Source organism: Schistocerca gregaria, chromosome X (genome assembly GCF_023897955.1).
Source record: "Schistocerca gregaria isolate iqSchGreg1 chromosome X, iqSchGreg1.2, whole genome shotgun sequence".
Taxonomy (NCBI): Eukaryota; Metazoa; Arthropoda; class Insecta; order Orthoptera; family Acrididae; genus Schistocerca; species Schistocerca gregaria.
The window spans coordinates 292306832-292595189 of NC_064931.1; the positions used below are offsets into that span (position 1 = coordinate 292306832).

Here is a 288358-nt window from a genome sequence, read left to right on the forward strand (position 1 = left end):
CGTACGGAGGCATTAAACATGTAAAATATCATTTCTAGGCGATCTCTCTTAAAACTGACAGTCAAAAGAATTGTTAAATTATGTGCACGGTATTATTACTGCTGAGCTATAGTACATGCCCTAACGCGATGTTGTTGCCCTCATTAGCAAATTTACATTACATGCTATTTTTCACATCCTCGGCTTATTATAGGAAAGCTGACATTTGTGATATTTAGGACCTATCACTGATACAAAATGTCAGACCCAATGAACTCGCAGTTTTCCTCGACATCTACCATCGATAGTCCGTCATAAAATTAACTCTAGATAATATGGGACGAACTGAATTTTAAAAATAACTTTGGTTGAAATCTGCAGGAGACAAGACGAAAGGAGATGAACTTCAGAATTTGAGTAGGAAGAGGGTTCCAAATTTTTATCATTGAAAAGAACTCTGAAAAATGAAGTTTTGTCTGAGAAGATCTTTAATATTTTGCTGCTTTATCATGTCATCTATCGTTGCCAGGTTGAACACCGTTAAGGAAATTTTATGGGATATCTGACATAGTAAAATTGCCCTTCAGGTGTGTTGTACCTGGTGAGCTCGCAGCAACCAGCATGTTGCCAATGTATGTACATTAGCCATTCTAGGAGCATTACTAAAAAATAAAAGTACGACTGGTCCGCTTCTGTCCTAACGCACTGACAAGGTATGTTTCGAAGTATTGGTGCCTACAATCAACAAAACTTAAGATGGTGAAATAGGCAAATGTAGTTTTCCCAAGAACTCTTAAACATTTTTATGAATATTTAATGAATCTTAAGATGAATTTATAAACAGTTGAACTGTAAATCACAATACCTTAGACGTTATCCTAAAACCTTTCCAGCCATTACCAGGAAGATGTTTAGTTATCAGATCAGTGCAACATAAAGAAATTCCTATTGACAACCGACGTTCGGTAGTCTTTAATTCATTAGACCATCAGTGTACCAGGCTGTCACTGTAAATTGATCCTATGGCTGAAAACTTGAATTTACTGAAAAAGGTAGGTGTGGGTGCTAAGCCTATACTTAGGACAGCTCACTTCTGGCTCAAATGACACAATCATTGAGTAAATTGGATACGTATTTGTGCCTGTTATACAGTATATGTGGATGTGTGGGCAGGGTCATGTCTGGTTTGCCCAAATGGTACCACATTTTAACATCTGTGGATTTGTGGTAGCTGGGCTGTATCGATCACCTGTAATCATGTTTGTTTCCTCACCAAGTTTATTACCTTGGAAATACACTCCTGGAAATGGAAAAAAGAACACATTGATACCGGTGCGTCAGACCCGCCATACTTGCTCCGGACACTGCGAGAGGGCTGTACAAGCAATGATCACACGCACGGCACAGCGGACACACCAGGAACCGCGGTGTTGGCCGTCGAATGGCGCTAGCTGCGCAGCATTTGTGCACCGCCGCCGTCAGTGTCAGCCAGTGTACCGTGGCATACGGAGCTCCATCGCAGTCTTTAACACTGGTAGCATGCCGCAACAGCGTGGACGTGAACCGTATGTGCAGCTGACGGACTTTGAGCGAGGGCGTATAGTGGGCATGCGGGAGGCCGGGTGGACGTACCGCCGAATTGCTCAACACGTGGGGCGTGAGGTCTCCACAGTACATCGATGTTGTCGCCAGTGGTCGGCGGAAGGTGCACGTGCCCGTCGACCTGGGACCGGACCGCAGCGACGCACGGATGCACGCCAAGACCGTAGGATCCTACGCAGTGCCGTAGGGGACCGCACCGCCACTTCCCAGCAAATTAGGGACACTGTTGCTCCTGGGGTATCGGCGAGGACCATTCGCAACCGTCTCCATGAAGCTGGGATATGGTCCCGCACACCATTAGGCCGTCTTCCGCTCACGCCCCAACATCGTGCAGCCCGCCTCCAGTGGTGTCGCGACAGAAGTGAATGGAGGGACGAATGGAGACGTGTCGTCTTCAGCGATGAGAGTCGTTTCTGCCTTGGTGCCAATGATGGTCGTATGCGTGTTTGGCGCCGTGCAGGTGAGCGCCACAATCAGGACTGCATACGATTGAGGCACACAGGGCCAACACCCGGCATCATGGTGTGGGGAGCGATCTCCTACACTGGCCGTACACCTCTGGTGATCATCGAGGGGACACTGAATAGTGTACGGTACATCCAAACCGTCATCGAATCCATCGTTCTACCATTCCTAGACCGGCAAGGGAACTTGCTGTTCCAACAGGACAATGCACGTCCGCATGTATCCCATGCCACCCAACGTGCTCTAGAAGGTGTAAGTCAACTACCCTGGCCAGCAAGATCTCCGGATCTGTCCCCCATTGAGCATGTTTGGGACTGGATGAAGCGTCGTCTCACGCGGTCTGCACGTCCAGCACGAACGCTGGTCCAACTGAGGCGCCAGGTGGAAATGGCATGGTAAGCCGTTCCACAGGACTACATCCAGCATATCTACGATCGTCTCCATGGGAGAATAGCAGCCTGCATTGCTGCGAAAGGTGGATATACACTGTACTAGTGCCGACATTGTGCATGCTCTGTTGCCTGTGTCTATGTGCCTGTGATTCTGTCAGTGTGATCATGTGATGTATCTGACCCCAGGAATGTGTCAATAAAGTTTTCCCTTCCTGGGACAATGAATTCACGGTGTTATTATTTCAATTTCCAGGAGTGTATTTGCAAAATTTATGGGTACTCACTCACTCCTGCTGATAACTAATGCAGAATTCTCCACTCAATTGTCTGGAAACTATTTTTCTTCTAGCAGAGTAGTAAATTACTGTGCAAGGAAATGAGTTATCTATGCCGAAAGTCATGGGGCGAAGTTAGAGGGTGTCATATTGAGATAGAGTGGATACGACGTACTATTGTAGAGAAATTTCATAAATTTCATTCGTTAAGAATAGACAAAGCGGTCGAAACTGCCGATCGTTAGACACTGAAACAAAAAGATGCACCATGAAGGAATGAGCCGAGTGGGAGGGAAATAGATACATGAATGTTTGCAAAAAGGTCTTTATAATTTCAGAAAAACTCGATTTATTAAAGATCTTACCAAATGGAGCAAGTAAATAACGTGTTAGTCCACCTCTGGTTCTTACAAAAGCAGTTACTCCCGCTTGACATTGATGGATACAGGTGCTGGATGCCCTCCAGAGGGATATCATGCCAAAATCTAACTGGCGCGTTAATCAAAACTCGGAGCTTAATGGGTCCCTACCATCATGCTTTGCGGTCTGGCAAGCATGAAGACAAGCAGTAGAAACTGTCATTGTGTGTAGCAGGGCACTCTCACCCAGGATGGCTTCCCATGGAGGGTAACAAAACGGGGCATAGAATATTGTCAACATACTACTGTGTTGCAAGATTGCTGTGGATGACAGTGGTCTAGATACAGAAATGACAGCAGTCAATCACTTCTGAGTGTCAGGCAGTATGGTGGAAAAGTCAGGTTGGCATCCCACCAGTCTAGGGGCGTCTAAAGACATGTCGTCACTGGTTACTGTGGCCAGAATACCATTGACTGGAGTTGAATGGTTTTCAGCGATGAGTCCGCCTTCGAACTGAGCCCCAATGATCAGCGATCATGTCTGGAGACCTGAGGTGTCTATCTCGTAGGAGCCATTTGGTGGTAATCTGCGGCACCCTTACAGCACGCCAGCACGTCGATATTCTACGCCCTGTTCCTTTTCTCTCTCTCCACTTCCTGGAAAGCCATCCTGGGCCTACATTTCAGTAAGCTAATGCTAGCCTGCACACGGCGAGACGTTCTATTGCATTTTTTCTTGCTCGCCAAACCCTATCTTGGCCAGCAAGGTCGCTGGGCCTCTAATTGAGAAAATGTGGAGCATTGTGTGCAGGGTCCTTAAATATTCTTTGCATTTTGACAATCTAACGCGCCTGTTGGACAGGACTTAGCAAGATATCCCGAGACCACTAAAAATTGTCAATACCAAACTAAATAATTGCTCCATAAGGGCTAGTGGTAGAACAATGTATTGTTTTTCTCACTTCGTGAAGACTTCTTGAATAAATCGTCCAGTTTTTCTGAAATTCTAATTATTTCCTCGTCTGTACATGTACTATCATGCTCATAACAATCAAATGACCTGAATTGCGTTTCGCCCGATTTGTGTGCAATCACACAACGAGCTGTCTCGCAAGTCTTCTGCTCTTCCCAGTCGTCTATCCATACAAAATTCTTAAGAGGCCACAAAATGTAACATCTGTATAGCTATCAACCCAGGCGCAAATTATCACGATAATGCAAATATTAGAAAACGTTATTGCGGATGAAACATTGTGCTTGTAAACTCAAATGTACAACAAATGACACTTCGAAATGTAATTTAAACTAGCTTTATGAACATTATTGTAGCGGGCTAGGACCTCAGACTCCAGTCGAGCAACTATTGTTTCTGTCAACAACGAAAAATATTTAATATCGTTCCAGTCACAAGCAGAAAGTATGCGCTGGTTTAAACTTCAAATAACATGGAATGAAATTTCGTGTTGGATGGAGATTCGAACTTAGCTAAAACCCGATTAGGCGCTAAGTGCAATAAAATGTTAAAAAGCATAATTATTCACCAACAGCAAGGTGAAAAACTGAAATGAGACTAAAATTTGTTACCAGGATTAGTATCTGGTATCTATCTTTGCTAACGTCTAGTAACTTTATCAGTAGAGATGTGCTCATCTATCATGTCTTAAGCTGAAATAACATGTAAACTTCGGCTGAGACAGGGGCCTAACGATGACTAGACGAAGGGACGTTGATTACTGGATTCTTTAACCAGCAAGAAAGTGGCATGTTTGAACATGAAATTTTGGCTGGGTGTCGAAACCAGTACCTATAGTTATTGTTGAAAACGCAGAAAGATGTCACAAATAACAATTTGTCACCTGGAGTTTGGTATGCACATGCTAAAATCTGAAATAACTCGATGGAAACATTTGTACCAGACCAAGATATGAACAGCGGCAGGTTCTGTTCGTGGAGACCTGGAAGAGTTAGGATCATGAAGACAACGCTGGAGCTACATGGTCTCAAAGCGGTCAGTCAGTGAAATGAGAGATCAGAGTTCTGTTAGGCCAGCACCAGTAATTTCAATATGAAGTTCAGGTACAATAAGTCTTCCCCTAGGGGGTCCCCAACTCTTCAGTGGATATGTGTGGTGAGCATGGGACCCAGAGCTAGTGCATTTCTTCACTTTCCGGACTTTGTACCTTTTCCACATCCCCCATCCTCCCCCCTCCCCCTCACCTCCGCCTCTTCCCTTACCCCCTTCTCTTCTCCCTTTGAGAGTATATGTGCCTACATCCGGAGACAGTCGCTTGTAACTATAAGACATACTCTCTTTTTCACTTTCTCTGCTGAAAAGTCTGTCCTCCCATTGTCCTTTTCCTTGCCTTTTCTCTTTACTCTCTTCTCCACTGCGGCGTTTGAGAACGGTTTCCTTTTCTCTGTTCCTCCATTTACTTCTTTCCTCCCTGTGCATGTCTGTAGGCCATCCCACACGTTCCCACACATAGCTGCTGACAGGGTAACGCGCAATCCCCCACCCTGTGCAGATAGGTAGGACACGTATGTCCCCCCCCCCCCCCTCGGTAACGGCCAGGCCCAGGGAGGGACGATTACCCGAGCTGGTACCTTCCAAACGTGCCAATTGGTCCCTCCATAAATTTTTTGGGAGGTGTTACCTGAGGTGTAAACAATACCTAAGGTGGAGTGCCCTCAGAGGGCCCCCCACAAGGAAGGAGCGCGCCATCAGAGACGCCGGTAATCATGGGGATACTTCCGCAATGGTTTCCGGTCTACAATTTCTGCTCAGAAGCGAAAGTTAGTCTCAGCCACAGACAATTCTTGCATCAGTGCCTCAGTTCCTTGTTTCTCGGTCGGACGAAGGTAAAGATTTCTCCAGTCAACCCTTTCATTATTCAAAAAGTGTCGACGCAATTGCAGGTCCTGTAAAGTCTTGTTCCCGATTAAGAAGTGGCACCTTGTTGTTAGAAACAATCTGTGCTCTCCAGGCACAAACATTGCTGCTAACTCCACTGCTACACATCTTCCGTGTCTGGGGGAAGTGCACTGCACTTTAAATTCATGACGTGGGGTGGTTTATCCACGCTCACTCGACGCACTGTCAAACGACGAAATTCAAAACTACCTGTCCGACCAGGGTGTAACAGCTGTACATAGTCATGAAAAGGGTTGACAAGGACTTGGGTACCAATCCGTAATATCTTCTTGACACTTTACATTGTTAAACTTCCATTGAACATTAAAGTGGGCTATGAGAATTTCAGTTCGCCCTTACATCCCCAACCCTACGCGTTGCTATCAGTGTCAGCAGTTTAATCATATCAGCCAGTCCTGTTCCAATCCGGCCAAATGCGTTAAGTGTGGCAACGATGCCCATGAGGGTGCTTGACCACCTCCATCCCCTCATTGCATCAATTGTATGGGCGACAACGCTTCGTCTAGAGATTGCCACATTTTCAAAGATGAACGGCTTATTCAGGAAATCAGAGTGAAGGAAAAGTTGTGTGTTTGCTACTCATGAGTTATTCGCCAGTCGAAAGCCCACTGTGCCTCCAGCAGGTAAACACAGCATTGTCCTTACATCTCTTCAGCCTACTAAGAAGGTAGCTATGCAGACTTGTGACCTCACCCCCCCCCCTCTCTCTCTCTCTCTCTCTCTCTCTCTCTCTCTCTCTCTCTCTCTCTCTCTCTCTCTCTCTCTCTCTCTCTCTCTCTCTCTCTCTCTCTCTCTCTCTCTCTCTCTCTCTCGTTCACATATTCACTGCAGCTGACACTGAGTTAGTGGCTCGTGTTGACCCCTATAAGTGTCGGCTAAAGTGAACTTGTTGAAGATTTTAAAGCAACAGAGTAGTTGTTGACAGTCTGATATTAATGGATAACAGTAGGAACCATAGCAAAGAAGTAATGCAAATGGCTTAAAACAGTAATTAAACAAATCTACATAGCTTTGAACACAGTCATTACACACACTTCTTAATAACTGCGTATTGGTGTTCTATAACGAATAGAGTAACCTTTTGTTTTCCTGTCCTTGATCTGGGATAAATGTTCAGAATTCTCATAAGTCTTATCTCCTGTGGAAAGTGTGGGTTATAGCTGTCTGTTCAGATATGGTTTGATCAACTTGAAGCAAAAATGTGACTTCAATTTTCTGTCAGTGGTAATTATATCCCTAATGTATTTACCACAGAAATATTCTTGATGGTATAGGACAGTGAGAGACTATCTTCTGGAACACCTGCCGGTAGAGAAAATTGTGCACCTTGCATTCAGTGAATCAATTTCTTAGTAGGTATTATCACAGTACTCTCTTATCTCAGGCTTGTTTGTTCCCATGCTCAATGCAACAGCATTAAACCTTGAAGACACTAAACTAACACCCTTCTTAGGTTTTGGGAGGAAAGAGATAAGTAAGTAATATCGTCAAAAACAAATAAGTTTTGCATTTAGGAGTCAAAAACTCTTTGGAATATGTGTACATTTCAGTCGAAGTGTTCGTACGCTTCTCAACAACAGACTTGGTGACCGATGTATTGGTAGAGGCAGACGAATTCAGTGGCCTCCACGCTCTCCTGACCTCAACCCTCTTGACTTTAATTTTTGGGGCATTTGAAAGATCTTGTCTACGCAACCCCGGTACCAAATGTAGAGACTCTTCGTGCTCGTATTGTGGACGGCTGTTATACAATACACCATTCTCCAGGGCTGCATCAGCGCATCAGGGATTCCATGTGATGGAGGATGGATGTATGTATCCTCGCTAACGGAGGACATTTTGAACATTTCCTGTAACAAAGTGTTTGACGTCACGCTGGTACGTTCTGTATCTGTGTGTTTCCATTCCATGATTGTCATTTGAAGAGAAGTAATAAAATGAACTCTAACATGGAAAGAAAGTGTTTCGGAACACATGCCCACATAATGTTTTCTTTCTTTGTGTGTGAGGAATGTTTCCTGAAAGTTTGGCCGTACCTTTTTGTAACACCCTGTATATGAGCATGTAATGTATTCAATATGTTATTTACAATGCATGAGTAAGTCAGGATAGGAAAAAAATATGGGTGCATATGCATTGGAATGGGAGGATTGTGGGGGAGCAAGGGCACTCGGAAAAATTTATCTTTATTGACTTACAATGTCACTGCACTAACAAAGAAAGAGTACAATAAAATATCTCAATTTACAAACATAAAAAAGCAATGAAGAGCAGCAATAATGTTCACTAGGCCCTAGAAGATATGTATTTCAATATTAAACATACAAAAATGACATTTTTTTGATTGTGCCATGAACAGCATTAAAATTACAATACTTTTTTTCATATCTAATAATAAATCACCTGTTTGAACAGTTAAAACACAAATCGCTTACCCTGGATAAATACCTCTTGAGTTTTTTACAATGAGTACTTGGAGGATACACAAATGAGGGGAGGGGAACAAGAAAATTAAAAATGCAGTTGATGGTGTATGATTAAACAAGTGACCATATATGGTCAGAGGAAGATTTAAACAAAAAATTGACTAAAGTTGTGGGAGAAAAGGGGGTTGGGGGGCATGGAGGTGTACTAAACAAAGGCAGGAGGGAAAGGTGTCTTCATTTGATTGTGGAACAACAGGCCAGACAAACACCATTTTACTGTTCCTGGTACTGATGAATGTGAAAGCCAACACTAACAGGTGAATGTAAAGGTCATCCTGTAATGACTGTTTTATTGACAGTCATTAGGTGCCAGGTACAGTAATATCGTCTTTGTGAAACTGGTGTGGCCTCTGGTTTTAGTCAGGTGAAGACTTTGTTTCTTCTCCCCATATTTGGATATTGTTTACTGTTCTGCATAATTGATTTATTTTTTTACCTTGGATTATTACTAAAATGACTGTTTATAGTGTTTGCATTCTTTGCAATATTATATATTTCACCAACATAAATGGGGTTGCTATTAATTCTTATAGTACACTGCTATGAAAATTGCAACTATGCATTAGTATTTGTAGTCCACAGTCTTGTCTTAATGTTGATACAATCTCCTATGGTTTTGTACACCTCATCAGGCCAAGCCCTCACCCTCACTCCCACCCCTTTATTTCCTATTTAGCTTAGTTCTTCACTTGCCAAGCCTGCTCATCTTTCCATTACTCATGCAAAATCTAATCCGCCTCTGCCATTAGGTCAAATCCGTCAAGGAAACCAAGACATCAGACCAGTCTTTTGGCCACCCAAGAAAATTAAAGAAACGTGACCTGTCAAAGATACTCTCACCCTCAGAGTACCAGGGATTTATAATATTTCTTGCAGATGTGGCATTAGTTACATAGGGTGGTCTGTACATTCTGGTGCTAATTACTGTGTTGAACATTGTCACTTTAAGTACAGAAACATTAAAAACAGCAGTTTCTGTGAACTGTTTATTAACAAACGCAAGATTGATTGTATGGACAAGAATTCAGGCCGATGCCTCCAACTGTTGGATGTCTGTGATTAAGGAATCAGTAGAAACTGTATGCTCACAAAATCAGTAGACACACTGGTAATGCACTTAGCAATTTATTTATTTGCTATTTTTTTGTCTTAGCTAGCTACAAGAGCAGAACAAATGTTTCACATAAGTTAGTATATATGAATATAAAATGTAATATCTTAAAACAATTTCAAATGGGTTCTTATAACTAAAGCAATGCATGGAAACATGCACTTGAAAAAGAAAAACTGCGCAGGAAAACTTAACATAGTTTTACATCTACACATATACTCGACAAGCTGCCATATGATGCATGGCACAGGGTATCTTGAATGAGATTTTCACTCTACAGCAGTGTGTGCGGTGATATGAAACTTCCTGGCAGATTAAAACTGTGTGCCCAACCGAGACTCGAACTCAGGACCTTTGCCTTTCGCGGGCAAGTGCTCTACCAACTGAGCCACCAAAGCATGACCCACGCCCGGTACTCACAGCTTCACATATGCCAGTATCGCATCTTCTACCTGCAGAGTGAAAAAATCTCATTCTGGAAACATCTCCCAGGCTGTGGCTAAGCCATGTTTCCGCTATATCCTTTCTTTCAGGAGTGCTAGTTCTGCAAGGTTCGCAGGAGAGCTTCTGTAAAGTTTGGAAGGTAGGAAACGAGATACTGGCAGATGCGAAGCTGTGAGTACCGAGCGTGGGTTGTGCTTTGGTGTCTCAGTTGGTAGAGAACTTGCCCGCAAAAGGCAAAGGTCCCAAGTTCGAGTCTCGGTCGGGCACACAGTTTTAATCTGCCAGGAAGTTTCACAGGGTATCTTGTATGATTGCTAGTCATTTTCTTGCCTTGGGGTTTTTGAATTGATGTGGCTTGAAAACTTCAAGATTTTATTCATTTTGTTTCCTGTTCCACTCACAAACAGAGCAAGAGGAAAATGACTGTCTACATGCTTCCATATGAGCCCTAATTTCTGTCATCTTATATTTGTGGTCCTTACATAAAATGTACATTGGTGGCAGTTAAATCATTCTGCAGTTGGCGTCAAATACTGGTTCTCTAAATTTTCTCAGTAGTCCTCCCTGAAAAGAGCGTCACCTTCCCTCCAAGTATTCCCATTTGAGTTCCCAAAGAATCTCTATAATACTTGCACGTTGTTCAAACCTACTGATAACAAATCTAAAAGGTTGGTACAAATGGCTCTGGACACTATGGGACTTAACATCTATGGTCATCAGTCCCTTAGAACTTAGAACTACCTAAACCTAACTAACCTAAGGACAGCACACAACACCCAGCCATCAAGAGGCAGAGAGAATCACTGATCTCGCCGGGAATCGAATCCGGGAACCAGAATCTAGCAGGCATCCTCCTAATTGTTTAAACAATTTCCTTTAAACCAAGCTGGTGGGGATCCCAAACACACTAGCAGTACTCCAGAATGTGTCATGCTAGTGCCCTATGTGCAGACTCTTTTACAAACGAACCATACTTTTCCAAAACTCTCCCAATAAACCAAAGTTGATCATCAACACCTTATATACTACAACCGTTAAACGCACCTGACCTCCCTCCCCCCCCCCCCCCCCCCACACCCCGCTTTGTGGTACTCCGCTCTTTAGTGGGTTCGTACTTTTCTACCACCTACCACAGGGCCACAGTCTTTGAACCTTTGCAGCATATTTTCCCTTCCGTGCTGTGTAAATCTATCCCCTTTCCCCCCCTTTCCCCCCTTTCCCCCCTTTCCCCCCTTTCCCCCCTTTCCCCCCTTTCCCCCCTTTCCCCCCTTTCCCCCCTTTCCCCCCCTTTCCCCCCCTTTCCCCCCCTTTCCCCCCCTTTCCCCCCTTTCCCCCCCTTTCCCCCCCTTTCCCCCCCCTTTCCCCCCCTTTCCCCCCCTTTCCCCCCCCTTCTCCCCCCTTTCCCCCCCCTTCTCCCCCCTTCTCCCCCCTTCTCCCCCCTTCTCCCCCCTTCTCCCCCCTTCTCCCCCCTTCTCCCCCCTTCTCCCCCCTTTGCCCCCCTTCTCCCCCCTTGGCCCCCCTTCTCCCCCCTTTGCCCCCTTTGCCCCCTTTGCCCCCTTTGCCCCCCTTTGCCCCCCTTTGCCCCCCTTTGCCCCCCTTTGCCCCCCTTTGCCCCCCTTTGCCCCCCTTTGCCCCCCTTTGCCCCCCTTTGCCCCCCTTCTCCCCCCTTTGCCCCCCTTCTCCCCCCTTTGCCCCCCTTCTCCCCCCTTTGCCCCCCTTCTCCCCCCTTTGCCCCCCTTCTCCCCCCTTTGCCCCCCTTCTCCCCCCTTTGCCCCCCTTCTCCCCCCTTCTCCCCCCTTTGCCCCCCTTCTCCCCCCTTCTCCCCCCTTCTCCCCCCTTTGCCCCCCTTTGCCCCCCTTTGCCCCCCTTTGCCCCCCTTTGCCCCCCTTTGCCCCCCTTTGCCCCCCTTTGCCCCCCTTTGCCCCCCTTCTCCCCCCTTTGCCCCCCTTCTCCCCCCTTTGCCCCCCTTCTCCCCCCTTTGCCCCCCTTCTCCCCCCTTTGCCCCCCTTCTCCCCCCTTTGCCCCCCTTCTCCCCCCTTTGCCCCCCTTCTCCCCCCTTTGCCCCCCTTCTCCCCCCTTTGCCCCCCTTCTCCCCCCTTTGCCCCCCTTCTCCCCCCTTTGCCCCCCTTCTCCCCCCTTTGCCCCCCTTCTCCCCCCTTTGCCCCCCTTCTCCCCCCTTTGCCCCCCTTCTCCCCCCTTTGCCCCCCTTCTCCCCCCTTTGCCCCCCTTCTCCCCCCTTTGCCCCCCTTCTCCCCCCTTTGCCCCCCTTCTCCCCCCTTTGCCCCCCTTCTCCCCCCTTTGCCCCCCTTCTCCCCCCTTCTCCCCCCTTCTCCCCCCTTCTCCCCCCTTCTCCCCCCTTCTCCCCCCTTCTCCCCCCTTTGCCCCCCTTTGCCCCCCTTCTCCCCCCTTTGCCCCCCTTCTCCCCCCTTTGCCCCCCTTTGCCCCCCTTTGCCCCCTTCTCCCCCCTTTGCCCCCTTCTCCCCCCTTCTCCCCCCTTCTCCCCCCTTCGCCCCCCTTCTCCCCCCTTCGCCCCCCTTCGCCCCCCTTCGCCCCCCTTCGCCCCCCTTCGCCCCCCTTCGCCCCCCTTCGCCCCCCTTCGCCCCCCTTCGCCCCCCTTCGCCCCCCTTCGCCCCCCTTCGCCCCCCTTCGCCCCCCTTCTCCCCCCTTTCCCTTGTCTGGGCTGTATTCTGCATTTTTAGTGGTCACTATCAGTATACTCTGCACTGCTTTTTTTTTTCTTTTTTCGTTCACCTTCTCTGTCTCTTATCCTTCCTCTGTTATAGCATTTGAGGTTCCTCTTTCTCTTCTTTCTCCCTGTATGCACCTGAAGGCCAACCCTCACGTAACACCCCCTCTCAATCTCAACCCCCCCTCTCTCAACCCCCCCTCTCTCAACCCCCCTCTCTCAACCCCCCTCTCTCAACCCCCCTCTCTCAACCCCCTCTCTCAATCTCACCCCCCCTCTCTCAATCTCACCCCCCCTCTCTCAATCTCACCCCCCCGCTCTCTCTCAATCTCACCCCCCCGCTCTCTCTCAATCTCACCCCCGCTCTCTCTCAATCTCACCACCCCCCCTCTCGCCCCCCTCCCCCTCTCGCCCCCCCTCTCGCCCCCTCCCCCTCTCGCCCCCCTCCCCCTCTCGCCCCCTCCCCCTCTCGACCCCCTCCCCCTCTCGCCCCCTCCCCCTCTCGCCCCCCTCCCCCTCTCGCCCCCCTCCCCCTCTCGCCCCCCTCCCCCTCTCGCCCCCCTCCCCCTCTCGCCCCCTCCCCCTCTCGCCCCCCTCCCCCTCTCGCCCCCAATGGCTACGAAACATAAACGGAATGAGGCTAATAATTCAAAGACCCTCCCAGCTGCACCAGGTTCCCTCATGGTTTCTCCTACCGAAGACAGTCATTTGCTACAGTAAATCCGTTTATTATCCAGAAAAGTGTTGATGCAGTTGCTTCCCCCCCCCCCCCCCTGAAATCCTGCTCTCGTTTACACAATGGCACTTTGCTTTTGAAGACTACCTCTGATTCTCAAGCACAGCAACTGATTGCAGCTTCACTCCTCCACGGCAATCCTGTTCATGTCGAGGCCCATCGAACCCTGAATTCTTCCCGTGGTGTTATTTACACTAGGCTGCTAGGTGGTCAGGTAGAGGCAGAAATCCAAACATACCTATCTGATCAGGGTGTCATTGCCATCCATTGGATGATGTGGTAGACGCCTCCTTAGCGCCCACACATGCTCTCTTTCTCACTTTTGGTACAGTGGTTCTTTTGTCATATATCAAAGCAGGTTATGAAGTTATCACAGTCAGACCATACGTTCCAAACTTGATGCACTGTTGTCAATGTGATATTTTCAACCACACTGGAGAGTCCTGTTGTCACCCAGCCAAATGTGTGACATGTGGTAAGTATGTTCACGAGGGTATTTTCTGCCTCCTCCCCCCCACTGCATCAACTGCAATGGCGACCATGCTGCCTCCTCCCACAATTGTCCCATGTATCTTGATGAGCAGGCTGTAAAGGAGATCTGGGTGAAGGAAAAAGTGCCTTACCCAGTCGCTCGCTAGTTGTTAGCTAGTCGGAAACCCTGCATTCTACCATCTGGCACCTACAGTATTGTTCTTACTACATCTCGCCTCATGAAGAACATGACCGTGCAGACATGCGACCTCACATCTACATCTACATCTACATCCATACTCCGCAAGCCACCTGACGGTGTGTGGCGGAGGAATTTAGCACTGCAGTTGTGAAATCGCTTAGTGTCATGGTAGTGTCCCCATCTCCTCCACCAGGTGTGCGACATGCCACCATACTTTCGCCTCAAGGGGCGAACTCACCAGCTACACAACCAGCAGGCCAGAATATCTTACAAACGTTACACTTACCACTGCAGAACGTTCCATTCCATGCACATCCTCTTTACGATGCCTTGTCCCAGTACCTTGGTGGACTGAGGTGTGTCACATCGTAATTCGCTCATGGAGATATGCTCTCAGAGTTTTTAACCGTCATCCTTCAATGGCAAACTGCATTCCTTATAAACAGATGCATGTTCAGTGTCGTTGCATTCTTTGGGATAGCAAACAAGCTAGCAGGATTTCATTCACTAGTTCTTTTAACAGTTCCCCTCTCTCTTCTGTCATGTGGGCCAATCTTTGACAGCTCTCTGGGACCAAGGTCCTTTCCCCAATTTCCAGCTTGACAGTAGCAGACGATGTCATCGTGGACCCTATTGCTATCTCCAATACCTTGAGCCGCCATTTTGTAGTGATTTGGAGCTGCTTCCACTATCATGCTGACTTCCTCCATCGGAAACAAGCAGAGAAAGCTCAGGTGATACCCTTGATTGTGAGTGCTACAGTGCTGCCTTTACTATGAGGGAGCTAGTTCATGCTCTCACTTCATCCCGATCCTCCACCCCCAGGGCGAGACACTATTCACGTTCAGATGTTGCAGCACATTTCTCTTGCAGGCAAGCACTTTCTGCTTAATACGTACAACCGCATCTGGGCAGAGGGCATAGATTTAGAGCGCGCCTTTCTGTAGTTGATCATCTTATCACTTTGTCTACCCATGTCCTGACTGGTTTTCTGCAGAAACTCCAGACTGTTTTTTGGTTTGGAGTGAGCCTATAACATCTGCTGGAGGACTGGTATTCTACACTTGGGGCATCCATGGCTTTCTTCTCCGGTTCCTTCAAGAATTTTTAAATGACCAAGTTTACAAAGGGCGTGTGGGGTCTGCATTGTTGGACTGCTTCATCCATGAAAATGGTGTGCCTCAGGGTTTCATCCTGAACGTCATCCTCTTTCCTATCACCATTAACCCTATGATGGCATGTCTCCCACCACGCATCTCTGGCTCCCTTTTTGTTGAAGGTTTTGTCATCTATTGCAGTTCTCCACGGACTTGTCTCATTGAATGGCGTCTTCAGCTTTCAGCTTTCTCCTGATCGCCTTTACTCATGGAGCATCAGCAATGGCTTTCATTTTTGCATTTAAAAAACCGTTTGTATGAATTTCTGGCGGCACAGTTGCTTTCTTCCATTGTCTTTACACCTTGGGTCCGTTGCTATTCTGTTCAGTGACACTAGAGGATTCCTGGGGCTCATGCTTGTTAGGAAACTTTGTTGGTCCTTCCACATGTCTTACCTGGCAGCCCACTGTACGTGGTCCCTTAATGTCGTACATATCCTCATTGGTACTTCGTGGGAAGCAGATCGTACCACCCTCCTCCATTTGCACTGGTTCCTTGTCCATTCGAAACTAGACTAAGGGTGTTTCGTTTATGTATCTGTACGCCTGTCCCTCTTATGCTGTCTCAATACTATCTACCATTGAGGCATCCATTTGGCCACTGGCACCTTTTACACTAGCCCGGTTGAGAGTCTGTACGCAGAAGCTGCCGAACTACTGCTGTCCTACCTCCGTGACTTCTCCTCAGCAGATATGCTTGCTGTTTGTCTGCCATGCGTGACCACCCATCCTATGCCTCCTTCTTGGATGACTCTTTTGATTGCCAGTATGGGGCACGTCCCTCTTCTCAGTTACCTCCTGGAGTTCACTTTCAGTTCTTGCTCTGGCAGCTTAACTTCACACTACCTGCAACTTTCCTGGTGGATGTGAACCCTTCACCACCTCGACTTCGTGCAGCGGCTTGCATTCACCTTGGCCTTCATTCACTTGCTAAGGAGACTACTCCAGCCTCGCTCCATCACCTCCAGTTTCATGACTTCTGCATGGAATCTTGCAACAGCACCTTTGTGTACACTGATGGCTCTTGGACTGACTGTGTGGTCGGGTGTGCCTTCACCACTGGCACAATTTTTTGGTGTTGGCTTGTGGAATACTGTTCAGTATTTACAGCAGAGCTCTTCACCCTCTATCAGGCCATGTAGTACATCTGGCGACACAGGCTTCTCAATTGTGTCATTTGCTCAGACACTCTCAGTGCCTTTGAAAACTTCTGAGGGCTGTCACCTGCTGGCTCTTGACGGAGCCACTGTGAGGTTTATGCGGGTTCCTGGTCAGGTCAGTCTCACAGGAAATGAGGCCCCTGACACTGATGACGAGGCTGCAGTCTTTATACCTCAGTCTGCTAGTTTGTATATTCCTTCCGATCTCTGTGTTGCCACCTGTCAACAGTTGCTGTCACTTTGGCATCACCGTGGCCCTCCTTTCATGGGCACTAGCTCCAGGTTATTAAGCCTCTCCCAGTGGCTTTTACGAACTCCTCTCACTTCGAGGAGATCATTTTAACTAGGTCGTGTATTTGGCACTGTCTCTTTATCCATAGCCGTTTGTTCAGTGGTGCTCCCCTACCACTTTGTGCGCATTGCAGCCAACTTTTGACTGTCCACCGTTTCCTGATGGAATGGCCTTTTTTCTAACCATTTGTGTTCCTGTTTGTGTTTGCCATCTGAATTATCATCCATTCTAGTGAACAATGCATGGGCTGTCGACTGTGTTTTACTTTTTATCTGTTGTAGCAATATGGTGAAGGCCATTTAATTTTTAATGCTGGATCTCCATTTCGCCTGGGCATATTTTAGACCTTTCTCCGCATTCCTGTTTTCAGCTATTTCCTCTTACATCAACTGGGATTGACATGTAGTCATTTTTAACTCCTCTCTGTCTTCATGTTCTACAGTTTTGACATGGGCACGTATGACCCTAGTTGTTTTTGTGCTCTAAAACAAATAAAGCCCTTACATGTCTGTTCCACTTCATATTGCTTTTCAACATTATGCCAAGATATTTAAAGAGTGTTCCAGTAATGCTGTGTTTCAAACATCACACAACTGTTTCTCCTACTCATCTACATTCCAAACATTTTTCTATATTAGTCATCACACCAGCTAGAAACATTATCCAAGTCATCTTGTATCCACTCAACAAAGACACCTTCCCATACACCACAGTATTGTCAACAAACAGCTGCAGATGGCTGCTCACCATGTCTTCCTGATCATTTATCCCATGACACTTCCCTGGTTCACTCCTGACAATACCCCTGACTCTTATGAACACTCACCATTGTGGACAATGTACTGGGTTCTATTACTTAAGAAGTCTTCAAACCACTCGCATATATGTGTACCTACTCTGTGTGAAATTCACCATCTGATATGAGTGATGGTGCTGCAAGCTGTGCTGCACAGCAGCAAAAATGTAACCTATGGATGCAGAGAGTCACCGTAGCATCCAACATCTCCATGATATCATCATCTACACCCACACCTAAATCAATGCTGCGCAAACCATTGCACATTGCCTGGCAGAGAGTACTCTGTATCACTACTTGTCATTTCCTTTCCTGTTCCACTTACAAGTAGAGTGAAGGAAAAATGATAGTCCATTTGCCTCCATATGAGCCCTAATTTCTTTATCTTATCTTCATGGCCCTTACTCGCAACATATGTTGTCAGCAGTAGAATCGTTCAACAGTCAGCTTCAAATGCTGGTTCTATAAATTTTCTCGATGGTGTAATTTAACCAGTCAGGTGCCATCCACTGGGCATGAAAATATCTCACCAGTTTCATGACTGTCAGACATAGCCCTTGTTGATAGTGATGAAGGCTGTTATCAAAAGCTTGGGATTCTATACAAATTTGACATGGCAAGTTAACGGAACTTTTTCTCAATGTGAATAAAGTTATTGTGTAAAACTGATAGCTGAGCATTTTACAGAAATCTCTTTAGGGTCCTTGGGAATCTTACACTTACATGTCAGTATGTTTACTCCCTAATAGTATTTGTTGTTAATAATAGGTGTAATTTTACTATGTTCACTGTAATTAACTTGAAAAAATACTGAAAGTAAGAATAATGTCATGATACACTTGGTGAATGGTCATATGGGAAAATCCCCACTTCATTGCTACCTCAGAGATGCTGTGTCCCATCATTCATGGGCCGACTATAACACCACTTCCAAACTCGCCTAAATCTTGATAACCTCATAAATTGTTTTAATTTGTTTTTAAATGCTAGTTTGCTATCTGTCAGACGTTTACTGTAATTTGATAATGACAAAAGATTTTTGTGGCTGTGCCAAAGTCAGATGTAACCGTGGATTGTGAAGATCATCCTTTCTTCTAGTGTTTTAGCTATGCACTTTGCTGTTATTTTTAAGTTGGCATGGGTCATTAATAGCAAATTTCATAAAGTGAATATACATATTTAATAGGCACTGTAAATATCCTGAGTTCCTTAAATAAATGTCTGCAACTGATCTTGGTTGGGCTCCAGCTACTATCCTGATTACATGCTTTTGTGCAATGAATACTTTTTCTTGTAATGATGAATTACATGCTATATACCAGGATTAATCTCGAATCTGCTATAGGTGAACATTCTTGGGTGTTTCATTGAAAGAATTTTATTTCAATTTGAATATGGTGTATTATATTTCAGGCTAAAATGCATAAAAAGAAATTAAGTTGTTGCAATCAACACAGCTAAAATTCTTCTTCTTGTAGAAATATTTGAAATTACGAAATATCTGGCAAACTTAAAATTCATATTATTATAAATTTATTTCTGGATTCATTTACACTCCTGGAAATTGAAATAAGAACACCGTGAATTCATTGTCCCAGGAAGGGGAAACTTTATTGACACATTTCTGGGGGTCAGATACATAACATGATCACACTGAGAACCACAGGCACATAGACACAGGCAACAGAGCATGCACAATGTCGGCACCAGTACAGTGTATATCCACCTTTCGCAGCAATGCAGGCTGCTATTCTCCCATGGAGACGATCGTAGAGATGCTGGATGTAGTCCCGTGGAACGGCTTGCCATGCCATTTCCACCTGGCGCCTCAGTTGGACCAGCGTTCGTGCTGGACGTGCAGACCGCGTGAGACGACGCTTCATCCAGTCCCAAACATGCTCAATGAGGGACAGATCCGGAGATCTTGCTGGCCAGGGTAGTTGACTTACACCTTCTAGAGCACGTTGGGTGGCACAGGATACATGCGGACGTGCATTGTCCTGTTGGAACAGCAAGTTTCCTTGCCGGTCTAGGAATGGTAGAACGATGGGTTCGATGACGGTTTGGATGTACCGTGCACTATTCAGTGTCCCCTCGACGATCACCAGAGGTGTACGGCCAGTGTAGGAGATCGCTCCCCACACCATGATGCCGGGTGTTGGTCCTGTGTGCCTCGGTCGTATGCAGTCCTGATTGTGGCGCTAACCTGCATGGCGCCAAACACCCATACGACCATCATTGGCACCAAGGCAGAAGCGACTCTCATCGCTGAAGACGACACGTCTCCATTCGTCCCTCCATTCACGCCTGTCGCGACACCACTGGAGGCGGGCTGCACAGTGTTGGGGCGTGTGCGGAAGACGGCCTAACGGTGTGCGGGACCATAGCCCAGCTTCATGGAGACGGTTGCGAATGGTCCTAGCCGATACCCCAGGATCAACAGTGTCCCTAATTTGCTGGGAAGTGGCGGTGCGGTCCCCTACGGCACTGCGTAGGATCCTACGGTCTTGGCGTGCATCCGTGCGTCGCTGCGGTCCGGTCCCAGGTCGACGGGCACGTGCACCTTCCGCCGACCACTGGCGACAACATCGATGTACTGTGGAGACCTCACGCCCCACGTGTTGAGCAATTCGGCGGTACATCCATCCGGCCTGCTGCATGCCCACTATACGCCCTCGCTCAAAGTCAGTCAACTGCACATACGGTTGACGTCCACGCTGTCGCGGCATGCTACCAGTGTTAAAGACTGGGATGGAGCTCCGTATGCCACGGTACACTGGCTGACACTGACGGCGGCGGTGCACAAATGCTGCGCAGCTAGCGCCATTCGACGGCCAACACCGCGGTTCCTGGTGTGTCCGCTGTGCCGTGTGTGTGATCATTGCTTGTACAGCCCTCTCGCAGTGTCCGGAGCAAGTATGGTGGGTCTGACACACCGGTGTCAATGTGTTCTTTTTTCCATTTCCAGGAGTGTATAAAACAATGTTATAACTTGGTGATCATTCTTCTTCTGTCAAGAAAGTATGTAAACTCTTTCATTTTGTAAATGCTTTGGAATAATGTGAGTAACACAGAATGTAGATGGTAGTGGACATGCCTCTGATGGAAGTGCACGAATTTTTTTTTATTTTTTTTACAACAATGCCACTGATGGTTGTATGAAAATGGAGATTGTGAAGTCAGTGTGATATAGAAGAATGGGATAAAATAAAAGGAAATCATAGCAACAGATAGTACTTCATCAGTTATTTAGTCATCTAGAACCCAGTAAGCCAAAATTTCAGCTGCATGAATGTATCCCTAGACGCAAGAACTGGGGCAAACAACAAGAACAGAAAATGAAGATTAGTAAAAAGTTTTTCTTTTGTATATCTTACGTCTCCTAAAGCTTTCGAAAATAATGAAGAGACTAAAAGAAATTTAATAGTGATGTGTGGGAGAGTGAGATTACACATGAATGAAAATAGGCATAGTAGGCTAATTTACAGATATGTTCACCACCAAAATTTACAATAACCTTAATTGCATAAGTACCTGAACCTAACCGTTTCAGCAGATCAATGTTTTTCTTCCAGCTTAATTTCTAATCAACACACACATCCAGAAATTTTGAATATTCAACCTCAGCAACGGACTTCTGTTCAAAGTCTATATTTATCAATGGTGTTACACCATTTACTGTACAGAATTTTATACATCGTGTTTTCTCAAAATTTAGTGAGTCCATTTGCAGGGAACCACTTAATAATTTTCTGAAAGACGCTTCCTCAGATAATACTTGTTTGTTAGATGTGATTACTATACTTGTATCATGAGCAAAAAGGACTAGCTTTCCATCTTCATGAATATAGAGCAGAAAGTCATTAATATACACTGGTGACCAAAATTAAAGCAACTAATGAAAATTTTGCAAGGTTGTGTTTATTTTGCCACAAAATAGAATAAACAGGTGATAGTAAAGTAGAAATAGTGTAAAGAATATATAACATAAACAACTGCAAAATGCATAACAGTAGAAACACATGCTCTCCCAGGCATGCTCTATACGTTTCAGATTGGGAGAGCGAGAAGGGCATGCCATGTGCGCAATATCTTCTTTTTACAAGAAAACTTCAACCACCCGCACTGTATGTGGTTGAGCATTATCGTTCATCGACACAAAATCTAGGTTCAAAACAACTCACAACAACAAACATGAGGTCCCAAGATATCATTATGATACCTGACAGCAGTTACACCTTGCCTATTCACCTGTAAAATTTCATGGAGAGGTGTTTGAATTGTCAATATAATCCCTGCCCAAACCATTAGAGATCCCCTCAATATCAGTCCATTTCAACAATATTTGGGTACTGAAATCATGTTCTATGTTTTCTCAAGATGTGAATCTGTCAAGAATCACTCTCTGGGCCAAATCAGAACTCATTCATGAAAAGAACATTGGCCCACTGTTTGACCGTCCATGTGACATGTTGACAATTCCACTCTAGATGTTTCCTTCTGTGAAGACACATCAGTGATACACACACAGCAAATCTCTGACAATAAAAGCCACTCTACTGAAGATTTCTGTATACTGTTTGCCTTGATAAAAGACGTCCAATGGATGTTGAGATATCAGATGCCATTTGCCATGCAGTACTAAGGCTGTACCATCATTCCCTTACAGCCAAATAACGATCCTCTTTTTTTCTGATGTCACACTTAGTGGCCCTGCCCTGGTCTTAGGGATATAGTTTGTCACTATGAACAGTTACCACATCCAAGAAGCAACAGAACGATTCACATTAAGCCATCGGGCCACATCAGTTTGCAACTCTCCAGCTTAAATTCTTCCTATGGCCCTCTATCTCAAAGAGTCTGGTATGGATCGTCTCTGTGCCATACTGCACCATCTGTGACTGCATACACAATGATTGTGGGTGTCAACTGGCAAACACTGCCCTGTTGGCAGATGCCATCATTTGTTTGGTTGTACACTTGACAGCAAAAAAAGTGGGTCACTGCCAAATACAACCAACATAACGTAGCTGTGTTGCAGGTCCTCTAAACACAAAAACCCCTTGGTGTACAGTCGTTTGACTCCACACAATGGGTACCGCGAGAGACTACTAAGAGACCAAAGGTCTTTATGGCAGTCAGTCTAAGTGTCAACTAATATCGTCAAACAAAACATATTAGAAAACACGTTCTTAGCGATGAGACACCCCATAACACTCATAATCTAACCTTAATTACAACAAGTGACATTCCAAAAGTTCCGAGAAAACGGATTATTTTACATATATCGTACAGTAATCCTTAGTCAAAATTAAATACTTGAGACAATATATGGAGTTACAAAGCTGTACGGCAATTGAAAAAAAGTTTTTCGCTCTCTAAAAGGTTTTCCATCCACGTGCTGAAGGTCGCTCAACAGCGAGTGGCTCTGTAAACTGGATATTGGACGAACCAGTAGAAAAACGCAATTAACGGCAACAAGCACTCTAAGGAAATGTCAACGTTAACAGCGAATCACCAGTAATATCATTGTTATCGTAACACATCAACAGCTACGTGTACACAAATTTGAACTTCAAATGACATGACCAACGTTGTCGTTCTGGACCCGGATTCAAACCCAGCACCTATAGCCATTGCTAACTAAGCTAAGCTTTGTGTGTGCCTTATTGAGACCTGAACACTAGGCATAAAGAGACGTGAAATATAGACGTTTGCACCAGTATCAGTTATCAATTAGGATCCTGAAAATCAACGACGAAAATGTTTGTACTAAACTCGGAATCCTGTCATAACAGTTACCATCCTGGGAACTACCCCCAACGACGTTTAATATGGTGTCATTCACAAGGAACAAGGTATGCTCATGTTTAAAATTGAAATGCCGTCATATAAAGCTTGTGACAGGGATGCGAACCCAGCACCTAATCGGATTGTTAACGAAGAACAGTCATGCTCAAAAGTATCCGAACGACCTGGATTGCATTTCGCCTCATTCCCATGCAACACACACAACGCAGCTGTCTACCAGGTCCTTTAATCGCTTCTTGGATACAGTCGTTTGACTATTGAAAATGATTCCACCACTAGAAAATACCATGATACTACAAAAATCAGGAACACCTCCTCACAGATACGACTGTCCTTAAGGATTGTAAACGCGCATTTATTGCAATAACTGACATACCTGAAATGTAAGCACTCTCATGATCACGTCAGATAGGTAATGCACGTAGTAAGTTCGTCGTATTCATGATTTCCTATTCAAAGTAACATACCATACTTGTTATTAAACACAAAATGTAATTAAAAATTTACGTTATTCATGAGCAGCTAGTTGAGAATATGTATGAACTTCAAATAACACGACGAACCGACTCGTTCTGCATATGGATTCAAACCCAGGTCATGCAAACTAAGATTTCGTGACTGACGGAAATTAAGTCATTCCTGACTAGGCATAAAGAGAGTGATATACCTAGATTTTATACAGTAACAGTTAACAAATATCAACTTTAAATTACATGGCGTAAACATTTTTAACGGTCGCGTATTCCTACCCAACATCTATTGTCCCTGTTAACGAACTACGAGCGATGTTAAATACCGCTTCTTCACATGTAACTTACTTGAAATGCAGTGAGGTAAAGCTTTGTGTTGGACAGGGATTCGAACCCAGAACCTAATCGGATTGTTATCGAAGCACAATCAACTTTGACATATCGGATTTTCTCGGCAGTAGCTAGAGGTATTAACTGAAATGACGAGACGAAACATTAATTTTTTTTCCTTCCCAGGACTCCAACCCGGCACATATCGCTGTCCTTTTCTAGAGAAAAGGATCGTTAAGTATGGGTTTGTTACACCAGCAGCGACATGTGAGCATGTTTTAACTAGAAATAATATGACAGAGAGTTAAGTGGTGACTAGGAATCGAACCACACACATATCGTTGTTGATTACACACAATGAGACGTCAGCTACCGAATTTTTCTCCACCAGCAGCTCGGAATAACATCCTTGAACTTACAGTGATCTCGCAAATAGTTCTGCGTCTCACTGGGAGTCAGAAACGTCAGATATCGTTAGTGTTGACAACGAATGAAAATGCATTAGAAATAAAAATTATTATCCACCAGCAGATAGGTGTTCTCATGCTAGAGCTTGATAATACATAGTGAAAAGTTTAGTGCTGGGCCAGGATTCCAACCCATTCATGTGCAATATGTGGAGATGTTGAGGAATCTGCAGTTCTGAACAAACAACAATTTGTTGTCGAGCTGCATTGTCGCGAAGGGATGAAATTCCACGTTAAAGGCGATCTGAGTTGCATTACCAGTTCAGAACCAATTTAATCGACATACAGAAGCTCAAATAAAAGATGGAATAAGTGTACTGTGACCATACACAGGGTTTGTTTCGTCACTAGCAATAAATAACTAGTATAAGAAAGGTTACTGGTGATAGAGTTTCTACATGCCGCCACTCATTACTTTATTGTGGTTCCACCTAACGTCTACTTGGTAGAGAAGGAATATCATGTTTAATGTGATTTTCAGACCACAATGCCATTATACCTTCTTCACTTGGCGTAGCCAGAAGAGAATAGAATCTGCCTCTACCTCTGCACGATGTTCAGTACATTCATTTGCTTGGTTGACCAAATCGCCATGAACTAGCTGCCTTGGCTACCCAGTGCATACATTCGACTCTATTTTGTAATCACCGAAATAAAATACCGTAACTGCCACCTACACAGAACTGACAACAGTGTAGGATGCAGAAATTTAAATAGGAAGTGTTCCTTTCCATTTGAGCTACTCTATTGCGCTATCTGATTGTTGAAACCATCGTGCAGTGCAAAAGAAATGTTGTAACTGTCTGTCTCTCAGAAGTCTACATCCAGCCATATGCATTATCTCACACCACTGTGGAATGCCGAATTTCTGGAGGAACTGTTGTTCACTTCCAGAGGTGCTGCAGCTACGTCACACCTTATACCGTAACGGTAAGCGTCGCGCGCTGTTGACAAGACGTCGCGTGTTCTATTACATTCGCTACCAACTTTTTTTTTTACGCAATTCTACTGTCTGCTTAAGTTATCAATTTAATGGAACTTTGAACATAATTCTCTTCACTTCTCAACCCAAAATAATCGCATGTGGAAAAAAGGCTAACTTCTGCGTCATTTTGTTCTTTTCAGATTTAATAGACGGCCAGGCAGCGTCTCGAAGCTTTTGTATTATGTATGGGGAGAGCTCATCGTGCCAAAATAATCAGAAAAGTATTTTCTGCATTATCTGTCGTCTGGTTGTGGCATTTTATTCTTCTTCAAACAGCTTTAACTCAGAACAAGTTTTCTACATGCATGTAATCAATAAACTGCATGTGCTTTGTCAGACTGTTGTAGATAACATCAGAGAATTCACATGTATCGTTGATGATTAATTTCTCTCTCATGTTTAGTTTTGTTTTAACAACACTAAAAAAATCTTACGAAAACTGTGCACTGTATTATAAGAAACGAAAAAAAATTACCGACAGTAACCTTACGACTAAAGTCTGTTTTAACAAAACTGGGTATCTGTACACAAGCGTGCCTCTATCTGCACGAATTATTAAAATACCTCTCACTTATATTTCGATTGGGTCTGTGTTTCAATGTTATGCTGTGTCATACTCAACAGGTATGCAAACGTGGCATTTCATAAATAAAGTTATGTATTCCTAGAAACCCAAAATTTGCTTGTCGGCAGCGGAAAGAGGCGTTACCTGTTATGGAGTTTTTCACCATTACACTATGAGCTGAAAGTATTTTCTTACTATTTGTTTATCGATGTTTGATCTGACTGCTTGCAGATCTTACACACAAGTGATAAAAAAGTTACTCTCTGCGAGACTGGAACCGCGAACCATAACAGTCGCGATTCCACAGGTCAGCACAACACACATCTAGCGGATATACATAGTTTGCGCTTTCGTCTTACGAGGCCAATAGTGGCTAGAACTCGTAAACCGCTATTTACAGGACGAGATTAGTTGCGATTGCCAACTTCAATGACTTTGCTGGGCTGAAAACCGTAAATTTACAATCTTCTGTTACACCTCAAGCGATAACAACTCAGGTTATTCAATGGAAATGACACGAGAAATCAAATGAGCTTTGAGGCTTAATTCCGTGCTCACCAGGAAGTAACTCGTCGATCACAGAGTTGCCAAACATACCTTGCGTTGTTGCCAAATCTCACATTACTAGGAGGAAGAAGACGAACCGACGTGATCCTACAGCGGGCTGGGAAGTGACCATAGCTGGCGCCTCAAAGACGCGGCTCCTACGGCCTGGAATACGTAATGCGTCTGATTCGCATTTCTGTAACTAGGTTTAGGGACTGGAGCTTAGTTACTAGTAATACTCAGAGCTGACTGCTACTAAGCATCATAAATCAGTTGTTTTTATATTTCTTTCGTAACTGTACTCAAAACTAAGAAACTCATTCACGGACGTTTTCGTGCCTCGCCGATAGTCGAGCACAACAAACAAATAAAAAGAGAATGTGTGTGTGTGTGTGTGTGTGTGTGTGTGTGTGTGTGGAGAGAGAGAGAGAGAGAGAGAGAGAGAGAGAGAGAGGGGGGGGGGGAGGGGGATAGTTGTAACGAAATTGAATACTGGTATGTAAAGAAATCTTTCATTAAAATGACTCGTTCCACATCATTACGAAATGTAGTATTCATGATCTATGGAACAAGTATTAATCTAATCTAATCATTTCACTTTGCTGATTATCCATGAAGGGTCACGAAGTACCGAAATTTTCGCCTATATCAGTAACCAAATCTAAACTTGAAAATAAAAGACGACAGTTTTTGTAATAAACCGGGACTCCTATCAAGACCTTTTCATCCCTGTCAACTAACCATGAAAGATGTCTGATATACCTCAATTCAGAAGTAACGAAGTGTGTATGCATTTAAAGATGAAGCGCATGATGTGAAGTTCTGCGACGGAGATACGAACCCAAGACGTAATCGGATTGTTAACTAAGTAAAATCAAATGTTAGGTATCGGTTTTTCTTGCCAGCTGCTAGCTATTTGAATCTAAAATAAGAACACCAATTTTTGTACCTGAGCAACAATCGAACCACATTCCTATCGTTCTTCTTTATTGTTCACGAATATTGCTTAAGTATCAATTGCTTACTCACCAACAGTAAGATGTGTGTGTGTTTGTCCAGAAATTGTTGGCAACATGAACAGACATTAAAAATGCACGTTAATTTTCACTAGCAGGCCGGTGTGCACGTGATAGAGCTTGAAATGAAATTATGAATATTTTTGTACTGGATCAGGATTCGGACCCACATATTTACCTGTGGAGGAGACCTAGAGAAAACTGCAGTCTTGGGAAAAGGAATGAAAAGGATTGAACTATACTGTTCCGAGAGATTCAGATCCTCGAAAGAGGAGATACGAATTCGAATTACAGTCCAGCAACAAATTTTTCAACGTCTAGTTCAATCAGGTACAAGTAAAATAAGAGCCCTGTTCCTTTAGATGGCTATCAGTTCATCAAATAAAATAAAATTTTCTAATGTAAGTAAGTTTACTGGTGACAGTATTTCTGTTTACCCTGACCTCCATCTATGTCATTTTCCAACGTATACCGGCTCTGCCCAGTTTGGAATGAAGGAACGTGATGTTTAATGCGGATTATGGATTATAACAGCTTTACCTTGAGGTTACCAGAGGTGAGGTAAATCTGTGTGTGCCTCTTAAAAGTAAATGCCTGAACCCACGCATTGCACCAGACCATTGTGGCCACATTTTCCAGCCCCAGGAGTGTACTATAATGGATGATGTGCTTAGCTTACTAAACTAGTCACGGTGGAAAAAAAAAGCGAGTCTATTAAAATGGTTAAGTAGAAGCAAGCTTCTGACGTGGAGATTATGCTATTCTCATGTCAGCAGGATGTAAAGACACTTCTAGGCATCATAGCCTCGATTTGAAGCCATTTTGAAATTTTCACTAATTCAGGAAATTTCTTAGTTCGAGAAAATCCACTGTGAAGTGTGAAGTTACCGGATAATTCGATTATCACCGTCATTTTTACTATCATTTTCTTCATACCGCTGCTGGAACACATGAGCTTGAGGATCATTTAAGTCCTTTTGGTCATTATAGAAGTAGTTGTCCAAGAAGAGGTTCTTTCCCTATCTACGGAAATCTTTTCATGTTAATATCAAACATCAGCAATTGCTCGTAGATTACATTAAAACTGAAGTAATTGATGAAGATGTCACTTGATAACAAAAACGCACTGTCTTTCTTCATTTACCTGCGCCTAGAAATGGCTGTCGAATACTGCCAAACCAAAAGCCAAGGGATCTTACTGCCTTCAGATATACGTCGCTGTCAGTTCTTCCATATGATTTGGTCGACGTGAACTGTTTCAAGTTGTGCATGGCATAGAATGTTTTAGAAAATCAATTGTTTTCCTTTGCTATAGACAGAAAGATCTTCATTCTAAGCTAACCAAGTTCAAAATTTTCGCAGTATTAGTTCACATTTAATATTCGCTTCTGTAATGTGGAAATGTATTTCACAGTTGCAAAACCCGCATCCGACCAATTGACATTACGCTGACCATAAATTCTAGCTCAGAGTGACACCAGTTTAAGTAACCTAATGTAGCGAATACTGTTTGTCAGTTCTCTTTCTCGCCGGAAAATATGCTACTAACCCATTGGGCTCCATAAGTACACTGTAACAGTAATTTCTGTGTGTGTGCAATGCATACGGATTGTTGAATATCGTGGTGCTCTCTCTTTCACTTCTGTATACATTATGCCTGATTTAAACGGGTCATTTATCATTACAGGCCCTGGGCAGTGCAACATCATACTGACAACAGTAATGTGCTTTTACTGACAACCTCACTGTTCGTTTTACCTGGTTTTGTAATCATTTAAATAAAATAACACGATCTTGCAATGGGTGACATTTCGTCCCCCTTTTCCTTCTGTGAAATTTGTCAGTAAGCATTTTGCCTTCAAACCAGGGAAATGCGGCAGAGTACGGCTGGTAAACGATTTACAAACCACGATTTAGTGCCGTTAACACAATTTCTTTAAACACTGGCGTAGCTGAAGGAATTTAGTTTCTTCTTAAATCGTCTTATGCAGCAACGTTCACAGATATCTCAAATAGGAAAAGCTCTTTATCCAGGTACGAAGGTTGTAAAACAAACTTCCCACAGTTTGTGTCAGGTTGATCTTTTCGTCTGATAGCACTGCGTAAGTATTTTGTGTAAGAGGTATTAAAGTAGTGTTCCTGTAGCTGTGGGAATCATTGGTAGAAAAGGAGTTTCACACCAATGGGTACAGTACTGATAAATATTCAAAATGATTATCAAACTAAGTCTGCGTTCATCCACAAACTGAGGCGTATTTGTAATATTGAAGCTAGACTAGGTATCCTTGAGTGGGCATTGGAAGGCGTTTACACACACGTATACGAGGGTAATCCCAAAGGTAAGGTCTCCTAAGGCACACGCAAGCGCCAACGCAGGCACAAACGAGAGGTCCTTAATTTTAATGGCAAGCAGAAACCACAGTGTTGGCTACATGGTGGCAAGGTGATAAAGAGCAAGACTATGGATACGAAGGTCTCAGGTTCGACCCCTCACCAGTCCCACGATTTTTATGTGCCGTTTTAGACATATTTCCCCTGGGGCAGTGTTTGTTGATGTGAAAAATTCCGAGTTGCACTGTGGTTCGCAAGCCACGTAAAGCTGTAGGTTCCCCTATTAACTGGCTAGGTAAGTCAACTCAAAAGTCGGTTGAAAGCAACAGCATACCACCTCCAGCAAGACCGGGCCTATTAAAGCACTATGGTGTTCAAACCACTCTTGCGACTGATGACTGCTTTACTTTCTATGGGTTCCAAAACTAATGATCTTCGGGTTATTAACAATTTTGTGTTTTCATGCTGTAGCTTTGATACCAGTAAACGTAAGTAACCGGCTGAGCACTGTCTCCGTTCGAGTTGTCAAGGTGGTAGACGATGATGCTGTCGACCCAAGTTACAAATTTGGTCATGGCTATGTTTCAGTCGAATACCTCTATGGGCCGTTTTGCGTATTTCAAGATATACTTTTATACACTTGGTCAGCTTCCAAATTGATATCTGATAGAGCTGTATTTAGCAACATGAATCAGATATGTTTTCCGTGCAATATATCCACAACACGTCAGTGCAGCGAGATTTCGTTTATGTGTTTCGCATGTTACGAGAAATATTTGTTTTGCTTGCTTCTGTGATAGTTTTCACCCCCCTGAATGCGAGCAAGCTCACGAATAGACTGTCAATAACTGGAATTAAGCAATAACACACTTAAAAGTTGTATTTTTGCATTATGTATCCCTATGAACCTCCCCCCATGAACCATGGACATTGCCGTTGGTGGGGAGGCTTGCGTGCCTCAGCGATACAGATAGCCGTACCGTAGGTGCAACCACAACGGAGGGGTATCTGTTGAGAGGCCGGACAAACGTGTGGTTCCTGAAGTGGGGCAGCAGCCTTTTCAGTAGTTGCAGGGGCAACAGTCTGGATGATTGACTGATCTGGCCTTGTAACAATAACCAAAACGGCCTTGCTGTGCTGGTACTGCGAACGGCTGAAAGCAAGGGGAAACTACGGCCGTAATCTTTCCCGAGGGCATGCAGCTTTACTGTATGATTAAATGATGATAGCATCCTCTTGGGTAAAATATTCCGGACGTAAAATAGTCCCCCATTCGGATCTCCGGGCGGGGACTACTCAAGAGGATGTCGTTATCAAGAGAAAGAAAACTGACGTTCTACGGATCGGAGCGTGGAATGTCAGATCCCTTAATCGGGCAGGTAGGTTAGAAAATTTAAAAAGGGAAATGGATAGGTTAAAGTTAGATATAGTGGAAATTAGTGAAGTGCGGTGGCAGGAGGAACAAGACTTTTGGTCAGGTGACTACAGGTTTATAAACACAAAATCAAATAGGGGTAATGCAGGAGTAGGTTTAATAATTAATAGGAAAATAGGAATGCGGGTAAGCTACTACAAACAGCATAGTGAACGCATTATTGTGGCCAAGATAGATACGAAGCCCACACCTACTACAGTACTACAAGTTTATATGCCAACTAGCTCTGCAGATGACGATGAAATTGAAGAAATTGAAGAAATGTATGATCAAATAAAAGAAATTATTCAGATAGTGAAGGGTGACGAAAATTTAATAGTCATGGGTGACTGGAATTAGGTAGTAGGAAAAGGGAGAGCAGGAAACGTAGTAGGTGAATATGGACTGGGGCAAAGAAATGAAAGAGGAAGCCTCCTGGTAGAATTTTGCAAAGAGCACAACTTAATCATAGCTAACACTTGGTTCAAGAACCATAAAAGAAAGCTGTGTACATGGAAGAAGCCTGGAGATACTGACAGGTTTCAAATAGATTATATAATGGTAAGACAGAGATTTAGGAACCAGGTTTTAAATTGTAAGACATTTCCAGGGGCAGATGTGGACTCTGACCACAATCTATTGGTTATGACCTGTAGATTAAAACTAAAGAAACTGCAAAAAGGTGGGAATTTAAGGAGATGGGACCTGGATAAACTAAAAGAACCAGAGGTTGTACAGAGTTTCAGGGAGAGCATAAGGGAGCAATTGAGAGGAATGGGGGAAAGAAATATGGTAGAAGAAGAATGATAGCTTTGAGGGATGAAGTAGTGAAGGCAGCAGAGCATCAAGTAGGTAAAAAGATGAAGGCTAGTAGAAATCCTTGGGTAACAGAAGAAATATTGAATTTAATTGATGAAAGGAGAAAATATCAAAATGCAGTAAATGAAGCAGGCAAAAAGGAATACAGACGTCTCAAAAATGAGATTGACAAGAAGTGCAAATGGCTAGGCAGGGATGGCTAGAGAACAAATGTAAGGATGTAGAGGCTTATCTCTCTAGGGGTAAGATAGATACTGCCTACAGGAAAATTAAAGAGACCTTTGGAGATAAGAGAACCACTTGTATGAACATCAAGTGCTCAGATGGAAACCCAGTTCTAAGCAAAGAAGGGAAAGCAGAAAGGTGGAAGGAGTCTATACAAGGGCGGTGTACTTGGGGACAATATTATGGAAATGAAAGAGGATGTAGATGAAGATGAAATGGGAGATACAATATTGCGTGAAGAGTTTAACAGAGCACTGAAAGACCTGAGTCGAAACAAGGCCACCGTAGTAGACAACATTCCATTGGAACTACTGACGGCCTTGGGAGAGCCAGTCCTGACAAAACTCTACCATCTGGTGGGCAAGATGTATCAGACAGACGAAATACCCTCAGACTTCAAGAAGAATATAATAATTCCAATCCCAAAGAAAGCAGGTGTTGACAGATGTGAAAATTACCGAACTATCAGTTTAATAAGTCACAGCTGCAAAATACTAACGCGAATTCTTTACAGACGAATGGAAAAACTGGTAGAAGCCGATCTCGGGGAAGATCAGTTTCGATTCCATAGAAATGTTGGAACACGTGAGGCAATACTGACCCTACGACTTATCTTAGAAGCTAGATTAAGGAAGGGCAAACCTACGTTTCTAGCATTTGTAGACTTAGAGAAAGCTTTTGACAATGTTGATTGGAATACTCTCTTTCAAATTCTGGAGGTAGCAGGGGTAAAATACAGGGAGCGAAAGGCTATTTACAATTTGTACGGAAACCAGATGGCAGTTATAAGAGTCGAGGGACATGAAAGGGAAGCAGTGGTTGGGAAGGGAGTGAGGCAGGGTTGCAGTCTCTCCCCATTGTTATTCAATCTGTATATTGAGCAAGCAGTGAAGGAAACTAAAGAAAAATTCGCAGTAGGTATTAAAATCCATGGAGAAGAAATAAAAATGTTGAGGTTCGCCGATGACATCGTAATTCTGTCAGAGACAGCAAAGGACTTGGAAGAGCAGTTGAACGGAATGGATAGTGTCTTGAAAGGAGGATATAAGATGAACATCAACAAAAGCAAAACGAGGATAATGGAATGCAGTCGAATAAAGTTGGGTGATGCTGAGGGAATTAGATTAGAAAATGAGACAATTAAAGGAGTAAAGGAGTTTTGCTATTTGGGGAGCAAAATAACTGATGATGGTCGAAGTAGAGAGGATATAAAATGTAGACTGGCAATGGCAAGGAAAGCGTTTCTGAAGAAGAGAAATTTGTTAACATCGAGTATAGATTTAAGTGTCAGGAAGTCATTTCTGAAAGTATTTGTATGGAGTGTAGCCATGTATGGAAGTGAAACATGGACGATAACTAGTTTGGACGAGAAGAGAATAGAAGCTTTCGAAATGCGGTGCTACAGAAGAATGCTGAAGATTAGATGGGTGGATCACATAACTAATGAGGAAGTATTGAATAGGATTGGAGAGAAGAGAAGTTTGTGGCACAACTTGACCAGAAGAAGGGATCGGTTGGTAGGACATGTTCTGAGGCATCAAGGGATCACCAATTTAGTATTAGAGGGCAGCGTGGAGGGTAAAAATCGTAGAGGGAGACCAAGAGATGACTACACTAAGCAGATTCAGAAGGATGTAGGTTGCAGTAGGTACTGGGAGAAGAAGACGCTTGCACAAGATAGAGTAGCATGGAGAGCTGCATCAAACCAGTCTCAGGACTGAAGACCACAACAACAACATCCCGATGAAAATAACTGTAAACAGTGCCTACTCGCTTATTGTCGCGCTTCTCGATGCTTTCCTCAAAAAAATAAAATTAAAATAAAGAGAGAGAGAGAAAACAGAAATGTATTTCAAATATCAGCTCAGTGACGCCATGTTCGTCTCGTGATGTAAAGCAAGGATAATTGATAGGTAATATCTCGTTGTAGTAGCGATATGTATGGCTTCGGGGTTCTTTGTTTTCTCTCTGCAAACAACTAGAACAGAATTCAGTAACAAAGTGGTAAGAGCACCTACTCAGTGCGCCAATTAAACAGTCAGCCATTCTTGGTTATTTTGTTAATCGTCTGTAATGCAGTAAACATCATTTTTATTGATTTGTAATTACTACCATTGTTATTGTTATTCGTCACCCCACAACAGCTTTCCTATCACTCATTACCGCCGATGCACGTAACGAATGGATCAGGATGAATGGAATGTGGGATTTTTCGTCACGGAGAATATACACATTTATCTCGGCGTCTTGTGTCAGAGTAATATGAAAATCTCAATAAGAAAAAACGACAATAACACCCAACTATTTCTGTCCACTTAACACCATGACGACAGACAAATTGGCGTCTCACTGTATTTTGATTATAATTCGTTAGCCTTTTTGCGACCTCATTTTAATACCTCGTGGGAGCAGGCATAATATTTTGCTTTTTGAACACCGAACAATAACACACAAAGATAGTAGATGGAAGGGTACAAAGAAAAAATCAGACTCATGGGAGTGGATCCAGTTCATCATAAGAAGACTAAACAAGAGGGAAACATTACAAAAGCAATGAATACGCTGGTTAGTATACATTATTTGTATAGATCTGAAGATGAAAAAGCGCAGATCTGCACAGTACCCGCATCTGCACTTTAGTTTCTGTCTTAATGGGCATAATTTTTAGTTTCTTCTCTTCTGAATTATCAAATGAATTGATTATTACGTGGTACAGAATAATTAGGTAACTGTGTTTCTTACAGCTTCCATTTACACCAATATTTTTCTACATTCTCGTGCAATTCATGAATTCTTCTTGTATGATCACAAGACTGCACATAGATACAATCGATTTCGAGGTGCAAAGTGTTTGTTATCTTACTTTTCGTGATAGGTTGGCAAAGTTGATTTCCAAAGACTTTTTATTGTACTGAAATAATCTTTTGTAGCAAAGTAACAAGGTAAGTGTTTTATTCGTATATATTTTGCGGGAAACTGTAATCGTAATGGAAGATTACACACCTGAATGTTTGACACAGCTGGTAGGAGAAAACGCTGCATATTAACCAAACCCCGCGCCTTCTCTCCCTATCCTCCTATGACACGAGCACAGGTTTCTCCTCCTATAACGTTACAGAGCTGTTCCTGGCACAGCTGAGAATTGACAACATCGTCACAAACAGTTGGCAACACTGTGACAGTGCAATCACTTCCGCGTATGGTACTGAACTGACTCGCTAAATTCACTTGATATTCCCTTTCCATTTGAATGACTTGTGGTATATAATCCTCATGTAAACTAAGACTATGAGACAGAAATTTCAATTTTTTGGCTAAAGAAATGCTATTCTTCACATAAGTGACAACTTTTAATATCTTTCACGATGTGTTATGAGGTACCGCTCGTGTCTCGTGTTCCAATGGTTAAAAGAATCGTCAGTTCTAACCGTGGTACAGGCAGCACGTGGGAGCTTTTTTGTGTATTATTTCATTGAGCTGCGAATTCCCAGAAAAAATTCTGTAACAAAATCAGAAGAAAACCTTTACACATCAAATCCTCTTGGCAGCTCGACTCAGTAATTTGTGTTGATGGTCGTAGATCTCGGCTTTCATACTGCCAAGCCTAACAGGAAGAAGGGCGGAATCTGGGAATGGATAGAAGTGCAGAAGTGCAAAATATAAGCGTGAAATATCTGCAAAGTATTGCTTACTTAGATGTGTGCCACAGTTCGTTTTATCTTAGAACCGAGAAATAAGGAAGGACTGTTCTCAGAACGAAGAATGGGTTATAGGGAAGGGGAGATCAAAGAATACGTTTCATAGGTGGTGAGAGTAATGATAGAGAGTGAAGACAGCAGCAATTAAAAGAGAAAATGTAGCGTCATTGGAAACCGCTAGATTTCTTTACAAAGTTTTGGGGGAGTATAATAGAAGGGCACTTGCGGCGATAGTGCCAGAGAGAGAGAGAGAGTGTGTGTGTGAGAGAGAATAGAAGAGATATTAACAACGAGTAAACATAAATGTCGATATGTGTGTGAAATCTTATGGGACTTAACTGCTAAGGTCATCAGTCCCTAATCTTACACACTACTTAACCTAAATTATCCTAAGGACAAACATACACACCCATGCCCGAGGGAGGTCTCGAACCTCCGCCGGGACCAGCCTCTCAGTCCATTACTGCAGCGCCTAAGACCCCTCGGCTAGTACCGCGCGGCTAGTAAACATAATATGAAATCGTTGGCGTATTGCGTGGAGGACGGAGGGTGTATTCATGGATGGAGGGGAAGAGAGAGACGTATTTGAAATAACAAAAACTACTGTGGCAGAGTCCATCTACGCTGATTAGTTTGTAAGTATGTAGACAGGGTATAAATGAAATCAAAATAGAATACTTAACAAACTGTATATTCAAAAGAAACCCACTTGAATTAAAAGGACAACTCAGAGGAAAGCTAACCCATATTGTATCTTTTCTGTTGCCACGCGATCTTCCACTAGCTCCCAATGAGGAAAAATGACGAAAAAGAAGACATAACAAAACATTTTAAGAACTCTAATATTTTATCCAGAATCCTTCATTATTTTGTACTTCTATCACGCGTCTTGGCATAGAATGTATAAGCCGTCGGACTTAACAGCCTGAAGAAGCAACTTCCTCCCAGGCTTCCAGGACGCAGTCCCAAAGAGCGTCCGCAGTAGTTGGTTGGTTGGCCAGTTCTCTGTTAATGTTCTGGTGACCTCAGCCCACATGTTTTCCATGGAGTTCATATCAACCGCCAGTGGCGGGCAGTCCATGACGTTGACGCCAATCGTGGAGAGCCGCTGCTGAACAAATGCAGACTTGTGAATGGGAGAATGGTGCTCTTCCAATGTGACGTCCTCTTCTGCGTACAGCATTCGCACTGACGGAAGCATCACATTTTCCATTATGTGGGCATACTGCGCGCTGTCCGGAGTTCCTTCTATCCTGTGAAGAATTCCCGCCCCTCTCGCAAAATCCCAACCCCAGCAGGTAACAGATAGCCGGCCACTTCTTCTCGCCGTGGTTACATATTCGCGTCGATGGCGAGTCCCTTGCGGCCTGTAAACGATTCTTGGACCGTCGTTATTGGTGGAAAACACCTTCTCATCAGTGACAATGACGTTGTCCCACGACGCCCTCAGATGGAGCTCCGCAAATGATAGCCAGTATAAAACGTTGTCTTCGCCGAGCTCTTGTTTCACGGCGGATCGTCGTGCATGCAGTCCAGCGTCCCTCAGCCTTCGGCGAATCGTGTCACTGGAGCCGGGGAAGTTGGTCACCTGCCGCAACTGCTTCGCGTTCAGAAAGGAATTTTCTCTGCTCCTAGACAGTAGGTCCCTGTCCTCCTGCTGTGAGATCACTCTCTTCCTGCCTGAGCCAGGAGCCCTGTTGGTGGTGCCTCTTTCAAGGCAGATCCTCCACCATCTCGTTGCAGTGGTATGTGGTACGCCATACCGTGTGCTAGCTTCTCTGATGGAACATCCTCCTCCCTCTACCTCGGCCGGCCGGAGTGGCCGAGCGGTTCTAGGCGCTTCAGTCTGGAACCACGTGACCGCTACGGCCGCAGGTTCTAATCCTGCCTTGGGCATGGACGTGTGTGATGTCCTTAGGTTAGTTAGGTTTAAGTAGTTCTTAGTTCTAGGGGACTGATGACCTCAGATGTTAAGGCCCATAGTGTTCAGAACTATTTGAACCATTTTTTGACTCTACCTCGAATAGACCTCTCCCAGTGAGCCATTACGGCAGACAGCTTGATGTGTATTTCTGCTTGCCGCTCTTATACTGATTCCAGGAGAGGAGGTAAACATATTTACGTCAAACGTAGCGGAGAGGCAGAGGCATGCGGTGCAGTCGTGCTGGCTCGTCCCGGGCTGTTGGCCGACCAACGCCACCGCCAGCTCGCTCACTTGCGTCTCGCCTGGGCCAGCCTTTCTGGCTCGTAGCTAGCGAGCCGCCGCTAGTACAGACCCGGGCAGCAAGGCCACGATCACCCCTTGAAGGATCAAAAGTTACACCTAACCTACCCAAGTCTAGTACAAACTAACGCAGCTACAATTATTATGCTATAAAATGTGCAGGAACACCTACAGTTGACGATTTATTCAAATATTTGACGAACAATACTTCCAAAAATACATTCATTTTTCCAGTTAAATATGAATTAAACCATTTTTGCACTGTCCCACTCATACCACAATACTTAAGCTTATCTAGAAGAAATTCATATTCCCATAGTCAAAAGCCTTTGAGAGATCACAAAATATCCCGACGAGTGCTGTTCATTTATTCAGACCATTTAATATTTGATCAGTGAAAGCATGTGCAGCATTTTCTGTTGAAAAACCTTTCTGAAAACTAAATTGACATTTTGTTAGTACTTCATTTTTACAAATATGTGAAGCTGATCTTGAATACATTACTTTTTCAAGAATTTTGGATAAAGCTATCAGAAGCAAGATTAGGCAGTAGTTGTTAGCATCAGACCTATCCCCCTTTTTTATGCAATGGTTTAACAATAGCATATTCTAGTCTATCTGGAAAAATGCCCTGTTTCAGTGAGATATTACATATGTGGCGAAAAATCCTACTTATCTGTTGGGAATAAGCTGTTGGTATTCTGTTGGGAATGCCATCAACTCCTTGTGAGCTTTTACTTTTGATTGAATTTATTACTTTCCAAATTCAGTACGAGAGATGGGTTGAATTTCAATTTCATCAAATTGCATAGGTATTGCCTCTTCCATATACAACCTTGCATTTTATAAAGAATATCTGGGTCCTATTTTCTCTACAACACTTAAAAATGATTATTAAAAACAAGTTCTGCTTCTGACTTCACTTTTCATTGAGTTGGACAGAAAAACATTCTTCCTGTGCTCTCAGTTGCCCTGTTTCCCTTTTAACAATATTCCAGATTGTTTTAATTTTATTAGCAGACATGCCAATCTCAAACATAATGCACATACTTCTGGATTTTTAATAACTTTTCTTGATATAGCGCAGTAGTTTTGACAGTTTATGGATCATTACATTTCCTAGCTGTAAGATACATTTCCCTTTTTTCTTACAAGATATTTTTATCGCTTTAGTAAGCCATGGCTTTTTAGATGTTTTATTACAATTATGTTTCACTGTTTTCACATATACTAACAAAGGTATCATGAGCAAGGCTAAATTGTGCATTACTTTATGGGGATATGTCATATACTGTAATTAGCTGTGCATCATGATCAGACAGACCACTCTTAACAGGAAAAGTTTTTATTTGATTAAATCTATCTTGGTACATAAAAGCATTATTTATCAGTTTGCTACTTTCCTGTAACACCAAAGCAGGGAATTGAACAACTGACCAAACTGAAAGAACCAAGCAATACTTTAATGTCAAGCTTTCTATCAGACTCTTTCAGAAAATACACATTGAAATACCCACAAACAATAATTTCTTCCCTCTGGCTGTCACATAAGACAACAAAGAATCCAATCATTCAAAAATAGCTGAAAATTTGCCAATGGGGACCCATACAAAGCTACAACTATAAAAGTACCATTATTTCAATTAATCTCACATGTATGTTGCTCTACACAAATTTTTTTAGTTTCTAAATTTTTCACACTATGAGAAATTTTAACATATATGGCAACTCCTCCTCCCTTCATAGTGTCTCCACTTATGTGTGCTGAAAGCTTATATCCACCTACATTTACGTTTTGCATACCTGTGATTATATGATGTTTGGACACAAATGTTTATTTCCCCAACCTAATATACATTCCACCCCAGAGAAATTAGCTCCATTTCACAGTCAGATGATTGTGGTTACACCCAGGAAATTAAAAACATTGTGATACAAGTGGCTTATTTTGTAGATTATTTTGGTTCATGTGGTTTAAATGTGGATCAAATGTGTAGTGTTGTGCAGCGTTTGTGGAAGATTTTTATCCGCTCATAGCTTACGGAAACATGCGCATTTGCCATGGCAACAGCAAAGCAGAGAAAAAACAATGTCAGATTTGTGACAGATCTCAAAATACATGAAAACACACATGTGTACAAAAGGACAGATAAGAAAAGTATTCAATATAACATGATATACTGTAGTGTTGTGCATGTGTCTACAACAGCAATGTATTAATTTCTTTCAGAATATGCTTACCATGTGGCCTGTTCTTTTGTTAATGCTGTTTTGGTTCCTTTGCGTTATGAAGATGCTTACCACATATCCACATTGGACTATCACATAAATCCATCTTTTACTTAGATCACATTCAGACTCAGGAACAGATTGCCACATATCAGCCTAACTTAGATTACGGGGTAGGTACACTACAGATAACTTGTCACCTCAGTCAGTGTTCTGTGGGATATTTTTGGGCACTATGATCACACACTAGCCATATTTTGTAGAATAAAAGAAAGGTAAGAACATTATTTGTAAATAACAGTAATTAACTGTTTGTTCCTTGCTGTGGCTTATTTCATTGCTTACAATCTTTGGTGTTGTAAATTTTTTCCCCTTCTGTGAGTCAGTGTGCTATTGGCAGTGCACCTGCCCCCTCCCTCCCCCCTCAAGAAAGAAGGGGGGGGGGGGGGGAACCCACACACTTGATTCAGGAATGGTTGTTAAATTGAAGAATGAAACTCATGTTCTCATTATGGTGTAAAGTTTTTGCCTAGTTAGGAGATTCAATTACATTGATTTTAGCTCAGTATTAGATGTGTTTTTTTAAGAAAGGCAATTTTACAGAATTGTTAAGTGACCATCATAATTGATATTCATATATTTAGAGTTTCAAGCAGGACTCTGTACATTACAAAAGGCAGTAAAAGTCTCTTGCCATCACCATGGATGGCAATGCATGCTCAGCGATGTGCCCCAATGCTGCCCACAAGTTTGGCACATAGTCTTCCAGTAGGGCTTTCCATTTACCAGCACAGCTGACAATTACAGGACGGTTGTTGGTGCATGTGGATGTGCTGGCAGTATATCTCCCCAATACACCCTCCCATGCTAGATGGGAATTAAAGCAGGGGAATAGACAGGCCAGCCCATTTTCCAAATATCTTCGCTTTCCCAGATGCCTTGCACCTGCACTGTGCAATGCAGCCATGAATTGTTACCTATAAAAATGGAGTCCGGGCCAAATGCAGTCTTGAAAAGACAAACATCTGGGAGGAGTAGTTTCCCAATGATACTGACCTGTAAATGTACTGTTCAAAGATTTGGAGGCAGCACACACATGCAACATAATGGCTCTCCACATCATAACATCTAGACAACCAAAATGATCTTGTTCGACAATGTTCCTGGGTGCATTATGTGTGGCCTCATGGTGGGATCACCAATGCACCCATACAACATTGCCTGATATTATCATTTTGCTGATCTAGTTGTCAGGATTTAGGGAGGCACAATTTTGCAAGGGCATACTGCCTTCAAATCTTTGAACACAGTACACTCATCAGTCAACATCAATGTGACACTATTCTCCTTCCCAATGTTTGGCATTCGACCATGACTTCATTTTTATGGATGATGATGCATGACCGCATTGAACATTGCAGGTAGAGGAGCTCTTGGAAGGCAAGGATATTTGGGGAATGGACTTAAGTCCCAATGAGTATGTTGGAACACACATTGCAGCATGGCTACATGCACTAATGGCCCTCCAGCTGCTGTCAGCCACACTGGTGGAGGAATCGGACACCCTACCACAAGAACTCCTTACCAACTTCATGACCAACATGGGAGCATGTTGCCATCCTTAGTGATCCTACACTCTATTAATAAACATATCCTGCAATTTGTAATATCCATGGGATCATCATAAATCATGATTTCTTAAAGGTAATTATTGTCTTTAAATGAAAGCATCATTTCTGTTTGTCATAATGTATTTCTTTCAGTTACCTTCTGTACTATATTCAAGTATTAATTTCTGTGTATAGTTTCACTGAACTATGTTACTTGGCAGTAACACATCATGCAAAAGTTACTTTTGTCCTTATATTTTTGAAGCCATTGTAATATGGATATACAGGCCTGTGAATGCTTCTGGGACCCTGTTGTTGTTTACTGTGGTATGAAACTAACACGTGTTGTACAATCTGTTGCATGTACAACATGATCACCATCGTGAGATACTGAAGAATGTAGAGAGCCATGCTTCTATTGCCATCTCCATGCTGTCAGCAATGTATTGCTCTCTGACTCACTGGTGTTATCAACCTGTTGTAGTTGTCAATCTGAAGATATCCTCGAGACACTGTATTGCATTATAAATCAAGTGCAAGGGAGGCACCATATGTCTTCTTGTTACCACTTTTTTAAAGATGACATTTTCCCAATAACCTGTGGACAGATGCCTGTGTGAAGCAGTGACAAAGTTTGTCTCTCTGTCTAACAGAGGCCAACTCAAAAGAAATTACTGGCATTCTCCAAGAAAAACAGCTTGTATCAAAATTTGTATTAATTTGAAATATGTAGTATATCTATTATGTACTGTATAGCCCAGTGCTGTGATGATACTATTTGAAACACAGTTACCAAGTCACTCCATTTTGAAAACTTAATTACTGCTATGAAAAAAGAACTGTAAATTATTTTTTTGTTGTAATTGCCCCCTGCACCCCATTATGGTTGATTAGGCTTGTTAGAAATATCGTTAATATTAAAAAGATCATGTTTTACATTATAATAATGCAATTGGTAGAAGTAAGGCAGTGTCTCATGTAGATATAATGTACTAATTGTAGTTATAAAAAATTTAAATGAAAAAAATATGTGTTGATCCTTTTGGACAGTCTACATTCCATCAGTGTTCTTGTCAAAATGGTGTATTGTAATATAATTGTTTATACAATTATTGGTAAAATAAATGTGATATCTTGTAAAGAAGGTGGAAATCAATTTTTGTTGTTTGATAAAGAAGTTTTCAAGCTGCTGGTAAACTGTTCTATTCATACTAAATAAACATTCCACACTCCTTACTTCATTCTGACATAGAGAAATAATTATCCTACAGATAACATTGGGAATAATGTTCCAATGATAACATGTATTCAATGAAAACATTTTGCAACAAAGAATGGCTCATTTGTAATAGAATAGCGAATGGTGCTTATCAATCATTTCAGTATGTTGAAATATAAATCTAATAAAGCAATCAAGTCATAATAAAGCATTAATGATACCTTATAATTGTTGCTAAAAGTATTAGGTTTCACTATAGAATGAATTTGTGAAAGATGCATACACACACGTGAAAAGCCCAACTACTGTTCTTAATGGTATTGAGTACATAATATGCTTTACATTTTCCCATAGTAAAAAGTTATAGGTGAGTTCAGGAAAAATGCATGTGAGGAGGTTGGGGTCTACTTCTGTTTACTCACCACCTGAAAGCAATACAATATTTGAAAAAGGACTGTAACTTATTGGTGCAACCAACCTGGTAACCATCCTCACTGGTGACCCTCAGTTGTAACGTCTTCCGTTTTCACCGTTTTACTGGTTCTGCAATGTCCGTGTCAGTTATTTTTGCATGTATTACATCAACACAGCATTCGAGCAATGACTTCGGCCCAGCACCTAACGGCGGATTTTGTGATCGACATGCATCATGTTGCAGGCAATGTACACCCTCCAGGCTGCAACACAATGCCTCTCACTCTATGATTCTGCCAATTTCGCTAGACGTTTTAAAGCCTGCCACAATAAGTGACGTTAGGAGTGTGCATGACTCTGGCTATCAAACGCCTTTGTTCCCACCACATGTGTCCTCCCTCATCGACTGTGCAGTTACCTCTTACGGATCTCCGTGCAGTGCGAGACCAATGCCGATTTCTGCAAATGCGTCGTTCAACAACCTACTACCACCAGGACAACGATTTGCCACGCCGCAATCCATGCAGCACCACGCGGATACCTGCCACGTGGCTGGAACTGCTTCATGCACAGGTCTACCTCCTCAGCATCCGACCATGCCCACGCCTGCCTCGGTTCAGCATAAGCACATGCCTTCCTACTTCGATACCTCGGCCTGCAACAGGAACAATAACTTGTTATCTGTGCCTGACCTCCACCTCCGTCCCACTGCTATGCCTCAGTGTTTTGTGCCACAACATTCACCTTATCCGCACACCGTTTTGAGTGGAGTGACTGAATATGAACAGTGAACATTCACACATTCCGTCCCACGTTTTGACATCATTTCCCACACAGTGCTTGTGGAGAGCCCGCACTTCCACAGCCTCCCTGCAACACAGGTGGCCCCAGCTCTGATCATACTTCGAGCTTTCTGTGGACTAACACGTGTTCTCAAACTTTGAACTTTTTCTCACCTGTCGCCCCCCCCCCCCCCCCGCCCCCACTGGCTCCAGTTGAGCTTCTGCTACCATGCTCGGCACATCTTGGTGCCTCATCTGCGTCGGTCTTCCACGACACGCCAATCTGAACACACCCACAACGTGTTGAGCTTCCACAACCACAATCAACACATTACGGTGTCTCACCCGAGTTGGCCTTCCGCGTCGTGACGGATCGTGCTCAACCACAACGTGTCACCTTCACGCTGCCACCCGAACAGCCGTCGTTGCCACATCCCCTGGAGGCACACTCTCCTGGAATACTACAGCAACAACAGCTCGATTCAGGCAGTGCCCCAACGAACTCAACTCAACCTGTTCTTCCGAACATTCTACAATGCTTACCGATGTTGCCGCCGTTTAATCCCGACATAGCAACAACCTGGTTCAAAATTGTGGACGAAGTGTTCGACCATTACAAACTCGACGAGTCAACCAGGTTTCTGTGCCTCATCATCCACCTGTCGACCAGGAGGACTTGATTGCTGACCTGGTCGACACCCCAGACACATCTACCCGGTACACTCTAGCCAAACAGACAGTATTACGCTGACTTGCATTCTCAACTGAGGCAGCAATACGGCAAGTGCTCCACGTCGAGCAACTAGGCAATGACAAACCTTCCCAGCTCTGGAGATGGCTACGTGCCCTGGTCAGCACCGATCTACTCTCTGACGCAGCTCTCCTCGCCATCTGGTCAGATAAACTATCTCCTCACATCCGCTTTGATCTGGCTCAAATGTTTCCTGAACCTGTCAAGCAAGGAATGACAATTGCTGCCAAGCTACATGATGCATCACTGCTCTATTTCGCCAGCCACAGCCTACCTGACAAGCCTCGGATTCAGGCTCATCGCCCTGCATCTGGACGCAGCCGGGGCCGTACTCTGCTGACTGTTCCGCTCGCTCCAAGAAGCAGTAAACAAGCAACTGGGATGTCACCGGCTCCGCCCACGGGCACGCCCCCTACTGCAGCTGAACCTGCTGCGGCAACCGCCACTGGCAACGAATCTTCGGCAGGAAATGCAACTGCACTACCCATACTGTTACTTCCACACACGGTTTGGTGAGGCCGCACGGAACTGCAGACCACCCTGCTACTTCCCAAACGCCAATCGCAGGTAGGTCCACATGCTGCCTCCTGCGCACAACATGAAAGGCACCCCCCACTGCTCCATTCTGTCCGGGAATGACCAGATAATTGCAGACAACTTTATGTTAAAGACATTTCTTTGGGATACCTTTTCCTAGTGGACACAGGCACCGATGTTTCGCTGCTGCCTACATCCTTAGCATCGTCGAACATCCGCCCTCATCATACTTCACTGCAAGCTGTGAATTCAACTAAACTACAATGCTCAGGTTCAACTTCCCACATCATCTCACTCTCCGCAAACTGAAAACTCGAGTGGACTTTATAGTGTGCGAAATTGATGAACTATACTAGGCATTGACTTCTTGCAACACCACAAACTTTCACTGGACCTAATGTGAAACACCGTCTTTCATCATCTGTCCAAGACTCACTTCCCCTGTGCTACATAGAGCAATCCCCCCCCCCCCCCCCCACCGTGACACATCGGTCCGGGCTCATCTCATCCGTACATGCTCGTCTCTATCGACGACGTTACAAGAAACCACGCACAAGTGCCTTGTCGAGCTTGAACACGTCACTCGCCTATACAAGGAAAACTTCGAGCTCTCCCTCCGACTCCACGAAACATAGCTCCAGCTCTCTGATGCAGCAAAGGAATTACAGACGCTACAGAAAGGACAAAGCAAGGTCAGTAAGTGCGCCGAATCTCCTTGTAATCCCAGCAATCGAGCCCCCATGTATTTAACTTCCACTACCCCTCGCAACTGTGCTATCAAGACTGCCATAACGTGTACTGACAGTTCTTCAGATCCAAACCTTCCCGATCTGATGGCTCCTACCTCGCCTCTCGCACCTCGCAGACAGCACCTCAAACTATGCAACTTAGGCTCCTGTGCGCCGCCGTGCGACGGCCACTGACAACACAAACAGCACACTCGCGTCAAGCATTTCGCCCGCAACCGTGCTGCCACAGGCCGCGCCCTCAGACAATGGACCCACTAACGGCTCACGGGCTCTACCGAGCTCACCCGACCATGGTGTCACTGCTTCGGGCCGGCGGTCATCTTGTCGCGTTGCCTCCTGGCACACTTTGCAGCCTCAGCTCCCGTCGGATCCGCTGAGTGGCTCCGAACACCACGACCACATCTCGCCTGCTCCGTCCGCCACACATTGTAAACAAACCGCCTCCCGTGCCGCCAGCAACATTTCCGGCGTCTTCAACGGCATGGTTCACAAGCTTCGCCTCATGCCAGGTCCCCCGATCTCCAGTAAACCATGTTGACTTTCTCTCGAGCGCCTCTTCGACCTTAAAAATCAGATTTATGAACTACTAAGCTCCAGCGTCATTGAACCCTCTGCCAGTAGCTGGTCTACACCCATACATATGACACCCAAGGAAGACGGATCCTAGTGCATGTGCAAAGACTACCGTCGACTAAACGCACGAACAATTATGGACACCTACCCTATACCCAAGATTGCCAACTTCACCAGTTCCCTCGCAGGTGCGACCATATTCTCTGTCATTGATTGCAAACGGGCTTACCACCAGATTCCCATGGCACCCATAGACATCGAGATGACAGCAATCACTATCCCGATTGGGTTATTTCAGTTTCGATTCATGCCCTTTGGTTTGAAAAACGCAACCCAGACCTGGCAACGCTTCATCAACGAAGTGCTATTCGACCTAAAATTCTGCTTTGCATATCTTGATGACATCCTTGTGTTCAGTTTCTCCGTCAATGACAACATTTGACATGTGCAAACTGTTATGAACACTCTCACGGCAGCAGGCATCAAGACCAGCCAGGACAAATTGCAGTTACATCAACCCGCTGTCCGTTTTCTTGCTTTTCGGGTCTCTGACGACGGCATTTCACCGCCCCCTGAGAAAGTACAAACAATACTAAACCTACCCAGACCTTCGTCATTCAAAGAGCTCCAGCGCTCTCTGGCGACGGTTAATTATTATCGCCGACATCTACCTCGGGCTGTGGAGATTCAGGCTCCACTGACGGACGTCTTGGCAGGCACCAACACTTCTGGATCTCGGCCCGTTCCGTGGTCCCCTGATATGCCTCACTCTTTCACTGCCCTCAAAAATCTTCTTGCGGAGGCCTGCACCATCGCGCATCCTCATCCAAATGCGCAGCTTTTCAGCACCACAGACACAAGCGATACTGCCATTGGCGCTGTCCTTAGCCAGACAATCGACAGCCAAACTTCGCCTCTGCAGTTCTTCTCGCGCAAGCTCACCAATGCACAACGAAAATATTCTGCATTTGACAGGAAGTTGCTCGCGGTCTAAGAAGCGATTAAGCATTTTAAGACTGACGTTGAGGGACGCACTTTCTGTGTTTTAATGGACCACAAACCCTTGGCTGCGGCCATTACAAAACCACCAGCTGACCCGACTCCTCGCTACTTCAGATACATGGACTTCGTATCTCAGTTCACCACCGATGTCAGACACATAAAATGTGCTGACAATATAGTTGCTGATTTTCTTTCACGAGTCGACGCCGCCCATTCGCTGTTAGACCTCTCTGAACTGCCTAACCTCCAAACCGCACCACCTTCCCTGGCATTTCTGGTGAGATCTGGTGCGACGACAGTACGGGCACGTTATGCCCCCTCATCCCAACCATGCTCTGTCGAGCTGTCTTCAACGCATTGCATAATTTAGCACACCCCGGTGTCCGTGCGTCTGCCCGCCTCGTAGTGAAGTGCTTTGTGTGGAGAAATGTCAACAAGGACTGCCAGCAATGGGCACGCTCCTGCCTCGCATGCCAATGCTGCAAAGTACACAAGCACACTACACCTCCCCCCCCCCCTTCCCTTGGCTCCTTTTCGATCCCTCCTGGGCGTTTCCAGCATATTCACATTGACATTGTTGGCCCTCTCTCCCCCTCTAATGGCTTTCATTATGTTCTCTCGTCTATCAACCGAACAACTCGCTGGGTTGAGGCTGTCCCCCTCCCCAATATTACGGTAGAAACTGTTGCTTGAGCTTTCATGGAGTCATGGTTATCGCGTTTCGGATGTCCAGCTATCATCACGACTGACCAGGGCAGACAATTTGAGTCAACCCTGTTCAACGGGATTTGTAACATTTGCGGCATCTGGTGCATCCATACCACAGCATATCACCTCCAAAGTAACAGGCTAGTCGAGCACTGGCACTGCACTTTCAAGGCGACTCTTTGATGGCACGACGCTCTATGGAGGAGGCCCTTCCCCTTGTGCTACTCGGCATTCATGTGATCTATAAGGAAGACCTCGAAGGCACAATAGACGAGATTGTATACGGTCAGAAAATTTTTCTCCCTGGCGAACTTGTGAGCCCTTCCGCTTCTCTCCCTCAGTCTGACTTACCTTCCTTTGTGGACCGCATCAGACGCCACTTCAACAACTTCCATATCCCTCCACCCACCAGCCATACCTGCCCTAAGGTTCACGTCCCTTAATCTCTGGACAATTGCAAGTACGTCATGCTCTGAGATGACACTGTCCGTGCTCCCCTCCAACCTCCATATACCGGCCCCTACCTAGTTCACCAGCACTCAGCCAACACCTATGACATCCAGATGAAAGATTCAGCATTTAAAATCTCTCTCAACAGACTTAAGCCTGCTCATGTCGAGCCTTCTTCTACCCCCCTTCAGGCCATGACCACGCCACTCACTGTCGTGGCTCACAACGCTCTGACCACTCCCTCCACGTTGGACTTACACACTCGATCGAGTTACTTCCCGCTCCAATCGTCGAGCTCTTCTCCGACCTCACCCTCTACTCTGGCCTCACACAATCCATCGAGTGACTACATGCTCCCCACATTGAACTTACCTACGATCACACCCTCGCCACTGGGCCCTTCGCCGGTCCCTTTGACCTCTCCACCATCACCTGCCTTGCCCTGTCGAGGTTTCTCACGCCGCCCCCCCCCCCCCCCCCCGTCTTGAACGAGCCCTCGCTCAAGTTGTTTGTGTCTGTCCCCCTGGACGTAATCCATGACATCCCAATAATAGTGCACCATTATACACTGTTCGTCATGTGTTTCCCTTCATCCAGTGCTCATGACACAAACTCTGCCATTCCCTGCCACCTGGTGAAATGCGTTCCCCTCCCACCCGATGTCGATCTGGACATGCTTCGTGTGTTCGCCACACCCACCAGAGACATCGTCGTCCTCACTCCGTTCCACACACAAACTGCCAACCACCGGCTTACCTGTTGCCGTACGACCTGTACGCCCAGTACGATGCCCGGTTCACTTCAAAGACTTCCAGGTTCGGTGGCCGAACCTTCCTTCACGACATCTACCCACACAGCTCCCCGACGATGCTGGTGAGCTGACCATGGTCCGGCTCCCACTGGCCACCCCTGCCGATGCCATAGTCACCCTCCCCCGGCCTCTCAAGAGTACTTCGTACTGCAGTTGTGGGGGGGGGGGGGGGGGCTATGTGGAGCCAATGAAATCGACACCAACATTGATATGCATTCATCTTTGGACTCTAAGCATTATCTTTGGCTGTTCCACCATGTTCAAGTCAGTTCTTTGTGATCCTTGTATGTCTTAAGGTTAATAAATGAACTATTGCTAAATGGGTGTGATTATTGGTGCAAACAACCTGGTAACCCTCCTCAAGATGAATACAACTCTGTACAATCTTGTAGAAGAAACTGGATATGGAAGAAATTTTCCAATGCTTTATTCTCCTGGAAAAATAATTCACCTTGCTAACACTCTCACTCTGTGTGTGTGTGGTTTATTTTTTAAATTATTTTATTATTATTATTTTATTCTTGCTGTGCATATGGAGGCACCAAGTAATATATCAATATTCCACTGTTCAGTCCTGCATATATAGAAAATCACTTTTCTGACTTTTGTGATTACGATAAATGTGTAAATAATTCCTTTAGTGGGCTACATGAGTTGTATCTCTTTTTTCATCTAATGCATTTCTATAGCTTCCACATGGCAGGTTCACTCCTGAGAACAAAATACTTACATTTGCATAATTTGAATCTCTGGAGTCACTCTTCACATTATCATGTGAAGGCCTTCTTGCACATATTTTCATGGATTGATCTTTGACATGAAGTGAGGACATCTATGCAATTACTGTGGGTCATTCACATACTTTGCAATTTCAGATTTATTTTGTGAGTAATAGCATATAATGTTTGTCTTATTCTAGAATAGACTGACAAGCTTTTTTTGCGCTAAGATAATTTCGTGAAACTGGACATTATTCTGACACATCTGTCCATTCCGACTATTCACTTCTGGAATTTTTCATGTGCATTGCCTGCATTAATCATCAGTTTGTTATTTGCACCTTATAGGATTTCACTTAGCCTAATACTGCTACAAAATTTGAAAAAATACTTATTTGTAATTGTTTCCCAGTATAAGGGAAAAACTTACAATGCCTTCTTAGACATTTGTGACATGGAGGGTACAGTAATTTCTCTCCAAAAATTTATACCCTGTGTGCTTTTTTGATTGCAGATAATCTCTGAGAATTTGGCAATCATGTGTAGGGCAAATCATGACATCAAGTTTACATGAGAAAACATTACAATATTTCTTTTGCAATTAGACCCACATAATGAGGACAGCTTCTGTCTGCATAAGTTGCCACCAGCTAATATTCCCACAACACATAAATAATACAAAACTGCACACTGCAATCTATAAAAACTTCCATTTAAGTGGCAGCATACTTTCAAAAGAACAATATGACCATACTAAACATCAACTATGGCAGGAGTTCAGTCTTTATTTTCTAAAGCAATACGCATGACATTTTGTAGCACATAGGTTCTAGATGAGATTTACACATACACACCTCGATTGAAACATAAAGCTATCTGTTTTGTGTGCCAAGAGCAGGGATGGGATCAGAGGCTGCAAGAAGGCAGCATAAAAGTTGCCAGGATCCTCAGCCACAAAAACCTGTGTCATCAATTTCTGACTTTTGTATACTATGTCACCTGTGATTAGCAAGCTTTCCATTTCAACTGACAAAATGACTGAACATTACATGATCTTTTTAGTGGAGCCACATGGGATCAACCAAAAGTAATGGCAAAGGACTGATAGCCTATGATTCCCTGAAATATTGCAGATGCATACATCTTCTGAGACACATAAATCTTCATCAGATTAGATTCCATGGGGATTTTTGTTCTGCATATGAATCTACTATCAAGTGGTGCTTCACTTTCAACAGAAAATACTTTGACCTCAAGTATTTGAAACCAGTCATCATCCCTGTGTCTCCTCTACTGGCACTTCCAGCTAAGACATCCTTATTCCTCCAACCAAATATGATGGTTGTTAGTTCTGAGCCTGTTATCTGAATGTTCACCAGTTACTAACTACAAGAATCTGACAACAAAAACTGAAGACAGGCAGTTACTCATCTGTGGGTAACTGATTTGTAGTACACAGGTAAACAGAAAAAAGATCTGATGTCTTAAGTTTTTGAGCTATAGATATTTTGTAGTATGTAGGTTCTAGATGAGATTGACAGATGCACATCTACATTGAAACATGAAGCTATCAGTCTTGTGTGCCAAGAACAAGAACAGGATCACGGGCTGCAAGAAGGCACCACAGAAACATTGACCGAAGTTGTCTGTGCCACAAGTACTGTACAGTTAATTTTTCTTTTCCTGTGCTTACATCAAACCTCAAAGTAGATGATTCATTAAAGACAGTAATCCACACACTTCAGAATATTCAGGCTGTTCTAAACAAGATAACATGTCATAGCACAGATAAAGTTATCTGAAGCAGAAAGGCACAGGCTGTGGAACAGTGGTTACAGACCCACTGACCATGTACTTTGTGACCTTAATTAATACAGTCACTGCTTAGTGACTGCCACCTTTGCTTAGTTACAACTTGCAGTGGGGCAGGGTTATGGTCTCTGTGCAGGCTGCACATTAAAATTCACCTACCTCAGAATGGTGTCTGCTCAATGTCCCTTCACTCGGCAACGTAGATACTTACAAGATGATGTAAAAGCACCCCTGATAAAAAACACCATCTAATATCTACAATTACTGAGGCCATGCAACTCTACTAATGAAAGGAAGATCTGTAGAAAAACTGTCATTCAATTTTATTGCACAGTAAGAAAATGGATTAGCTTCTGGAAAATAATGTCCAAAGTTTCCACACAAAAATGTTTTTTTTTTTTCGTCCTTATAGCCAAAGAGGTGGTACTATTCACTCCACATTTAAACTATTGGCTATTTTCTTCCAGTTCACAATTCATACACACATTTCGTACACACAGTAGCCAGAAATCTGTCCACACCCGACTTGAATTAAACAACGTTTTCACAGTCATTAATTTCACTACTAATTTGAGTTATTACATTCGGTCCTTCTTGGGGATTTCTAAAAAAGAAATTGCTCGCCAAAAATGCTCCATGGTTGAATACTGAAACATGCCACATGAATACTATGAAGGCCAAATTTTCACACGTGAATATCTTTCCAACAAAACAATTACAAAACTTCCAAACTTCACAAGACTGTCCATAAATGCAACTGCTATTATGGCCACACAATCTGGATGTGAGAAGCCAAATATTTCTTCATTTTACACATTATTTTGACTAGTAACATGACTGTCCATGTTCAAAGCTAGTGAGCAACTCCCCTTCTTGCAGCCTCACCCCCACTATAACTATCAGATAAAGAGTGGGAACCATCTCAATTCTGATTGGTTGATTATACTCGCTGCCAATCAGAATGCTCACTCATGATCATACTCGTGCCAAAACTGGCCTGCACCAATCCCTATACACAGATGCATTTGTGTCAATCTGACATGAAAATATTAAAGTAATGTTTAATAAACAAAAACAAACAGACAATAATTCTGGAAATATTCTCGATACAGATTTTACTCCAGCTGACTTTCTGGCTGCTCTGTTACAATAGCAATCACACCTAGACATACACCATCAGCAAAGTGGGTAAATTCCCTAGGATCAATTTCCCATGACAGGCTTGTGTAACTCTTGCAGGTTACTTAAGACAGTATAACATGCAACATTTAAATCTGATGAATGTCCTGTGTACACACTCTCATTTACTTTCATTTATTCCCACAACAATATTAGACACAAATATTAATTTTGTCTGATTTTTATATTACGAAAACCAAAAATAATTAAAGTTATAATATGAAAATCACAATTAATTAATTCTGCACACTGAGAGTTCTGTTTATGTTTTCAATTATACAAAAAGATGAACTATTATATTTCCTAACTGAATTTAGTTCCCTAAGTGTCGGTTTTTTACTTTTTAGCAATTTTTTTTATCTCTGAAACTATGATGGTTATGATGTTGAAATTTTTATACAATATTCTCCTGAATAACAAAAGGTAGTGTACCAATTTTAAAAATGATTGAATAATATTTAATATCATTTATTTAGGTTCTTATAGGTGGTGAATGTATGCATACCAGTAAGAGACCATGAATATCTATCCCACGGCAGGCAGTGACAGATGCTTGTGTGTCTCTCGAATAGATGCCAGCCCCTGAAGCTACATGCAGCAAGCTATCCTAAAACAAAAGTTCGCTCAGAACAACTTGTGATGCTACAAACTGCAGGACAGGTTTAGGCCTACAGCCGCAAAACTCACTAATCTAAACTCTTACTGTACTCAACTGTTAGCCCTTAAGACACTTCTTCCATTGCACACTATAGCCAAGGTTCGAGGTTCTGTTATTGATTAGATTTATAAAAGAGCCAGAGAAATGCACAAGACTGAAGTGCAACAACTGGACATACCAATGATAGCTACTGCTACTGAGAAGTCCCACAAGTTTAGCAAGGAAACATGAGTAACCCCATTATTGCCCACAGTGCTACATCAGATCTTTCCTATGTTATGTGGAAGAATCCATCACATCTTTGTTTCATAAAAATATTGAAATTTATGATGAAAAGTGTTTTGATCAGTTTTCAGATTTAAAAAAGAAATCATGGCTACATATGATGGAAAATCTGGACCAAGCCAAAAGAAATGGTGCAAATATGTTGAGATGTCTAGTAAGGAAGAACAGTTTAGTGAATTAATTAAAATTGTGCATTTTCTTTTCTTTGGTGTGCCAGCCCATAACACTTGCTGCTGCTGTTAATACAACCACAGTGGACAAAGGAGGGAAATAGGCTGACAATTCAATGTATAAAATTTTATTTGTGTCAACAAAAAGACTTTAAACAAGATTCAGTCCAGTGAAAAATTCACAAGGGATATGGGATCTAAAGTAAAACAGGTATGCATAATGTGTAGGCTGTAACATTTTTATTTTGTTTACTTCATCTAAAAAAACGTACCTGTGCTATGCTACAGATAAGAGGTATGGTAGTTCTACTTTTTAAAAAACAATCTTTTTAGAATGGCTATTCATGATATAACATCAGCAATCTTTGCCTTATTCTACCCTTTTGTTCAGGTCCAGAATAGAACTGTCCTAAAAGCATGGTGATCAATCCTGTTACAGGTGCCCTTGTTTTGGAGTTTCAGGCTATGGTAACCCTATCAGAGTTAAATAAAAGTACTCAAGTGTTGCAGATACCATGCCTCCAATGAAGACTGCAGATTTCTACTGGAGCAATGTTAGCTGCTTATTTATTTGTTTCAGAGACTTGTATATCTACTTTCAGTAATGAATAGGCAGCACACATGTTCAAATATTAATTTAATATTTATGCTTTCACTTATTTTCTCTTTTTTTAGTTATACTTTTCTCTTTTATTTTTTAAAAATTTTTATTTATTTTTTCTTGTAATCACTTCATGCAAGGAAAGAACAAAAAAGATCATATGCGTTCATGAACAATGGTTAATTGAAGTACACTTGGATTTTTATGTACCACCTGGCTTTGATTTAGTCACAGCCTACTGTAGAAAAACACAACAGCATGGTGAAGCTTCGTTATATATAAGTAATTATGTAGATCTGCAATATAGTGACCTTAACATTGCTGTTTACTGTATAGAAAAAGTGCTTGAAGCAGCTGCAATGCTACTTGCAACACTAAAACTCATAATAGTATACCATACTCTGACAGTGAATTTTTTACACAGATCTTAGCAAAAGTGGTCTTTCACTTTGAAGAATTAAGTTAATACTGAATATTACTTTTTGGAGATACAAGGCTAAAGAAAGCAAAACAGTTTTATCTACAAAATATGTTACATTCATATGATCTATATTGCATTACTAACAATCCAACACGGCAGTATATCCTGCCTTGATGTCATCATCAATTTGAAAAATATCTGTATGAGTTAGGATTGTTCAATACTTCCTTCCTTTTGGACAATGAAGTTATATGGTTACAATTAAAAATTAATAAGCCTGTATCTGACTGCCTCAAAGCAGTACATATTAGGCTACTGTATGGTCAAAATATTGATGACTACAGGATACAGTTACAGATGATCTATTGAAAGTCCAGAAGCATGTGTATCATGTCTGAGATCAGTAACTCTGATAATAAAATTAAAGCAATTTGGAATATTATTGAAAGGGAAATGGGGCAACCAAGAGCACAGGAAGACTTTAGTGCCATAAAACTGAATGACAAGTGTACTAACAAACAATCTGAAATTGGGAATATTTTCAATAATCATTTTTTAAATGTTGTGGAGAAAGTAGGATCTAGATCTTCACGAGAAGAGGCAAGGCTTCTAATAGAAGAGGCCATACCTGTGCAGTTTGAAACAACTGTATTTCCATGAACCTCTCCCTCTGAAATTAGTAAAATAATAAACTCACTGAAAAGTAAAAGCTCTTACGGAATTGATGGCATTTCCAGCAAGATACTTAAAGCTTGTTCCCCACAGATAAGTAGGATTCTCAGCCACGTATGTAATACCTCTTTGGAGCAGGGTGTTTTCCCTGATAGACTGAAATATGCCATTGTAAAACCATTGCATAAAAAGGGGGATACGTCGGATGTCAACAACTATCGCCCAATCTCTCTTCTGACAGCTCTATCAAAAAATTTTGAGAAAGTAATGTATTCAAGAGTAGCCTCCCATATATGTAAAAATAAAGTAGTAACAAAATGTCAGTTTGGTTTTCAGAAAGGCTTTTCAACAGAAAATGCTATATACGCTTTCACTGATCAAATATTAAATGCTCTGAATAACCGGACATCACCCATTGGTATTTTTTGTGATCACTCAAAGGTCTTTGACTGTGTAAATCATGGAATTCTTTTAGATAAGCTAAATCATTATGGTTTGAGGGGGGCAGTGCACAAATGGTTTAATTCATACTTAACTGGAAGAATGCAGAAAGTTGAAATAAGTGGTTCATGTAATGTTAATACAAGAGCTGATTCCTCAAACTGGGGGGCTATCAAGCACGGGGTCCCACAGGGTTCGGTCTTAGGTCCTTTACTGTTCTTGATATACATTAATGACTTACCATTCCATATTGATGAGGACGCAAAGTTAGTTCTTTTTGCTGATGATACAAGTATAGTAATAACATCCAAAAACCAAGAACTAAGTGATGTAATTGTAAATGATGTTTTTCACAAAATTATTAAGTGGTTCTCAGCAAACGGACTCTCTTTAAATTTTGATAAAACACAGTATATAAGGTTCCGTACAGTAAATGGCACAACTCCAGTAATAAATATAGACTTTGAACAGAAATCTGTAGCTAAGGTAGAATTTTCAAAATATTTAGGTGTGTCCATTGATGAGAGGTTAAACTGGAAGCAACACATTGATGGTCTGCTGAAATGTCTGAGTTTGGCTACGTATGCTATTAGGGTTATTGCAAACTTTGGTGATAAGAATCTCAGTAAATTAGCTTACTATGCCTACTTTCATTCACTGCTTTCGTATAGTATCATATTCTGGGGTAATTCATCGTTGAGTAGAAAAGTATTCATTGCACAAAAACGTGTAATCAGAATAACTGCTGGAGCTCACCCACGGTCATCTTGCAGACATCTATTTAAGGCTCTAGGGATCCTCACAGTATATATATCCACTTATGAAATTTGTTGTTAATAATCCAGCCCAGTTCAAAAGTAATAGCAGTGTGCATTGCTATAACACCAGGAGAAAGGATGATCTTCACTATGCAGGGTTAAATCTGACTTTGGCACAGAAGGGGGTAAATTATGCTGCCACAAAAGTCTTTGGTCACCTACCAAACAGCATCAAAAGCCTGACAGATAGTCAACCAACATTTAAAAATAAATTAAAAGAATTTCTAGATGACAACTCCTTCTTCTCATTGGCTGAATTTTTAGATATAAATTAAGGGAGGGAAAAAAACTAACTTAAGCATTAGTGTCATGCAATATTTTGTGTAATGTAATATCTTGTACAGACATCTTTCATTAACCTGACACACTCCACATCATTATGAAGTGTCGTATTCATGATCTATGGAACAAGTATTAATCTAATCTAATCTAATCTAATCTAATCTGATGGCATGACATGCTATTGAAAAAGAGAAATTTTTAGGATGCAGTTGCAGTTTTTATCAATGCACTCAAAGACATTTTTTACACCTGTTGCCCAAAGGTTCTGAAAAGAAATACTGCAACAGCCCAAAAACATGACTATGTCCGAGTCGTTCACACCCACTCTACAGGGGCTTAGAACATTAGGTATGGCTTACTATGTCCACCTCGATAGCTGAGTGGTCAGCACAGGTGAATGCTGTGCAAAGGGGCCTGGGTTTGATTCCTGGCTGGGTGGAAGATTTTATCTGCTCAGGGACTGGGTGTTGTGTCATCATCATCATCATAATCATCATCATCATCATCATCATTCCCATCAGCATGCAAGTCACCAAAGTGGCGCCAAATCAAAAGACTTGTACCAGGTGACAGGTCTACCCGACGGGAGGACCTAGTCCCACGACATTGAGTTAAAGAGTAAATACAGATCAGAATGCAAGTTAGCAAAGTGGAAAGCAAACAATTACATTAGTATGTCCCACAAGTGGAAATCTGCTTGGAATGTTACCGACCAGTTTTTTACAACCCATTCTATTGGATCTAGCAGAGCACTGCATGCAACTCCAAATCCATAAGCATCTATCTGCCAATGACATTCTTAGTGAACCTAAATATGGATTCAGGACCTGGCTTAACTGTGAAAGCAGAGGAAAATATAAATTCTTTCACTTTGTCTGCATTCAGATCCAAACTTTGTCAGTGCCACACTGTAGACCTGAGTAGAGCTTTTCACTGTCAGCCACACATTTCTATTAAGGGGGGTGTAACTGAAAATAAACATTTATTTAAAAATCATTGCAGATACATTTATTAATGTACAAATCTAAAATTTTACATGAAAAGCAAAAGAGCTGTGTATTTAACAGAGAAATATAATAAAATATGCAGGATTAATATTTTGCCAGAAATTTGAATTTTTAATTTTATTGTCTTTTCTATAAAAAGCCATAACTCAAATTCTAATCACACAATCTGAAAATTTTATTGTAGTGTCCTGAGAAGATAAGACCACTGAACTACAGTTATTAATTTATGGTACACATTGTATCGTTAACAGAGTTTTTAATTTTGCACATCCAAAATAACTTTTTTTTTCCCTACATACAATCATCTACAAATCAGAATGTAATTGCAGAATCTCGTATATTTTGTTCCAGGGAGACAGCAACATATTGCGAACAGTTCCTGAAAATTTCATAGCATTAGCACGTATACCTTTTAAGAAAAGACTTCTAATAACGTAAAAAATTTAAAACACAGATTTTCTTCTCATATTTCTAAATGTAATAAGCTTACCTCAATTTTAATCTATAGTGATACTCCTCATTCTCCAGGTCTCTCCTCTCCTCTTCAAATCTGCCTGGCCTGTATTTGCAGTTAAGACACTGATCTGTTAGCATTCTTGACCATTGCTTCTGTTGTAAACAAACCAGGACCTATATCAACTCCCTTCAGCACTTCAATTCTACCATTATTTCCGTTATTGTAACAAAACTGCACCATAGGCAGCTATTTTGAGTCCACAGAAGTTCCTTTCTTGACCATCTAATCCTAATTAATTACTGAGGCTTTCATTTGCATTTTGTGTCTTTCCATAAAGACACACACATATAACAATGCTATGTAGCAGTCACAGAGGGCGGAGGATGTGTTGTCCTTTATTAAATTTCTCCAGTTATTTGGACTGCTTGCTGAGGTTGTGAAGTGAAATATTTACCATGAGAACATAAGGTTGACCAGAGTTCTGTCATCTCGAACCAGGGATGGGTACATGTGACGGTGTCAGCATGATAACGTCTAGTGCTCCAGTAGACATGGTAACTGGTTTGAGAAATCGATGTTGACCATGAGAGAGATTGTTTTGCTGACATACCATTTCTGTTATAGGGCCACAATTAGTTTTCGTGTGCGTGAGACTGGAGTGAGTGAGAGAATGGTGTTAGATTGGTTTCCTTTTTGTAGGGAAGTGTGTTTTGAATACGTCAAGTATAGCAGGAAGTTGGTTAGATCAGGGGTGGCGGTTGAGATAAATGAGTTGCAGTTTGGAAGGAGGAAGTATGGCAGGGATGGTGTTGGGTTGGTTTATGAATATGGGGAGCTGTTATGTCAGGGGGTTGACTGTGTTTTCAGGGTTTTGGAGGGCTGAACTAAGAGGGAATTGGTGGTGTTGATTGAAGAATATATTGAGGAGGGAAGTACTGTCATTTCAGATGCTTTTGATCTTATATGGGTTTGAGGAAGAGGCATTTTGACCATTTAGTTCTGCATATTAGTATAGAGTTTAAAAATTCTGAAACTGGTTCATGTATTAAAATGATAAGAGGGTTTGTAAGGGGGCTGGGGAGGGAAGGTTAAATCAGTTCGAGTCTTTCCCGTTTTGTGTGTGTGTGTGTGTGTGTGTGAGGGGTGGGGGGGGGGGGGGGTTGGCTTGGCCAATCTAGTTTGCAGTTCTGGAATTTGTTGGTGGTAAGAAATATTTTTTGGGTCTATTCTTTTCGAATTTTCATGTTTTGTTTGTTTATAGTACATTGATGGTGTTTAATTTATGTACGGAGGTTTGATTTTTGGGCGTTTGGGGTGTTGTGGTTTTGGTTTTATCTTTTGTAGTTGTATGTGTTGGTTATTGGTATGGATAGTTGCAGTTACGCTATGTAGGTGAGGGGAAAGGTAAGATTCTATTTTTCATAGTCAGTGGTGTTCGTGTGTTGGTATCAACACCTATGGTTGACTTATACAGGTCAAGGGAAATTACCAATTCCAAATTTTGTAGCTGAAGGTGTAGTTAGTGTTTTGATATCATTAGCTGTGGTTGATCTATGTAGGTCAAGGGAAGTGTTTGATTCCAATTTTTGTGCCATAGGATGGTGGGGTTTCGGGTTCCGCTGGATAGGTCAGGAGTCCACTACACACAGCAGGCAGCTACATGGGTAGCAGGGGTTGTGTGGCGTGAACTGGACGGTTTTTTTTAGGTTAGATGGCCTTGGGCAAGGAAAGAAAGGGCAACAGCCTCAAAGGGTGCGTGGCGAAGTCAGGACATGTGGGGACCAAGCAGCAATCGGTATTGTAATTGTAAACTATCGAAGCTGCATTGGTAAAGTAGTGGAACTTCAAGTGCTGATAGAAAGCACAAAAGCTGCAATCGTTATAGGTACAGAAAGCTGGCTGAAGCCAGAGATAAATTCTGGCGAAATTTTTACAGAGGCACAGATGGTGTTTAGAAAGGATAGACGGCATGCAACCGGTGGTGACGTGTTTGTCGCTGTTAGTAGTAGATTATCCTGTAGTGAAGTAGAAGTGGATAGTTCCTGTGGATTATTGTGGGTGGAGGTTACACTCAAAAACCGAGCTATGTTAATCATTGGCTCCTTTTACCGGTCTCCCGACTCAGCAGCATTAGTGGCAGAACAACTGCGAGAAAATCTGGAATTCATTTCACATAAATTTTCTCAGCATGTTATAGTCTTAGGTGGAGATTTCAATTTACCAGATATAGACTGGGACACTCAGATGCTTAGGACGGGTGGTAGGGACAGAGAATCGAGTGACATTATACTGAGTGTACTATCCGAAAATTAGCTCGAGCAATTAAACAGAAAACCGACTCGTGGATATAACATCTTGGACCTACTGATAACAAACAGACCGAACTTTTCGACTCTGTAAGCGCACAACAGGGAATCAGTGATCATAAGGCCAGGGAATCAGTGATCATAAGGCCGTTGGAGCATCCTTGAATGTGGAAGTAAATAGGAATATAAAAAAAAGGGATGAAGGTTTATCTGTTTAGCAAGAGTAATAGAAGGCAGATTTCAGACTACCTAACAGATCAAAACGAAAAACTGACAATGTTGAGTGTTTATGGAAAAAGTTGAAGGCAATCGTAAAATGCCTTTTGGACAGGTACGTGCCCAGTAAAACTGTGAGGGACGGGAAAAACCCACCGTGGTTCAACAACAAAGTTAGGAAACAACTGCGAAAGCAAAGAGAGCTTCACTGCAAGTTTAAACGCACCCAAAACCTCTCAGACAAACAGAAGCTAAACGATGTCAAAGTTAGCGTAAGGAGGGCTATGCGTGAAGAGTTCAGTGAATTCGAAAGTAAAATTCTATGTACCGACTTGACAGAAAATCCTAGGAAATTCTGGTCTTACGTTAAATCAGTAAGTGGCTCGAAACAGCACATCCAGATACTCTGGGATGATGATGGCATTGAAACAGAGGATGACACGCGTAAAGCTGAAATACTAAACAACTTTTTCCAAAGCTGTTTCACAGAGGAAGACCGCACTGCATTTCCTTCTCTAAATCCTCGCACAAACGAAAAAAAATGGCTGACATCGAAATAAGTGTCCAAGGAGTAGAAAAGCAACTGGAATCACTCAACAGAGGAAAGTCCACTGGACCTGACGGTATATCAGTTCGATTCTACACAGAGTACGCGAAAGAAAACTGGAATCACTCAACAGAGGAAAGTCCACTGGACCTGACGGTATATCATTTCGATTCTACACAGAGTACGCGAAAGAACTTGCCCCCCTTCTAACAGCCGTGTACCGCAAGTCTCTAGAGGAACGGAAGGTTCCAAATGATTGGAAAAGAGCACAGGTAGTCTCAGTCTTCAGGAAGGGTCGTCGAGCAGATGCGCAAAACTATAGACTTATATCTCTGACGTCGATCTGTTGTAGAATTTTAGAAGATGTCTTTTGCTCACGTATAATGTCGTTTCCGGAAACCCAGATCTAATCTGTAGGAATCAACATGGATTCCGGAAACAGCGATCGTGTTAGACCCAACTCGCTTTATTTGTTCATGAGACCCGAAAATAATAGATACAGGCTCCCAGGTATATGCTATTTTCCTTGACTTCCGGAAGGCGTTCGATACAGTTCCACACTATCGCCTGATAAACAATGTAAGAGCCTACGGAATATCAGACCAGCTGTGTGGCTGGATTGAAGAATTTTTAGCAAACAGAACACAGCATCTTGTTCTCAATGGAGAGTCGTCTACAGACGTTTAAATAACTTCTGGCGTGCCACAGGGGAGTGTTATGGGACCATTGCTTTTCATAATGTATATAAATGACCTAGTAGATAGTGTCGGAAGTTCCATGCGGCTTTTCGCAGATGATGCTGTAGTATACAAAGAAGTTGCAGAATCAGAAAACCGTATGGAAATGCAGGAAGATCTGCAGCGGATAGGCACTTGATGCAGGGAGTGGCAACTGACCCTTAACACACACAAATGTAACGTATTGGGAATACATAGAAAGTAGGAGCCTCTATTCTATGATTATATCATAGCGGAACAAACAGTGGTAGCAGTTACTTCTGTAAAATATCTGGGAGTATGCATGCGGAACGATTTGAGGTGGAATTGTCATATAAAATTAATTGTTGGTAAGGTGGATACCAGGTTGAGATTAATTGGGAGAGTCCTTAGAAAATGCAGTCCATCAACAAAGGAGGTGGCTTACAAAACACTCGTTCAATCTATACTTGAGTATTGCTCATCAGTGTGGGATCCGTACCTGGTCTGGTTGACGGAGGAGATAGAGAAGACCCAAAGAAGAGCGGCGAGTTTCGTCACAGGGTTATTTGGTAAGCGTGTTAGCGTTATGGAGATTTTTAGCAAACTCCAGTTGCAGACTCTGCAAGAGAGGCGCTCTGCATCGCGGTGTAACTTGCTGTCCAGGTTTCGAGAGGGTGCGTTTCTGGATGAGGTATCAAATATATTGCTTCCACCTACTTATATCTCCCTAGGAGATCACGAATGTAAAATTAGAGGGATTCAAGCACACACTGAGGCTTTCCGGCAGTCGTTCTTCCCGTAAACCATACGCGACTTGAACCGGAAAGGGAGGTAATTACAGTGGCACGTAAAGTGCCCTCCACCACACACCGTTGGGTGGCTTCCGGAGTATAAATGTAGATGTAGATGTTTTTGTGTTGTTTTCTGGTATCGACAGTTGCGGTTGAGCCATAGGTCTAGGGAAGTGCCCGATTCCTATGGATTTTGTTGGTCTAGCGACATGTTCTAACTTTTTTTTCGTCATTTTGTATGTTTTGGGATCATATTGTGTTTTTTTTATTGTTGTATTTAACCTGTCCACGCCCTAAACCCCCAATGTCCTGTGGTTGTTCTCTTAGTTTCATTTTATTTTTGGTGTGAGATGTTATTGTCTTATTTATATGTATTTGCCATGTGTATGTAATGACGTCATAGGAGCCATTTTTGAGGTGCTGAGAGTAGCTATTTCCACCGTATTGATGACATCATGGGTCAAAGCAGTCGGGTGGAATCGGACACTTCTGTAATGCCAAGGTTTCAGTACAAGTTCAGCAAAAACCACACGCTACAGTGCAATCAACCACTCCGTGTCCAAGGCTTTAACGACTTCCACAACTCAAATTCAAATTATGCCTGCATACACAAAATATAAAATTCTATGGCCAATCTTGGTTTTGTGGGGGTATCAATACTTATTTCGTATTTCACTGGTGCACAATGTTTACCCTGCCACAGACTTCCTATTCACAGATTCAGTGAATCCCATTTTACAATATTAACGAACTTGAAATACTAAATGTCAAGGCGAATCATGGCATGTAGGGATAAAAGGACGTAACATAAGGTTTCACAGTTTGCTAAACTGGTACGAATTGTGGCTCTTGCAACTCCCAACCGTTTCGCGGCGCTGCGATTATTTCTTCCATTTCTCCAATCATTTACTGCTACTCAAACAAATGTTTTGTAAATGTCAGAAGTTAATTTCCCGTCGATTCGCGCCGAACGGTTTCATTGGTTAATGGTAACATGGTTCTCGTTGGTTGACTGGAAATAAGCGCTCATTATTCAGACAGGCATACTACATCTGTACCACCCTCAGTTTCTAAATATTATAAGCACACTAGAAACTCATCTACTTTCGTTTTTTAATCCTTTGATAATTTGATCCAATACACTAAAAATAAAACATATTGATGGAAACTATCCTAGAACTTCGTGATTAATTTCTAATGTTTTGTTCCATATTTACCTGTACCTGATACACAGTGAAAATGCATAACAGATTTACAGTTTCGAGATCTGAGTACTGCCTAGATCTATTACTAATTCATTATTCAGCTCTGTTTATCAGACTGCCACATACAAACGAACTGGATTTTCAGAAACTACCTATAGGAAGATGTGATTGGCATACAGTTATTTGTTTACAGAACGACGACGTTCCAAATTTAAGCGTATTGGCAAGAGCACGTATTTGGGCTAGAGTACTACTTTGGAACCCCCCCCCCCCCCCCCCTTCCCCAGAAACCTTGATTGGAGTAACAAGCTTATCTGTAGCGTAGTCTCGGATCTACATTAGGCTGACATGTGATAGTTTAGATGAACTCAGCGAATGTGAAATAAATGTTCTGGTAACAGACAGACTTTTGGCATAGCCTAATATTTACGTTTGCACCATATTTAAATGCACTTTGCACATTAATTCATGCCCGAAAAGATATATCAGACAATGAACAAGCATCTGACTTGTGTTTTGATCGATATTATGTACATATATCGTACACAAACTAAAAATGGAAGGGGCGTTTCACTACGTAATATTTACCCATATTTGGTCTATTTTTCCTCCTTTGCTACTGCTGCTATGGATGCAAAGAGAAATTCGTAGTTAAGAAATTTAAACGTCTGTCTGGTAGTTATATTAGTAAGGAGTGTTTTATATGCTGAAAATCATAGAGACACATTGTGTTGAATGCGTAATGTTATGTGCTATGCTATAAATTACTTTCTCATTCAACTAGTAAGTCGTCACCAGGCGGCGCTGTCAGGCTTTCAACCTTTCTAAATACGTCTTGAAGCAATTCCTTAGGGGTCGAGGAGACGCACGACAGCATGGCCCCCGCAACTGTCAAAACACAATTTGTTGACTGTCACATAACTAGCCAATTCCACTGCAAGCATTCCAACAGGACGCATTTGCTTGGCTGAGTCTGTTGTTTAAGTTTTTCGTAACCATTCTGGAATGTAGCGTCTCAGACTGAAGAGCCATTCTATAACCAAGCGTTTTAATGACAATTAGAGGCATATGACATCATACAAGACACTAGTCTCTCCTTCTTTCTCTGGAAATGATTGTTATCACACACTAACTATTCGTGAGAAACCTCTTCACCAAGCAAATTCTTTTATCGCTGAGCACACCCTGGGCCCCTACTACTTGCCACCGGTTGGAGTTTTGCAGTTGCAGTACCAACTGGCTCGTACAATTAGAGCTGCCTAACTGGTGCCACCTGTAGTCAGCAGAAATACACCCAGCTCACTGCTACATATGACAGTCATGCAATGGCATCATGACTAACATTTCCTTTGCCGCTTTGACACAGGTCAACCAAGATATTTTTGTATTTTCAAGAGAGCATAGAGGAAATTTTTGCAAGCCACCATAACTCTGATATGATACAAATACATTTGAAATTTATGTAATATAAACCATAGAATTATGTCCCTACTGGTTTTCATGAAATAACACTACCCTCTCTTACTCTCTAAGGCCCCATTCATAGCACCCACCTTTCAAATTATATATACTTTGTAAAAGTACATATACTTTATGAAAGTTAATTCACCACTCCTGCAGAATAGGGAACATTGTGCTGGAGTGCCACCCATTTGAAGGAAATTAGGGACCTAGTTTTTCAAAATCCTTATTGCCTGGCATGGCTGAATAGGAAGTTCGCTGCTGTGAGAAACTTCCAGCAGCCAATTCACCAGACCAGCATGTGATGCTCAGCTCAGCATACTTCCCACAGTAAAGATAGCTTGCCAAGGGGCGCCTTGCTGGAGCACTGGTCGTAAATCACAACCAATGAGGGCGCTGGACAGGGTCACATGGACGGTCGGATGTAATTGAGAGTCATGGCAAAAATGCAGCTCTCGCTCGACCCCTGGTTACTAATCTGCCAACAGGTCCTGTACTCCCAAGATTTGCTCGGAACTTTTTCTGTGAAAGCTTCCCACAGGTGTATGACATTCACAGTGCTCCATATGTATTCCCCTTTACTGAAATAAACCAGTTATCATTTCAATTTAGATGCAATTGTTTCAATTACAATACAACTATTATGGAGGCCCACACCTATGCTTGTTGAGTCAGTCCATTGACATTAGAAACGTTGCACATAGAAGAAATATTACTTCCTTGTTCGAGAATTTTCGTCACATATTGCCCGATTTTCTCATTCTGTTTTATTTATCTTTGCCCATTGTTTGCCTTCATCTGATGGTTGATTTCAGACATTTGTCAGCTGGGCTCCTGATATAACATACAGAGGAGTTTTCTGATGAAATCCTACAAAGACCAATTTGATGCCAGAGGCACCGTGTGGTATGTCCATCAGGAATACTTTAATGACAATAATGTGCCAACATACGCTGGTGCCGAAGTAATTAACGTCTTGAATGGATTGTATGTGACGAATAAACCATATGTGGCAATATGGATCCCCAGCTCCGACTTGTTTGCCTCTTAAAGGCAATTCACACTGGCAATCACGTTGGAACATCCCAAAGTGCATTTCAGGAGAGATTCAGACAGGCTGTCAAGGTAACGACACTTCACGTCAGAACAATATTTATTAGGAAGAAAGTTTTGACAGCGTCATCGCTCCCTAAAATTGGAACTTAATGGTAATGAGATGGGGAGCTATTAATATCAATGGGAGCTACTCTGGGAAGAAGGTAGAGCTGGCAGAGGCTGCAAGTAAGATGGGGCTGTATGTTTTAGCTGTTAGTGACATTCGGGTAAGGGGTGAGAAAGAAGAGGAAGTGAGAGAATACAAGGTCTACCTGTGAGGAGTCAAAGCAGGAATAGCACAATGGGGTGTAGGGGAAAGAAATGGAACCCAGTGTAGTTGCAGTAAGATATGTAAACGAACGACTGATGTGGATAGATTTGACAGTGTCTAGCAAGAAAATTAGGTTTGTGTCAGTATATACGCATTGTGAAGGGACAGATCAAGATAAAATGGATAGTTTTTATGAGGCACTCAGTGATGTAGTTGTTAGAGTAAAGGACAAGGACAGTGTTCTGCTCATGGGTTGGAAATCGAACAGAAGAGTATGAAAAGGTTATGGGTAGATTTGGAGAGGATGTGGAGGCCAACAGGAATGGGAAACAACTCTTTATTTCTGTGCCAGTATGGGCTTAGTAATCACAAACTCCTTTTTTTAAACATAAGAACATTCACTGGTATACGTGGGAAAGCAGGGGAACCAGATCTGTCACTGACTATATAATAACAGATCAGGAATTCAGGAACCCATGTATTCAGGGGATTCTTTGATGACACTGATCATTATTTAATCTGCAGTGAAATTGGGATTGTGAGGCCGAAAGCGCAGGAGGTCAGGTCCATACATAAGAGGATAAGAGTGGAGAAACGTAAGGATAAGGAAATCAGGCACAAGTACACAACAGCGATCTCAGAAAGGTTCCAGTTAGTTGAATGTAGTCAATTACAGTCATTGGAAAAGGAATGGACAAGGTACAGGGACACAGTACTAGAAGTGGCTAAAGAATATCTTCGAACAGTAGTGTGTAAAAGTAGGATGAAGCAAACAGCTTGTTGGAATGACACAGTCAAGGCAGCCTGTAAAAGGAAAAAGAAGGTGTATCAAAAATGGCTACTTACTAGAACTCAGGTAGACAGAGAAAGTTATTTTGAAGAAAGAAACAAAGCCAAAAAGATAATTGCAGCATCCAAGAAGAAATCTCGAGAAGACTTTGGAAACAGGTTGGAGAATATGGGTCAAGCTGCTGGAAAACCATTCTGGAGTGTAATTAGCAGTCTTCGAAAGGGAAGTAAGAAGGAAATAACAAGTATTTTGGACAGGTCAGGAAAACTGCTGGTGAATCCTGTGGATGCCTTTGGCAGATGGAGGGAATATTTTGAAGAGTTGCTCAATGTAGGTGAAAATACGATCAGTAATGTTTCAGATTTCGAGGTAGAATGGGATAGGAATGATGACAGAAATAGGATCACATTTGAGGAAGTGGAGAAAATGGTCAATAGATTGCAGTGCAATAAAGCAGCTGGGGTGGATGAAATTAAGTCGGAACTCATCAAATACAATGGAATGTCAGGTCTTAAATAGCTACACAGCATAATTGAAATGGCCTGTGAGTTGGGACAGGTTCCATCAGACTGGACAAAAGCAGCAATCACACCAATCTTTAAACATGGAAACAGAAAAGATTGTAACAACTACAGAGGTATCTCTTTAATCAGTGTTGTGGGTATAATATTCTCAGGTATTGTTGAAAGGATAGTGCGAGTATTAGTTGAGGACCAATTGGATGAAAATCAGTGTGGGTTTAGGTCTCTTAGAACTTGTCAGGATCAGATCTTTAGCTTACGACAAATAATGGAGAAGTGTTATGCTTTATAGATCTAGAAAAGGCATATGACCGGTTCCTAGGAGGAAGTTATTGTCTGTTCTACGAGATTATGGAATAGGAGGCAAACTTTTGCAAGCAATTAAAGGTCTTTAAATGCATAGTCAGGCAGCAGTTAGAGTTGACGGTAAATTGAGTTCATGGTTCAGAGTAGTTTCAGGGGTAAGACAAGGCTGCAGCCTGTCTCCACTGTTGTTCATATTATTTATGGATCATATGTTGAAAACAATAGACTGGCTGGGTGAGATGTATGTGCACACAAAATAAGCAGTCCCGCATATGCGGATGACTTAGTTGTGATGGCAGATTCGATTCAAAGTTTGTAGAGTAATATTTCAGAGCTAGATCAGAAATGTAAGGACTATGGTATGAAGATTAGCATCTCCAAAACGAAAGTAATGTCAGTGGGGAAGAAATATAAACGGATTGAGTGACAAATAGGAGGAACAAGTTAGAACAGGTGGACGGTTTCAAGTACTTAGGATGCATATCCTCACAGGATGTCAACATAGTGAAAGAACTGGAAGCGAGGTGTAGTAAAGCTAATGCAGTGAGCGCTCAGCTACGATCTCTTCTTCAAGAAGGAAGTCAGTACCAAGACTAAGTTATCTGTGCACTGTTCAATCTTTCGACCAACTTTGTTGTATGGGAGCGAAAGCTGGGTGGATTCAGATTGATGTTACGCATATGAAAGTAGCTAGGATGATTGCAGGTACTAGTAGATGGGAACAATGGCGGGAGGGTGTCCACAATGAGGAAATCAAAGAAAAACTGGGAATGAACTCTATAGATGTAGCAGTCAGGGCTTAGATGGTGGGGTCATGTTACATGCATGGGAGAATCAAGGTTACCCAAGAGACTTATGGGCTCAGCAGTAGAGGGTAGTAGGACTCGGGGCAGACGAAGGAGAAGGTACCTGGATTCGGTTAAGAATGATTTTGAAGTAATAGGATTAACATCAGAAGAGGCACCAATGTTAGCACTGAACAGGGGAACATGGAGGAATTTTATAAGGGGGCTATCCTCCAGACTGAACGCTGAAAGGCATAATCAGTCTTAAATGATGCTGATGATGATGATGATGATGTATTTTAAACATCTTCACGCAGTTTTAGTAGTGGATTTTGTGCGTATGTTTCTTCTTTATCTCTTATTGTGTTTTATTTTAGTTGCAAATTGAGAATGTTCCATGACGACTTGGATATTTTTTCCTTTGAAGATTTTTCCTCAAAGGAGGCCAGATATTTGAAAGTGAAAAGTTATTTAGGTTTTACAGTCACAGACTAGTGCTGCTTCCCTCATTGTATACAAATAACAAGATAAGTCGTTGAACCAGATTTTAAGTGAAATAATCTGCTCTGATGAAGAAGAAAAATACATTTGTTTATGCCGTTATCAGTTACATAAGAATAGTCCTCATAATGTATAAGGTTAAGAGGAGGACCTATTTATTCCTCTATAAATATTGTTTCACATGTTTGCATGTAAATTTTTTCTCTAACAAATAAATGTCATTTGTGTTAATGGCGTTTCACTTTTCAGCGCATTCTTACACAAAACTGACCAAGAACACACATTGTGAACTTTGCTTTAGCCATGAATTAACTGTATTGTTTGTTCTTCCGTTCCGGTACTATACTCCAACTTTTTTGTATCCCAGATGATAGCTCATGTCCTCACTTTCACTGTTCGATATTGGGCGAAGCAAACTGACGTGATGTAACAATGTGAATGTACCTTTACTTGACATTGCCGTGATCTGACATGACGATTCAGCCTGTCTAGATGCCTTCTCTAAGCGTAGTTGTGTGCTTTTTCTTTGTTACAATAAACCTATGTGAAGTAAGTACTTCAAATTAGAATTTATAGTTATTAAAGGAGCACAAACCACTGTGAAAGTGGAATACGAGTGAGAGTAGCCACATATGTTAAGAAGAAATACAAATATAAAAGTATTGACACCCAGATGTTTTACAGTGGCTACCATTTTGAAACTTGTGCTGAAGAAGTATACATTCATGGTTTTCATAGTAATAGTAATGATATACTTATCTCCAGTTAGTAATTTTGAGTTATTTAGGCAACAAGTAGATGTATTGTTAAAGCTGTTAAACTTTAAACAGTGTGGGGTAATATTCAATGACTAGTTTAAATTATATGTTTAGGGCAAACTTGTTCAATAGCTATACTTAAGTTCATTTCAATTACATACAATTTACAACAAGAGTTATGGAAATCTAGAATTCTGTTATTGATAACATTTTTACAAACACATCGACGTTTCTAAACCATTGTGTATATACTAGCAGTTAAACTGAAAGACTAACTGCTGAAAAAGGAATGGAGGACTTAGGAACTTATTTACGCAATTCAGAGTGAAAAGATGGACACAAAACACTTACGTTATTCGTTCGCTGGTGCAATGCAACAGCAACATGATCACAACGCGAAATTTGGGCTACAGTTGGATGAGAGTTGCATTGCATGTCCTTTGTCCACTGATGCAACACTTTTCCGACGTGTGACCATCTTAAAAGTGCTGATTTTTATCAGTCCTCTCCACAATTGCATGCTATGTAGTTCGTAATGTTCTTGTTGTGGATTGGTACTTGAGGAAGCTTCAAAGAAAGTTAAAATTTTCGATTCATCCATTCAGTCACGATATTCAGACATCTTAACCTTTTGTATTAGTATGAGAACTTGAATAGGACGAAGTAAAAGGAATTTACAGGATGTCGAATACGCTGTTTGAGGAGCTGTCTGAAAATCTTTATGCATTCAGTTAAAAAAAGTACGCAAACTGGAGGACAACTTTCTCAGCTGAAAAAATGACTGCCACTTACTTTGAGGTAAGATGCATTTTATTAATCATTATGATGTATAAAAGAAATTTGTAGTGAAGCAAATCCATATATGTATAACTCTAAATTCACTAAATGAGATGTTGTTCTACTGTACTTAAAAAATAACATAAAGAAATGAAAAATAACAATGTGAGTTGTTAGAATTAAACAGTTTGGCTGCCAGTATAAAATTTCCAGCAATTGACTGATGGTTGCTCGGACTCCTGAGACGTAGATGGTTCATAGAATGAGTCACCCAGAATTGAGGTTACATGTTTGTGAGTTTTATGCTAAAAATGTGTTTCATATGGTCATCTATGGGCATGGAGAAGATGATTGTGATGAGCTGGAGTCTAGAATGTCATCTATTAATGGTAATACTTCGCTTCTGAACCGAAGAACTTGTTCATCAGTCATCTTTTTCTACATTTGTCAGTGGACTCAGTAAAATGAGTTTTCTCTGTCATTCTCTTGTGACATTACTCTACTGATTACATTAGATTAGATTAGATTTACTTTCATTTAATTGGTCCGTAGTGAGGAGGTCCTCCAGGATGTGGAACATGTTAGAAAAAGAATAATACATAACAAATATTTTCAACTGAAAAAAATAAGTAATGTACCTTCCACAGGTCCCAAGTGGAATGATCGTGATTTTTTTTAATGAACACTATATGAAAGAATCATTTTACAAACACTACTGCACTGAATTTAAAATAAAAAGTTTTTTTATTTATAAGGTAATAAACATCTAATAACTAGTATAATACTTACTTACAGTGAACGCATTACTGCACTGAAATGGTGCAGAAGTTAATTTGATATACATATATATATATATATATATATATATATATATATATATAAAAATCAATTGGTTATACTGAGAAATTTATCAATGGAGTAGAAGGAGTTGGCCACCAATAATTCTTTTAGGCTTCTCTTAAACTGAATTTCATTGGCCGTTAGGCTTTTTATGGTTGCTAGCAAGTTATTTTAAATGTGTGTTCCTGAATAGTGCACACCTTTTTGTACAAGAGTAAGTGACTTTCAATCCTTGTGAAGATTATTCTTATTTCTAGTATTGATTCTATGAATTGAGCTGTTGGTTTGAAAAAGTGATATATTTTAATGACTAATTTCATTAAGGAATAAATATATTGGGAAACAGTAGTTACTATCCCTAGTTCTGTAAAGAGGCTTCTGTAGTATGTTCTTGCATTCACACCACATATACCTCTGACTGCACGGTTTTGTGCCTTGAAAACTTTAGCTTGGCTTGATGAATTACCCCAAAAAATAATCCCATTTGACATTATGGAATGAAAGTAAGCATAGTATGCCAGCTTTTCCATTTTTATATCCCCAAAGTCTGACACAATTCCCATTGCAAATAGAGATTTCTTAAAACGCTTCAGCAGTTCTGTGGTGTGCTCCTCCCAGCTGAATTTATTATAAAGCTGTAATCGCAAGAATTTAACACTGACCACTTCTTCTCTCTGCTTGTCATTGTATATTAGTCATATACTCGTGGGACAATCCTTATGAGTTCTGAACTGCGTGTAGTGTGTTTTTTGAAAGTTTAGTGACAAAGAATTGGCTAGGAACCAGTGATTAATGTCCACAAATATTTTTTTAACTAATCTTTCCAAGACTACACTTGATTTACTATTTATTGCAATGGTTGTATCATCGGAAACAAAACGAACTTGGCATCTGGTAATGTTACTGATGAAAGATCAGTGATATACACAAGAAAAAGTAAGGGCCCTAAAATGGAACCTTGTGGAACCCCACATGTAATTTAGTTCCCAGCTGGATGATGCCTGAAACCTTAATACATCTCTCTTTCCTAATAGCACCCTTTGTTTCCGACATGAGATACAAGATCTGAGTCATTTTGCGCCATTTCCTGTTACGCAATAATATTCTAATTTACTTTAAAGATATTGTAATTTACATAGTCAAATGTCTCTGACAGATTACAAAATATACCAGTTGCCTGCAATTTTTTGTCTAATGAATTAAGTACATTTTCGCTGTAGGTGTAGATAGCCTACTCAATATCAGAATCCTTTAGAAATCTGAACTGTGACTTTGGCAGTATGTTGTTTGAGATAAGATGGTTATAAAGCCGATTGTACATTACTTTTTCTAAAAATTTTGAGAATGCTGGCATAAGTGAAATTGAACAGAAATTTGATGCTATTTCTTAATCTCCCTTCTTAAACAGTTGCTTAACTTCAGCATATTTCAAACATTCTGGAAATATTCCATTGATAAACGACTGGTTACACATATAGCTTAATATGTTACTTAACTCAGAATCACACTTTTTAATTAACTTTGTTGATATTTCATCATACCCACTAAATGTTTTCGATGTTAAAGGTTTTATGATGGACATTACTTCTGCTGGGGTAGTGGGATCGAGTTCATATTATGGAAGTTGCTTGCAATGTCTGTTCTGAGGTATTCCATAGCAGCATCTACAGAAGCTGACAACCCCATATTTTCAGTAACAGTTATAACATGTTTGTTAAAAGTTCTGCAACACTATACACATCTGTCACCAACATATCATTTACTCTTAATGCTATTTGTCACTCTTCATGTCTGGTTCTACCGATCTCCTCTTTCACTACATACCATATTGTCTTTATTCTGTTATCTGATATGACTATCTTTTCCTTGTAATATATTTACTTTGATGTCCGTATTACAGTCTTTAATATTTTGCAGTATTTCTTGTAATGTGCTTTAGCACCAATACCAGAACTGTTTCGGATTGACAGATACAGTTTTCTTATTGTTTTATAAGATATCCCTATTCCTTGAGTAATCCATGGATCTTTGTAGACTTTGTTTTAACCTTGGTTAGTTTTGGGGGGAAACAGTGTTCAAATAAGGTAAGCACTTTATTATCAAACGTGTTATATTTTTCATTCATGACATGAGCGCTGTATATATCACTCCAGTGAATGTCTCTGTGGAGTGTCCTATAATAATCAATTTTTTGCTTATTGATAACCCTCTTCAGTTCAGGTTTAACAGATTTTATATCCTGTTCAGTAATAACATTTAACAGAAGGAACTGCATGTCATGGTCTGAGAGGCCATTGACTATTGGTTTTGTAATATAATTTTTTTCATTGGACTTTTCTATAAAGATATTACCAATGGCTGTTTGTGAGCAATTGGCTGCCCTAGTGGGGAACTTTACAGTGGGAATTAAGTTGAATGATAGTGTTACTAACTCAAATAAGTTCTTATTGGGAGAGTCTTCAAGGAAATCTACATTGAAGTCACCAGCAAACACTATTTATTTGCTTTTGGTTGTTAAATGGGCCAGTACAACGTCAAGGTGGTTTATGAACAGATTAAAGTTACCTGCAGTGCTCGATATACACTTAATATTATGAAGGATTTTTTGTGAAATTCTACTTCTGTTGCACATGCTTCCATATGCTGTTCTAGGCAAAATTTTTGAATGTCTATGTTCTTAAATTTATGTCAGTTCCTGATGAGTGTGGTAACTCCTCCTTTCTCCATTTCTGCTCTACAAAAAATGAGACGCGAACTTAAGCCCTGTAACGCTTAAAAGTTCTATAGCAGTGCTCACATGATGTTCAGAGAGGCAGATGATATCAGCTGGGTTTGTGGACTGCAATTCATCTATGCAGATAATTAACTCCTTAATTTTATTTCTCAGTCCTCGAATATTTTGATGCAATTAAGATAGCTGACATTTCACACTGACATTCACATTGGGCCTATTAAAACTTAGTCATCTACAGATATTAATGACTCGCCTGTTACTTTCTTCACAGTGTGTTTGGTCTTCGTTTCAAGAAATCTATATGTGGGCTTGGACTTAATGCTGAGTTGTGATGGCTGGGATCGAGTTGTAGTATCTGGCAAAACATGTTCATCTGATAACTCGTCATCAGTTTCTTCTTCATAATCACTGGCACATGCTCTTGTGAGAGCATTGCTTTCCTGCTCAGGTATTGGAGGCAAATTTCCTGCAATATTTGCTAGTGAAGGTTTCAAGATTGGAACTGTAATCTGAAGCTCCTCTTGCAAGTAATAGGGATTCTTTCATTTGCTTCCACTAAGATTTGATATCAGACTCCTTGAAAATACTATTCTCATATTTTTCCATCTTTCCTTACAGGAGGCAACTACAATACAAAGAAAATTACATTACCAAAAAAATTCCTTCCTCCGTTTTGTTAGTACCTACATTGACCAAAGCTGTGTTAAATTTCAGATTTCTATCACCAATGGTATTCGAGAAAAATGTACATAATTTTTTTCAATAAATTTCATTTAGTATAATATGTTTATTTTAAATAATAAGTCAGAACACTGTAAATTGTATTCCTTTAAGTGTAGTCTGTTTGGTGGCAAAATTTAAGTTGTTTATATTTCATAATAGGCGAAGAAAAAATTATAAATTTTAGTAGTGTAATTTTGCCTACACCTCCCTTTATAACAGATACTTGTGAAGTGGGAAGCAGTCGCTAATCATTGTATTTCCCTCATGGGAATTGTACCATCAGAAGAAAAGTGAAAGAATACTGCAAAGCTATTTGGAAAATGCTGCGGAAGAAATACATGGCAACCCCAGGAAAAAAACATGGGAAATAAATATCATAGCGTTTTCAATCTCTTTGGAACCTATTCAAATGCAAAGGCACGATATATGGAAAACATACACTGCTGGAACAAAAAAAAAATAATAATAGACCTGGAAAGACGACGTCGATTTTCATAGTACTGATAAAGGTTTCAACTTCATCTGTCAAAAAATAGCATAGTGACATGCTCACAGCCAAAGGGATCATTGTGATGCAAACATGTTAAGCAGTCATGGATCCATGCCACTGAGACGCACTCGTGCTTTCTGCGATCAGATGAGCAAGTTCGAAAGGAGTCAAATTGTGGCCTTCCGAGTGGCAGGATGGTCCTTTCAGAGAACTGCTACACAAGTTTGGTGTACTGTGTCAGTTGTGTAACAATGCTGGTGTCAACGGTCATGTGATTGCTCTCACAACCATACACAAGGTTCTGGGTATGCACGCTGCACAGATGCCCAACAGGATTGTTGTATTGTACTGGCAGCAATGGCAGATCATGCAACTACCACAGAGCAGATAAGATGACTTTTGAGGCCCAGATTTATCAACACTAACTGTTGTGAACCAATTATTAGAAGTGGGACTAAGGACATGCACACTTCTACATCCCTTCCACTCACGCCACAGCATCCATGTGCACGGCTCGACTGGTGCCATCAGAGGAACACTTGGAAGATGGAATGGTGTGCGTGGTCTTGAGTGATGAAAGCAGGTTCTGCTTGGATTCAAGTGATGGTTCTTTGCTAGATCTGGTGGGTGCTGTCTCGTGGAGTGCATTTGTCCAAGACACACCTGGTCCACTCTAGGCTTTATGGTCTGGAATGCAATTAGCTACAACTCTCATTCACCTTTGGTGTTTCTGGAGGGGACACTAATCAGTGCTCAGTACATGCAGAAAGTTGCAAGACCCGTTCTTTTGCCAGTCTTTCAACAGGGGGGGGGGTGATATGGTGTTCCAACAGGATAATACTACCCGACACAATGGCCGTGAAACTCAATGTGCTCTGCAAACACTCAGCAAATTCCCTGGCTAGCACAATCTCCAGACTTGTCTCCAATCGAGTACTTGTGGGATATAATGGGATGAGAAGTGACTTGCGTGACTCGTCAACCAACAATTCTTACAGAACTTACATATTATACAGGCATGACACAATATATACCAGGACAGTATTCGCCACCTGTAGGATCTACTGATTACCAGAGTCAGTGCCTGAATTCCTGCCGATAGAGGCTACACCACTACTGACATGATTGTTTCAGCATGGATCGATAACACGTATCTCAGAACCACTTGTGGTATTGATCGGTAAATGTAATCATTTCATGTACTCCATATACACTGTTGCAACAATAAAACTTGATGAACTGAAAACCTCTAAAAGGTTGTTGAAATTTTTCCCAGAAATGTATATGCATTACTAATGGCTACAATGATTCTAGTGGAGCTTTCATTGTGACTTAAACAGATATCATGATTTTACAGCATCAAGGTTTCTATTTTATTTTGTTGATCATGAAGCATTTCCTCTCAAGAAAAATCATATGCAACCTTGTCCCAAAAAAAACTGAATGACACAACATGGATTTTCAACCACAAATTGAGCTGGGGTCGGGAATCTCTAGAGTATGTGTTCAGCATTATTAACCAAAAGCTCTAAATTTTACAAATGCTATAACTTCCAAAATAGTAATAGGATAACAAGAGCTGTGTGCTTGCTGGACAACTTCATCAGAAACGGAGAAGGGAAAATGTATTCAATAAGTGAATGTGGCCTTCACCATGATTAAATTGGAGAACTGACACAAGTAGCTGTCATCCCTTCCATTGATCACACTTCAACCACCCATGAATTACGAAATCATTTAAAACAATATTTTCTGACATCGAAAGTTGCATTACCTTGGCAGTGGAAGAATTGTGTGAACAATAAGTAAATCAAAATAAAGATAAATATAATTTGTGCAAGCAGATAATAGGTTATTTGTTGCTCTAATAAAAATAGTTCACAGTAAATTTAAAAAAAATCAGATGATACTAAACAATACTGCACCTAGGGGTAATGAACACTACTGCACATTTTCCAAAATTTCTTATGTATAGTGATACTATTGAAACAAAAAAAAATTTACTTATGACTTGCATCAATTTCTCTTCCCACAGCTTCCCATTCCATTTCCACAGACATTTTCTTCGAATACTCTGAGAAACCATGATTATGTAGATGTGGATGCCTCTCCACTGCTTCTGCCAGCTTGGCCCAAACCGCTTTGTCCCAGTCTGACATGACTAATGACTATGAAAGAACACCCACTTTTGGGATAGTCGCATCAGAGTTATGACGCTGCCAGAGCAGTTGCAGCGGAAGGAGTTGCGGGGGAGACACATGCAGGTTCCGTTGCACATGACTCGCAGTTGCAAGAGTGGACGAGGTACAATACAGTACAACAGGTCAGACTCACAAACGGCTGCTGTCCGACACCTGACATTTTGTAGCAGTTGCATTGGACCAGTGGACGAATGGTCTTAGTGTCAATGAAAATATGTAATTTATTCTGCAACAGAGCCTACAGTTCACAAGAAAGGCGACTCAGAAAATTTATCAAATTTCAGTTCCCATTTTTAAATAAAAGTTTTACAAGTTTTAGTTGATCTACAGAGATCAATTGACATTGCCCTAAAACACAGCAGTTCAATTTCCATAGCAGATTTTCATGACTCAGTGATACTTGAAATACTGGTTGCAGTTGCATAGTAAATCGCTCTTGTATGGTGAGTTCCAAGCAAGTAATCAACTACAGGCAAAAGCGCCAGTGACGCATTGCTCGAGTGTGGGGCCATTTTGTGACCATCCAGATTGCTATTTTAAAGAGTCTCAGTTGACGTTTTATTTGATAAAAGGAACAAGAAGAAGAAGAAAAAGAAGAAGAAGAAGAAGAAGAAGAAGAAGAAAATGATGATGATGATGAGGATGAAGAAGAAGAAGAAGTGAGATGATGTCATCATGTGTGTTGAGCACTTTTTCCCATTTCTTCTGCTTCCGAAAATATTGAAAGTTTTGTTTTTAATTTCTTATAATAATTTTAAACTAGTTGTGAAAATGAGTTGTTAAGAACATTTCAATAGTTATATTCCATGGATACAACAAGTATTGCTCTCTGGGCTGTGGGAATAATCCGTAAATGTGCATTTAATTTAAGTGAAATACAGTGAAATGACATTACCTTACTGTACTATAATGCTCCAAATTAGATAGTTTCTGTGAAGAAATTTTTCAGTGGGGTAGAAGGAGTTTCCCAATAAAACATTCTTTAATTCAGTCTCAAATTCCATTACATTATCTGTATGCATTTGGTATCCTCTGGCATATTGTTGTATACATGTACAACCATTTATCTGACTCCTTTCTGTGCTAATGTTAATCTCTTGAGGTCTTTGTAGAGGTTGTCTTTAATCCTAGTGCAAAATTCATTATTTTCGTACTGTATTGTCAAAAGAAACATATTGATAATACACGTGGACATTGATGAAAATATATATTGTGAAATAGTTGTCAAAATACCAGTTTTTTAAAGAGACCTCTGCAGGGTGTTTTTTCATTTGTCATCAGATACGTGTCTTATAACAGGACTAATGAATTAAAGGTTTGATCTAATTGTAATACCCCAAATTTAACAGTTTCTATTCGTTGTATTTCATTTTTTGTGAAACTTCTTTTTAATACTCATTGAGTTATGTGAGAAGTGCTAAACTATATATACTGATACTTTCAAAATTGAATGCTACTTTTTTACCTTGAAGCATCTACTGACGTATAAAAATACTTCACTAGCCATCTTTTCAACAAAAGTAGTATTAATATTTTTTCATTCATGTTCTTGAATCATATGCAAGAAGAACAATATTTACATCTTCTGAAACGGCAAGTGGAAGTTCATTTATATATACTAGTAACAATGGAGGACCTAAAATCTAACCCTGCAGTACACATTTCTGTTTCCTTCAAGTTCTCAATGCATATAGATATGTGACTGACATGGTCCTGATGCAAGTTTCTTTCTATCATTTGGGTAAAATAAAAACCATGAATCTTTTGTACCTACTTCTCCATAACATTGTAGAATTTGGATTGATATATATATATATATATATATATATATATATATATATATATATATATATATTCAGTCTTAAATTCCATTACATTATCTGTATGCATTTATATCCTCTGGCATGTTGTTGATGGTTCACACAATCAAAACCTCTAATCAAGTCACAGAATAGTCCCGATGGTAGTAATTCGTGGTTGATTGAGCCTATTAAATAATCTTTCAAGATAAATACAGCCTGTTCATTACACTGTCCTTTTTTGAAATCGAAACTGTTTCATGTACTAAGTGTATAGAAAAGTTCTTGTACATTATCTTCTTCAATTGTTTTTTGAAAATATTGGTAGTAACAAAATGGACCAGTAATTGTTTACTAACAATTTGTCTCCTTTTTTGTGAAGTGGCTTGACAACAGCACATTTAGGTGTCTCTGGAAAAATACTACTATGAAAGGTTCATTGCACAAGTAACTCAGTATGTTACTAAGTTCAGCTGAGCAACACTTCATTATTTTACTACTGATTTCATCATAACTGCTTGAAAATTTGTTTTTATTACAACTGATGACACTGAAAAATCCTGTTGGAGATGTTGGATATCATTGCATTTTGTCAAACATCTTCTGGAAAGCTTTTCTTTGGAACTTTAGAGCATCTGGTAAAGAAGTGTTCAAACATAAATTATTAGTACTGACAGAAAAAAGTTATTAAAAATTTTTATAATTTTAAGACTATTTTTAATCAGTTCATCATCCAGCTTTAAAGAAATTTCATGTTCTTGGTTTTATTTTTCCCTGTCTAATATTTTACTGTGTTCCAAATAGTTACCTTGTTTCTGCAGGAGCTCATTTTTTTGAAAGTACATATATGTTCGTGCTGTAATGACTTGACCTAGAATTTTGCAATGGAGCCTCTAATGTGGTTTAACCCTTTCATCATCTGTGTCCCGTGATGCCAAGTAGAATCTATTGTAGTTATACACAGTATTGCGAAACCTATATTTGCAATTGTGGGTGTAGGTGCGTTTGATGCAGCGGTTAATTTCTTGGGAAATCATTTTTCAAAGTAACTTCTGACTATGTTAGAGAATACATTATATTTTCATTTTCACAAGAGGTTTTGTGCACATCTTTCCAAGTGGTATTTCGCAAAATTTCTTGCATACCTCAGTTTCTTTTTCATTTGATACCGTTCTAATTTTCCAATAATTTTTACGTATGTCATGCACACTGAAGCTGAACATTAACATTTGACAGTGAGTGCAGCAGAACGTCCATCTAGCTGAAGTTACAGGAGCGCTTACACGGTAGTGGGAGACTGTGAATGAGGCCGACAAGTTAAACGGCCTTTCTGATTGTCATGCTAGTTTTCATGACAGAGATCGAGGAGGGTGTTTTCAATAGAGCAATTGATTGGTTGGTGTCACTAGTAGGCTATGCCAGTTCGTCGGTGGGCGGTTACATATGCAAGTTTTCGTTGCCTGGAAAAAAGCGGCTTGGTGTCCATTGACATGTCTATCGTGGATTTGAAGATCTTTGACAACTTGCGCGGTTTTCAAATATTAGTCTGCGAAATGATTGCGGGTTTGAAGGGTTGAACGTTGCCGTAATCGAAGAAATAGTCTACAACTTTGTGAAAAATGGCTTGGCAATTCGTTTGTGAAGCAGCGGTAAGAGTGCTTAAAATTTTTAATGTACAGATTTTAGTGAGCAGTTACTGAGTTCTGTTTCTTGTATTAACAGCTATTATTGAGCATTGTTGTCCAGTCAAAGTTTTTATTTTTTTGTAATATTATGTATAAAATGACAGTGCGTAACGGTTTGGAGAACTCTTACCCATTACCTCCAGTAGGTTTGTTTGTGACTAGATATTGTAATATTTTATTGAATTTGCCTCTTACCGCCGTCTGTAATGCATAACGTGCTAGCTACTTTAGGATTTGCGGTGGCAGCAAGTGTTGTGAATTAAGACAGTTAATAATCCTGGCCATTGTTTAACTGTAGTCTAGGCGTCAATATTGTGTGTTAAAAGAATGTGTGTGTGTGTGTGTGTGTGTGTGTGTGTGTGTGTGTGTGTGTGTGTGTCTTGGCAGCGCTTCTTTAAGCAGCCCACGTATAGGACACTGTCGTTCAAACTCGGTTTGCAGGCAGCGACGGACAACACTATAAATGCTGAAAAAATCTGAACCCTGGTCACAGGGACACTGACAAGGAATAGTATTTGTAGTGATTCACAAACATTAGTGCTTGCTGTGGGAAATCTTACATGTGGGCACTTATAACGGCCCATCTTAGTTTGTACAAAAATGAGACATTTGATGATTCTTGCGACGTTTCCGTGATACATAGTTTTGCCAAAGCAGTGTTCATCTGTATGTTAAATTTTAGTAAGACACGATTGGGGGTATCCGCCACATTTCATAAGTTATTGAATGCATGGTTCATGCCATATCATGGTCTTAGTTGATCATAGCAATTTGAGAGTTGGCACATCTAAGCTTGGTGTTGGTTGCCACAGCCAGTGTTCTGCAGTTTTTGATTTTTGTTCTGTTTGGTATTCCTCAATGGTTTTTCACATCTGTAATTGAAACTTATTCAAATAATTTTGTTTGAATTTTAATTTAGGTACATTTCTAAATAGTATATTCATTTTGTTTTGAACTTCAGAAGCTGCAGCTTGGGGCACTACAAAAAGTTAGGACTATAATTGGCAACGAATCTTGCGATCTGGATTCAGCATCTTCTGCCCTTGCATATAGCTACCTCCAAAATTGTATGGCAAACAGAAATCCTAATATTGGCACAGTAATACCAGTTCTAAATATTCCCCAGGAAGACTTTACCCTGAAGACCGAAGTTTGTTATTACCTTAAAAAGTGTGGTGTTCCACTCGGTGACCTGTTTTTCAGGTAAGTTTGAAAATATATTTTCATAATTATTTTATGCTATATACAACACAAAGATCTTGAACATTGTTACAAATCCTATAAATTGTGGACCAACTACGAAGTGGGAGGTTACAGAGAGCTGCAGGTTTCAGATTGATTCAGTGATCATAGTTGGCCTTACATTTGGGAAATTGTTAGAAAAAGTAAAAGTACTGAACATTGATACCACCAGTCTGCTGTGACCCATAAATTCATTGAAGTTCCAAACATCAGCTACTAATTGAAATCCAGTGTGCATGAAATACTCGCAAATTGTAGTTATTCCAGTGACATCACAGCCAAACTCCCACTTTTCAAACTAATGTAGACCTTGGGTTATTTTACATTTCAGTGTCACCACAACCTACATTTCTAAAAATATAGAAGCAAAAGAAACACTTCAACGGTTTTAACACTGTGCATGTATAATGTAACAGGTCAAATCTGATATCCTTATTGGGAGGTTCAGCCCACTCAGTGGGAAAGACTGGCTCTGTTACCTGAATGAGTGTTAGGCTTTATCCCTCTAAAACCTCTAGGTGCACGGTAGGAAACTGGTTTGAGGAAAAATATTGACATGATACGTCAGGAGCATCACATACATGCACTGTTGGGCAGAACCCTGTGTTCAACAGATAATGAGAACATGCAGAAATGACTGAAGACTTTGGTGTCACATTCAGTGAAACTTAGACAAGTCGGGAAGAAAAAGTTGAGCATAAATGAAATGATTACCCAGCAAAGCAAACTGAAGAGATGGCTATGATGGTAACACGGTCTTACTCTTTTAGAAAAAGAGGTGGGAGATAGTAACAGCATAAACTATGGTATTCTTAAGAGTGGAGAGCTATCAAGCGGTTTTTTTTACTCTGAAAGCTAGCAAGCTTTATTTTTTTTTTGTGTGTCCCCCATTAGCGACTAAACACTTCTGCTTTTCACCTGAGTGGTTTCCTTTACTACTAAAGAATGTACGTAGGACTAATATGTCACTGCAAGACATTGGCTGTACATTCTGATAGACCCTTAGAGCATAGCATGCTACTGACATTATTTTTTGCCAGTATCTTTGCAAATTTATTCCGTGTTGGTTGAAGATCAAGTCGTCCCTAAATTATTTTTTTTCCGCAATCTACAGAGTATTTTACAATTCCTGTTACAGGCTTGTTGGAGTTGTAGGGATGATTTTGTTATGGAACCCATCTCTAAGTATGTACCATTTGGCTGTAAGATAAATTGAAAATTGGATCACTTTCTAACTGCCCACATCAGGGTATGCAGATAGTGGAGACAATGAGGTTTGACCTGTGTGTTCTACAAGAGTCCATGGCATGGGTGATGTTCAGAGTACTTGATGTCGGGTTCTCTTCTGTGTGATAAAGGACTCCCCGTTCAATATTTTGAGTTCAGGACATCTGTGGAGCAACAGTCAACCCTAACAGTTGCGAACATAAGATTTTCAGAGCTGTTGTAGTTAGACAAAACTGGCACACAATGTCTGGTGCTGCCTTCTCAATTTGGGTGCATACCTTGAAGTGAGAGATTTAAAAGTGACCTGATATAGAAATTTATTTTATCTCAAAATATTTTCAGACATTTATTCCTTGTCGAAACTTAATCTACTTAGTACCTACAAAACCTGTGAAGTCTAATAGGAATTGTGAAACACCCTGCATATGTTTATCATCTATGCTTATTCTAACAGTTGTTTTCTCTCATGTTGGAGCATGTGCTGTTTTTCTTCATGTTCAACACCAGTTTGCTCAGCTGAAAACATCCTTGAGGGCTACATTTGGCATCTTAACTAGGAGTTACAGTGTTATATTAATGACTGACGTTACTGTCATCACTAAAGGGATTTTTTTTTTCTGCAGTTTGTACTGTCTGCAAAAACGTTGACATAAATTGAGGAGAATTGGATCCAATGTACTGCTTGGAGGAATTTTATATATGTCAATTTTACAGACAGTACAAAATGAAGAAAAGAAAATCCCTTTAGCGATGACAGTAACGTCAGCCATTGGTATAACACCGTAAGTCTTAGTGAAGGTGCCAAATGTAGCCCTCAAGGATGTTTGCAGCTGACCAGTATGTAATAAACTGGTGTTGCACATGGAAAAAAAAAGCACATGCTACAACATGAGAGAAAACAACTGTCAGAATAAGCATAGATGATAAATCTATAAGACTTCGCAGGTTTTGTAGGTACTCAGTAGATTAAGTTTTGACAAGGAATAAATGTCCGAAAATATTTTGAGATAAAATAAATTTCTAGATCAGACCACTTTTTAATCTCTCACTGCAAGGTATGCACCCAAATTGAGAAGACAGCACCAGAAATTGTGTGCCAGTTTTGTCCAACTACGATAGCTCTGAAAATCTGTTATGTTCACTACTGTCAGGGTCGACTGTTGCTCCACAGATGAGCTGCACTCCAGTTATTTTTCTATTAAAACTGGAACAATTTGTGTACTATTCCTCTCACACCTAGTGCTAGTTTCTTTATTAGTCTAGTATTTTATGGTCAGTGGTGTCAAAAGCCTTGCAAAGATCTGTTCCACAGTCATCCTTGTCAAGAGCTTAAAGTACCACTTTTGTTAACTTTGTAATGGCCAATATTGTGCTTGTGCTTCATTATGAAGGTTGTATTTACCAAGGTAACTCATAAGTCTTTCATGGTGTATATAATTTATTTTGCGAAAACTGTGTCTACAGCTTGAGTGCAGCGTGGGGAGGAGTGGGCAGAACGCTCAATGACATCCAAATGCGATTCAGTGCTGTAGTGTCTTCAGTAGCAGTTCTTTTTTCAGTGTTGTGTAGTAGCATTCTGCAGAGGTCAGACAAACAATAGTTGGACAAATTGCTATCTGACTTGATGCTGGTAGGAAGCTCATTTGTGCAGTTTGATTTATTCAGTGTAAGGAAAGGCCCAAATATTCTGGTGAAACAGAGATAATTGTTTGGATAATTTAATACATTGCACAAGAATTTATGATCAGATGCTGATAAATTCACTGAATGCATGAAAATATCTCTCTCTGTGTTTGATTGCTAATTTCCATGCAACTTATCTCTAGAGGAAAAAGTTACCTTCAGATAAATGAAATCAAGAATGTTTTATTTTAGGTGGATAATAGTATTACATTATTTAAGTAAGTTTGACTTACCAATACTGTACAAAACGTTTATATTTTACATTCAGAGAAGAGGCTTTTGTTGTCCTGCAATTTTGTGGGTTGGGCCAAACCTGTTGTTAGCTTTATTTCCTGGCAATAGTGAATAGAGGGATAATGATTGTTTCTTTACAGTTTTCCCTGCCAGTGCAGTATGTGGTTTAAGACTAATGCTGATCTTTGTAATGTCATATTAACAATGTCAATGCAGTAAAAAATCTTTAGAGGTATCTGAAACCAGTTTTCAAAAGTGCACTTGGCATGAGGTCTGCAATACAGATAGTGCTGGTTGTGAATTGGTTGAGAATGCAGTTTGTAATTCTGCAACAGTAACATAATGTTTTGTTACCAGATCCATTAGATGTCCTAATCAGAATGAAGGAATTAAAGATAACTATTGTTTCTTCCATAAATGTTGTTATCCAATTATAAGTATCAGAATACAAGCAAATGCATATTAATTAAAACTGGCTTACACTCTCAGACAAGAAGTGAAGTACCCAGAAGGCACAGTAGGATCTCAGTGTGATTCTCTACACCAGACAATAGACAAGTATACAAGTGCAGTTATCTGTGACAGGCTGAATGGCTACCACAGAGTGCATTAGTGTTCATTGAACTTGACAAGGAATATAAGGTGAAAGAACATCATTAGATGTGAAGAATAGGGTTGTACCACATACGTGTGTGGCAGCATTGTCAGGTGAAAGAGCAGCATTTGATCATATTGATCACTGTAAAGAACAGGATTGTGCCATGTGGTCATGTGTGGCAGCATTGTAAGCACCAGACAGTACTGGGAAGGAGCATCATTGTGGGTCTCCATTTGGGCAGTTTGTCATATTTTGTAATATCCAAATGCCTCAGAATGACAGCAGTCATCATAAAGGTTCTGGTTGACCACACCTGACCACCACAATGGAGGATTGCCATATTGTGCACCAAGCACACTGTAACCACTTCACATCTGTGCCTCCCATTCGAGAAGAAATAATGGGATCCCTGCAACATCCTGTGTAATACTGCATAGCCCAACTCTGTTTGTAGTAGTGCCATGATCAGGGAGCATGGACAGCTGATGAGTGGTGTTGTATTGTGTTCAACATTGTGCACTACCCCAGATATATCGAGCGAGGTGGCGCAGTCGCTAGCACACTGCACTCGCATTCGGGAGGACGACTGTTCAATCCCATGTCCGACCATCCTGATTTAGGTTTTCCGTGATTTCCCAGACCGATGACCTCGCTGTCTAGTCTCCTGCCCCAAAACAACCCAACTACCCCAGATAATAATAATCAGTGAGCATATTGGCGACCTAGAGAGAGGTCCCATTCTTCCAGTGTTTTGGGTAGGCACAGTGGTGTCACTGCTGGCATTGTGGTGCGGGGAGCCATCTGGTATGACTTAAGGTCTCAGCAGGATGTGATTGAGGGGACACTTATGGCACAGTGCTGTCAGACTTCTGTGTTTCCGTATATAATCTCTCACATGACAGTATCGTAGTGCCGTTTTTCAAGAGGGCAGTGCTTGTCTATGCATGGCCTGTGTCATTGCTCATTCATAAGAGGCACATGTCACTATGAACTGTCTGTGTGATGTTGAGGTACTCTCATGACCAGAAATGCCCTTAGATCTGTCCCTAATAGAGCGTGTGCGGGACCAGCTCAGATGTTAACTCCGTCTCAGGGTGAGTATACTAGTTCCAACAATATTGTGGGTCAGCTTGCCTCAGGAGAGGATACAGTGGTTTCGACCCCCTTCCCAGTCAAATCTGTGCATTCATCCTGGCCAAAGGGGGTGAGACGTAACACAAAGTGTGTTCGTTGTGCCAAATTCTTCCTAAATTTGACTGTTTTGTAATCAATGAAATAACATCATATACCCTCTCAACCCCTGAAGTTTAGTTTCCTCCTCCTCTCTTGGGTGCTTAACTTTCTTTGTCAGGCAGTGTTTTTAAAATTTAACGAGCAACACTACTTAAATGCAGTGGTTTGAGAGGTTATAACTGTGAATTTAGAAATGTTTTCTAAAGGTAATCTATGCATAGGCTATGAGGAAAATTTTCATACATGCTGTTTAATCAAACTATCAGTTGGCTGTTAACTTCTTACTGCCATAAGATTTAAAGCATATGTGCTTCAGAAATATTTTCTGTTTGAATGAAGGTAGAAACTTCCAGTAAATTTTAACTTGTGCATGGAAACTAAAAGTTTACCTCTGTGCCACTTTAAAGCTGGCAGTTCGTATGATTGCTTGTAGGGATGTCTCTGCTACAACTAGTTCGTTTGTTCATTACCCTATGTACATTATATAAGATAACAATAACACAGCAACAAAATTCCATCTGCATTCTTGATTTTGATAGGTGACATTCAGTAACAAGTGTGTGGTGTGATTTGTGTCAAGAATATGGCATTGCACCTCCTATAGCTCAAGGCATTTGTCCATGACACAAGCAGATTCAGATGCTGGTTATTAACGCAAGAGAACTATTGGTTTCCCATGTATGCTTATTTTCAATAAAATGCACACTCACTCACACTCTGTACAATGTTATAAGTTTTCTGTAATGCAGATGCCACTGCATGTGGACAGATTAGATTAATACTTGTTCCATAGATCGTGAATACGACACTTTGTGATGATGTAGAATGTGTCAGTTTAACAATAGGTTTCTGTATGTGCCATAATTCAAGGTTTTCTTCATTGCTATTTTTATTTATTTTTTTAGTTGTAAGATTACTAATTTATATCTAACAATCCGTCTGCTGAGTAGGAAGAGTTATCATTGAGGAGGTATTTTAATTTGTTTTTAAATAGTGGTTGGTGATCTATCAGACTTTTGATGCTATCTGGTAGGCTAAGTGACCAAACATTTTTGTGGCTATAATTCACCCCTTTCTGTGCTGAAGTTAGATTTAACCCAAAGTAGAGAAGATCATCCTTTCTCCTAGTGTGGAAGCTATGCACATTGCTATTGCTTTTGAATTAGGTTTGGTTGTTAATAACAAATATCATAAATATGAGAGAGAGAAGAGTGTGTGTGTGTGTGGGGGGGGGGGGGGGGAGCTACTGTGAGTATTCTTAATTCTTCAAATAAATGTCTACAAGACGATCTTGGCGGGGTTTCAACAATTATTCTGATTACATGCTTTTGTGTAATGAATACTTCTTTCCTTAACCCATAGTATGATGCCATACAAAAGCAGTGAATGGAAACAAGCATTGTAAGCTAATTTACTTAAATGTTAATTGGTAAATTTGCTTTGATGCTAGTAGCATAAGTAACTGAACGCAAATGTTGTTACAGATCATAAATGTGTTTCTTCCAGTTCAATCTGTCATCAATCCACACACCCGAAAATTTGTAATATTCTACCTTAGAGCTACAGACTTCTGTTCAAACTCTATATTTATTAATGGTATTGTGCCATTTACTGAACAGAGCTGTATATACTTTTCAAATTTTATTAGACTCCATTTGCAGAGAACCACGTAAAAAATTTCTGAAAGCTATTATTTAAAATTTTGTCAGCTAGTTCTTGTTTGTTGGGTGTGATTACTATACCTGTATCACTAGCAAAAAGTATTAGCTTTGCATCTTCTTGAATAGAGTGGTAAGTCATTAATATATATTAGGAACAATAAGGGGCCCAAGACTGAACATTATGGAACCCCTTTCTTGACATCTCTCCAGTTTGAGAAATCTGCTGATTTTTTGCACATCATGTGGACAGTTTTTCAACCTTCTGTACTCCTCCAGTTATATGTGAATTGCATCCTGGATTTTCCATTGTTAAATATCAGTTAAATCATTTGTGCATTGCCCCACTCGTACCACAATACTTAAGCTTATCTAGAAAAATTCTATGATTTACACAATCAAGACTTTGAGAGATCACAGAAAATCCAAATTGGTGATGTTCAGTTATTCAGAGCATTTAATATTTGATCAGTGAAAGCATATATAGTGTTTTTTGTTGGAAAGCCTTTCTGAAAACCAAATTGGCATTTTGTTAGTACTTTATTTTTACAGATATGTGAAGGTACTCTTGAATACATTACTTTCCAAGAATTTTTGACAAAGCTGTCAGAAGTGAGATTGGGCGGTAGTTGTTGGCATAAGACCTATGTTTCACTCTATCAGGAAAAATGCTCAGTTTCGGTGGACTATTGCATATGTGGCTGAAGATCCTTCTTTCCTGTTGGGAACAAGCTTTTAGTACTTTGTTGGAGATGCCATCAGTTCTACATGACCTTTCAATTTTGAGTGAGTTCATTATTTTCCTGACTTCAGAAGGAGAGCTGGTAGAATTTCAATTTTATCAAATTGCATAGGTAGTGCCTATTCCAATATAGCTTTGCCTTTTCTAATGGACATCTGTATCCTGTTTTCTCCACAACATTTAAAAAATGAATATTAAAAATATTTTCAGCCTCTGACCTTTTGTTAATAAATTTTTCATTTGCTTTGATGATAACGTAGTCTTCCTGTTCTGCTGATTGCTCTGTTTTCCTTTCAACAATATTCCTAATTGTTTTAATTTTATTATCAGAGTTGATAATCTGAGACATAATACACATGCTTCTGGACTTTTTAATAAATTTCCTTAATATAGTACTGTAGTTTTTGTAATATTTGACTGTTTCTGGGTCATTACTCTTTCTTGCTATTAGATACATTTCCCTTTCCCAGTTAAGATATTGTTCTCTCTCTAGTGAGCCATGGGTTTTACATGGTTTCTTACAATTGTATTTCACTGTTTTCTTAGGGAAAACACTTAAAAATGTATCATGAAATAAGTTATACTTTTAATTAGCATCAGGTTCCTAGTACACCTCATTCTAGTCTTAACTGCTGCAAGCTTTCCCTTGTGGCGACTATTGACCAAGTCACGTGTAATATCTTGGTTTTGGCGAGCTCTTTGTGACAGTCTGTGGCCCCGTGCGAATGAGAACACAGATGGACAGAGAATCAAGAATGTATATAACTATATATGTGTGCTTCTGAGTAGTAAAATAGTGCTTACTAAATGTAGTATAGTGTGCATCATTGGATTTGGCAATCCTACAATGCTAAACCCATACTGGTGACCCCGAATTTTGTTCGCGAGTGCTACAACGAACTCTCGATCATTCTGCTGATGACTGCGCTATTAACTCTCCACATATGCCTAGGGGGTAGATGTCCATCCCCCTGGGGTATTGGGACTCCCTGCAGTGGCCATCCTGCCAGGTGGCCTTTTCTGCGGCTGGGTGGCGCCTGTGGGGAGGGCCCCTGGTCGGAGTGAGTGGCATCAGGGTGGATGACACGTGATGAAGTGTAGTACATCATCTCTTGCTGAAAAACCAGCAGTCTCTAAGTGATCACGAGCTCAATTCAATGCATAGAAATATGACCCAAAATCATTCCCCTCCAGGCCTCACTATGGGAGGAACGTCAGTCTAAGGATGGCAGTGGATCTTATTCGCCCCGGTACCATGTGTGTTTGAGAGCTGATTGGTCAACTTTCATGACGATGAAGCCTCAGTTTTTTTGTTGAGCATTTAGAGGACAAGTTTGGGGAGGTGGAGGGATTGTCCAAAATGAGGTCTGGGTCAGTCTTGATCAAATCAGCATCCTCTGCCCAGTCACAGACGTTACTCGCTTGTGACAAGCTGGGGATGTTTCTGTAACCATCACGCCCCATAAGAGCTTAAAAATGGCCCTGTGTATCATATTTCACAGGGACCTTCTTTTGCAGTCTGCCTATGAGCTGCACACCAATATAGAGCGGCGAGGCGTACATTTCTTCTCGCGTTTCCACAGGGGTCCAAAGGATAATCAGGTTGCCATCGGTGCCTTCATCTTGGCATTTGAGGGTGATACAATGCCCGAGAAGGTCAAGGTGATGGTCTACCACTGTAATGTAAAGCCCTATATCCCTCCCCCGATGCGGTGCTTTAAGTGTTGCAAGTTCGGCCATATGTCTTACCACTTTACTTCCAGCATCATGTGCCGAGATTGTGGGCACCCATCATATCCCAATACTCCATGTGCCCTGCCTCCCATCAGTGTCAACTGCAGAGAGCACCTTTCTCCTTGCTCGCCTGACTGCAGGATTATCCAGAAAGAAATGAAAATCATGGAGTACAAGAGCCTGCACAGACTGACCTACACCGAGGCTAATAGAAAATTTGTGAACGCCTGCATCCTGTGCATATGACATCGTCTTACGTCACCACTACAACAGTTCCGGCACCATCAGCTCCGCCAACCCAAGTCACCTCTCAGAGCAAGAAGACTACACCTGCCCCCTTGATTGTGGGGGGGGGGGGGGCATATTTCTCTCACTGTTGCCCCGCTGACAAACAGAAATTACACGAAACGAAAGCAGCTATCAGAAGGATAAAGAGAGGTTCTTTTAACGAAATTGAAAGCAATATTTTATCTGCAAATTCTAAAAATAAGATCGTACATAAAATGTACGAATGAATGCTATAAATAATTCAATACCTTCTCTTGCTGACAGTACAGTTAATTTAACTGATGATAAACGGAAGGCCGAAATACTAAACCAAGCCTTCAAAACCTCGTTTATGGTAGAGGACTGCAGCACCATTCCCCCTTCCAATTGTGGAACAAACGAAAGGATGGCTGACATAGTGTTTAATGTATCTGGGATTGTAAAACAGTTAAGATCCTTAGATGCCAGGAAGGCATCTGGCTCAGACGGTATCCCTGTAAGATTTTATGTTAACTATGCTACAAATATAGCACCATTCTTTCCATCATCTATCAGGGATCATTGTAATAGCGGAAAGTTCCACAGGACTGGAAGAAGGCCCAGGTCATAGCGATCTATAAAAAGGGTAGACAATTGGATGCACATACTTAGCGGCCAATTTTACTGACATCGATTTGTTGTCGAATCCTGGAACATATTTTGTGTTCAGACATAATGACCTTCCTAGACTCTGAGAATCTCATCTGCAGAAACCAGCACGGTTTTAGGAAACAGTGGTCATGCAAGACACAGCTGGCCCTCTTTGTGCATTATATACAACAGGCTATAGATACCAGCTCCCAGGTTGATGACATATTTCTCGTCTTTCAAAAGCCGTTCGACTCAGTTCTGCACTGTCTCTTGCTATAAAAAGTGCGCACTTATGGTCTATCTGATTACATATGTGGTTGGATAGAAGGTTTTCTAACAAACAGGAAGCAGTATGTCGTCCTGAATGGGGTGACTTCAACAGAAACAAGAGTAACTTCAGGTGTGCCCCAGGGCAGGATAATAGGTCCTCTGCTTTTTACTATTTACATAAACAATCTGGTTGATGGTATTGACAGCTGCCTTAGACTTTTTGCCTATAACGCTGTAGTCTACAGGAAAGTGGTATCACGAAAGTTGTGAATAAATCAATGAGGATTTGCAGAAAATAAATGTGCGGTGTAATGACTGGCAGTTCTCTCTCAATATTAGTAAGTGTAACATACTGCGTATAACAAGGTGAAAATCCCCATTAATGTGAGTACAAAATAAATGCCCAGTCTTTGGGAGCAGTAATGTCTGTCAAGTATCTGGGTGTGACTATTTGAAATGATATCGAATGGAATGATCAGATTGCACAAGTAACAGGTAAGGTGAACTCTAGATTGCGGTTTATTGGTAGAAACCTGGAGCGATGCAGTCCTTCAACAAAGGAAATAGCTTACAATACATTAGCTCATCCAGTCGAGTATTGTTTGTCTGTATGGTACCCTTACCAATTGGGTCTGATTCAAGAGATTGAGAAGGTCCAAAGAAAAGCAGTAAGATTCATGACTGGTACATTTAGCTATTGCGAATTCGTTACAAATCTCATAGAAAGTTTGAAGTGGGACACACTTGCAGATAGACGGTGCGGCTAAACAGAAGGGGCTGCTCACTAAATTCCTAAATCCGGTCTTCACAGAGGATGTGGAGCGTATATTATTACCACCAACTTTCAAATCACTCAATAATCACCATTCAAAGATAAGGGAAAGAAGAGCTTGTAGTGAGGAGTTCAGACAGTCATTTTTCCCTCGCGCGATCCCTGAGTGGAACAGAGGAGGGGAAATATGACTTCGGTGGGAACTATGCCCTCCGCCACACACTGCTTGGTGGCTATCGGAGTATAGATGTAGATATAAATCTACTTTGGGAGCAATGCGCCCCCCCACCCCCCAACCATCAGCGTCATCTTTCCCCACTTTTAAGCTGGAAAAGCATAAGTCTTGTTCGGTTTTTCTCCCTAGGAAGGGGTCTCTTGAGTCACACCCTTCCCAGGTTTCCTCTAGTGGGAAAGGCGACACCCATCAGTGGCTGAAGAGCCCAAAAGGATCTGGTTGTAGGGCTTCAAGCTCATCCTCTGTCTCGGAGACTGAACCAGTGAAGTCCTTCTAGCCAGAGACCCAAGGAGCAGCGAAAGAAATCCAAAAACAAAACCCCTAAGACTAAAGAAATTACGGTGGCACCCACACCACTGCTACCTACAAGCTCTGCGGCTGAGGATGGGGTGGAGATTTTGGCATCCGCTGAGGACCTAGATCTCACCAGACCCTCAGACACAATGGATATAAACTGCTCAGGCAATAAATTGGTGGCAGCAGGTGACTCTGAGGCGTAAACTGCCTCATTGAATGTTCCATGCCTTCCCAGTCTCATGTTGTCGTCTTACAGTGGAATTGCGGCAGTTTTTCCCACCACCTGGCTGAGCTACGGCAACTTTTAAGATTTACACCTGCTATCCGCATTGCCCTCCAGGAAACCTGGTTCCCAGCAGTGCGGACCCCTGCACTCCACAGCTATAAGGGATGTTACAGGAACCGTAACAACTATAATAGTGTGTCTGGTGGAGTTTGCGTTTATGTCCTAAACTCGGTTTGTAGTGAACATGTGCCCCTTCAAACCCCTCTTAAAACTGTGGTTGCCAGAAAAAGGATGACACAGGAAATAACTGTCTTCAATGTATATATTTCTCCAGATGGTGCAGTACCCCTGAATGTATTAGCTACACTGATTGATCAACTCCCCAAACCTTTCTTACTTCTGGGAGATTTTAATGCCCATAACCCCTTGTGGGGGCGAGGCAGAGGGGCTGAAACTTTACTGTCGGAATTCGACCTCTGCCTCTTAAATACTGTGGCCGCCACATATTTCAGTGTGGCTCATGGTAGGTACTCGGCCATTGATTTATCAATTTGCAGCCCAGGACTTCTCCCATCTATCCACTGGAGAGCACAAGACGACCTGTGTGGTAGTGACCTCTTCCCCATCTTCCTGTCACTGACCCGGCGTCAGGCACATGGATGCATGCACAATGGGCTTTGAACAAGGCGGACTGGGGAACTTTCACCCCTGCTGTCACTGCTGAATCTCCCCCATATGGTAACATATATGTGATGGTTGAGCAGGTGACTAGTACAATAGTTTCTGTGGCAGAAAACGAGATCCCCCTCTCTTTTGGGTGCCCGAGGCGTAAGGCAGTACCATGGTGGTCACCGGAAGTCGCTGAAGGAATTAAGGAGTGTCGGCGAGCTCTACAGTGGCATAAGCGGCACCCTTCCCTGGAGCACCTCATAGCCTTTAAACAGTTCCGTGCCCATGTTCGATACCTTATCAAAGAATGGAAGGAGGAGTGTTGGGAGGGATACTTCTCCACCATTGGGTGCCACACACCACCTTCCCAAGTCTGGGCAAAGATCAAATGTCTTTTCAGGTACCGGGTCCCAATAGCTGTCCCCGGTGTTACCATAAATGGATAGTTATGTACCGATGCAACGTGATTGCCGAGCACTCTGTTCGAGCCTCTGCGACAGAGAATTACATGCCAGCTTTTCTCACATGGCGTCTGGAATGGAACATCTTATCATTCTCTATACATTCTGCAGTGAATCCTATAACACCCCATTTACAGAGTGGGAGCTCCTCAGTACCATTGCACATTGCCCCGACACAGCTCCTGGGCTTGATCGCATCCACAGCCAGATAGATCAAACATCTCTCATCTGACTACAAGCGACATCTTCTCGTCATCTCCAACCTGATCTGGTGCGATGGTGTCTTTCCATTGCAATGGCGGGAGGGCACCATCATTCCGGTGCTCATACCCGGTAAAAGCCCGCTTGATGTGGATAGTTATCGGCCCATCAGCCTCACCAACATTCTTTGTAAGCTCCTGGAACGTATGGTATGACGGCGGTTGGGTTTGGTCCTGGAGTAACATGACTTGCTGTCTCCATGTCAGGGCAGCTTCTGCCAGGGTTGCTCTACCATTGATACTCTTGTGTCCATCGAGTCTACCATCCGAACAGCCTTTTCCAGACAGCAACATCTGATCAATTCCTGTGTCTAGTTTTCGTTGCTAGATTGATTTGGCTCCCTCATCTTTGTCAGCTTAAGCAGAAGTGGTGGCAGCACCTCAATGCCCTCCATTGCCAGAGCAACACCAATTGGGGTGCAGATCACTGAACGCTGCTGCAGCTCTACCGAGCACTTGTCCAATCTTGAATTGACAATGGGAGTGTGGTTATGGTTCGGCAGTGCCTTCAGCATTGCATATACTTGACCGTGTGCACCACTGTGGGGTTCGATTAGCGACAGGGGTTTTTAGGACGAGTCCGGTGACCAGCGTACTGGAGGATGCTGGTGTCCCTCCACTACAGATTGGACGTGCACAACTGCTCAGCAGTTACACAGCACACATTCATATTTCCCCTGAGCATCCGAATTACTGTCTCCTTTTGCTGCCCGTGGCAGTCCATCTCCCACATCGGTGGCCCAGATTGGGGCTAATGATTGCAGTTTGCGTGGGGTCCCTTCTTTCCTAAGTGGAGTCCTTCCCTTTACCACCTCTTCTTCCTGTCCGTTGACATATGCCTCCATGGTGTAGGCCTCAGTCGCAGATTCATCTGTACCTTTTGCATAGCCTTAAAGATTCCATTAACACTGCCGCTCTCCGCCGTCACTTACTCTCGGTTCTTTGCGTGTTCCGGGGCTCTGAAGTGGTTTACATCAACAGCTCGATGGCTGATGGTCCCGTAGGCTTTGCATATGTTCAAGGAGGACATATTGAGCAGCACTCCTTGCTAATTGGCAGCAGATTTTTCATTGCAGAGCTAGTGGCTATATCTCGTGCTCTGGAGTACATCCGCTCATGCCCTGGCGAGTCATTTCTTCTGTGTACTGACTCATTGAGCAGTGCTGCTTTCATCACCCTCTGGTAGCATCCATTCAGGAGTCCGTCTATGCTCTGGAACAGTTCCGCCATTCCATGGTGTTTGTGTGTGTGGACCCCTGGACACATCAGAATCCCCAGCAACGAACGTGCCGACAGGCTGACCAAACAGGCGACGCGGAAACTGCTTCTGGAGATAAGCATCTCCGAAGCTGAACTGCATTCTGTCCTACACCGCAGGATCTTCCGGCTTCTGGAGATGGAATGGCGTAACAGTACGCGCAGCAAACTTCATGTCATTAAGGAGACGATGAATGTGTGGATGTCTTCCATGAAGGCCTCTCGCAGGGGATCAGTTGTCATCTGCTGGCTCCGCATTGGCCATACGTGGCTAAGGCCGGTATTACACTATCAAATTTCTTTGTCAAAGATTTGATCAAAGATGTGATCAAATATTCCGTCAAGTATATTTGACAAAGATCTTTGATGTAGCGCTAGAAGGGGTGTTACACTGTCATCAAATTTTTCGTTAAAGTTCAAGATGGCTGACAACAACTTGTTATTAACTGCAGCAGTTGCACGTACCGCAATTGCATTGTGTGCACATGCGGAAAAGAAGTGGTGGGAAAAAGGAACCATACATACAAGGTTGACAGTCTTAAAATCCTGGGATTACAGCTTGATAATAAATTCAGTTGGGAGGAGCACACCACAGAACTGCAGAAACGCCTTAACAAATCTGTATTTGCAATTCGAGTTTTAGCAGACAGAGGTAAATGGGGTAAATCTTAAGGTCAAACAAAAGTTGTCAGAGCCCAAAAGCGTGTAATATGTATTATTTGTGGAGTAAATTCACGGACGTCCTGCAGAAACATCTTCAAAGAACTGGGTATACTAACTACTGCCTCTCAGTATATTTACTCCTTAATGAAATTTGTCCTAAATAATATCTCTTTTTCCAACAAACAACTCAGTTCATACATACAATACCAGGAACAAAAATGATCTTCACAGGGACTTAAAAGCACTTACTTTAGTTCAAAAAGGGGTCCACTACTCAGGAACACTAATTTTCAATAATTTGCCAGGAAACATAAAAAATTTAGTTACAAATAAAGATCAGTTTAAAAGGAGCCTGAAAGACTTACTAGTGGCCAACTCCATTGACGAAATTTTTAATAGAAAAAATGATGTATTTATTCATACTATTAGTATTGTTGTTTCAGCTTAAAAAAAATTGACATGTTCCACATCCACAAGGATCTCCTCAGCACGCATCTATGGAACGAAAAACTAATCTAATCTGGGTGAAGCCGTGGGTTTTATGATGACACGATAAAAGCATTCAACAAAACTTTTGTGAGCTCACAGTGTAAGATGTTAAGTCTTACATCAATTACTTAAGAATGGATGAGCATACATTTCTGTATGTGCTCAGTGAAGTGTATCCTCATATCACAAAGCACAATATTCATTGGTCAGGCCAGGTCTCCAATCTTCTTAATCTATTTTTGTATTCAGGGTGTCTCATGCTGTAAAGCGCCTCATCAGCTTCATACATCTCTATTAATTTTGTAGTTGTCGGCACACACAAATTGTATTTACCGGCAATGTTTATAAAAACACTACAGACGAGAGAACGTTGCAGCGATGCTAGCGCTCCATGTGGTAACATGTCACATTGCAGTGAACAGAAGACAAGCGATTTCTTTGATCAAATCTACAGCGAGGCTCTAGATTTGATCAAATATTGGACGACATTTGACAAAGTTCTTATTACACCATCAAATATCTTTGACAAAGATTTTTGACAAAGGAATTTGATAGTGTATACCGGCCTAATGCATGGTTACCTTCTCCGTCGTGAGTACCCACCTCAGTGTCGCTGTGGCTCTCAAATGACAGTTGTCCACCTCTTGCTGCACTGCCCACTTTTAGCTGCTCGGCGGCAAACTTTTAACTTTCTCACCACCCTGCCTTCGGTGTTGGGCGACAATGCCTCCACAGCAGCTTTAGTTTTACGCTTTATCTGTGAGAGTGGGTTTTACACTTCATTGTAAATTTTAGTGCATGTCCTTTGTCCGTTTGTGTCCTCCACCGTAGTGCTTCTAGGGTGGAGCTTTTAATGTGTTGCAGAGTGGCTGGCTTTCCCTTTTCATTTTCGTGGTCGGCCAGCCACTGTAATCTGCTTTCATGTTTTACTCTCTTCTGTTTCTAGTGTCTCTGTTGTTTTCTTGTCCTCTTTTGTTCCTTTTAGTGTTCGTTGCCTTCCCTTCGTTCTTGTGGCTTTTCCTTTCTCTCCATTTTGTGTTATATGTTTCGTCCGTTTTATTCTCACACTTGTGGGATTGTTTTATTAGGAACAAGGGACTGATGACATCGTAGTTTGGTCCGTTTTCCTGCCTTTAAACCAACCAACCAACAGAATATCTGAAGACAGTTACAGTGAAAGCGTGCAGAAAAATGTGGTTGCTGAATGTAGAGTTCAGCATTTTGTCACTTTGTGTGAACAGATATGCAGGAATATTTTGATAGAGACCATGGGGTATTTTTTTTTACTCTTTGCGAGGCAAAATTATTCAGTGGTAACAATTTTTTGAGGCAAAATTATTCAGTGGTAACAATTTCTTGTTAGTAATAGTGAAGTACCATAGTTTAAGGAACATGTGGTCACAGTTATTGAATGAGGTGCTGTTGCATGGTACTTTCAGTTTATAAGAGATATTATGAGGGCACCATTTGGAAACAATGTGGCTGGATGGAATGTAGATTAATGCTGATAATTGTTTCAGAAAAGACTGGATAGACTATAGTTTTTGTAGAATTACTGCTGTTTACATGGTAAATGGTGCAAAAATTCTCTCCTGCACCTAGGAACTTTATAAAGTTTCAAATTGAACTGTCTCCTCATTTATTAGCCAGGGAAAACAAATAATTATCATGAAGAAGTGAATCATGAGCTTTAATTGGTTCATGTGACAATGTAAATATAACAGGCCCTTTGTAATTGGCATTGGTAGTGTCCTATATCACACTGTTGTTGGAGATGGAATTCAAACTATGGCAATGAAAAAAGGCAACAGTGTTGTCTAGTCAGGTCATCTCGGTGTGGATGTTCAGGGTTTGTACAGCTTCCACCATAGAAAAAAGATAAGTTAAAAGAAATTGTTGACCTTGTGGTATTCTGCAATAAAAGTATAGATCTTCATTTCAGCTCGTCTGATTTATGATTAATATTTCAGAAAATAGCTATTCTGAGCGCAGCAAGTCAGGCAGTGGAATGGAAAGGCATTGGACTCATACTTACAGGATGGTTCCCTAAATCACTACAGATGAATGAGCGTGGGAGCTATACGTGATTTTTCCTTACACAAACAGTGTTTTAATTTGCTGATGCCATTGATGTCTTGTTGTAGAAGGTGCACTGCTGTACTCACAACATAAACCATGCCACACAGTTGCAACTGAATTGCACCTGTTGAAGTAGAGAACACTAAAAGCACTTTCTTGCAGTGTTGTCACTATCTCGACTTGATGCACGTTGTGTAATAAATGAACAAATCGTTGAGGTTTTTGTACCAAGGATATGACTACAAGCCACCATGTGAATTGCAAACTTGCGATTGACACTGAGGTAAGCTTTTAGTTTCTGTGCACAAGTTAAAATTTCCCCAAAATTTCTATCTGCATGCATGTAGAAAATAGTATTGTGAAAACAAATCTTTCTGAAACACCTGTGCTTTAAACCATATGCCAAAGCAAGATGTCTACTACCAGCTGCTATTTTAAGTTGCTTATGCGAAAATTTTCATTGGAGAATATGCTTCAGTCACCCATCAAAACATTTCTAGATTTACATTTATATTCTGTACCATTACTGCATTTAAGTGGTACAGGTCGAGCAGTATGTATGGCAACAGATATAAATGATAAACTAAATTTCAGACTTCATTTTAATTAATTTGTGTTGGTGTGTATTCAGCTGCTTGTTTGTTGGTAATGACACTTTCATGGAAAATGTGCAGCAGTAGATTTGGGCATCTTTGGAAGGATTCAGTGACAGTAATATTAGAGTATCCTAAATTGAACTTTCAGTTCATAATTAGCAATACAACCTGTAAATGTTAAGATATTTTTGATTTTTCAGAAAATTTTCTTGATGTGTAAAGACTTGTTTAATACAATGATTGGCAAAAGATCATTTAACGGAACTCTTGCCTTCACTTAATACTATTAGCAAGACTTCAATGTATGCAGGAGGTCTGATTAGCTGGCGTGTTAACTACTCAGATATGGTAAGGAATTGGTATTATTCTGAGCTTGTAGTCATGTAAGCCTTTTCTGCAGGTATTTATCATTTGAAAAGGAATTTATTACTATAGGAACTTAAAACCTATGGGCATGCGGCATTCTCTTTTACAGCATTTGTATTTAACGTATGTAATTATGAGTAACATGCAAATAACTGCTGTAACTTTTGAATCTTCTAATCCTCTCAACTGTTCTTTTACAGAGACACAATTAACTTCGATTTACTAATGTCGTCTAGTGAAGTGGAGATTGTGCTGGTTGACCACCATGCCCTCTCTGATAAGGACACTTCTCTTAAGCAGTACGTGATTGAGGTTATTGATCATAGACCCCTTGATCCGGATTGGCAGTGGGAGAATGTAGAAAAGACCATGGAGACGGTTGGTTCATGTTCAACGCTGGTAGCTGAATTGGTGATCACCCAAACTGAATTCCCAGTGCCACAAGAAGTTCTCATGTTACTTTATGGTAACTAAATCTGTAACTTTTTAAATATTAATTTTACTGTAACCGTAAGGCGTATCCCCCACCTCTTCTCACAGTCAGTTGTCACTTTCCCTGAATTATTTGGTTGTACTATAGCTGTGCATGTTTTAATATCTTAAATTAGAAATTGGGTGTAGTAATAAGATGCTTCTGGTACTTCACTCTACATGTGATTCAACAGTATGTTTTCAATGTTAAAATTGTAGTGCAAAATGCGGCTAAATGTATGAGGACATGATGAAAAGTAATGCCTCCGAATCCTTTATGTGAAAACTTTTAAAGCTTTCTGAATAAAACAAACATTAATATTCTACATCACTATTCAAGTAAAGTTTTGGAAACAGATGAAAATCAGGTGGACCAAATTGAGACTCCGGGGCATCGGGACTCCCGGCAATGTCCATCCTACCAGGTGGCCTTTGGCGGTTGCGTGGCGCCCGTGGGGAAGGCCCCTGGTCGGAGTGGGTGGCATCAGTGTGGATGACACGCGATGAAGTGTAGTCCATCATCTCTTGCTGGTGGTGAAACACCAGCAGCCTCTAAGCGTCCAGAAGCTCAATTCAACACACAGAAGTATGACCCCAAATCATTCCCCTCCATGGCCACACCATGGGAGGAACGTCGGGCTAAGGATGGCAGCTGATCTTATTCATCCCACCCGGTACCTTGTATGTTTGAGAGCTGTTGGAGAATCTTTTATGATGATGAAGCCTCATTTATTGTTGAGCTTTTAGAGGACAAGCTTGGGGAGGTGGATGGATTGTCCAAAATGAGATCTGGGTCAGTCTTGATCAAAACAGCATCCTCTGCTCAGTCATGGGCGTTACTTGCTTGTAACATGTTGGGGACGTTTCTGTTACCATCACGCCACATAAGAGTTTAAATAAGGTCCTTCTTTTGCAGTCTATGAGCTGCACCCCAATTTAGGGCGGTGAGGTATAAATTTCATCTGGTGTGTCCCACAGTTTCCGAAGGATAATCAGGTTGCCATCGGTGCCTTCATCTTGGCCTTTGAGAGTGATACATTGCCCGAGAAGGTCAAGGTGATGGTCTACCAGTGTGATGTAAAGCCCTATATCCCTCCCCCGATGCGGTGCTTCACATGTTGAGATTACGGACAACCATCACATCCATATACTCCATGTGCTCCGCCTCCTATCTGTGTCAACTGCGGAGAGCACCATTCACCTTGCTTGCCAGACAGCAGGATTCTCCAGAAAGAAAGGAAAATCGTGGAGTACAAGACCCTGCACTGACTGACCTACACTGAGGCTAAGAGAAAATTTGAATGCCTTCATCCTGTACATATGTCGTCGTCTTACACCGCCGCTACAACAGTTCTGGCATCATCAGCTCCGCCAACTCCAGTCGCCTCTCAGAGCTGGAAGACTGCACCTGCTCTTTTGATGGTGGGGGTCATTTCCCTCAGTGTTGCTCCCACACCATCTACTTCGGGAGCAACATCCACCCAACCATCTGGGACGCCCGTCCTCACTTCTAAGCAGGAGAAGTGTAAGTCTTCTTCGGATTTTCTCGCTAGGAATGGGTCACTCCCTTCCCAGGTTTCTGCTAGTGGGGAGTATGACACCAACCAGTGGCTGAAGAGCTCAAAAGCAGCTGGTTGTAGGGCTTCATGCTCATCCTCAGTCCTGTAGACTAAGCCAGTGAAGCAGCGGGAGACATTCAAAAAGAAGACCCCTAAGACAATGGAAATAGCAGTGGCACCCACACCAACACTACCTATAAGTTCTACGTCTCAGGACGGGGTGGAGATTCTGGCATCTGCTGAGGACCTAGATCTCGCCAGACCCTCAGACACAATGTATATAGACTTCTCAAGCAATAAGTAAGTGGCAGCAGGTGACTTTGAGGCATAAACTGCCACAGTGAATGTTCTATGCCTTCCCAGTCTCACAATGGTGTCATCCTCCAGTGGAATTGCGGCAGTTATTTCGGCAGTTATTTCCACCACCTGGCTGAGCTACGGCAACTTTACACTAGATTTCTGCATTGCCCTTAAGGAAACTTGGTGGCCGGCAATGCGGACCCCTGCCCTCCATGACTATAAGGGATATTACAGGAACCATAGTAACTATAATACTGTGTCAGGTGGAGTTTGCATCTATGTCCTGAACTCAGTATACAGTGAACCTCTGCCTCTTCAAACCTCACTTGAAGCTATGGCTGTCAGGATAAGGACAACATAGGAAATGACTGTCTGCAATGTATATTTTCCACCAGAAGGTGCTGTATCCCTGAAAGCACTGGTTTCATTCATTGATCAACTCCCTAAATCTTTCATCATTTTGGGAGATCTTAACGCTCATAACCCCTCGTTGAGTGGTACAGCTATAACTGGCTGAGGCCGAGATGTCAAAAATTTAGTGCCACAACTCAGCCTCTGTGACCCTTACATACTGAGGCTGCCACACATTTCATTGTGGCACATGACACATATTCGGCCATTGATCTCTTGGTTTGCAGTCCTGGCCTTCCCCCATCTATCCACTGGAGAGCACATGTGGACCTGTGTGGTAGTGACCACTACTCCATCTTTGTGTCACTGCCCGGCGTCTGACCCACGGATGCATGCCCAGATGGGGTTTAAACAAGGCGGACTTGGAAACTTTCACCTCTGCTGTCACCCTTTAATCTCCCCCACATGGTATCATCGATGTGGTGGTTGAGCAGGTAACAACAACAATCGTTTCTGTGGCGGAAAATGCGATCCGTTCTTCGTTAGGGTGCCCTTGGCGGAAAACAGTCCCTTGGTGGTCGCTGGAAGTTGCTGAGACAATTAGGGAGTATCGGCAAGTTCTACAGCATCATAAGTGGCACCATTCCCTGAAGCACCTAATAGCCTTTAAACAGCTCTGTGCCCGCATCCACCACCTCATCAAACAACGGAAGGAGGAGTGTTGGGAGAGGTACATGTTGACCAGTGGATGCCATATGTCACCTTTGCTAGACTGGGCAAAGGCCAAACGAGTTTTTAGGTACCAGACCCCAACAGGTGTTCCTGGTGTTGACATAAATGGCGTGTTATCTGTCGACGCAAACGCGATTGCCAAGCACTTTGCTGATCACTATGCTCGTGCCTCTGTTTCGGAGAATTACCCTCCTCAGCCTTTCGCACTCTCAAATGGCAGATGGAAGGGAAAGTGATTTTGTTGACTACACGCCACAGAGAACCCTATAACGCCCCATTTACACAGTGGGAGCTTCTCAGCACCTTTGCATGTTGCCCCGACACAGCTCCTGTGCCGGACTGGATCCACAGTCAGATGATTAAACATCTCTCACCTGACTACAAGCTGCATCTCCTCATCATTTTCAACCGGATGTGGTGCGATGGTCTCTTTCCATCACAATGGCGTGAGAACACCATCATTCCGGCGCTCAAACCTGGTAAGAACGCACTTGACGTGGATAGCTATTGGCCCATTAGCCTCACCAATGTTGTTTGTAAGCCGCTGGTGTGTCGGCGGTTGAGATGGGTCTTGGAATCGTGTAGCCTCCTGGCCCCATGTCAGGATGACTTCTAGCAGGGTCGCTCTACCACTGATAATCTGGTATCCCTCGTGTTCGAGCAGCATTTTCCAGATGCTAGCACCGGGTTGCTGTCTTTTTTGACTTAGGTGAAGCATATGACATGACCTGGAGACATTGTATCCTTGCCACATGGTAAGAGTGGGGTCTCTGGGGCCCACTTCCGATTTTTATCTGAAACTTCTTGTCGCTTCATACTTTCTGTGTACGAGTTGCTGCCTCCCATGGTTCCCCACATATACATAAGAATGGCGTCCCACAGGGCTCTGTATTGAGTGTCTATCTGTTTTTAGTTGCCATTAACAGTCTAGCAGCAGCAGTCGGGCCTTCAGTCACACCATGCCTGTATGCAGACAATTTATGCATTTCATACTGCTCCAACAGTACTGGTGTTGGTGAACAGCACCTAAAGGGAGCCATCCAGAAGGTGCAGTCATGGGCTCTAGCCCACGCGTTCCAGTTTTCAGCTGCAAAGTCGTGTGTCATGCAGTACTGTCGGTGTCTTACTGTTCATCCGGACCCAGAACTTTACCTTCATGATGGTCCACTCACTGTAGTGGAGACATATCGATTCTTAGGACTAATTTTCGACGCTCGATTGACTTGGCTTCCTCACATTCGTCAGCTTAAGCGGAAGTGGTAGCAGCACCTCAATGCCCTCCTAGCAACACCAATTGGGGTGCAGATCGCTCTACTTTGCTGCAGCTCTACAGAGCCCTTGTCCAATCCCGAATTGACTATGGGGGTGTGGTGTATGGTTCGGCTTTTAGGATGCGTCCAGTGACCAGTGTACTGGTGGAGGCAGGACTCCCTCCGTTGCAGATCAGATGTGCACAAGTGCTCACCAGTTGCGTTGCACGCATTCGTAGTTCTTCTGAGCATCCAAATTACCGTCTCCTTTTCTCGCTCACAGCAGTCCATCTCCTGCATCGGCGGCACAGGTCCGGGCCAACGATAACGGTTCGCATGCGGTCACTTCTCTCCGAACTGGAGTCCTTCCCTTTACCTCTCTTCTTGCAGTCCATTCACGTCCGCCTCCATGGTGTAAGCCTCGGCCGCAGCTCTGTCTGGACCTTTTGCATGGCCCTGTGGCCTCCATTAACCTCACCACTCTTTGGTATCAGTTCCTCTCGATTCTTGATGTGTTATCGGGCTCTGACGTGGTTTACACGGACGGCTCGATGGCTGATGGTCATGTAGGCTTTGCATATGTTCATGGAGGGCATATTGAACAGTCCTTGCCAGATGGCTGCAGTGTTTGCACTGCAGAGCTGTGGCCAAATATCATGCTCTTGGGCACATCCGTTCATGCCCTGGTGCGTCATTTCTCCTGTATACTGACTCATTGAGCAGCTTACAAGCTATTGACCAGTGCTACCCTCGCCATACTCTGGTAGTGTCCATCCAGGAGTCCACCTATGCTCTGAAATGGTCTCGTCGTTCAGTGGTGTTTGTGTGGACCCCAGAACAGGTTGGAATTCCAAGCAACAAACTTGCCAATTGGCTGGCCAAACAGGCAACGCAGAAACCGCTTCTGGAGATATTCATCTCCATTGCTGACCTGCGTTCTGTCTTACTCCGCAGGATTTTCTGGCTTTGGGAGGCGGAATGGCATAACAGTATGCACAACAAACTGTGTGTCATCAAGAAGACTAGGAATATGTGGAAGCTTCCATGCGGTCCTCTTACAGGGAATCAGTTGTCCTCTGCTGGCTCCGCATTGGCCATACATGACTAATGCATGGTTACCTACTCCGTCACCAGGACCCACCTCTGTGTCACTGTGGCTCCCAAATGAGTCGTCCACCTCTTGCTGGACTGCTCACTTTTGGCCGCCCTTTGGTGAACTTTCAACTTTCCCAGCTCCCAACCTTCGGTGTTTGGGCGACAATGCCTCAGCAGCAGCTTTTGTTTTACGTTTTATCTGTGAGAGTGGGTCTTACACTTCTGTGTAGGTTTTAGCGCATGTCCTTTGTCCCTCTGTGTCCTCCACCCCAGTGCTTTTAGGGTGGAGTTTTTAATTTGTTGCAGAGTGGCTGGGTTTTCCTTTTTATTCTTGTGGTTGCCCAGCCACTGTAATCTGCTTTCTTGTTTTACTCTTCTGTTTCTACTGTCTCTCCTTTGTTTTCTTGTCCTCTTTTGTTCCTTTTAGTGTTCGTTGCCTTTCCTTCATTCTTGTGGTTTTTCCTTTCTTTCCGTTTTGTGTGATATCTCATCTGTTGTATTGTCATACTTATGGCATTGTTTTATTAGGAACAAGGGACCTCGTAGTTAGTTCGTTCCCTTCCTCTGTCTTTTAAACCAACCAAGTAATAATGACCTGTCAGACAATGAGGCACTGATGATGATGATGAAAGGAAGCAAGGTATGACAAATTTATTTCTCTAAACATTATCACATCCTTTAATTGTTCCTTCTCATTTAAAACAGTGCACGGACCTGAGAATTACTAATAAGCAACCGATTTGGATATCTAATCATGTAAGAATGTCATGTAGGGTGAAACAGGAGCTGTATCATAATAGGGACAGTCAGTCTGGTAACAGAATTCTACTACAAATATTTTTACAAAGTGTTGGGAAATGTCAACAGACATACTAAAACAGTACGTTAGACTAATAGAATAAAGAGCTCTCGGAACAAAATTAAAACTGTATATCAAATTGTCAAAGAGGTGTCAGTGCAGAATGTGGATGCTCAATATATTACACCTCTCTCCCACGAGAATGAAACTGTTTGTTATCCACCAGAGTTGTGCAATATGTTCAGTAACAACTTTTTGTCAGTAGTCTGCAAGTTAAAATACAAATTTTAGTGTTGTAGATAAATTGTAGAACTCTTGAAAGCTGATGTTCCAAGACACGTAAATCAAACACAGCTAAAGGAAACAAACAAAATGCTTAACAGTTGCGAAACACAGTGCATACAATTTGTGACATGGAACTCTGGAACTCTAGTAAACTCCTGTCTGAAGGTGGTCAGACGGTGAAGTTAACCATCTTAAATTCTTGGGACTGAGGATAGCTGGAAGGCTTTTTTGGGAGTATCATGTTCAAGATCTTGGGCAGATACTGAATGCTTCTATCTTCACTATAAAAATTATCTCAACTGTCTCTGACCCTGAAATTAAGACTTCTTTACTGTACGTGCTTTCACGTTATTGCCTTATGTGGTGTTATGTTTCGAGGCAGTTCTGTGCACTCCCCAGGAATATTCTTATCTCATAAACTGGTAGTGAGACCTGCTGTGTCAGTTTGTGAACTTGATGTAGGCTGTTGCTCAGGTGGTAAAGAATTAAGTCTGCTGTCCAGGGCCGATTCAAGAACACTTCTTCACAACTGATTTATGATTCCCCACCTTCCCCCTTTTCCCTTGTCCCTACTACACTTTCATCCATTCAGTTTTCACTGGTAATTATGATATACACTATATTCAACTGTGATACATGCTGTATAGAAATCTAATAGTTGGGGTGCCCTCGGCACCTCTCTGTGTGTTGCTTGGGACTTAAACCGGCACTGCTGTTGTCCCTGTACACACATTCCATTGAGGGATTTGTTGTTGACAGTATTGATTCATTCAGAGGCAGTTGCAAGTCATACAGTGGACACTAGATAGGACATTATATACTACAATAACATTTCCTTAACCATTGTACAAAGTGAATGTTGACTACTTAGCATGTTACATTTTCAATAGGCTTCCAACAGAATTGGAAAAATAAAGTGATATACCCAAAGTACTCAAATCCAAGTTGAAAGGTTTCCTTGCGGCACTCTTTCTAGCCTGTGCAGTTCTTCTCAGTAGTTGAGAACTTTTCTATGTAATGTGTTGTTCTGTTCTCATGTTTTATTAATTCAATTCTTTATTTGTAAGTCTTTTAACCAGGATTCTGTAAATTATGTACTGACTTGTTCCATGATAAAGTGGCTTTGACTTACATGGTCTCACAGACCCAGATAAATAAAATAAAATTTCCAGGTTATGACATGTTGAAAAATGGAGGCATGTAATTAATTTGTTGTGTGCTGTTGCTTGATAGTGTCCAAAGGACCTAAATTGACTAATCACCAACAAAACAGTGTATTAAGGAAAACACCATGGCCTCAAGGAGGAAAAGATTGCTGTCAAGAAATTATCATATATTTACTGAGGTACAGAAGTAGAATGTACATTAAATTTAGATGGGTAAAAAAAATAATTTCTTTTGTTGGCAAACTGTGCAGTGATTCTGTATGAAAGATTATAATATAGTAGTAGGCTTCAGGCTACGTGGCACAGAGAATGGTAAGTACGCTGGCTTAAGATAAGTAAAGAGGTATGAATGAGGTGTAATTGACTCTGATGTAGGCTGCAAAAATCCATGCAGTATTTAAGAACTGCAGTTATAAGTAATGACAGTAGGTGCAAATAGAATAAATATGTAAGAGAGAATGAGAAACAGCATAGAAATGGACAGTAAGAAATAGTGGGGGACTAGTGTTAAACTAGCCTGCAGACAACACTAACAAGCTATTGCTGTCATGTGCCTGTTCATCTTGTGCAAGCTCATACATCTGTGCATTCTGCTCTTGCATCTAATTGTGTGTGTTGTCATGATTTCTTAGATTTCTTATTTCTGTGCTGTTTAGAGTAAGTTGTAATGAAATGGTTATAACAGTTTTGATCACCCTGTATGTGTTGTGGTAGAAAGAGATCACATTTCGAGCCCAGTGAGTAATGTGGCAAGTGTATTAGGCAAGCAGTTCAATGGCCGTGATCATAACATAGTTAAAACATCCTTTTCAGACGTTCAACAGGTGTGTTGCCTGCTCTACACGTAGCATTGTTTTGAGTATGAAAAATAATTGTCATTGTAAGTGACAAAGCCAGTTCCTGTGTTTGACAGGACTTAATATGAAATGCCAAAAATGTACAAGATACACTATGCAAAATATAATATTAACTTGGGTCACTCTTGCCATGTCTGTTACAATACTTAATCTGTATGTATCTTGTTGGCAGGATGAAGGACCTATAGCAGGTTTAGCAATCTTGAGTGGTTCAAATTTAGCAAAACATTGGGCTCCTGATCTCTGGAAGCTGATGGAAAAACCCCTGACCACCATTGCTATAACCTTCATCTGCCAACTGCAAAGGCTCCAAGGAGTTGAACAAAGATAGTCTTCTCATTACCCAACTTGGAGATCATCTTCAACTGTGACGCCGCGTGTTAACCTCATGTGGCTGACCTCCATTTCACCAGGAGACCCCGCTTACCATTTTTCTTCCCTGGGATCCCCAGGCCGACCCAGAGAGAGTGCCGATGCCTCTGTAGATCTCATGAAACAGGATCCTCCAGCCTCTGTGCCCTGTAGCAGAGAGTCTTCGAAGACAGGCACTCGGCAGCCACTGAGGTGACAACCCTTAATTTCTTCCCTCTTCCACTTTCCCTATCTTATCTCTCCTCCAATGGAACATTTGCGCCATTAGATCCAATAAGGAGGTATTATGGCTGCTCTTGGAATCACAGAATATGCTTGTTTTCTGCCTCCAAAAAAACAAAATTGCATCCTTTCGAATGCTTTGAACTCTTGCATTTCCTTCCAGTCCGCATAGTTTTTATCCCCCCCCCCCCCCCCCCACACACACACACACTCCTGTTCCCCAAGGGAGGGGAAAAAGAATAGTGGAAGAATAGGCATGCAGCATGGAAAGGAAAGAGGTGCCTGGCACGAACTCACCAAAGAGTGGTGGGCCCCCCTAGGGGATCACAACCGGTGAATCTTTTGGGACTTGGGCTGCTCATACGGGATGACATTCATAGTCAAACCATCTCGGTGAACACACAACTGCAAACTGTTCCAGTCTTCGTTTTCCTTCCTCGCTTCACCTTTTCTCTTTGTAACGTCTACATCCCTCCATCATTTGGTGTCACCAAGGTAGACTTCCTCTAGCTTATTGGTCAACTCCCTCACCCTTTTTGTGACTCAGTGACTTCAGTGCACACTATCCTATTTGGGTCTTTCAGAAAGGTGCCCTCTTGACTGATCTTCACAATCAACTCGGCCTCATTTGCCTTAACACTGGAGCACTGTGGTCCATTCTCTCAGACACTTGATAGTGTGACCATTCCCCATATGCTATCTGTTTTCTGACTCCACCTCATGTATGTGTGAACTCAATTGGTAGCTTTCTAAGGCCAACTGGGTGCTTTACACCTGCCTTGCAATCTTCGATGAAAAACGTTTCCCCAGTTGTGATGACTAGATAGAATATTTTACAAACATTATCCTTATTTCTGCAGAACATTCCATACCTCACACTTCATCTTTATCGGGCCGTATCCCATGCCCTTGGTGGCCTGAGGCGTGCCGTGACACTATTTGTGTGTGGAGATGTGCTCTCTGTGTTTTTCACAGCCACCTAACAATGGTGTACTGTATTTGTTACAGTTGTGTGTACAGTGTCGTCGCATTCTTTGGTTCGGCAAGAATGCTAGCTGGATTTCATTTACTAGTTCTTTTAACAGTTTCACTCCCTCTTCTGCCATGAAGGGCAACCCCCGACAGCTTTCTTGAACCAAGTTCCATTCCCCAATTTCTGGTCTGACCCTAGCAGATGATGCACTCGGGGCCCTCTTGCTATCTCCAACACCTTGGGCCACTATTTTGTGGAGATTTGACGGATCCAAGAAAGCCTCCACTTGCTTCCTCGTGATGGAGTTGGTGTGGGTTCCTGGTCATGTCGGTCTGACAGGAAATGAGGCTGCTGATGCTGCTGCCGAGGCTGCAGTCCTCGTACCTCATCACGCTAGATCTTTCATTCCTTCTGATGGTCACCGTGTTGCTGTCTGTCGATGGGTGGTTTAACTTTGGCATCACCATTGGTCTTCTGTTCATGGGAACAAGTTTTTGGGAAATGAAATCTCTCCCAGTGATGTGATTGACATCATGTTGGCCCTCTTGCCACAAGCAGATCAATTTAACTAGGTTGCAAATTGGGCAATGTTGTTTTAGCCATTGTCATTTGTTAGGTGGTGATCTCCCACTGCTATCTGCTCATTGTCGTCAACCTCTGACAGTTCACCATTTCCTGACTGAATGCCCTTTTTTTAACAATGTTATAGTGTCCGTTTGCCATCTGAGTTATTGGCCGTTTTAGCGAGCGACTCACGGGGTGCCATTTAATCTTGAGTTCAGGACATCTGTTGTCTCTACGGCATATTTTGTGGACCGTTCTTCAAGAAGTCCTTGGACTTCGCTCACTTTACTGCCCTCAGTTGGGCTTAACATGTAGTTGCTTTTAACTTCTTTTTCTTATTTGTGTTCTAAGGTTCTAACATGGCTGCGTACGGCCTCAGTTGCTTTTGCGCCCTAAAACAAAACAAAAGAATCAATCAGTTGTGATTTTCTTCTTTGAAATACTAGTATTTGTCTTGCAGTTTCAAATTGGGTTTTGCATGCATTGTTTAGTGTTACAAAGTGAAAAAAGGTCTAACATCAGGTAGTGATAGTGGGTGGAGCAGGGAACAGTCTTGATAGGGACGGGGAATATGCTGTAGGTGATGACGTGGTTAAGATAGCTACTCAAACTGGTGGCACTAATGTGCATTTTGTGCAGCTGTTTCAGCATCATGATCGGCCTCACCTTAATGCGGCTGTTAGGTGTGTTAATGTGGGGCTGGGGAGGGCACTGATGGCAGAAGGCATGGGTCACATCTCAGTGGTGCCAGTTGGGTCTATCAGTAGATTGGATTTTACTAGGCATGGCCTGCACCTCAATAGGTATGGGAAGGGGAGGCTGGCTAAGCTTACAGGTGACAGTGTAGTGGGTGGTGGTGGTGGTCACTCATGGAAAAATTCCTGTAGTAGTTGGTGTTAGAGCTGCACCTTTTTTAGATTGAAGTCAGCTGATAGGTATACCTGCTTAAAGGAAGTCCCTCTAACTAAGGGCTCACCTGCCGAGGATGTCATGTTGCCACACAGAGAAGGAATTAGCATATTTCATCAAAATATAAGAGGTATTAGAGATAAAGTTAGTGAACTGCTAATAGATGTTGACTCTGAAGTTATAGGTATATCAGAGCACCACTTCAATAATTGGACAATTCAGAGGCTTCCTTTACCAGGCTACAGATTAGCTGGCTGTTTCTCATGTAGTTACTTGCATGGTGGGGGAATAGCTCTGTACGTAAAAAACAGTATTCCATTTGAGTCCATAGATGCATCATGACACTGCACTTAACAGATATTTGAATGTTGTGCAGCATTAGTTGAATTTAGTGAAACTAAACTTCTAATTGTTGTTGTTTATAGGTCCCCTAACTCCGATTTCAGAGCATTTTTGCTCAAGCTGGAGAGGATTCTTGATTTACTTTGTAGGAAGTACCAGAAACTAGTTATATGTGGTGAATTCAATATTAATTTTGAATGGGTAGCTCTGAGGGATGAAGTAGTGAAGGCAGCAGAGGATAAAGTAGGTAAAAAGACGAGGGCTGCTAGAAATCCTTGGGTAACAGAAGAAATATTGAATTTAATTGATGAAAGGAGAAAATATAAAAATGCAGTAAATGAAGCAGGCAAAAAGGAATACAAACGTCTCAAAAATGAGATCGACAGGAAGTGCAAAATGGCTAAACAGGGATGGCTAGAGGACAAATGTAAGGATGTAGAGGCTTATCTCACTAGGGGTAAGATAGATACTGCCTACAGGAAAATTAAAGAGACCTTTGGAGAGAAGAGAACCACGTGTATGAATATCAAGAGCTCAGATGGCAACCCAGTTCTAAGCAAAGAAGGGAAGGCAGAAAGGTGGAAGGAGTATATAGAAGGTTTATACAAGGGTGATGGACTTGAGGACAATATTATGGAAATGGAAGAGGATGTAGATGAAGACGAAATGGGTGATACGATACTGCGTGAAGAGTTTGACAGAGCACTGAAAGACCTGAGTCGAAACAAGGCCCCCGGAGTAGACAACATTCCATTAGAACTACTGACGGCCTTGGGAGAGCCAGTCATGACAAAACTCTACGAGCTGGTGAGCAAGATGTATGAGACAGGCGAAATACCCTCAGACTTCAAGAAGAATATAATAATTCCAATCCCAAAGAAAGCAGGTGCTGACAGATGTGAAAATTACCGAACAATAAGTTTAATAAGTCACAGCTGCAAAATACTAACGCGAATTCTTTACAGACGAATGGAAAAACTGGTAGATGCGGACCTCGGGGAGGATCAGTTTGGATTCCGTCGAAATGTTGGAACACGTGAGGCAATACTGACCTTACGACTTATCTTAGAAGAAAGATTAAGAAAAGGCAAACCTACGTTTCTAGCATTTGTAGACTTAGAGAAAGCTTTTGACAATGTTGACTGGAATACTCTTTTTCAAATTCTAAAGGTGGCAGGGGTAAAATACAGGGAGCGAAAGGCTATTTATAATTTGTACAGAAACCAGATGGCAGTAATAAGAGTCGAGGGGCATGAAAGGGAAGCAGTGGTTGGGAAAGGAGTGAGACAGGGTTGTAGCCTCTCCCCGATGTTATTCAATCTGTATATTGAGCAAGCAGTAAAGGAAACAAAAGAAAAATTTGGAGTAGGTATTAAAATTCATGGAGACGAAGTAAAAACTTTGAGGTTCGCCGATGACATTGTAATTCTGTCAGAGACGGCAAAGGACTTGGAAGAGCAGTTGAACGGAATGGACAGTGTCTTGAAAGGAGGATATAAGATGAACATCAACAAAAGCAAAACGAGGATAATGGAATGTAGTCCAATTAAATCGGGTGATGCTGAGGGAATTAGATTAGGAAATGAGACACTTAAAGTAGTAAAGGAGTTTTGCTATTTAGGAAGTAAAATAACTGATGATGGTCGAAGTAGAGAGGATATAAAATGTAGACTGGCAATGGCAAGGAAAGCGTTTCTGAAGAAGAGAAATTTGTTAACATCGAATATAGATTTAAGTGTCAGGAAGTCATTTCTGAAAATATTTGTTTGGAGTGTAGCCATGTATGGAAGTGAAACATGGACGATAACTAGTTTGGACAAGAAGAGAATAGAAGCTTTCGAAATGTGGTGCTACAGAAGAATACTGAAGATAAGGTGGATAGATCACGTAACTAATGAGGAGGTATTGAATAGGATTGGGGAGAAGAGAAGTTTGTGGCACAACTTGACTAGAAGAAGGAATCGGTTGGTAGGACATGTTTTGAGGCATCAAGGGATCACAAATTTAGCATTGGAGCTCAGTGTGGAGGGTAAAAATCGTAGAGGGAGACCGAGAGATGAGTACACTAAGCAGATTCAGAAGGATGTAGGTTGCAGTAGGTACTGGGAGATGAAGAAGCTTGCACAGGATAGAGTAGCGTGGAGAGCTGCATCAAACCAGTCTCAGGACTGAAGACCACAACAACATGATTGTGCACGAAAGAGATTTTGGTAGATCTCCTAAATTCATATGATCTGATGCAAAATTTGTTTTTTCCAACTAGGGTACAGGGGAACAGTAGCACAGCAATACACAATATTTTTATTCATTCTTCCTCACTAGATGGGCATTCTGTTAGTAAAAGTGTGAATGGCCTTTCAGACCATGATGCACAAATTTTAACATTCAAAGGCTTTTGTACTCAAACCAATGTTATATTTAATTACAAACTACGTAGGAAAGTTAAGTCAGGAGCAATAGAGGGTTTTTTAAAACTTGTCGGGGAACAAGAGTGGCAGGATGTTTACAGTGTCGATAACATAGACTATAAATATGATGCTTTCCTTAATACATTTCTCATGCTCTTTGAGAGTTGCTTTCCATTAGAACATTCTAAACAGGGTACTAGCAGTAATGGGCAGCCCGGGTGGTTGACTAGTGGGATAAGGATATCATGTAGAACAAAGCAGGAATTATATCAAAATGTTAGAAGTAGTCACAATCAAGTTACAGTAGCCCATTACAAACAGGATTGTAAGGTGCTTAAAAAATGTTATAAGGAAAGCAAAAAGTACGTGGTATTCAGCTAGAATAGCTAATTCACAGGATAAAATTAAAACCATATGGTCAGTTGTGAAGGAAGTGTGTGGTCAGCAGCACAAGGTCGACAATATAAAGTCAGTTCACAGTAAAAATATTTCTGTTACTGATAAATCAGATATATGTACAGTATTTAACAGCCATTTTCTGAGCAGTGCTGGTGAATTAAATACAAGTTTAGTTTCTACAACTTTCCTGGCAAATGACTTTCCAAGATTGATTTCTAAAATACTCCTCTGTGATACAGACAAGGGGAAGATTGAGTCAATAATTAAATCAGTGAAGACTAAGGACTCCCATGGCTATGATGGAGTGTCTACCAGAATATTAAAGTTCTATGCTGCACATGTTAGCCCGGTATTTAGCCATATTTGTAATTTTTCCCATTAGGAATGGTCAGTTTCCTGAGCGATTAAAGTACTCAGTAGTAAAGCCGCTTTATAAAAAGGGAGAAAGGGATAATGTAGATTAGTTTACTTATTTCTATGCCATCAGTGTTTGCGAAAGTTATTGAAAAGGCTATGTATGTACGGATAATTGATCATTTGATATCACATGATTTGCTATCGAATGTGCAGTTTGGCTTTAGAAGTCGTTTAACAACTGAAAATGCTATATTCTTTTTTCTCTGTTAGGTACTCAATGGGCTAAACAAAAAGTTTCGAATGCTTGGTGTGTTTTTGACTTAACTAAGGCATTTGATTGTGTTGATCACAAATTATTGCTCCAGAAGTTGGACCATTACAGAATACGGGGAGTAGCTGACAATTGGTTCACCTCTTACTTTAGCAACAGGCAGCAAAAGGTCATTATTCACAATGTTGATAACGTCTGGGATGTGAGGTACTGTCAAGTAGGGGGTGCCCCAGGGATCAGTGTTGGGACGACTCCTGTTCCTTATTTATATAAATAATATGCCCTCTAGTATTATAGGTAACCCTAAAATATTTCTGTTTGCAGATGACACTAGCTTTGTAGTAAAAGATGTTGTGTGCAACATTGGCTCAATTTCAAATAGTGCAGAACATGACTTCAGTTCATGGCTTGTAGAAAATAAACTAATGTTAAATCACAGTAAGACTCAGTTTTTACAGTTTCTAACACACAATTCGACAAAACCTGACATTTTAATTTCACAGAATGGGCATATGATTAGTGAAGCTGAACAGTTCAAATTTCTGGTATTCAGATTGATAGCAAGCTGTCGTGGAAATCCCATGTTCAGGATCTTGTTCAGAGACTCAATACTGTCATTGTTTCTTTGCTTATTTTCATTCACTTATGTCGCATGGTACTATGTTTTGGGGTAACTCTTCCCATTCTAGAAGGATATTTTTGGTTCAGAAACTGGCGGTTCGGGCAATAAGTGGTGTGAGTTCACGAACCTCTTGTCGACCTCTGTTCACGAGTCTGGGTATTTTGACATTGGCCTCTCAATATGTATATTCCTTATTGTTGTTTCTTGTTACCAATATTAGTTTATTCCCAAGAATAGGCAGCTTTCACGTGGTTAACCCTCGGCAGAAATCAAACCTGCATTTGGATTGGACTTCCTTAACTCTTGTGCAAAAAGGTGTGCAGTACACTACCGCAGCCATTTTCAATAAGCTACTGCTCGAATTCAAAAATCTTAGCAGTAATCCACGTGCTTTCAAATTGAAAATGAACAGTTTCCTCATGGGTCACTCCTTCTATTCTGTCGAGGAATTCCTTTAAAAATTAAGCTGATTCTTATTGTATTGCTGATAACATTTACTTGACTTAAGGACTGACTTTTTTTCAGGTTTATGAACATTTATTTTTATCTGTAATTACTTTTGTGTTGTAATTTCATGTACTGGCACGTTCCATGACCTTGGAGATTTGCTCTGCAATTTGGTCCTACGGAACTTGACATATAAATAAAAATCGTAATAATAAAAATAAAAAAAAAACAAGCAACACTGTGTGGAATAACCACAGAAATCAATGTGGGACATACGGCGTATGTATCCATTAGGACAGTATCCCAGAATTTTGTGTTAAGGGGCTATGGCAGCAGATGACCAGTGCAAGTGCCTTTGCTAACAGCACTACTTCGCTGCAGCACCTTTCCTGGGCTTGTGTTCATATTGGCAAGGCTACGAACGACTGGGAAATTGTGGCCTAATCAGATGAGGCCTGGTTTACATTGGAAAGAGCTGATGATAGGGTTGATGTGCGTTGCAGACCATACGAAGCTGTTGTGACTTAACGAGCATTGTGCACCCATTTAAACATATGGCAGAAAGAGTCAGCCTACAGGAATCGTGAGATGAACCCTGTCGTCAAGGTCCATGTGCCACAAAGGGAGCAGATTCGCCATGAGATGGGGAAACTCTCACATGTCTATTGTCTGTTGAGGCCTAAGCGCTGTAGTGTGCCAGTGAGACAAACAAGAACCTACATCATAGGGTAACCCAGTAGAAGGCATTTGTGGCCAAGGAGACGTAGCAGTGTTAAATACACTACTGGCCATTAAAATTGCTACACCAAGAAGAAATGCAGATGATAAGCGGGTATTCATTGGACAAATATATTATACTAGAACTGACATGCAGTTACATTTTCACGCAATTTGGGTGCATAGATCCTGAGAAATCAGTACCCAGAACAACCACCTCTGGCCGTAATAACGGCTTTGATACACCTGTGCATTGAGTCAAACAGAGCTTGGATGGCGTGTACAGGTACAGCTGCCATGCAGCTTTAACACGATACCACAGTTCATCAAAGCTATTGACTGGCGTATTGTGACGAGCCAGTTGCTCGGCCACCATTGACCAGACGTTTTCAATTGGTGACAGATCTGGAGAATGTGTTGGCGAGGGTAGCAATCGAACATTTTCTATATCCAGAAAGGCCCGTACAAGACCTGCAACATGTGGTCGTGCATTATCCTGCTGAAATGTAGGGTTTCGCAGGGATCGAATGAAGGGTAGAGCCACGGGTCATAAAACAGTTGAAATGTAACGTCCACCGTTCAAAGTGCTGTCAGTGCGAACAAGAGGTGACGGAGACGTGTAACAGATAGCACCACATGCCATCACACTGTGTGATAATGCCAGTATGTCAATGACTAGTACACGCTTCCAATGTGCGTTCATTGTGATGTCACCAAATGCGGATGCGACCATCATGATGCTGTAAACAGAACCTGGATTCATCAGAAAAAATTACATTGTGCCATTTGCGCACCCAGGTTCATCGTTGAGTACACAATTGCAGGCTCTCCTGTCTTTGATGTAGCGTCAAAGGTAACTGCAGCCATAATCTCTGAACTGATAGTCCATGCTGTTGCAAACGTTGTCGAACTGTTCGTGCAGATGGTTGTTGTCTTGCAAACGTACCCATCTGTTGACTCAGGGATCGAGACGTGGCTGCACGAGCCGTTACAGCCATGCCGATAGGATGCATGTCATCTCAACTGCTAGTGATACGAGGCCATTGGTATCCAGCACGGCATTCCGTATTACCCTCCTGAACCTACCGATTCCACATTCTGCTAACACTAATTGGATCTCAACCAACGCGAGCAGCAATGTCGCGATACGATAAACGACAATCGTGATAGGCTACAATCCGACTTTTATCAAAGTCAGAAACGTGATGGTATGCATTTCTCCTCCTTACATGAGGCATCACAACAACGTTTCGTGAGTCAACGCTGGTCAGCTGCTGTTTGCGTATGAGAAATCGGTTGGAAACTTTCCTCATGTCAGCACGTTGTAGGTGTCGCCACTGGTGCCAACCTTGTGTGAATGCTCTGAAAAGCTAATCATTTGCATATTGCAGCATCTTCTTCCTGTCGGTTAAATTTCACATCTGTAGCACGTCATCTTCGCGATGTAGCAATTTTAATGGCCAGTATTGTATGTTGCACTTGTATGGCCATAAAGGGAAACATTTATGAAAACTATTTAATTCTGTAGTAATTCAGGAAATAAAGCCACAGTAATTTTAATCTACCATCCTTCATAAATTTTAATGATAATCCCAATAAAACTTGACTATTATTCATATCTATAATAGTTCAGGATTTACTGTTAAAGTGAAATTAACAGGGTTTGTAACAAAAACCGGAATGCTAATATCTGAACACTTTGGTCGATTATAACGATTGACATTTCATATAGAAGCACACCATTAAAATGACAAATATTGTAAATATCAACTCTGTAACTTTATCTTTCAAAAAGATATAGTAAATTTAGATTGTCAGTATTTTCAGTTAAGCATCAGATCATCATTTCCTCCACACAAAACACATTGAACGATGACAGCATAACACCTTACTGAATCATTAGGTAATAGAATATTTGCTATAAAGTTTAGTGCATAATAGTTACTTTTGTTATTTATTTATTTATTTATTTATTTATTTATCAGAAAGTACATTGGTTCTAGGCTACTGGCCATGACATTTAAAGTTAAGAAGGAAACTGAAATAGTTTTGTGTGAAATAATTTTAACGTTTATTATGTAATGGATATTATTGGTAGTTTAGTTAGACTGTGAAGGTGGTCTGGCTTTGATAATTTAAATATTTTAAATTGCAAAATAATGTAGAATAAGCTGTAGCCAATCAGATGGACGGCTTCAGGAAAGGGAACTGTTGAGCGAGGATATTCGGCGTGGGGAACGCGGCCGGGGACAGGCAGAGGAACAGTTTGGCTGGAGACACCAAAGCGGACAGTGCAGATTGAGATGCGAAAGCAGTTAGTCGGTCTTTAGGTAGCTAGGAAGGGATACAACTTAGAACATTTCGTGTTGTGTGGTATCGTGGAACTTAGTCTATGAGTGGTGAGCAGCCGTGTGCCTGGTGTAAACTGTAACTTTTCGGGTAGTTAACAAGGTGGTGTTGGACGTTTAATTCAGAATGAGATCGTGAATGATCGAACGTTGTCAGTGGGTATGCACTTGAGTGTAATAGTAATTTTAAATACAACTCCTTTCACTATTAGTTTGCTTTCTGAATAAACATTATCCTAATCAAATCACAACTGTGTGGCCGACATCACTTATGGGTTGTTAATTTAGTTCCTGATATTATTGTCGCTGTTATTATATGTTATGTTAACTTTGTATTTCACAAACTTGCCATCAGCCAGACAATTTGACCAAAGGGTCACAAGTGTCTAATTTAGGGCATGTAATGCGACACCTGCAGTTCAACCCCTAGACGAGTTTGAGCCAAGACATTTTGACGAAGAGTAACCGCATGTGAGCCCGAACAGCCTTGGGGATGTTAGCTCACTCCGTGGACCCAAGTTGTCAACATGGGACTGTGCAAGCTGATGGTGGCTCCATAATGGTGTGGGCTGTGTCTACATGGAATGGACTGGGTCCTGTGACCAACTGGACTGATCATTGACTGGAAATGCTTATTTCCAGCTACTTGGAGACCATTTCCAGTCATTCACGGACTTCATGATCCCAAACAATGATGGAACTTTAATGGATGACAGTGTGCCTTGTCACAAGGCCACAATTGTTCTGGACACTTTGAATGAATGATTTGGCCAGCCAGATTGTCTGACATGAATCCCATCAAACATTTATGGGACAGAATTGAGAGGCCAGGTCATGTACAAAATCCTGGACCAGCAACAATTTCTCAATTATGGGTGGCTGTAGAGTCTGCATGGCTCAGTATTTCTTCAGGAGCCTTCCAACAACTTGTGAGTCTATGTCATGTCGAGTTCCTGTACTATGCTGGGCAAAAGGTGGTCAGACATGATCTTACAAGGGAACCTCCCCATCGCACCCCCCTCAGATTTAGTTATAAGTTGGCACAGTGGATAGGCCTTGAAAAACTGCACACAGATCAATTGTGAACACAGGAAGTAGTTGTGTGGAACAATGAAAAAATAAGCAAAATATACAAACTGAGTAGTCCATGCGCAAGACAGTCAACATCAAGGATAGTATGAGCTCAAGAGCGCCATTGTCCAGTGCGGAACGAGAGGTCCTTGGTTCAAGTCTTCCCTCGAGTGAAAAGTTTAATTTTTTATTTTTCAGACAATTATCAAAGTTCAGGCACTCACACATAATCAACTTTGCTCTCCAAAATTCCAGGACATGTTCAGATTTGCTTGGACATATGCAGGATTTGATGTCTACACACGGAAAAATTTGAAAACGTTAAAAACATGTGTTTTGACAGAGCACAGGGAAAACTGTGCAACTGTGAAACTGTTGCATTCATTTGTTGCAGTTTATGTGACAAAACTCTACCATCTGGTGAGCAAGATGTATCAGACAGGCGAAATACCCTCAGACTTCAAGAAGAATATAATAATTCCAATCCCAAAGAAAGCAGGTGTTGTCAGATGTGAAAATTACCGAACTATCAGTTTAATAAGTCACAGCTGCAAAATACTAACATGAATTCTTTACAGACGAATGGAAAAACTGGTAGAAGCCGATCTCGGGGAAGATCAGTTTCGATTCCGTAGAAATGTTGGAACACGTGAGGCAATACTGACCCTACGACTTATCTTAGAAGCTAGATTAAGGAAGGGCAAACCTATGTTTCTAGCATTTGTAGACTTAGAGAAAGCTTTTGACAATGTTGACTGGAATACTCTTTCAGATTCTGAAGGTGGCAGGGGTAAAATATAGGGAGCGAAAGGCTATTTACAATTTGTACAGAAACCAGATGGCAGTTAGAAGAGTCGAGGGACATGAAAGGGAGGCAGTGGTTGGGGAGGGAGTGAGGCAGGGTTGTAGTCTCTCCCCGATGTTATTCAATCTGTATATTGAGCAAGCAGTAAAGGAAACAAAAGGAAAAATTCAGAGTAGGTATTAAAATCCATGGAGAACAAATAAAAACTTTGAGGTTCGCCGATGACATCGTAATTCTGTCAGAGACAGCAAAGGACTTGGAAGAGCAGTTGAATGGAATGGATAGTGTCTTGAAAGGAGGATATAAGATTAACATCAACAAAAGCAAAACGAGGATAATGGAATGTAGTCTAATTAAGTCGGGTGATGCTGAGGGAATTAGATTAGGAAATGAGACACTGAAAGTAGTAAAGGAGTTTTGCTATTTGGGGAGCAAAATAACTGATGATGGCCAAAGTAGAGAGGATATAAAATGTAGATTGGCAATGGCAAGGAAAGCGTTTCTGAAGAAAAAAATTTGTTAACATTGAGTCTAGATTTAAGTGTCAGGAAGTCATTTCTGAAAGTATTTGTATGGAGTGTAGCCATGTATGGAAGTGAAACATGGATGATTACTAGTTTGGACAAGAAGAGAATAGAAGCTTTCGAAATGTGGTGCTACAGAAGAATGCTGAAGATTAAATGGGTAGATCACATAACTAATGAGGAAGTATTGAATAGGATTGGGGAAAAGAGAAGTTTGTGGCACAACTTGACCAGAAGAAGGGATCGGTTGGTAGGACATGTTCTGAGGCATCAAGGGATCACCAATTTAGTATTGGAGGGCAGCGTAGAGGGTAAAAATCGTAGAGGGAGACCAAGAGATGACTACACTAAGTAGATTCAGAAGGATGTGGGTTGCAGTGGGTTCTGGGAGATGAAGAAGCTGGCCCAGGATAGAGTATCATGGAGAGCTGCATCAAACCAGTCTCAGGACTGAAGACCACAACAACAACAACAACAACAACAAGGTGACAAACTCTTATGTTTTCACCACTTTCTTGGGAGTGATTATCTCATCCACAAGAAAACCTAAATCTGGCAAGGTAGAAGAATCTTTTTACCCATTCGCCAAGTGTACAAGTTAGGTGGGTCGACAACATATTCCTGTCATGTGACGCACATGCCGTCACCAGTGTCGTATAGAATATATCAGACGTGTTTTCCTGTGGAGGAATCGGTTGACCTATGACTTTGTGATCAAATGTTTTCGGTTCCCATTGGAAAGGCACGTCCTTTCGTCTACTAATTGCACGGTTTTGGGGTGCGGCCGCGAAACACAGACACTAAAATTCATTACAGTGAACAGAGACGTCAATGAATGAACGGACAGATCATAACTTTGTGAAAATAAAGAAAGTAAACTTTTCACTCGAGGGAAGACTTGAACTAAGGACCTCTCGTTCCGCAGCTGCTCACGCTAACCACGGGACCACGGCGCTCCTGGGCTCACACTATCGTTGATGTTGCCTATCTTGTGCATGGACTACTCAGTTTGTATATTTTGCTTATTTTTTTCATAGCTCCACACAACTTCTTCCTGTTTTCTAGATTGATCTGTGTTCAGTTTTTCTAGGCCTATCCACTGTGCCAACTTATAACTAAATCTAAGGGGGGTGCTTTGGGGAGGTTCCCTTATTAGAACATATTCCATGACTTTTGTCACCTCAGTGTATATGGCCCTAAAAAGAAAGGTGAAGGTGCATTGAAAGGGGGCTCATATTCTACTGGTACTCAAATTATAAACCTACCATTTTTATTTTGTTCTAAAACTGTCTAGTACTCTCTGTGGAAGATGTTATTGGTACTGAGGACTAGGAAATGAGCATGAGTCAGAAAAATTTAAAGTAAGTAATCTTATTGATTTAGACAATTCTACATCATTCACCTCTACAAAATTCTTTTCATAAAAAAATGAATTAAATAAGACATCCAATAAAAAGAATGGTCTGTTTTTTTGTGTCTCTAATAATTTGAGGTAGGCACATGTGAAAAGTGTAATTCTTTGTTTTCTGCCTTATCAAAATTTGTTTCCAAACATACCCATCTGTGACATCTGGTCAGCAGTATAGTTCTTGTCATGACAGTCTACAGAAAATTAACGAACTTAAAAAATTCTAGTACCTTGAAGTAAACATAAGTTTAGTATCGTAAAAGAGAGCTATTATGGCTTTGGCCTCTGACAGTTATAAAAATCTATCAGCAGCTTAGGATCCTGTGTTAAGAAACCCTAATAGCTTTGGGAACCTGTGGGGAAAGAAACTCACCCGTGGCTCTGTTGCACAGCTATCGGTTATGGCCTTTGTGGTGATGAGAATGCTGGTTTTCTCAATTTAAAAATAACTAGCAGTACTTAAGCCACCATGGACCATACTAAAACATTTATACAATTTTTGTGCTTATACTAATGTTCCATGTTAGCCAATATGATGCTAAGACGAGGTATGCTATACTTTAAAACACAGTTAAATTAGCATATCAATAGCATTACACAATAAAAAGATGTACTAATAAGTACCTATAACCTGAATGCATTCTAAAAGAGTCAGGAAGGCTGCTGTGAACCTAACCAAGATTTACACAATGTGAAACCTGCAGGCTGTTTATACGATGTATGCTGCAATTGTTACGCAAAAATTTTACTATCATGATATACATGGCCTCGGTGGTGCTCTGATAAACTGTAAAGTTTAAAACCAGTTTGATTATATAATTATAGCAGAAAAACAGATTGAAATACATCACAGCAAGTGGTGACAAAAGGCACCTTTTTTTCTCTCGTTGTTTGGAATTAATTTTTTTTATTTTTTTATTTTTTTTTTTTTTTTTTTATTTTTATTTATTTATTTATTTATTTTTTTTTTTTTTTGTGACTGTCAACAGCATTGGTATACTTGGAGAAATGCATGATACACACTGTGTTGTCTTAAAATACTTTTATTCACAATCAATTTTGATGATTGATCATCTTCACAATGGTAAAATAGTGTGACAACTTATTCCAATTAACCAGAAAAAATGCCATAGCTGACTTGCGAATATCAGAAGAAGCTGCTCCACACTATAATACTGGCTTAAGCGGAAAACATGAAACCATGTAAGAGCCGTGAGTGCATTGCAGCATTGCTCATTGCCTGAGCACTGGTGCTGTGCAGTTACTGTTGTTGCGTAGTTTCACAATTTCAATGTTTACTGCTTGCGTAAGCCGGTATTTTGGCATGAAGTATCTTTTTCTGACATTTACAAGTCAGCTATAGCGTCTTTCCTTGTTAAATAGCATGTATGACGTGTGAAGCTGTCACAATATTTTTCCACTGTGTAGATGATTAATGATCAAAACTGGTTGTGCATAAATATCTTGTAAGACAGCTCAGTGTGTACCATGCATTTCTCCAGGCATTGAGATTTTGTCACTTCCTAGTCATAAAGACTTTTCATATTGCCTTCCTTGGAGAGTAATAAACAGTTGTATAACATAATAAAATAAACATAATAGATTGGAGTACCAATGGAATATGTGCCCATTTTCAATGCATTTCCATCTTGTCGTCACCTTTTGGCGTCTTACATGCTCATATTTCAGAACCAAATATAGTTTTTACATGGTTTTGAAAATGATCTTTATAAATGAAATGTTTTATGAGAGTTTGTATAAAACTTTTCATGTAAAAGTTGGTCAAAAATAGCCATTATTGAATTTCTTAGAAGACTCTTCAACTTTGTCCTCAATTTGAAAACTGTTGGAAAGCAGCAGGAGAGTGAAATTTTATATTCTGAGATCTTGTATTGGTAACTTATTACGTGCAAGGGTTCAGGAGTATCCCACAATTATGTCCAGATATATAAAAAGCTAAACTTAACATTTTTTATAGTGTTTAGTTTTTTAGCAAACTTTTCTTCAAAATAGCCATGAGCAAATTGCTCATGAAATCCTTTATTATTATTTTGCTTAAGGTAGTGAAAAAAGTTGTAAAAGATGACTCAGTTTTGTTTCTGTCAAGAAAATTTTACCAGAGATGTCTCAACGTTGCCGAGAACTCACTGTTGATAGTTAAGCTACAATCACTAAATCTCTGCAAGTATTAAACTGGTGAAAGTAAAACTTTACCAGTGTTCATCGGGAACATGTGCGATTGATCATATGAAATTACAGCAAAATCCATGATGTTCACAGGAACCTCTAGACCACTTGGCATGGAATGACCCAAACTTGGTAATAAAACACCTGGGCATATATATTTGGTATTTCAGCCCTGAGTGGATGTGTCTGTGAGATGCAGGCTGTGCTCACTTCTGAGCTCGCTAAAGGAATACATCAGTTTGGAAACATCCTCTCCTGCGGATAGGATAATTGAAACATGACAACACTAAATACACTCCTGGAAATGGAAAAAAGAACACATTGACACCGGTGTGTCAGACCCACCATACTTGCTCCGGACACTGCGAGAGGGCTGTACAAGCAATGATCACACGCACGGCACAGCGGACACACCAGGAACCGTGGTGTTGGCCGTCGAATGGCGCTAGCTGCGCAGCATTTGTGCATCCCCGCCATCAATGTCAGCCAGTTTGCCGTGGCATACGGACTTCCATCGCAGTCTTTAACACTGGTAGCATGCCGCGACAGCGTGGATGTGAACCGTATAAGCAGTTGACGGACTTTGAGCGAGGGCGTACAGTGGGCATGCGGGAGGCCGGGTGGACGTACCGCCGAATTGCTCAACACGCGGGGCGTGAGGTCTCCACAGTACATCGATGTTGTCGCCAGCGGTCGGCGGAAGGTGCACGTGCCCGTCGACCTGGGACCGGACCGCAGCGACGCACGGATGCACGCCAAGACCGTAGGATCCTACGCAGTGCCGTAGGGGACCGCACCGCCACTTCCCAGCAAATTAGGGACACTGTTGCTGCTGGGGTATCGGCGAGGACCATTCGCAACCGTCTCCATGAAGCTGGGCTACGGTCCCGCACACCGTTAGGCCGTCTTCCGCTCACGCCCCAACATTGTGCAGCCTGCCTCCAGTGGTGTCGCGACAGGCGTGAATGGAGGGACGAATGGAGACGTGTCGTCTTCAGCGATGAGAGTCGCTTCTGCCTTGGTGCCAATGATGGTCGTATGGGTGTTTGGCGCCATGCAGGTTAGCGCCACAATCAGGACTGCATACGACCGAGGCACACAGGACCAACACCCGGCATCATGGTGTGGGGAGCGATCTCCTACACTGGCCGTACACCTCTGGTGATCGTCGAGGGGACACTGAATAGTGCACGGTACATCCAAACCGTCATCGAACCCATCGTTCTACCATTCCTAGACCGGCAAGGGAACTTGCTGTTCCAACTGGACAGTGCACGTCCGCATGTATCCCGTGCCACCCAACGTGCTCTAGAAGGTGTAAGTCAACTACCTTGGCCAGCAAGATCTCCGGATCTGTCCCCCATTGAGCATGTTTGGGACTGGATGAAGCGTCGTCACACGCGGTCTGCACGTCCAGCACGAACGCTGGTCCAACTGAGGCGCCAGGTGGAAATGGCATGGCAAGCCGTTCCACAGGACTACATCCAGCATCTCTACGATCGTCTCCATGGGAGAATAGCAGCCTGCATTGCTGCGAAAGGTGGATATACACTGTACTAGTGCCGACATTGTGCATGCTCTGTTGCCTGTGTCTATGTGCCTGTGGTTCTGTCAGTGTGATCATGTGATGTATCTGACCCCAGGAATGTGTCAATAAAGTTTCCCCTTCCTGGGACAATGAATTCACGGTGTTCTTATTTCAATTTCCAGGAGTGTATGTTTGGAAACTGTCTGATCATCGAGCTATTCCTTTGGCACAGGATTATCCTGCTAAATCCACTTGATATTTGCTTGCCATTTCCATTAAATAATGGAAATGATTTGCGCTTACAATGTAGCATCGGGTAATCAATTTATGGTCATACAGCAACTGCAACTAGCCTCATATTTTATGTTGCAGTTTAGCTGACCTAGCTGCCATTTAGGGCAAGAAGGGAGAGAAGAATGCATCAGTTCTTTGATAGCTATGATGTAACATGGTAGTGAAGGCTATGTTAGCTTTCGGCTCAAATCTAGCTGGAGACAAGCTTTGTAAGCAAATATTAAGGGAAAAATCTCCATCATAAGCCTTCTCGCTACTTCCAGTACCATGTAGTGTTAGGTTAAAATACTTAACGATATTACATACTTGATACTACCTTTTTGTCCTTTTGCTGACATAAATTTAGATTTTTTAGGAATACTCAGTTTTGTTTATGAAATTGTGGTGCTGGCTTTATTAACTGGGCTTCGTTATGGACAAGACAGCTTGTAACTGCAGGTCTTTTCTAATCCAAAGTGCATAATATGTTAGTAATTCGTGCATGCTCGTTTTACAGATACTTTGTTTTACTAAAATAGACTTTTGTTGGAAGGTTATTACAGTAATTTGCAATTCATTTGTATTATTACAGTGCATATTTAAACACAATTTTTCCTTTAGGTTATTGAATGCGTCAGCAAGTGTGAGAGAGAAATTAATCATCAAAAACATATTAACTAACATTGATTAAACAGTCTGTCACTGCTGAGTGCCTGTAGAAACCTACTTATTTAGAGTCAAAGATATTGTCACCCCACATTTTGAAGTGCATTTTCACCTGGAAAGGAATTTTCTTTATGGTTGTTCGATAAGAAACAAAAAAGGTAAATGACTGAACACAGAAGAATCAGTGTGTGAGGTATGAGTTCTCAAACTAAATCCTGGATAGTTTTGGGTGTGAAATTGTTTTTTGGTCACTTTTCTTACACTGCGATCAAAAAGTGTCTCAGCTATTGGCAACAAATACCACCTGTGATTGACGCACCCCCGGGAAGGAGTTCACAGTGCACAACACACTTTTTTGTGCCACCAGATGCAAAATATTTGTCTGTCCACATGGCCCGTTTCTCAAGACGATGTCTCTTTTCAGGACTAAGCCCTTAATTTCCTCATAAGAAGTTTATATAAAGGCATCATAACTCACCACCTGTAATGAGATTCCACATGAATTCTCAGTGAGCAAACTGATGGTATTGAAACAACAATGCAGTAGTAGTCATTCCTTTGAGTTTAGTTTCTTTGCATTAGAGCATGCTGTACTCATACACCCGACTTCTGAATTGTGGCTACGGAATGCAAATGTCACACACATGTTAAATGGTTACAGTTCATCACATTTATAATTATTGAGACTTCCTAAATGTGGAAAATTATTTGTGCTACAATGATCTTACTTGAAATGAAGGAATACGTTTCCAATAGCACTCATCTCACACACAACACACGTTTAAAGCTGCCTCTACTGCCTTCACTCCTCTATTCAACATGAAACCAACAATATTGTGACAAAGCAAGCTGGGATACTTTTACTTCCCCACTGGTTTTGCCATCTGCCTCCTTTAAATTCGTTTTTTCACTTTTAGCTAATTACAATTAACATACAAGAATAGAATCTGCATTTTCATAAAAGAGAAAGGTTGGCCCTCAGTTTTAAAGAATGTAACACCAGATCTAATTTTGTGCTTAGTGTTATGTATGTAATTGATTTTCTAATTTATTTTGACTATTCCTAGTTAGTATCTTTCATTATTACGCGAATTCAGTGTTTCATAACTTAAGTTCTGTTGTTGACTTACTAACAAAAATAAATTCTGTAGTAATTATAAATGTTTGGAAGACGCAATACTAGTAATCTTAAAGTATCTATTTGGCTCTATTCGAAAACATGTTAGCAAAGCCAGCCCTTAATTAATTTCCAGGTAATTAACAGTTTTTTCAAAAGTATTGTTTGCGTAACGATATCTGTTAATTTTGTCATTTAAACAAATAATTTGGCTTAACTCTGTCAGTGGAAGAAACTGTTAAAAAAAAACGATTTTTCGATGTATTCAGTTAATTTAATGAGTTAAGTTTTAATTGTAATTTCTGTAAATTTAACCTCAAACAATGTGTAGTTTCATTACCTATTATTGTGATGATATGTGAGGGCCCGATTTTTGGTCACGAGACAGTCAGTCCATGGCCAAGTTTCAGATGAGGAATTTGCGTTGCTTAGAATGACAACAATGCATCAACTTAACTGTGAAATAAGTGATACACCAATAGGCTATGTGTAAAAACAATGACAGTGTCTGCTCCACATGTACCTTTCTACTCTTCAAGAACTGTGAACTTTGTGGTTAGGTTTTTACTGTTCGTAGATATTCAATAGTAAACTATTGTAGCAGCATGTGGAGGTTTGCCTGCAAACTATTAATGAGGCTTACTGAAAGTTAAATAGTAGTGTACTGGCCAAATAGCTGTGTATTATTTGGGGGTTGTGAACAGTGAAATTAAAGTAATGTGAAATGCAACTGTGCACCTATCAGCTTCATTATTTACAGTAGTGAGTGTCGGAATTACAAACTCCATTTTTAGCCAGTGTAGCAATGCAGGATGTTGACACTTAAGACAGTCAACTAAGAAATAAAGTGGGTGAACCACTACAATATGTCACAAATGTTTGATCTTTCTTCACTTGTGACTCTCTTTTAGAATGCTTAAACAATGTTCGTAAGATGCAAAACCCAGTTCATATCTGCAAGACAGGTGCTAGAACTTAAAGTAAGAACATGACAGTTGATAAATATACTCATAGTAACCTACACATATTGTGTAACTGCATGGCATTCACAGAAATTCAAACTGCAAAGGAAACAAATTTATGCTTGCCAGTTAGATAATAGAACCCCCCCCCCCCCCCCCCTGCCCAGGGGCACCACACTGCATTGAGGGACATCACGTGGCTACTGGTGATTGGTTGCTATGGGACAAGGAAACTCCTGAGCATAAAATGTTCTTGGAACAGCCATGAGCTCTTTCGTGGAAGGTTATGCTGTTACTGGTAGAAAGTGAAGCAAATTATATTTGAGCTTCCATCACACTGATACGTTTAACAGACAGCTAAAATGCAGTGAAGAAGAAGAAGAAGAAGAAGAAGAAATGAGTGGACTTGAAGCGGTGACTTTGCATCTACATTGCAGGACATTTACCATTAGACCACAAGCAGGTACTGCATTATAGCAGCTCAAGTGGAAGGCAGCACTGCCTCCAGACACTTCCTCATCGTACGGCACCATCAGATTGTGCTCATGGCTGGATGTAGAATTCTGAGGGGCAGCCAGTTTTACTGGCCTCTTATGTGAATGACTCAGACTTAGTCTCTGCATCAGATGGCCAATGGTCCACGTTTTATGTCAGTGTGTACATCTGGAGCATAGCATTGTATGAAAGTGAATCATGGAGTGTGGGGAAACCAGAACATAAAAGAATTGAACCATTTGAGAGTTCCCTCCAATAAATAAATAAATGAATAAATAAATAAATAAAAGTTTAAAGCAAGACTTTTACGATGGTGCCAGTTTTAGCTTCCTAGTGTGAATACTTTTGAAGTTGTGAACTATTTGTTTTCTTCCACTTTTCTTTGTTGAAATTTGAAAGCAGAGAGAGAATGAAATTTTATAAGTTGTTATTTTACTCGAGGAGTACATACAATAAACAAAAACTAATAAATAATTAATGGTGAGTTGCAGATCTTTGGTTGATTTGATTTGGGCTGACGCTATGGGAAGCCAACTGTGGAAAGTAGGTTTAAATTCTTATAAATAAGACTCATCATGCTCATCACTGCATACTTGGGTTGACTGCCCTTAAAAATATGCTGTTTGAAATAGGAATGGCCCATTCTCTTTTGATGATAAAACATCTATAGTCTATGAACAGTTAAATTACACTGAGGCAAAAAGAACTTCAATGGCTGTGCAGCCCTCAGTGCTCTCAAGCAACCCATCTCCAAGTCAAATGCCCTCAATACAAGTACAACCACACTCATGTGTCTCTACTATCCGTGTTAGGATGTTACAGTCATAACACACTAGTTACTAATCCAGCGACAGATACAGATGTGAAGCTCAAGATTTTATCTAGCTAGTTAAAATAGCATAAATTGCTTCTCCTGTAAAACAAAGAATGTTATTCATTTGTTAGTGCTGTAAAATTTCAGGACACATCCAAATGAAGAGAAGTGTGGAGCCTGTGGTGGACAATGGCTAAATCTATGTTTTGTCAAGAGGAGCATGTGGTGGCATCCACACATCTGCCAACCATTGCACATCAGTAACAGATGTAGAAATAAGTTGGAAGAATGTTAAGGAGAAATTCTTGTTCATTAATTTCTTTGTCAAATGACTGTATCATGCAACTTACATCTTGCAGAATGTGCAATCCACGACAGACCAGTTTTTCTGTTTAGATCACTCACTCCTTATATATTAGATTTCCTTCTCATTGGGAAATTACGTACAGGTGAGAACTGGTCTTCTTTACCAACTCTGAAGTGTATAGCAGACCCTTCACCAAATGACGCTACAAACTACACCCCCTTCTGCCTGTTGCACTATCCCATGACCCAGTAGGAATGGATGTTGTATTTGTTATGAATAATATCAAGAAATTGATTTAATAGTAGTTGGACTGAATGAAAGACTTGAGCAGATAGCCAGCTGTTGTCTTACAGACACAAAAAACTATAGTGTTCATTAACTATTTTTACTTATTATTACAAGGCACTATTTCACATGTGACAATTTCACCAAACTGCAAAAAGTAATAAAGATGTCTTTAATAAGCAGGTAGCATACAGCTTCATTATGTATATTCATTCATGTATGTTGTGGTCCTTCCTCATTAAAATGAGTTAGTAACAAATTTGCAAACTCATTTATTTAATGTCGTCGTAACAACATACCAAGAGTTATTCCTTCTGTCATTCCCCCTCCCCCCCGATGCCCTCTTCAAGGTCCAGTTGGTAGCAGAATGAATGGAAATCATTGTGAAAATTAAAAATGTTTTATTTGGAACATTGAACTAAAACTACCAACTAACTCTTTCTAAGTAATTTCTGATCCAACTTAGACATTTGTCATAGCAAATACCAACTTTCCAATTCCTTCATCACAGAAGACAGCCACCCATGCTTCCGACCATTTCTCTTCTCTAGTCTGCAGTTCATCTGTGCCGAAATGGTGACCTCCTATCCAGAGTTTCATATCAAGAAAGAGATGGAAAATCAAAGGGAGCCAAGTAAAAGTTGTATAGTGTGTGGTCAAACACTTGCCATTGAAAACGCTGCAGGAGCGTCTTTGTCGCAGCATGTGGCCGAGCATTGTGATGAACAAGCGTAATGCCAGATGACAACATTCCTCTTCATTTGGTCTGAATTGCTCTTCTTAGACACTGAGAAGCTGCACTGATTTTCATCACATGTTCCATGAATTCCACCAACAAAACTTGTTTTCGATCCCTAAATGCAGTAGCCATGAACTTCCTGATAGAAAAGGTTTGCATGTACTTCTTTGGTTTACTTGAAGAATGAGAATGCATTCACTGTTTGGATTGCTTCATTTTTGAAATAGAGTCCTGCCTTCAGAATGAAACTTTCACTCTGCAGTGGAGTGTGCACTGATCAGGAACTTCACGCCTGGGTTCCCGGGTTCGATTCCCAGCATGGTCAGGGATTTTTCTTTGCCTTGTGATGACTGGGTGTTGTGTGATGTCCTTGGGTTAGTTAGGTTTAAGTAGTTCTAAGTTCTAGGGGACTGATGACCATAGATGTTAAGTCCCATAGTGCTCAGAGCCATTTGAAACATTTTGATCTGGAACTTCCTTGAAGATTAAAACTGTGTGCCGGACTGAAACTCGAACTCGGGACCTTTGCCTTTCACAGGTAAGTGCTCTCTACCAGCTGAGTTGTCCGAGCACAACTCACGAACCGTCCTCACAGCTTTAATTCCCCCAGGTAGGAGACGAGGTACTGAAGAAATTAAAACTGTGAGAATGGGTTGTGAGTTGTGCTTGGGTAGCGCAGATGGTAGAGCACTTGCCCGGAAAAGGCAAAGGTCATGAGTTCGAGTCTCAGTCCAGCACACAGTTTTGATATGCCAAGAAGTTTCAGACCCATGTCTTGTCTCCCATGACAATTTTGTTCAAAAAACCTCCTCCATCCTGGTAGGGCTGGAGAAACAGAAATGTTAAGGTCATGTGTTTTGTGGTTATCAGACAGCATCTTGGGAACCCCTCTAGCACAGAAGTCTGTGCTACTGAAGTCAGTCTCTCTCTCTCTCTCTCTCTCTCTCTCTCTCTCTCTCTCTCTCTCTCTCTCTCTCTCTCTCTCTCTCTCTCTCTCTCTGGTTGGTGTAGAGAGCTCATTTCAGGAAATGAGTCACTCAACACAGAAATTGTGAACTGATGATTTTCTCAAATTGCCTGATCCACCCACTGAGCAAGATCATTAGTTTAATGCTGCTCTCTTGCCTGGCTGCCTGCATCATGAACACCTGTACATCTTGCTCCAAAGTTCCTGCACCATTACTACACTTGACTGTCACTCATGAAAGTTTCACTGTATGCATTACCCATTCCTCAATGAATTTCAGCTGCATTGAGTTCCTTAACATGAAGAAATCAAATCACAGCAAACACTTCACATTTGATAGAAGACACCATTGTTCTAGGCTCGTTTACATGCCCAGTGCACTCTCAGAACTGACAAGTGTTGTGTGCTGTGATCGACAGTCATACATAACATGTTTCTGCAAACCATAATTGGATTTTCAGTACGGTTTTAATTTCACAACCAATTGGACTTTAAAAAAGCTCTTGTAACATATTGTACTCAATCAGGAGTCCAGTTTCTTGACAATTATTTATGAATTATTTCTTTCTTCTCTTTGTGCTCAAATCTCTCAACCATTATTAAAAAGTCACAGTTGACAGTAAGAAGGCTGGAGGGCCAGATAGGCAAACTGGGAGTTGAGTGATTCATTGAGATTTGTCTTAAGGATGTCAGCATTTGTAATATTTTAAATAATTTGTATAATTTTCATGGTGCATACCACCCCTCTATCATTTAATGTTGCTGTATTCTTATAGTTATCAAGCTCAAATACAATGATGACGTGTACATGTCACAGGATTGTGTTCGACATGTGCTGAAGCACGGTTACCTGCAGTACACCACTTGATAATGGCCTTAAGGCTGAAATTGCAGTTGGGAAAATAAAAACATTCTACAGTTGATGTGAATATGTTGTCTTCATGGTCTATCGGCTTTACAGTATGAGAGACCGTAAACCCAGCCTTGAGAAGTTAAATCTCGCAGTTCTGTTTGGAATTTACTTTAGATGACCTACAGAGAGGAATCAGGTTAGACAAAAGTGTGCAAAGTGTAAAAACCTATTATCACAACCAGTAACCTGTTTATCACTAGAGTAAAGTATCCAATGGAATGCAGTACGTGTGGTCTACAGTTCATTCTCCACCTATTCTTTGAGGTATGCAATCTTGTCTGAAATTGTTGAACAATTCAGTTGTGTTGGAAAATAGAATACAGATAAACACCTACAAACTGCCAAGTTAAAGGTACACTTAAAAAAAAAAAAGGCCACAGTAGTAACAGAAAAGCTGCTCCACAGTGTGAAGTTAGAGGAAATGGATCATTGATTCAGGAAATGCAAGATATGACACTCACTCTGTATTCACCTGTGCTCTGTATGCTAAGAATTGCTTACTTGACTGGCTAGCAGAGAGGCTATCAAACTTCTACAAAAATGCTCTTATGAGGATAATGATGCCGCTTGTACAGTGAAGCATAGGTGGCGAAACGATGAAGCCTTGAGAGAGAGAGAGAGAGAGAGAGAGAGAGAGAGAGAGAGAGAGAGAGAGAGAGAGAGAGAGAGAGAGAGAATATTGCTAGATTTGTACTGTACATCCTCTGTGCCCCTTCTGTCCTTCTGCCATTCCAGTCCTCATAAATTATAATCCTGGATGCAATATTATGTTCTCTTATCTAAATATACTTCTCCGCTTCAGCAAAACTTCATTCATGAAGAGGTATTGCAAAACAGCTATCACTGTTAGATAAACAAAATTGTCAGGTTCCAGCCTGTGAAGTGCTCCACATGTCACAAACAAAAACAGCCAAAAAGTCTGCAGGTTCCCCTAGGACACATTCACTTTTTTTCCAGATGTAATTGCACACAACCACTTGTTTAAAGGTGTTGCACAAATAGAGCAAAACCAGGAAAAGAAATGGACATGCAGACTAATTATCTCACAGATGAAATCACTGACAAATGTAATGATGTAAGAAATTGTAAAATGGTAAAGCAGCAAACTTAGATGCTATGGAAGAGAGAGAAATTAAAAATACTTGTGTACTAAGAAGAAAGCACTGTTTCCATAATTTTTCTCATGTTACTTTGCACCTACATTGTGGACTTACTCCTAAGACTGCATTCACAGTGGTACTGACAATAGTCATCAGATGATGGTCACCAGAGAATGCTCGATAACATTGACTGACAGCTGGTTCATAGTGCGTCCGATCTTGTCAGAATCTGTTCTAATCTATATCTGTCTCGAATAGAATTTGGTGAGTACTGTACACTCTTTACTCTGTTACTGGAATAACCAGACAAGTTTTATAAATATATGAGGTGAAGAGAGAAACTTTCTATTGCATTCTCAAGATGATTTGTCGTGAAATTGAAAAGTATGGTTACAAACACTCTGCACAACTCCAGATAAATTCAGCAAAACAGACATACATCAGTTAACTTCCATTTATTGTCAGTTGGCACATACAGGGTGCTACAAAAAGGTACGGCCAAACTTGCAGGAAACATTCCTCACATACAAATGAAGAAAAGATGTTATGTGGACATGTGTCCGGAAATGCTTAATTTCCATGTTAGAGCTCATTTTAGTTACGTCAGCATGTACTGTACTTCCTCGATTCACCACCAGTTGGCCCAATTGAAGGAAGGTTATGTTGACTTTGGTGCTTGTGTTGACATGCGACTCATTGCTCTACAGTACTAGCATCAAGCACGTCAGTACGTAGCATCAACAGGTTAGTGTTCATCACGAACATGGTTTTGCAGTCAGTGCAATGTTTACAAATGCGGAGTTGGCAGATCCCCATTTTATGTATGGATTAGCACGGGGCAATAACCGTGGCGTGGTACTTTTGTATCGAGACGGATTTCCAGAACGAAGGTGTCCCGACAGGAAGACGTTCGAAGCAATTGATTGGCGTCTTAGGGAGCATGGAACATTCCAGGCTATGACTCGCAGCTGGGGAAGACCTAGAACGACGAGGACACCTGCAATGGATAAGGCAATTCTTCGTGCAGTTGACGATAACCCTAATGTCAGTGTCATTGAAGTTGCTGCTGTACAAGGTAACGTAGACCACGTCACTGTATGGAGAATGCTACGGGAGAACCAGTTGTTTCCGTACCATGTACAGCGTGTGCAGGCACTATCAGCAGCTGATTGGCCTCCACGGGTACACTTCTGCGAATGGTTCATCCGACAATGTGTCAATTCTCATTTCAGTGCAAATGTTCTCTTTAAGGATGAGGCTTCGTTCCAACGTGATGAAATTGTAAATTTTCACAATCAACATGTGTGGGCTGACGAGAATCCGCACGCAATTGTGCAATCACGTCATCAACACAGATTTTCTGTGAACGTTTGGGCAGGCATTGTTGGCGATGTCTTGATTGGGCCCCATGTTCTTCCACCTACGCAACATGGAGCACATAGTCATGATTTCATATGGGACACTCTACCTGTCCTGCTAGAGCATGTGCCTCTACATGTAAGACACGACACGTGGTTCATGCAGGATGGAGCTCCTGCACATTTCAGTCGAAGTGTTTGTATGCTTCTCAACAACAGATTCGGTGACCGATGTATTGGTAAAGGCGGACCAATTCCATGGCCTCCACGCTCTCCTGACCTCAACCCTCTTTACTTTCATTTATGCGGGCATTTGAAAGCTCTTGTCTACGCAACCCCGGTACCAAATGTAGAGACTCTTTGTGCTCGTATTGTGGACGGCTGTGATACAATATGCCATTCTCCAGGGCTGCATCAGCGCATCAGGGATTCCATGCGTCGGAGGTTGGATGCATGTATCCTCGCTAACGGAGGACATTTTGAACATTTCCTGTAATAAAGTGTTTGAAGTCACGCTGGTACATTCTGTTGCTGTGTGTTTCCATTCCATGATTAATGTGATTTGAAGAGAAGTAATATAATGAACTCTAACATGGAAAGTAAGCGTTTACGGACACATGTCCACATAACATATTTTCTTTATTTGTGTGTGAGGAATGTTTCCTGAAAGTTGGGCCGTACCTTGAAGTTTGGCTGTACCTTTTTGTAACACCCTGTATATGAGAGACAGACACACAAATTTTAGAATAAGATACTCTGAACACCTAAAGCACTGAAAAGTGGAAAAACACACACCACATTTGCAACTTGCCTCATATAATAGTCACCATCTTACTGCCACAAAAGTACCAGTACTCAATAATAATTTTTAAACAGTAGATGTCCATGTACCACAACCCAAAAAAAGACCTACTACAGTGATTTTAAGCATAAAAATTGAGACTCTTCACCCTCCTCACTTAAGTGCATCATTTTTGGAGGTTATAATTGAAGCTAAAAATTTGAGATACAGATTTTGTGTATGTTGCGGATGACATGTTACATAAAGAAGACATGAAGCTGAAATGGGTAGAAAGCACAAAATGTACATAATGTAATGTAAGATAACGATAATTGCCATTAAATTTTTAATTTGTTTGAAACTCGTGGTCTCCAATTTAAGACCTAGACACCAACACACACAGTTCTCATCCTCAGGATGCCACAGACACCTTACCACCACCAAACTTAAAATATTTCTCACAATCCAGGTATTGTGCATGACAACTTTACCCTATTTGACTAAAGAAAACAAACTGATTTGAATTCCACCAATTGCCATCTGAAGTCTGAACCTTCAGGTGATAAGATGGGCTGCACAGAGACCGCAAACATACTTGTGTACTGATTTGAACAGATCGGCTGTCGTTGACTCGTGTTGGTAATCACTGGAATCCTTTGTAGTTTGTGCCACTGTGACTGCAGGCCAATATGTGCTACTGACAACCTCCTGAAAACTGTCTTTATCAGTGGATATCACAGTCACAAGCAAAGCATCAGTGCAGCTCATGTGCAATATGGTATGTTACACCATTGCATGATTCATAGATGGGTAACAACACGCAGATGGGCGACAGTACTTACGGGTAGTAGGTGTTGCAGTTTGTGGAGACTATCCAGATGTTGATGATTTGTGATGTCAAACTACCACAGTTTTTTACAGTGATGCAGGTTGATAGATGTTAGCTGCAGTTTCACTTGAAATAATTAATCACTGTAAATTATACTCATCATTTACTTACTGATAAGAGCTTTTCTGTTGCTTATTTTTGCTGTATTTTGAATGGAGGAGTTGAAAGGGTGGATGCTTTGGATGTTCTTCACACCCAGTATCTGCATTTAGTTTAGTTGTTCATGTAACTGTCAGAGCAAAAGCAAAACACCCAGGTAGAGTAGCTGATGCAGGAAGCTAGTCATGTAGATATGAATTTATAACCATTTCAGATGGTTTATGACTGTGATGACAAATCAATTCACACTGATGCATTTGACCTAACTATTGAATGAGTAATGCATGCTACAGCTTCCAGGAAGCCATGAATATTTAGTCTTTTATAGTGTAGTATGGTTTGGTTTGGTTTACTGTTTCATATGGCTCCACTTAATTAACTGAAAATGGCCGATAACATTTTCATAACACTAGGATAGGGGCATTTAAAGTAGACTGGTTTGGCAGTGAGAATTTGGATCAAGGAAGGAGGTATGCCCAGGTAATCTGTGCAGTTGCGTGAAATGGTGTACCATTGTGGCTTACTGGCTAAAGCACCTGCTTAGTAAGCAGGAGACCCAGATTCGATTCCCAGCCTTGCTACAGGTTTTCACTCACCACTTTAGTCTGTATACACAAATTATGATGTTTTGTATGATGTATGATTAGATGTAAATACAGGGCACATTTTTGCTTTCGGTCAAAATCACATAGTTACAGAATGACAATTTAACTTGAGACACATGATGATGAAAACATTTCATGAGGCCCCCTGGCAACCTCGATTCAGTACTTATTTTTGTATATGTACAGATGCTTGTATATTTTTGCCAGACCAGTATCAAGCTACGTGCCCATCATTAGCAGTCATGTAATTTATTTTTGTGCCCTCATAGATTTTTTGTAGACATTTTTTCACAGGTGTTACATCAATTTGTAGGTGGTTTCCTGCATGTCCTTGTAGTGCTGGAAACCAACTAAAAATTAAAATACAGTTGTATAAACATTTACAGAAAATTCTGTGACATCACAAAAAATTACTCAGCTGCTGACTTTAGACAGGTAGCTCGATACTGGTTTGGGAGTAGTCATAGTTGGAGGCTGTGGAAATACTGATCTAATCCGTAAAACTTAATATACAGTTCCACAGCAATGAATTGGTAGAGGAGTAATTTGTTCTGATCAGCTCGTGATTCATAGATGAAATATGAGTTCATGGTAATGATGGCAATAACTGTGGGAACTTCAGAGTATTTAATGAGCAAGGGACTAATATCAGTATGCAAACTCGATGTCTCCGTCGGTATACGGCCATTAGTGATGGGATCCCGCTTTAGTCAGGTGTTCAGGAGGTGATGTGGTTTCCTCTGACATGATGAGAACTTTTCTGATGGTTATGGTGAGAGAGTTATTTAAGATTTGATCAGAATGTAGGATGTTGTGGAATAGTGCTTTTAGTGGTGTAGAAGGCTACAGTAGTGCAAAGGCCTGCAGATGCAGGAAGATTGCAAATAAACCTTAGGTACAGCTCCAATTAAGAATGTGACAGTCATATTCTTAGCTCATAACGTCAAAACTATAGTGTCCATAATAATATATCCGATATGCCATTGCAGTAAATTATACCTCATAATATGCCTTTTCAAGAGAATGTTGACATTAGCATACATAGAAACTCTCAGAATGAAACACAAGAATACAGGACAGCAAAATGTGTGAAATGTACAAGACAAGCACCTTGCTCTCTCTATCCTACAAATCCCCCCTGCGCGCCCGGGCGTTAGAGACCGAGGTATTCCTGCCTGTCGTACAAGACAACTGAAAGAAGTTTCACACGTTTCGGCCTTTATGTGATGGTCTCCTGTAGGGTTTGACCTCCATTCTTCAAAATTTTCCCGAAGAGTGAGCCAATTGGGGAGGGTGCTTTACAAGGTGGATCGTATCCATCATGCATTCAGATCTGTAGCCCACTTTCTCATCGTCGCATTGCAGTCCTACCCATTTTCCATCTCTAGGGCCTTCCCTAGGGGGAGGACACATTCCTGCATGCGTTTTGCACCATGCACTGTCTATTTCTGCATTGACGATGACCATGGACTTCTTTGCACCTGATATCCAGCATGGTAGGCAGTCTGTTGTGGTGGAGCTGCCATGTACCCTATTGGTTGTAGCCCCCTGACCACACAGGGATTACTCTGCTGATGATGCCTGCACTGTTAACTCCACATGTATGCCAATGGGTAGATGTCCATCCCCCTGGGGTATCGGGACTTCCGGCAGTCGCCGTCCTGCCAGGTGGCCTTTGCTGCGGCTGGGTGGCACCTGTGGGGAGGGCCCCTGGTCAGAGTGGGTGGCATCAGGGCGGATGACGCGCGATGAAGCATAGTCCATCATCTCTTACTGGTGGTGAAACAACAGCAGTCTCTAAGCAATCACGAGCTCAGTTCAATGCACAGAAGTATGACCCCAAATTCTTCCCCTCCCTGGCCACACTGTGGGAGGAACGTCAGGCTAAGGGTGGCAGCGGATCTTATTCGCCCCGGTACCCTGTATGTTCGAGAGCTGATAGGGACTCTTTCATGATGAAGCCTCAGTTTTTTCTGGAGCATTTAGAGGACAAGTTTGGGGAGGTGGACGGCTTATCCAAAATGATATGGGTCAGTCTTGATCGAAACAGCATCCTCCACACAGTCATGGGAGTTACTCGCTTGTGACAAGCTGGAGGATGTTTCTGTAACCATCTTGCCCATAAGAGCTTAAATATGGTCCAGGATATCATATTTCACAGAGACCTTCTTTTGCAGTACAGTGATGAGCTGTGCGCCAATTTAGGGTGGCGAGGTGTACATTTCGTCCGGCATGTCTACTGGGGTCCGAAGGATAATCAGGTTGCCACCGGTGACTTCACCTTTGCTTTTGAGGGTCAGACATTGCCCAAGAAGGTCAAGGTGATGTTCTACCAGTGTGATTTAAAGGGCTATATCCCTCCCCCAATGCGGTACTATGTGTTATAAGTTCGGCCACTGTACTTCCAGCGTCACATGCTGAGATTGTGGACGCCCATCACATCCCAGTACTCCATGTGCCTCGCCTCCCATCTGTGTCAACTGTGGAGAGCACCATTTGCCTTGCTCGCCTGACTGCAGGATTCTCCAGAAAGAAAGGACAATCGTGGAGTACAAGACCCTGGACTGACTGACCTACACTGAGGCTAAGAGAAAATTTGAACGCCTGCATCCTGTGTGTGTGACATCGTCTTACGCTGTTACAACAGTTCTGGCACCATCAGCTCTGCCTATCCAGGTCCCCTCTCACAGCTGGAAGACTACACCTACCCCCTTGATGGTGGGGGGCATTTCCCTCCCTGTTGCTCCTGCACCACCTACTTTAGGAGCAACACCTACCCCCTCTCCCCCTGAACCCCCCCCCCCCCCAACCATTGGGGACGTCTGACCCCATTTCTAAGCCGGAAAAGCATAAGTCTTCTTTGGCTTCTCTCACTACGAAGGGGTCCCTTGGGCAACTCCCTTCCCAGATTTCTTCTAGTGGTAAAGAAGGCACCTGCCAGTGGCTGAAGAGCTCAAAAGCAGCTGGTTGTAGGGCTTCACACTCATCCTCAGTCCCGTAGACTAAGCCAGTGAAGTCCTCGCAGCCAGGGAAACCCAAGGAGCAGCGAGAGAAATACAAAAAGAAAGTCCCTAAGACCAAGGAAATTGTGGTGGCACCTACACCACCGCTACCTACAAGCTCTGCGGCTGAGGATGGGGTGGAGATTTTGGCATCTGCTCAGGACCTGGATCTCACAGGCCCTCACACACAATGGATATAGACTGCTCAGGCAATAAATTCGTGGCAGCAGGTGACTCGGAGGCGTAAACTGCCTCATTGAATGTTTCGTGCCTTCCCGGTCTCGCGATGTCATCTTCCAGTGGAATTGCGGCCGTTTTTTTCCACCACCTGGCTGAGCTGCGGCAGCTGTTAAGCTTTAGACTTGCTATCTGCATTGCCCTCCAGGAAACCTGGTTCCCAGCAATTTGGACCCCTGCCCTCCAAGGTTATAAGAGATATTGCAGGAACCGTAGTGACTATAATCGAGTGACAGGTGGAGTTTGCGTTTATGTCCTAAACTCGCTTTGTAGTGAACATATGCCCCTTCAATCCCCTCTTGAAGCTGTGGCTGTCAGAATAAGTATGACGCAGAAAATAACTGTCTGCAATGTATATATTCCTCCAGATGGTGCAGTATCCCTGAATGTATTAGTTGCAGTGATCGATCAACTCCCTAAACCTTTCCTACATCTGGAAGTTTTTAATGCCCATAACCCCTTGTGGGGTGGTACCATGCTTACTGGGCGAGGCAGAGAGGTTGAAACTTTACTGTCGGAATTCGACCTCTGCCTCTTAAATACTGGGGCCGCCACACATTTCAGTGTTGCTCATGATAGTTACTCGGCCATTGATTTATCAATTTGCAACCCAGGACTTCTCCCAGCTATCCACTGGAGAGCACATGACGACCTTTGTGGTAGTGACCACTTCCCCATGTTCCTGTCACTGACCCGGCATCAGGCACATGGATGCATGCCCAGATGGACTTTGAACGAGGCGGACTCGGGAACTTTCATCCCTGCTGTCACCGCTGAATCTCCCCCACATGGTAACGTGGATGTGATGGTTATTGTTTCTGCGGCAGAAAACACGATGCCTCGCTGTTATGGGTGCCCGAGGCGTAAGGCAGTCCCTTGTTGGTCGCTGGAAGTCGCTGAAGCAAATAAGGAGCGACGGCGAACTCTACAGCGGTATAAGCGGCACCTTTCCCTGGAGCATCTCATAGCTTTTAAATGGCTCCATGCCCGTGTTTGCTACCTTATCAAACAACGGAATGAGGAGTGTTGGGAGAGATACGCCTCCACCATTGGGTGCCACATGTCACCTTCCCAAGTCTGGCCGAAGATTTAACGTCTTTTTAGGTACCAGGTCACAACAGCTGTCCCCGGTGTTGCCATAAATGGTGAGTTGTGTACCGACGCAAACGCGATTGTTGAGCACTTTACTCGAGCCTCTGCAGTGGAGGATTAACCCCCAGCCTTTCGCACACTCAAATGGCGACTGGATTTGAATGTCCTCTCATTCACTACATGCTGCAATGAATCCCATAACACCCCATTTACAGAGTGGGAGCTCTTCAGTGCCATTGCACATTGCCCCAGCACAGCTCCTGGGCCTGATAGCATCCACAGCCAGGTGATTAAACATCTCTCATCTGACTACAAGCAACATTTTCTCATCTCCAACTGGATCTGGTGCAATGGCGTCTTTCCATCTCAGTGGCGGGAGAGCACCCTCATTCGGGTGCTCAAACTCTGTAAAAACCTACTTGATGTGTATAGCTATAAGCCCATCAGCCTCACCAATGTTCTATGTAAGCTGCTGGAACATATGGTATGTCGGCAGTTGCGTTGGGTCCTGGAGTCACATGGCTTGCTGGCTCCTTGTCAGGGCCACTTCTGCCAGGGTCGCACTACCACTGATAATGTTGTGTCCATCGATTGTGCCATCCGAACAGCCTTTTCCAGATGGCAACACCTGATTGCCATCTTTTTTGACTTACGCAATGCATACGACACGGCTTGGCAACATAATGTCCTTGCCACATTGTATGAGTGGGGTCTCCAGGGACCACTCCCGATTTTTATCCAAAACTTCCTGTCACTCTGTACTTCCATGTCCAAGTTGGTGACTCCCATAGTTCCATCCTTATCCAGGAGAATGGAGTCCCACAGGGCTCTGTATTGAGTGTGTCTCTATTTTTAGTGGCCATTAACGGTCTAGCAGAAGCTGTCAGGCTCTCCGTCTCACCTCTGTATGCAGATGACTTATGCGTTTTGTACTTCTGCTCCAGTACTGTTGTTGCTGAGTGGCACCTCGAGGGAGCCATCTACATAGCACAGTTGTGGGCTTTAGCCCATGGCTTCCTGTTTTCAACTGCAAAGTCATGTGTCATGCACTTCTGTCGGCATTGTAATACTTATCCGGAACTCGCACATTACCTTAATGACGATCGACTCACTGTAGTGGAGACACATCAATTCCTAGGTCTGGTTTTCGATGCTAGATTGACTTGGCTCCCTCATCTTCATCAGCTTAAGCAGAAGTTCTAGCAGGGCCTCAATGCCCTCCGTTGCCTGAGCAACACCAATTGGGGTGTAGATTGCTCTACGCTGCTGCAGATCTACAGAGCCCTTGTCCAATTCTGAATTGACTATGGGAGTGTGGTTTATGGTTTGGCAGCACCTTTAGCATTACATTTACTCGACCTTGTGCGGTGACCATTGTCCTGGTGGAGGCTGGTGTCCCTCCACTGCAGGTCAGACATGTGCAACTGCTCGTCAGTGATGCAACATACATTCAAAGTACCCTTGAGCATCAGAATTATCGTTTCCTATTCCCGCCTGCGGCAGTCCATCTCCTGTGTCGATGGCCCGGATTGGGGCTAACGATTGTGATTCACATGCAGTCCCTTCTCTCCGAACTGGAGTCCTTCCCTTTACCACCTCTACTTGCGGTTTGTTCACGTCTGCCTCCATGGTGTACGCCTCGGCTGCAGCTTCGTCTGGACCTTTTGCATAGCCCTAAGGACTCCGATAACCCCGTTGCTCTCTGCTGTCACCTGCTCTTGATTCTTGACGTGTTCTGGGCCTCTGAAGTGGTTTATACCAACGGCTCAATGGCTGATGGTCACATAGGCTTCGCATACATTCATGGAGGACGTATTGAGCAGCACTCCTTGCCAGTTGGTTGCAGTGTTTTCACTGCAGAGCTGGCGGCCATATCTTACGCTCTTGAGTACATCCCCTCAAGCCCTGGGGAGTCATTTCTCCTGTGTGCTGGCTCATTGAGCAGCCTACAAGCTATAGACCAGTGCTACCCTCACTACCCTCTGGTAGTGTCCATTCAGGAGTCCATCTATGCTCTGGAACAGTCCCGCAGTTCTGTTGTGTTTGTTTGGACCCCAGGACACGTTGGGATCCCCGGCAACGAACTTGCTGACAGGCTGGCCAAACAGGCGATGCGGAAACAGCTTCTGGAGATAGGCATCTCCAAAGCTGACTTGCGTTCTGTCTTACACTGCAGGGTCCTCCGGCATCGGGAGATGGAATGGCATAACAGCACGCACAACAAACTTCGTGTCGTTAAGGAGACTATGAATGTGTGTAAGTCTTACATGCAGGCCTCCTGTAGGGAATCAGTTGTCCTCTGCTGGCTCTGCATTGGCTATACGTGGCTAACACATGGTTACCTAATCCGTTGCGAGGACCCATCTCAGTGTTGCTGTGGCTCCCAAATGACAGTTGTCCACCTCTTGCTGGACTGCCCACTTTTATCCGCTGTGCGGCAGACTTTTGACTTTCCCACCACACTGCATTCGGTGTTGGGCGACAATGCCTCCACAGCAGCTTTAGTTTTACGTTTTATCCGTGAGAGTGGGTTTTATACTTCTATCTAGGTTTTAGTGCATGTCCTTTGTCCCTGTGTGTCTTCCACCCTATTGCTGTTAGGGTGGAATGTGTTGCAGAGTGGCTGGCTTTCCCTTTTTATCCTCGTGGTTGGCTAGCCACTGTAATCTGCTTTAATGTTTTACTCTCTTCTGTTTCTTACGTCTCTGTTGTTTTCTTGTCCTCTTTTGTTCCTTTTAGTGTTCGTTGCCTTCCCTTCGCTCTTGTGGTTTTTCCTTTCTTACCGTTTTGTGTTATATGTTTCGTCCGTTTTATTCTCACACTTGTGGCGTTGTTTTATTAGGAACAAGGGACCGATGACCTTGTAGTTTGGTCCCTTCTCCCGCCTTTAGACCAACCAACCATCTCCCACAAATTACTTCTGCTGGCTGGATCTGGCCCGTGGGCAGTCGGTTGCCCACTCGTGGGTATCCACAATCTGAGGGCGAGTGTTGTGATTTAGCACGGAGACGCTTTGCTTTACAGTTACATCTCTTTTTATTGATAAGTTTTGTTTTTCAGAGCAGAGGGTATGGAAACTTAGACTTGTTTTTGATATAAAGCAATCTCGTAGAGCAAATAATGAGTGGTGATAATTAGTGGTCATTATGAGGCTTGTTATAGTGTACATAAACCGTATAATGTTGTTAAACCTGTATTTTGTCTTGCTGAAATTTCTGGTGACACTGCAGGTTGCTAGTTGGAGATTAAGTGGAGGGAATTTTCACTACACTAAGTGCAATCAAATTGCATCGCGATGCTAGATACACATCTCTCAAGATGAGGTTGGTGGTACACATCTACACTATTTGGTTATAATGGCATAATTGCAACATGTAGTGAGACTGTATATCACATCACAACTGTGTCGAAATTTCCAACAGTAGTCCTGAGTTACAAACGGAGTTTTGCAAAGATACGAAGACGACATCAATTACATGTATTAGGGGTAAATTCATCATGTAGGAACAAATCAACGTGGGGATACTTCTGGAAGCTATGTATTTTGTTTTGGTCCTGAAATATTTAATTTGTTCCTCTACCATATCATCCAAACAAGTTGCTTTATTATTTTTCAATTTCCTAATGAATTTTTCATGTTTGTTTACGGTGATGTCACCTCAAGTTCACTAGTCTTCACGTCTGTTTGTCATTCTGGTTCTTGCACTATTTGCTGGCTGCTGTGGACGAGCAGTTCTAGGCGCTTCAGTCCGGAACCGTGCTGCTGCTACGGTCGCAGGTTTGAATCCTGCCTCGGGTATAGATGTGTCTGATGTCCTTAGGTTAGTTAGGTTTAAATAGTTCCAAGTTCTAGGGGACTGATGACCTTAGATGTTAAGTCCTATAGTGGTTAGATCCATTTCTTGCAGTATTTGTGTACCCCAGTTATTGAGTTAAAAAAGAGCTGTTGAGCAGTAATATCTTGAAGGAGTTACTGAGCCTATACAGTATTATGTAGTCCTTGCAATTAATATGGGACTTGCTGAGCACTTCGCAAGTTGAAGTCAAACAATGAGTGCTTCATTCTTTAAAATTCTGTTGTTCTCTCATTTGCATTTCTGTGTTGGAGGTAGTGGTGGTGACAACATTCTTAAGAAAAAATTGTTTTAAATCTGTGTTGCTCAAAAGGTGTATTATCCTCATATAATGTTTATGCCATAACCACTGCAGATGCTCCAAAAAAGTGAACCATGACCACTGAATGAGCTTTACAGTATGCTCAAGCATGACAGCTGTTGGTGTATGGGGCTCAGTTTGCAGTCCGTGCATCTGAGTATTATTACTAATCTTTAGCCCCCTAAGCTTGGTTACAAAAATATGAGTAAAGTCAGTGGCATGTACTTGGGCAGTTTTGGCCCTGGGCCAGTCCGGTGGCTGCGTGTGAGATGCATACTGTGCTTCTCACATCCAAGACCACTCCAGAAACACGCATTCTTTCTGCCCCTGGTAGTATTGTCACTCGAAGAGAAGTGAACTGGAGGCTGTGAAATGAGAACTGTTGGAGGGATCATAATGGGATTGCATGTGGGAAAAGGTATGGCCCCTACAAGGCTGCTAAAGCCCGAAATTCTCTGCTAGAGGGACATGGGTGCATACACACATAATGACAGAGCAAGCACATGTCTGCATCATCAGTGAACTGCTCTGTCATATTACAAATGGAGGAATGGAGGCTCTAAAAGAAAGGCAAAAGTGTGTAGTGCGCTTCCTGACAGTGAAAGGTGTACGAGAAATGTAAATTGATCAAAGAATGGTGCAAGTGTATGGAGAGCACTAAATGGCCATTGGAAGGGTCGAGGGGTGGCACAAGCAGTTCATGGAAGGGTGGAGTTTGTGGGCTGATGAAGCACAGTCTGGAACATCACACCACATGATCAGTAAAATTGTCCAGCTGGTGAATGCCTTCATTATTGAAAATAAAGTTGTGCTACAGCCATTGTCCCAAGATTGGATTGCACATCCGAATTGCAACAGATATTTTGTGCTCTCCACACACTTCCATCATTCTTTGACGAATTTTCATTCCCAGCACTCCTACTGCTGTAAGGAAACACGCTGTAGGCCGTTTTGCTCTTCTGAAACCTGCAGTTGTCTATTTTCAGCACAACTGAGTGCAGTGGACTGTTGATGCAAGTATGCTCTTAATCTGTCATCATGTGGGTTTGTGCCCGTGTCCCTCCAACAGTGAGTTAGGGGCTTCAGCACTCTTTTTTAGGGACCACGTCTTCTGTTGGCAATTGCATTATGATTCCTAGAGCATTTCTCACTTCGTTTATTTGTGAATGACGTTAATATAATTGGCAACATTGCAAAATACATTTTGGCAACTCTGTGACTGTTAAGTTACTTCTGGGAACAGTACAGTATGAACCTGCTAAATCCACTTGATAATCTCTTCTCAGTTCCAGTCAATAATCTGAGTGATTTTCACTTAAGGTGTGACACTGGGTTATCAGATTTATGATTTCAGGTCCTTATTCCACACGCAAAAATGACTGATATTTTGCTATATATCTTACTTAGTCATCAATATGGAAACAACAGAGCAGAGAGCACAGTAGTAGCTCGCAAGCTCAGTGGTCATGCAGCCACCAGCTGCATTATCTACTAGTTTCAATCAGCTTGGAAGACTTCCCTTTCCTGTAAATGAACTCCAAAAAGTGATATTGAAAATCGACAAGAAAATATTAAGATAACCTGTCCATTATGTCTTCTCACAGCCTGTAGATCTGAAGGTGAAAAACATTCGAAATTCCTGAATTACACACTTGTTAATACACCGCCATTTTTATGCTTCAATGATCAAAATCTTTATTTTTGTGAACGCATTAATTGATTAATTGCTGAGTGGCACTGAACAATTTGTCAAATAGGTAGGCAACTTAATTTCGTCTGTAGCAGACTGAGACTCATCTTGGAGATGATAAACTATAGTTTCATTCATTCGCCCTGATTTGAACATCAGCGGCATGACGAGAGAGGCACACCAGATCAATATACTATGTCTGATAAAAGTTATGAACTTCTTTGACAACACCTCAGTTACAGTCATCCATCCAGTATCAGCACCATGCGCATATTACACTATGTGATCAAAAGTATCTGGACACCTGGCTGAAAATGACTTAAAAGTTCGTGGTGCCCTCCATCGATAATGCTGTAATTCAATATGGTGTTGGCCCACCCTTAGCCTTGATGACAACTCCACTCTCACAGGCATACATTCAGTCAGGTGTTGGAAGATTTCTTGGGGAATGGCAGCCCATTCTTCACACGAGTGCTGCACTGAGGAGAGGTTATCGATGTCCGTCAGTGAGGCTTGGCATGAAGCTGGCATTACAAAACATCCCAGACATGATCACTAATGGAGAATGAACCATGACAACTAACAGCTTACATCTAGTTTCTGGAATTGTCAGTTTCTGTGAACAGTGAACAGCTTCCCATCAGGGTTCTTTTATGATCTGAAAATGGCTCCTTAGCTCTTCCATTTCTGACACATACACCATTCTTTTAGAGCCTTAAGTGCCTACTTCTGGTGCTGGTATGGGATGTAGTGATGTCCTTCTGACAGCTTTTAAATGTTTACCTTAGTTGAGGTGGCTACCACTAAGTTGAGAGTAGCTAGGTAGATGATGTTGAGGCTAGGTATCAGAGACTGGTTTTCACTAGCTGTTCTTTAAGCTCTTGAGTACCCCTGTCTACGTCAGTGGTAGCGACATGCTACAGGAAACCTGTCAAGCTTGATTAATTAAGAATTAATGTTGTTGTTTATTGCAAGCACCGTGTTTTACATCTGAAATTTTAATTGTGACTGTGTAAAGTACCCAACAGTGAACTAAACAGCAAAACTTCTAATTGCTAATTTTTACCGCCCACAAGTGTGTGGCATGACCAGAGCAGTTTGGTAAGTAGAGCAGTGCTGATAAAAGAAACCAACGCTGTTCAGTGTGTGTGATTATAGTGACACTGAGCAGAGCAGCATGGAGCGGAGTGGCACAGAGCAGTGCCGAGCATTAGTGGAAGGTGTTGACAGCAGTTGTTTTCACTTTATGGGGCCTACGAAACAACTATCATCACAAATGATTCATTTTGGACAATTTATGTGATGAGGTGGCAGCAGAATTACAGACTATAAGTACAGAAAACATTTCGTTAATCTCTTTATTTATTTCACTATCTTAAAACGAGAGTGATAATAAAGTTGAAGTAGCATAGCTCCGAAACATATGAAAACAGTGTATCATTATGTGAGAAAAGGTTTTCAAAACTGTCTCATTTGGACACCTTCATTTGGGGGCCTATAGAAGTTTCTTTCTCTATGATAAATGCCTTGCATAGAAAGCTTGATGATGCTGTATGTTGCTCACTGACATGCAGGGATCAATTTAGATCAATGACAATATTGTGGGAACATGTACAGTTCACAGTATTGTCAGCAAATTGTGAAGCTTCTGCTGGCTTCCAAAATATATTCAACTAAGCACTTACTCCAAAAGCACATTAATTAATCATTGTGGTCTGGAAAAGCATTTGTTGAAATATTCATTCCAGGGATTTAAAAATGATTGACTGTAAGATTTCATGAAATGACGCAACTGTGGATATTCCTCTTCTCCATTGAATACAAAAAGCAGCACAACTGATGTCTGTGGTAGTGAAGAGTCTGGCAGTATATTAAGCTGCCCTTCCTGCATCAAGCAAAATACTCTAGAAGAATGAAATCTACCACCATTGCCTCCCTTCCAATATCCCACAACATCGATCTTAATGAATTTTCCCTAAGGATGTGCAGCTGCTTGTAGTACGATTGAATGAAAATTTTTATAACTATAAAACATTGTACCAGAATGTTCTGGGCATTTTAGACGAATGAGTTTTCTGTCAACATCACTGACTGCATTTGGGAAGTTGTGTATGTTATATAGCAGTATTTATAACAGTACAGTATTTAGAAAAGGCATTCACATGTGGAGTGGCTGGAGGCAATAGCACAAAAGCTTGGCTAATTGACTCCACAATTCTTACAACTTTTCTGCATCCTATTGTGAATGTCAGAGCCATGTAGCCTGATAACACACAGCTGCTCTGTACGCGTTTTATTTAAGCAAAGTAATATAGATTGACAAGCTGTAGTCCATTGCTTGAAATTTTTCACTTAAAATTCATATTGTTCTCTTGTTCTAGCAAGAAATTTTTTTGTGGTAATGAGTTTAAACAAAGCCCGAAGGAGTGCTTTCCTTCATCATATCCTTAACTTTATCTGTCTCTTTGTCACTACTGTTTATATAGGTCACTCTTATTTCTTGTTGCTCACATGTTTCTCGTGCTACTGTATATTTCTATGTGGTCATAATCCTGAAGTTGATAAATGTCTGTGACATTCCAATTATAGTTTCCTCTCTCTCTCTCTCTCTCTCTCTCTCTCTCTCTCTCTCTCTCTCTGTAATTTATTACATGTAATGGATCATTCTGAGCCACGTCTTTAGCACACACTGAGCTTTGTTTCTCCTCCCTGAAACATCACAGAAACATCACACGTGTCATATTCAATTTTTACTTTTAAATGTATCTCTGGTTTTTTTAAAGTCTTTCTCTCAAGAATGTAACCCTAATGTTACTTTTTCATAGTAAATGTTTTTGTTTGTTATTTGGTTATAAAATTTGTTTTGGTTTGTTGCAGGTACAATCATCTTAGACACAGCTTGCTTGTCGGATAATCCGAAGAAGTTTACTGCCAAAGATGTGTCAGTTCTGGAAGAGCTGGAGAAACGACTCGTGAATAAACCAGGCCGTAGTACTCTTTACAGTGAGCTACTGTCTGTTCAATGTGATATAACCGAATTATCAATTTCACAGTTATTGAGGAAAGACTTGAAAGTAGTGTCTAATATCCCAGTTTCCTCACTCCCCTTGTTGATACAGGTTTGTTCCCATCATGGCAGTGTTCTCATTTGCATGTTCTTTTCAAATAATTTTTTTAACCAGTTTCTGTAAGCAAAGACATTATTTTTGATTGCTGTTTTTATTCTGATGGAAATAATACTCATGGAGTCAAAAGTAAACAATATTCATGTCTTGATATTAGCACACGACTCTGTTTGTGCTATGTCCCCCCCCCCCCCCCCCCCCCACCTCTGGGCACCCACAGATCTTTTGTGGGTATGTGTGTGACATGCACAGGTCCCTGAGCTATTGCACCATCTCTTCCCTCCTGAGCTGCAGTCCTTTCTCCATATCCACCCCTTCCCATCCTGACCCCTCTCTCTCTCTGCCCCCCCCCCCTTTCTCCCTTGGTGTTTTCCTTTGATGACGACCCAGCTATTCCTCTACGCACTTGTCTCATGTTTCCACTCTCCCTTTTTTCTGGCTTTTTCTGGTCTTCTTCGCATTTGACCTCCATTTATAAAATTTTCGCATACTGTGAGCTATTTGGGGAAGAACTCCATCACTAGTGCGTCAGGCATGAGTTCCTTTGTCCCTCTCCCTTCTTTTCCATAGCCCCTCCCCACCTCCTGCTAGGCCACCAACATGTTAGCTGATTTGCATGGTGAGGCTGTTATGAACTCATCTGGCTGAGCCCCCTGACAACACAGGGATCTTACTTCTGGTACCTGAGCTGTCACTGCGTCTTTTATGCGTACTTAGGAGTGGTTGCTCCCCCCCCCCCCCCCCCCCCCCCCTTGTTGGAACTCCTGCTAACGACTGCTGTGCGAGGCGGCTCTTGCTGCAGCTGGGTGGTGCACACAGGATGAGTCTGTGATCGCAGTGGGTCACTCCAGAGGGGACACTGCACGTGAAGTGTGCTAAGCTCCATACTTCTGGCCCCTTTTTCGAGGCCCTCTTCTCAGATGGTAATGGTTCTCTTTCTGCTCCTACTTTTGCTTCCTTGGTTTTGACTGCCTGGCCACCCCTGGGAGAAGGGCCAGTCCCACCAGCTTGGTGTGAAGCCCTTCCTCCATTATTTGGTTTGTTTGAGGACAGAAGGGAGACTTTTGCAGCTACCAAACTGCTTTTTTGTAGAACACATTGAAGATAAGTTTGATGAAGGTGACTCACTTAGTAAGATGTGATCTTCTGATTAAAACCTCTTCTGCCAGTCAATGGGCCCCCTTTTTTGCCTGTGGGCACTTAGGAGACATGTTGGTGAACATTACTGCTCACCAGTCCTTAAATATGATATAGAGCATTAGTTTCGACAGTGACCTCCTCTTTCAGTCTGATGAGGAATAGGAACTAATCTGGCATGGCACAGTGGGTCCAAAGAGATCCTAAGGACAATCGGATTAATACATTAATACCAACCCATTTATCCTTTTGAGGGGATATGCTTCCAGAAAAAGCCAGAGTTATGGTTTACCATTGCAACATGAAGCCCTATATCCCACCTTCATGTGCTGTTTCCAGTTTTCTGTTTTGGTCATTCGTCTTTGTAATGTGAGGCAACTCCTAGTTGTGATGACTGCGGCTGACCTCTATGTGTGCAGTCCTTCGCACCCCACAACCCAAGAGCGTGAACTGTTCTGGCCCCCATTCTCCTCGCTTGCCAGATTGATCGATCTATAAATCTATAAAAAGGAAAGGAAGATTCAAGAATTCAAAACTTCTGACCTTCTATCCTACTCTGTGCCCCAATAGAAATTGGACTATCTCCACACGATGTCTTTAATGCCTGTCTTTGCATCTGTTGTCTGCTTTCTTCCCCTCCTTGCTCCCCTCCTCCCCTCCTCCCATCCTCCCCTCCTTACCTCAACACTGTCCGCCTTACCTTTCCTGCTCTCTAGTGGTTTTCTTTGCCTCCCCCTCAGATTACTGCTCCTTCTCCTCGGCCAGAGGAGAAACTCTCTTCCCTGGCACCTGTCAGAGATGGGGCTCCGTCTAGTAGCGTCCCTCTCCAGGGACTTCAGGACAAGAAGCTTGTTACATAAAGTCAGACATGGGACTAAGATGCGCAAGTCATACGATGAGCCACCTGACATCTCGGGGGTTGTCACCTCCTCCCTGTCAATCTGATCTTACATTCAGGATGACACTCCATCCTTACTAGTGTTGGACACTGACTCGGCACAATGATCGATTCTGGCCCATTTGACATCCATCCGGACTTTTGTACTACTATTCTCCAATGGGACTGTAATGGTTTCTATCGTCGCTTTGTGGAATTATAGTCTCTTCTTTCTCTCAATTCTGCAGCTTGTGTTGTCTTGCAGGGATCTAGTTTCATAGATAGTCATTTGCCGACTCTTCATGGTTTCTAAGCCTTCTGCCAGAATCGGGTCAGCCCTTCGTGAGCCTCCAGGGATGTCTGTTTGTTGGTCCATATAGGTAGTATTAGTTCATGTGTTCCTCTTCAAACTGCACTGTAAGTGGTGGCATTTCTGTCATTGTAATCCAGTCCATTCCCATCCAGGCCTGTACCTAGATGGCTAGTTCTCCAATGTGATGGACTCTCAATGTTTTTTGGGACTGGTCTTTAATGCCCATTTGACATGGCTTCCCCATCTTTGTCAACTAAAGCAGACATCTTGGTCACATCTCAATGCTCTTCAATGCCGCAGCAATATCTGCTTGGGTGCAGACAACTCGACTCTTCTATGGCTCTGAGCATTGTTCCAGTTCTGTCTGCATTATGGGAATCTTACATACAGCTCAACATCACCTTTGATGTTACAGATGCTGGACGCAATACAGCATTTTGGGGTATACAGCATTTTGGGGTACGACTGGCAACTGGCGCCTTTTGGACTAGCCCCGTGATCAGCCTCCTAGAGGAAGGCAGGGGTTCCACCATTGTGAGTATTGTGCCAAAAACAGTAGTATCGTTTATGTGTGACGCATTCACTGCTCTCCAGAGCACCCAAACTATCGTCTCCTCTTTCCACATACAGAGATCCACCTCCCGCAACGGCGGCCCAAGTGTTGGGTAATGATTGCCATCCACATCTAGTATCTTTAGAATCTTTTTTATCAGAACACCAGTTTTGTCCTTTACCTCATCATCTCTGCCCCTGCTCTTTTACACTTCCACGGCACATCCTCCATCCACAGCTCTGTTTTGACGTATCACAAGAGCTGAAAGACTCAACTCTGCCTAAGGTTGGCCACTGCCAATTTTTCTCCATTCTCGGCACATTTGGGGTTTTAGTAGTAGCCCATACTGATGGCCCGATAGTTTGCCAGTCACACTGGATTTGCTTACATTCAAGGTGGATGTCATGAACTCTACTCCTTGCCTGATGGCTGCAGTGTTTTCACTGTGGAGTTGGTAACTATCTCTCGTGCTCTTGAGCATATCCATTCCTGCACCAGTGAGTCTTTCCTCATCTGTAGTGACTCGTTGAGCGATTTACAAGCTCTTGACCAGTGTTACCCTCACCATCCTTTGGTACTGACTATCCAGGATTCTCTTTTTGCTCTCAAACAATGTGGATGTTGAGTGATCTTTGTATGGACCCTGGGTCATTTTGGTACACCGGGGAATGAACTTGCTGACAGGCTGGCCAAATGAGCTAATGTCAAGCCACCTCTTCAAATCGGTGTTCTGTAACTGGACTATGGTTGGATTATGCCATCAAGATCTAAGGATTTAGAATACGAAATGGCATACTCTGACTCTGCCAAAGAAACTATGGACGATAAAGGAGACCATAAATTTGTAGAGGTCCTCTACGCGGGCCCCTCGCAAGGACTCCATTGTCCTTTGCGGCACTGCATTGGACAGACTTGGCTGATCATGGTCAAATCTTCCATCATGAGGATCCACCCCACTGTTGTGGTGTCTTTTTGACGGTGGTCCACATTTTGCTGGACTGTCTTAACCTAGCTGCCCTGCAGGGGACTTTCAGTCCTTCTGACTCACTAATCTTGGTGTTAGCCGACAGTGCCTCAGTGGCTGACCTGGTGTTACGGTTTATTCGTGAATGGATCTTTATCACTCTCTCTCTAAGAGAGGGTGCCTCAGCCTTTTCGACCCATTGAGGGGTTGGCAGGGTGCCCTGTTGCCTCCTCTGCCTCAACTGTGCAATGGTTGTCTGAGCTTTGTAGTCTGCCGCAGTCCTCGCTCTACCCATTCTTTTGCACTTGTTCACCCTTCTTGTTGTTATGTTCAACTTGGTGTTCTTCCTGTTTCCCTGTACTTCTCTTGCCCTGTCCATTTAGGTAGTCTTTTCTGGGTAGTGTTGGGTGGGGTGACTCTGGTAAGCGGTAGGAGATATGTCCCGCATCGTACCCCCTGCCTTTGAGAGCCTCCAGCTGCTCCTGGTATGAGGCATGTTACCCATCTTTCTCCTGTACCCCCTTTTCTTCTTTGTTCCATTCTCTAGGCTTTGTTGACATTCGGTTCACATTGGGGTGTTCATTCCGTGGATTTTGTGCTCTGGGCCCTTCTTTGATGTGTAGTTTTGTAGATTTCCCTGTTGTAGGTAGGAGGGACATATGACCTTGTAGTTTGTTGCTCTTTATCTGAAGTTGCAGTTGAGATGGTGAGGTATGTGAGCTACACATAGAGTTTTTGAGGCTGGTCTTGTTCTTTAAATTCGAAGGCCATATACACTATCTGATCAAAAGTATCCAGAAACTGCCAAAAACATATTTTTTTATATTAGGTGCATTGTGCTGCCACTTACTGCCAGGTACTCCGTATCAGAAATCTCAGTAGTCATTAGACATCCTGAGAGAGCAGATGGACTTCGAACATGGTAGGGTGATTGGGTGTCACTTGTGTCTTACGTCTGTACACAAGATTTCCACACTCCTAAACATCCCTAGGTACACTGTTTCCGATGTGATAGTGAAGTGGAAACGTGAAGGGACATGTACAACACAAAAGCGGACAAGCTGACCTTGTCTGTTGACTAACAGAGATCGCCAACAGTTGAAGAGGTTTGTATTGTATACTAGGCAGACATCTATCCAGACCATCACACAGGAATTCCAAACTGCATCAGTATCAACTGCAAGTACTATGACAGTTAGGCAGGAGGTGCGAAAACTTAGATTTCATGGTCAAGCAGCTGCTCATAAGTCACACATCACAGTGGTAAATGCCAAACGACGCCTCGCTTGGTGTAAGGAGTGTAAACATTGGACGATTGAGCCGTGGACAAACGTGTGGAGTGATGAATCACAACGTGGCGATCTGATGGCAGGGAGTTGTTATGACGAATGCCCGGTGAACGTCATCTCCCAGCGTGTTTAGTGCCAACAGTGAAATTCAGAAGTGGTGGTGTTATGGTGAGGTCGTGTTTTTCATTTAAGGGGCTTGCACTCCTTGTTGTTTTGTGTGGCACTATCACAGCATAGGCCTACATTGATGTTTTAAGCACCTTCTTGCTTCCCACTGTTGAAAAGCAATCCAGGGATGGTGATTGCATCTTTCAACACGATCGAGCTCCTGTTCATAATGCATGGCCTGTGGCGGAATGGTTACATGACAATAACATCCCTGTAATGGACTGGTCTGCAGAGTCCTGACCTGAATCCTATAGAACACCTTTGGGATGTTTCGGAATGCCGACATCCTACCAGGCATCACCGACCGACATCGATACCTCTCTCAGTGCAGGACTCCATGAAGAATGGGCTGCCATTCCCCAAGAAACCTTCCAACACCTGATTGAATGTGTGCTTGCAAGAGTGGAAGCTGTCATCAAGGCTAAGGGTGGGCCAACACCATATTGAATTCCAGCATTACCGATGGAGGGCGCCACAAACTTGTAAGTCATTTTCAGCCTGGCGTCTGGACACTTTTGATCACATAGCGTAAGAACGAACATTAAACTTGGCTCTTGCTGCCATGTTAAAATGCTAGTATTATGGTTAATATTGGAATAATTATTAAAAAATTGTGATGCGTGCGCCCCCCCCCCCCCCCCACACACACACACAGTGGGGGGGGGGGGGGAACATGGTTTTTAAGTAGCTTGCCACATTTAGCAATCCACAGCTAGTATATGAGTGACTAAGAACCATAAGGGCATAAACCATACCATCATCAAGCCTTCATTTAAGTGAATATCAGAGAAACCAGTGAGACAGCCTTTTTTTAATGTTCATATATTTGATGTGGGCCTACAGCACAGATAAACCTGACTCACCATAATATCAACAGATGTCAGAAGCTTAAATAAATGCTACTGTCTGACAGTTGACGGTGTGCTTTAAGCTGTTATGGTTCTCAGTGTTTCATATGTTTAGTTTTTGTTTACTGTGTTAAAGAACCCCATTGCATTTTTCCCTTGTCTGTCTTTCTCCCAGATGGTTTTTATTGGTTCAAGATTTGGATCCTTACCACAGTAAATTTTTTAATCACCTGTTTCACATATGATCCCAAAATTTTGTTGTATGTTACTTCTAACTCCATCAGTTGAACCTATGTGAAAAATTGGGCCATAATTCTGATATTATGCAGTTATGATGCTCTGAAAGTACAATTTTTAAACATGCCCACACACCTATTGTCTGTTTTTCTTGCCCATGGTAATCACCTAATACTTAAGAGTGAAGAACTGCCACAAGCTCCGTTCAAAAACTTCTGGAACTTTCATGCCAATGGTGTGTTGGAGCGAAATTCGGTTGGCATCCCTGCACATACCTGTGTTTAATGTGTAACTGCCGGAAGTTTCATTGTTGTATGTCTGTTAGTTATTGTTTAGTGCTGTATTGAGTAGAATGTTGTGTCGCACAGTTTGCAAATTTCGAGATGGCAGAGTCAGAGGAGGAATGCGTCCGCATTAAACTTTGATTGAAACTCAAGAAAGCCTTTACAGACACACACCAAATGATGCAGGGAGCCTAGAGTGATTAGTGATGAAGCTGTACTCAGTGTTACAAATGGTTCACACGGTTCAAAAATGGCCGGACAAAGTTAAAGATGACCCTTGTTCAGAATGCCGTTCGACAGCTACTCACGGCGCTCACATCAGGAATGTCATTGAAGCTGTGCATGTCAGTTGAAGACTGACTGACTGAGAGAGTGCAGAAGAATGTAACATTTCACTTGGACCATGTCATGTAATTCTGACACAGCATCTTGGAATGCATTGTGTTGCTGCCAAATTCGTCTCATGGCTTATAAGTCCAGAAAGAACTTGGCCTCACAATGTTTGAAGAGCTTTTGGATTGTGCAAATGAGAACAAGTATTCCTTAAGAGAATCATAACTGGTGATGAGACATGGGTCTACGGTTATGATGTTGAAACCAATCTTCACATTGAGTCGAGGAAAGGTTCTCCAAGACTGAAAGAAGCTAGTCAGGCCAGGCCAGGCCAGGCCAAATGTCAAAGCCTTGCTGATAGTTTACTTTGACTTTTAAGGACAAGTTCATCATGAATTCGTGCCACAGGGACAAACTGTTGATCGATGGTCCTGTTGGGATGTGTTGTGATGCCAGCAAGAAAATATGAGAAGGAAAGAGCCTGAAATGTGATGAAACAATTCATGGCTCTTGTATCACGCTAATGCACCCAAACATTGATTCCTGTTGGTGTGCAACTATTGCACAAAAATCAAAATAACTGTGTTGCCTCATCCTCCGTACTATCTAGTTCTGGTCCCATTAGACTTTTTTTTTTATTTTCAAAGTTGAAAGAATGAAGATTTGTTATGATAGACTACATAAAAGAAAATTTGCAGATAACGCTTCAAACGATTTAGCAAGAGGCATATCAAGACTGCTTCCAGAAGTGAAAATGGCATTGGGAGTGGCGTATCAATTGTGGAGGAGAGTATCTTGAAGGGGTCCATGCCCTAGTAAGTAAAAGGCAAGTGTAGAAAAAATTTGTGTACAAAGTTCTGTAATTTTTTGAACAGACCTCTTACATAGAAGTGAGTAAGAGGTTGCCTTCATAATGTTATGCCAACAAGTGACAGTGTGTCACCTCGAGGAGTGATATGAAATGATGGGTCTAGTTGCAACATTTAAACATCAAAGAATGAGAGCTCCTGAAAGTCATGACTGGTGACATTGTGTGCGGCTATTCAACAAATTTTTATACAAGGTAAACAAAAGTGTATGGGGCTTTCTTTGTGCTATTATTTAGCCCTTTTTTGTAGAAATCGTAGACAACTTCATGAATGAAAATGTGCTAGACGTAGAGTGAAATAGTGGCCTGGTGTTTGTTGCTTGTTTATGAGAGACTGACAATGACAAAAATGAGGCTGCCCACTCACCATAGTAACATTTCATGAACAACATCATTGGTGCAATGGGACATGGGTGTAACAAGTGAGAGATGATGAATCCTGCTTTGAAAATGTAGCATCATAGGGTACCACATTGCCCCTCTATGTAACAGAGTAGTACATGAAGTGAGCTGTTGTCTTTTGGAAAAGTGAAAAGAAGAGAAATCTGTATTTAAGGACTGTCAAGATTAACCTTAGATTATGAAAACAAAAAAGGGAAATGTACATTAGGAGTAAATAAATTGAAAACTAGGGTATGCATCAACAAAAGCTTCCCAAGGTCAATTCAATCTGACAAGATAAATTTAATAACTCATTCAGAAAAAAAAGATGATTATCCACACTGTTAATATACAGCAGTGGGGCATTCAAGCCACAATGAAGGTGGGACGAAAAAGGTTTAAGGCATCTGCTAGTTGAATGTATGCTTTCAAGAAGAAACATGGTATTGTCACGAAAAGTAATGCACGTTACTAAAATTAAGAAAACTGGTGATGAGACAGCAATACTTAATGCATGTGAAGAATTTGTTGCTGACACCGGAGCTCAGGCAGAATGTTTGCACTATAGATCAGAAGGAGTTTAATTTGAAATTATGGCTGGTCGATCTCTTGCCAAAAAATGGACGAAAGATGTTTACATGATTGTACAGTTTATCAGTAACACAGTGCACAGCTGCACAATATTGCCAGTGGTGTATGCAGATACACACTAGCTGTCACCTCTGCTTGTCCCTTTAAAAGAGACAACAGGGACATTTGGGCCAGGTATCAAATACAGTGTATTTCATGCAGACAGTGTTGTAGCAGTCACCTCATATTCTAAACAAGTCGACAAGAAATATTTAAAGACGTGGTAACAGAAGATTTTTTAAAAAATTGTACAAGATTATAGCAGAACAATTCTAACTGTTGGCTTATTTTCCATCCACAAAAGCTTGTCAGTGCATGAAGAGCATGGAGCAGAAGACACAGCATTATCACCAGGTGGCGAATGGTACTGTCCACCACTGGATGTATTTGGCTTCCATATATTCAATAGTTTTGTCCTCAGGTTTACCAACTCAGCATGACTTCTTGGTGTCGATTTGAAGTTTGGCCAGTGTAACAACATCCTTCAGATGCAGTTTCATCTTAACAGGCAGTTACGAGCACCAGTCTTCCAGTATCCCTTGTATCAAAATGGCTACACCTGTGTTTGGCCAGATCACTTTTAACATCCAGTGAAATGCTATTTTGACATTGGTACAGTGACATCGTGTCAGTGTGTGCTGTTTCTGACTTGTAGCTGGTGCCATAAATCTCTTTGCTCTGAACATTTTTTCGTTGCAGTCCACAAATGCACTGTAAATCATTGAAAGTAATGTGTCATTAAAGTAGTAGTGTAGTGCTGTTTCATTATTATTATCACTGTTGTGTATTATTTTCTTTGGATTGCAAAGCTGACACTGTTAAGGTGAAGTACATTTGTAGGAGTTGCACTCTTCTCCAACGAGGCTGGGATGATCAAATTGTAAAATAAAGATTATAAACCTTGTTTCATAGTAAATGTTTAGTTCCAGAATGAGATTATCACCCTTCAGTGGAGAGGGCGATGATATGGAACTTCCTGGCAGATTAAAACTGTGTACCGGACCAAGACGCAAACTGGGGACCTTTGACTTGCACAGTCCTGAGTTCAAGTCTCGGTCTGGCACACAGTTTTAATCTGCCAGGAAGTTTTAATTGTATAGTTGCTTAGGTTTGTTGATATTGATGTTGAATGACATACTCATATTACTTACTTCCTATCCATTTGGGACACATGATCCTCCTCTTCTCTTGCCGTCAACATCCCGTGAGTAGGTGGGTTCTGGTTGTCACTCTGCTGTAAAGTACTAGGAGCTTGGGCATTAGGCAGCTGAAGGGGTAGAGTGAGTGACACACAAGCAATGCAAGCACATATTTAAAAACTGTACTTTGAGGTGGTCACAACTACTTACTACCAGAATTATGATCCAAATTTTCACTTGGGGTCGATAGCTGGGGCTGATATATTGCAAATGTGCCTTTTTCTACTTAAAATACAGGGTCGAGTTGGTGATGTTTCCTTGTAAGAATTAATTGTGAAAGAAAATGATTTTCTCAGCTACTGTTCTTTTATATGCATGCTGCATGAACCATGCCTTTCATGGATGGTATATCATTTTTTCCAGTCCTATACATTCTTTTAACTGGTGTCAATACTCATTTCTGTTCTTTGACAAATAGCCGGTCCTAACCTTGGTTTTCTAGAAAGAACAAAAAATGCAAAGCAGCATGTTTCACATCCTCGAATGAAACAAAAATAGGAGGAACATAACAAACACACAAAGGATGTCATTATTATATTTATGCAAAAAATTTTGTATTAGGGACGTGAAATTCAGTGGAATTACATAATGTAAAAGAGGCATTTAGACTGAAAAATACATTGAGGACTAGTATAATGAAAGCTTAGAAACATGCATTGAATGTAGTTGTCAAGAAGTATCACAGTATCAAAAAATTATGACAGTTCATAGTTACAGGGTCAGTAGGTAATGGAGAATATTGATACATCTTGTTACAAAAAAAGACTAAAAGAAAGCCACTACCAGTGCTGTGTATTACTTCACAAGATTGATACCTTTGTGAGTTGGATAGGGAGCCTGGCGTGGCACAGGCAGAGGAAGTTGGGTATGGCACACAATGAAGTGGAGGAGTGGACTGAAAGAAGCAAAGGGTCAAGACAAATCCCATCTGTGTAAGTCAAAGAAACTGGTATTAGTGGTAGAGGGAGGATCCAGATGTTATGGATTGTAATGCATCCTCTATCTTTGGGTGAAGAAACAATTGCAAGACAGGTACGAGTATTTTAAAAATTACGACGAGATAATTTTCGAGGTGGAACATTTTTTTTTAACAGTGAAAATGCAGACTTTTACAACAAGAATATTTGTCATATTATCCATCATTGGGAATGATGTGTTGCAGATGCTGCACTTGTATTTGGGAGAACAGTGGTTTAAATCCCCATCCAGTAATCGAAATGTAAGTTCTCTATAAGTTTCTTAAATTGCTCAAGGCAGATGCCAAGAGGGGTACTTTGAAGAGAGACAGCCCATTTCCTTTCTCATCTGAACTCATACTACACCAGTAATGGCCTTGTCACTGACTGGAAGTTAAACACCATTCTTGTTTCCTTTTTGTTTTTCGTGGTTTCTTAACTCATTTAAGACAAATGCTGTGATATTTTGAAAGGAATATACTTGATGTACTTCCCCTTCCTTGTCAGATCTGAGCTAGGTTCTCAATTTCTAATGACCTGTCAAGTACGCAGTGGGTGTGATACGCAATTTTCCTTGCTCAGAATTCATCTTCTCTTTGCAGTTCATACCTCCCTTGGAAATTAATTCCACCGTTGCCTACATTGGGTTCAACAAGCCATATCGTCCTATAAGCCTCTCTCAGAAGAGACAGCAATGCATTCATGGGTGTGGACGTGAATGTGGATGTAATTTCCAGTGTGGTATGTCACTGCTCAGAAATGATTACACGGAATGTGCTTAACAACATGATGTGTGGTTGCAGTGGTCTGTAGTGACAACAGTCAATTACATCCAGTGCTCCAAACATGCTGTTTTTGCATCCCAATAAAGATGTGCATGAAATAGCAGCATTTACTGCAGAGAGTGCACTATTTTGAAACTATCTGGTAGATTAAAACTGTGTGCTGAACTGGAACTTGCATTCAGAACTTAGCATTTTGTAGGCAGTTCTCTTGTTGGCTGAGCTAATCAGGCTTAATGTATGTCCTATCCTTAAAGCGTCAGAGTGATTTCTGGAAGTAGGAGAGAGGTACTGGCAGAAGTGAAGCTTAGGACTTGGATACTTCAATTTGTGAAAACATTCCATGCAGAAGATGAGGTTCTGAGCTAGTATGTTGGTCTGGCAACCAGTTTTAAACTGACAGGTAGTTGTTTTGTCTTCATTCAGAATTCTCAAAGATGTGGAGAGAAAATCTCAAATTGAGAGTTGAACAAACAGTTTTGACGACTATTAAGTAGTTAATTTTATGCTCACTTTGAATCGAACTTGTTCTGAAATTGCACACAACGATATCGAATACATTATTTGTGCATGTATCACAATTATCATCAAAGTTTTATTTCTGACTTGTATGTCCCATAATCTTCAAGTTCAGCACTAATGACGTAGATGTTGGGGAGACCAAACCCTAAGAATGTCTCCGAAATAAGTACCATCCATCATAAAATCCTTAAAATCTTAAGTATTCCATTGGGTATGATTACATTTGTAAGACATTTCCAGGGGTAGATGTGCACTCTGACCACAATCTATTGGTTATGACCTGTAGATTAAAACTGAAGAAACTGCAAAAAGGTGGGAAATTACGGAGATGGGACCTGGATAAACTGAAAGAACCAGAGGTTGTAAAAAGTTTCAGGGAGAGCATAAGGGAACAATTGACAGGAATGGGAGAAAGAAATACAGTAGAAGAAGAATGGGTAGCTTTGAGGGATGAAGTAGTGAAGGCAGCAGAGGATCAAGTAGGTAAAAAGACAAGGGCTAGTAGAAATCCTTGGGTAACAGAAGAAATATTGAATTTAATTGATGAAAGGAGAAAATATAAAAATGCAGTAAATGAAGCAGGCAAAAAGGAATACAGACGTCTGAAAAAATGAGATCGACAGGAAGTGCAAAGAGGCTTATCTCACTAGGGGTAAGATAGATACTGCCTTCAGGAAAATTAAAGAGACCTTTGGAGATAAGAGAACCACTTGTATGAACATCAAGAGCTCAGATGGAAACCCAGTTCTAAGCAAAGAAGGGAAAGCAGAAAGGTCGAAGGAGTATATAGAGGGTCTATACAAGGGCGATGTACTTGACGACAATATTATGGAAATTGAAGAGGATGTAGATGAAGATGAAATGGGAGATATGATATTGCGTGAAGAATTTGACAGAGCACTGAAAGACCTGAGTCAAAACAAGGCCCCCGAAGTAGACAACATTCCATTGGAACTACTTACGGCCTTGGGAGAGCCAGTCCTGACAAAACTCTTCCATCTGGTGAGCAAGATGTATGAAACAGGTGAAATACCCTCAGACTTCAAGAAGAATATAATAATTCCAATCCCAAAGAAAGCAGGTGTTGACAGATGTTAAAATTACCAAACTATCAGTTTAATAAGCCACAGCTGCAAAATACTAACACGAATTCTTTACAGACGAATGGAAAGACTAGTAGAAGCTGACCTCGCGGAAGATCAGTTTGGATTCCGTAGAAACACTGGAGCACGTGAGGCAATACTGACCTTATGACTTATCTTAGAAGAAAGATTAAGGAAAGGCAAACCTACATTTCTAGCATTTGTAGACTTAGAGAAAGCTTTTGACAATGTTGGCTGGAATACTCTAAAGGTGGCAGGGGTAAAATTTAGGGAGCGAAAGGCTATTTACAATTTGTACAGGAACCAGATGGCAGTTATAAGAGTCAAGGGACATGAAAGGGAAGCAGTGGGTGGGAAAGGAGTGAGACAAGGTTGTAGCCTCTCCCAGGTGTTATTCAATCTGAATATTGAGCAAGCAGTAAAGGAAACAAAAGAAAAATTCGGAGTAGGTATTAAAATCCATTGAGAAGAAATAAAAACTTTGACATTCACCTGATGACATCGTAATTCTGTCAGAGACAGCAAAGGACTTGGAAGAGCAGTTGAATGGAATGGACAGTATCTTGAAAGGAGGATATAAGATGAACATCAACAAAAGCAAAACGAGGATAATGGAATGTAGTCTAATTAAGTCTGGTGATGCTGAGGGAATTAGATTAGGAAATGAGACACTGAAAGTAGTAAAGGAGTTTTGCTATTTGGGAAGCAAAATAACTGATGATGGTAGAAGTAGAGAAGATATAAAATGTTGACTGGCAATGGCAAGGAAAGTATTTCTGAAGAAGAGAAATTTGTTAACATCGAGTCTAGATTTAAGTGTCAGGAAGTCATTTCTGAAAGTATTTGTATGGAGTGTAGCCATGTATGGAAGTGAAACATGGACGATAAATAGTTTGGACAAGGAGAGAATAGAAGCTTTCGAAATGTGGTGCTACAGAAGAATGCTGAAGATTAGATGGGTATATCACATAACTAATGAGGAGGTATTGAATAGGATTGGGGAGAAAAGTAGTTTGTGGCATAACTTGACCAGAAGAAGGGATCGGTTGGTAGGACATGTTCTGAGGCATCAAGGGATCACCAATTTAGCATTGGAGGGCAGTGTGGAGGGTAAAAATCGTAGAGGGAGACCAAGAGATGAATACACTAAACAGGTTCAGAACGATGTAGGTTGCAGAAGGTACTGAGAGATGAAGGAGCTTGCACAGGATAGAGTAGCATGGAGAGCTGCATCAAACCAGTCTCAGGACTGAAGACCACAACAACAACATGATTACATATCAACAAAGTTAATCAACGAGTGCTCACGCGAGTTGAGTTCTATCTTAAGTTATTTGTATAATCAATCTCTTATCAACGGAACATTTCTAGACTCCCTATAATATGCTAATGTTAAGCTTCTTTACGAGAAGGTGGATAAAGAGATACCATCAAATTATCGATCAGTTTCACTTTTTCTGGCTTTCTCAAAATTATTTGACAAGGTTGTGTTTAAGCATCTTCTCAAGCATCAGACTGCAAATAATATATTGTCCAAGTCACAGTTTGGATTTCTTAAGGGTTCTGATATAGAGGAAACTATTTACACTTAACAGTAAGAATGTACTTAATTGATTAGATAGTAAATTAGAGGCTACTGGCATTTTCTGTGACCTGTGAAAAGCCTTTCACTGTGTGAACGACAGCACTCTCTTAAGTAAATTAGAATATTATGGTGTAACCGCCAATGCTGTGAAATGATTTAAGTCTCATCTATCTAACAGGAAACAAAGGGTGTCTTTGTGAAATACCTGTGCAGTAAGCAGTCAGTCTTCATCTGACGGGGAATTAAGTACATGTGGTGTTCCTCAAGGTTCCATCTTGGGTCCATTGCTTTTTCTTGTGCATGTTAATGACCTCTTATCTGTTCCATTGCCAGATGCTAAGTTTATTTTGTTTGATACAGACATTGCAATAAGTAGCAAGTCAAGTACACGTTTAGAAATAGCTGCTAATCAAATTTTCATTGACATGAATAAGTGGTTTAAAGCTAATTCACTGTCATTAAACTTTGAGAATACCCACTATTTGCAGTTCAGAACCAAAGGTTGACAGTGTTAAATTTCTGAGATTGCAACTCAGTAATAAATTCAGTTGGGAAGGGCATACCACAGAATTGCTTAAACACTTAGTAAATATATCGGTTAGATTTCAGTTTTGGCAACACTTGGTCACAACAGTCAAGATTAGATATTTTGTGTATGATAAATTTATTAATAGTGCATAACAGTGTTTCATTCTGACAGCGTGTTAGTTCTGTAAATATTAGCTGTTACGGTGTACTGCATTGTATTAACCAGTTTCGACTATCTCCTGACAAATGATCAGGGTAGTACGTATTACATTCAAATGTCTTATCTTTTTATTTTATACTTTCTGATATGTTCCACACCCACAAGAATCATCTCATTTTTTGGGTCTATGGAACGTAAACTGAATCTAATCTAATCTAAAAGTAACAAACAAGTTCAAGTAAACTTAATAAGTTTTTGCTTGTCTGTGATTAGTTGATACACTCACAGTCACTGAATGAGTAAAACACCTGAAGATGTTTATTTTTGTACTTTTGCAAGTAGAGATATGATAGCAATTTTAAGCATCACCATAATGTTTCTTGACTTTTTTTACAACAAATTCTACCAGAAATAATACATTTGACATTTTTAATATGTCTATGCACAAAACATAGTACTTTCATAACATGCAATTTCAAATTAAAAAGCCAGCAATATGACTCTTCAAGTGTAGAAAGAATTTAATTCAGTTCTGTACCAACACTTGTTAGTGAAAGTACGATCATATTACGTATGAAATGAAATTCGTATTTGATCGGGGATTTCTTAGTAAGGAGGATGCCACACATTATGTGAGATTGAGAGTGATTGACAGTTGTTGAAGTAACTTCGAACATTTCCCAGGGAAGTGCTGCTCATGCTGTGTGTTAATGACCTCACAGACAATATTAATAGTAACCTAAAACTGTTTGCAAATGATGTCGTCATCTGTAATGAATTACTTTAATCAATGTTGCACAAATATTTAGCCAGATCGTAAGATTTCAAAGTGATGCTAAGATTGACAACTTGCTTTAAATGTTTGGAAATATAAAACTGTCCACTACACAAAATGCAAAAACATAGGATTCTATGACTACAGTAACAGTGACAAACAATTGGAATTAATCAGTTCCTACCTTGAGGTAACTATTTGTGCAGATATGAAATCAAATAATTACATTCGTCCAATTATGAGTAAAGCAGATGGCAGACTTTGATTCATTGATATGACATGGGGAAGTGAAATCAGCTTGCAAATGAAATTGCTTGAAAAACACTCGAGAGATCTATCTTAAAAAATTGTTCTAACATGTGGGGTTGATAACAAAGAGGTACAAAACTAGGATTTCCAGGAAGTCTAATGAGTGGTACAATGGGTGATACTGTCAGCCATGCACTTTGTGGTGGTTTTCAGAGTATGAATGTTGACATTTATGTAAGAAAGCTGTGTATTACAACATGGTGTCATGCCTGTGATGCAAAAAGTGATGTAGCATCACAGTAGTTCATGTTTTGCAACATGTTGCTCATATATGAGCAGAGTTGTATGGTGTTCCAGCAGAGTATCGTTCCCAAACATGAAATGCATGTCCACTTCCACATCCGATGTTAGAATTTCCTTAATGCTACTGGGCAATTACTGCTATTTACAATAGAGATTAATTATGTAACAATACGGAAAGTCATGTGGTTTTTTATTGGTACAAGCAAGAGTAATTTCCCCTGGAGTGTAGTGGCTCTAGTATGAGCATGAATTGGATGAAATGCAAGAGAGCAAAAGTTGCACACCAGATGAAATGTAAATATCTTATGCAAGCAAGTCATACATTAAACTTCATGCCCAACAATGACCTGTAAATTTTCAAATCTCTCTTCATAGTGGAAGAAGACTGTGTGGCAGGCAAAGAAGGTGGAGAGACGAACTTAAAACTCCCCCAGGGGACTCACGGCCCTTTCATGAGTGTGTGCATGGCGAGCACGGGGCCCCGAGTTATTGCAGCCTTCCTTCTTTCGCAGGTTGCATATCCTTTCCCTTCCCCTCCTTTCCTGTCCTTCCTCCTTTGCTTCCGCCCTCTCCTCTCCCACTCTTGGCATCCTTGTTTATGTTGGCCCCGCTATCCTCCTGGTTATGTTAGCTTTGCGATTAGGTTTTGTTGAGTAATTGCCTCATTCTTTTGGCATTCTCTGGTCCCCCTCTTGGGTTTGAACTCCATTACTAAATTTCTATTCCATAGTGTGAGCCATTTGGGGAAGAGCATGTTACCAGTTGTCTCCGGAGTGTGACCTCCTAGTTCCTACCATCTTTTCCTTCACGTCGTTGTCTGATGCTAGGATATATAGCCAGCATGGTAGCCAGCCGATGTGCTGGGGTCGCTATGTACCCTATTGGTTGAATCCCCTGAAAACATAGAGATCGCACTTCTGATACCTGAGCTGTGACCTCATGTAAGCCTAGGAGTGGTTGCTTGTCATCCTGGAGCATCGGAACTCCTGCCAAATGGCCTTTGCTGCGGCTGGGTGGCGCCTGTGGGGAGAGCCCCTGATCAGAGGGGGTGGTATCAGGGTGGATGCTATGCAAATGAAATGCCTACAGGTCGTCCAGAACCTTCTCTTTGAATGGAAATGATTCTTTTAGTGCTGCTTCTTCTGCCCTTCGGCCTTCGCTTCCATGGCTACCCCCTGGGAGGAGGGTCAGGCTTGTCGGCTTGGGGTGAAACCTTTCCCCCCGCTTTGTGGTTTGCACCAGGACTGATAGGGATACTTTTACCAATACCAAACCTTTATTTTTTGTGAAACACATCAAAGACAAGTTTGGAGAAGTGGACACTCTGAGCAAGATGCGGTCGGGTTCGTAGTTGGTCAAAACTGCTTCAGCTGCTCAGTGTGTGGCCCTTCGTGCCTGTGACCATCTTGGCACAATTCCTGTGTCCATTACCCCCCACCAGTCTCTTAATATGGTTCAAGGTGCGATTTTTTCATAGGGACCTCATCCTTCAAACTGATGAAGAACTTGGGGAGAATGTAGGACGGCAGGGTGTTCATTTTGTTCGCCGTGTTCAGAAGGGCCCAAAGGACAATTGCATTGATACTGGTGCCTTTATCCTGGCCTTTGAAGGGGATACCCTCCCTGAGAAGGTCAAGATTATGGTTTAGCAATGTGACATGAAGTCGTACATCCCACCACCTTCAGATGTCTTAAGAGCTTTCCTTTTGGACACATGTCTTCCCACTGTTCACAGAACCCTCTCTGTGGTGACTGTGGACGTCCACTCCATGAGGGGTGTTCCTGTGTTACCCCTCCTGTGTGTGTTAATTGTCATGGCATTCATTCTCCATGTTCACCGGATTGCCCGACTTATAAGAAGGAAAAGAAGATATAGGAGTATAAGTCCCTTGATTGTCTAACCTACACTGAGTCTTGTAAGAAGTATGCACATATACATCCTGTGTCAATGACGTCTAGCTACGCTTTAGTTACATCTTCACCCCTTCCTCCCCCTTCCTTACCCTAGTCCCGAACCCCTCTCCTACCCTCCCCCCCTCTCCCCTATGGTTGCCACACCCTCCCCTCCGAGCGCCACTCCCCCTCCCGAGCCGGAGAAGTGTCACACTTCTTCGGCATCTGCTGGTCAAGAGCACCCGTTCTGGGACCCCCCCTTCCCAGCACCTTCCAGGCCAAAGGTCTGCTACCACACGACCACCACGAGAACCATGGTCTGTGGGCCCCCAGATGGCCCGCTCTCTTTCTTGCTGCAGCTGGCTCCTTTTTGCAGGACAGCCCTCCTCGATCTCAAATAGAAAAGAAGAAAAAACACAAGTCCCCAGACAAGGAGCCTCTGGTGTCGCCAGTGGTCCCATCCCCACCTTCCCAACCTGGCTCTGACCTGCTGTTCATGGATGTCGCCCCCTCCTTGTCGGTGACGGACGGGTGGTGACCCGGAGTTATGACCGGCCTGTTCATTCCCCATTTGAATCATCATTCTGTGGTTATCCAATGGAAATGTAATGGATATTACCGTCACCTTCCATAGTTGATATCCCTTAGTTTGTTTTACTCTGCAGCTTGTGTGTTTCTACAGGAATCTCATTTTACTGATGAGTACTCTCCGACCCTTTGTGGGTTCCATGCTTTCTATCGAAATCGGGTCGGCCCCCTGCGGACCTCTGGTGGCGTTTGTACATTGGTCCGTACAGATGTTGCTAGCATGTGGATTCCTCTTCAAACTAGATTGGAAGCGGTTGCTGTTAGGGTCAACCTGGACTCTGGGGTTACAGTTTGCAATCTTTATCTCCCTCCTGACAGGACTCTTACGCCTGCTGCCTTAACTGCCCTTCTTCAGCAACTTCCTCCTCCCTTCCTCCTCCTCTGGGATTTTAATGCTCACCATTCCTTGCTAGGCAGTGCATTTCCATCTAGTCAGGGTCTTCTCATAAACCAATTTCTTGCTTTCTTAATGATGGCTCCCCTACCCATTTCAGTGCTGGCCATGGTACCTTTTCTGCCTTTGATCTTCCTCTTTCTTCTCCTTCCCTCCTCTCTTCCTTACACTTGTCATCACACGACGACCTTTGCAATAGTGACCACTTCTTGTTGATTCTCTCGCTCCCTGATGGACAGGTTACCGTGTTGGTCTTTCCAACATGCCGATTGGCTTCTATATACTGTGCAGGTAGTTTTTTCTCCCCCTCTGTCAGGTTTTATTGATGACGTACTACGCGATGTGTCTGATGAGATTGTACGCACTGCTAGCCTTGCTACTCCACACTCTTCTGGACCGTTCCACCTCTGGCAGGTCTCGTGGTGGAGTACGGTCATTGCCATTGCCATCCGTGATCGCCGTTGAGCTTTGCAACACCTTAAGAGGCACCCTTCCGCTGCCAGTCTTATTACCTTTAAACACCTTTGCGCCAAAGCCTGTTACTTAATCAAATGGAGCAAACAGGTATGTTGGGAACACTTTGTTTCTTCCCTCGGTTCTACTGTTCCTATGTCACGGGTATAGGCTACACTTTGCTCTCTCCAAGGTTTCCATTGGTAGTCTACCCTCTCGAGCCTTGCCCTCCCGGATGGCCTTTGCATGGACCCATTGATTCTTGCTGAACATCTTGCGACCCATTGTGCAACAGCATCAGCATCAACCTCCTATCCGGCTGCTTTCCTTCACCAGAAACAGTGGGCCGAAGCTTCTGCCTTGTGTTTTACCCCTTGTGAGTTAGAATCTTACAATGAACTTTGTACTGAATGGGAACTTCTTGCCGCACTTTCTTCTTCTCATGATACGGCTCTTGGCCCAGACTCCACTCATAATCAGTTGCTTCAACATCTCAGTGCTCCACGACGACAACATCTTCTCCCGGTGCTTAACCGTATTTCGCTCCAGGGTGACTTCCCTTCTCAATGGAGGAATAGCATTGTGGTTCCCGTCCTAAAGCCTAGTAAGAAATCTATCAGCCAATCAGTCTGACAAACGTTGTTTGCAAGTTACTTGAATGGATGGTAGCCCGTCGGCTCAATTGGGTTCTCGAATCTCAGGATCTATTATCCCCTTACCAGTGTGGCTTCCGAGAGGGAGTCTCTGATCAATCATTTACTTTGCTTGGAATCCGCAGTTTGGCAGGTTTTTTCCCAGCGCCGCCATTTGGTTGCAGTATTCTTCAACCTTCGCAATGCCTGTGACATGGCTTGGCGCATCGTCATATCTTTCTTACACTTCAAAGGTGGGTTCTTCAGGGCCCATTCCCATTTTTATCCGCCAGTTCCTGTTCCATCAGTCGATCAGCATTCGGGTTGGTACTGTTTTCAGTTCTCCACGGACCCAGGAGAATGTCATCCCACATGGTTGCTTATTGAGTGTACTTCTTTTCCTCATTGCTGTAGGTGGACTTGGGGCCTCCATCGGTCCTTTGGTCACCCCTGCTCTGTATGTGGGTGATTTCTACATTTGGGTTAGTTCCTCTTTGATGGCCTCTGCAGAGCAGCAGCTCCAGGGTGCTGCTATGTGACGTGCCTCTGCATGGACCTTCTCACATGGGTTTCAGTTCTCTCCTTTAAAATTGGGGCAGATGTTACTTTCTGCATAGTCCATGTACAGTGCAGAGCAGCTTGCCCAAGCATTCATGTGCTACTTTCTATACGTCTTGCACTTGTTGCCTATAATATGATTCCCTGTAATTGTTTATTTAACAGCAGAGGTCAAGAAATTCACACCCAGTGCAGTTTCATAAATGAATTGTGATTAGAGGATCACAATAACGTCTCTTTCTGAAGCTGCTTAAGTAAGCACCACTCCCATCTTACAAACAAAGCTTGCAGTCTTCACTCCAGTTGGCTTATCTCTGCAAAAATTGAGTATATCCTGTAGAACCATGCCACTCACCCCCCCCCCCCCCCCACACCCACCCAGTAGTGAACATGAGGGCAATAATGCTTGAAATTGAGGTTCCAGCTGACCCTGACTGATCACTAGAAGGGAGGTTCAGAGGTTCACCATATTGTGCTCCAAACATATTGTACCCACTTCATATTTGCATTTGCCATCTGAGAAGTGGTAATTTACTCCCTGCAACACATTGTGTCTTCCTGCACCGTTATTCAGAGGTTAATTGCAACTGGACTAGGAGGCCATTAACAAGATATCATAGACAGCTGCATTTGTAGGTGGTGCTGCGCCAGGAAACATGGACTGCTGATGAACGATGTTGCATTCTCTTCAGAAATGTGTCACAGTTCCGCAATGCCACAGGTGACCATTGTGAGAAAGTATGGAGGCAACCTGGGGAGAGATCCCATTTTTTCAGTGTTTTCGAAAGGCACAGCTGTTCCTACTCCTGGTGTCATGGTGTGGGAAATCATGTGGTATGACTTCAGGTCCTATTTGACAGTGATTTGTGAGGGTACTCTCCCCAGTGGTACATCATGGACATCCTGCGTCCTTTTTTGATAACCTCATAGTGCCATTTTTGAATAGGACAAGCTTGTCCACACGTGGTGTATATCTCTCTGAGCTGTCTGCATGAGGTTGAGATACCCTTGTGGTCAGAATGATCTCCAGATCTGTCCCTGATAGAAAGTGTGGGACCAGCTCAGGCATCAGCTTCATCCCAGTGCCAGTACCCAGGATACTGTGGACCAGTTACAACCGTTGTGGGCCAGCTTGGCTCGGCAATGGATATGACGACTTTATGACACCCTTCCCAACTGAATCGGTGCATGCACCAAGGCCAGAGGAGGTTGCAGTGTTGTACCAATAGCCCAGTTATTTATAAATTTGTCTTGACTTTGTAATCACTGAGTAATGTCGTATACCTCTCAATCTGTGAATTTTCATTTCATTTCTTCCTCCCCTTCTTGGTGCTTCCTTTCTTTTAGGTAGTTTATTTTGATTGATTGTAGGTGTCAGAGAGAGGTTTATAGGGTAGCTATGAAGAGTACGGTTCTGAGAGTTATTTCCCCTTGACTTCACAGGTGATGCTGTGCATATGGCCAAGTAATAATCAGTTTATGCTTTGTGTGTACTCCATTAGATGGGTAATGCACCCCTCATATTAGCTTTATACTATGATTCCTAGGCTGATAAAACCAGGTAGCCAAGTTTGAATTCAGGAATGAAACTAGTCCAAGACATGAATGCATTTTCCATCATTTCTGTCAAATATGTGTTGTTATTTTACATTTTTTAAAATCATGTTAGTCTTTTTATTGTAATATTGCCAATTACAGTTATTTTATAATAATGTTTTGACTAAGCCCATGTAAATGCATTGTTTGGTTGATGTTGACTTATTTTCAGGACTTCTTGGGCATGTCAGATGCAGAAGAAGAAGTAGAGAGATTTGCTGAGACTTACCAGTATAAAGCTGTTGTGATTTTAGGAGTATCCAAATTGGGCAGTGAACTAAGGAGGGAAGTTGGAATTTTTTCACAAGAAAGAAGTTTGCTTAAAGTGGTATGCATTTAAAGATATATCTATGTACTGTCAGATCCACTAGTGTGGATTTTGTTTCAGAATGCTGGAGCTGTTTCTTGTTATGTTTCATATTCAGTGTTTGATAATGCTTTCATTTGAGGTATAAAACTTAACTATTGAACAAGTATGAGGTCTGAGAGAAAGTGAGTTTATTTCTTCACTTCATGTTTCAACAGTACTGTAAGTTGCAAGCATTCTCATCAAGTGAGGTGGTGTAGTTGTAAGATACTGAGATCATATTCTAGAGGATGACTTTTCAAAGCCCTGTCAGTGTATCCAGATTTAAGTTTTCAGTGATTTCCTTAAGGTGACTTCTGGATTAGTTCCTCTGAAAGGCCATGGGAGATGATTTACTTCCCCAATCCAAGCTCGTGGTCCATTTGTATCTCATTGTCACTGTGTTAAAACCTAATTATCTTCCTTTCATTCAAAAGCATTCCTTCCTATCAGAAGCAGCCTACATAGTAACATAATACAGTGTGTTATGTTGTGGGAACAAATGTAATGATTTTAAAAAAATGCTTCAAATGATCCACAAAACTACTGTTGACATTCATTTGTTGTAGAATCTTAAAACATATTCTCTTCCATCCAAACAAACATTAATTCTGAAAACATTGGACTTTTCACATATGGCCTGAAAGCCATGAATGATGACACGTATATGCCATATTTTTTGGCTTTGAAAAAGTATTTGACTTGATACCACACCAATCCTTATTAACAAAGGAACAGTCATATTTGCTATGAAATAAAGTCAGTGAGCGGACTTAGGACTTATCAATAGGAAGCACATAGCATGGCTGTAGCTGATGTAGAATTAACTATAGTGTGTCTTGGGGAATTGTGTTCAGACTGTTACTGCTCAGTTGTTATAGATCATACATCATATTAATGTCGATGTGGAACTGTGGCTGATCAATAACTCATAGAAAAAGTATACCAATCTTCGTTAAAAAAGAAAGTAGCAGCCAATGTTGATGCTTCATTAGTGTCATGTTGAGGCCTATACATGAAAAATGAATCGAGACATCCAAACATTGGTGCAGATAGAATAGGCACCATATTAAACTAGATATGGTGTGTGTCTATTTATTTGACATGTGCAGTCCAGTTGTTGTTGTGTGTCTGGAGTATACATGTAAGTGAATGGAAGCCCATGGTTTCCAGTTCAGTTTAGCATACCTCTTCTATGTGCGCCAGTGTTTAAATGTCTCCACTTGTTTTTCATAAAACGGCCTGAAGATGATGACAATGAAGCGTTGAAACTGATTGCTTAAATACAGTGGAGTCTTGATAGTTCGAAGTGAATGGGACCGGAACCACCTCGAACTATCGAAAACTCGGACTATCGAAATTTAAATGGGGAAAAAGAAATATTATGGTATTGTAAGTAATACAGGTCAAAATATGAACTTTTATTTTAATAAAGTATTTACACATGTGTTTGCATTGGCAGAATAACAATAATTATTTCTTTAGACAAGTAATAGTGAAGTGTCTTTTGTTTAGTGAAGCTGCAACGTTTCCTCGTGGCAATGTCATGCCACCGTCTCAGAAGCAGTAGGTCAATTGGTGTTGCTTCAGGCTGTTGTTCCAAGTAGCATATGGCGGCCTCGAGAGCAGCATAGCAATTGGTGTGACTCCTCATCGGTGCAGCCTCTGCCTCGTCATCCTCGTCACTCTCACACTGCAATAGAATGTTAACCATGTCAATTATAAAAGAGTTTGTCACTTCCAATTGTTCGTCCGAATTTAACACTCGCCTACTTCCACCTCTTCTGCCTCGTCGCACCCTGGCAATCTTCTGATTATATTACACAATGGTTGATCGTCCCCATCAGCTAAATCTTCAGTTTCTGTTACTGGCATGCTTTCCTGTAGAATTTTCCTCCATGACTTAGAAATTGTGTTTGACTTTATTTCGCTCCAAGATTCACTAATCCAGTTCACGGCCTCCTTCAAAGTAACTTTCTTCAAAGCTCCTACACAATGCTTTCGTAGTCTTCGGAATGCAGGATTCACTGTAGCAATCGCCGTCGATAATAATTTTTTTTTTTTTTTTTTTTTAAATGACATTCCAGAATGCCCTGATCCATGGGCTGAATGAGTCATGTAACGTTTGGTGGGAAAAACAAGTCACGGATACCGTCGCACTGCAGTCCTCCTGCACTTGGATGTGAGGACGCATTATCCATGAACAAAATTGCTTTGCATGGCAGTCCCCTTTCTTTTAAAAAATTCTTGCAGTCAGGTACAAATTAGTTAAAAATCAGTTCTTGATTATTTCCTGATTCATCCAGACATTATTCTGATGTGTATAGACAACCAGAAGAGCTGAGATGGATACATTCTTGAATGCTCTTGGCTTGGCAGACTTCCCAATCACAACTGGTTTTAGTTTGTGGTTTCCAGTTGTGTTTGAAGCTGCCATAACTGTGAGCCGCTCTTTGCTTTTTTTGTGCCCAGGAGCACTTTTTTCATCACAAGAAGCAGGTGTCTTCGCTGGTAACATTTCAAAATTTAGCCCAGTTTCGTCACAGTTACATATTTGTTCATTGGACAAATTTTAGTCAGTTATAATTTTTTTAAACTCGACGATAATTTTTGAAACGGCCTGAGCATCACCAGAGAGTTTTTCTCCACATATGTCTGGTTGACGCACTCCATACCTCTTCTTCCACTTGTCGAGTGAGCCCACACTAGCAGCGAAATTGTCATCTCCTTCCTGCAGCTGGTTTCTGAAAAACAAAGCTATTTCTTGCAAGATTGGGCCAGAAATCGGAGCACCCTTTTGCCTCTGTTGGGTAAACCACATGAACAATGCCTTACTTGTTTTTTCGAAGTCTGACTTCTCTATACTTCACTGAGAGATTCGTGTGAGCATTTCTGTGAAAAAAACTGTTCCAATTTAAGTCTGTTTCTTCGCCAGTCACCAGCAGTAACTTCACTGACACCATATTTGAGAGCAAGTTTTTTGATTGTTTCTCCTTTGACAAGTTGTCTTAGTGCTTCTAATTATAGATGCAAAGGCACAAATTTCCTCTTTTTTGTTAAAGCACTCATCCTTGTAAGGGGTACAACAGAACACCCAGTCAACAAACAAAACGATACAACACTGTACAGTACAGGTACTGGGAACTACAGCAACGTATGAACTTCCCAGATTTGATCGGTAGCAGCCGGCGGCAGTCGGGGTATTTCGTGCCAGACTGACGACAGATGTTCATGCAACAGGGCAGTGAGCTAATTGGTGGTGTTGATTGCATTGTTGTTTGCTTTGTCACTGAGCTGTACTCTCCCTATCTATCTTTTGCAATGATGTTTTCATTATTTATCATGTCAGTAAAAAAAATATTAGATTGTTGCAACATCTTTTGAAGATGCTCAGTTTATTGGAGACTCAAACTATCGAGACTCAAAAAAAAAAAAAAAAATTTGGTAGGTATTACAACTGTTGGTATCCTCCTCCTATGAGACTTACTGTTCATGTTATATGTTAATGACTTGATTGGCAATCTTAAATAATAAACTCTGACTTTTTACGGATGATAGCTCTCAAATGAAGTAATATCTAAATAACTTGGAGTCACAGTTGGAATCAGTCAATTTATACAAATGTCTGGATCCAAGACTGCGTGGAGATATGAAATGGAATGTTCACATGAGTTCAATATTAGTTAAAGCAGATGACAAACATCAATCCATTGCTAAGAGACTGGAAAAAAGACTTAGTCAACAAAAGTGATTGCATACAAAGCATTTTTGCGATCTATACTAGAATATTGTTCAGGTGTGTAGAGTCATACCAGATAGGACTAACTGAATATAGACAAAAAATTGCAGCAAGAAGAGTCACAGGTTTGTTTGAGTCATGACAGAGTGCCGTGGAAATGCTAGAAAACCTGAACTGGCATATGCTTGAAGATAGACATAAGTGTACTGCAAAAACCTATTTAGCAAAATTTCAAGAATCCATTTTAGATGAGGAATCTAGAAATATAATACACTGGTGTGCAAAACTTAAGGATGAAAGTAACTCCCATGATGTGTCAGTGCAAAGTAACATAATTCAATGAAATTTTTAACAGAAATGACACTTTCATTCAAAGACAATAATTGCACTGAAGTTATTGTGATCCACAATGATCCCCTGGATGTTACAAAAGGCTAGATGTGGTTCTTAGTAGGGTGTGTGATCACAAGAGACAACAATGGGTACTTTGCATTTTTTAAACCTAATGTAGGTCCGTGTCAGGTGATAGAGGATTTAGGCTTCCTCTGTAATGACGTTACCAAGAAAGATACTGTGGTTATTGTGGGTGGACCAGCAACAGTATTGGCATAGATGCTGGGTACAGTATAAAGTGAATATAAAGTGTGACCTAATAAAGATTGCATCAGCATCAAGACATCATTTGAATACTTCTGTCAGGAGAGTTAACTTGGAGTTGGAACAGCTGCTTGGGTCAGGTGGAAGGTCACTTGTTGGTGTTGCTTCTCTTGGTAGGTGAGATTATACAGGGTGGAGTAGTTAAAAGTAGCCATTGTCCTCTTTGAATGCGAATGCAATATTCCGGCTTCTGAAAGAAGGTAAACAGCTAAAATGCTGGACAGTTTTATGCAATAATGATCGTTAACATTCTTCTGTCAGCATTCAGTTTATTTCATTAGTGAAGGTAGATATTTCTCTTTGCAGTCTGCCAGATGATTTTCCCGACTAAAGAAAGAATTGAAATTGTGGAAGCATATGTGAAAACAGGTTCGATTAACGAAACTTCGGAAATTTTTGGGTCAAATATCTAGATAGAGAACTACCAGCAAAGATAGCAATGCAGAGTCTGTAAAAAGTCAGCATGTCTATGGATCTGTGCAAAATGTAAAACGACAAAGAATTGCCTCAGTTTGCACACCAGAAGTTATTCGCCGAAGAATTATTCAGAGCCTAAAGTAGTCTACACATAAATTGGCCCAACAGGCGTATGTAAGTAGAAGGAGTTGCCAGCAGATATTGAAAAGTGTTAATTTGAAGCCATATCATGTGATGATTGTGCAGCAATTACAGAAGAATAGCAGTCAGAAACATGTAGATTACTTTCTAGTCATGTTAATTCACAGAATTCGAGGTACTGGACAATGGAGAACCCTAACACTGTATGTCAGCAACCACTCCATGGGGGGGGGGGGGGGGGGCATTTGGTGTGGTGTAACAGGAACGCATGTCATCGGCCTGATATTTTTTTGACACTAACCTCACCATAGTTACATATATGGAAAGTTTTGAGACTTTTGTGTTCAACTCACTAAATTTGAAAGCTAATACTGCGTCTTCCATCAAGATGGGTGACATGCCACATGTCTAAGGTATCCGTGGAATGAGTCCACAATGTCTTCACTGAGGAACAAACTGTTGGCAAACAATTATAGTCACCACGTTCATCGTGTCTAACAATGTATGATTTTTTTTTTTCCCTGTGGAGTTACTTGATGAGGAAGGTGTATGAAACATCCACACAGAATACAGGAACTGAAAGACAACATCCACCATGAAGTTGCTGCCATCAGTATCCGAACTTTATGCTGGATGTATCTGAATATGCTTGGACATGCACGGCTGTATATTGATGTTGCAGGATGTCACTTTCAATATCTTCTGTAAATGTATTTTTCTCTACATTTTTCATTTTAAATAAATCGCAGGTCCATTTCAGCTGTTTGTGTAAGTTCACTGCATTTCCTTTACACTTATGTGGGCTACTTACATCTGTGCCATCCTGTATTGGCATGACCTACATCTCAACAGGAAAGGGAAGAGTTAACTGGCTGGGCCAATAGCATAAAGTTCAAGGGGGAAGCACTGCTATGAGTGGGAAAATATCAGTGATCACAAGTATAGAGCAGAATTTTTTTAATGATAATTAGGACAGAAAGAAGTCAAGTTCTAAGGCAGGACAGGACTGTGAAATAAACCTTTAGTTTGAGAAAGTGACCCAACAGCATAATTTTGGCACATTGGGTCATCAAACACAGCAGTTGGTTAAAATTTTATTTCCACCCAGTTTTATTTCAGTCAATGTGAAATACCAACTACCTTTACTGTATCAAAATATTTGAGGGCCAGGAAGTAAAATTATTAACTGCTTATCTGCATTGATGAATTAGTGTCAACCAACTCAGTTAACATAATAAGCCTCTCTGAATATCATGTGACCACTGGTGTAGATGTGTTAAGTGTTGCAGGATTTAGATTAGCTTCTCTTTTTTGTAGGGCAGAAATAAAGATGGAGGAGTTGCCACATTCCTCATGAATTGTCTAGTCATAAAATTTGCGTAGAGCAACATATGAAAGTATGTGTAACAGAACTAGAATTTCGTAAAAAATCATTCCTAATAGTATGTATATACTGAGTACCAGCAGGTAATTTTAATCTGTTCATAAATCACTTTGAGGGTATATTGGCCCATTTAACAATAAAAAAGAAATAATTAGTGGCTGCTGATGATTTTAATGCAGATTTTCTTGAAAACTCTTCCTGAAAGAATTTAGTGCATTTTGGCATTATCGTTCAACTTAATTCATACTGTTAGCTTTCCAATTAGAATAGCTAAGGACTCAAAGATGGCCATTGATAATATCTTTATAGAAATGTGTAATGAACAAAGTTATATTATAAAACCAATAATAAGCAGCCTCTTAGACCATGACAAGCAGGTCCTTTTGCTAAAAATAAATAGTGATCAGGATATAAAATCTTCAAGAGAGTAGTCAGTAAGCCAAAAATTGATTGTTTTAGGAAACTCCTCAAAGACATGAATTGGAATGGTGTGTACAATGCTCATAGCATGAATGAGGAAGACAACACTTTTCTTAATAATGTCCTTAACATCTTTGAAAACTGCAGATTTGATCAGTCTTTAATAACATATATATAAAAAAAATGAATTACTCAAGGAATAAAGGTATCCTATATGACAAAAAGGAAACTACATATGTCAAAAATAGCTCTGATGTAAGTGCTATATTTTATCATTACAGAACATACAGTAAAATATTGAAGATGGTAATACGGACATCAAAGCAAATGCATTATCAGAAAAGGATAGTCATAGCAGACAACAAAATATGGACAAAATGGGATATAGTGAAGAAAGAGACTGATAGAACCAGAAATGAAAAAGAGCACATAACATTAAGAGTAAATGACACATGGGTAACACACGTGTGCAGTGTTGCTGAACTTTTCAATAGGCGCTTCATAACTGTTACTGAAAAGATGAGGTTGTTAGATTCAGTAGATTATGCCATGGAATATCTCAGAACAGTCACTACACACAAACAGAGTAATATGAGTTTGGCCCTCGCAACACTGCTGGAAGTAATGTCCACCATAAAAGCCTTGAAATAAAAAAAAATTCTAGTGGCTATGATAAAATATCAATGAAGTTTATTAAACAGTGTGCCTCTTTGTGAGATTTTAAGTTGTTTGTGTAACCAGTCTTTTATCAGTAGACCATTTTTCCATAGAACATTTCCTAAATGGTTGAAGGAAGTATGCTGAAGTTAAGCCTTTTATAAGAAAGGAGGTAAAGAAATACCATCAAACCTTCACCCAGTTTCACTTTTACCTGCATTCTCAAAATGTGTAGGAAAGATAACATACAGTCATCATCTTAGCCATTTGATCACAAATAAAATATTATCCAAGTCACAGTTTAAATTTCTAAAGGGTTCTGATATTGAGAAGGCTATCTACATGTACAGTGGTAATGTACTTAATTCATTAGACAATCAATTACAGGCTACTGGTATATTTTATGGTCTGTCGAAGGCATTTGACTGTGTAAATCACAATATCCTTTTAAGGCCGGATTCTCATTCAAACGAGCAAAAAAACAGGCAAAGTTTGGAAATTTTTTGAGACTATGAAAAGACATACAAAGGATCTATTTGGGGATTATGATTGATCATACTTTGAACTTTCATTTTAGATTTTCAATTTAAAAGCAAGTGGTGTGCCTGTAGCTATGATTTGATCAAGGGCCTGCAAGTTTGAAGTACACAGACTGAGTGCAGTGCACCCCCTCAGAAGTTATCTGAAATAAAAATAAAAAAAAAATGAATAACATCAGTTGATACTGTATTAAATTTATGGGAGCTTATACCTGAACACAATGAAATAACCTTAAATTTAATGATATTGTGCTAACTTGAACTTTGAGTTTGATTTTTGTGTGTTTTTCACTATTTTTGGTTTTCAAAATAAAGTTAATATTTAAAAAAATTCATACATTGTAGGTATCTGCTCCCAAGAAAATTGTTTATTTTTGGGGGTTAAAGGTAGAAGTCAATAGGTTGAACCATTTTTATTTTATACTGCATGCAATATTGAAAAACCATTTCTCAAGCAAAACCTGTTTAAGGTTTGCATAAAAACATGTTGTTATATATTTTTGATGTCACCGAACATTAATATGAACTTAGATTTTCAAGATTCAAAACAGCTAATCCAATATGGCAGACCAAGCATGATGTTTTGACCAATTTTGACAAAAATAAGTGTTTTCATTACTTATGTTTAGTCTGCATTTCCAGAACCATAGATCAACCCTTCCTCTAACTCTTAACTGTTCCTGGAGAGCAAGTCCGTAGTTCTTCTTGGCAAGAAAGGCAGATCTGGCTGAGCTGGATATGCTGTGGGTGGCAACCTGCTCACATTATATGTCAGCTTTTTTGTTGACTATGTTTGCATGCATACTGCAGTGTAAATCATTCTGTGAATGTGCGTTATGGCACAACAAGTTTTCTACCTGATCCATGTGTCTCCTGCTGAGAGCATCCTACAGCGACTGTGACACTACTTCAAACAAAGGGCTGTAGAAATTTTTGTAATGCACGTGTTCAAAAACTCCTTCCTCCTAATATTCTAGACACACACTATATGGTCAAAGGTATCCAGACACCTGGCTGAAAATGACTTACAAGTTCGTGGTGCCCTCTATCGGAAATTCTGGAATTAAATATAGTGTTAGCCCTCCCTTAGCCTTGATGACCGCTTCCACTCTCACAGGCATGCATTCAATCAGGTGTTGGAAGGTTTCTGGGGGAATAGCAGCCCATTCTTCATGGAGTCCTGCACTGAGAGAGGTATTGATGTCGGTTGGTGAGGCTTGGCATGAAGTCAGAATTCCGAAACATCCCAAAGGTGTTCTAGGATTCAGGTCAGGACTCGGCAGGCCAATCCATTACAGGGATGTTATTGTCGTGTAACCACTCTGCCACAGCCCGTGCATTATAAACAGGTGCTCGATTGCATTGAAAGATGCAGTCGCTATCCCCGAATTACTCTTCAACAGTGGGAAGCAAGAAGGTGCTTAAAACATCAATGTAGGCCTGTGCTGTGATAGTGCCACACAAAGCAACAAGGGGTGCAAGCCCCCTTCACAAAAAACATGACCACACCATAACACCACGAGCTCCATATTTTACTGTTGGCACTACAAATGCTGGGAGATGACGTTCACTGGGCATTCGCCAAACCCACACCCTGCCATCGGATCACCACATTGTGTACCGTGAATCGTCAGTCCACACAATGTTTTTTCACTGTTCAACCATCCAATGTTTACGCTTCTTACACCAAGTGATGCATCGTTGGTCATTTATCGGCGTGATGTGTGGCTTATGTGCAGCCACTCAACCACGAAATCCATGTTTTCTTACTTCCCGCCTAACTGTCATAGTACTTGCAGTGGATCCTGATGCAGTTTGCAATTCCTGTGTGATGGTCTGGATAGATGTCTGCCTATTACACATTACGACCCTCTTCAACTGTTGGCGTTCTCTTGTCAGTCAACAGATGAGGTCGGCCTGTATGCTTTTGTGCTATATGTGTCCCTTAACGTTTCCACTTCACTGTCACATCAGAAACAGTGGACCTAAGGATGTTCAGGAGTGTGGAAATCTCACGTACAGACATATGACACAAGTGACACCAAATCACTTGACCACGTTCGAAGTCCACGAGTTCTGCAGAGCACCCCATTCTGCTCTTTCATGATGTCTAATGACTACTGAGGTTGCTGATATGGAGTACCTGGCAGTAGGTGGCAGTACTATGCACCTAATATGAAAAACATATGTTTTAGTGGTGTCCAGACACTTTTCATCTCATAGTGTATATACCTTTAAAAAATGCAATAAAAATCGAATTTCAACCATTTTGAAGAGAATCTGGCCTTAAGCAAAATTAGAACATTACAGTGTAACAGGAAATAGTGCGGAACGGTTGAAATCGTTTATCTTCAACAGAATTAAAGGGTGTCAGAGGAAAGAGACATGTATTAAGCTATCAGATACCATCTAGCTGGGAGCCAATAACATGTGGTGTGCCCCAAGGTTCCATCTATTAGGGCCCTTACATTTTCGTGTGTATACCAATGACCTTTCGTTAGTAACATTACCAGATGCTAAGTTGGTTTTGTTTGAAGATGATAAAAACATTGCCATAAATACTAAATGAAGAATAGCCATAGAAGGATTCATTTGAGCAGTTGCGAGCAGGCTCATGCGCATGCGCAGTTGAGTCGCATGCGAGTAATATCTTTAAACAATAGCAGCAAGCAGGCAGATGCTACCGGAAAAATTTTACTGGCACACCCAAGCTGCCAGATTCACGCACTCGCAGCAGGCCTGAATGTAGGGGTGAGGTGGCAAACCAGGGTGTCTGCCCCAGGTGGCAATTTTGGGGCGGGGGCAGGGAGGGGGGGGGGCAAATTCATATTCTTGAAGAAAAAATACCTTGTTTCAAAAAGCACACAGCATCCAGCGCACATTGGTCTATTGATTATTCATATGATTTTGAATCTCACCCCTGTTGCTTTTTTAACATTTTTGATCACATTCTAAGTTGATTTCTAAATGAATCATAAGTTGGTTTTTGAATGCGTGCATAGTGTTTGTGAAGTCTCTGTCAGAGGAATCCTGGTTGCATCTAGAAATAAACTTTCCTAGAGACTAAAGGGGACAGGGCTATATGAGCTGAACGGAATAAAGCGGAACGGGTGAATGCCAATTGCTGTTTGTTAAGTGGTTGACTGGGTTTGCGAATAATCAGCCTTTTTATGATTACTAGTGAAATTCATAGATTCAGACTACCAGAGTGGAAATAAGCGACTAACAGGAATAACAGATAGGAAAGATTACGTATTGTCTTCTTGGTTATCCAAGAAAATGAAATTTTGACAGAAAAGTTCTGTTCAGATCGCTACACAAGTAAGAGCCAGATGAAGAGGCCCCAGCTAGCAACCAGTCAAGTTCAATTCTGTGAGTAGTGCAGAAAATGTGTTGTACTAACACGTAGTAATGCCTAACAGGAGAATAAACACGGGATAACTAAACTGGTGATTGTGGCAGGGTTAGTGAAGTTAACCAGAGAATGCATCTTGACACTGGCAGGAATAGTTACAGAATTAGTGATGACAAGATTGTTTGTTAGAACAAGGAAGGAGAGGAAACGGGATATATTATGGAAGCATATGACGATTCCAAATTTATACAAAAATTTCCCACTACTACTTTTCAGTCTCATGCTTGAGAAGCTTGGAGCATATGAATGAAATGCGAAACTATTTCCTTACATAAAGCTTTTTGCTTTTAGTAGGTGTAATAGGCATTTGATATTGGTAATAAGTGAATTCTATTCCGTCATGCTATACAAATTACCATTTGAGCCAAAACAGTCGTATTTATTTTGTGTGTGTTCCAATTGCTGCAATATTAGACAGGCCTATTTCATGTCATCTAGCAAACAGTGACAAAATAGACGTAATCAGATCGAGAAATCTCACTAGTCTTGGGTACTATTCGTATTAACAGCTTTTTCAGTATTAGACGACGACATTCCAATTTTTCATGTAGCAAAACATTTGACGTACTTTGATGAAGTAATAGATCCTTTTGCAGAAAGGAAAGCACACCATATAAAGCTGTAGCAAGATAGGAGAGAAAAAAATGCTAAGACCTAAGAATTGAAGAAATGTGTACTGTCTTGCTTGTCTCTTGTCATTATGTTTCCTATATTTAATTTTATGTCGCACAAAACAGCATATTATTAGTTAATAGGCAATAAAGAGTGCAAATTTTCTGGATAGTTCTTACCCTCCTGGTTACAAATAATCCCACCCAGTATTAATGAGAGAGGGGGAGGGGGGGTGGCAGGATGTGAAATTGGCTGACTGCCAACTGTGAGCAGGACATTTTAATTTCCATTGTCGTGAATATAGTTGCTAGAAAATAGCAGGTCAGCAACTGGAAGCAGTTAATTCCATAAATATCTGGGAGTACGCATTAGGAGTGATTTAAAATGGAATGATCATATAAAGTTGATCGTTGGTAAAGCAGATGCCAGACTGAGATTCATTGGAAGAATCCTAAGGAAATGCAATCCGAAAACATAGGAGGTAGGTTACAGTACACTTGTTCGTCCACTGCTTGAATACTGCTCAGCAGTATGGGATCCGTACCAGGTAGGGTTAATAGAAGAGATAGAGAAGATCCAACAGAGAGCAGCGCGCTTCGTTACAGGATCATTTAGTAATCGCGAAAGCGTTACGGAGATGATAGATAAACTCCAGTGGAAGACTCTGCAGGAGAGACGCTCAGTAGTTCGGTATTGGCTTTTGTTAAAGTTTCGAGAACATACCTTCACCGAAGAGTCAAGCAGTATATTGCTCCTTCCTACGTATATCTTGTGAAGAGACCATGAGGATAAAATCAGAGAGATTAGAGCCCACACAGAAGCATACCGACAATCCTTTTTTCCACGTACAATACGAGACTGGAATAGAAGGGAGAACCGGTAGAGGTACTCAGGGTACCCTCTGCCACACACCGTTGGGTGGCTTGCGGAGTATGGATGTAGATGAAGATGTAGATTGCATCCATTACAATATATACAGATTTGAATTCCACACAGTGAAATACAGTGACGTGCGATAGAAGAATGTTTTATGAAGAGGCGTGGCACTGTACTTTGGCAGACTTAAGTCCAAATAACATGTCTTACATTTCCTCGAACATATAAGTTTTATGTATCGGACGTCTTCAGGAAGATTTTTTTAAAAGTCGATTTTTTAAGTTTCTGTCGTCCTATCTTAAACACTTGGGGGAGGGAGGGGTGTGGGGGTCGGAAATATCATAGATCTGGGCCAGATATGCAGGGCAGTCTGAGCTGTAGTTGGGAGGTGCGTAGTCCCCATGTGACCCGTGTTTACATTTAGTGATTTTGCTGTTTCCTCTTCATTTACTGTTGTCACGTCAAATTAAAACAAAACGAATGTCTGTGGCCTGGAGCTATCAAGTGAATTAAAATACATCCACATAATTACAGATGGCTAAAATGTTATTAGTTTCAGATCTTATTTTATTTCACCTTTCTGACAGTCAAGCATTAATCACCTTGTAGAACATTGAAGTTGTTTTTGTTGGCTTGCAAAAGAAGTTTGGCTTTTATTGATCTTCGCTGCTGAGGCAGTCAGTTTATTTGAAATGAAGTGTCTAATTCTTCGCTATTGGCTAGTTTCTACTGTTCATTGCATTTCAAGTGCACATTTTCATCTTTTACAACATATAGAATTATGCCATAATATAGAACCAAACATGAGATAATACCGTACTGGTACTCCAAGAAAATTTACATCCTGATAACCACACTGAAAAGCTTAATTTCAGATCGAGGCTTACTTCATTGAGAATCTGTACACGCGAATGTGCTCTAGAAGCCGAATTATGCATTTTAGTATGGTTCACGAAATTCTGATGATGCTCTTGGTGTACCCTCTGATGTCTTGTTTCTATTATGACATAATGTAGGATCTTTTAATGTTTTACACATATGAACATACAGGCTTTCTTACGTCATCGTAGCTGCGCAAGTGTGGTGACACCTGTTATCTGACACTCTGGCAACTACTGAAATGAACCTATTTTTAACAAGTCATGGGAAAATATTGCGAATGGTGGTTTGAAAAGCATTAAGCTTAGTTTACACAACGACTTTGGGTTGCGCCACTCATTGTATGGAATGAGTTGCACGCAAATGGTTTCGTATGTGACTGTAGACACAGCAAAGCCAGCATACACTTCAGTTTCGTCATTTTGTGGGTTCCTGAGTCATGTCTGAAATAAAAGTTTCGGCCGCTACACCTCGCATGAGTTGTGATGGAGTTAAAGCTTGTTGCGTGGAATCGCTGCATAAGAAAAAAATAAAAAACGTATTTTGATTCATGACTGAATGAAGAAAAGATGGCAGCTCGGTTGCTCAGCAACTTTGCTAAAATTATTTATAATGGAAGACCCAAGAAGTTCCTTTAATAATTTTAGAATGTCACCAGAACTGTTCATGTTTCTTCTAAATAGAGTTAATTATGCGATAAGGAAAATATACTGTGATGCATGAAGCTCTGTTGCCAGAACTGAAATTACATATCACATTGTGTGCATTACAATTGGGAACATTTGGCACACTAAGAAGATGCAGTTTTAGTTGGTGATGACGCTTTTTCATTAACACCAATAATTATTAACACCAATACTTACTAACATTAACACTAATAATTATTAATATTAACAGCAATAATTATTCGAAGCAGGCTGCATTAAGAAGAGAATGGTTTGCAAACTACTGTCATGAAGATAATCTGTACAGTGGCAATACTTCAAAATTCCAACATACGTGAATGGGGAATACTGCTACAATGTTTTAAATGCATGAATATTAAATAAAGAATGCAACTTCTTGATTTGTGTACCCTTCTCTCCCATCAGCAATATTCCTTAAAAAAGTGTCGGCCAGCTCAAATGATGGGATTTTAGTCTTGTAGACTAGAGCATTCCCACAGCCAGAATTGTACTTCCTTGCATTTTTCTTAATTTAGTTGTATATCTGCTCCTAATTCAGTAAATTTTTCCCTGCAGCTCGGATATTGTCAAACCATCTATGTTCTGACTGCACATGACAGTCTCGGGAGCAGCAGTATGTTGCTTATTTTTGTAATCTACATCACTGAAATCCCACAAACACCTATGCAAAACAAAAATATTCAAAAAGAAAATTTTATTCTCCATTCCACACTTCATATTTCAGTTTGTCCACACACTATGAACACACACAACCTCAAAACACTTGCAACTATTGTCACTAAAGTTGGAACAATCCGAAAGTGTTTAGTTTCACCAATGAGTTGGGCAAACACGCATGCACAGTGGCTGGTAGCACAGTTGCCTGCAACCTTGTGTTGTTGTGTAAACTAGGCTTTACTTTCAAAGTAATTTTCCTTTTATGCAAGATGAACTATGTACGATGAATTTCATAAATCACAGTGTGTTTGACTCATTTAAAAACCAACTCATTGAGGGTGAGCCATTTAGAAGAATTTTGAGCCCAGAAGACCAGACATTTATGTCGTTATTAAACATTTTGCTGGCACGTTTGTGTGATGTATCTTAAAGTGTAACACACGCAAAAAGATCAACCTTATATGTGAAAGCTTAGCTTCTCTTGCAGCTTATTAATCTGTAGGTAGTGGAGAGCGAGCATGGTAATTACAACGATAAATAATCACTTGCATTCCCATCACTTATTATGAATACTTTAATTCTCGCAGCATATACGCAATGCATGAAACATGGCCCGCGTACTACAGAGAACTGATGAGGCAAATACACAGTTGTTCTTGCCGTGGTATGGTAGTGATACTATTGGGGGGGGGGGGGGGGTGAGCCAGTGGTTCTACGTCCTCACATATCTTGGAGATCAACATTACATGTGAACGAGTTGCTTTCCTTGTAGCAACAATATGTTTATTAATTTAAACCGTTAACTTTTCCTATTTGTGTGTTTGTGCTACGTGACAGTGATGTTGCTATTGGCTGACTACACATGTCCTATACTGTGAATATCCGCTGTCATCGGCTGGCAAGATAATGTGACATGAGCTGTGATTGGCTTACAAAAGTGCATCACATTCTCAATTTCAATGCCTCGGAAAGTAACTCGCAGTGTTTGGTGGCATTCACATTTATACTTTCGTAATACGAAAATATGCAGCATACATGTTGCTGCAGATCAAAGATCTTTCCAAAATGTTTTTTTTTTCCTCCCTACTTTTGTTTTCTAAAGTGCTGAGAAGTTCTAAACCGATGTATAAAAACTGTAGCCATGCAAAGGACTGATAACTTTTACAGTTCTGAGGGAAAGTAAACTGTCAGTTAACACAGAAAAAGTGGATTTCCACCCAAGAGAAAATCTATTTTTAACTGGGAAATCTGGGAAAAGTTAGGAAATTTTTTTTCCTCGTCCGTGTACACATCCTGTTATAACAACATTAATTGGTTAGTGTACCATGTTCAGAGATTTGGACGTCAATATGCCCCTGCAATATTGTGCCTTCCCACACCACAACACCTCAACCACCAAAACAGCCATGTTCAGCAATGTTGTAGTTACCCTCATATGGCAAGAGATGGGAATGTGTAATGCACCCAGGAACATTGCATATTTATTTAAGTTACTATGTGTAGTATGCTCTAGTAGTTGTTTCTGTGAATGGTCCAAGTTTCAGTGAGCTATGTTACTTAGCAGTTACACATCATGTGAAAGTTACTTTCATTCTTAAGTTTTGCACACCAGTGTATGAGCCTCCACTTGTACCCTCTGTGGGCACTTGACAGTGATATGCAAAGTATGGATGTAATTTCCGGTGCTAAGGTACTTTAGAGATGTTGTTTATTTACTTATTCAGGTACTGAGTTGAACAAAATATAAATATTCAATGTTGTTGTTGAAAAATGTTTGGTTTTTCAGTGATGACAGAGTAGTTACGTGTGGGCATGAAGGGAAGTGTGTAGGGTACTTTTACTTCTGTTAATAGTGTCTTAATTCTCCAAATTTACGTATACAGTTGTTTCACAATATTATAACATGCTGTTGAAACATTTTAGTTTCCAGCTGTGAAAATGAGGCTTTGTGTGTAGAAGGTCTTGTAATATCCGTGTCTTGTAAATTTTTTGACAGTTTCATCTGACAGTAAATGATAGCAACTAAAATTGGTTAAAAAAAAGGACAGTGCATTGTATGAAATTGCATTTCTTGGAAGGAAACAGCAAATCATTATAGTGAAAACTACAGAGGACAAAATTTACAGGAAAGTGGAAATAGAATTCTTTAACTATTCAGTTGTTTTTGTTATATGCAAAAAGCAACTGTTGAGGAGATAGCATAATTGTGGCATTCCAAAAAAAGTAGCTATTGACATTAAAATAATGCTGAAATAGTGGTATTATTTGTCACCAGCTGGCTATATGCAAGTCTGAATGAAACCCCTAGTTTTTTTACACAAGATACACAGAATATGCTTCATAATGGAAATGGTAAAGAAATTTTCTGCAAATAAATATATTTTTGGAGACGAACCCTGGTATACTCTCAGTATGTTAAATAGTGTCAGAATTTCATGACTTTAAATTGAATTTTAGCTATCTCTTTCTTATTCTAAACAATTATTTAGAAATATAGGAGATGACTCACCTAAAGGCAAAAGGGGCTGCATCATCAACAGATACATACACAAAAGGTACAGAGCTTTACTTTGCTAGCTTTCGCAATGGGATTCCTTTATCAAGCTGTTGGAGAAAACACACACACACACACACACACACACACACACACACACACACACACACACACCTATTGCCCTCCATTGTGCTTATTCGACTGCCGCATGGTCAATGGTGAATGTACTGCGTTGAGGTTGGGGTGCAGTGTAGGGTGGGGTGAGAGATGGAGAGAGGCGGGAGGCATGGAGGGGTTGGGAAGAAGTGCCTAGTTACTTGTGGGAGAGTGGAGAGCAGTCTGTGAGCTAACTGGGGGGGGGGGGGGGGGGGGGGGTTGCAGGTGGAGGGGGCACCTGGCAGACGGCTGAGCACTTAATTTCACAGACTAGGACATGAGATGGCAGCACACAACTAGCTGACGTGTATTGAGTGGGGTGATGGGAAAGGGGCATTGTGTGTGTGTGTGTGTGTGTGTGTGTGTGTGTGTGTGTGTGTGTGTGTGTGTGTGTGTGCACTCCCCCCCCCCCCCCCCCCCCCCACACACACACACCATTTGGTGGGGGACAGAGAGCTTAGGTTTAGGCCAGGGACGTTACAGGAGTGAAGGAGGTGCTGTAAGGATAGGTCCCGTCTGTGCAGCTCAGAAAATCTGCTGGTGGTGGGGAGGATACAGATGGCATGGGTTGTGAAGCAGCCAAAGAAATCTCACATGTCGTGCTGTGCTGCATGTTGTGGACTGGGTGGTCCACCTTGTTTTTGGCAACTGTTTGACATTGGACGTTCATTCCAGTTCACAGCTGGTTGGTTGTCATACCAATGTAAAACACTGTGCAGTGGTTGCAGTGGCGCTGGTATATAACATAGCTGCTTTTTCAGGTGTGCTGGGGTAGGTCCTCACATCCGTCCCAAGAACAAACCACAAAGAAGTGCCCCCCCCCCCCCTTGTCATCCAATACTATCCAGGACTGGAAAGACTGAACCACGTCCTTCGTCAGGGCTTTGATTGACTATCATGCTCTGAAATGAGGAACATCCTACCCAACTTACTTCCATCCCATCCCAAAGAGGTGTTACATCTCTCACCCAATCTCCTCAACATCCTAGTCCATCACGGTGCCACTCCCAGTCACAATCCCCTTCCACAGGGATCATACCCTTGTGGAAGATCCAGATGCAACAAGACCTGCCCGATCCACCTACTCCAGTCCAGTCACAGATTTATCCTACCCCATCAGAGGTTGGACCACCTCTGAAAGCAGCCATGTTATATACTAGCTCTGCTGCAACGACTGAACAGTGTTTTACATTGGTCTGACAACCAGCTGAATGAACGGCCAATGTCAAACTGTTGCCTAAAACAAGGTGTACCACCCAGTTGCATAACAGCAGAGCACAAGAAGTGATATTTCAATGGCTGCTTCACAACCTGTGCCATCTGGACCCTCCCCAGCACCACCAGCTTTTCTGAGCTGCGTAGATGGGAGCTATCCTTACAGCACATCCTTCGCTCCCGAAACCTCCCTGGCCTAAACCTAAGGTAACTAGCTGTCTCCCCACCTCCCACCCCCACCAAATTGTGTGTGTGTGTGTGTGTGTGTGTGTGTGTGTGTGTGTGTGTCACAACACCCCTTTCCCATTACCCCCTGCCCTAGTCTGTGAAATTGGGTGCTCAGTCGTCTGCCACATGCTGCCTCTACCTGCACTCCTAGCTAACTCGTGGATGACTCTCCCATGAGCAACTAGACGCTTCCCCCCAATCCCTCCCTGCCTCTCGCATTTCTCCATTCTTCACCCCACCCCCACCCCACACTGCAACCCCACCTAACTCACTTTCTGTACATTATTATTGTAAACAATACTTTTATTGACTATTGATTTGGGTTGTGCTATTATTAGACAAGTGGTTTTATTAATACTTTGGTGCAGTGGTTTATTTTTACACAGTCTGTTTTGCCTGTAGTTGTGTCTAAAAGGTACCTGTTGTAAAATGAGCTTCCACAAGACTTTACTGGAGTTGCAATAGAGAAAGAGAGGTGACAATGACCTGCAGAAGTAGATGACTGATATATCTTAGCAGACTGTCAGTAACTGGTCTTTAGACACTAAACTGATGCTTCAGAACTTCAGAAGGAAACATTAGTGCCATTGGAGAAAACATTAAGTGTGTGAAGATAATCAGTAGGTCATCTTACAGAATTAAGACATTATTGGTAAAGTTGCTTGGTAATAATTGGAGTTAAGATTATTGCTTTTCGATCCATGTTCTTAAATCTTATTGTTTATTGTATGTGCATGTAATGCTTCCTCAAGATATATACATAAATTAAGGGAAAAAGCAACCACTCACCTATAGCGGATTGATGCATGCAGCACAGAGGTACATAACAGAAACCAGCATTAACACTACCTTTCAAACACTAGTGCTCGCTCTCTCTCTCTCTCTCTCTCTCTCTCTCTCTCTCTCTCTCTCTCACTCACACTCTCCTGTAGCCATGGCAAGTCCAAATAGTCTTGTTGTGGGTGTGTACATTTGGGTGTCTTGGTAATATGTAATGTGTGTACTTTAGTTAGAAAAAGAGCTAGTGCTTGAAAGTTGGTAAACTGAATAGTCTTACCATGGCCACAGGAGTGTGTGTTTGTGCCCCATGTATGGATTTGCTTTATTTGAGTGGTTGCATTCCCCTTGTTTTACATATTGCTTCATTCAGGAATTTCCATTGTTTTCATACATTGCTCTGGAAACAGATTTCTATGTTCTTTTCAACTCATAAATCAAAATGTCATAATGCTTTGGCTCTGTCACTGGTTGTGGTAGTCTAGAGGAAATAGCGTAGACACTGGGCCTGGAGGTCCTGGGTTCAATCCGAGATAGTAGCAGGGATTTTTCCTCATTCAAGTCCATCCAGGATGGCTCTAGGTCCACTCAGGCAACGTTCAAATGAGTACCAGGGATGTTTCCCGGAATTTAAAGGTGGTTGATGTGATGATCCCACCAACTTCTTGCTCCTAGTGCTGTTGCATTTAGGCCAATAATCTGGTCACAGACATTCAGCACAGACTTTCACCTTGGTTCACTCTGTATCTTTCAGTTAAGAAAGATGTGGCATTTGTACTGGCACTTAGTCTTATGTCACAGGTGGTGGAGAAAAAGCAAAATTTTGTGAAACACATTGTTCATGCATTGAAGTGTATGAATATCAAATTAGGATCCGTCTGTTTCATTTGAATGATGGTAGTAGTTTTGGGTTATGTAGGACGCTTGTGTGATTTTCTTTGGCCCATTCTTGCAGTGCTGTGCCAATCTTATGATTTTGTGTTCTTGTGTGACATCATCAGTTACTATTTTGTGTGATATCATCAGTTACTATTTTGTGTGATATTTTAGCAGGTAGCTTGATGATGGAATCAGCACCTTGTGGATTGTGTGCGCATTTGTTTAATGGCCTTTGATTTCCATAATTAGAACTTCAAACTCTTCCTAAGTGACAACTTGTGATAGGATCTGTATACTATGTTGAACAACATTGATAATTTTGTATTTGTGGTGGTGTCTGATAACAATTTGCATTTTGATTATTCTTATTCTGCTTGTGTAGATCTTGTAGCAGATGCTCATTTGATGGTGACAGGAGTTCTATATTCCCTGAAATAATAGCCAACTTTGCTCCTACAAAGCACACAGACAGTGATTTCAGTGTGAAATGTTTAGGAGGCATTCTAGCTGTTTGCCCAGAAAATGAGCAATTCTTGCATTGACCAAGATTCTCTAGTGAGTTATGAACTTGCAGGAGGAATGTTTCTTGTTCCCCTTGAATAAGCGAAGCTATTCCACAGGGCAAGTGGCTTTCATTTTCATTTGGTGTGGTAGAGGACTTTGTTTCCAAAATTAATGTTTATTTACATAATGCTAATTGTAGTTAAGAGAGTATTGTGATGCTCCAACCATCACATATGGTATAGTATTTTCATGTTTATGATGATGCCTGTCAACTTTTGTGTTTAGTATATTAATGGTGGTAGGTCAAATAATGTTTTATAAGCTAATTTGTTTTGTTTCCTAAATTTTTTACCAGCTGACAGATAGCCTGACAAAATCCAAGACTCCCAATCTTCAGCTTCAACCTATAAAAAAAATTTCTGACAGTGGAAAGGTGGTACTTTTCCGGCAACTGAATAAAGATGCTTCAAGGAAACAGATAGTACCTTTGGTGAAAGAGGCAGTCATAAATTATGAAAGAACACATGGACCGAGTTGTAGTTCTACCAGAAGCTGAGAGGTGAGTCCTAAGTCAAATAGTGTGTGCTGTCTGCTGTAGTAGGTAAAGACTTCCAGGTCTACACTTGACTAGATGATTCCTAAAAAGGTATCATTTTTAAATACATGAGACACCAAGACATCTGAATATTTTCACGTAGTGTAATCATTGTGCGGTAACATGCAGTTACATTGTGCGGCCAATCTACAAGGAGGTTCATGATAGTTCTAACAAATTTTGAGGGACAATTGGCCACAAACTGAGGATCATTTTTGGTGAAGGAACATACTGTTTTTACTCCATCATTAATCAGTGTGATGCATTTGTCATGGTACACAATACACAGTATGCAGCTGGCAGTTATTTGTCTGCTGTTTAGCCCTCTGTGTGCTTTATCATTTGTTGTTTACATGTGAGGGTACAGATTACACATGGATTGTGAATTGTTTAAGCCCAGTGGCATGATTAAGTATTACAGTGAAGCGAGAGGTAATAGAAGTCACACTTACTGTGCCTATGAACATGAATTTTTTAACTGGAGGCATTCACTTTATATGTCTTTGCTGCACTTTATCAATCTCTCCAAGAAAGTCTTCATTCTCATGTTGTCAATAGAAGGGATGCTGTGAGAACACCAAGTTTAGAAGATGCTATGACAGTTTTAGTAATGCGTCTTCAACCAGCACACTTGCTGTGGCATGTTCAGTGGATATTGCTGGAGTACAGCGTATGTGTGTGTACCTTCAGAAGCTTCAGGCATTAGGACCACTCAATTTCAATAATCAAATGGAGTTCATGCAGTGGTTCCTTCATCAAAATGCTAAGGATGCTTTCTTACACACACACACACACACACACACACACACACACACACACACACACACACACACAAGTGTTATTTACAGATGGTGGACCTACTTCCCACTAGGTCATTGTTTTAGCAGTAAGAACAGACTGGAAGAGCCCACATGTGATCGTTATTGGATCTGCTTCTATGAACATTTTGTATGGAATTGTTGGTAATCATATCCTAAAAACTGTACTTCTTTCTGCACAATTTAGTGGAGCGCCTGACCATCAGTTTTTGCATGTCAGGTGTATGGTGTACATTATTCCAATTGCCACCATAGCTGAACAGATTTCAAGAATCATCAACATGTTCCACAGTGTGAAAGAGAATTCTTGCCTGGGTTATTCCAACGTTGTGTTGGCTATCAGACGCTAGGTAGATGTTGCAAGAGTGTTGGCCTGCACTTAAACTGTCATTAGTTTGAGTTGCCATCTGGTTAAGTGAATACAACTCTTGGCTGCCTGTCTCATCATCTACGAAGTTGAGCGACTTTCCCAGGTCGTTCTTTGGAGCACTGTCTGAGGACCACTCCTCTCTTGAATTGGTCAGATTGTGATGATTTTCTTTTGAGTTATTACTATTGGGGCCTTCAGCTTACAAATAACTTGAATTTCTGGCTAATAAGGCCTTCAGCCATGAGTGCAACTTGCTTAAGAAATTTTTATTTGACATTGTGTTTTTAACAGTCAAATTTGATCATTGTTCCTTATTGTCAACCTTATTTGCAATTGTTTTCAAATAAAGTGTACACAATTTGAAAAAAAGACACTGAGCAACCCATGGTAATTGAGCACGGCCCCATCCACACTGAATGCTGCCTTTCCCTAAGTACCATGTTTCAAACTTTGTGCAAATTGCACTTTATCCTTTCGAGCAAATAAAAGACAGAGTTGCTTGTGCAGCAGATGGATGCTATGACACATTTGTATACAACAGTGCCATTGATTGACTAGTTTACTATTTCTGCAGATTTTTACATCTAAAACATCGTATTACTATTTGTAGAAAATAATTCATTGCTCTTGTTGGAACCTTGGCCTGTACATAATGACACCTGTGTCATTAGGATGATGATGAAAAGGCTGTCATTGTAATTCAGATTCCACCTAGAACTAATAGTGTGATTCAGCCTCTCAATAAAAAAAATATTTCAACAATGTAAAACATTTTTTCAGAAAACTGACACACTCTGTAACTTCCAATAACTTCTTTTCATTTCAGGCTTATCCGCAGAACAGTATTGTTAAACTACAGTCGTTTCTGCATTGTCAGTTTGCATTGCCACATTTTATGAAATTGATCAAGTATGCCTGGTTGCCCGGTACACAGCATAATATGCTGAACTGTGGCCATGACCATTTATTACTCCATTCCGGTTCTGTATAAATAAAACTAGTAGTTTCTGTGAAGTGCTTGAAATCCTTCAATAGTTTGTCCAGTGTGCCTGGTGTAAGGAAAGTGTTTGTTTTGTCATCTAATAGCCACTTTGCATTTTTGTGATGATTACAGGGAATAAACAAGAAAATGTTTCACCATTAGCAAAATATATATTATTTAAAAATTATCATAAGAACTTGTGATGAAGCAAACTGGGATAATTTTTCTTCCCCTCTCGTTTTGCCATCTGCCTCCTTAAATTTGTTTTGTTACTTTTAACTATTTACCATTAGCATACACGAGTATAATCTGCAGTTTCATAAAAGAGAAAGGCTGGCAGTCAGTTTTAAGGAATATAACACCATATCTAATTTTGTGCTTAGTTTTATGTATGTAATTGATTTTCTAATTTATTTTGACTATTCCTAGTTAGTATCTTTTGTTATTCGGTAAAATCAGTAATTGTTTTGTATCGCGAATTCTATTGTTGACATATAAACCAGTATAAATTCTGTACTAATTATAAACGTTTGGAGGAACGGCTAATGGTATTCTTAAAGGATCTATTTGGCTATATTCACAAACATGTTAGCAAAACCAGCCCTTAATTAATTCCAAAGTAATTAACAGTTTTGTCAAAAGTAGTATTTACATAACTATATGTTAATTTCATCAATTAAACAAATAAGTCTGGTTAACCCATGTAGTAAAAGAAACTGTTACAAAGACAGAATTTTTTGTTGTATTCAGTTAATTTAATGAGTTAAGTTTTAATTCTAATTTCTGGTAATTTAACTTTAAACAATGTGTAGTTTCAGGGCCTATTATTGTGATGATATACAAGGGCCCGATTTTTTATCACGAGACAGTCAGGCCATGGTCAAGTTTCAGACGGGGAATCTGCGTTGCTTAGAATGACAACAATGCATCAACTTAACAGTGAAATAAGTGTTACACCAATAGGCTGTGTGTGAAAACAATGACAGTGTCTGCTCCATACATACCTCATTATTCTTCGAGAACTGTGAACGTTGTGGTGACGTTTTACTGCTCGTAGATGTTCAACAGGAAACTATTGTAGCAGTATGTGGATGTTTGCATGTGAACTATTAATGAGGCTTATCGAAAGTTAAACAGTAGTGTACTGGCCATATAAATGTGTATATGGATGGGGGAGGGGGGTTGTGAAAAGTGAAAGTAAAAGTAAAAGACAGTGAAATGCAACTGTGCATCTGTCAGCTACATTATTTACAGTAGTCACTGTCTAAATTACAAACCCCATTTTTCAGCCTGTGTAGCAACACAGTACATCGACACCGAGGACAACAAATGAAATAAGTAAAGCCGGTGGAACCGCTGCAAATTGTGCTACAGGAATTGTTGTAAAATACTTAGTCAATAAATTAAAGTCCCAATTAATGGAAATCATCTGTAATGTAACATCATACACTGGCTTGATTTTTCTTTCTTTTGACAATCACTTGTATGACAAATACAATTATGCACTAAAAGTTATTCAGAAAATTACTGATTGGAGATGTGTTTGGCATTATTTACGTGCTTAAAATCTGCATATGTGCACTTTGGACTGCACATTACTTTCTCATGTCATGGTTGCTTCTGCTTGTTCTTAGATTGTGCGGTGGGCAGGAAGGCCTCAACAAACCACCGTTGCAAGTCATTATTTGTGCAGCAGGAATGAGTTGCTTTAAAACTTTTTTTATATACTTGCAGTGGACCATAGCAGTTAAAATGTTGATGCTGCATTTCTTTATGTGTATGCATCCTGTGTGAAAAATTTCAGGGTAGGTTTCGGCACATCAGATTGGCCATTCCGTTGTAATTTTACATGTAATTTTAATAAAATATTCTGAACAAGCCTCGTGTAATAAGCGACAGTGAGTTAGAACATTTAATTTTTCCAGCTGCAACTTATTTTATAACTAAACTAGAATTTCTTTCATCTTTTGCTTTGTGAGGAGTTTACCTCTTTCTGTCTGAGCCACCATTACAGCAATGAAAGAATGACTGCATTATCAATAACTCCATAACTGTATGCTACTGCAGCTGTAACCATAGATTGAAATTTCACTGCGGAAGTGTATTTAAAGTGAGATGTTTTTATTCCTGTACTGTATGTGGAAATCACCAGAATAAAATTAAGTAAAGGTATCGTTAGAATCCCTCGTTCATACTTTATTTCTGTATTAATCAAAGCAGAAGCTTTTAATAATCATCATATAACTGAAGGAGTTTGCCAAACTTCACTAATTATTACTACATCATTATTTATTAGTTCACAGGTGCTTTTCTGCCACTTATTTTCACTACTTTTGAATGGAGGAGCTGGAAGAATTGAAATGTCAGACATTCACCACACAGATTACTCATATTTACATTAAGAATTCATATTCAGAGCATCAGCAAAATTTTCTGTCACAAGAGCTGACAAGAAGCCTGTAATGTAGGTATAAGTCTGCATCCAGTATTATAAGTTATGAGATATCCTCAGTGGGGGGAGGGATTGAGGAGAGTGACTGACTATAAAATTGGTGTGATAGAATGTAAGACTTGTTAATTGCCTCTGTAATGAGATGATAGTATGCAGTAAAGGGAATTAGGTTGCTGGCAGGAAGATACAAGTTAGGCCACTTTGCTGCGATTAACTGGCATGTAATGTATGTGTGTTTTGTGTAGGGTGCAGGAAGGTTGATGTTATTCACACACTGTTGCGTATTTCTTACACAGGTAGAAATTAACCGTGGGGTGTAATACAACTAACAATGACCACGGATAAAATGAAATAGTGGTAGTTTGATGTCATGAATAAGCAGTGTATGAATAGTCTCAACAAATCCTTGGATCAACTGCCCACCTGTGCCATTGCATTACACCTCAATAATTCTCATATTGTGGTAGCCTGGAGATTCATCCATATGAAACCATCAGGGACTAAATTAATAAAATTCTGCGCCAACTATGAGGCTCAGCATACAAAATCAGCACCACTCACGGCTTGAACCTATTGTTAATTGGGGTTTCCTCTGTCTTAATTGTACTGCAAGCTGAAAAGCTCTTCAGCACAGGCTCTTTTTGCTTTTATTGACAAAACTTCAGCAGTGATTGTATCGTAAACATTAAGAGTAGATGATACTTTTTGTCCTTTTAGTATTTGTGGACAGAGTGGCAGTTTTTCTTGAGGATGACTTGTTTTATAAATTGCTGTCAGTGTTTGTGTTCCTTGTTACACCTTCTGATGACAACTGATTCCACCCTAATGTCAGCAGAAGCTGGAATTGAACTTACACGACACACATTTGCTGAATCCGTTAAGTTGGTCTTCGCATGTAGTATACTTGCACAATAAAGTTCCTCGATTTGGAACTTTGTTATTCGTAGCTTACGAAGTCACTCTGTTGATGTTCATGTTTTCCTGTCTGTGATATATTGTCTTGTCATTTGTGTTTCTCTGTTTTGGGTTAGCCTGATGACACTGTTCTTAAGAAAACTGTCTTCTAAGTCTATAATGATCAAAAGATGAATGCTGGAGCTGTTCACTAGCTGTGAGGTAACATGGTCATGCTGTAAAGTGAAAGCTGCCTTAGCTGTTGGTTCCAGTCTCAATGGAGGTCAGACTTTCACCTACTCCATGACAGAGCTACAAGCAGCCAGATTGAAAATCAATAAGGGTATCTTGAGAAAACTTATTTGTGGGAGTCTTCTCACTACTTCCAGTACACCATAGTGTAAAGGTTAAAAACGTAAAATACTACACACTTGATAAAATCTTTTCCTTCTTCCGCTGCCACAATTTTTGGTTTTTGTGAATACAGGGTTTTTCATTATCTATCCACTCCAACTGTCTCATTTCCATACTCTTGAGTAAGATACAGGACTTCATGAAAATACAGACTATTTCAAAGTCCAGAGTGCATAATGTCTTGGTAATTAGTGCTGATTGAGGCATGATTGTGTTACAGATACTTAATGTTTTATTAAAATAAGCATTTGTTGTAAGGTTACTGTGATAACCTGTAATTAATTCACATTAGTGTGCTGCAGATTTTAATACAGGGTGTATACGGCCCGGGACAACCGCAAGATCCGGGAAAAACCTGGGAATTTTTTCATCTGGGAGAAAACTGGGAAAATCTGGGAATTTTTTTAGAATTCTGGGAATTTTTTCATCTGGGAGAAAACTGGGAAAATCTGGGAAGTTTTTAGAATTCGAGGAATTTTTTATTGTTTTAGTTTTCAGTTAAATTTTTGTAACTTTGACTGGTAAGAACCAATACACTAACAAAGGATATTACTGTATCTCACTACTGGCATTATGCCAGAATAAAGAACATGAGATCATACAGCACTGGTACTCCAAGAAAATTTATATCTGGATCTGGACATACGAATGTGTACTTTAAGCTGAATTATGCATTTCAGTATGGTTCACAAAATTCTGATGCTCATGGAGTATCCTGTAGTATCTTGTTTCTTTTATGGCATAATGTAAGATCTTTTAATTTTTTACTCATGTGGGCTTCCCATGCCATCGTAGCTGCGCAAGTGTTGCAATGCCTGTTATGTGGTGCTCTCTGGCAGCTGCCGAAACGAAACATTTGTAACAAGTCGCAGGAAAATATTGTGAATGGTTGTTTGAAAAGTGTTACTTTCAAAGTAAATTTCTTTTTATGAAGATGAACTAAGTGCGAGAATGTATGATCAATTTCTTAAACCACAGAGCATTTGACTCTTGTCTAAAAATCAACTCTTCGAGGACTACCATTTAGAAGAACTTCGAACCCAGAAGATGAGACATTTATGTCATTGTTAAAAAGTTTACTGGCACATTTGTGTGATGTATCTTAAAGTGTAATACGCGCAAAAAGGATCAACATTATATGTGAAAGCTTTTCTTTTCTTGTAGCAACACTATTTATATTAATTTAAACCATTAACTTCTCCTGTTTTTGTATTCGCACTACTTAACAATAATGTTGCTATTTACTGACTACAACACTTGTTCTATGCTCTGAATACTCACTGTCATCGGCTGGCAAGATCACGTGACATGAACTATTAGTGGCATACAAATTCGCATCGCGATCTCGATTTCAATGCTTCGGAAAGTATCATGCGGTGTTTGTTGGGGTTAGAATTTATAAGTTTTGTAATGCGAGAATATGCAGTGTACCTATTGCTGCACATCAAACATCTTTCCAAAACGTTTTTTTTTTTCCCCCCGAGTTCTGTTTTCTAAAGTGTCATGAAATTCTATGCCGGTGTATAAAACAGTAACATAACCATTCAAAGGACTGATAAGTTTAGAGCTATGAGGTAAAGTATACTGTCACTTAAAACAGAAAAAGTGTATTTTCACCTGGGAGAAAGTGTATTTTTAACAGAGTAATTTGGGAAAATCCAGGATTTTTTTTCCTTGTCCACATACACACTCCGTAATAGCATTTTTCCATTAGTTTATTATACATAACAGTAAATGTGAGATAGAAATTAATCATCAGCAATGTATTCTCTCACATTACCTAATAGAGTCTGAAAGTGGTTTGATAGTTCATCGCTTCCACTCTTGTAGAAGCATACTGATTCAGAGTTAGAGGTTACCAAGCCAGATCTGAACTGCAGTTTTACCCAGAAAGGAATTTTCTTGATGGTTGTTCAATAGGGAATGGGAAAAGTAAACATTTAGAGTATTGAAGATCAGAAGAATAAGTGCATGTTTAACAACTTCCCAAATAAACTTCTTGATAGTTCTTTCAGGGATGCCAGCAGAGTACCTTATCGTGTAGTAGCAACACTTGATGTAAGTAACAGATGCTACCTGTAATGGAAACACCCCTCGGGAGGAGTTCATACTGCATAACATACTTTTATTACCACTGGATGCCTAATATTATCTGTTCACACCACGCTTAGCTCAAGGAGATGTACTTTCTTAGGGGTTAGCCATTAATTTCTTCTTCACAAGTTGACATAAAGGTATCATAACTTCTGAACCTTGCCCTCTAAATGCAAATGTTGCAAGAATGTTAAATTTTGCTGTTCATCAAATATGACAATTAATAAGAATTCCTGAATGTTGAAAATAATACATGCTAGAATAATCTTTCTTGAAACAAGAAAATCCTTTTCTAATGCAATTTCTCTGATAGGACTAGCCTCCACACGATTCAAATATTTTGAATTGCCTCCACTGCCTTCAACCCTCTACTGACACCAAAATTAACAGTACATCACAAACATTGGACTTTTTCCAGTTGCTATTCTATTTTGAGAAGTGGAAGCATCCTTGCCTGTGGCTATCGAGTGTGCATGGTGCAGTCGTCTGCAAGTTGTGACTCGCGTTGGCACCAGTGATACGTGTCACATGGGTTCTGAGACCATCCTCAGTTCATACAGGCAGTTGGCGGAGGTGCTAGCATTGCGTGTGGGGTGCAAGCAGGGCTCACAATTTGCAGCATTGTTCCCAGAGTTAATCGGGGTCTTCTGATTTGAAGCCGAGTGGGGGTTGTGAACCGAAGGCTTTGTCGACTCTTTGACAGTTCTGGCAGCAGATTTTTAGACCTCCTTTATTGTGTGGGGATTTGTAGGACTCCCTTTGATATGTCAGGGGTGCACTACACAAAGGAGGCAGCAACTTTGGTAGCAGAATACTTTTGGAGTGCACATGAGGGTTTCTTAGGCTAGACGGTAGTTTGAGGTGCTGTGAGGAACACTCACCAGTCAATTCACAGCAAGGGAAGTCAGACGGCATTCAAAATAAGGACACTTCAACTGTCAAAATTGTATCAGTAAACTGCCAAAGTATTTGTTATAAAGCTCCCGAATTTACTGCCCTCTAAGAAAGTTCTTGTGCTCAAATTGTTCTTGGGACCGAGAGCTGGCTGAAACCTGAGGTGGAAAGCTCTGAGATATGTAGCGAGTCTTTGAACTTATATCGGAAAGGCAGATTAGAGGCCATAGGAGGTGGGAGTGTTCATTGAAGTTGACAAAAATATTGTCTATTGAGGTCGAGTGGAGTGTGTCAGTGAAGTTACCTGGCCATTTAAAACAGGTGTAGGTGAAACCAAGTTAATTGCTGGACGATTTTATTGGCCACCTGATTCCTCTGTGAAAGTTCTAGAGTCATTCAAAGAATGTCTACAGTCAATAGTGCGTAAATACCCACATCATTCAATACTAGTTGGAGGCGACTTTAACCTACCGAGTATAGAGTGGGATGTCCATGGATTCATTGCAGGTGGTACGGAGAGAAAGTCATGCAAAACAGTTTCTAACACATTTTCTGAAAACTGTTTTGAGCAGCTAGCTTGGCAGTCCACACACAATGGAAATGCCTTAGATCTTGTAGTTACAAATAGGCCTGACCATTTTGACAGTGTCAGTATAGAAATGGAGATTAGCGAACATGTCATTATAGAAACTGTGATTACAAAAGCTAATAAACCAGTCAAGAAAGCTAGGAGAGTGTTTCTGCTAGATAGAGCAGATAAGCAGTTGTTAGCAATGTCTCACTTAAACAGTGAATTGACATCACTTAGCTCCAGTAAGATGGATGTAGAGGAATTATGGGCAAAGATTAAGCATATTGTAGGTTGTGGTCTGAAAAGTTATTTCGGTAGTAAGTGGATAAATGATGAAAAAGTCCACCATGGTTTAATAACAAAATTAAGAAGATGCTGAGGAAGTGGTTCAAAAGAGAATGCACAAATGACAACAAGTGAAGGTTAGTAGAGATTCTTGTATCTGTGAAAAGATCTACGCACGAAGCATACAACAGTTACCACCGTCGCACCTTAGCAAAAAAATCTGGCAGAGAACCCGAGAAAATTCTGGTCCTATGTAAAACTACTTAGTGGGTCTAAGGCTTCCTTCCAGTCCCTTGTTGACCAGTCTGGTGTGGCAGTCGAGGATAGCAAAATGAGAGCCAAAGTTTTAAATTTCAGATTCAATAAATTGTTCACACAGGAGGCTCATGCAAACATATTTCCATTTGACCATTGGACAGACTTCCATATGGATGACGTAGAAATCAGCATCCCTGTTGTAGAGAAACAACTGAAAGATTTGAAAGCAAGTAAATCACCAGGTCCATCTACCATCTACATCTACATCCATACTCCGCAAGTCACTTGGAATCCCAGTTTGGTTTTACAAAGATTGCTGTACGGTACTGTCCCCTTACCTAGTCTGCATTCATCGTGAATGTGTTGCCCAGCACAAGGTCCCGAGTGACTGGAAAAAAGCTCAAGTGACTCCAGTGTATAAGAAGGATAAAAGAACGGACCTGCAAAATTACAGATCAATATTCTTAACTTGGGTTTGCTGCGGAATCCTTGAACATATTCTTGGTTCAAATATATTAAACTTTCTTGAGACTGAGAAACTTATGTCTTCGAATCAGCATGATTTTAAAAAGCGTCACTTGTGCAAAACTCAGTTTGCCTTTTTTCACATGATATACTGTGAACTATGGATGACGGGCAACAGGCAGAGTCCATACTTCTAAATTTTCAGAAAGCATTTGACACGGTGCCCCAATGCGGGCTGTTAATGAAGGTAAAAGCATATGGAATAAGTTCACATATATATGAGTGACTCAAAAACTTCTTAAGTAATAGAACCTAGTATTCTGTCCTCGAAGGTGAGTGTTCATCAGAGACAAATCTATCTTCAGGAGTGCCCCAGGGAAATGTGATAGGACCGGGGAAGTGTGATAGGACCGCTGTTGTTCTCTGTATACATAAATGATTTGGCAGACAGGGTGGGCAGCAATCCGTGATTGTGCACTGATGATACTGCGGTGTATGGTAAGGTGTCGAAGTTAAGTGACTAGAAAGATACAAGACACTTGAGACAAAATTTCTAGCTGGGTGTGATGAATGGCAGCTAGCCTTAAATGTGGATGAATGTAAATTAATGTGGATGAGTAGGAAGAACAAACCTGTAATGTTCAGATAAAGTGTTACTAGTGTCATGCTTGACACAGGTAACTCATTTAAATATATGGACATAATGTTTCTAAGCGATATTAGATGGAATGAGCATGCGAGAACTGTGGTAAGGAAGGCAAGGTTGACTTCGGTTTATTGCGAGAATTTTAGGAAAGAGTGATTCACCTGTAAAGAAGACCACATATAGGACACTGGTATGACCTATTCTGGAGTACTGCTCAAGTATTTGTGATGTGTACCAGGTCAGATGGAAGGAAGGCATCAAACCAATTCAGAGGCAGGCTGCTAGATTTGCTATCAGTAGGTTCAAACAATATGTAAATGTTACAGAGATGTTTCAGGAACTGAAATGGGAATCCCTGGAGGGAAGGAGACATCCTTTTCAAGAAACACATGTGAGAAACTTTAGAGAACTGACATTTGAAGCTGACTACTGAACGATTCTACTGCCGCTAGTATACATCGTGCATAAGGACCACAAAGATAAGATATGAGAAATTAGGGCCCATATGGAGGCATATAGACAGTCGTTTTTCCCTCGCTCTATTTCAGTGAAATGGGAAAGGTAATGATTAGCAGTGGTACAGAGTACCCTGTACGGTGGCTTGTGGAGTACAGATGTAGATGTATGTAAAAATGATCCTACAGAGACATCCATGCTGTTGAAGGATTGAAATGAGGTTGATGGTACAGGTAACATGACCCACAGGACTCGTCTCCTTGCAAAAATACAGCCCTATGATAAACAAAGCCATCAACCGGCTCTACACAGTCACCTTTGCAGAATGAATCACTGCCAGTTCATGTGCATGCAGATTTTAGTCCATATTCCCGCAAGTCAGTGTATTGACATGTCCTTGAAGAGGGAAATGGCTTCGTCTGTCCACCAAATGTTCCATGGCTATTCACTGACCACTTCTGTGTGAGCAAGAAATTCTAGAGTGAACGTTTGTTTTGTTGACATGTCAGCAGGTAGCAAGTCCTGAACATGAGTGACTTTGTATGGATAGGAAAGCTCGATATTTCGTAAGATTTTATGCTCCGTGCTCACAGGCATGGCCAAACATCCGCACAATTCCCCATGCACTGCACGTTTGCACTGCACTGCTGGACCCCTTCGGCAGTTCTGTGGCCACGTCTTTGACAGATGTCAGATCAACTGCTTTCCTCCCTATGCCACATTGCACTTCAGGAAAACCTGTCTTTTCAAATTTTGTAATCATTTCCTCCAGACCCATAACAGACACTGGACCAGTGCCTTTTTATTTCATACACTTTAGCTTCTGGAACTTTTCTCAGGCTAATGGCGTGCACTCACCATTCTTGTAAAAGAGCTATATCAGCATCGCACAATCACGTCATTCTAAGGAGTGGTTTACTTTCTTCAGCATTTTGAAATTGGAGTTTAATTATGGACACCCAGTGCAATAAAAATAAACAAAAAAATGCATACCAATGCCAGAGCAGGAATGTGCCACGGTCACCTGGTTGGATGGCAGCTGATCTCAGGAAGCCAGTGGTCGGTGGCCACTGTGGGGTGAGGAAGCTCTTGAGCATAAACTGTTCTGATCTTGACATAGCCACAAGCTCTTTTGCGGAAATATTTTAAGAAGGTTTTGCAAATGCTGCTGGGTTAGAAAATGTAGCAAATTAACTTTGATGTGTTTTCAGACTGATACCTAAAGCAGACAACCGAAATGTGATTTAAAAAATAAAGGAAGGATTGGACTCAAACTTAATGTCTACATTTTGCTATGTTTACCAGTAGGTCACTAGCAAATACAGCACTGCAACAGCTCGAGTGGAAGACAACACTTCCTCCAGAAACTTCCATTCCTACAGTTTTGCCAGATTGTGAAATTGAAGGATTTAGAATTCTGAGGTGGCGCTAGTTTTATTGGCAGATTAAGTAAATGACTCGGGCATAATGTCTACAGCATCTGGTGGTGGCCAGGTTGTATATCTGTGACTGTACATTGCCAGTGCACATAAAGCTACTATCAGAGCATAGATACAAAATTTAACTGTTTCATTCTGTAGTGCCACATAAAAATACTTTCATTTATCACTTGCAGCCAAAATTATTACATCCTGCCCAGCATTAAATCGCCACACAGCATAATACTCTGAGCTACTAGTCGAAAGTTACATTGTTTACTGTGTGCACCACTTTTGATCTTTTTTCGAGATTTCAGGATTTCATTAGAGAGATGATAGTAGAGGAATGATTATTTCCTTTTGTATTAAAATATGAGAAAAAATTCAACATACTCTGTTATGCAGTAAATATCAACTAGAAACATACACAATTTATAGGAAATTGTTGTATTTTATTCCTCATTGAATTTATTATTTTTATCACTTTTAAGTATACTCATTAGAATTGCTACCTGAGTGTTCTCCACTGTCATTACTCAATATGCTCTCCAGACCTTGCAGACATTGCTCAATAGGAACCAATAGATAATTTGCACTTAAGTTGCCATTTCTCAGTATGAAACTATCTGGTAGGTAACACATTGGGTGAAAGAAACCCATCAGAATGAATTCTTAACAATTCTAACCAGACACTGTACAGCCAGCTAGATGTATTCAAATACCGCAGCACAGTATATAAGAATAGGGGGAGTGGAGCTGGGAAATCTTTTTAGCAATGTTATTTTCCGAGCCATTGATCACCTATGCATCAATTCCACTATCCTTATGCCACTCATGGTATTAACCTGTTATCTGCCATGATGAAGAATGCAGTTTCAGTTTCCAGGACAGCAAGATGGTCTGGGAACTTTTAAATGCTGAACAGTTGCTGAGAGAATTCCACCGATTCCCTCCCCACAAAAGCTCACTACATAGTTCAATGAGATTGGAATTTACATTCAGACTGCCTAAAAAACTAAAGCAAATTATGTAATTAGATTTAAATTAGTCTCATCCAGAGGTATTTCATTTGTAAAAGGTTGCTACATTAAAGAAACTCCATGATGTTATTATATGTCGTTTTTTTAAATTATTTATATCCAGCAAATGCTGTAATAAAGATTGTTTCTAGTTGTGTATTTCATGGCATTTCTATGAAGCAGTTGATTCACTTGTAAGAAAATTTTGTGTGTGGATATTTATATATCTTTCAGCATACTTCTAATGATAGAAAGTATTTTATTTAGAAAACATAGTATAGCTATTGGCAATTGTGACTTGTAGTACTTAAGCAGACTAACTACTTTAACTGGATATATATCAAGACATAACCATATCACACAACATAGGTGATTTCTACAAGTTGCATGTTGTGCCGTGAAAATATGCAGTAAAGATAACATTAAGATGTACAAAAATGCTGAGTTAAAGGTGCCACAGAAAACCTGGGAATTGCATTACCAAATATGGCACCCAGGAGAGTGTAATGCACATGCATTGTGCCATATTTCTATGTAGTCTTTTAAATGACTCTAATTTAACTTGACCAATGCTCTGTAAGGCATCTTTCAGTTCACTTTGGCATCCTCTTCTTGCTGAGTGTCTAATATGTGTTGTACCACTGTCAGGACACCATATTTTAGGTGTCTTATTTTTGACAGTTTGTAAGTATCAGATTGTATGAAAACCGGACATAAATTTTCATTGTAGATCTTCTTGAAAGATATTAAAAAAGTTTTGACACTAAACGCTAGCAATTTTTCTTAACAAAAATATTGTCACGTTTCTTGTTCCCAATTGCTTGTATCCTCTTGACACTGTTCTGTGATTTCAGGTACATACAGTCTGCAAATATGGTATAGGAGTGTCATGTTTGGTGCTAAAACTCTGTTTAAACACTCGGGACTTGGGAAAACGAAATTGGATGGCTGCAGTGAAGTATTTCTCTGTTGTTCAATGGTGAATGGATTGTCCTCCATTCCAGTGTCTCTGTTTTTTTTAAAAAAGTGAAGAACTCGGATTTCAGTGGTGGAGAACAAAGTGAAATGCAATAAGTGTTCCTGTAATGCAGCTTCTTTGCATTATTTTTAACTGAAACTATCCATGTTTTCTCTCTCTCTCTCTCTCTCCCTCTCTCTCTCTCCCTCCATCCCCCTCCATCACTCCCTCCCTCCATCCCCCTCCATCACTCCCTCACTCCATCCCCCTCCATCACTCCCTCCCTCCATCCCCCTCCATCACTCCCTCCCTCCATCCCCCTCCCTCACTCCCCCTCCCTCCCTCCCTCCCTCCCTCCCTCCCCCTCCTTCACTCCCTCCCCCTCCTTCACTCCCTCCCTCCCCCTCCCTCTTTCCCCTCCCTCCCTCTTTCCCCTCCCTCCCTCTTTCCCCTCCCTCCCTCTTTCCCCTCCCTCCCTCTTTCCCCTCCCTCCCTCTTTCCCCTCCCTCCCTCTTTCCCCTCCCTCCCTCTTTCCCCTCCCTCCCTCTTTTCCCTCCCTCCCTCTTTTCCCTCCCTCCCTCTTTCCCCTCCCTCCCTCTTTCCCCTCCCTCCCTCTTCCTCCTCTATTTTTATACTCTTGCTTGTGCAAGTTACTGAAATTGTCAATGTTGTGCATCCTAATATTAAGTGGGAATGTGTGCAGCTTAATGGAGGGACAAAAAAGTCAAATTAGACTCTCAGTTATTAAAAAGATTATATAAGCCATCTGTTATCTTAAATGTATCACTGTACCCATGTGAACTGAATTTTACATTACCTGATTAGATAAATATATGGAAATGTTTATTATATTTGTTTCATTGACTCTTTTATTTACTCCTTCATCCAGGGATAATCTCATACTGATGAATTTATCATCACCGTACAATAAAAATAAATAGGTCAAAGATACATGCACATAAGATATGTACGTATGTTTTCACAAGGATAGGGCAGATGGTTGGGTGTCGCATTGCTTAAGGGACCATCAAGCATTTGCTTGAAATTATTTTGAAAAATCATGGAAAACGTAAGTCAGGCTGGCTGGACAGAGCAAACTCCATCCTCCTGAATATGGCATCAGTATCCTAACAACTGCATTGTTCCTTTAGGGTGGTTACTGTTGTGCAATGTTCTTTTGATTATGCACAATTTGCGCAAGATAACATGTAGCACTGGTACACAGCATTCTCAATTACTTGTTGGGTGTACTGATATCTGTTTTTCCCTGAAGTTACATGTTTTGTCAGAGTTCAGGGTTAATATAAGACATTTGTCTCTTATTTGTGTTGCTTGAAATTTACTCCCTCTCCATCTCATATCACACATACCTCAAATAACATAATATTCGTGCATTGTAAAATGTTGCCGCGTCAAGATCTTGAGTTCTGCCTGATCATTGGGATGAAATCTCAGGAATAGCCAAAAGATTTAAGAAATTGTGTGATACTTGACGGAAATTTGAATTGTTCATTGACTCATAAAGATGTGTTGAAGCATTTTGGTCTAAATCATTTTGAAATTCTGCTTCGGATAAATTTCACATACGCAGTGATCATAACAGAATAACATGTTTTGAAACATTTGACACCCTTACTATAAAATTCTATTAAAATACATTACATTTGAAGCAGTTAGAAGCGAGAGGATTTACACACACACACACACACACACACACACACACACTTATTGGGGTACCATGCTGACTCATCATATCTTGGAATGGTGATAGGCAACAGTAATAATGAGCTTTCCAAGAAACGCAAGAGGGCAGGAGAGGCAGAACTACCTGTTTCTTTTCTGTCAGTGTTCTGACTGATTTGATGTGGCCTGTCAGAGATTCCTCTTCTGTGCATCCCTCTTCACCAAATGTCCTCAATTATTTGGTGGATAAATTCTAGTCTTTGCTGTCCTTTGTAATTTTTGTCATCTACAGGTCCCTCAAATACCATAGGAGTTATATCTTCATGTATTAATACTTGTCGTGTCTGGCTATCCAGTTTCAGGTTTCCGTGATTTCCCTAAATTGCTCCAGCTGAATGCTGGCATGGTTCCTTTGAAAGAACATGGCTAATTTCCTTCCCCATCCTTAAAACATTCTGAGCTTGTGCTCCATCTCTAATGAGCTTGATATCAACAGAATGTTAAACCCTAATCTTCCTTCCTTCTTCATTAACAAGTATCTCATCATCCTGTCCCTTCTTGTCTGTTTTCTTCATACTCCTCTTCTGACCAATTGTACAGAGAACCAACTCATTTCTGATCTTATCAGTCCACCCGATTTGCAGCATTATTGTATAGCAACCCATCTCCAGTACTTTGAGTATTTTCTTTCCCAATTTTCCCACAGTCCATGATGCATTTCTGTACAATGCCGTGCTCCAGATGCACATTCCAGAAATATCTTCCTGAAATTAAGGCCAATGTTTGATATTAGTATACTTCTTTTAGTCAGGAATGCCCTCTTCACCTGTACTAATCTGCTTCCTTTGTTGTCCTTCCTTCAGCCATTATGTGTTATTTTGCTTTCAAGGTATCAGTGTTCCTTCTTCCCCCTGCAGGTCCGGGGATAAGAATAGGCCTGAGATATCCCTGCCTGTCGTAAGAGGTGACTAAAAGGAGTCTCACACTTTTGAGCCCTATAAGTTCAGGTCCCATTTTATAGTTTGACTTGCCACTTTCCAAATTTTACAGAATGGGAAGGACCCTTACACGGTGCACGAGTTATCCATCGTGCCCTTAGATTCGATCTCCTGAACCTCTTGTCATAGCTTTGCATCTCCACCTGCAATTCAACTATTTGGGTGAGGACACTTTCCGGTGTATGTCATCTTCTTCCATTGTCTCCTGTCCTCGTTCGCTCCCATGACTATTGGATTTCTCTGCACCATACATCCAGCACGGTAGCCAGTCCATTGTGGTGGGACACTTTCCGGTGTATGTCATCTTCTTCCATTGTCTCCTGTCCTCGTTCGCTCCCATGACTATTGGATTTCTCTGCACCATATATACAGCACGGTAGCCAGTCCATTGTGGTGGGACCATCATGTACCCATTTGGTGGTAGCCCCCTGACAACACAGGGATCACACTGCAAATGCCTGAGCTGCTGTAAACTCTCCACCTATGCCAAGGAGTAGATGCCTGTCTTCAGGACATCTGGCAATAGCCATCGTGCCAGGTGGCCTTTGGTGTGGCAGGGTGACACCTGTAGGAAGAGCTCCTGATTGGACTGGGTGGCATCAGGGTGGATGATCCGCAATGAAGCGGACTAAGTCATCTCTTGCTGGTGACCTTACGCCACCAGCAGTGTCTACAAAGGGCAATATCGAGTACAATGCTGAAAGATATGACCCTAAATCGTTTCCCTCCCTCGCTACACCATGGGAGGAACAAAGAGCTACAGAAAGAAGAGAGCCATATTTGCCTTGGCAGTTATTAGCATTCCACTTAGTAAATGAATCGACTTCATTTACTTCCGGTATGATGGACGTGGAAGAATTATGGGCAAATTTTAAACACATTGTAAATCACGCATTGGAGAAGTATGTGCCGAAAAAGCGGGTTACGGGCGGAAAAGACCCACCGTGGTTTAACACCGCAATTCGGAGAATGCTCAGGAAGCAAAACCAGTTGCACTTGTGCTACAGGTAAGATCGGGAGAATGAGGACAGGCAAAAGTTAGTAGAGATTCGTGCTGCTGTAAAAAGAGCGATGCGCGAAGCATTCAACCACTACCACCGTCATACCTTAGCAAAAGATCTTGCTGAAAACCCAAGGAAATTCTGGTCTTACATAAAATCGAGCTTTTAAATTTAGCATTTGAGAAATCTTTCACGCAGGAGGATCGTACAAACATACCTCTGTTTGAGTCTCGTTCATATTCCCGTATGGAGGACATAGTGATAGACATCCGTGGGGTTGTGAAGCAGCTGGAAGGGTAGAAAATAAATAAATTACCAGGTCCTGTTGGGATTCCAATTCGCAGGGTGTATACGATCCGGGAATTTTTTCATCCGGGAAAAACCCGGGAATTTTTCATTGTTTTAGCTTTCAGTTAATTTTTTGTAAATTTGACTGCAGAATTGATTCTCTGGCAAAGAACGTTATTGTATCCTGCTACTGGAGAGTGATACTGCAGCAATAAAATATAAACGAGAGGAAAAAAAAAACCTTCAGTGGCAAAGGAAATGTGCAATTTACAACAAAAAAACCTTGCACGCACAAGCTTCTGCAAATAGCAAAAATATGTTGAAGGCCGTAGGGCGTAGACTGTAATTCTTCATAGCAATAAACTGCTTGCTATGAGCATGACGTCACAACTGTTCACATTAGGTTCATTTGACCAATTGCCAGCGGTCTGTTGCGCATGCGCGTTTGACTCTCGTGTAAGCAATACCTTGAAGTTTGGCTGTTAGCTGTATCGGTAATAGCAGCAAGCACCCAGATGCAAACGAGAAAAATTTTTCTCGCGCGCCCTAGCTGACAGATTCACGTCTGATTTGTAGTGGGGAGGAGGTTAACCTCCACGGATCCATGTTTGCGTTAACTGATTTCGCTGCCTCTCTTCGTGTAGAGCTGCCACGTCAAATGAAAACAAAACGGATTTCTGTGGCCAGAAGCTATCAAGTAAATTAAAATACATTCACATAATTACGGAGGGCAAAAATATATTATTAATTTCAGTTTTCTGATTTTATTTTATTTCCAAGTTAGTAGCAGTCAAGCATTAATCGCCTTGCAGAACAGTGAAGTTATTTTTGCAAGTTTGCTAAAGAAATTTGGCTTTGTTAATCTTTCCGCCGAGACAATAATTTTATTTGAAACGAAGTTTTTCATTCTACAGTATTGGCTAGTTCCAACTGTTCGCTGAATTTCAAGTGCATGTTATCATCTTCTGCCATATATGACATTATGCCATAATAAAGAACCAAAAATGAGATTGTAGAGTACTGGTACTCCAAGAAAATTGACATCCCAAACGCTACACTGAAAAGCTTAATATCAGATGGGACCTACTTCATTGTGAATCTGGAAAAAGCCAATTTGCACTCCAAGCCGAATTATGCATCTTAGTATGGTTTACGAAATTCCGATGCTCTTTGGAGTATCCTCTGATGCCCTGTTTCTTTTATGGTGTAATGTAAGCTCTCTTGTTGCTTTATACACACGAACATACGGGCTTCATACACCACTGCAGTTGCACATGCACAATAATGCCTGTTTTCTGGCGCTCTCTGGCAACTGGTAAATCGAACCTATTTCTAACAGTCTCCGGAATAGTATTGCGAACGGTGGTTAGAAAAGCGTTACTTTCAAAGTAAATTTATTTTTACGCAAGAGGAATTATGTTACGTGTGAGAAAGTGAGTTGGATATATAAATCACAGGGCGTTCGAAACTGAACAGTTTGAGGACCAGCCACTGACAAGAATTTCGAGCCGAGACATTTATGTCATAATTTTAAATTTACTGGCACATTTGTGTGATGTGTCTTAAAGTATAACACACACAATAAAAGATCAATATTACATGTGAAAGCTTAGCTTCTGCTGTAGCGTGTTAATCTTAGAGACTAATATTATATGTGAAAGCTTAACTTTTCTTGTAGATATACGGTACTGTGTACATTAATGTAAACCGTTAACTTTTCCTCTTGCGTGTTCGCGCTATGTAACCAGTGATCTTGCTATTGGCTGACTGTAACACGTGTCCTATGCTCTGAATAGCTGCTGTCATCGGCTGACGAGATCTCGTGGCTTGAGATATGACTCGCTTACAAAAGGACATCGCAACCTCGGTTTCAACGCTCTGGAAACTAACGTGCTATGTTTGGTGCAATTCGAATTTATACGTTCGTAATATGAAAATATGCAGCGTATATGTTGCTGCAAATCAAAGGTCTCTCCAAAACTTCTTTGTCCCGTCTATTTTTTTTTTCTGGGAAGTTCTACGGGGTTGTATAAAACGTTAACAATTCAAAGGATTGATAAGCTTTACAGTTCCGAGGGAAAATCTTCGCAAAACCTATTGTCTTTTAGCACAGAAAAAGTGTATTTTCGCACGGGAAAAAGCATATTTTTTTTAACGGGATATCCGGGAGAAATCCGGGAATAAACCGGGATTTTTTTTTCCTTGTCCCCGTATACACCCTGAATTCGATTTTACAGAGAGTACTCTACTGCATTGGCTCCTTACTTAGCTTGCATGTATCGCGAATTTCTTGCCCAACGTAAAGTCCCGAGGCGACTGGAAAAAAGCGCAGATGACGCCTGTACATAAGAAAGGTAGAAGGACGGATCCTTAAACATTACAGTCCAATATCCTTAAAATCGGTTTGTTGCAGGATTATCGAACATATTCTCAGTTCGAATATAATGAATTTCCTTGAGACAGAGATGTTGCTGTCCATCCATCAGCACGGCTTTAGAAAGTATCGCTCCTGCGAAACGCAACTCGGCCTTTTTTCACATATCTTGCGAACCATGGATGAAGGGTATCAGACGGATGCCATATTCCTTGACTTTCGGAAAGCGATTGACTCGGTGCCCCACTGCAGACTCCTAACTAAGGTACAAGCATATGGGATTGGTTTCCAAATATGTGAGTGGCTCGAAGACTTCTTAAGTAATAGAACCCAGTACGTTGTCCTCGATGGTGAGTGTTCATCGGAGGTGAGGGTGTCATCTGGAGTGACCCAGGGAAGTGGGGTAGGTCCGCTGTTGTTTTCTATCTACATAAATAATCTTTTGGATAGGGTGGTTTGCAATGTGCGGCTGTTTGCTGATGATGCTGTTGTGTACGGGAAGGTGTCGTCGTTGAGTGATTGTAGGAGAATACAAGATGACTTGGACAGGATTTGTGATTGGTGTAAAGAATGGCAGCTAACTCTAAATATAGATACATTTAAATTATTGCAGATGAATAGGGAAAAGAATCCCATAATGTTTGAATACTCCATTAGTAGCGTAGCACTTGACACAGTCACGTCGATTAAATATTTGGGTGTAGCTTTGCAGAGTGATATGAAGTGGGACAAGCATGTAATGGCAGTTGTGGGGAAGGCGGATAGTCGTCTTCGGTTCATTGGTAGAATTTGGGGAAGATGTGGTTCATCTGTAAAGGAGACCACTTAGAAAACACTAATACGACCTATTCTTGAGTACTGATCGAGCTTCTGGGATCCCTATCAGGTCGGATTGAGGGAGGACATAGAAGCAATTCCGAGGCAGGCTGCTTGGTTTGTTACTGGTAGGTTTGATCATCACGCATTGTATGGTGGATTGCGGAGTATATATGTAGATGTAGATGTAGTCTGTATTGGAATGGACGGGGACAACTTTCCTCTGATGAAGCCTCAGTTTCTTGTTGAACATCTTGAGGATAAGTTTGGGGAAGTGACAGTGCTGTCCAAATTGAGAAGCGGTGCAGTCTTGATTCAGACAGCATCCCCAGCCCAATCCTAGGCGTTACTCACTTGTGGCCAGCTGGGTGATATTTCTGTTTCCATCACTCCTCATAAAAGCCTCAACATGGTCCAGGGGATTATTTTCCATTGCAACCTCCTCTTGCAGTCTGATGATGAGCTCCACGCCAATCTAGAATGGCGGGGTACTCATTTCATCCAGAGCATTTACAGGGTACCCAAAGACAAAGGGTTGCTACCGGTGCCATCATCTTGTCGTTTGAGGGTGATTCATTGCCTGAAAAGGTCAAGGTGATAGTTTACCACTGTGACGTTAAACCATATGTCCCTCCCCCTATGTGGTGCTTTAAGTGCTGGAAATTCGGGCACATGTCTTCCCACTGCACTTCCAACGCCACATGTCAAGTCTGGGAACACCCACTGCATCCAGATACTCCCTGTGCTCCTCCTCCCACTTGTATAAACTGTGGCGAGCAGCACTCCCCTGGCTCGCCCTACTGCACAGTACTCCAAAAGGAGCGGAAAATCATGGAGTACAAGACCCTGGACCAGTTGACTTACCAAGAGGCTAAACGTAAATTGAGCAATTATACCCCGTTTACTTGATGTCCTCGTATGCTGCAGCTACATTACCATCGCCATCACAAGTACCAGTTGTACCCCCACACAGTGCCATGATTAGGGGGCCCTCTGGGCCTCCAGAATACATCCACCCCCTTGGTAGGGGGAAAATCTCCTTCTGTTGTTCCCAAAGTACCTTCCTCGGAGCAATTCCCCCCCAGACGCAGGGGACATCGGTACCCTCCCCCCAGCCAGAGAAGCAAAGGCCTCCTCTGGCTCCTCTCATGCGGAAAGGGTCCCTTGGGGCACTCTCTCCCGAGGTCTCCACTAATGCCACAGTGGACACTCGCCAGTGGCTAAAGGAGCCAAAAGCTGCTGGATGAAGAGTTCACGGTCTTACTCCGTGCCTAAAGCTACTTCGGATAAGTCCTCCCAGCATGCCCCTAAAGAGAAGCGAGGGGGCAAGCAAACAAAGAAGTATGCTAGGAAAAAGGACCCTCCGGTAGCCCCAACACCACAACTCCCAACCAATTCTGCACCTGTGGATGAGGTGGAGATCTCAGCATCCCCTGAGGAACTGGATCTCACTGATGCCTCATCCACAATAGGAATGGATACAAATACTCAATCGGTGGCAGCAGGTGACCCTCAGCTGTAACCTGCCTCGTTGCTGCATGCTTCATGCCTTGCCAGCCTCACGATAACGTCATTCCCCAGTGGAATTGCTGTGCTTTTTTCAACCACCTGGCTGAGCTATGGCAATGTTAAGTATTACACCTGCTTTGTGCATTGCCCTCCAGGAAACCTTTGCCTTTCACAGCTATAGGGGATATTACATGAACCGGACCGACTATAATAGAGTATCAGGTGGAGTTTGTGTCCATGTCCTGAACTCAGTATGCAGTGAACCTGTGCCGCTTCAAACCCCTCTTGAAGCTGTGGCTGTCAGGATAAGGACGACGCAAGAAATAACTGTCTGCAGTGTATATCTGCCTCCAGATGGTACAGTACCCCTGAACGTATTGACTGCACTGATTCATCAATTGCCTAAACCTTTCTACTTCTGGGAGGTTTTAATGCCCATAACCCTTTGTGAGGTGGCACTGTGCTTAGTGGCCGAGGTAGAGATGTCGAAACTTTACTGTCTCAACTCGACCTCTGCCTCTTAAATACTGGGGCGACACACATTTCAGTGTGGCCCACTTACTCAGCCGTTGATTTATCCCTCTGCAGCCCAGGACTTCTCCCATCTGCCCTCTGGAGAGCTCACAATGACTTGTGTGGTAGTGACCACTTTCCCATTTTCCTGTCACACCCCCAATCCCATTCCCCTGGACATCTACCGAGATGGTTTTTAAACAAGGCAGACTGGGAAGATTTCACCTATGCTCTTATCGTTGAATCTTCCCCACATGGTACCATTGATGTGGTAGTTGAACAGGTCACTAAAATGATCATTCTGCAGCAGAAAACACGATCCCTTGTTTTTTAGGGTGCCACCACTGAAAGTCAGTACGTTGGTGGTCACCATAAATTCCTGAGGACATTAAAGAGCATCAGCGAGCTCTACAGTGACATAAGACGCACTCTTCTCTAGAGCAACTAATAGCTTTTAAATGGCTCCGTACCCGCATTTCCCAACTTATAAAAAGACGGAAACAGGGATGTTGGGAGAGGTAAGTGTCGACTATTGGGTGCCATACGTCACCTTCCCAAGTCTGGACGAAGATCAGACGTGTTTGTGGGTACCAGACCCTAACAGGTGTTATTGGCATTAACATCAATGATGTGTTATCTATTGATGCAAACAAAATTGCCGAGCACTTTGCTCGAGCCTCTGCATCAGAGAATTATCCCGCAGCATTTTGCACCCTCAAACAACGGATGGAAAGGAAAGCCCTCCCATTCACTGAACGTGACAGTGAACCCTACAATGCTCCATTTACAGAGTGGGAGCTCCTCAGCGTCCTTGTACATTGCCCCGACACAGCTCCTGGGCCAGATCGGATCCATAGTCAGATGATCAAACCTCTCTTGTCCGACTACAAGCAACATCTTCTCGTCATCTTCAACTGGATCTGGTGTAATGGCATCTTTCCATTGCAATGGCAGGAGAGCACCATCATTCCAGTGCTCAAATCTAGTAAAAACCCACTTGATGTGGATAGCTATCGGCCCACCAGCCTTACCAACATTCTTTGTAAGTTGTTACACTGTACGATAAGTCAGCGGTTTTGTTGGGTCCTGGAGTCACGTGGCTTACTGGCTCCATTTGAGGGCGGTTTCAGCCAGGATCGCTCTACCATTGATAATGTAGTCTCTCGAGTCTGCCATCCAAACAGCCTTTTCCAGACGCCAAAACCTCGTTGCCGTCGTTTTTGATTTACAAAAAGCTTACGACGTGACCTGGCAACATACCTCTGCCACATTATATGACTAGGGCCTCTGGGCCCAGCTCCTGATTTTTATCCAAAATTTCCTAATGCTCTGTACTTTCCATGTCCAAGTTGGTGCCTCCCGTAGTTCCCCCATATCGAGGAGAATGGGGTCCCGCAGGGTTCTGTGTTGAGTGTATCTCTGTTTTCAGTGGCTATTAATGGTCTAGGAGCAGCTGTCAGGCCATCAGTCTCCCCTTCTCTGTATGCAGATGACTTCTGCATTTCGTACTGCTCCTCCAGTACAGGTGTTGCCAAGCGGCGCCCACAGGGAGCCATCCACAAGGCGCAGTCATGGGCTCTAGCCCACAGCTTCCAGTTTTCAGCTGCGAAGTGATGTGTCGTACACTTCTGTTGGTGTCGTACTGTTAATCTGAACCCAGAACTTTATGTTAATGACAATCCACTCACTGTAGTGGATACATATCGATTCTTAGAACTGATTTTCAACACCTGATTGACGTGGCTTCTTCATCTTTGTCAGCTGAAGCAGAAGTGCTGGCAGCACCTCAACACACTCTGCTGCTTGAGCAAGACCAACTGGGGTGCAGATCACTCTATGCTGCTGCAGCTCTACAGAGCCCTTGTTCAATGTTGCCTTGACTATGGGAGTCTCGTTTATGGTTCGGCAGTGCCCTCAGCATTGCGTTTACTCGACCCAGTCACCACTGTGATGTTCGACTGGCAACAGGAGTCCAGAGGCCGGAGTTCCTCCACTGAAGTTTAGGCGTGCACAACTGATTACCAGTTACGCTGCACCCATTTGTAGTTCTCCTGATCATTTGAATTACTGTCTCCTTTTCCCATCCACCGCCATCGACTTCGGAGGCCCAGGTAAGGGCTTACGATTGCAGTTCGCGTCCGATCTCTTCTGTCTGAAGAGGTCTAATCACGTACATCTCCATGGTGTACACCTAGACCGAAGCTTCGCCTGGACCTTTCACATGGTCCTAAGGACTCAGTTAACCCCACAGCTCTATGCTGTCACTTCCTCTACATTCTTGACATGTCCCAGGACCATCAAGTGGTTTACACTGATAGCTCGATGGCTGATGGTCACGTATGTTCATGGAGGACATATTGAACAGCACTCCTTGCCAGATGGGTGCAGTGTTTTCACTGCCGAGCTGGCGGCCATTTCTCGTGCTCTTGAGTGCATCTGCTCATGCCCTGGTGAGTCTTTTCTCCTCTGTACTGAGTCCTTGAGCAGCCTACAAGCTATTGACCAGTGCTACCCCCACCATCCTTTGATAGTGGCTATCCAGGAGTCCATCTGTGCCCTGGAACGGCCCAGTCATTCCGTGGTGTTTTATTCCGCGGTGTTTGTGTGGACCCCAGGCCACGTTGGAATCCCAGGAAATGAACTCCCAGACGGGCTGGCCAAACAGGCTATACGGAAACCTCTGCTGGAGATCGGCATCCCTGTAACCGACCTGTGATCATTATTACTCCACAAGATTTTTCAGCTTTGGGAGACGGAATGACATAATCTCAGTATGCACAATAAACTGCATGCCCTTAAGGAGACTACAAATGTGTGGAAGACCTCCCTGCAGGCCTCTCGCAGGGACTCTGTGGTTCTCTGCCGGCTCTGGTGGTGGTGGTGGTGGTGGTGGTTAGTGTTTAACGTCTCGTCGACAATGAGGTCATTAGAGACAGAGTGCAAGCTCGGGGTAGGGAAGGATTGGGAAGGAAATCGGCCGTGCTCTTTCAAAGGAACCATCCCGGCATTTGCCTGAAACGATTTAGGGAAATCACGGAAAACCTAAATCAGGATGGCTGGAGACGGGATTGAACCGTCGTCCTCCCGAATGTGAGTCCAGTGTGCTAACCACTGCGCCACCTCGCTCGGTGCCAGCTCTGCATTGGCCATACGTGACTAACGCATGGCTATCTCCTCCGTCACGAGGACCCACCTTGGTGGCTCTGTGGCTCACATATTACCGTCGTCCACATCTTGCTGGACTGCCTACTTTTAGCCGCTCTGTGTCCAACTTTTAACCTTCTCAGCACCCTTCCTTCGGTGTTGGGCGAAAATGCCGTAACAGCAGATTTAGGTTTACCTTTTATTCATGAGGGAGGTTTTAATTGTACCATGTAAGGGTGGGCATTTAGCCTTCTCTCTGAGGTCCCCACCATCCTTCCATTTTAACTCTGTCGTACTTTCTTTGCATTTGTTTGTCTTGGTGGTCATCTTTTCCCCACATGTGTTTATCTCACCTTGTTTTTTTTTGGGATGGACATAATAATGTCTTGCAGAATGGCTGGCTCATCCTGTTTTATTATTGTGATCAGCCAGTCCAGACCATCTTCTCTATGGTTTTAATACCTTTTTCTACTTTTCCTTGTGGTATATGTTTTTCTCATTTTTTTGTTCATTCGATTCATTTTCTTTTTAGGTGTGCTGTTGGGTGTTTTTGTACCTTGATCCTTGCTTCTGTCAGGAAAAAGGGACTGATGACCATGAAGTTTGGTCCCTTTTGTACCCCGAACAAACCAACCAATCCACCAACCAATTCTTTCTCATTGTCTACTTCATGGTCCCCAATTTTGATGTCAAGTTTATTGCTAATCTTATTTATGTGATTCCTCATTACTTTAGTCTTTGTTCAGTTTACTCTTAATCCATAGTATGTGCTCATTAGACTGTTCTCTGTATTCAACAGGTCCACCAATCCTTGCTCTTCTTCACTGAGTGTAGCAATGTCTTCAGTGAATCTTGTCATTGGTGTCATTTCACTCTGAATTTTAGTTGTTCCCTGAGCCTTTCTTTTATTTCAGTGATTGCTTGTTTGATGTATGGCTTGAACAGTAGATATTGGAGATTCATTGCTGGCCCTCCATTCTTATTGTTCTCTCTTGGTTCTCATATGTATTGTATATTGTCCATTTTAAACTGTAGTGGGCATGTATTTTCCTGAGAATTTCAAACATGTTGCCAGATTTTACACAGTCGAATTTTCTGGGTCGCCAAATCCTATGGACATGTCTTGATTTTTCTTAAGTCCAGCTTCCATTAGCAAGTGCAGTGTCAGAACTAGCTCTGATGCCTTTACTTTTCCTAAAGCAAAACCGATCTTCAGCTAACAGATTGCCAGCTGACAGTTCTCGCACTTATCTGCCTGGTGCTATCTGTATGATTGTGTGGATCATATTTTTCCAAAAGCTTGATGGTGCATCTTCAGACTCATAGATTTTACAAATCAATTTGAATAGTCATTTGGTCACCACTTCCCCCAATGAATTTAGAAATTCTGAAGGAGTATTAGCTATGCCTACCACCTTGTCCGATTTCTTCGCACTGTAATGAGCTGCCACCTGCCACAAACCAGCAGGGCAGCAAGTTACACATTCACATTTTTATGAGTTTCATTTTTAAACTGCTTTCATGTTTTTGTATTTCAGAAGTTGGAATATCATGTTTCTGTAACTGTAAAGTGTAGATTCACACAACCTGTAGCACAGTTGTCATTTCTTCTGAACAGCCAGGTACACAGCTTAGTAAGGCGTCAGGCTCTGGTGATTACACATCAGAAGGTAATAACTTACATATTTAACTTCTTCTGTTTGCTTTTCTAGTTAATTCTTACATTACTAGTAGTAGGATGGCTAGGATGTGTACATGCTATGTGCAGACGCAGGAGAAGCTGGCAGCAGTTTGTGAACATCTGAAGATACTTTTGGCCGAGGTTAGCTGTCTTCAGATTGCTGCCTTGGGGTGTATCACTGGCAGAAAATATAGCACATTGCATGGGAAAGCTCGGGCATTGCTTGTTTTGCCTAAGGCCTCCACTGCTGCCTCAGCACCTTGTTGTTTAGACAACGCAGAAGGTTCGCTCTCACTGCCGGGTGAGTAACAAGTGGTAATTCATTTGCATTGCTCGAGGTGGAGACTCATTGTGAAGGCTTGCCAGTTGGCCTTGCCGGTTAACCCAGTGAGTATGCAGTGGGTCACTTTTGCAGCAGAGTCCAAGCAGGCACACCAAGAGGGTTTTTCTAGTTATCAGGAACTCGAACGTAGGGTGCATTGTAGAGATCCTTAGGGAAATAGTGTCCAGAAAAGTAGTAGTGCTCAAATTATTCTTATAACCAAGAGCTCGCTGAATCCCAAAGTAGAAAGCTCTGAAGTATTTAGTGAGGCATGGAGCGTATATCGAAAAGACAGATTAGGTGCCATAGGACAGGGAGTGTTCACTGCAGCTAACAAAATATTATGTCTATCAAGGTTGAAATTGTTGTCCGATTGTGAATTTGTGTGGACACATGTAACACAAGTAAATTATCAGGTATTTTTACCGGCTGCCCAATTCTGAGGTGACCATTTTAGAATGATTCAATGAGATTCTACACCAAGTAGTTCAGAAATACCCAGGTCACACTATACACGGCATGTTTAGAAATAAAGTGTACTAGATTTTTGTATTGTTTGGAAAAATTGTATTTGAAAAAAAAATTACAGGATACTATTGTTGACTATTATTCAACTAATTGCCATAAGACTTAGGTGAGCTGTTACACAGGCTTCTTTATGGCCTTCTCAAAGAACTTTCCCACCAGCTGCTTCCCCACTTCAGAACCTCTTTCTGCACCTGCTCGTCAGTTGAAAATTTAATTTCACTTGTGTGTCTTCAGAGAGGTGAAAAGACGATAGTCTGAAGGTGCTAAATCAGGAATATGAGGTGTGCTTCAAAACATACCAACCAAAGGAGTCCAAGAGAGCCTTGGTGCCTATGGCTGTGTGAGGGCAGGCATTGTCATGCAACAAGCACACTCCTCTTGTCGTCACTCATCTCCATTTGTTTTTGAATTCTCCTTCTGAGGTTTTTTTTCCTAGTTTTTAGGATCTCACAATACCACTTGCATTGACAGTCCTCCCATGAGGCAGAAATTCAATCAGAATTATGCCTTTTTAGTTTCAAAACAATGAGGCCATGAGTTTTTCCCCAAAATTGTGGCTTCGATTTTTTTGGCAATTGGAGGATTGGTGTGACACCACTTTAACTGTCCTTTTCTCTCAGATGTGTAATGAGCCACCAAAGTTTCATCTCCAGTCACAATAGAGCTCAGAAAATCCTCACCTTCCAGTTCAGATCTGTCAAGAAAATTGCCGGTGCTATTGACCTGATTTTTCTTGTGCTGCTCTGTCAGCCGTTTTGGGACCCACCCGGTATCTCAGCATTTCTGTGAGTATCTTGTGTAAGAGAGTTCTGGAGTGGAAACATCGCAGAAATTTCATTCACTGTCAATCAGCGATCTTCATGAACAGTTTCCTCAATCTTTTTCCCTGTTCATCAGTCAAAATGGAAGGTCTCTCACTCCCCTGTTTGTCATGAACATTTCTTTTGTCTCTTACATCACTTAAACACATTCATTCTGTTCGTAACACCTTTGCCGTAAACCAGTTTGAATCATGAAAGAAATTTGGTAGGTGTTATTCCTTCCACGAGCAGGGAGCTGATCATGGCACATAACTCATACTTGGTGGATGTCTTACCGACATCTTTCATGCTGCAGCACAGTACAACATGAGTTTGCATAATACCGTGTTCCTGCAGTGCTCACTCTGGTCAGGGGATCTTCATCTACCACTTGTTGCTAACCCTCAAAAAACAAAACACTACAGCCTACTATGGTCACAGTGCATTTACTTTGAGTGTAGACTGGTATGTTTATGAATCCACTGCAAGTGGTATTGACAAGCGGTCTTGTGAAGTACTTTTGAACACTTTTTCAAAAAACTGTCTTGAACAGCTAGTTTTGCAATCCACATGCAATGGAAATATTTTAGACCTCATAGCTACACATAGGCACAACCTTATCAATGGTGTCAATATACACACAGTGATAAGTAATCATTATGTTATTATATTAATGATGGTTACTAAAGCTAATAAGCTCATCAAGAATGCTAGAAAAGTATTTTTGCTAGAAAGTGCAGATGAGCAGCTGTTAGCATCTCACTGAGACACTGAATGGCCTTCGTTTAGTTTCAATACGATGCACGCTGAAGAATTATAGGCAAAATTTAAATGGACTGTAAATCAGATGTTCTAAATTTAACATTTAAGAAAATCATTCATGCAGGCGGATTGTACAAACATACTGTCTTTTGCTCATTGCACAGCATTCCATGTAGAGGGGGGAGGAGGGGGGTGCAGCAGTAATATAGGCATCCCAATATAGCAGCAGTTGAAAGCAAACAATTTGCCAAGTCTGGACAGAGTCCCATTTCCATTTTACAAAGAGTACTCTATGGCATTGGCCCCTTACTTAGCTTGCATTTCTCTTGAATCTCTCACATAGTGCTAAGTCCCATGTGACTGGAGAAACGTGCAGGTGACTCCTGTATATAAGAAAGGTAAAAGAATGTGCCCCAAGAATTACAGTCGAATATCTGTAACATTGGTTTGTTCTAGAATTCTCGAATGTATTGTAAGTTTGAGCATCATAAATTTCCTTGACATGGAAAACCTGTCTACAGATCAACATGGATTTAGAAAGCATCCCTCTTGCGAAACTCGAATTATCCTTCCCTCACATGATATCTTGCAAACCATGGATGAAGGGCAATAGGCAGATTCCACATTCCTAGATTTCCAGAAAGCATTTGACATGGTGCCCTCACTGCAGAGTGTTAATGAAGGTACGAGCATATAGTTTGCCAGATAAGTGACTGGCTGGATGACTTCACAAGTAATAGAGCCCAGTATGTTGTCTTTGATGGCGAGTGTTCATCAGAAACAAGGGTATCGCCATTAGTGCCCAAGGGAAGTGTGATAAGACACTCTTATCCTCTAAGAGTATAAATGATCTGACTGACAAGGTGAGTAGAATTCTGTGGCTGTTTGTTGGTGGTGCTGTGGTGTAAGGGAAGGTGTTGACATTGAGTAACTGTAGAATGATACATGATGACATAGACAAAAGTTCTAGTTGGTGTGATGAGTGGCACCTTGCTCTAAATGTAGTAAAATGTAAGTTGTTCATATGAGTAGGAAAGAAAATCCTGTACTGTTTGAATACAGTATTAGCAGTGTGCTGCTTGACATGGTCACATTGATTAAATATCTAGGCATAATGTTCAAATGCAAAATAAAATTGAACGACAATGATAGTAGGGAAGATGAATGGTTGACTTTGATTTATTGGGAGAATTAACAAAAATTAAACTTTGTATGGAAGTATACAGACAGTTGGTGTTCCCAAACTCTATTTACAATTGGAAGATAAAAGGAAATGATTCACAGTGCTACAATGTACCCTCCGCCATGCACCATATGGTGCTTGTGAAGTATGTATGTAAATATAGATCTCCTATGTGTTCCATAACAATTCCCATTTCTTCTTCTCTCTCCCCCTCCCCCCCCTCCCCCCCCCCCTTCCTCCCCTCTATCTCACCCACTCACTCTCACACATGTAACAGTGGAAAGTGGAATTCCTCTTGCGTTCTTAATGCTGACACCTTTGCTTGAAATATCACTAACGGTTGTTTTGATTTTTATATATGCTTTGTATTTTTACTTCCGCCATCTTGCCTTGACTTCCCTGCTCATCCCATTTAGTTCAGCTCTAAATGAGTGACATATTGCTGTACCCCATTTCTTTTTCTGGACTTTTTGTACTTCTTTCTTTTGTTGATCAACTGAGTAATGCCTTCTGTTATCCAATGTTCATTTGCAGTTACCTCCCTTGTACCTATAATTCTCTGTCTAACTTCTCTGTTATACAAATTTCTGTCATCACTGGTTATGCCATATTTACTTCTAGATTTTCAAGTAATTGTGACAGAGTGCCGGGAATAAAATTCTCTTTCCTTGGTATGTATTCAATTAAGTTGTATTGTTGAAGTGCAAGTGCTCACCTTGTCAAGCAGTTGTATGTTGGTTACGTTTCATTAAAAACATAACGCTTTGTGGTCTGTGCACATCATGATATGTTTTCCAAGCAGTAAGAGGTTGTTATGGGAGGGTGTGTGTTGGCAGTTCCCTGCTGTAGGTGGGTGGAGGTCTCGATGATGTAGGCAACTAATCTGTTGCCAAAACTCTCTATTTACACTCATACATGCAAGGTAGATCAGTGCATCTTCAGTGAATGACTGTAGGTGATGGGCAGTGACGAGGCAGATAGCAGGCGAGTCTAGAGAGACTAAATGTTGCTGTAACGCTGGGAAATATCTGAAGCGGAGGCTGATGACCTGGGTCTGGTCGTTGTTAATGCAGCAGTCAATCAAATTACTGAAGCTTCTAGAAGACTGTTCCACTCCCAGGTCATTGCGCACAGTATCAGCATGGGCAGTGTCTGGAAGACAAACCATCGCTCTAACCTGGTTTCTGTCCTGGCCTGCTTTCCGTGCTGCCAGAGTTCTAAGCTGCAATATTTCCTCCCTCCTTAGACTAATACAGTACACTGACCTACTGCTAAAGAGTCTGGTCACAACAGAGAGACAGATTTCTCCATCATCATTTTGTACTTTACATTCTACTGTATGAAACACTTTCATAACTTTTCTCCTTTGTTTGTCCTCCTTCCCTTTTTATGTTGCATTATGTTCACAGGGTAGTGTTGTAATGCTCAGACACCATGTTCCTAGGTCAACCTTTATTTTTCCCCTATTTGATAACTTGACTTCACTCACTCTGTGATTGAGTACTTATTCACTGGTGCCAACACAACTACCCAAAACTTGCCAGGTATTATGATTTGTCCATAATTATCATGATTTCTAGACTAAAATTATGGTCTCATGGGATCCCCTACTAAAATTACATAACTCACTGTTTGATTTATTTTAGTAGTTTGATAACACAATGTTTTTGTTGCATAATTTTGTGAACAATTATTGTTTCAGAAGTAATGCAATACCCCTTTATCATCTGTTTAGCACAGACTATATACTATACACAAAGATCCCTCACTGTGGGCGTGTCAACTTGTAGTTATGTTGTGATTTGGCACACTGACGTTGACACTGTGACGTCACTGTTGAGTACAATGCAATTGAGTAGTATTTAAATTAACTCTCACACCCTTTTTTAGTCTCTTTTGGGCATAGATAAATACATGTAAAGTTTAGCGTAACTGTTTCTGTTAAAGTCACAAATACCCTGCCGGTGTGTGTGTGTGTGTGTGTGTGTGTGTGTGTGTGTGTGTGTGTGTGTGTGTGTGTGTATTATTATTATTTATTTTTTAATTATTATTTATTTTTTATTAATTACCTACCTTTCTCGTGTCTTAACAAGTCTTTTGAGCACATGATTAACAGCTGCAAACCTCAGTCCTCAAACGACCAGCAAATGTACTCATTGCTGTACTCTGTGTTTGCAGAGCATTACACTTTTTGTCCTCTACAAAGTGTATTCAGTTGTTTGTGTGTAAATAATGATAGTTTCAAGTCATTATTTTTTTCTTTAGTAACATTTTTGATTGTGTTATGTGGCTAGTCCTACTGCTGTATGAGGAAATTTGTTTTACTGAAACACAGGTAAAATATATGGTGCGTATTTATTATACAATAATAAAAAAAAGAAGAGATTTTTATTTAGTTAAGTTGGAGTATACAAAGGAATTCCCATGCATCATACTATCCCAAAAGTGTATTCATCATTATTTTGCAGTGCTTGCTCAAGCAATATTGTTATTTCAGACAGGGGTAGAGATGACTATTGGCGTTGTGGCGCTGTATAAGTAGACAGCTTCACATGTTGTTTTAGAGGTCTTCAGTCCAGAGACTGGTTTGATGCAGCTTTCCATGCTACCCTATCCTGTGCAAGTTTCTTCATCTCCCAGTACCTACTGCAACCTACATCCTTCTGAATCTGCTTAGTGTATTCATCTCTTGGTCTCCCTCTATGATTTTTACCCTCCACACTGCCCTCCAATGCTAAATTTGTGATCCCTTGATGCCTCAGAACATGTCCTACCAACCAGTCCCTTCTCCTCTTCAAGTTGTGCCACAAACTGCTCTTCTCCCCAATTCTATTCAATACCTCCTCATTAGTTATGTGACCTACCCATCTAATGTTCAGCATTCTTCTGTAGCACCACATTTCGAAAGCTTCTATTCTCTTCCTGTCCAAACTATTTATTGTCCATGTTTCACTTCTATACATCGCTACACTCCATACAAATACTTTCAAATACAACTTCCTGACACTTAAATCTATACTCAATGTTAACAAATTTCTCTTCTTCAGAAATACTTTCCTTGCCATTGCCAGTCTACATTTTATATCTCCTCTACTTCAACCATCGTCAGTTATTTTGCTCACCAAATAGCAAAACTCCACTACTACTTTAAGTGTCTCGTTTCCTAATCTAATTCCCTCAGCCGAACCGTAGGTGCAACCACAACGAAGGGGTATCTGTTCAGAGGCCAGACAAACGTGTGGTTCCTGAAGAGGGGCAGCAGCCTTTTCAGTAGTTGCAGGGGCAACAGTCTGGATGATTGACTGATCTGACCTTGTAACAATAACCAAAACGACCTTGCTGTGCTGGTACTGTGAACAGCTGAAAGCAAGGGGAAAGTACAGCTGTAATTTTTCCCGAGGGGATGCACTTTACGGTATGGTAAATGATGGTGGCATCCTCTTGGGTAAAATATTCTGGAGGTAAAATAGTCCCCCATTCGGATCTCTGGGCGGGGACTACTCAAGGGGACGTTGTTATCAGGAGAAAGAAAACTGGCGTTCTACGGATCGGAGCGTGGAATGTCAGATCTCTTAATCGAGCAGGTAGGTTAGAAAATTAAAAAAGGGAATGGATAGGTTAAAGCTAGATATAGTGGGAATTAGTGAAGTTCGGTGGCAGGAGGAACAAGACTTTTGGTCAGGTGAATACAGGGTTATAAATACAAAATCAAATAGGGGTAATGCAGGAGTAGGTTTAATAATGAGTAAAAAAATAGGAGTACGGGTAAGCTACTACAAACAGCAGTACAAGTTTATATGCCAACTAGCTCTGCAGATGATGAAGAAATTGATGAAATGTATGATGAGATAAAAGAAATTATTCAGGTAGTGAAGGGAGACGAAAATTTAATAGTCATGGGTGACTGGAATTCGACAGTAGGAAAAGGGAGAGAAGGAAACATAGTAGGTGCATATAGATTGGGGCTAAGAAATGAAAGAGGAAGCCGCCTGGTAGAGTTTTGCACAGAGCATAACTTAATCATAGCTAACACTTTGTTCAAGAATCGTAAAAGAAGGTTGTATACATGGAAGAATCCCAGAGATACTAAAAGGTACCAGATAGATTACATAATGGTAAGACAGAGAAGTAGGAACCAGGTTTTAAATTGTAAGACATTTTGATTAAAATTGAAGAAACTGCAAAAAGGTGGGAATTTAAGGAGATGGGACCTGGATAACCTAACTAAACCAGAGGTTGTACAGAGTTTCAGGGAGAGCATAAGGGAACAATTGACAGCAGTGAGGGAAAGAAGTACAGTAGAAGAAGAATAGGTAGCTCTGAGGGATGAAGTAGTGAAGGCATCGGAGGATCAATCAGATAAAAAGATGAGGGCTAGTAGAAATCCTTGGAGAACAGAAGAAATATTGAATTTAATTGATGAAAGGAGGAAACATAAAAATGCAGGAAATGAAGCAGGCAAAAAGGAATACAAACGTCTGAAAAATGAGATCGACAGGAAGTGCAAAATGGCTAAGCAGCGATGACTAGAGGGCAAATGTAAGGATGTAGAGGCTTATCTCTCTAGGGGTAAGATATATACTGCCTACAGGAAAATTAAAGAGACCTTTGGAGAAAAGAGAACCACTTGTATGAATATCAAGAGCTCAGATGGAAACCCAGTCGTAACCAAAGAAGGGAAAGCAGAAAGGTGGAAGGAGTATATAGAGGGTCTATACAAGGGCGATGTACTTGAGGACAATATTATAGAAGTGGAAGAGAATGTAGATGAAGATGAAGATGAAATGGGAGATACGATACTGCGTGAAGAGTTTGACAGAGCACTGAAAGACCTGAGCTGAAACAAGGCCCCGGGAGTAGACATCATTCCATTAGAACTACTGACGGCCTTGGGAGAGCCAGTCCTGACAAAACTCTACCATCTCATGAGCAAGACGTATGAGACAGGCGAAGTACCCTCAGACTTCAAAAAGAATGTAATTCCAATCCCAAAGAAAGCAGGTGTTGACATATGTGAAAATTACCGAACTATCAGTTTAATAAGTTACAGCTGCAAAATACTAACTCAAATTCGTTACAGACGAATGGAAAAACTGGTAGAAGCTGACCTTGGGGATGATAAGTTTGGATTCCGTAGAAATATTGTTACACGTGAGGCAATACTGTCTTTACGACTTATCTTAGAAGCTAGATTAAGAAAAGGCAAAACTACATTTCTAGCATTTGTAGACTTAGAGAAAGCTTTTGACAATGTTGACTGGAATACTCTCTTTCAAATTCTAAAGGTGGCAGGGGTAAAATACAGGGAGCGAAAGGCTATTTACAATTTGTACAGAAAGCAGATGGCAGTTATAAGAGTCGAGGGACATGAAAGGGAAGCAGTGGTTGGGAAGGGAGTGAGACAGGGTTGTTGCCTCTCCCCAATGTTATTCAATCTGTATATTGAGCAAGCAGTAAAGGAAACAAAAGAAAAATTTGGGGTAGGTATTAAAATCCATGGAGAAGAAATAAAAACTTTGAGGTTTGCCGATGACATTGTAATTCTGTCAGAGACAACAAAGGACTTGGAAGAGCAGTTGAACAGAATGGACAGTGTCTTGAAAGGAGGATATAAGATGAACATCAACAAAAGCAAAACGAGGATAATGGAATGTAGTCTAATTAAGTCGGGTGATGCTGAGGGAATTAGATTAGGAAATGAGACACTTAAAGTAGTAGTGGAGTTTTGCTATTTGGGGAGCAAAATAATTGATGATGGTCTAAGTAGAGAGGATATAAAATGTAGACTGGCAATGGCAATGAAAGCATTTCTGAAGAAGAGAAATTTGTTAACATTGAGTATAGATTTAAGTGTCAGGAAGTTGTATTTGAAAGTATTTGTATGGAGTGTAGCCATGTATGGAAGTGAAACATGGACAATAAATAGTTTGGACAGGAAGAGAATAGAAGCTTTCGAAATGTGGTGCTACAGAAGAATGCTGAACATTAGATGGGTAGATCACATAACTAATGAGGAGGTATTGAATAGAATTGGGGAGAAGAGGAGTTTGTGGCACAATGTGACGAGGAGAAGGGACTGGTTGGTAGGACATGTTCTGAGGCATCAAGGGATCACAAATTTAGCATTGGAGGGCAGCGTGGAGGGTAAAAATCATAGAGGGAGACCAAGAGATGAATACACTAAGCAGATTCAGAAGGATGTAGGTTGCAGTAGGTACTGGGAGATGAAGAAACTTGCACAGGATAGGGTAGCATAGAGAGCTGCATTAAACCAGTCTCAGGACTGAAGACCACAACAACAAATATGAATTGCATCGTGAACAAATAGATATTCATAACTTTCCATAAAATTGAATGATATTTTTAAAGACTTAGTTGTGAGATTCATAAAACCTACTGCAGTTCTCATTTCTTGCTCTTCACTAACATGCTTAAAATTTGAAAAATAAAAAAATAAAAATGATGACAAAGCTCTAGTTATGGGAGCCAGAACTAGAACATATCTAAAGGAAGCATGTATTGAAGATCATGTCATATCAAAGTTTTACTTGGGTGCCAGAGAATGCTATATAAATAGCTGCAAATATGTAAAAGAAAGAATTCCCACTGCTGATTATTAATTTTTAAAACATGTGGATTTAGTGCTATGAAATCTCAAACTTTTTCTGCTCTTCAGTATATGTGAATCCAATTTCCAAATGCCTTAAGTCCAAAAGAATCTGGGTGTATCAAATTAGAATTTTCAAAATACTAGTTTGACAATTTAGAATGATGTGAATATGATAGAAGTGACGAATTTGACACAACATTTCAGAAAATTGAGATTTGTCAGAAGTTCAAAAAATATTCTTCCCTTTCAAACCTTGTGCTGACAGTTTTATTAAATCAATAAAGCTGTGCTCTAGCAGAAAGAGTGTTTAGTATCATCAAGGAAAATTAAACACACCTTAGGCCAAACAAGAACATGGTTACTTTCAGTGCATTAATGGTATAAAAAGTAAAACAGCAGTGTGCGAGGAAACTTTGTGATGAGAGAAAACTTTAAGAATCTCAGCTGAAAGCAGCAAAGAAGTCTCATTGGACACACTAAATGTCAATAGTCTAAAAGGTCACTGGAAGAGAAACAGCCCTTGAAGAGTATGCAGGAGGAGGAGCAACAGGAGCAGGAGGGGTTGTCTGTAAGTCCGTTACAGAAGTTTTTTTGTTTAATGGATGGAGAGAAAATTACTGTAGCAAAAAAGGTATTTAATCTACGTTTTATTGATTTCACTGTGTACTTTCATTTGATTTGCCTGTTACACTTCTTTTTTAAAGAAACTTAACCTGGAAATTCTTCATATCATTAGCAGTTCTGAAGATACATTTTATTAACGCAAGAGACACAATTGAAGTTAAATTTTTAATTCTTTCAAAACTCCTTTCACTGTGATTACTGATTAAAGAACATTTTTATTTATCTTATCCTTTGAAAATCGATCTTATTTCACACTCAACTACATTTTGTTTTTTAAAAAAAACATTTGCATTCTATATTTTGAAAAATGTAATTTAGAGATCTAATTTTTAAATTTGCATCCTTCATTGTCTCCATCACTAGGTGTTAATGATCTAAATTTTTAGGTTTCAAATGCTACAATTTGAGACTTCAAATCAAGATTTTTGTCGATTTTGAAAAAAATTCCAGGGGAAGGTCCTCAGACCCCCCTCTCCAATGCTCTTGCTCCATTACTGATAGTTTCATTCCAAACTTGGCATATCTACTACCATGGACCTGCAGGCTGAAGGAAGGTGAAGGTGGGATTTGGGCAATTCTGCATCTTAGGTAGCAGTACACAATACTTACTGTTACCAGAATTACGCAGGCAGCTAATGTGCTAGTTTCTGCAGTGATGAGCTGGTGACAGTATTCGGCCTGATATTTCTTTGCATGATCAAGCAGTTGCTTCATCATCATGTGTTCATTTTGTGCTGTTGTCACTGGTCCAAGGAAACAAAAAGATCGTGGTCTAGTGCGTTATTTAAGAAGGACCACGCGGGGTAGGTCTGGCAAGTATAATGGTGATGTGATGTAAGTGGGTGTAAGCAAGGCAGATCAATGTGTGACAAGGGACCTTACCTTGTTCGATGAGGTTAACTGGTGGTGGGCGACATACTGATTCTTTGACCACAGCTGAAAAGCTAGCTTTGACTGGTGCAGAGCATGGGATTCGGTGGGAATTACTTAGGAAACTGGATGGAAATAGCTGAGCACAGCAGTGGATGCAATTTATGGAAGTACCCCATCACTCTTTCCTATTTACAAACTCCCATCTATAACTAACTGATACTTCGTTCTCTTAATCTGCAAAGGGTGCTACGTTGGCAAAGGGTAGTGAAAATTACTAAGTCAGGATCCTACGGACGAGTGTCATGGAGATGGTGTCATCCATTCACTGCCAGCACTGCTCTCGTCTACAGTTGAGTAACAGGCCCCTATTCATACTGCACCTTTTGCCCATGGCCCCTTCTGGAAGGTTTGAAGATGATGCACTGGGAGTGGCTGGTCATGCACTTAGTGCATGATGCCCACCACATTTGGTTCTTTTTGAATATTCCCTCGTTGCTACCCTGTAAGCTATGGGGAGCTGTTCATGTGGGTTATGTTGCTAGTCATGAGGGCGACTGCCCTAGTGTCTGTTATTGGGTTCAAATGTTGGTTCGCTGCTTCCAGTGCTGAAGCAACGGGCCTACTGCCTCTGGCTCAGAATTAGTCTCTAAGCTGTATTGTAGAACTGGTCAGAATATTTCAACATTTGCGACACCTCCCTTTCCCCCAGGTAAAACTTTATAAGCTTGGACCTCCAAGTTATAAAATTTTTGTTGCCTAGCCCTGCATGCCAGTGGACCTTTCCTTAACTTTATTTCCAAACAGACATATTTACATTTATCAAAAGAGGTTCATCATGCCACCTGAAATGAGGTTTCATCATAATATCTCCTTGTACAATATCAGCTCGCAGAAATGGGATCATTAATGCAAGTATAGCAAGATAGCAAACTCATTATTCTGGATATATGTTACATTTTCACACAATACAAAACTTGTTCAATAGAATCATTGCTATAACTACAGATTTAAGATTTTCTTGATCGTACTCTGTATAATACGTGAGCGTACTCTAACTTGGGCATATGTTACAATTCTGCATAATGCAAAACTCACATCAATGCATTACAGTTCTTCTCTCTGCATGTCACATAATATGTTAGTATACATTATTTTGGATATAGGTCACCTTTTTACATAACAAAAAACTTGCTTTGATGGAATTGTCAACATACTATAGAATTACAATTTGCATGATTACATGACAGATGAGTACACATTGTTTTGGATAGAGGTTACCTTTCCACATAACACAACACTGACATTGATTAAATCATTATTATATTATAAGATTTTAAATTTTCATGTTTGTGTGTCATATAGGTCTTGTACCTCTTTTCGGGAGTATGGTCTACGTACCTCTTTTCCTTCTATCTTTTGTCAGCACACAATGTTGGCAACTCTAACATGGATGTGTCAACTCCTGACTTTCTGGTAGATCACGGCGTCTGACTTCTTTCTCTCCACAACAGTTTGTCGGGAAGGGGAGTAGATCAGACTGCTCTAGCATCATACTCGAATAACTCCTCCTCCACACCATACTGGTCAGATTGGGGGGTGTTTGTATAACTGTCTACATCTTTAGGAATGTTATTAGTCACTACTGAATTAGTTACGTACTCCAGTACAACATCTGTCTCCTACTACAAAAATCCATTTGTGAAATATCTCCTGTAGCATTTACAGTAATACGTAAACAGGTCACAGTTCTAAAACAAAATATTACTGGACCAGTGTTTGTATTTATTCTATTTTATGTCCTGTGGCCTTGAGGTCATATAAATGTCTTAACTACCTGCTCTATGCTTCTATTAGGCAACAATCTGTGTCTATATTTAGCTTATGAACTATGTCTATTTCACTTTGTGTTGGTGTGTACCATATAGTCGGAGTGCAATGTAATCTGTGCACTACATCCCTTACATTTACTTAAAAATTTCATCCTTCTTGTGCCTTGCACAATGAAGTCAGTGGAAGGTAGGTCATTACACAGTGTAGTCAACACTTTGTCCTTACGGATGATCTACAACCATTCGCTGTTTTGTATCTGCATCCAGATACTTTCGCTCAACGCAATGTATTCAAGATTGCAATTTTTGGGACTTTCTCATATGGGTTTGCAGCATGCAAGCTTTGGGTCATTTGTGATCATACGTGGACATCAGTATGAAATTCTGTTTGCACATTTGATGTCTCCAGGTGACTGTTTTACGTAGGAATTGGTCAGTGGACAGTGGCATGTACTATCAATTTGCTTCATCTGTGATCAAGAATTTCTTTTTTATTGCTATATAAGTGAATAATCGCTTTGACTTACCAAATTCAGCTGGCAGGGGCCAAACCTTATACAGGGTATACGTATTACTATTGACTAAGATACATTTAACACACAGCTTAATGTAGTACCTGCTAAAAATACATCTAAATCTGTCATACAAAGTAACTCATACCCTCGACGAGTGCAATAGGAAATTTATCTTTCAAATCCTCCTCAATGAGCTCAAGATACCTGTATGGGATTGATCAAGAGTGGTTCCAATAGACCACTCTGCGCAGTCAATATGGCAGAAATCAACAAGTCATATTCACATTTTAATTCATCAAATTGGCTGACAGTTGCACTAGTTGATCTGTTATGGTTGTTAGAATCGTACCATGTTGCAACTCCTTACTCGTACTGTTTTCGTATTCCTCCACATGAGCGTTCAGTTTTCTAATCCCTTCAGCAATAATCTGCTCATTCTTGGTCACTTCATTTATTGTTTGATTGGTCCCTTGTTGGTGGTGCTCTTACTATGGTGACTTGCACTTTAGACAGTCACAACAGTTCCCTCCGTTGCTCTTCTAACACGTCTACTTTTGCCTTGAAGAAGGAAGTGTACAAAACAATATTTTGCTAGTCTTGGCAGTAAAATTCAGTATTTTTGGTTTTGCCCTTGTCTGCTCATGCCTAGCCATCTGCCCAATCAATTCTTTTGCTTCTGTAATTTTCCCTACATGCCATTTTATAGCCTGCTGAGCGTTTCCGCACTCGCCTGTACTTACCTTGACCTGACGCAACATGGTAATGCAGCGTGTTACTGCTCTGTTGGTCATATGTTGCGTTTGCTCAAACCTTAATTTGAAACTGCTAAAAATTCTCCAAGCTCTAGAGTATGGACTGACTATACTAAGGTTATTCTAATATATCGCTGGTGTACACTGGAACTGTTGCATTTATACATTCTGAAATGGCGTTCCTCATTCTGCGAGGCAAGCCATCAACGTGCTTCCAGTATGAAACTCCATGGCAGATTAAAGCTGTGTGCCGGACCGAGACTCAAACTCGAGATCTTTGCCTTTCGTGAGCAAGTGCTCTACCAACTGAGCCACCCAAGCACGACTCACGCCCCATTCTCACAGCTTTACTTCTGTCACTATCTCGTCTCCTACCTTCCAAACTTTACAGAAGCTCTCCTGCGAACCATGCAGAACCAGCGCTCCTGAAAGAATGGATATTGCGCAGTCATGGCTTAGCCACAGCCTTGGGGTTGTTTCCAGAATGAGATTTTCATTCTGCAGCGGAGTGTGCGCTGATATGAAACTTCCTGGCAGATTAAAACTGGATGTTTATAGTGACGATAACATAGATGATAAATATAATGATTTCCTTGACACATTTCTCATGCTCTTTGAGAGTTGCTTTCCATTAGAACGTTCTAAACGGGGTACTAGCAGAAATAGGCAGCCTGGGTGGCTGACTAGTGCGATAAGGATATCATGTAGAATAAAGTGGGAATAATATCAAAATGTTAGAAGTAGTCACAATCAAGCTACAGTAGCCCGTTACAAACAGTACAGTAAGAATGGAGTTCGAGTCTCAGTCCGGCACACAGTTTTAAGCTGCCAGGAAGTTTCATATCAGCGCACACTCCGTTGCAGAGTGAAAATCTCATTCAAGGGTTCCCTTATTTTCATAATTCTCTAGAAGTATTTCCCTCAAGTCAGACCAAGTTTCACTGTGATCTCTAATGTCTTACTTTGGATGGAATCCATCACTTGACGAGTGACGTATTTTAGGTTCAGGTTCTGCAATGCTATAAGCAATATCACAGCTGTTCAGAAATTCGGAGAGCTGTTCTTGATCTCTGTCGATCTTGTGAAGCACTAGTATTGTAGTTTTGTTGTAACTAAGATACTGCCTGTCTCCATCAGGAGCTGACATACTGTTGGAATTGGCTGTGGGCGCCATGTGTATTAACCTTGCAGACTTGGAGAGTTGGTAGAGGTTTGCATGAGATGAGCATAGTGCCCATGGTGCTGGCATGGTGCACAGTCCTTTTCTGTGGTGAGCCCTATGTTTGCAGCTGTGGCACAGTGCGACACCTTCTGGTATGATGAGCCTTATGCTAATGACGGTGGTTCGGTGCGATACTTTTTGATTTGGTGAGCCTTGTGCTCACTACAATGGTGCAGCATGATGCCCCTCTATTTCATTTAATACCGCCCCAAAATTGCCAAGTAGTGCATCCAGACTTGGATCAGGCTATACCTATTTGTGTACTCTAAGATTCCTATCTCACCACTCAAGAAAATACCTCACACCTGGCTCCACTTTTAATGGGCCCCTGTTGTTTCTGGAGGGGGAGTAAAGAGGACAGCTCTATGTGTGAGCAGGGACCTTACCTCATTCGGTGAATTTGGTGAGGTTAACTGGTGGAGGGCTGCCTGCTGATTCCCTGATCATGACAGAAAAGCAAAGTTTGAGTGGTGCAGAGCATGGCACTCTGTAGAAATTACTCAGGAAACTGGGTGTAATCATATAAGTACAGAAGTGAATGCATTTCACGGAAGTACTCATGGCACTATTTATAAGTTCTCATTTACACTCCTGGAAATGGAAAAAAGAACACATTGACACCGGTGTGTCAGACCCACCATACTTGCTCAGGACACTGCGAGAGGGCTGTACAAGCAATGATCACACGCACGGCACAGCGGACACACCAGGAACCGCGGTGTTGGCCGTCGAATGGCGCTAGCTGCGCAGCATTTGTGCACCGCCGCCGTCAGTGTCAGCCAGTTTGCCGTGGCATACCGAGCTCCATCGCAGTCTTTAACACTGGTAGCATGCCGCGACAGCGTGGACGTGAACCGTATGTGCAGTTGACGGACTTTGAGCGAGGGCGTATAGTGGGCATGCGGGAGGCCGGGTGGACGTAACGCCGAATTGCTCAACACGTGGGGCGTGAGGTCTCCACAGTACATCGATGTTGTCGCCAGTGGTCGGCGGAAGGTGCACGTGCCCGTCGACCTGGGACCGGACCGCAGCGACGCACGGATGCACGCCAAGACCGTAGGATCCTACGCAGTGCCGTAGGGGACCGCACCGCCACTTCCCAGCAAATTAGGGACACTGTTGCTCCTGGGGTATCGGCGAGGACCATTCGCAACCGTCTCCATGAAGCTGGGCTACGGTCCCGCACACCGTTAGGACGTCTTCCGCTCACGCCCCAGCATCGTGCAGCCCGCCTCCAGTGGTATCGCGACAGGCGTGAATGGAGGGACGAATGGAGACGTGTCGTCTTCAGCGATGAGAGTCGCTTCTGCCTTGGTGCCAATGATGGTCGTATGCGTGTTTGGCTCCGTGCAGGTGAGCGCCACAATCAGGACTGCATACGACCGAGGCACACAGGGCCAACACCCGGCATCATGGTGTGGGGAGCGATCTCCTACACTGGCCGTACACCTCTGGTGATCGTCGAGGGGACACTGAATAGTGCACGGTACATCCAAACCGTCATCGAACCCATCGTTCTACCATTCCTAGACCGGCAAGGGAACTTGCTGTTCCAACAGGACAATGCACGTCCGCATGTATCCCGTGCCACCCAACGTGCTCTAGAAGGTGTAAGTCAGCTACCCTGGCCAGCAAGATCTCCGGATCTGTCCCCCATTGAGCATGTTTGGGACTGGATGAAGCGTCGTCTCACGCGGTCTGCACGTCCAGCACGAACGCTGGTCCAACTGAGGCGCCAGGTGGAAATGGCATGGCAAGCCGTTCCACAGGACTACATCCGGCATCTCTACGATCGTCTCCATGGGAGAATAGCAGCCTGCATTGCTGCGAAAGGTGGATATACACTGTACTAGTGCCGACATTGTGCATGCTCTGTTGCCTGTGTCTATGTGCCTGTGGTTCTGTCAGTGTGATCATGTGATGTATCTGACCCCAGGAATGTGTCAATAAAGTTTCCCCTTCCTGGGACAATGAATTCGCGGTGTTCTTATTTCAATTTCCAGGAGTGTATAACTGACCACCTTGTAATTCTCTGAGCCTGCTAAGTGTCCTACACTGGATGAGGTTAGTGAACATTACTAAGTCTGGATCCTCCGAAAGAGCACCGTGGAGGCAGCATCGTCCACTCACTGCTGGCACTGCATTCCTCTTTAACTGGATATATATCTTTTGGCCTCGGCCTCTTATGGAAGGTTTGATGATGATGCGCTGGGAGCAGCTGGTCATGCGGTTAGCGTGAGATGCCCACCATACTTAGTTCATCTGGCATATTTTTTCGTTGTTACCCTGTCAGCTACAGGGAGCTGGTCACATAGGCCGCTGTTGCTAGTCATGAGGGCGGCACTGCTAATGTCCGTTATCGGGTTCAACTATTGGTTCGTCACTTGTGGTGCTGTAGCAACCAGACTACTGCCTCTGGCTCAGAATTATTCTCTAAGCTGTATTAACGAACTGATAGGAATATTTCGACATTCACGACGAGTAGTTGGTGATTAGGGTTGTGGTTTGGATGATGGTGGCAGGTAACAGGAAAGATGGTCTGAGATGTTGTGTCATGTACCATTTATCAGCAATCCCTGCCCCTCGACCTCTATTTGCTGTGTGCCGCTGAAATGACCTTGTTCATAGCAGGCGCAAATGATAACTACAGGCTTTAACACTGAGAATAGTCCATGTGACTGTATCTTTCGAAAGAATTCGGTTTCCGCAGTAATAACTTCCGTGGGGCACTCAGTCACATGCTTCTGGAGCAAAAGAATGTGTACTCACATGACTCCAGGACTGTATGTGTTCTTTTTGAGGCAAAAGTGACTTACCCAGTGACCTAGAAAATATTCATTATAAAGAATCTTCAACCTTAAATGCCATTGTGTGTCACACATACAACCTGTCACTGTAATTCACTGACAGCCTACTTCCTGTTTAAAGTCTGCACAACTGCTACCACGCAAACCACGTACTTCCCAAAACAATCACTGTTGTGTGTTCTAGATTAAATTAGATACACCAGGGTTGTACTATTATTGCAAATAAATTAATCTAAAAGTTCTTTTAACCTGCTATATAAACATGGATGTTTGACTTTAGCCTCTCTCATAAAAGAACAAGACCTAGACATAACCATATGTATATTCAGGAAAGTTGCAAATAATTAAACTATTAGATTGCAAGGCCACCCCATGGTCATAAAGAGTGTGGATGTGATGGAACAACTGTAGGTATATCCTGCTTCACATGCGTAGTTCTGCCTTTCCTTCTCTTCTCTTATTCGACCACTATTCTTCCCCCTTAGAAGGAGCTGACGGATATTTAGACACTGCCTCCGGTTCGCTCAGAAATGGACGAATTATTCCCACATACACAGTTTTCCCTTGAGTCAGGAGCTGTAGTTTGATATTAACGGGAGATGTCATCTCGACTGCCTGGTAAGGTCCCTGCTAATGGAAAATGAACTTTTGGCACATAAGAATTAGATAACATCACACAGTGCCCAAGGCTATTTCGCCTTTTTGTTGTGGGTGCCTTCCTGTCTTTCTAGAGTCTTTGAATTTTTTTTAACCTGACGCCAGATATTTTTTAAACAAAATCTCGATCGGAGACTATATCTCCTCCTGGGGTAGGTTGGTATAATTTGAAAAGGGAGGGCATTTTTCAGCCGAAAACAACATCCTAGGGTGATGAGTCCATGTTTTCGTGTATTTTTGACTTGTGCATAGCCCTGATGAATTGCAGCAGGATGTCCCAATTATTGTGGCTAGAATTTTCTGGATCTTGTATAACCTCAAAATCAAATTCGTTTAACTGTAAAGCCCAGTAGGTCAAACGACTTGTTTTACCCAGAAGCTATTTTGGTGCTGCATGATACGCTATAACCTCAAAACGTTGCTCATAGCGATAATAATAGAAATAAGTCATGCCAAAAACTAGTGCAAGCGTTTCTTTTTCAGTAGTGGAATAGCTTTTCCTCCCTGAGTTGATTAGTTGCGTATGCTACTGGGTGTTCATTACTGTTTATCTCCTGACTTGCGTAAAACACAGCCTAGAGCATAGTTGCTCGACTCACGCGCCAATATAAACTGTTTTTGATAGTGAGGAAAGACAAGGACAGGACCAATGGTTAATAATTATTCGATCATTCAAATATTACTTCGCAATCTGGAGTCCACTGAAACTTTACCCGCTGCTTTAACAGATGTATAAGGGGTCTTGCTACCTCTGAAAATTTTGGTTTGTACTGTACCTTCTATAAAAGTTTGTGATTCCGAGATACGACTGTAACTCTTAGCATTGGGAAATCCCTTATGGCTTGAACATGGTATGGGTCGGTTCGTACAACGTCTTGCCCGATAATGTGGTATAAATAGCGGGGCCCTTGCAATATGAAGTGGCACTTTTCTAAACTAAGGATCAGTCATGCCACATGTAACCATTTAAACACCCCTCGTAGAAGTGCGACGTGCTCCTGGATGTCGTTGGGTAAAAAATATCATCCATGCATACCTGGGGTGAGCAACTGAAGGTATGTGGACCAGGTATGGCCCATGGTTGGTTTCAGTCCCACCAGTGAAAGAAATTCCTGGGAGAGAGGGCGAGGACTGGCATTGTACTCTGTCTGGGGCCTACTTTCTATTATTTCCGCCGATGCCCACCTTGTCTTGGGTTTGCAACTCATGATGCAAATTAGTGAAAGTTTCGCTTAGCCCACACATTTTGCTGCCGCTGGATTTGAACAACAAAGAGAAACATTTTTCCAGCCTCATCGCGAAGTTATGGCCCATGTGTTTATGTATGTGCAAAGAATAGGAGAAACAGGTCACCATCGTGAAGGTGTGTGGGGAGGAGTATTTTCACTTCCGGACAACTGACACACACACACACACACACACACACACACACACACACACGCACACACACACATTACTTAATGCCTATGTCTGTGCTACACTTTGATAGACCACCAACTTTGGTAGTACATCTACATCTACATCTACATCCATACTCCGCAAGCCACCTGACGGTGTGTGGCGGAGGGTACCCTGAGTACCTCTATCGGTTCTCCCTTCTATTCCAGTATTGTACGTGGAAAGAAGGATTGTCGGTATGCTTCTGTGTGGGCTCTAATCTCTCTGATTTTGTCCTCATGGTCTCTTCGCGAGATATACGTAGGAGGGAGCAATATACTGCTTGACTCTTCGGTGCAGGTATGTTCTCGAAACTTTAACAAAAGCCCGTACCGGGCTACTGAGCGTCTCTCCTGCAGAGTCTTCCACTGGAGTTTATCTATCATCTCCATAACGCTTTCGCGATTACTAAATGATCCTGTAACGAAGCGCGCTGCTCTCCGTTGGATCTTCTCTACCTCTTCCATCAACCCTATCTGGTGCGGATCCCACACTGCTGAGCAGTATTCAAGCAGTGGGCGAACAAGCGTACTGTAACCTACTTCCTTTGTTGTCGGATTGCATTTCCTTAGGATTATTCCAATGAATCTCAGTCTGGCATCTGCTTTACCGACGATCAACTTTATATGATCATTCCATTTTAAATCACTCCTAATGCGTACTCCCAGATAATTTATGGAATTAACTGCTTCCAGTTGCTGACCTGCTATTTTGTAGCTAAATGATAAGGGACCTATCTTTCTATGTATTCGCATCACATTACACTTGTCTACATTGAGCTTCAATTGCCATTCCGTGCACCATGTGTCAATTCGCTGCAGATCCTCCTGCATTTCAGTACAGTTTTCCATTGTTGCAACCTCTCGATACACCACAGCATCATCTGCAAAAAGCCTCAGTGAACTTCCGATGTCATCCACCAGGTCATTTATGTATCTTGTGAATAGCAACGGTCCTATGACACGCCCCTGCGGCACACCTGAAATCACTCTTACTTCGGAAGACTTCTCTCCATTGAGAATGACATGCTGCATTCTGTTATCTAGGAACTCCTCAATCCAATCACACAATTGATCTGATAGTCCGTATGCCCTTACTTTGTTCATTAAACGACTGTGGGGAACTGTGTCAAACGCCTTGCGGAAGTCAAGAAACACGGCATCTACCTGTGAACCCGTGTCTAAGGCCCTCTGAGTCTCGTGGACGAATAGCGCGAGCTGGGTTTCACACGACCGTCTTTTTCGAAACCCATGCTGATTCCTACAGAGTAGATTTCTAGTCTCCAGAAAAGTCATTATACTCGAACATAATACGTGTTCCAAAATTCTACAACTGATCGACGTCAGAGATATAGCTCTATAGTTCTGCACATCTGTTCGACGTCTCTTCTTGAAAACGGGGATGACCTGTGCCCTTTTCCAATCCTTTGGAACGCTTCGCTCTTCTAGAGACCTACGGTACACCGCTGCAAGAAGTACTCTGTGTAAAATCGAACTGGTATCCCATCAGGACCAGCGGCCTTTCCTCTTTTGAGCGATTTTAATTGTTTCTCTATCCTTCTGTCGTCTATTTCGATATCTACCATTTTGTCAACTGTGTGACAATCTAGAGAAGGAAGCACAGTGCAGTCTTCCTCTGTGAAACAGCTTTGGAAGAAGACATTTAGTATTTCGGCCTTTAGTCTGTCATCCTCTGTTTCAGTACCATTTTGGTCACAGAGTGTCTGGACATTTTGTTTTGATCCACCTACCGCTTTGACATAAGACCAAAATTTCTTACGATTTTCTGCCAAGTCAGTACATTGAACTTTACTTTTGAATTCATTGAAAGCCTCTCGCATAGCCCTCCTCACACTACAATTAGCTTCGCGTAATTTTTGTTTGTCTGCAAGGCTTTGGCTATGTTTATGTTTGCTGTGAAGTTCCCTTTGCTTCCGCAGCAGTTTTCTAACCCGGTTGTTGTACCACGGTGGCTCTTTCCCATCTCTTACGATCTTGCTTGGCACATACTCATCTAACGCATATTGTACGATGGTTTTGAACTTTGTCCACTGATCCTCAACACTATCTGTACTTGAGACAAAACTTTTGTATTGAGCCGTCAGGTACTCTGTAATCTGCTTTTTGTCACTTTTGATAAACAGAAAAATCTTCCTACCTTTTTTAATATTTCTATTTACGGCTGAAATCATCGATGCAGTAACCGCTTTATGATCGCTGATTCCCTGTTCTGCATTAACTGATTCAAATAGTTCGGGTCTGTTTGTCACCAGAAGGTCTAATATGTTATCGCCACGAGTCGGTTCTCTGTTTAACTGCTCAAGGTAGTTTTCAGATAGCGCACTTAAAAATATTTCACTGGATTCTTTGTCCCTGCCAACCGTTATGAACGTTTGAGTCTCCCAGTCTATATCCGGCAAATTAAAATCTCCACCCAGAACTATAACATGGTGGGGAAATCTACTCGAAATTTTTTCCAAATTATTCTTCAGGTGCTGAGCCACAACAGCTGCTGAGCCCGGGGGCCTATAGAGACATCCAATTACCATGTCTGAGCCTGCTTTAACAGCGACCTTCACCCAAATCATTTCACAATTCGAATCTCCGTGAATTTCCTTCGATACTATTGCAGTTCTTATCGCTATAAACACGCCTCCCCCTTCACTGTCCAGCCTGTCTCTGCGGTATACATTCCAATCTGAGATTAGGATTTCATTACTGTTTACATGTGGTTTCAGCCAACTTTCTGTCCCTAGTACTATATGAGCGTTGTGACCGTTTATTAATGAGAGCAGTTCTGGGACCTTTCTATAGACGCTCCTGCAGTTTACTATTAGCATATTAATATTGTTATTCCCTGTTGCATTTTGCCTACTCCTGCCTTGCCGCGTCTCAGGAGGCGTCTTGTCGGGCCTAGGGAGGGAATTCTCTAACATAAAAAAACCCCATGTGCACTCCACACGTACTCCGCTACCCTCGTAGCCGCTTCCGGCGTGTAGTGCACGCCTGACCTATTCAGGGGGACCCTACATTTCTCCACCCGATAGCGGAGGTCGAGAAATTTGTACCCCAGCTCTCCGCAGAATCGTCTGAGCCTCTGGTTTAAGCCTTCCACTCGGCTCCAAACCAGAGGACCGCGATCGGTTCTGGGAACGATACTACAAATAGTTAGCTCTGATTCCACCCCGCGAGCGAGGCTTTCCGCCTTCACCAACTCCGCCAACCGCCTGTACGAACTGAGGATGACCTATGAACCCAGACGGCAGGAGTCATTGGTGCAACATGAGCAACAATTTGCAGTCGGGTGCACCCAGTGCTCTCTATCGCCGCCGGTAGGCCCTCCTCCACATCTCGGATGAGACCCCCCGGGAAGCAGACAGAGTGAACACTGGCCTTCTTCCTCGACCTTTCCGCTATTTCCCTAAGGGGCTCCAATACCCGCCTAACGTTGGAGCTCCCAATAACTAATAAACCCCTCCCCCCGTGTGCCTGCTCGGACCTTGCTGAAGGAGCAGCCACATGTCCACTCACAGGCAGAGCGGGCGATGCCACACGGCCAGCCTCCACATTGACCCTCCACCTCGTGCGCCACGAACGCCGCTGAACCCGCCACTCCCCTTGGGGAGAGAGTGGCCCAACCGCGCCCAGTACCCGCGAAGATGTCTCGAGAGCAGGGACAGTGCGTGAAGCATGTAACACCTGGGGTGTACCCTGCGACGCACCAGACTCCCCACTGCCGCTACACTCCGAGGCAGCAGCCTGAAGACGGCTGACCGCGGCCATGAACACGCTCAGCTGTTCGCGAAGAGTGGTCAGCTCCTCCTGTGTCCGTACACAGTAGTCACACATCCTATCTATCCTAAGGAATCAATTTACTGAAGAGACTTAACTTTTAACTAGACTGCTAATTCACTAAAGGCGGCTGATTATTGACTAAACTGTGATTGTTAACCACTTCTTGTAGAAAACAATGAAAATATCACTACCTGTCTCTGGACTGTATTCAAAACAAACACTAGCATTACTGGCACTATGACTGACTAAAGGGACTCTCTCTGACTGTATTCAAAACAAACACGAAATCTGTAGAACACTATTAATAGCACTCGACAATTAAAGCTTCCTAAAAGCAAAAACACACCGAAGAAGAAGTGACAAGTAAGAAAAATACAGTTAATACTTAAATTAAGGTAGCTCGCTGCACAGCAGACGTGCAGCAGACGGCGGTTAGGGCGACACTGACACTACTGGCACTATGGCTGACTAAAGGGACTCTCTCTGACTGTATTCAAAACAAACACGTCCCCCTGCGGGTTCGGGGGTTAGAATAGGCCCGCAGTATTCCTGCCTGTCGTAAGAGGCGACTAAAAGGAGTCTCAAACTTTTCGACCTTGTATGATGGTCCCCTGTTGGGTTTGACCTCCATCTCTCAAAATTTTCCGAATAGCGAGCCGATTGGGGAAGGGCGCCTTACTTGGTGCATTGTGTCCATCTTGCGATCAGACCTTTCGCCAGCTTATACACTGTTGAACTGCAGTCCTGTCCGCTCTCCATCTCTTGGGCATGACTCTTTTTCTGCGTGCAGATAACACCTTGCACTGTGAAGTGCCTCTTTCTGCACCGACGGCGACCATGGACCACATGTTACCTAACATCCAGGACGGTAGCCAGTCCGTTGTTGTGGGGCCGCCATGTACCCTGTTGGTTGTAGCCCCCTGACAACACAGGGATCGCTCTACTGATGCCTGCGCCGTTAACTCCCCACGTATGCCAAGGAGTAGATGCCTATCCTCCTGGGGTATCGGGACTCCCGGCAACGGCCATCCTGCCAGGTGGCTCTTGCCGTGGCTGGGTGGCGCCCGTGGGGAGGGCCCTTGGTCGGAGTAGGTTGCATCAGGGCGGATGACGCGCAATGAAGCGTGGTACATCGTCTCTCGCTGGTGGCCAGCCGCCAGCAGTCTCTAAGCGTTCTCGGGCTCAGTTTAACGCTCAGAAGTACGATCCGAAAACGTTCCCCTCCCTGGCCACACCATGGGAGGAATGTAAGTCTCAGGATGGCAGTAGCAGTTATTCGCCCAGCTTCTTATTTTGTACGAGGGTTGATGGGGAGTCTTTTCTCTCCACAAAGCCTCAGTTCTTCGTCGAGCATTTAGAGGACAAGTTTGGGGAGGTGGAGGGCTTGCCAAAAATGCGCTCTTGGTCAGTCCTGATACAAACGGCATCCTCTGCCCAGTCACGACGGTTACTCGCTTGTTACAAGTTGGGGGATGTTGCCGTTACGATCACACCCCATAAGAGTTTAAATATGGTCTAGGGAGTTATTTACCATAGGGATCTTCTTTTGCAGTCTGATGAAGAGCTGCGCGCCAATTTAGAGCGCCGAGGTGTACATTTCGACAGGGCGTTCATCGGGGTCCGAAGGAAAATCAGATTGCTACCGGTGCCTTCATCTTGGCCTTCGAAGGGGATACATTACCGGAAAAAGTCAAGGTGATGGTCTACCGATGTGACGTTAAGCCCTATATCCCTCCCCCGATGCGGTGCTTTAAGTGCTGGAAGTTCGGCCATATGTCTTCTCGTTGCACTTCCAGCCTCACATGTCGAGATTGCGGACGCCCATCACATCCCAATACTCCATGTGCCCCGCCTCCCATCTGTGTCAACTGCGGGGAGCACCATTCACCTTGCTCACCAGACTGCCGAATTTTCCAGAAAGAGCGTAAAATAATGGAATACAAGACCCTGGACCGACTAACCTATACTGAGGCCAAGAGAAAATACGACCGACTCCATCCTGTGAGAATGACATCTTCCTACGCTGGTGCTACAACACCTGTGCTAGCCACGTCTGTTTCTCCAATTGTGGACGGATCGACGAGTAGTAAAACGCCTCCTGCCCCCTCGCCAGTGGGGGGCTCTACCCACCGGGTTGCTCCTGCGCCACCTACCTCAGGAGCAACACCATCCCACCCATCGGGGACGTCTGTCCCCACTTCTAAGCCGGAGAAGTGTCCAACTTCTTGAGCTTCTCACGCTCGCAAGGGGTCCCTTGGGTCCCTCCCTTCCCAGGTTTCCGCTAGCGAGAAGCCTGACGACCGACAATGGCGTAAGTGCCCGCAATCAGCTGGTCATAGGGCTTTACGATCCTCCTCCATCCCGGAGATTGAATCGGTGAAGCCCTCCCAGCTGGTGCGACCTAAGGAACGGCGTGAGAAACCCAAGAAGAGCTCTCAGCCCAAGGAACTCGCGGTGGCAGCCATCCCACCGCAACCTTCCAGCTCTGCGTCTGAGGATGTGGTGGAGATTCTGGCTTCCGCTGAGGACCTCGATCTCGCTGGTCCATCAGACGCCATGGAAAGCACTATCACAGGTGCTAAATCGGAGGCAGCAGGTGACCCAGCGGCGTAATCTCCGTTCCCAGTCCCGTAAAGCCTTTCTCAGCCATAGACAACACCATCCTCCAGTGGAACTGCAGCGGTTTCTTCCACCATCTAGCTGAGCTCCGCCAACTTATCAGTCTTCACCCTTTCCTCTGCATTGCTCTGCAGGAAACTTAGTTTCCGGCAATGCGAACCCCCGCCCTCCGTGGCTATCGGGGTTATTATAAGAACCGGGCAGCTTATGAAAGGGTGTCTAGTGGCGTCTGCATCTATGTCCTGAACTGTCTTCACAGTGAGTCTGTACCTCTCCACACACCTTTAGAGGCTGTCGCTGTTTGGGTGTGGACGCCACAGGCTGTTACCATCTGCAGTCTTTACCTTCCACCGGATGGTGATGTCGTGCAGCATGTCCTGGCTGCTCTGATAGCTCAATTGCCTCCACCTTTCCAGTTACTGGGCGATTTTAACGCCCATAACCATCTATGGGGTGGGTCAGTGGCAACAGGTCGAGGCACCATCGTTGAGCATTTATTGGCGCAGCTCGATCTCTCGATTTTAAATGATGGTGCCTTCACACACTTCAGTGTGGCGCATGGCACATACTCCGCCATTGACCTTTCCATCTGTAGCCCTAGCCTCTTACTGTCTGTCCAATGGAGAGTGCATGACGACCTGTGTGGTAGTGACCACTTTCCGATCTTTCTGTCGCTGCCACAGCGTCAGTCTTCTGGGCGCGCTAGCAGTTGGCTATGAATCAGGCTGACTGGGACTTGTTCTCCTCCACTGCCGCTATTGAGCCTCTCTCTAACGATGCCATTGATGCCGTGGTTCAATCGGTCACCACCGGCATCGTTACTGCCGCCGAATCTGCCATTGCCCGTTCTTCTGGGTCCCTTCGGCGGCGGACTGTGCCTTGGTGGTCGCCTGAGATCGCTGAAGCGATTAAAGCTCGCCGGCGGGCGCTCCAGCGTCACAAGCGACATCCCTAAATCGACCACCTTATCGCCTTCAAACGGCTGCGTGCACGAGCCCGCTGCATTATCCGCCAACGCAAGCAGGAGTGCTGGGAGCGGTATGTGTCCACCATTGGCCTCCATGTCACTCCATCGCAGGTCTGGGCCAAGATTCGCCGCCTCTATGGCTATCGGACCCCTGTCAGTGTCCCTGCGCTCTCACTGAATGGAGCAGTTTGTACTGACTCCGACGTCATTGCAAACCGCTTGGCAGAGCACTTTGCTATGAATTCCGCTTCTGCCAACTACCCCTTGGGCTTCCGCTCCATTAAGGAGCGGATAGAACGTTGGAGTCTTTCTTTTCGCACTCACCATCCTGAATTGTACAATGTTCCATTCCGTGAGTGGGAATTTCGAAGTGCCCTCGCCGCTTGTCCTGATACCGCTCCTGGGCCAGATAGCATCCACTCTCAGATGCTGAAACACCTTTCAGTGGACTGCCAGTGACGCCTCCTCGATCTTTACAACCGCATTTGGGTCGAGGGTGAGTTTCCGTCGCAATGGCGGGAAAGTCTTGTTGTCCCCATTCTGAAACCAGGGAAGAACCCTTTGGAGGTGGACAGCTACCGTCCCATTAGCCTCACCAACGTTCTTTGCAAGTTGCTTGAACGGATGGTGAGCCGGCGCTTGAATTGGGTACTGGAGTCTCGAGGCCTTCTGGCTCCGTCTCAGGGTGGGTTCCGTAAAGGCCGCTCCACCGCCAACAGTCTGGTGAGCCTGGAGTCGGCCATCTGTACTGCCTTTGCCCGCCGTCAGCATCTGTTTGCTGTCTTTTTCGACATGCGGAAGGCGTATGATACAACATGGCGTCATCACATCCTTTCTACGCTTCATGGATGGGGTCTTCGGGGCCCTCTGCCGATCTATATCCGCAATTTTCTGTCGTATCGTACCTTCCGCGTGCACGTCGCAGCCTCATATACTTCCTCCCAAGTCCAGGAGAACGGTGTGCCACAGGGTTCGGTTCTCAGTGTGTGTCTGTTTTTAATAGCTATTAACGGGCTCGCTGCGGCCGTGGGAAATACTGTCTCCGATTCCCTGTATGCTGACGACTTCTGCCTTTACTACAGCTCTATTGGCATTGCAGCTGCTGAACGTCAGCTACAGGGCGCAATCCGTAAGGCGCAGTCTTGGGCTGTAGCGCATGGTTTTCAGTTTTCCGCAGCCAAGACCTGCGTTATGCATTTCTGCCGGCGACGCACTGTTCACCCGGAGCCGCGGCTTATCTTGACGGCGAGCTTCTTAAAGTGGTGGAGTCACATAGGTTTTTGGGGATGATTTTTGATGCCCGGTTGACTTGGCTGCCTCATATTCGGCAGCTTAAATAGGCGTGTTGGCGGCATCTAAATGCTATGCGATGCCTGAGCCACACCAGGTGGGGCGCTGACCGATCTACTCTCCTACGGCTTTACCAGGCGTTAATCCAGTCCCGTCTGGACTACGGGAGTCTGGCTTATGGCTCAGCATCCCCATCTGCGTTGTGGGTGCTGGACCCAATCCCCCACGCCTTGCCACTGGTGCCTTCTGAACCAGCCCTATGGACAGCATACTTGTGGATGCAGGTGTCCCTCCACTGCGGTTACGACGCCAACAATTACTGGCTGCTTATGGTGCCCATGGTTTTAGCTTGCCCGGGCATCCAAATTATCGTGTCCTCTTCCCGCAGTCAGTCGTTCATCTGCCAGAATGTCGGCCCTGGTTGGGTTGTCCGATCGCAGTACGTGTCAAACAGCTTCTTTCCTGGCTTGGGTGTTTCCCTGTTCCACCTCCTTTCCGGGCCCCTCTGCGTACACCCCGTGGTGTGTGCCTCGCCCTTGCCTTCGGCTCGACTTGGCACATGGCCCGAAGGACTCAGTCCCTCCGGATGCCTTCCGACGCCGCTTTTATTCCATCCTGGCCACGTATCAGGGCTCTGGCGTTGTCTACACCGACGGTTCGATGGATGCTGGTCTAGTCGGTTATGCACTAACTCTAGGGGACCATTCTGAACAACGTTCGTTGCCGGCTGGCTGCAGTGTTTACACTGCTGAGCTGGTCGCCATCTTTCGTGCCCTAGAGTATATCCGCTCCTGCTCAGGTGAATCCTTCGTTATCTGTAGCGATTCCCTGAGCGGTTTACGAGCTCTCGACCAGTGTTTCCCTCGCTCTCGTCTGGTGATGGCTATCCAGGAGTCCCTGCATACTCTCGCCCGTAGCGGCAGGTCTGTGGTCTTTGTTTGGACCCCAGGTCATGTTGGTATACCCGGCAATGAAACTGTTGACCTCCTGGCGAAAGAGGCCACCAGTGCGTCATCTCTGGAGATTGGCCTCCTGGCGGCTGATTTGCGGGCAGTCTTACGCCGCAAAGTTCTCTCGTTTTGGGAAGCTGAATGGCGCGGTCTGACCACCCCTAACAAACTCCGTGCCGTCAAGGACACGACGACTGTGTGGCGGTCATCCATGCGAGCCAACCGCTGGGACTCAGTCGTCCTTTGTCGGCTGCGCATTGGCCACACCCGACTCACGCACAGTTATTTACTGTGTCGTGAGGATCCCCCTCTTTGTCGTTGTGGGGCGTCCTTGACGGTGGTCCATATTCTGTGGGAGTGCGCCCTTTTAACCGTGCTCAGGCAGACTTTTGCAATGCCTGACACGCTCTCTGCTCTTTTATCAGATGACTCTTCCATGGTGGACTTGGTTTTGTGTTTTATTCGGGCAGGGGGTTTTTATCCTTTAATCTGAGTTTTTTTGTGGCTTTTAGCCTCTGATTTTAAACTGAGTTTTTAAAGTGTTCTTGGTGGGTGGCTTTTCCTCTTTTTCTCTACGGTCGGCCAACCACCGTCACACTGTGTGTTTTAATTTGTTTTGTCTGGTCTCTGTCAGAGTATTTCATGTCCTGTTTTGTCTGCTGTCTTTCCTGTTGTTCGTTTTTTATTCTCTTCAGGTGGTTTTAGTTTTTATGGAACAAGGGACCGATGACCATAGTAGTCTGGTCCCTTTAATCCCACAAACCAACCAACCAAAACAAACACGAAATCTGTGGAACACTATGACTAGCACGCGACAATTAAAGCTTCCTACAAGCAAAAACACACCGAAGAAGAAGTGACAAGTAAGAAAAATACAGTTAATACTTAAATTAAGGTAGCTCGCTGCACAGCAGACGTGAAGCAGACGGCGGTTAGGGCGACAGTGGCAAGAAAATTACCAAGTACTCATGTCCAGTTTAACAACAGCATCAGGGCGCTATTCACATCTCTTCGTCACCCCATAAACATAAACGTCACAAACACTGTAGCTTTACGTTTTGCACCAGCTGCTCTACTATTGTTTCACATAATGAGAGGGTCCACAAGCTTAAGCAAGTGTGTGGAACAGGTCTATGGGTCAACAAAGGTTGCCCATGCTAGACGCAGACCATGCACTGTTTCGGTTTCAGACTCAATGGTACCCGGTCTGACAAGTGTTGGAAAGTTGCTGGTGAATTTTTCAAGCCAATAGTCATCTAACAATACTGGAAAGGGCCAAATGGAACCGAAAATGATGTTTTAGGTCGATCTTACAGTGTTACTTGCAATTGTTGGTACCTGCTTTGTAAAGCCATGATGGTAGCGTAACAACATTGTCCATATTGTCTAAGGTCTCTGTAATGTTTAGCATGGGGTACGCATCAGCTGTTGTTTGCCAACTTAATTTTATTTTATTTATTTACATGTCAAGTTCCGTAGCACCAAATTGAGGAGCAAATCTCCAAGGTCATGGAACGTGTCAGTACATGAAATTACAACACAAAAGTAGTAACAGATAAAAATAAAGTGCTTATGAGCCCGAAAATATTCAATCCATAAGTTTAAGTAAACGTAATCAACAATTTAACAAGAATCAGCTTAATTTTTCAAGGAACTTCTCGACATAATAGAAGGAGTGACCCATGAGGAAACTGTTCATTTTCAATTTGAAAAGGCGTGGATTACTGCTAAGATTTTGGAATTCGAGTGGTAGCTTATTGAAAATGGATGCAGCAATGTACTGCACATCTTTCTGTACGAGAGTTAAGGAAATTCGATCCAAGTGCAGGTTTGATTTTTGCCGAGTATTATATGAGCGAAAGCTGCTTATTCTAGGGAATAAGCTAATATTGTTAACAAGAAATGACAATAAGTTGGAACTTAAATAGTGGCAACTATTTATTCACAGCCGATACGAAAGATTTACATGTTTGTACCTGTTACTGTACTTCAAAGTAGCCACCATCGTCGTGTAGAACCCGTTGCCAGCGATGTGGAAGACGTAGTATACCGTTAGCAGAAACTGTTCTGTCGATTATGCAAATGGAGCGGTCTTCTCACTTTCAAATGTTTGAGACAGTTCTTAAGCGAATGCCACGAAGTGATTCCTTCATCTTCGGAATCAAATCAAAGTCACAAGGACTTTGTCCAGGGAATATGGTGGATGGTGCAGTACTTCCCAGTCCGAACAGAGCATCGACACCTTGCGCTGTATGCGCCCGCGCATTGTCGTGCAAAGTTATGGTTGGGTTACGCATAATGTGTCGCCGCTTCTTTCGCAAAGCGGGTCGTTTTTGGAGCATCACCTGCATTCCGTAATGGTCGAATTTCTGGAGAAATATTTTGTGATCAACGGAATCAGACGCCTTAGTTAAATAAAAGAATATGCATAGTGCTAGAAACCTTTTGTTTAACCTCACAGAGAAAAGAGAATATAGCGTTTTCAGTTGTTAAACGACTTCTAAAGCCGGACTGTACATTTGATAGCAAATCGTGTGATATAAAATGATCAATTATCTTTACACACACAGCCTTTTCAACAACTTTATCAAACACTAATGGCATAGAAATACGCCTAAAATTCTCTACATTATCCCTTTCTCCCTTTTTATAAAGCGGCTTTACAAGTGAGTACTTTAATCGTTTAGGAAATTGACCATTCCTAAAGAACAAATTACAAATATGGCTAAATACAGGGCTAACATGTGCAGGACACTACTTTAATATTCTGCTAGGCAGTCCATCATAGCTATGAGAGTCCCTAATCTTCAGCGGTTTAATTGTTGATTCAATCTCACCCTTGTTTGTATCACAGAGGAGTATTTCAGACATCAATCTCGGAAAGGCACTTGCCAAGACATTTATATGATTCCCTATAGAAACTAAATTTTTGTTTAATTCATCAGCAACGCTCAGAAAATGATGTTAGATACTATACACATATCTGATTTAATAGTAACAGAAATATTTTTACTGTGATCTAACTTTATCTCGTTGTCCTTGCGCTGCTGACCAGACACTTCCTTCACAACTGACTATATGGTTTTAATTTTATCCTGCGAATTAGCTATTCTAGTTGCATGCCACATACTGCTTGCCTTCCTAATAACATTTTTAAGCACCTTACTGTACTGTTTGTAACGGGCTACTGTAGCTTGATTGTGACTACTTCTAACATTTTGATATTATTCGCACTTTATTCTACATAATATCCTTATCGCACTAGTCAGCCACCCAGGCTGCCTATTTCTGTTAGTACCCCGTTTAGAACGTTCTAATGGAAAGTAACTCTCAAAGGGCATGATAAATGTGTCAAGGAAATCATTATATTCATCATCTTTGTTATCGGCACTATAAACATCCTCTTGTTCCTTGACAAGGTTTAAAAACACTCTGTCTTGTTGTTGGATTAACTTTCCTACATATTTTGTAATTAAATATGACATTTGTTTGAGTAAAAAAGCCTTTTAGTGTTAAAAATTTGAGCATCATGGTCTGGAAGGTTGTTCACCCTTTTACTAACAGAATGCCCATCTAGTAATGAAGAATGAATAAAAATATTGTCTATGGCTGTGCTGTGAATGTAGGAGATCTAGCAACATCATTTTTCTTGCACCATCATATACAAAATTTATATTGAAGTCACCATATATAACAAATTTCCGGTACTTTCTACAAAGGGAATCAGGAACCCTCACCAGCTTGAGCAGAAATGCTCTGAAGTCGGAGTTAGGGGACATATAAACAACAACAATTAGAAGTTTAGTTTCACTAAAGTCAACTAACGCTGCACAACATTCGAAGATCTGTTCAGTGCAGTGTCGTGATATGTCTATGGACTCAAATGGAATACCGTTTTTTACGTACAGTTCCTGCAAGGAACTCCTTGAGAAACAGCCAGCTAATCTGTAGCCTTGTAAAGGAAGCCTCTGAATTGTCAAATTATTTAATTGGTGCTCTGATATACCAATAATTTCAGAGTCAACATCTATTAGCAGTTCATTAACTGTATCTCTAATACCTCTTATATTTTGATGATACATGCTAATTCCTTGTCTACTTGAAAACATGAAGTCATCTGAAGGTGAGCCCTTAGAGGGACTTCCTTTAAGCGGGTATACCTATCAACTGACTTCATTCTAAAAAAGATGCAACTCTAACACCAGCTACTACATGAATTTTTCCATGAGTAATCCCACCACCACCACCCACTTCACTGTCACCTATAAGCTTTGCCATCGTCCCCTTCCCATACCTATAGAAGTGCAGGCCATGCCTAGTGAGACCTGATCTAGTGATAGACCCAATTGGCACCACTTTAATACCTATAACCACAGCAGAATCTATAAGCCTTCTTACCATCACAGGGTTTCTTTGGCACAATGATAGTCGATGCTGTCCAGGGACTGGTGCTTTCATCTATAATTCTGTCCTGCAGCTGTTGATCAATAACTTTCTCTATCACTGGTTATAGGTGATGGGGACCCAATATAGTTTCTTGCACACAGGAAACTCTTTCCCATTGGGGCATAGCGTAGCAGGCAGTGATCCAGGCAGGTTAACTAGATCAGCATTTTCCACCAATAATCTTTCAGTGTCCATTCAGATGTGACACCTTTCCCCTCTCTTTTAGACTGTCATGGCTTTATGTATTTTACATAGAAATCCCTGTTCAACTCAAATTCCTCTAACGCTTCAGGGTTAGGTGTCAGTCCACCTTCAGAACCAGAATTGCGGAAGGTTCCAACTCTTTGGTTTGCTTCCTTCCTTCTATATGCTAAATTCATCTGCCCCTTATCACGATTGGCGATAGGCAGGGCTCTTTAGTTTCATCATGCCAAAAGTATCAGGACATTATTTAATGCTGGGTAATGGATTGTATAAAAATGCAGTGGCTGTCGGGCAAGGCTTGTAGATCTATTCTAAGAATGCATGAGAACTGCTCAGTCCACACACAACTGTGAAAGCGACAAGGTAGACAGCAAGGCATGCAGAGGCTTTCTTCCAGCTTATGCGTGTCAAGGATCCACCTGAGAGGGCTTACCGAACTCCCCTATCAATAAGGCTAAGATGGGGTTCCCAGTATTCGGCACTGTTTGGCACTGTTAGATTGAGGGTGGTAGTCTCAATTGCTGGCTGTCACCTAATAATGTGTGGTGAGAAATCACAGGTCTTGGAATGTCTGGGTCATGTGGTGAGAGAAGAAGCCTCGTGGGGTTCCCATCACGTTGTTCAGGCAAACTGGCGAAGAAGATGTGCTCTGATTGGCCCACGTCTGGAGATATTCTGTGGTGGTAATTTATTAAGCATGGCAGTTTTCACTCTACTGGCGGAAAACAGTAGCACTTTTCCTGATTGGCGGTGGTGACTGGAATGGCGAAAACAGCAGAGTCAGGAGCAGGAACACTCTCGGTTTAGATGTGGAAGATGAAATGTCTCTGGTATTACAAGTTGAGGGCTCCGAGATCAGCCGGTGGATGGGACTTCATGGTGTCAGATTCCTGACGAGCGAGATTCTGGTTTTTTTCAGGCGACCACACACGACCGACTTTCTGCGACGTAGACTGCTGAGAAATTACATCAGCACTGGCGATAGGGCCGGCCGCGGTGGCCGTGCGGTTCTGGCGCTGCAGTCCGGAACCGCAGGGCTGCTACGGTCGCAGGTTCGAATCCTGCCTCGGGCATGGGTGTGTGTGATGTCCTTAGGTTAGTTAGGTTCAAGTAGTTCTAAGTTCTAGGGGACTTATGACCTAAGATGTTGAGTCTCATAGCGCTCAGAGCCATTTTTTGAACTGGCGATAGGTGGACGCTGATGTTTGAAAAGGGGACATACACTTAGTATTGTTTTCATTTATTATTCAGTCAATCACTGGAGTAACCAAACAATTTGGTGGGTTGCAATCGTATTAGTCATCGAATGTGCAGCTAGGATACGGTAGTGCTTCCCCCAGTCGCTTCATACCGTTATTGCGAGTGCATTTTCTTACAGTAGTGTCATTGAGTCTTATGATAGTCATTGCTTCTAATATAATAAAACATCAGTTTAATTTTATTCGCATTTCATTTGAAGTAACTTATAGTTTCCTTCAATTAATAATTATTATTATTTTTATTATTATTTGTCGGTTCAGTAAAAATAATCATTCAGTAGGATTTTGTAGCAATTCTCCACCTTAGGATTTCATGATAGGGTCAGTTCTGAGACACTGATTCCATTGGACAATTAAAATTTAACATCTCGTCTTAAGGGGTGTGTGACGGAGTCTGGGTAGTTCCATCATTCCAGTGCGATTTCACATTCACACACCACTGGGTTTTACATTTGTCTACAGTGACGGGGAGTATCTGGTTTCCGTCGATTTCCTGCAGAAAAGATAAACTACGTCATTGTAACACTGTGCCTGATGCTCTTCTTCATTCGCTGGCAAGGGCTCTGCTATGTGCAAATTATTAACAATCAGATCGGATCCTACGTTCATCCACAGCAGCTTTCCTATACCTTGCGGTATTGTATCCCATAAATTGAATCTAAGAGATGATGTACGCACTTTAATAGGCTTACCCAACATCTCGGGTGTTCCTTGCAATAGTCCAATTCTTTCAGCAGCTGCTCTGCATGCCGCTATAGTTCTAAGTTGCTACAAAACAGATAGTCTAAACTTAACAAACGATTGCCAACACTTCTCCTTCAGTAACGCTCACTACGACCATCGACCTCGTACACTTAATAAAATAGATGGGAACTGATCCCTTGATTTGATTGATTTTAACAGGAGAGCTGAAACAGCTTAGGTCTGACCCGCTACTGCCCACACCGAAACTAGGTTTATTGTGTGCTATCGCCCCCTGTGTATCTAGTAAAGCCAACCAGTGCCCTTAAATAGTGCAAGGAGTCCCTCTACCAGTTTTTTGTTAGACACAATTTTTTCAGCTCTAGTTGTCCCGAAGATTCTGTATCTTTTACTCTCCAATGCCATGCACTCAAAGATTAGGTGTGATGCAGTTTCGTCACCTTCATCACAGATCCTACACTTAGGGTCCTCTTCCATTATACCCATTTTGTGTCGGTGTTTTTTGAAGTTCCCATGACCGGTCATCAGTCCAGTCATGAGTTTGATTTCTTTCCTGTTCAATCCCAGGATTACAGAACTTCTTTTAAAACATGGCTTAGGCATCATTACCTTACCATGTTTTTGTTCATGGACCTTGGTCTTATATCCAATGTGCTGTTTCCTAAGCCAGTTCTGTAGTTTTAATTTGATCATAGTCTTGGTGATTGTCAAGATAGGTTCTGGCCCAATAAATGGAGTTGTTGCCTCCATCCTAGCCAATCTATCGGTTTGTTCATTGCCACAGATCCCTGAGTTGCCAGGGACCCACACTAGGTAAACCCTATTGCTTCCCCCTAGCTCCATCAGAGCCCTGTGGCAATCTGCAACAATCTTAGATCTCGTTGCAGGAGCTGCCAGTTATTTCAGGGTTGCCTGGCTGTCTGAATAGATGTAGATGCTATGGCCATTGTAGCACCTACTCATATTCTCCTCCACACATGCCCTGATTGCAGTAATTTCGGCTTAGAATACAGAGGCCAGTTTCCCTAGAGAGATACTGCTCTCCAGTTTTCGCTGAACCCTGTACAACTCTCCCCCAACGCCTTGATCTGTTTTCGACCTAGCGATGAACCAAGTGATGTCCCCCATACGGTGTTGAACTGTTTTCTCACACTGCTCCCTACTTCCAATTAGTATGTTTGTAAGGCTTCTCGAAGCATTTGGGAGTTATTATATAGTCAGCAGGCATTTCCCCAGCCATACCTATATTTACCTCACTCACTATGTTAGTATGTATGCCCCAGCTGCTGCCTCCATCTTAACCCAAAGGAGAAATTGAGGCATATCTAGCATGGCTTCCATTCTAGCACTTGGTGTGCTACTAATTCCTCCCATTACGGCTAAGCAGGCCAATCTTTCCACCTTAGCAAGCTATTTAGCAGCAACCCGCTGTTCTACCTCCTTCCACCACACTAAGGCCCCATAGGAAATCCTAGGTCTAACCACTGTGGTGTATATCCAGTGCATACCCCTGGGGCTTAGGCCCCAGTTTTTACCACAAGCCCTCCTAGTACTCACTAAAGTGCTTTTTACCTTGGAGCAGATACTCTTAATATGAGGGGTCCAAGTTAGCTTCTCATCCAAGGTTACCCCTAGATATTTCACTGCCCCCTTCACAGGTAGAGTTTCATCGAAGAGCTTTAGATTCCAACTTGCATTCTGAATATGTCTCTTCGTAAATGGCACCACAACAGTCTTATTAGGATTAACTCTCAGATCCTGTTTGATGCACCATTTTTGAACAATGTCCAACCCTCCTTGTGCCATATTCCTGACTGTGTCAGTGAATTTGCCGAGTATTACTATGACAAGGTCATCTGCATATCCTTGGCAGAAGCATTGTATGGAATTTAGTTCCTCAATGAGTTCGTTCACCACTAGATTCCACAATAGAGGAGAGAAAACTCCTCCTTGTGGGCAGCCTCTAGTGGTCTTAATTACCATCTTTTCATTCATCTTGGTAGCCTCTACCTTCCTTCCATTAAGCATGGCTCTGGTCCGCTTACATATAGTGGTCCCCAGGTCATGCACCTCTGCTGCCCTTACCATGGAATCAAAGGTAGTGTTACTAAAGGCCCCCTTGGTATCCAGGAACATGCAGAGGGCTATTTCTTGGAAGTGAAGTGTTTTTTCCACCTTCCCAACTAGTTGGTGGAGAGCTGTCTCACATGATTTGCCTGGTTGGTATGTGTGTTAGTTCAGGTGTAGAGGGACCCTATTTATCCTCCTCTTCCCAATGTATACATTAATCAGTTTTTCCAATGTTTTTAGAATGAAGGAGGACAGACTGATAGGTCTCATATCCTTGGCCGTGGTATGTTCAATTCTCCATGGCTTTGGAATGAAGACAACCTTCACTGCCCTCCAAATATTTAGAATGATTCCTACTACTAAGTTAACCCTGAACAGCCAGCATAGGACTCTTATAAGCTTTCCTCCTGCCTCTTGCATGAGAACTGGAAAAATTCCATCTGGGCCAGGTGACTTGAACGGTTGGAATGTTCCCACTGCCCACTGGATTTTGTTGAAGTTCACACAGTCCTTGGCCGATTCCTAGTCCTCTCTTCGAGTGCCAGAGAACCGTTGTCTCTTTCGGGTCACATACTGGTCTGTGTTATCCGGCAGAGCATATTGAGGAAAGTCAGTTTTGAGGAGCAATTCCAGCGTCTCATGTTCTGTCTTTGTATATTCCCCATCCTAAATCCTCAACGTACCTCCTGTATTAGTTGGTACTCTAGTGAGAATCTTGTGAAGTCTGGCTTGTGCAGCCGTGCCTTCCACTTTCTCACAGAATGCCTTCCAGGATGCCTCCTTTGCTTGTCTTATTGCAGGATTGTAACTGACAGGGGTCTCACGATATTTAGCCCATTGTCCTTTACGTCTCACAATATTAAACAGTCTCCATACCTGTTTTCTTTGAGTTTCCAATTCGTTATTCCACCAAGGGACACTCCTATTTGTGCACTTCCTGGCGATTGTGCAGTTGTCCTGATATGAGGTCACCATGGCAGAGGTAACAGCCTCTGCTACTTCCTCAAACTCTACTGGCTTCCTTATCGTGGTTTTAGTTTCCGATAAGCCTAAGTCAAGGTCCCTCCTATATGTCCCCCAGTCTGTTTTCCTGGGATTTCTATAAGTCATGGTCTGTCTGATTCCCATTTCAACCTTGAATTTAATGTACATGTGGTCCAATGAGGATGGCTCCAACACCACATGCCATTGTTTGACATAGCTACCCATCGTCATGGAACCAAATGTTATGTCAATTACTTCTTCCCTTATGCTATTCCTGAATGTAGGTTCATTGCCCCTATTCAGGACCTCTAAGTTCTTAGCTAAGAGGAATTCAAGAAGGTACTCACCTCTACTGTTGGTGTCCTTGCTGCCCCACACTATGTAGTGGGCATTGGCGTCGCACCCCACCAGCAGTTGGTCGCCTTTCCGATGGCAAGTGTCTACCAGTCTCCTCACCTCCAAGGGATGGAGAGAACTGTCTTTGTAAGGAAGGTATGCTGAGGCCAAAATATTTTCCCTCGTGATATCTTCCTCACATTGCTGCATTTTGATGGTCACTAAGTCCCTAGAGCAGAAATCCATCATTGGCATGAAATAAATGCCATTTCTAACATAGATGCATGTTCTTGAGTATCTTAGATTCCTAGCATAGATCAGCTTACCTCCAGTGCCTCCGAGGCCCGATACTTCCCCTTTGTATGAATAGGGTTCTTTCATCAGGGCCACATCCACTTACTGTCTCCTTAGGCAGCGGCTCAGGGTAGCAGAGGCCCCTTCACTGTGCTGCAGATTAATCTGCAGCACCTCCAGGCCCCATCTTACTGCCATCTTTGAGGTCTTTGAGAACCCTGACGGCACAGATTAAGATTTTATATGATTGGCTTCATGACACTTTCATTTGCCAGCCGGTGTGGCCGTGCGGTTCTAGGCGCTTCAGCCTGGAACCGCATGACCGCTACAGTCTCAGGTTCGAATCCTGCCTCGGGCATGGATGTGTGTGATGTTCTTAGGTTAGTTAGGTTTAAGTAGTTCTACGTTCTAGGGGACTGATGACCACAGATGTTAAGTGCCATAGTGCCTAGAGCCATTTGAACCAACACTTTCATTTGTAAACACTGTTGTGTTCTGCCTACTCGTCGAATGTGGACTGACTAGGAAACCTGCTTTCCCGGATCGCTACACAACAATTGAAGCGAATTGTATTAATGAATTTTTGTTACAGTAAGATAAATGACAATACTTTACTTTGAGAATTTACATTGGTGTATCGCAAGCAATGTGTGACAAACAAAATAAGATCTCTTCAGTACACACAACTCCTAATACAAGTAAAACAATATAGTTCCCAAGTGGCTGCTGGAGAACTCGTAGAACGGCTATTTTTCAACTGGGACGTGGCCAGGCGGATATTTGCTGATGTCTTCACAGCCCTCTCTGCTCTACCGTTCCTGACCGTCGTTGCGGCACTTGACTTTTACGCTGGAACAAATACATCTTTCGTTAGCCCGTGCTGGGCGAAATAAATCTTGGTGGTACCACAATACCTCTCTGAACTCTTCCTTTGTATGCTAGGCACGTTTTTTTTAATTATTTACTTTTGTTTGAATATCTGCAGCAGTATCTTCATCTCATTTCACATCTTGATAACTTCACCTCTTCTGAACCAAAATTTCCTACACTGATGGGAGCTGCTCGGATTCCATCAATTTCTTACACATAATATGAACTATATCATATGAAAGATTATGCCTGATCAAAACCTTCATTTTATGACAAGAGTTCAATCAGACACAAAGAATTAATTGGCAGATCGCCTCTTACATTCATCTAGAACAGTTACCTTGTATCTTCTGATATCATATATTGCTAGTTGAGTCTAAGAGGTCATGTTCACAGTTTAATTGGCTTACTCAAGATCTCATGCATGCCTTGCAACAGTTCGGCTCTTTCAGCAATAAAACTGAGATGGAATGATGTTCCATCCACCAGCACTATGCGCTGTTGTTAATCGTCTTTGATGCATTGTCTGATCAGGAAATCTAGCCCAAGTATGACCGCGCAGTCTATGCCCATGCCGGGGAGAACTTGCACACATGCCTGGAAGTTGCCCCCCCCCCCTCCCGACCCCCACCCCCTCCCGACCCCCACCCCACTTAAAAACCCAAAGATGCTGAACCAAGAAAGTTAACACTATTACCACCCACACTACTTGGCCTGCACAAGTGGTGGGTTCGAATTTATTGCATCAGATGTATCCCTGCTTGCCAGGAATTCCTGTGATCCTGTACCCAATAAAACATGAACAAACTTCTTTTTACAAAGCTTCTTCACAAATGTCTGCCACTGATTTCGCGTAGGAGTGTCTTGTGGTAACACTCATTGGGAATGCTGCAGAGTGGTCACACAATCTCCTCACTAGTTTTATGCAGGGGTGTGAGTTTTATCCTGGGTCCACCTTTCTCGGACCTTTGGACATATTTGATTACAGTGTCTCCCCCTGCTTACATCTTTCATTCTGTGATTTCCTACAAAACTGCTGAATGTGACCCAAAGAGGCACATCAGTAACATATGAGCTCTTTATTAAAAACGACTCATTTTTCCCTTGGCCTAGTCTCAGAGTCAGTTCCAAATAAAGCTGCCACAGTTGCTACTTTATCATCCAAGGTTTCTGAGCACTCCATGTGGACTTTTCATGTTATTTCAGTCAGTAGGCACAGCAAAAACCGCATCAAGTGCCCATTATTCCGCTTACTGCAAAATAGCCCTGTTGGCACTTTCATCATCACTCAGCTTGCACATATTAACATTGATTTTCCTGATTTGCTCCACAAAGCGTTCTACTGATTCCCCTTGTTTTTGGATTACTCCATTAAGCAGCCTTCGACAATACCTAGATTTCCAAGATTTATTTTTTCTTCTTTAAGATCCACTAACCCTTCCTGTTAAGTCTATGAAGGACTGAGCATCCTGTAACTTCCAATTGCTCATAATGTACATTCTAACATCTCCTACTAATTTTAATCTAGCAATACTTAGTAACTGCTCACTATTCCAATTTCATAAAGGAACCAAAGGCAGAAAACTAACATTTCTGGAAATTCTGACCATTAATGAACGCCAATCAAAGAATCCTGATCTAGTCCTTAGTGACCAAACATAGTTCCATTACTCACCCTCACTAAAGTATCAGCGCCTAGTTAATATTTCTCTCAACATTAGATAATATGTTGTTATAACTTTTCCACAGGCAAATTCAATAGATTCCTTTCTCCCCTCTGCTCTCCCCCCATTATTTCGGCTTGTTCATTACATTCACCAGTTGCCCATATAACACAATAGTCTGTGCCATTACTCATGTGTACAACTTATTTGACTTACACATTCATATACTTTTAATCTTTGTATATACTCAATTATAAGATATACTTTTTCAGAGGCTATCTGGGTATAACAGTATGTTTGTGTTTTTGTATCGATATTGCCATAAAATGCCACATATCTTCAAAAAACAATCTTTGTACAGCTGCAGTTGTTATGGACTATATGTTTAATATTAAGTTATCTGCCAATGGCCTACGAAGCCTAAAGCTGGTTCATAAGGAACTATTAAATAAATATTATTGTCGAAAATTAGTACAGTGTAATCAAGTTTTTAAAATGACAGACATTTTACTTACTACTACGACGTCAAGTGTGCCAAATACCTACACATAAAGGAAAAGAAAGAACACAACCAGACAGAAGGAAAAAGCTTGATCGGAACTTACTTGTATTCTTGAACTTACTGCCACAGCAAGTGCATCACTATCACTGCTGACCTCAATTTGTCAATAATTCCAGTCCCCAACAGTTCTTACATCAAAGGTAACAAGAATCTATAGGAAGGTGTGGGTAAGCAGCACTCGGTCCAGGCGCTATAGGACGCCAGTTTGTTGCAAGAGCTGTTTGTTTGCAATTAGAAATACATGTAGAGAAGTGTGTCTGCAGCAGGGTGATAGCAGGCGACAGACGTCAACACAAGAGTTTCTCCAGGAAGGGAACGGTAACGTTCAGCTCTCATTTACAATTAATAACACATTCCGGGCCATTATACCGTGGTCGAAGCGATTTCCCTTTAAAGCCCGACGTTTCTTCCTGATCTGCAGAGGACATTTTCAAGAGGAGGTCGTAGCTTTGTAGACTGTCCGATTCACACCCTGGCTCGCTACTGACAACAGCAAAATTCCGCTTCCGAGCAGTGGCGTGACGTAACATGTTTTGATTATTCGAGCGCAATTGGGCGTTGTCGACTGCCGTCGTCCTCTGTCACTATCATTCCATGGTGGAAGACTAGTACACATCTTCTTCAGCACCGGAATCCAAATTTCATTCTGTTTCACGCACTCCTCCTTCCTCAGTCTCTACGGTCTGTCTGTATAGCCTTTCGTGGTATCCGCTTGTGACTTCCAGTACTTGAGTCCTAACAAAGTGAATGTGGTGGTCTCCTGGCTGTAAAGCATGTTCCGCAACATCTGATCTGTCAATTTCCCCCTCTTCTGCAGTTTCCCTTGTGCTCTTCCGAGTCGTTTTTTGACAGTTCTGTTTGTAGTACGTACGTACACCTCTCCATAACTACACGAAATCCTATAAATTCTAGCTTTTTCCAGCGGTTGGCGAACATCCTTGGCCGATTTTAGGTGTTCTTGTATCTTCCGTGTGGGTGTGTAAATTACCACGATATCCAGCTTTTTAAAGATTTTTCACATGCAGTCAGTCACGTCTTCAATGAATGGCAGGAAAACTTTCGGTTTCACCGGTGCTTGAACATCATTATGGTTTCTACGCGGTGGTCTTAACTCTTTTTTCCACCTCACCAAACAAATAACCAGTCTTCAGATGTTTTAATTCTGCGTCAAGCAGCTGTGGTTTTCAGATTCTCCTTGCTCTATCCGCCAACGTTTTTATGATGCCTCGTTTCAGTTGTGGGTGTTGGTTATAATCCTAGTGTAGGTAACGGTTTGTGTGCGTGGGTTTTCGGTAAACTGAGTGGCACAAGCTACCATCTTCTTTCTTGAAAACTAGCACAATAAGGAAATTTAATCTTCCGCCTGCCTCCTCCTCCTTTGTAAACTGAATCTTCGGATTGATCCCGTTCAGACGTTTGCGAAAACGATCCAGTTTCTACCTCCCATGCCGCCACAAACAAACGTGTCATCCGCTTAATGGAACCAAATATTTAGTTTTACCAATGCCTGCTCCTCGAAATTTTCCGTAAAGAAGTTCGGTACAGCCGAGCTTAAGGGGCTCCCCAGAGCGACATTATCCATGTGTTCATAGAACTCTTCGTTCCATTTGAAATAAGTGTTTGTGAGGCAATATTTAAACAGTTCTGCAACATCGGGAGGAAAAATACGATTCAACTGTTGCAACACTTCATTGAGTGGAACCATAGTGAATAGCCGCATCACACCAAAACTAACCAATATATCCTCCGGCTGTACCACTATGCCGTTTAATTTACTGATAAAATGTGCAGAACTCTTAATGTACGATTTCGATCGGCCCACAAACTGTCGAAATAATGTTGTCAAGAACTTGGCAATCGAATAAGTGGGCGAGCCAATAGCATTCACTATAGACCTTAGAGGAACATATTCTTTGTGCACCTTCGGCAGTCCGTGAAGTCTTGGTGCTAGCGCAACTGAATTGAACAGACTTTTCTGAACTCTCTGATCTATAGAGAAATTCTTTATCAACCGCGTAACAGTTCTAAGGTCTTTGTCAGTGGGGTCTTCACTTAGTTTCCTATATGTTTACAGACCTAATAAGTCGTTAATCTTACTATAATATTTGGCCACATTCAAAACAACCGATGCATTTTTTTTGTCAGATGGAATAATGATAACATTATCGTCCTCATTCAGGCGTTTTACGTTGGTTAGCCATACGGTCTCAGGCGCCTTGCCGTGATTTGCGCGGCTCCCCTCTTCGGAGGTGAGTCCTACGTCGGGCATGGCTGTGCGTGTTGTCCTTAGCGTAAGCTGGTTTGAGGAAGATTAAGTAGTGTGTAAACCTAGGGACCGATGACCTCAGCAGTATGGTCCCATAGAAACTTACCACAAATTCCCAATTTTCTAGGCTTTTAAGGCATTCATCTCACCAACAGTTAAATTACATTTTGGAGGCTTTGCGCGAGACAATACTCCTACAGCTTCTAATGGATTTGAGCTGTAACCTTGTTCACACTACGAATACCTGCTTCTACAATGGCTATTACTTCTTCTATTGGCACAACTCGCGGGCTAATGGTAAAATTTCCACGCCGGCAAGCACAGATCTCTCATCGTCAGATAACGAACATCCGGATAAATTGATAACCGTGCGGGAGGCGTGTAAATGGTGGATCTTCTTATTAGGTTGGAAGTTATCAAATTTCTTCTTCTGTATATTAGACGTTATCAACATACACTTCCTAATAGTATCGTGCAACACTCTGTGAAATCTATCCCAGTCACCACTACATAATTTATTGCTGATAATAATATCGTGAGACATTAACTTACAGTCTGTGCTTGCCAGGTCCCGGCGGGTCTGTTGAATCTGCTCTCGTAGTAAAGCCTTTTTCGTCCGTTTGAAAATCCACTGCGCCTTGGCCGAGTCGCTTAATCTTCAAAACCTTCGGAATAACACTGACCGCTCTGCAACAGACAGAAATGTGAGGGAACACTAATGCTGGACACTCTTCATCTGGAGACCTTCCATGCGTCGCACATTTCTTGACATCTTCTCCCCGTAGAGGCGTCTAATAGTAAAATGTAAACTTTCACGGCCGGGATTGTCACAATTAATAAAATATTCCAAGCTGTTAGGCCTTGGTCGAAGGGATTTCACATTAAAACCCGACGTTTCGTCCTTATCTGCGGGGGACATTTTCAAGGGGGATCGTAGCTTTGTTGAATGATTCACACAGTGGTGCTATTTTATTAATTGTGACAGTTCCGGCCGTGAAAGTTTAAATTTTACAATCAGCTCTGTTACTTCTGCATAGTGCATTCTGGCGAATGGCTGCTGATTGTTCAGGCCCAGTGATTGTGGTGGCGGCTGCATCGTAAGTATGGTGACAGTTGTCACCGGCTCAGTGTTACAGTGTAGCTCAGCTATCCCAATGATAACAGGTTGGCTCTGGAGGTTTAAACACAGCGTCTGGAACTGACCATGTGGAAGAAGTTATGCTGGCGCGTTTCTGTGTCTTGCTGAAGTTTCCCAAACGAGAGTCGGTGTTCCATACCCACAAGTTGCAACATACTTAGAGGTCTGCATGGGAGTGGCCGGCTTATGTTGAGTTATTGTGTTGGCAAGTCACTGAATGTGACAATATGTGGCAGCTGCGACCTGTTTATGACTATGGCCCCTGCCTTCGCTAGTGCCACTACAATAACAATACAAACATGAATGTGTCCCTCCTTGGACTGAAAACAAAGTGTAAGTAAATAATAAATAAAATACATAGATAAGTAAACTATGAAATACCGAAAAAGAAATAAAATTTAAAATGATTATATGGCTAATTTTAAAAGTATACATTTCTTAGATGTATCATCTAAGTTTCATCCTTGGAGCGCTCCTTAAAATATAACTTTTGGCACATGTCTCCCTCATCAATTCTTTTCGATGTATCTATACAATTTTCCTCACCTGTTCTCCTCACGGACAACACGTGGTTACTCAGCAGCTCAGTCTCTCTGTCTCAAGTGAAAATCACAACAAAAGCTGCCCTCACCTTTTTACCATCTTTATATGCCTCTAATTTCATAGGCACATTAACTTTCTTTCTTTCCAGTTCTTGTGGGACCAACGATTTATGCATATTTGCATATGAAAGGAATTGTCAACATTATACTCTGCTTCCTCTTTACTTATCCATTAACTATGATGATCATCTATGAACATATGTGTTTTCGCTTCATTGTTCAAGCTACACATTTATTTTCATCACTCAACACGTCATCTTTAAGCTCATTACATTCATCCATATCCATTGTCAACAAAGCCACTGCTATAAATCATCTTTGCAAGCAGCGAGAAAGTCACCTACATGGTATCTACTTTTACCTGAAAATATATGTATATTCGCTACTTGGCCGCCATCCGCTGTGGCCGAGCGGTTCTAGGCGCTTCAGTCTGGAACCGCGCGACCGCTACAGTCACAGGTTCGAATCCTGCCTCGGGCATGGATGTGTGTGATATCCTTAGGTTAGTTAGGTTTAAGTAGTTCTAAGTTCTGGGGACTGATGACCTCAGATGTTAAGTCCCATAGTGCTCAGAGCCATTTGAACCATTTTTGAGCTACTTGTCCCATGTTGTATTATATTGTATGTTAACCGGGGACCTAGAAACGACGGAGAGGCTCCGTCCCTGCCACAGCCGTAGCCACGACGACTACCGCAGTCCACTTCACCCCTCCGCCACCCCACACCGAACTTGGGGTTATTGTGCGGTTCGGCCCCCGGTGGACCCCCCAGGGAACGTCTCACACCAGACGAGTGTAACTCCTATGGTTGTGTGGTAGAGTAATGGTGGTGTACGCGTATGTGAAGAACTTGCTTGCGCAGCAATCGCCAACATAGTGTAACTGACGCGGAATAAGGGAACCAGCCCGCATTCTCTGAGGCAGATGGAAAACTGCCTAAAAACCATCCACAGACTGGCCGGTTCACCGGACCTCGACACAAATCCACCAGGCGGATTCGTGCCGGGGACCAGGGGCTCCTTCCAGCCCGGAATGCCGTGCGTTAGACCGCACGGCCAACCGGGTGGGCCTGGCCCATATTACAGTCCATCATTATACCAGCCTACCCAGATGCCATCCAGTCCTTCACCTCCTGTGTCTGCTTTCAAAGTCTCATATTATTTGAATTAAATTCATGATGGCAAACGTTAGTTTTCTCACCAAACATACTGAGAAGCGATTTTAGTTCCTCTCTTTGTTCTGAGCATATCGAATTCTGCATTTCAACACATCCCACCAAGTTCATTTCCACCTCTTTAACTTTCTTCATGAATTTAGTTTGTACTTTGGAAAGCTATTTTTATTCTGTTCAAACCTCAAATCAAATTCCTCTACTGTGATGTTAATGCAACTTAGATCACCTTAAGCCCATTTATATTAGCTTTTAGCCGTCTAACTCAGAACTAATCTCACTGGATTGATTATTCTTTTCATTCTTCAAGCTCATATACTCATTATTCATGAGACTTTTCAATCTTGAAGTTCACTATTCATGCGAGTTCGTTAAATAGAGCAAAAAAAATAGGGGTTATTGCTGCCCAAGTATTTTGAGAAGTTCCTTCCCATGATGGTCCTGACTCTCCATCAAATTCATTCCCTGTTATAACCTACAATATCTCGTAGATTTCTCAATTCTAATGGCCATGGGTGTGAATCAGACATTCAACACACAGAACATTCCGCCCACCTCCCCCAATAAGTTACATGCTTCACTGCTGAAGATGTGTTCTGTAGTCGTCTCCACGTTTTGGTCCACCATGTTGGTGTGGCCATGTACACAGCTGCCACTCTTGTCTCCTTGCACTGCCACCATTCATTGCATTCCTAACTTCTGCAGAGTCTGCTGTTACACAAATAGCTAGGAGCCTACATGCAAACTGATCTTTAAACAATTGTTTATGGTAACTTTGCCTATTTCCAGAAACTACCCACAAAATTGCATCACTTGCAAGAGTGATAGCCTTTGTGAGAATGAATTACTCACAAAAGCCATATCGGTCACAAGAAACCCCATTTGTAAGCTTCCTAAGCTGTGTTTGTTAAACTGAAAACAAATCATCGAGGAAGTATTCTTATGCCAACCTGCAAAAGAAATTGGACAAGTGTTCAGTCCTGTTTGAATAAACGAGGCACATGTCCTAGATATGAGGTCAGATTGCACACCTGTACACTAAGCAGTGCTATTTTTGTTGCATACCAGATAATTCTTCATAGACAATTCGCGAAATTTATTAGCTGCTTTTAATAAAAGTGAGAAAAAGATTCAGTCAATGAAAGGTAATTTGACATTCAGTAAAATGTATGTTCATCCAGCAAGGAACAGAAAGGAAATTAGTGGTGCCGAATTGCAAATATAGATCTGTAGAAGACATTTATGCTAAAAATTTCCAGAATTTAATCAGTGTGTAGCATAGTTTAGTATTTTGGAGCTTATGCAGAATCTCTATCCTTACTGCATAGACCATAAAACATACGTAGAAATGTGAGGCGTACATGGTATAAGAGGGAAGGCAGGAAACTAGATCTTATCATACCTGTAAAACAGGACTCGGTATAGAGAAATTTAAAAAATGTCAGAAGAGAGAAAAGATCTGAAGCGAGAATGCTACACTTATCTGTCCCATAAGGATCCATACTTGGCCCATTGCTCTTCATTTTATACTCAACTCACGTCCCAAAGACTGATAAGTATGGCAATGTAGTTAAACGGGTGATACAACTCTTCTATTGAAGAATAATGAGACAGAAAATCTAGAAGTAAAAGCCCACTTGGAGGCCAATAATGATATCTAAAGGCTTGCTGAAATAGATTTGCATAATAACATTGCTAAAATACATTGCTTTAATTTCAGATTAAAAACGCAACACAGTGAAGATATCAAAATTTCTTGACGACAGGGACTGCAGTGAAATATATGTCTTAAAAGGACATTGTAAGTAATGTTCCATTATCACCGCTTAAAACATTTATTGATTATTATGACAGTTATTTTGGAAGATTTCCATTTTCAAGTACCTGTGTATACAAAGTTTGAGATTTATGTTGTGTAACAGTTGTCCAGTTGTCTTAATTTTTGTCAGTGAAGAACTTCGTGATTTACTGATGTATAACAGAAGTTACAGTCATAATTTTTATTATCACGACTTATGCAAACAACTATGTTGTAATTAATTTTTATATTTCTAAATTATGTAAGTGGGAGGGAGACTTCGTCTACGTTGTCCTGATATATGCATAACATCTGATGTGACTGTATCTGATAACTTTTCTCGTTATATTTCACGTGAAATTCTAAAATACCGATTTCATGTCAATTTTTTACTGTTTTATACAGTGTGGTGTAATATTTTAATACAATATTGCATATGTTTTTCTGTATTTTTTCACAGTTCACACAGTAGTTGTTTTATATTTGCATAATGACAGATGCTTTACATTTACGTGAGGACAGACTTTGGTCAGAGATAATGATGTCTTTAGGCATCTCTCGAATGTTTATCCACTCTTTCGCTCTCAACCTTTATCGATCAAGTCAATAAAGTTATCTGACCAACTTTCGTGTTTGACATCGATGTGTATATAAAGAATTTCCTTTGGATTTTTGTGTATGAATATATACAGGGTGAGTCGCTGACTATTGCCACCTAGAATAGCTCTAAAAGTGTGATAGTAGCTGAAAAGTTTGTGGGACAAATGTTGCATTGGACAACGGGGGCCACAATATGATGTTGATTTTTCTTTTCTTTTTGCTAGGTGGGGTCGCGTCAGAGATACTTATCGAAGCACATACTCTGACAATTCTCTCTTGTATATCGTGCAAACAGTAAATATTCGACGAATACAGTGTATCCATCTAATGTGCCATTGACATGTAAACACCATTCGACAGTTTCGCAATACAACACTAATAGGAACGGTAAGCCTAGTACCATCGAATCAAGCAAATGTGAATGATGTATTCCTTCAAAGAACAAGTCGATATGCTTCTCATTTATGGAGAATGCCAACGAAATTCAGTGAGAACTAGCGACTTATATGCTGAAAGATATCCTCAACATACTCACCCTACAAGTCGTACATTTAAATATGTGTGTGATAAATTGAGAACAACTGAATCTTTAACACATCAGAAACATATCCAGCAAAGGAAAGTTACTAACGAGGAAACAGAAAGTGGTACTCTTGCCACTATGGTTCGAGATCCCTGTGTTAGTTCACGTCAGATCACAAGGGAATCAGACAGAAGCCAAGGTAGTGTTGTTCATGTTCTGCATTGTCATAAGTATCATCCTCACCATATTAGTCTCCACCAGGAATTAACTGTTGCGGATGGTATGTGTCACACTGAATTCTGCTGATGGGCTCAACTTCAGATTCAGAGGGATGACACACTTATTAATTTGATTTCATTTACTGACGAAACTACATTCACAAACCATGGAAATCTTAATATGCATAAAATGCATTATGGTTCAACTGAAAATCCATGTTGACTGTGGTAAGTTGCACACCAAAAATGTGGTTGGCGAATGTATGGTGTGGGATTCTGGATGACAGAATTATAGGCCTCTATTTCATCAAAGAAAATCTTTATGGTAGGAAGTACACCACATTACTGCAAGAAACATTAGGTCTGTTATTGGAAGAAATACCTTTAGGAACAAGGAACAGAATGTGGTGGTAGAGGGACTAGGCCGTTTATGGCGCATTTGTTAGTGCGGGTTGCCTACATCAGGGGCAGGTATCCACTCAGGGACAAACCTACTGTTCTCCTTTGATTGACATGTACTTAACCTATTGTTCTGCTAAAAGGAGCCTTCCTTTTGATTGACAGGCACTTAACCTATTGTTCCGCTGCCTTATCCCCATCCCCTTCCCCTAACCTCCCACCCACCCCAGCCCCCCTTGCTGCTACCGGTACACTTTCAGGTCTGACACATTGGACTAAGCCTCTTTCACTCTTCTCAATTCGATTGAGTACTCAAATTAATCAATTAATTAACCTCTCCCCCTCTGGTAATTTCCCTCCCCTCCCCCCCCCCCTCCCCCAGAAAATGGCGGGAAGTTCAAATTCCATCAGGAAAATGCCAAACACCTCTACTAACCTAAGAAAATGGCGGGAAAGAAAGGGCAGATGGGCTTCCTCCCCTAACCTAAGTCATCAGACCGACACCTCATCATAGGAAATGGTGGGAAGAGGACTCGACCTGTGCTGGGCATAAGTCTTTAGTTTGCATGCACTATTTATTTAAAGAATTAGAGTGTAGTGGCCATCGGGTCTGGAGTACAACTAACCTAGTACACAGTATCGCCACCAGAGGGCGCTGTTGTCTGTTCCACGACGTAATCCAAGATGGCTGTCTGGAGAGGAAAATGACTCAGCCTGCACTGGGCTGCTAGAGAGAGGAAGGAGTGTACTTTATTTATTTAGGAACAATTTATTTAGAGATGGATTTTAGATAGTGTATTTATCACACTGATATGAAACACACACACTGACACGCTTGAGGTCACGTCACACAGCCTACAGAACTGTAAACTACTCGTAAATTACCGAAATAACGCTCTTCAGACACGCACTCCTAAATTATCGAAATAATTTCAGTACACAGCACACAGACGAGCAAACTCCTAAATAATCCAGTACTCTGATGTGCAGACACAAAATCAACTCGTAAACCGTCCAAGTAATGCATAGCAGAGCCCACAGATCTGCTTGCAGAATAATGCAACAGAAACGCAGACAACATGCACAGGCACCGCCCGCCGCCCCCTGTTCACTGGACTGCACAGGAGGCTACCGCACATGCTCACAGATGTCGGGATACACAGTTATCCCCCGCGAAGTGACATGACCGTCAGCTGCCAAGCCTCACACAGGAGCCCGTTTTGGTTCCCCAAGCATGAGGCGGTGCCATCCCTTTCATACTTGGCACCTGAGAAATGCTCTCGATGGGAGCAAAGACCTATTTGCAGAGCACAGATGCTCCAAGGGCGCGTGTGAGTCGACGTCGCCGCGAGCTGTCGCCGGACGCAAGCTACCACGAGCCATCGCTCTCATGCTGCTGCTGCCTACAGTGAGCATGTGAAAGCTGAGTCTATTTTCGGGTATACAGTTAGTGATCTTCGAGTGTTATACTGTTGTCACAGAACTCCAAGGCGCGCTCACGCTGGTCCAATACATGAGACGCTTCTGGGCAGCTTGTGTGTTTACCGTTGCTGACGTGATACCTGCAGATACTGATGTCACAAAATAGCACAGGCTGCATTGTCCCTAGCGATCCTAATGGGATATGGAAGCTGTGTCTAGTTGTGCATATGTACCCAGCATGGCTGACGCATTGCGTGAAATGTTCGTCCTGCTATCAATATACATAATTCCAAAGATATAGACTGTAAATTATGTCTCTACAAACCCGAAACTTTAGCTAGGTGGGGCGTGGTTTAAACCACTGACTAACTAGAAACGTGTCAAGTCTGCGAAGACATTTACGCGGAAACTCGAGAAAATAGAGAAAACTGATATTTCTACTCGTCAATACTGATGTCGGTGATATAGCAGATTCCAAATAATACCTATAGTTTACAAGGTCAACTAAGGTGTTTCTCACGTCTAAGGAACTGGCTAACATGTCTTCCACATGCCAGATGCACACAACACAATCGATCTTCTATCAACTAAATAAAGGCGCGAAATGTGCAGAAGCAGTCAACTGAACAATTTACGTGGGAGGGAACAACGGTCCAGTGCAAACACACCTCCATATTCAATATTCTCTAATTTCCACGTGATCGTGAAAGCTATCCAACACATAATAAGTATTAGTTCGCTATTTGGTCGTCTAGAGGACAACATGGTTAAGTCATCTACATTCCTAAACTGCAACAGGCCTCTCCATTCGGACAGCTACTACCATTAAGGGAAATGTGAATCATCTCGCACAGATTAGTGGCTCTGCACGCCAAGCACGCACAGGTAGGACCATCATCCTAAGAAATTGGTCATATATATAATCCCTGTACTTACAACTAAGTGTTACGATCACGGTATCAGTTGAACGACATTCCAATGAGTGAAGTATTGGAAGTTAACCCTGTTGCAGTACCATTCTAATGACTTGACATACTCCTCCCTTTGCTATCATACTGCTCGACGTCAAATCCTTACGAATGGACATAGTCATGCCCTTTGCACATGTTGGAACACAGACACATACTTTATAAGCCTGATGCTCAAGGCGAACACCCTACTACTAAGTATAATACGAGGTTCACTATTTTATATAAATCCATCTTTTTATTCTACATGTTTGAAAGTTTTACAGTGTGTAGATACATCCTTTAGGAACAATATTTCCATTTCTCCACATAACTTCCATCCCTCTCAACTGCCTTACGCAATATTGGAACCAGCACCTGTATACCCGCATGGTAAAATTCTGGACCAACCTGTTGGAACCACTGTTTGTCAGTGTGCACAAGGGAGTCATCATCTTCAAACCTTGTTCCACGAAGAGAGTCTTTCAGTTTCCCAAAGAGATGATATTCACATGGAGCCAGGTCAGGACTGTAAGGCGGGTGTTTCAGTGTTGTCCATCCGTGTTTTGTGATCGCTTCCATGGTTTTTTGACTGACATGTGGCCGTTCATTGTCGTGCAACAGAAAAACATCCTGCTTTTGCCGATGTGGTCTAACACGACTCAGACGAGCTTGAAGTTTCTTCAGTGTCATCACATATGCATCAGAATTTATGGTTGTTCCCACTTGGCATGATATCCACAAGCAAGAGTCCTTCGGAATCGAAAAACACCGTAGCCATAACTTTTCCAGCAGAAGGTGTCGTTTTGAATTTTTTTTCTTGGGTGAACTTGCATGATGCCGCTCCATTGATTGCCTCTTAGTCTCTGGTCTCTGGTGAAAAATGATCGAGCCATGTTTCATCACCTGTCACAATTCTTCCAAGAAATTCATCTCCACCATTCTCATACTGTTCCAAAAGTTCGCTGCATACCGTTTTTCTTGTTTCTTTGTGAGCCACTGTCAACATCCTGGGGACCCACCTGGCACAAACCTTTTTTAACTCCAACACTTTCAGTATTCTGCAAACACTTCCTTCCCCTATCCCAACGTAGCGTGACAATTCGTTCACTGTGCTGCGTCTGTCAGCAGTCACCAATTCCTTAACTCTCTGCACATTGTCTGGAATGTGTGCAGTTCGAGGCCTGTCGCTGTGAGGACAATCCTCAATATTGCCGTATCCGCTTTCATCACGTAACCTGTTTGCCCACCGACTAATTGTACTGCGATCGACAGCAGCATCTCCATACACATTTTTCAACCTCTTGTAGATGTTTCCCACTGTCTCGTTTTCACAGCACAGGAATTCTATGATAGCACGTTGCTTCTGACGAACGTCAAGTGTAGCAGCTACCTTGAAGACATGCTGCCACTCACGGTAACAGGTTGAACTATGTTTGAAAACAAGCGTGCAGGATGTATCTACATACTGTAAAACTTTCACACATGCAGAATGAAAACTGTATTTTTACAAAAATAGTATGCATTTCTTTTGGAATTACCCTCGTACTTCGTCAATAACTGATCGCTGGCGATACAAAATAAAACTGACCGAAAATCAACAATGGGTGGCCATGTCTCATAAGTTTTTCTTGCGAGTGCTACCACCGTATCTTAGAAAGTGGGGTTTAATCGTCTTACAAACCGCCAGATGTTAAAAACCCGATCCCAACAACTACTGTGTGTTACTGTCACAAGCGGTCTTGGTTCTACATGAGCACCCAAGTATCCATGTTGAAAGCTATGTCGACTCTATAAATCCATGTATGGCATTACCTACGAATCACGTGGTTTCTTTCGAGACAAGTACCTAGATGGTGATTGTAGGAGAGAATATTATCAGACCAACAGTCCAGTTACATGTAGCTCACGATGAAACCGCGTCATAAAATAGCTGAATTTCTAAAGTGATTCGGCTAAGGAACGTGGTATGAAACCGCTATTTGCAACCCTCTCCGCCTCCACCACTAGCTATTTCTCCAGTATTTGTGCATTACTCTGTCTCGATACTGTATCAGAGGTTCTGTGATATATCCACTGAGTTATAGGCGATGACTGATTGAGAACGATCATAAACAGCAGTAGATAGTGTGCTGATGGAGGTCGTAAGAAATGTACACTAGCATTTCAAATCTCTAGTGTTATGTTATCTGCTAGAAATGATGTCTATGATTTGGAATCAAGTCTTTCCATTCAACCACATACCTGTGTTCGATCCTATGGAGAAGTCTTCTAATGATTACAGCCACAAGTGAATCGTATCTCTGGCACTTTCATATCCCGAAATGAGTCACCTTTCAAGAACCTGTCTGCTACAGTAAAATTCCAACGTGGTTTTAGTCATTCCTTACGAATCTTGCGACTGCTGCCATTTCCGCAGCTTTGCGGATGTGATCATTCCCATTTAAGTCGGAACTTGGTATAAGTCGGAGAAAGCCATGTCCACCACCTTCTGCAACCCGTGTGGAAACAGAGCGACCTGAATTAGTGCCACGGGACCGTGTTTTGACCATTCAGTTGAAATGGGCGCATTGTGGTGCGTCCCCAAGCTACATACAGATGCTACAGTCAGAAGCAGATCCACGTCCCTTAGGTCCCATTCACATCTATCAGCCAAACATGCTATAATCGTTATTATGTACCATCCAACAGTGAAAAATTACGAAATATAA

At 41.9% G+C, this 288358-nt stretch overlaps 1 protein-coding gene across 1 annotated transcript; it reads left to right on the plus strand.

Annotated features, from left to right (window-relative positions):
• The first annotated feature begins 83039 nt into the window (after positions 1-83039).
• Positions 83040-217476, plus strand: LOC126298969 (exopolyphosphatase PRUNE1-like). The gene is made up of 7 exons (XM_049990587.1): positions 83040-83266; positions 84264-84505; positions 103391-103656; positions 155953-156194; positions 179531-179686; positions 201392-201595; positions 216522-217476. Exons 1-6 carry the CDS (start codon positions 83237-83239, stop codon positions 201590-201592), a joined length of 1137 nt encoding a protein of 378 aa, XP_049846544.1. The 5' UTR covers positions 83040-83236; the 3' UTR covers positions 201593-201595; positions 216522-217476.
• Positions 217477-288358: the final 70882 nt, after the last annotated feature.

What these genes read in the sequence shown, in the direction of transcription:
- LOC126298969 (XM_049990587.1), top strand. Translation starts at nt 83,237, where the DNA reads ATGGCTTGGCAATTCGTTTGTGAAGCAGCG. An exon ending in CTCGGTGACCTGTTTTTCAG is followed by an intron (nt 84,506 to 103,390) that starts GTAAGTTTGAAA and finishes GTTCTTTTACAG; the next exon opens with AGACACAATTAACTTCGATT. An exon ending in CACTCCCCTTGTTGATACAG is followed by an intron (nt 156,195 to 179,530) that starts GTTTGTTCCCAT and finishes ACTTATTTTCAG; the next exon opens with GACTTCTTGGGCATGTCAGA.